The sequence below is a fragment of the Toxotes jaculatrix genome, chromosome 19, assembly GCF_017976425.1.
Source record: "Toxotes jaculatrix isolate fToxJac2 chromosome 19, fToxJac2.pri, whole genome shotgun sequence".
Classification (NCBI taxonomy): Eukaryota; Metazoa; Chordata; class Actinopteri; family Toxotidae; genus Toxotes; species Toxotes jaculatrix.
The window spans coordinates 3,916,582-4,204,198 of NC_054412.1; the positions used below are offsets into that span (position 1 = coordinate 3,916,582).

The following is a 287,617-nucleotide window of genomic DNA, read 5'->3' on the forward strand; positions in this document are numbered from 1 at the left end:
CATACTATACTATGACGTTTTTTATGACATTTTGAGGTCAAAAAAATTTTTGACTTTTTTTGCCCGAAAAAAACGCCATACTATACTATGACGTTTTTTATGAAATTTTGAGGTCAAAAAAAATTTTGACTTTTTTTGTCCGATTTTGACGCCATACTATACCATGCCATTTTTTATGACATTTTGAGGTCCAAAAAAATTTTGACTTTTTTTGGCCGAAAAAAACGCCATACTATACTATGACGTTTTTTATGACATTTTGAGGTCAAAAAAATTTTTGACTTTTTTTGTCCGATTTTGACGCCTTACTATACTATGACGTTTTTTATGACATTTTGAGGTTAAAAAAATTTTTTGACTTTTTTTGTCCAATTTTGACGCCTTACTATACTATGACGTTTTTTATGACATTTTGAGCCCGAAAAAATTTTTGACTTTTTTTGTCCGATTTTGATGCCTTACTATAGATGACGTTTTTTATGACATTTTGAGGTTAAAAAAAATTTTTGACTTTTTTTGTCCGATTTTGACGCCTTACTATACTATGACGTTTTTTATGACATTTTGAGCCCGAAAAATTTTTTGACTTTTTTTGTCCGATTTTGATGCCTTACTATACTATGACGTTTTTTATGACATTTTGAGGTCAAAAAATTTTTTGACTTTTTTTGCCCGAAAAAAACGCCATACTATACTATGACGTTTTTTATGACATTTTGAGGTCAAAAAAAATTTTGACTTTTTTTGCCCGAAAAAAACGCCATACTATACTATGACGTTTTTTATGACATTTTGAGGTCAAAAAAAATTTTGACTTTTTTTGTCCGATTTTGACGCCTTACTATACTATGACGTTTTTTATGACATTTTGAGGTCAAAAAATTTTTTGACTTTTTTTGTCCGATTTTGACGCCATACTATACTATGACGTTTTTTATGACATTTTGAGGTCAAAAAAATTTTTGACTTTTTTTGCCCGAAAAAAAAAGACCATACTATACTATGACGTTTTTTATGACATTTTGAGGTCAAAAAATTTTTTGACTTTTTTTGCCCGAAAAAAACGCCATACTATACTATGACGTTTTTTATGACATTTTGAGGTCAAAAAAAATTTTGACTTTTTTTGTCCGAAAAAAACGCCATACTATACTATGACGTTTTTTATGAAATTTTGAGGTCAAAAAAAATTTTGACTTTTTTTGTCCGATTTTGACGCCTTACTATACTATGACGTTTTTTATGACATTTTGAGGTCAAAAAAATTTTTGACTTTTTTTGCCCGAAAAAAACGCCATACTATACTATGACGTTTTTTATGACTTTTGGAGGTCAAAAAAATTTTTGACTTTTTTTGTCCGATTTTGACGCCTTACTATACTATGACGTTTTTTATGACATTTTGAGGTCAAAAAAAATTTTGACTTTTTTTGCCCGAAAAAAACGCCATACTATACTATGACGTTTTTTATGACATTTTGAGGTCAAAAAATTTTTTGACTTTTTTTGCCCGAAAAAAACGCCATACTATACTATGACGTTTTTTATGACATTTTGAGGTCAAAAATTTTTTTGACTTTTTTTGTCCGATTTTGACGCCATACTATACTATGACGTTTTTTATGACATTTTGAGGTCAAAAAATTTTTTGACTTTTTTTGCCCGAAAAAAACGCCATACTATACTATGACGTTTTTTATGACATTTTGAGGTCAAAAAAATTTTTGACTTTTTTTGTCCGATTTTGACGCCTTACTATACTATGACGTTTTTTATGACTTTTGGAGGTCAAAAAATTTTTTGACTTTTTTTGCCCGAAAAAAACGCCTTACTATACTATGACGTTTTTTATGACATTTTGAGGTCAAAAAAAAATTTGACTTTTTTTGCCCGAAAAAAACGCCATACTATACTATGACGTTTTTTATGACATTTTGAGGTCAAAAAATTTTTTGACTTTTTTTGCCCGAAAAAAAGCCATACTATACTATGACGTTTTTTATGACATTTTGAGGTCAAAAAAATTTTTGACTTTTTTTGCCCGAAAAAAACGGCATACTATACTATGACGTTTTTTATGACATTTTGAGGTCAAAAAAAATTTTGACTTTTTTTGCCCGAAAAAAACGCCATACTATACTATGACGTTTTTTATGACATTTTGAGGTCAAAAAAAATTTTGACTTTTTTTGCCCGAAAAAAACGCCATACTATACTATGACGTTTTTTTATGACATTTTGAGGTCAAAAAAAATTTGGACTTTTTTTGCCCGAAAAAAACGCCATACTATACTATGATGTTTTTTATGACATTTTGAGGTCAAAAAAAATTTTGACTTTTTTTGTCCGAAAAAAACGCCATACTATACTATGACGTTTTTTTTATGACATTTTGAGGTCAAAAAAAATTTTGACTTTTTTTGTCCGATTTTGACGCCTTACTATACTATGACTTTTTTTATGACATTTTGAGGCAAAAAAAATTTTTGACTTTTTTTGGTCGATTTTGACGCCTTATTATACTATGACGTTTTTAATGACATTTTGAGGCGAAAAAAAAATGTGACTTTCTTTGGCCGATTTTGACGCCTTACTATACTATGACATTTTTAATGACATTTTGAGGTCCAAAAAAATTTAGACTCTTTTTGGCCGATTTTGACGCCTTACTATACTATGACGTTTTTTATGACATTTTGAGGTCTTACTAAAAAATCACTTTTTTTGGCATATTTTGACATCTTACTATAGTATGACATTTTTTATGACATTTTGATGCCATACCATGCCAAGCTTTAATTTTGCACTTATTTCTGTCAAAGGAGAGATCAGCCACTACTGTAACTGGGAGACTACTCTTGTAAAAGACAAATGAATTCAGCCAACATAAACACTGAATGGGGCTGAAGTCTTTATTATAAATCATTTACACTACAAAGTAAGACATTATTCATAGCCATGTCCATCCAAACACCCTGTTTACAAGGAGAGGTTAGTGAATCAGTTTGTCAGAGGAGGGTCCTTATTCTGAAGTCATATTTCAGTGTACAGGATGTTGGCACAGGGTTAATCATGCTCCTATTATAGAGAATAAGCGTGTTAAACCATGCACTCAGACAATCAGACACATACACACACACACACACACACACAGGATATCAACAGCCTTCAAGTATGAGTACACAGTTGCAGTGTTGATTTTAGCTCAGGCTTCAAGCTGCTGATGGCAGATGAAAAAAAAAAGAAAAATCAAGAGAAACAGGACAGAAAATAAAGCAGCAAAGACAGGATGAGGTGACATGCAAGACAGAGAGATGATAGGAAGATTTCCTCTCTGCCTGGACGTGTTTGGACTCATTTGACTCCTTCTGTTCCCGTTCGGATTCACACTATCAGCTCCAAATCTCCTGACCCCTTTCCCCATGGTATCTTTCCTGTTTCAGGCCTTACATTGTGAACAGCTTCTCAGGCTTTATTCAGCCTGACAGACACAGACACAGACACAGACACAGACACAGACACACACACACACACACACACACACACACACACACAGATCAGACTTCATAGTGAGGTGGACAAAGTGGAGGAGATGAAGTGGCCCTCAGAGTTTAACTGACGAGGGCTTTGAGTCTGGAATTTTTTTTGGTCTTTTCCCTGCCCTTTACCAAGTTTTCACTTAACACTTTTTTTAATATCTTTAAATAAAAATGGTTTATAAATCATCTACAAACCTACATTTTCTATAAATTACATAATTTGTTAAAGCAACAGTGGAAATTTGCAGTAGAAAACTCAGGGGGAGAGAAAGAGACGACCTCTGCATCCAGCAGTGACAAAAAGGATTGGTAGAAAAAAACATTTATACAACGGAAAACTGATTGATAGAATTTAGCCAAAACAATAGAAGGGTCCTTTTGAGTGAGAGTTTGTTTGTCTGACCCCGCAGTGTCCAATCATGGCTTTAGAGAGGAGCTGACGCACTGAAAGGCATCCTCACACTGGGTCAGTGTGTATGTATATATATATATTTATAACTTCTTGTGTTTTTATTGTGTGTGTGTGTGAATTAGTCAGCATCTGTTGTTCTGTTATCATGCTCGCGTCAAAAGCTCCTGAGCCCAAGTCTTGATGGCAGAGGTTGTGTGTTGGAGCAGCTGCCACGTTGAGTTGGTGAAGGACAACGCGTGGCCTTGCAGACATGATACCGACACCTCACCACTGCAAGAAAAAGAAAAATTAGTTTTTCGACAGCCTGGCCTTCACCTCACATTGTGTAATGGAGCTTTATTTTGGATGATAAATGTTAGAGCGAGGTGAAAACAAAGTCTCAGAGCACTGACTTGCAGGAGTCCTGTAGGTTGGTCCATGCTTGTTGCAGCAGGTCAGATACGTAGGCCAGCGCCGGCAGGATGTAGTTCTGATGGAGGAGGAGGAGGAGCTCCTTCAGATATGCCAACACCTGGAACACACTGTCTGGAGTGTTGGTGTTCACCTAAGCAAAGAAAAGAAAAATATATTAGTCATTGCTCATTAAACATAAGAGCGTGACTTTTTTTTACATTCATTCATAAACAGTCTTACCCATTCTATGACCTGCGGTGTCTTTTCTTTGACCCAGAGGATAAACTGTGTGGTGTTTTCTGAGATGAAGATGGCCGCTGATTTTGCCTTCTCCAAACCTTGTTCCATGAGTGGCCCCGTGACCCGCACACACTCTGAGTAATAATAAGGAGTGTTGGTCTCCAACCAGCTACAGGAAATGAAAAAAAAACAAAAACAAAACAGAATGCAAAATATAAGTTAAAGGGTTTATTTCAATTGCAAAGTTGTTTTGAAACTCAGGTGAATTCTCGGGACATTTAAACTAAATATTTCAGTTTACAAATCTGTCTGAATAAAATGTTGTGTTACTATGAACTATCTGTGCACTATTCTAAATGTATAGGGATTAAAAACATCACTTTGGGAAAATGTTTGAGCTGACAACGAGCCAGTTAACCACACAGTGAACAAACTGCTCTGTGTACAGCGACGCTAACAGGAAGTGAATCAGAAGCCTGTTTGATATGGAGCTATTTTTATCCATTGGGTTGACTGGGCTCATGGTCAGATGTAGTGCGCGAAAGAAAGGGGACAAAGTCTGAGAGGCAGACACATATTCAAATTCACACATAAAAAAACGTGTTTAGTTTGTCTGAGAAAAAGAACGTTTGAGGGTCAGTTCGTACCTGAAGCCCTGTTTCGAGTAGACTGTTATTTTGCTCCAGGCCTGCTGAGATACAGCTGTGACACCTGAACTGCGCAGAGTCTTGGCTGTGGTGGAATCTGAAACATACAACAACCATTAGACCTTGAACACAAACAACAACAAAAATAAAGACCATGAAAACAGCCGTGTATGTTCTGCCATAAAGACAAACCTGTGTAGGAGCCGTGAGATCTGATGTCGTGTGCGATGAAGCCGGCAGCAAACACAAACAGAACCATGAGCAGTTTGGACCAGGGGAACCCGTGACCACGCATCTTTACCTGCAGATTCTGGAGACAAAAAGCACCAAACACTGAGCAAAATACACACTGCACATCCAACGGTTTGGGCACCGCTGGTTTAATCCCATTTTAAAAAGAATAATTTAACTTAAAAAATTTAAATAAATAAATGAATTTCAAACATCTCTTTGTTAAACATGTGAAACAGTCTGAGATCAAACAGGCTTAGCGGCTAAACTCAGCTTTTGCAGTCACCTTGTCCGTCTCACCTGGCACAGGTTATTGCAATCCTGAAGGTCCTGAGATGCAGTGGTGTCTCTCATCTCCTCGTTGGTCACTCTGAAAGACTGGATTGTTTCTTCAAGGTTCTTCCGCAGCTGAAGATGGAAAATACAGCAGAGGAGTCGAGTACAAGATGATTTAAAAATGCCAGTTAAATGGTTTTTGAGACCAATAAAACATGTTATCTTATCTTATCAGTTTGACTGCTTTTTTTTCTGAACTTTTGATTAATACAGCAAATTATCAGTGAGTCATTAGAAGGGTAAACATGCCCTAATGCCCTCATTACAGTATATTCCAGGCAGGTGAGTTTGGTTTAAAGACCATCTGACATCATGGCCATAGTCATACCTTTGGTGGCAGGACATTCCAGGACTTCAATAAATGATTCAACAGCAGACTGGAAAAAAAAAGAGAGACATTAAACGACAATTGACTGAAATGTTATTGAAAATTTAAAATGAACGAGCAAGACGCATGTGTTAAGTGTGTATAACTCACCTGGACTGGGGTAAGTGTTTGGTATAGAGCTGCCTCCACACTCCAAGACTTTGCACGTCCACACACAAACACTCGGTCATACTGCTGAGCAGCTGCAGCAAAGGTACGAGAGGAAGACAGAGGGAGACAGGACGATGATTTTAAGAGATAACATCAGTTCTGAAACACCAAATTCCACACAATGCCCTCTTCCAACTGAGTAAACAGGAAAGTGATGGGTTTTTAAGGAGATGAAAAGTTAATAGTCATAGTAGCAGCAAATCAAGAGCACAGCCTACCCATAAAAAATGTCTTGGAGCTGTACTACTGAAATAAGATGCTACTGTTGGTGATGAAAATGGTCTCTGATTGTCAAAGGTTAAGATACTGTCGGTCAATATTTGTCAGTTACAATATTATATGTTGTGTGTTACCTCTCTCTTCATGTCATCTGGACAGTGTGGGGTGGCTCTGGACAGAAAGGATGGCAGGTATGTGTGTAACGTGCTCTCAGGTTTGGCTCCAAATGCGAGGACTTTAAGTCGAGGATACAGACGTCTCAGCTGCTCCTGCAGACTGAACGCACAAAAAAAATTGGGCTTTGCAGATTTTTGGAGGGTTAAATTCCCTGAAACCCTCAGTGCGTTCAAATACAGCTGTAAGTGATCAGCTTAAAGCGACACTCTATCATTCACAAATGCTGAAAGATGAGGAAGAACAGGAACTATACAGAAGGATATTGGTAAAAAAAACAAAAAAAAAGTGGAGTTTGCTGAGTAGTTTCCTGACACTGAAAACAAAAACCTGATGTTCAAAAATGTCCCTGCTCTACAAAGATAGGTGACATTTCCATCAATTCGCTTCAGTGACCTCCAGTGCTTCACTTCATATGCAAATCAACTGCAGTCATGCTTCAACTCTAAACGCTTCTACTCCTAAACTCACGTCTTGCAGGTGTTTGTTTAGGTATAACTGGGGTTAAACACCCAGACAAAATTCCCAACCGTCCATTTTTCTACTTGTTCTTAAATTATGTAATCATGTTGTGGATTACTCAACAAGGAATCAAGGAAAATTGACATGACTGAGTTGCAGAGTTTGCATAAGTTTACATTTACCTTGATGACAGAGCGTTCTTGGGCATGAAGGCAAAATCCAGTAAAGGAAAGAACTCTTTAGGACCCATGATGCCAAATCCCTTTGTCAAGTTTGCATGAAGTCTGGAAGAAGAACAACAACAATAATTGAGATTCAAGGTATATTTCAATTTAGTAAACCATAAAAAAACAATTTTATAAAATACTGCTATGCTGTTAAGAGCCTAAATAATCCTCACATTTGTCAGTCAGACTTACAGGAGAAGTCGGTCCAGATAGGCAATGGCATATGCAGACAAGGACTTCACTCCGAGCACAGGAAGCATGATGCCCAGCCACACTGAAACAAAAATAGAGCACTCGATTCACCTCATACTGGAGGAACGTTTAGTTCTGGCACTGAATGTGTCGACAGTGGGCCTTTTCAGCTCTCCTTTTGAAAAAAGAACAGCCCAGAGCAACTAGAGCAACTGCAGCCAGTAAAACACGGCTTAATTATCTAAGTAACACGGTGAAACAAAACACAAAGTTATCTAACATGATGGAAACTGGAGCAGCATGACGGCTGCTCAGTAGGCATTTCTTTCTGTACTAAATCATCCTATAATATAGGATTAACCGATATATATTATATTTATATATATATATGTTATATACCGAAACATACTGTAAGCCTGTAATGTGAAATGCATTTTGTGTAATTTTGTTGTTTTAACAACCACTGTTGCCATTTTAATTTTATGTAATTTTTTTCCCCCCTAATTACACTGGAAATATTTAAATATCAGGTCAAGTCTTGTACATTATCCCAATCCAGGAAACACCTGATTGCTTTTTAAATTCCAAATGACAAGATTAGAGTGTGACTGAGCAGAGCTTTTGCTCTCATTTTTAGAGAGCGTGTCCTGGTGTTTTATTCTGATTACAAATCAGAAGAGAAGATGCAGAACATCTTACATTTATAGCTTTGCAGACCACATCAGAATGAATCGACTGTGACTTTCCTTGCCTTGAGGGAGCCGAATGGTACTCAATAACCTTACTTTGCAGAAGGTTGTTACATAATCTTCTAAGAATATTCATCCTCTTATGCCCACATACTGACACTCGCCTCAATACTGACTCTCCCACCACATGGCCTCAATGAATACCAGGCAAAGACCTGGTGAGTTTTTGAAGTTACCATGTGTTTAAGCTTTCAGATGTCTGTCAGTGAATGTGTCACTGCTCTAATGTGCACTGTTGCTTCATTAACCCTCAACCCAGAATTTCTGTCAACACATATTGTTGGGAAAGTGGGAGAAAGGACAAACCAGGAGCAGCACAGTTCTGAGGACAATGAAATACCGTGTCTACATATCTAAAGGACAGATTTGTAGTTGTGTGAGAATGTGTGTGAATTCTTTGGTGTTTGACGGTCTGTTACCTCTGAGTCCCTGGCTGAGGTCATAAAATCCTGCTTGTCCCAGGGCCCACATGATAGTCAAACACTTGACTGGACGATTCTGAACTGACCGCAGTAACTCCAAATACTAGAGACGAAGGGGGGAAAGAGGGGTATTACAACATATTATTGCACTGTTATTGCAAAAGACAAATCCTACCATCACGTTGGACAACAGAACTGAAACTGACAGTCCACACACCAGTTGGTTGGCTGCTCAGTTTACAGCTTGACACAGCCACTGGCAACTGTACAATTTGTACTGTTACTTATTTTTTTTACCAAGTACATTCAGACCAGACAAGGGCAGTGAAGCAGCAATCTGCCAATTATCTGCAGCGCTCAAGGTCAGACACACACACTCACCTCTGGCAGGTTTTGGGTGGCTATTCTGGGTTTGTCCTGTAGGATTGCCTGGATGCAAACTCTGTAGCCGTGCAGTGGTTCTCCTGGGGGAAAAAAAAAAGAGAAAAATGTCCTGGGTGTTTTTTAAGTTTTGCATTTTGTCTGTTCTTTAACTTTGCTCCTGCTGATCCCTGTATATTCTGACCTTAAAATCAAGAGGAAATGGTGATTTGATAGTGTCCTGGCCTAGGGGCCTAAGACACTGACTGTGTAATGATATCTCTGGTTCAGGTACAGCTGGACCTCTGCTGAAAGTCTGTGCCCAATCTACTAATTTCCTAGTACCTCAAAACTTGTTGTGTAATTTGTTTCCACAATTAATTACAAATTTGAGAAGCTCAAAATCTGATCATCTTTGCATTAAAAGTGCCTAATTCTACAGTGGAAAGATACATAACGTGGGTGAGAGCAAAAGATGATAACATCCAAAACCACTTCCACCTCTCCACGCAAGCTCTTGCATTTACCTGACTGTCTGTCCAGCTCCCTGAGCATAGTGTAAACACAGTGGTCGAAGAAATCTGGCAGAATGTCGCTGCAACGTCCGATGAGGCCTTTGATCACGCCCCTCAGCTCTTTTCCTGTAAGGCAGTATGGGTAGTCTGGGGGAAGAAAAGATCAAAAAGGTGCACATGAGTTAAATGCAGATATTTGGCAAGTACGAAGTGTCACTGCAGAAACCTTTGAATATCAGACAGTTTTTTGACAAGTGAGAAATGCAACAAATCTCCTATTTTGACCAACCGTGAGTATAGCTGCTGAGTGTGGTCTCAGTGTCTGGCGCAGTTAGATTGAGGTTGAGGTATCCTGCCAGGTCTTTGACCCAGACTGATGGGTTTTCTGGGAACAGAGTCTGACTGCGGACCAACTGCTGCTTCAGGTCCCCAACATCCAACTAAAAAGAGAAAACTAGACCTGAGAAAACAATCTGTAAATCTGTATCCTCAGAAACAGCACCTTCATTATGCAAAGATGAGACTCTGTTTCAGCATGTGACAGTTTAATCTGAAGATGCCACAGTGCTGCATTGTTTCTGTGTTTGTATAAAGAAAAGTACAACTCTGAGAGGCTTCACAAAGGAATATATTTATTTATTTCTGTCTTTCCACTCAAGGACAAATATTAGCCAAATTCTTACACTAATACTGAGGATGATAAATTATTAGTTTTATTCTAAAATAGTTTTTAGCAAAAAAAAAAAACCTGGGGACAAAAAGCTGAATTTAAAAAAAAAATCCAAAATCTGTGATCTGTAAACTGTAAACAAATCTTACTTTCAAATTCCTCCATGTAACAACAACCAGGGAGTTTTCAAATACCCTAATATGAGTTGATCAAGAAAAAAATCCCGGGAATGTGTATTACTCACGGCTTTGAAGGCTTCCTCCAGGGTCTTGTGAGTTGCAGGGGTGACTGTATTGCTGGAGTGTGATTTCTTGGATGGTTTACTCGATGAGGGCTTCTTGTTTTGAGGCTCAGCTGGTGGTGGAACCTGCTCCTTGTTCTGTTTCTTCCCCATTTTCTCGAAGCCGTCGTACAGAGTCTCTGACATCTTCAGGGGCGCTGAAGGAAACAAGGCCGCTGTGGTTAGACACTCCTCTGAGCAGATATGAGACACTGTACTTATTTTGAATGCAGCGTCTTTTCAAACTCCTCTGGTCTTCTATAAAGCTTTCTTCTATCGCCCCCCGCGTCCAGAAAATGAAGTTAATCCATAAAACCACTCCCCTCACATTCAGTGCCTTACTTATCCCTTCCACCCTCCCTCCATGGCTTGCGTAATGAGCTGTAATTATCCAAGACAATATTCATGCAACACTCATTACAATTCACAGAGGAACAGAGTTAAGAACCAGTAGCATTTCAAGTCTTCCCCTGTGTGTTACCTGTTAAGACCATCTTGTCAAAAAAAACACAAAGTCTAGTTTACGGACTTTACACAGTATGTAGACTGCCCCACCCGTGAAAACAAGACTCTGGACTTATTGTATGCTAATGCACAGGAAGCATACAGTGCCACTGCCCTCCCCCCCCTTGGCAGGTCTGACCACAACCTGGTCTTGCTGTCTCCTAAGTATGTCTCTATGGTCAGGAGGACGCCTGTGTCCAAAAGGAGTGTGAGGAGGTGGACACAGGAGGCTGAGGAGGCCCTGAAGGACTGCTTTGAGAGTACAGACTGGGACGCGCTCTGCCTGCCTCATGGAGAGGACATCAACAGCATGACAGACTGCATCACAGACTACATTAAGTTCTGTGAGGACACTGTTGTGCAATCCAGGACTGTCCGGTGTTACCCTAACAACAAGCCGTGGGTAACCAGTGACCTGAAGGCCCTGCTGAACCAGAAGAAGAGGGCCTTCAGGTCTGGAGACAGAGAGGAGATGAGGAGGGTGCAGCACCAACTCAGGGACAAGTTGAGGGAGAACAAGGACACCTACAGGAGGAAGCTGGAGGCCAAGCTCCAGCAGAACAACATGAGGGAGGTGTGGTCTGGAATGAAGAAGATCACAGGATGTGGGGGGAGGAGCAGGCTGACTGAAGGCAGCAGGGAGAGAGCTGATGAGCTGAACACCTTTTTCAACAGATTCAGCTCTCAAACGGCCCAGGTCTCCTCCACCCTTCCCCCACCACCACCCCCAAACCTCCCCCCTCCCGCTCCCACCCCCTCACCGCCCCTCCCTCCCCCCCCTGCCCCCTCTCCGCCCCTCCCTCCCCCCTCTTCAGTGAGCTCACCGGACTGGACTGAAACCATCACCCCTCCCCCTGCCCTAACCCCACCCCCCTCCTTAACGCTGGAAACCTGGCAGGTGAGGAGACAGCTGGAGAAGGTCAACCTGCACAAAGCCCCTGGTCCGGACGGCATCAGCCCCAGGATCCTGAGGACCTGTGCCAGCCCGCTGTCTGCAGTCTTCCAGCACCTCTTCAACCTGAGCCTCAGTCTGGAGAGGGTGCCACACCTCTGGAAGACCTCCTGCCTGGTTCCTGTCCCCAAGAAGTCTTCTCCATCCGGCCTCAGTGATTACCGTCCAGTTGCGCTCACATCACATGTGATGAAGGTGCTGGAGAGGCTGGTGTTGGCCCACCTGAGGCCGCAGGTGAAGTCTTCTCTTGACCCCTTGCAGTTCGCCTATCAGCCACGCCTTGGGGTGGACGATGCTGTCATCTATCTGCTGCAGCGTGCTCACTCACACCTGGATGGAGGTGGAGGCACTGTGAGAATCACTTTCTTTGATTTCTCCAGTGCCTTCAACACCGTCCAGCCTCTGTTGCTGGGTGAGAAGCTGCGGCTGATGGGTGTCAGTGAGTCCTCTGTCTCCTGGATCACTGACTACTTGTCAGACAGGCCACAGTTTGTCCGGCTGGGCAGTGTCCTGTCTGATGTGGTGGTGAGTGGTGTGGGAGCCCCTCAGGGCACTGTGCTCTCTCCTTTCCTGTTCACCTTATACACCAGTGACTTTCAGTACAACTCAGAGTCGTGCCATCTTCAGAAATTCTCTGATGACTCTGCTGTTGTCGGGTGTATAAGGGACGGACAGGAGGGGGAGTACAGGCGGCTGGTGGACGGATTTGTAGAGTGGGCGGGAGTGAATCACCTGCTGCTGAATGTGGACAAGACCAAGGAGATGGTGATAGACTTCAGAAGGAAGGGATCAGCTCCTCAGCCCCTCAGCATCCAGGGCAGAGACGTAGCTGCTGTGGAGGAGTACAAGTACCTGGGAGTGACCATCGACAACGGACTGAACTGGAAGACCAACAGCACTGCTGTGTACAAGAAGGCCTGCAGCAGACTCTACTTCCTGAGGAAGCTGAGGTCGTTCAACGTGTGCAGCAAGATGCTGGAAATCTTTTACCAGTCTGTTGTGGCCAGTACTCTGTTCTCCTCTGTGGTCTGCTGGGGGGGCAGCATCTCAGCCAATGACACCAACAGACTGAACAAACTGATCAGGAAGGCTGGCTCTGTCATTGGCTGCAAACAGGACTCTTTTGAAGCAGTGATGGAGAGGAGGACTCTGAACAAACTGTTATCCATCATGGATAACCCTGACCACCCTCTCCATCCTGTACTGGACGGACAGCGGAGCGCCTTCTCCAAAAGGCTCAGACAGCTTCGCTGTCATAGGAACCGCTACAGGAAATCATTCCTGCCACATGCTATAGGACTGTATAACTCATCACCCCTGTGCCAGAGATAACCTGTGTATTGCTGTTATGATGATTATGCACCTTAACCTTGTTTACATCTGTATTTCATCCTGCACTCTTATTCATTTTTATTCTTGCACATTCATATTACTGTCCTACAGTTTTACAGTCTTAATAGTTTTCATAGTTATTTATAACAATTTTTTATCTTGCACTCCTATTCATCTTTTTTGCACATTCATATTACTGTTCTATAGTTTTTACAGTTCTTATTGTTCAATAGCTGTTTATAAGAATATTTCATTCTGCACTCTTATTCCTCTCATATTGCACATTCATATTACAGTGGTATAGTTTTTATTGTTTCATTGTTGTTTATATACTTATTCATCCTGCACTCTTATTCTTCTTATATTTGCACATCCATACTACTTGACTGTTTTGGTGCACTGACTTGCTACTATGCACATTCTGGAGAATTCATTGTACTACTTTGTACATTTGTACTCTGGTTTCACAAACTTAACTTATTGTTACCGCTGACTGTTACTTATACTTAGCTTTATTTAGCTTTTTTACTGCAGATTTATGTAGGGCATAGGACATATATATTGTGTTTATTACCTGTACACGGCTGCTATAACAGTTGAATTTCCCAGTTTGGGATCAATAAAGTATTTTTATCTTATCTTATCTTATCTAACTGAGTTAAACCACACTTCGTATTAGAACTTGGACAATTTAAAGTTCAATACAAATATTGGCCAATACAAATATTTTTGTTCTGTGGTTCCCACTACTGAATATTTTAAGACTGCATACTAACATTAAATGTTAAAACAACCCTGTTTTCAATCTCAAAATTTCTGAAACTCCAGTGTTCCACAGAACTTTTATTTTAATTCCCAGGATGTGAAAGACTCTGAAAGTTTTAAAGAAGGAGCTCTAAAGAGCTTGGAGGAATAAACTATATCAGTCTTTGGATATACAGACTAGTAAAAAATAAATTCACTGTTGGTCTAATTCTTTTCAAAATATTAAAATTCTTTAAACAGCACAGCCAAGAAACAGTAAAACTCCCCACTGAAACACATACAATCAAAATTATTTAAGAGTATGTTGCTCCAAACAACTCTAACCCATAATAGTGCTGCAAAGACATTTACAGCATTTAACTCTGGGTCCACACAATTTTGCACACAAGAATTCCAGACAGACCCACCCGCAGACTTGAGAAGCTGTTGACAGAGGTCACCAGTTGTTCGCTGATCATTCAGCTGTACATGCTGCTGAGAATCCTGAATCTATATCTAGTCTGCGTGTGTGTCAGCTTGACACGGTGGTGGCGCAAAGGAAGCACTTATATCATCACAGCACCTCTTACTTCTTTAACTGGAGTCACTACGGATTCAATCGCCATTACTTCCCCATTCAAAAGCTGGTCAGTCAGGATTATTCTTCACTTCCCTGAACAGAAAACAAGTCACCACAAGCAGACGACCGAGTGACATTTTCACACTGAAGCCCAGTTGTCATGTCTATGAATGTTTCAGCTTAGTAAGCATTACCAGGGTCGAACAGTGAGGAAAGAACTGAGAGTGAGGTGATCTGACCAGGTGTTCACGTCTATTACTGCAAAACAAACATCCAACCATAAGTGTCAGTGTCCAGTGGCAGCTTCTCACATGAGAAGACATCTGCTACAGCAACAGCAACAACAAGTGGGGCCACAACACTAGTGAGTAGGAAATAGTGAATAATGACGACTGAATGAAACTGATATTTATTTTTGTGGTGACTAGGAAAGAAAAGTGATCAGATGAGCAGGACTTGCCTCACTGCAGTCTGTTCTATGTCGCTGTCTGTCAGCTGAGCTCTGTGTCTGTATGTAAAGCATCCTGTAAGCTATTCTTCTGCTGGAGTGAGAATTAATTCCAGTCCACCCTGTAAGAGGGCCATGCTGGGTAAGGTGCAACTCCTCACATTACTCCCCACCAAACCACAAAGACCCTGTGCTGACAAATAACAGGGTTGTGTCTGAAATCACTCCCTCATTCACTCCTAAATAGACATTTGACAGTTTGCTCTGCAGTGAGCAGTAAACTGAGATTTCAGACACTGATGGACCATTGACAGTATGTGTTACCATTGACAGGTGCATGATTTACAGTTCCAATCTGGGATTTTTTTTTGAAAACTAGAACTAGAGTTCAGACAAAGATGGCAGACAGTAAATACTGTGCACTCAGTGTATGGGGAGTGATTCTGGACACAGCCCAAGCCTAACATCTTTCCACAACATTAAAGGTAGAGCCAAACATTTTGTCAAATCAGTTCTTTGATCATCCTGTGGTCTGACATACCCACTTTTGTTTGAAAGGAGAGCCCTCTTCAGATCCTAGAACCTGTTCAGACATGTTGTGAAGTCAAACATGAGTTTCATATCAGCTGACTTAAATGTGACCTTCTAAAGGTCCAGTATATAAAATACACTACAGCCAAGTTTAGAGGGAACAACAATAAATAAACCTTTGAAGAAGATATTTTTCTTTCCTCTTATTTGCCTGATTAAAAGATTGAAAGACAAAGGAGAATGACTCAATGACACAGTCTAGTCTCATTTGATAATTTTTTTAAGCTAAATCAGACATTATATCAGTAAAATTCATCTTTCTGGCATTTCCTTGAGAAGACACCACTTGTGAGCATGCACTAACAGGTACAAAAGCCTCCAGCTGAACTTCAGGGTGGTGGATTATTATAAATGCGCCAAAACCACAAACTGAACATTAGAAGTCTCATGATTCAAGTGCTGGAAGCCTTTAAAGAGCAAACAAAAAAGGTACATTTATTGTGCGGTAATATTGATCACATCTTGTAATTCTGTATTAATCTAATGATTTGCAGAGCTGGGACACACTTTCAGGGGAGAGTATAGACCAGGCTACTCTCTGTTAATGGCAATGTAGATTAAATACTTCACAGAATACTATGGTGGTTATAGAGCTTATATAACAAAAAGAGAAGTGTATTTCTCTTAGCTAAAACCTTTACACCACCTCCTCACTGAGATAGGCACAGTTACTGTGATCAGGCAGACTTTGGACGGGTTGATCCACTGATAAAACTGATGCATAAACAAATAGCACTGGCAGGGCAAGATCTTATCTTTCCTGATATTTAAGAAGCAGCTAAACCTATGGAGACGATGCAGTAGATGAGGTTAGTTGCTGCCAAGTTTACTCAATGTAAAACCAAACAATCGTGCAGGTCTTCTGCTGTAGGTCAGTAACTATGACAGTTAATAAGGTTACTGTGATGTTTTCCATGGGCAGATTAGCTTGCTCGGGGACCCCAGGGTAAAAATTCCCCTCTAGCAACCGCCAGCACAAGTTCTATCATTCAGGTATAATGAAACACCACCCAGGAAATGCATTTTAAAAGTGTACCAGCAACAGGAAGACAAAAACACACGCTTCAGAGATGACGATGCCTCTGTTGACACACTGCTGGAAAGGCTGCTAGCAAGCTAACCACACATGCTAGCTGACCTGCAATGCCATTTGCCTGGATGTGGCAGGAGCACACAGCCCAAAAGCCAGGAGCACACTGCCCAAAAGCCAGTTTGCTATTATTTGAAATATTGTGTCAGCAGGGAAAGCAAAGTCTAGCCGCTCAAAACTGTACAGCATCTAATTTTCGTAGGAAATACTGCGTGAAGCTAAGCTAGCTAGCTTACCAAATCATATAGCAGCTGTGAACCATCTTCTTTCGCGACACTATCACGGTGAAGCCACAGTAAAGTTTAGGATAAAAAGAGGCAGTTTAGGTCGTGGATGCAGCTGCACAGGTAGCCCCGTCCCTCTCATTTCACTTTGTCAGTGAAGCGAACGGGTCACGGACAAGCTAGCAGAGGCGAACAGCGGGCCGCGTTCACTTACGTCTGGATGGCTGGTTGGATTCGCCCAGGGCTTTCCTTCCCCCGTTGCCGGTTTTCTTGTCAGTCGGATTCTTCCCTCCTCCTGTGCCATTTTTCTTTCCCTTCTTCACGACTTCCCATTTGCCGACTGAGCCATTATTCGAAGCCATGTCTCCGGTGCTGATGGGGTGTTAATAGCTCGGGGTGCTGGGTGAAACAGGGCGACGGTACGCTCCGTCAACTGCTCAGATCATTTAAACGTCCGCGTGCCACGTCTCTTTGTTGGCATGACGTCGGCGTGACGTGTCGGACCGTTAACTTTTATATTTGTCGTTAAGCGAGTGCGTACACGTTTGGTTATAATTTATTTAAAAAATATCGTAAAAGTTTACCACAAGAAATTCTGGATATTTCCAAATTAATCGGAGGTTTATTTGTGCTTATGTCAAATTGTACTTACTTTTAATTATTTTAATAGTTATAGGTAAATATTTTTTTTCTAAAAATGGCGTCTGCTCACAAACGTGAACGAGCATGATAGTGATGGAAAAACATTAACATTAACAAAACATTAAATCAAGTCGTCCAAGCGTAAGGATTATTGTAATTATTGATTAATCTCAATTATTTCTTCAATTCATCGATTAATCGTTTTGTCAATAAAATGTCAGAAAATTTGTCCACTATACACTATGTTTCCCAGAGCCAGGGGTGACATCTTCAACTGTCCCAGAGGTATTCCGTTCTAAATAATATGTGGCAAGAAAAAGCTCAAAATCTCTCATTGAAGAAAGTTAAAACAGCAAATGTGAGCTTGCAGTGGCATCGTTTGTCAAAAACATTTAAAATCCTGCACTAGAACTGTATTATCTCATTAGTGTATAGTCTCTGTTGTTTCACCGACAATTGGCAGATCCCGATAAACCCTGGACCTGCAGCAGTTTTCTGTCTGGCGGCTGTCTGTGAACAGACGGTGAGTGTTGGCTGCAGTATCTCTCAGAAGAGGCACTTAGTATCGCTCAAATGAGTCACTTAGCGTTTGGCACAAACCTTCTGGACCTCTTTCAAGACCTCCTTCAACTCTGTATTAATGGAAGCTTAACCATTGACCACAGTGGCCATCCTACTGGGTCAATATGTTAATATTTTGCAAGTCAACTGTGCTTTTGTTTCCTTAGCAATACATCGTCCCCTTTTTGCATTTGTACTTGCAAAATATTTTTACAAACAAATGATTTAATTGCAACAGGATGGCAAGACTTAACATCCTTGTGGTTACACTGTAAATGTGTGTGTGAGTTTGCCAGTTTACCACAGCCTAATACTGACTTGCAAGTTCCTGATAAATGAGAAATACAGCAGCAACACTGCAAACAGCGGACACAACAATATGGTTTGTTACTTTTCTTGAACCTCAGAGCTTTATTTCATTCCAGCAGTAACTCCAAATGATGCGAGTTTATCACATGGCTGCCATGGCAACAAACGGTGACAGAGGGTTTGATGTTTAGTTCTCTCAGACTGGTCCAACTAATGTCAATCACACAGACAGCCTGGCTGTCAGTCACAGTAAACCACACCAACAGCTCCTTGGAAGCCACTGTGGCGTTTTACCACTACGCAACAAAACTCAATTAAATACGGCAACAGAAGAGTAATGGTAGCAGCTAAAATGTTTAACTCAATGAACACAGTCAAACATTAGTATTTAGTAGTGTCTGTCTGTAGTCTTACCCCCTTTTTTTTTTTTTTTTTTACATTTGTTCATTCATAGAATTCAAAGCCTGACATTTGCTGTCTGATAAATAGCTTTTACACTGATGACACCTCTGACTTGGCCATTGAGGGATTCAGTGCAAATAAAAAACAAACTTCTTTAAAACAAATCTACAAAATATAAAATTGCATCTTCCTGTATCTTCCTGGCAGCAGCCAGTCACTGCATGTTGGCATTTTGGATCATTTCAGTCAGTTCCTTTTGCTACATTTAGTGCAAGACTTTCAATTTCCCCAAATCCAAAACCACTTTTTTTTTTCAGAAACTCTATAGAGCAGATTAAAAAAGATAAATAAATAAAAACATAAATACATCATGCTGTCTCATAAACAAGCTGTCAGAACAGTTTCATGAGCAAATCCTCTCTGGTGGGACAACTTGATGAGTGTGAAAATACTCTGTGATGTTTTTTGCCTTGAAATGATGACTTTTTTCTGCATGTACATGTGAGCAGTTCAAAGTCTGTGATATGTCTGCGGGCTAAATGTACGTTCACGTGTCATCATATGCATATATCAAATATATGCATGTGCAGGGCTCTCTCCTAAGGAGCTTAAGACCATTTATAATCTCACTGTGTGAAATTTCCAGCCAAAATATCCCAAACTGGTCACACTGAGTGGAAAACATTGTGTGGTTTCATACAGAAATTCTGCAGAGAACCCTGATGCATGTGTGTGGTCACCAGTTAGAGTGCATGGTGACAGAAAGTGACCTACCTCTTTAGACAGACTGATAGCACTGTTGGCTCCAGGCTGTCAGTGCTGGTTCCCTGTAATCTCACGGCTATTAACTTTAAACCTCTGACAGACTAGCAAGGCTAAACTTGCCCTCTAGTGCAGATGCCCTCTCTGGCAACAGGTTAGAATAAGTTGAGTAAACCAAGCTAGGCTTCCAGGTCCTAATCCAGACAGGTCTGGGTTTAGTGTCCTTTGCTAGTAACAGTTTGGGAAGTTAGGCTGTACAACAAAGTCGTCATGGATATGGACAGCCACAGACAAAATGGGAAAAGTAAGAGGAGAGTGTCAAAAGTAAAATAAACGGGAGGAGGGGTATAGATGAGAATAATGACCAGATAGGTTAAAGGGTGAGTGGTGGGAGGGGAACAAACTGATGGTGATGAAGAGAACTGGAGGAGTTCAGTACTCCTCCTGGTCTCCACGTGCTCCTTCATCAATTTCGTCATCCTCCGGAGGAGCAAATCCCTCCTGCAAAAGAAAACTCTGGTCAGTGTTCAGCAGGGTAGTTGCTCATAACGTTTGAATTAGTGAGTTTATTAATAAGAACAACTCCTCTTTGCCAATGCAGCTTTCTTGTGTGTGCATATGTCCTTGTTTTCCCTTCAATATATTCCTGGATAATTACACATAGTGTTACATCCTTGTATTAAAGCTTAATTCAAAGTGAGACTGAAACTGAAAATGTCAGTTTCCACTGCTGAACATTTAACTGTACTCAAAATTCAGACACATTCAAGCTGTGAGGAAAGGATGAGCTACTGCTTATCAAAGCATTCCTCAAGTTCATTAATGACTTGGCCAACTATAAAGTTTACATACAAACAGTCATATTTTACCTCTGTAGCATAAAGTATATCTATGATTTTGCTGAGCACTGGGTTGTTTTCATTTTCGTTTTCCTGGCAGATGAGCTCAATGTCTCTCAGCTTTCCAAAGTAGAAGTCTCTCTCCTTCTCCAGCCCGTCGATAGTCAGCTTCAGATCCAGCAGCTGTGTGCAGCGACAGCCAAGAAGAAAAGGGAACAAAAGGCAGGTCAGGCAGCAGGTAGGTCAGAGATAAAAATATAACAGTAGAGAGATAAACAGCCGTAGAGCTAATAATATGAATATAAAAACATCTAAGGACAAGATAGTGTGAATAATTTTGAGCAATAATAAAAACAAGAGCACGTAATAAAATGACAAGAGAAAATAGAAGGCAAGCTAAAACTTGGAAGAGACAAAAGCATTGCATAAAAACATCCAATTAAATATAAAACATTTCTTATTAGTAAATTTGCTATTTAATTTCTATTTTATTAATAGTCCTTAAACTGTGCAACACACAATGTGAGAATATGTTGAGTCAGCTGGCAAATCTCTGCTTTCATCATGGCACAGAAACCTTGCAGTGATTATGTTGCTATGACAGAGCAGTATTCGCCTGGACCCATTTGTTATTCTCAACATGACACTGCTTTTGCTTAAAAAGGACTCTCAATATGAAACAAGTGTCACAGTGCAATATTGAGAAGCCTCCAAATGCCTGGAGGGATCAGAGCAGTGGTACCTGCTGGTTGAGCTCTATGAGCTCAGCATCTCCTCCATTACGGGTCACAGGAGTGGTCCTGCGGGCTGCTACGTTGATCTGCCTCTGTGGGGTGGGGACACTCTTTGGTGCTGTGGGAGACGTTCTCATGGGGCCTGGAAGACAGAAATACACACACACATTTATGTATCTACACTTGTTTGCATCCTCACTGACGCCTCCCCTTAGTCCCCAGCTCTAATAGGGTGTCTGCACTGGATGTGTTGAGTTATTCTCAGTCTTCTGTCAGTTGTCTGTGTGAAATGACAGATTCTTTTCATTTTAATCAGTGCAGCTGTCGGCACTGACTGTGTACTGGCTCACATTTACTTTGATCATATATGTGTAAATGTGACCCAATGCATGCTTCTATGTTTTACATCCATATTTTTTTTACTCATGTGTTGTTCACACATGATTGTTGTAAATTCTGTCAAACGTTTCTGAGTGTACAGCAGAACTGTGGCTTTACGGGTGCAGTGTAGACCTTCACATGGGATTTACAGCTATTGGTGTTGTGTTGCTGATCAGCTGCTTTCACTGTTTGGCCAGTGCAGACAAATAATAACTAATTCTAAACCACGTGCTAACCTTATCCGTCAACATGCCCCTACAAGAGATGAGGATTGGCCACAATGTTCTCTCTTTGCAAAGGTTTCCTCAGCATCAAGCCGAAAAAAACCCCACGATATTCCTTCTACCTCACAAAGAAAGTATCAAAACAAACACACGTGCACGCACACAGATTCTTTCATTTTAGGATCCTGACCATGATGAGCATATGCTTATTCTCCCCTATTCTCCCCCTGATAATGGTTGTTGTATGTTCATCTTGTTTTGTCCTCTTTTGTCTGAGTACATGCAGAAACGCCACGTTGTTTGGCTGAATCAAATCAACATCAGTCTGTTTCAAGCGGAACATCCTGTGATGGAAGCCGAAGACTGCCTTTGATACAGACACTGCCTGTAAGACTTGTGGAAGTAAATTTAAAAAAAAATTAATTTATTGTATGTTATGACTGGCCAAAGTTTTGTGGGTGTACACAATTACAGAGATTCAATCAAAGCCCACAAAAGTCAGAACAGACCAATCCAAAAGTAACTCACTGTACGATCGTTGCTAAAACACTCTGCAAGCATGGACAGACACACACATGCTCCATGGAGGGGATGTTACCTGAGCGAGAGGGTCTTTTAGGTTTGTGATGAATGGGTTCACCTGGGTTAAGAGGTGGGGATGTGGTTGCATGAAGAGGTGAGAGCAGTGAAATGAAGCCTTTGAATTCACATACAGCTAACTGCGTCTTACCCACACGGTGTATTGGACATGTACCGTACCTGGGTTAGGTGGAGGCGGCGTTCCCTCCTGGCCCTGCCGTGACAGTAGAGGGTCGTATTCTTTCCCGTCGTAGTTGGCGTCAAAAAACTTCTTAAACCACTGAAGGAACTCGAAGTTGTCCTGGAACTTCCCCTTCACCAACCTCTCGACAGGGATGATCTGAAAAATTAAGGGAGTGTTAGAGGTAGAGAAATTTATTTAAACCTACTTTAACTGTGTATGTGTGTGTTCTCACCTTGTCCACATTCATTCTTTTGAACGCAGCCTGTAAGACCTTGAAATTGTGGATGTATTCATGTTCCAACTTAGCATTGAACTTGACTTTCTTCAACAATATGCACCCCGGAAACAGCATGTCCATGAACTGGCAGTACGCAGCACCTAAGCAATGCACACACACATATTTATTCTTAGAGATTAATAAACATTTGAACTTAATTACAAGCTTAACATAAAAAAACCAGTGTGTACCTGAACAGAGCTGCTCGATCTTTGTGTAGGTGAGCTGTAGAGAGTCGTTGACCCAGGCCAACATGTCATGACGACTCAGGTTCTCTATGGTCATAGAGGTGGAGTAGACATTCACCGCCATCCTCCTGCTTCACAGAAACAAACACACATAGGCACACACAAACTGAAATTATATACCACAGCTGAATAATTGATTTCTGAAGGCTGATAAATACTTTCAGCCTTCGGTTATGAATCACCAGTTCTTTGTACTGATAGGTACTACAGCTTATTCTGCTTTTAAACAGGGCATACTGTACAATAAAGTTAATGTGAGGTTCGCCTGACTTACTGCTTTACAAGGCAAAAACATGTAAAAACAAAAACACACACATACACAATTTACTCACCTGTGTCTGGTGTGTGTTCGGTGTGAACTGTTTGAATTGGGTTGTGCTGGACCACCTTACAGAAAGACCTAGAGACAGAAACCAACATCACACGGGTTATTACTGTACTGTAAAGATAATAATACATCAGAGATACTTTACTGGAAAATCTGACTTTTCCTCTTAGATAGCTGGTGTTTATCTGTAGATCCCCTTTAAATATAACCACCTCTATACCTATGTTTCTATTAAAAGGTCAGAACGGTTTAGCGTCTTGCTCCAGAGCACCTCCACAGGGTTACAATATTAGATACACCATAGATAAACTAGCAACCAGTCACTAGTTCACTCACTAGGCCACTAATCTCCACCTCAGTTAATCCTTTTAGCCCAGGTCCAGCGTGCTGTAACCCATCATAGGCAGCTCAGATCACCAGTATAAGACAAAAACCAATACAGCAGTGATTCATCACACCGACAGCCCTAGATAAGGAAAAATCCAACAATTTCAAGGTATTTCCTGTGAACTCACCGCCTCCAAAATAAACACCACGCAGGATGTTCTGCTGAACAATCACTTCCTGACTACAGGGCTTCACAGAGGCAATGCTGTCCACCAGGGAAATTCTGCTAATTTGGTTGTCACTGGTAAATCTGCTGGTTATTTTCTTTCTTTGCCAGGTTAAGATCTTTCTCTGGGTGTATACACAGGCTCTAGTGAGTCTATAAAATATTACATCTATTTTTGACAAATCTGTAAATGCCTCTTCACTTAATGTCTTGTCCACATATCAAGAAAACTGCACACACATTAGTGCAAACAACTACAGGTCACTATGAACTGTTTGGATATGTGAAAGGCAAACAGTCCATTAGTCACAAATTAATTAATTAATCAATAATGGAAATAATCGTCACTTGCAGAACCAGTTTTAAGAACGGTTCTGTACAGATTTCTGCTTGGTTTTGTTTAACCTGTACAAAAATGAGTACAGTTAAGTATGATAATTAATATGATACATGAATTAGATCTACAGGCCTTGAGGTTTGTGTCAAAATTTATAACAAGATCCATGATTAGACCTGAATGTAAGAGTGTAACCCAAAACCTGGACGTTCCCAGCTGACAGACTCTCTATTTTTATTCTTATTTCCAGAACATTCCCAAGTGATCTGCAATGCATCACAGCAGTTGTTTTTGTATCTCACATCCACTACCTCCTTTATTATAGTACAAGTCTCAGGTGATAATAAAAAGTTTTCTAAACACTTTGTCTTTCCTCCCATGTGTATTTATTTTAAGAGCTGGGAATATTATTTATCTGTTAAATTTGGTTTTAAATTGTCAGAGCTGATTATTTTGGTGTATTCAAGTCAAACTTAAGGGATCTATTCAATAACACTCCTTATCAATACAAATGCATCTACATTGTGTGTACATGTTTTTATTTTCAAGACATCTGCGTCTTAACCGGACAGTGCTGGCAACTACTTTGACAATCAAATCAGTGAATCACTGGTCATTAAGTAAAAATGGCAAAAATTCTACAGTTGCATTGCTGGTTATCAGAACAATTCTTTTCTTGGTTTTGTTTCAATTATAGGAAAATGAACTTACATGAAAATGAACTGGGGGCATTGTTGACTATTTTCTCACATAATAATCCAAAATAATTCAGTTAGTTGTAATTTAAGACAAGGGAAAGCCTCAAATCCTCACATTTGAGAAGGTGAAACCATGAAATGTTTAAAATTTTTGCATGAAAAATGAAAGTTTTTATGAGTATATATTGTTAACTACTTTCCTATTTCTTCTATTTTTGTTCCATCTTCTACTTATGGTGTCATACTCCTTTATAGACTGCTGGTGTTTTAATTTTTAATGTTCCATTCATACCTTATATTTCTTATATTTCATCAGTTTCTACATACTAACACAGTAATGTAGTAACATACTGGCACCTTTCTGTACTTTATTAATTGGCCATAATTTGTAACTTTCACTCGTAGTTGACATATATTCATTTTTCTTTAGTACTTTTAAGTTTATACATCTTGTTTATTTGAGTATGAATGTAAACATAATATATTGACATGTTTACAGTGTAAGTTTACAACAGATCCACATTTTTGTACTTTATTAATCGCTTGTAACTTGTACCTTTACAACTGATACCCTGCACTTTGGACTTTTTGCAAGAAAAATAACTAAAAATGACTCAGTTTTGGGAACAGTCGCGGACCTTTACCCTATTTTAAAAGTTTCATTTGTATTTTTCTGAGTAAAAATCTCGTGTGTGAAGTTACTACAGCTCAAGTGCAAGTACCGCAAACGTGTACTTAAGTACAGAACTTGAACACAATTATTACGTAATACTGTTAAAAGGTCTGTCTCTTTGTTTTGTATGTATACAAATACGTCCTAACACATGTAAACGCTCCCCTGTGTGACAGTTTATGACCAAACATTACAGCCCGGAGGCAGTCGGTTCCTCCGGTCAGCCCAGTGTTGTGACAGTTGACGTTGTAGCCGTTTCACGGTGCGACAAACTCCGCTGCTACCGTGTGACCGCACCGTAACGCTGCTAGCTCCCAGCTAGCCGCTGACGTTGGCTGTGGAGCTAAAGCTGGTGCTTGGTTTGTTGAATGTTATATTTAGAGGGTTTCCAGTTGTTTTGATTTAATCACAGCGACATTAGCGAACTGAAAATTAAAAACAAGTGTGAGTGAAAACGAGACTTCTTAAGGCTAACGTTACCCCCCTCTGGAGGCCTTTTCGGTAATACACACGCACATTACCTGAGAAACTACGGGATGGTTCAACTAATTATCTGACACGTAAATAAAATCAGCTATTAATACGCTGGTTTGATGCATAAAGAGGCTGCTTTTAAGTTAAGTTGAGTTGATATCACTCACCGGACTGGCTCTTTCAGCCGTCCCGTTGTCTCTAATGATGAGCAGCTTTCCGTTGCTATCACCCCGACTGTTGCCTCAGCGAGTTGCCGCGAGACTGCTACCACCTAAGCCGCTAGCAGTGCGCATGCGCGATGCAGTTGCAGGATTTTCCCGTTATATTTATTGTAACCAGTGTTTTGACGCGCAGCCATGATGGAGACAGAGCCAGACAGCGTGCCTGCGGCCCGTGTTTGGGATTAACCTGACCGGTGATGCCTCTCCCTCTGCCTCAGTGTCAGTTTTTCACTTATTTCAGTCAGTTATTTCACGCTGTTGTTCTGTTGGTTGAATTTGGGTTTTGTTTACATTTCTTTTTGTAAGATGTACTTTTGAACAATGCAAATTTTACAATTTTAATATGTGATATGTAATCAAGAAAATTTTCAAACTCAAAATTAAAAACAACAACAACAAAGGAGCCATCAAGAGTTTTTTTTTTCCCCATTTTATTCTTTGCTGTTATTCTTGTGGTAAGAAACAAGCAGCCACATACAGATTCAACAGGTTCACTGTCCAACACAACAAGAGTCTACAAACACACAGAGCCACTGACCACAGTGCCTTCAAAACAACAAAACCATCCAACAGTAAATAATGTCATTGTAGGTAATCGTAAAAAACAGCACCAGTTGTTGTGAACCTGTGGCGTTCAGGAGAGACTTCACTTCTCCATCTCCATGTGGTGCTCTTCATGCATGGGTGTCGGTGTGGCACGGGTGATTCACATTGGCACATTTATTCTTTCAACTAAAAAAAAACCAAACATTCTAAATATATAGTACACAGGAAAGACGACGTGATCATGAATAAATATAATACTGTGAGGCAGGAATGAGAGTGGTTCAGTGGTTTTCTTCAGCCTGTGCAGCTCAATCTTCCTGCTCTGTGGAGACACACTGCTCTCACATCAGTCCCATTTTACTTTCCTACAGGAAATAGGAAGTTTACTCTCAAGATGCTACTGAAACTCAAGAACATAATCTAGTGTCTGTTGTTTTCAGGCCCCCTGTGCACAATCTAGGGCCTCATCTATCAACTGTGTGTACAATTTTTTCTTGTGCTTGATAATGTGCAAACATTTAGAACAACTAATGCATACCTAACAAATCCCTAGTGGTGTAATCACAGGTAAACACATATTCCCAAAATAGAGACAAAACAGAGCTGACCATTGGACAACCCAGTGTTTTCACGCAAATTTAATTTAATCTTGCAACTTTTGGCTCTGAAAGTCTTTTATGGACAAGCCACTTGTGAAAGTGCCAAATAAAGTGCTTTATTGTCAGTGGTGTTTGTCTTCTTTTTCTGTCTCAGTTACAACAATTTCCACCACAAGAAGCCTTTAATTAAAGGGTAAATCTTTCTATAATTTCCTTACTGTCAATAAATCCCATAAAATACCAAAACCAACAATAAATTGGTCCCATTTACAAACTATCTGGGTTAAGCTGCCACAGACAGGCTGGGGAAGTCAGAAAGTACTGAGAGAAAAGCTTAAGACATTGCCTGTTTTGGTCTTTACATGGAATTTGTTGACCAGAACAAAAACATAGAGTATGGTCGGCTCCATGCTTTAAATTGAATGTAGAATAGGTTTTAATTTAGTTTTAAAGTAGAATAGGTAGGATTTATGATTGTTCACTGCACACCAGTGTGTATGTTTATTTGATTCATACCAACTTTCTTGAGGGTGGTTTAATCACATTGTGATAAATGAGGCCCACAGTGTTTACAGCAGTCAAACAGCTCCTTTTTCACCGCAATTCTTCTGTTATATTTTATCAGTAGCAAAGTAACAGAAAACTTTCCTCCCTGTTGCCTCCACTGTGATCTTTAAATCACATACTCTTCATCCTTCCTTAAAGAAACTGAACTGACTTCTCCTCAGAGTTGTAGCACTTTGCAAGGTCTATAGATACCACAAAGATAACGAGGTGTCCATAACAGAAATGCCTACATTTAGCTGTTGTGGGATCAGTACTGGGACCACAGTTAAAATCCCAGGTAAGCCCACAGTTTGCGTACTTGCGTCGCTCAGTCTATAGACCCTGCTACACTGCAGGTGAGGCTGGGATGTTTCTGGGACTTGTGTTGTGTCAGTCAGAGGCAGTGAAAGTATAAGGGTGGATGGGGGTTAAGTCTGACTCTAATAAGAGAGTGTAGCTGTAAGATCACACGGTGTTCGAAGCAGTTGGATTTCATCACCACACAGCACAGTTCATCCATTGGAAACAAAAACACTGTTAGAGGAACCCACGGTGCAGCAGGAAGCCGAGCACAGTGGGTGGTTTAATCACAAACAGAATCCACACACATGTTCATATGAGTCTAAAGGTATGGTGTCTACAGTGTACTGTATGTTTGTGTGTGACAGGGGTATAATAGATATTTCACTGAATCCAGTTCCACTATTTTTAAATAATTCAGTCGACATCACTTCAATTCAAACCATCAAAAACTGTACTGGTTTTGATCTTTCACAGTTTAGTTTGTTTTTTTGTTTTTTTTACGGGATACGAGCAGGGTGATAATGAGCAGACTTTACCAATGTTAGTATGATCAGCTTGAATTTGGCAAAACATCTAAATTCACAGATAGCCCTTCACTCTGTAATTAATCAGGTCAGTCACTCCAATTAAGACACAAATTAGATTTGTAAAAGTCACTTTGGCAAATCACTGATCATCAGTTAGGTCATAGCTAATCACAGACACATGCTTGAATTTATTTTCCCCTCTTAACTTTAATCCTGTGAGTGAAAATCAGTGCAGTTTTTCTGGTTGCTCAGAAATATACAAAAGACGGAGGCTCGGACGGTTGAAGCTCATCACCAGCGATTACCAGATACCACTGGAGCGACCCCCGGGAGGGGCCAGGATCCGAGCTGAGGACCTCTTCGGGATGTGGTCATCGACCTGAGACCCTGAGAGAAAAACATGAAAAATATAAATAAATCATTTGTTACAGTTACAACATTAAAAACAACCCAAACTGGAGCGAGGTTTACTCTACACAACTGAAGTGTTATTAGTTTTATTCCAGCCTACCTGAGAGGCTAAAGGACGACTCGTGGAGGTCTCTGACCCCCTGGTGCACCCGACCACAGGGCTTGTTGGCTGCCTCTCCATCTATTGGGCCCAAACCGAGCTCCTTCTTCATAGTGTTTGCCACCTTGGCCACGTCACCAGAGTATGGATCCCTGACAACTCCTTTATAAGCCTGAGTCTAAAACAAAGAATTAGCCTCTTTAATACATGAGCATACAGTAGATAGAATTGGGATTTTTAACCATTTTAACTCAAATGTCATTCTGATCATCAACATTTCAACCACAATTGGTTCTTTACTCAAAATACTGCCCTTCTCAAATGAGCCAAGCCATGAACTCTTGGGAGCTCTATGAAAAAACATGAGGACAAACTTTATTGTCTTGTGTTCTTGGCTATGGGGGATATTAGGTAATAGATACAACAATAATAGTCCTGTCAATAACAGTCTTGTCACAAGTTGAAAAGGGAGATGACAATACATTTATTTGACCTGACAGTTATGCATTTAATGTCAGGTAGTATCCTCAAGAGTGGACTAACTTAAGATCACAGGACCAACCAAGTTTGGCTCATTATTAACCAAGTATTATGACTACATGCACCTAAAAGTTGATGCTGTTTCTGATAATGATCTCTGTGATTTATATCAAACCAGGACGACAGCAAGCACAGCTCAGAAAATGTTACATAAAAACAAGAAATCACAGAAAGCATAGATTTTTAAAAGAAAATAAGCAAAAACAACAAAAGCATGGAATAAAAGCACATAACAAATGAAAGTTAGTACTTTAAACAAACCAGTGTGCCTAAACCAGAGCAGAGCCAATGCATGCAGAGGCTGTGATGGAGTTTTCTGCAGCAGCAGCACCAGCAGCAGAAAAACAGTGTCAGCGTACAGAGCTGAGCATTAAATCCTTTATAAAGACTGTCAAATCAGTGGAGTTAGACACAGTTTGATGGGTGCTTTTGCTGTAGGTTCCCTGTCAGCTGAAACAGCACAGCACAGCGTGAGCCTTGGTACACTGCCGGAAAAGAGTTTACTTTTTGGGAACACTTTTATCATCTGAGTGAATACAGTAAAGCATAGTGAGGAAAGTGAGGACAGAAACACAAACATAAATGAAAGTGAACGCACCTTTTCTCTCTGCACCATCTTCTTATAGAGGTAGTCAGGGAAAGTGCGCTGCGGGTAGAACTTTCCAGATCCCTCAGCACACATGAACACACCGTTCTCACAAACCAGACGTCCTCGGCTGATCGTGACCAGAGGAACGCCGTGGCAGCGCATCCCCTCGTACAAGTTGAAGTCTCCACCCTGCACCTGAGTGCTCACAGAGATCGTCCTGCACAGACAGATCAGAAGAACCATTAATACCACTGTTTGTTGTGCACTAAATCAAGCAATAATGACAAGTAGTTTGTGTTTGTGAGCCACATCTTCATGTTTTGAAATATAACTGTGCACCTTGTTGCATCTGGATCCCAGACCACCACGTCAGCATCGGCCCCGGGGATAATACGGCCCTTGCGTGGGTACAGGTTGTAGATCTTTGCAGCATTAGAGCTAGTCACTGCCACAAAACGATTCTCATCCATCTTTCCTGTAACCTGCAGGTATTAATGAATTTAAAATATCAGGAAGAAATACAAGCATGGTATGTACATATCATGAGGGACTTTTGGTATCATTCTGAGGGGCTTGGTTTAGGGCCTGGTTTCAGGCCATTCTCATGTTTGGACTTCATTATTAGAGTAAGGAAATAAAAAAAATAAACCAATGCAAATCATAATGGTTTGTAGATTCATGTGTTAGTGTGTTGGTGTGTACGTACCACTCCCCTCTCCCAAATGACACTCATCCTGTCCTGGACTCCTGCCACTCCATGAGGGATCTTGGTGAAGTCCTCTTTGCCCAGAGCTCTCTGCTTGATGCTAAATGGACGGTGCTCTGATGCCACAACACTCAGAGTGTCACTGGAAACAGGATATGCAGGTTCAGTTTAGAGGACTGTATTTATTCACAGCGTCAGCTGAAATGATCAAATGATCAGTGCCCTCCTGCATGATAAAAATCTTTGATATCAGCTTTACGGCCACTGTTTACAAGCATTAGTAGAAAATATTTTTGTAGCTACTGTGCACATACTTGCCCAGCAGGCCCATGAGATAGCTGGGTGTGTTGGGGTCGAGGCGGAGAGGAGGGACGATGACATGGGCGGCGGCGTGAGCCCAGTCCTGGTGGTAATACTGCATCCCATTTAGCACTGCATGTGCTACTGTGGTCTCTGCATGGACCACCTTACCTGGAAAGAGATGGAAAATGATCATCCTCTTTATTGCTGTCACCAAATTCACAGTGCTTTGACTGAACAGGTAACTCACCTTGCATCTTAGCAGCAGCGATCATGTCTCCAGCAGACATACTGGACACATTCACCAGGTAGATTGGGCAGCGGGCCTGCAATCACATGGACCCATTCATTTATCAGTAACATACAGATGTCTATGTAAACGGGATATTAAGATCTAGTGTTGTGTCTGTTTACCCTGTTGGAAATGGTGACAGCTCTGTGAGTAGCCTCAGACTCCAACTGTGGACAAGAGGAGAGACACAACACAGTGAGAAGTTTAACAAACACTCAATATATATTTAGATAATAAACTACTACTAAATGACTAAACGTAAAAATATGAGGGATAAGAAATAACCTCTGATGTAAATTTACCTCTTCTGGTCGACTGATCTCAATACCCTCTGGTCCACTGATGCCCAAGTCCAGAGCCTCTTTGGCACCCTAACAAAAGACATAGACTTCAGCACATGTTTGCTTTTGTAATTCTTCCCTCAATATTTAAAAAACACACTCATACAGATAATTATAGCATCTGAAATGTGCCCAAAATAGATAATGCTCATACTCAGCACTTTCATGACAGGGAGCAGGTTCAGATTATTTGTCACATGCTGAACATTTCTCTTTAAATAAAAGGAAGAGATGGAGGAAGTAAATTTCTTTGCATGGTTATTTGAATGTTTGTGGGTTGTGCACCTCGGCCACCAGCTCCCCGTTCTCAGCGTGGACACGTGCGATGGCCCCAATGTCCTTACAGGTCTGCAGCGTTTGGTAGAGCTCTGAGTCCCTCAGCATCATCATGTCTTTGTAGGCCATGAACATCTGGAAGGAGTTCACCCCGTGCTCCCTAACCAGGGTCTCCATCTCATTACGCACCTGATCACAAGGCAAAGGTCAGAGGTCAAGGGTCTGAATCGTTGCTATCACAACTGAGGGCTTGACAGTTGGTTTGAACTCTCAAAGGCAGACAGCGAAGTGCATTCGGCAGTGAGATTGTGTGTGTGTTTGTTATATGGGGCATGAAATGAGCTTGGAGAGCAGCCAGAATGAGATCACATTGCATTCACATTGGTGACTATCACAGTCTCACAGAAGAATTTGCAGCACAGAAAAATCTGCTAAATTGACTCAAAACGAAAGAAGAAACTATTTAATCTTTACCAGATAAAATATTCTAACTGCACCACATTAAGAGGTTTAAAGGTCATCATAAAATAGCAGATATATGCACTGAATGGTTGTGATGAAGTATTGGTTCTGGTATTGGTTATTGTCATGGTACAATCATACTTTGTACAATAGTACAATGAAATTGAGGTACTGTCCCACGTCAGCGCAAAAAGAAAGGCGTACAAATCACAGAATAACAAAATAAAATATAATCAGAATAAAATATACAGACAAATAGTGTACAGTGTACATTGTTCTTTGCACACCAAAAGAAAAACACTGTTGATAAGTCTGTATTATCTAAGTATTGATTTCAAAGAGCCCTTGATTTCAAAGAGAAAAAGCAGCATTAAATATTTTACTATTTTTAATACAATCTGACACATGCACAGAGTCAGCAGATGATATAGTACAAACATTAAAGCTAAAGGCTGAATGAGGCACGTTGACTCATAGAATCTGCCTAATGTGCCCACTGAGCATGTGTGTTAACCTAGTTCATGTAAGGTTTAATCTAGGTCATTTCACATTTCACCCAGAAAGGAAAGGGGTTTGCTGCTTTATTATTCGTTCTGTAAAGACAAAGACTGAGGAGTGAAACAGTAAAGAAAGATATCTGTTTATAAGAGATATAAGTGGACGTGCTTCCAGGCCATTCACTGGTCCTGTTACGTCTTGAAACCTTGACCCCTCTGCAGGTCTTACCTTTGGTCCCCACCAGGTCACGCCAACATGCAGAGCATAGTCGCAGCAGGTCTTGGCATCGGCCAGAGCTCGGCACTTCTCGTAGGCGTCCAGCAGGGAGCAGTGCTGTTCAGGCAGGACCAGAGCCATCACCATGGTGGTACCACCCATGAGTGCCGCCTGGGTGAGGTGAGAGTGTGAGAAGTGGTGAGTTAGACAGGGAGAAAGGAAGGAAGGAAGGAAGGAAGGAAGGAAGGAGAGAGAAAATAGAGGGGAGAAAAGACAGAGATTGATCAGAAAAGAAAACAATGATTCCACTGTAAAGCACACAGACTGTGTACAATGAACTTTTTCTCATCATCATACAGTCTACTAGTTACTACTTGGACTAAGTGATGAATGACACACACGTACTGAGTTGTCTACTCACACTCTGCACATTCAAGTCTTATTTGAAAGTATGTTGTAATTCAGGTTTCTATTTTGGTGTATGTTGTACCAGAAGATATCTTCTTCTATCCATATTTTTGTTGTTTTATATACAGCAGTCTCTTGTAATCCCATGTGCAGTGACACAAATACAAACTAACTGTATACACTCTTGTAATGATCTTTATTTCTCTGGAGGAGAAATGTGAAGAGGAGCTGAGGGAAATGACTGATGAAGAAAAGGGTGAATGTGGAGAAAAGGGAGAGTTAGAGAAGGAAAGGGAGAGAAAAATGAGAGCAGCTGGCAGCCTTGAAAATGGATAGAGCGAAGGGAGTGGTCTGCAGTGACTCGTCACAATCAGCTGAATGGTAAATGCACTTTTGTGTAGCCATGACAACAGATGCTGCTCAGCCATGCCTGCCACATGTCCCCATCCTCATCCTCCTCCTCTCACCATCCAAAATTGCACCGATAGTCACCCATTCAATATCCTCTCACAATGTCTAACAGGGATATTGCACTGAGTGCTGTTGGAAAAACAGGCAAGTATTATTTATGAAACAGGAAATGAATTTTTTTTTTAATGTGCTCTGTTCCTGCACTACACAGACTTGCAAGAGAGCCTAATTCAAACAGAAACCAAACTTGTCAACCAAAATCAGACTGAACATGGCCGTGATTTCTGCATCGGCGTGGACTTCTTCCACCAGACTCCAGAGGTGATGCAGACATGGGCGGGATCATCTGTTTTTGAGTGACAGCGCTATTCGCCAGCGAGCAATTTGGTTTCCTATTACCATAGTAACCAGTCTGTATTGTCTGCAGCGTCAGCACCATAGGTCTCTGCATATGTGTGTGCATGATAAGTGTAGTGTCATTGATCGCTGTTAGTGTGTGTGTCAGAGCGTATCAGAGCGTGTGTGTGTGTGTGTGTGTACGTGTCTGAGATCAAGGGACATGGAAACACAGCTGGGGATTGTGGGATTTTCACTGCTTGTCTGCAAGACCTTAATTGAAATTTACTGCCAGGAAACTTCTTTAAAAAAAGAGGGATTGAGAAACTGGGGAAGGGGAAAGAAGCAGCAAAGAGAAGCAGAGAGAAGGCTGTGTTTATTGCTCCCTCCCTGTAAGCATTAGTCAGTGTGAATGTGTGTCTATGTATAGTATATTAAAAGGTATGAGTGTGCGTTTTCATCAGTGTGAATGTTTCAGGGGGCAGTATCAGACCTTCCTTTGCCACGGAACAAAGAAGCTGTCTGCTGGTTGAAATCTCTTTCATCCTGCTCACTTTTATCTTTTTAGTTTGCATCTGTAACTACATCCACCAAATAAACACCCAATTTTAGACTGTTTTAAATATTTCTATCCATATTGTATTGAGAAGTCTAACCACAGACAATGGGTTTATCCTGTGGTAATAATGTACACCATCATATCATCTACTGTTCATGGTTTAATCTAAAAGCTCTTCTCAGCCATACATACTGCCCTCCCCCCTTTGGTTCCTTCAAAATATTACTGATCGCTGACAGCAGAGCTTAAGTGGATGGGCACTCATAAACCCCAAACAGTGTTTTAACATGAATTCCCCACTCTATTAAAGACCCCTGACCCCTACTGTGAAGATAATCCCCTGACAAGAAAGTAAAACAGACAGAGGAGAGGGGGAGAAATGGAGGAGAGACTGAAAATGTGTATCTGTTGGTGTGGGCAGTAAAAAGTGAAGCAGCAGAAAATAGCACGCCAACGCTCAAATCACTTATTCAAGGACAGAGCTTTCAATATGGTACAGTACTGTCACAAAATTTAGATAATTGATCATTTAAGTAATTTGCCAAGCTGAAATGTCAAACTTTCTCTGGTTCCAGCTTCTCAAATGTGAGATTTCACTGCCCTGCTCTGTTTTTATATCATGGTAAATTAAATATTTGCAGGTTTTGAGCTCTGGGTTAGACAAAGTGAGCAATCTTAAGATGTAATTTCACTGTTTCCTGGAATTTTATAGACTGATTGTTTAATCAAAATCAAAACATTACCCACAAACAGAAATAATCATTATTTGCAGCTCTGGTTTCCAGTATGCACTGAAAATGTACTTATGTACTAAATGTACTAATGTATTTTATACTCCATTAATCAAACTAGTTAGAAAGAACGTCCATAAAAATCTCAATCGGCTGGATACTGTGTATATGAAAGAGGGGGAGACTGAGTGTGAGTGAGACATGACTGATCTGAGGGGATGAGAGGGTCTCTGTATGTTGGACTCTGGGAGAGGCTATCAGTGTCAGACAGATTACCGCTGCAGCTCTCTGATCAGCCTCTATCAGCACCACTCATACTTCATATGACAGCTGAACACCTCACCTTCTTTCATTCCCTCCTCCTCATCTCCCTCCTCCTCCTCAGCCTACAGCAGAGACATTAAAATGATCTCTGCAGTGCATGCTGGTATAGATACTCCTCAGGCAATAAATCAAGCTAATATGGCCCTTTATTTACTGATCTGGTCCAGTGCAATCAATTTGAAATAACAGAGAGAAAGAAATTCTTTATTGATGTGTGTATCTGAGATCTATGAAGGCTAAGTGTACATAAAATACAGATCAACCACTGCACACAAAACCTCAATACAAGATGAAGAACTGTGTGTATAAACAGGTCTGAATCTATACTGTATGTTACTTCTCTCTACTTTCCATCATTAGACCCTGTTATATAAATTGTCTCTTACTGCAGATCAGTGTGTGTTTCCTGGAGGGGGAGCAGGGGGTGAGACAGAAGGGGGTGAAGCAGAGGACACAGCAGGGAAAGAGAAAGAGAGGAGGAAAGAAGGAAGGAAGGAAGGCAGGAGAGGGAGCAGACTTACAAAATGATGGGAGGGAAAATAGTTTTGGGGTTCATCACAATTGCACATGAGCCGTTGCCACAGTAACGCAGTCACCATAGGGACCACACAATACTACCACAGTCACATTTACGTACACACACACACATTTGCTCCCTCTTACCTCCACACTAAGAGTGGGGGTTAGTTGCCATGGCAGCAAAGTCAGTGGGTAGGGGTTAGTAACTGGGGGGTTGCTGGGGTAAAGCTGGCATATGGAGGATTCAGTTTCCCCCAGATTTCTCTCACCACAGTTCAGTTTGCATTCCATTACACTCAGGCTTCATTTCATTGAGATACAGCACTGCTAAGTCCCTGCAGTTCATTTAATTTGCCATAAAATCTTCAAAACGCATCAGCACAGTCTTGAAGATGAAACATACTAAAAGTGCTTCAGCTTTCCAGGTAATCACATGTTTTCAGAGGCCAGAAACTGTACTAAACAAAAATCTATCTGCTGCTGTTTCCTTGTCACCTCTGTCACCATGCCTCTGTCCTTCACTGGAATAACTTTACTCCTGTTTGTAACCTTTTCTGAAAAGGCTACAAAATGGATTTCTGTCATTTTGCTTTGTCTTTGCTATCAACTTACATTACGTATAGACTTCCACTGCCACACCTTTATACCATCCAGCTGATATCCAAAGACTGCCAGGCAACAACAAAAACAGCCCACAACAGCCTCCAAAACATGGATGCCGCTGCAGGAAACAATTACACCCGCTCTTTTGAATTTTTAAGTCTCCTAATTATTAAATCATCTTCTATGCTCTGAGTCTCAGGGGATCACTGGCAAATATGCAGAGCATCCATAGGAAATGAACTAATAAACCCATTATGAATGAAGACCGAACAGCTGTGTGTGTGAGTGTGTAAAAAGAGAAGTCTTTCCTTTCAACCAGAAAATTGTGACAGCTGTCTGGGCTAGCCATGTATAAGAACAATGTGAGAACATATGTCTTCATGATAAACATTTGAAGGTGAAAGTAGGGATGAATATTTGAATATAGACAAGACAGAGTGAGTGAGAGAGAAAGTATGTCAGTGTACGACAGCTGTCTCTGGATTCTAAATGTGTTCAATCACAGGCATGCTGATGAGCCTGGTCATAACACAGTCATGTGTATGTGTATGTGTGTGTGTACCTTAGTCCCACTGTAGAAGTCATCCTGGATGCTGGCATTCATGAAAGTTTCCTGCAGATGCACACTGGTGTCTATTCCGCCCGGCAATACCAGCTTTCCAGAGGCGTCAATCACTTTAGCTCCACCTGGTATCATCAGTTCTTTCCCAACCTGCCAGAGAGAACACCAACACACAATTTACACAAATTCATTCTATGTCATTTGTAATAGGCCATTTATCAGCTGAAATATCTCAACATCAACTAGCGCCACCGTGAGGCTGACTTTTGCAATCTTCAGAGAAACGTCCGGACAACTATTGAATAAACTGTCATTAAATCTGGAAATGAACATCCTCCTCAGGATTAATTGCTATAACTTTGGTGATACCTTAACTTTTAATCTCTCGCCATCATCAGGTCAACATTTTAATTTGCCCAGTGATAATTAGCATGCTAACATGCTAAACCAATATAGTCAACATGACATACTTCACTGGCTAAAAATCAGCATATTAGCGTGCTCATCCTAGCTTTTAGCTCAAAGCACCATTGTGTGTAGATCTCAGAGCAGCTAGCATGGCTATATACTCTGTGTCTGATAACCACAACACTGTGATGCATCACCTTTCTAAATTTATGTTTTCTGTCAAACGCATCCTCTTCACATAAACCGATGCTTATTTCCATGACAGCATTCTGTGAGCTAATTATAGCGTTCACTATCATCGTGCAGAGCCACAGAGTTCACTGAGTCGTTCATTCTCTTCATACTGTATTATTGTGAACTGAGTCACACTAACAGCTGGGGATATACTGAACAGCTAACGTGTGGGTTAGAATGTGGGGGTATGTGTAGTGTGTATTTAATGAAACACTGACTAAAATCCATTTGCGTGTGCATGAAGAAAAATGAGTGCATACTAATGTGTGTTAATATGGTTTACCTGCTGAATGATGCCGTTCTCAATGTAGACATCTGCTTCCTGGGTGAAATCATCATTCACCACCTTCCCTCCCTTGATGAGGATACGCATGGACCCCATGTTGGCAGCCATAGTCCTACCGACAAACAAAAAGGCATTTAACATCAATATCTCAACTTCTTGTGAGAAACAAATTGGGAAATAACCAAGAAAACGATGCTGCATGATTCATTTGGCATGTCTGAGCGGCAGGCCAACTGGAAACATTTCATTTTTTCAGCCATGAACACTCCTTCCACAAGACTGTCCAATGTTTCTGTGCACAAATGCATTTCACCACAAAGTAAATGATATTCTGCCTCATGCTAACCACTGCTCACTCTTTCCTTCAAGGATCTGGCTTTATCCAGAGTCATCCATTTGTGAAAAACACTGCCTACAAACACAGGAAGACAGAAAAACAGGTATTGTCTGAATGGAGTTAGGCAGGAAGATCAAGCCAGATAAATAAAAACACTCCAGACAGAGAGTTAAGTATGATAAGGGAAATGTTTTAGTGTTATATGACTATCTAAATGGTAAGTGTGAAGTTCCAGAAAAAAGTAAGTGAGCAAGTAAGTGGATGTCAGGTACCATTTTTTTGGTAAATTAATCAAGATCCTTTTCATAGTCTTTCTACAACAAATCTAAGGTCATTGCCAGGAAGAATGACCGCAAAAGACAACAACATCCTGAAAAGAATTGTGGTCACTTAGCAGGAGAGTACAAAATCTCATGAATGGCTGGTGCAATGCAGACTGACAAATCATCCATATTTACAGAAGTCTGCTCATCTTGTATTTTCTGCTGAATTACACGTTACAGTTTCTGACACATATTCTTTTTGTCTCAGGAGACAGAAAACTTCCCCCAAGCTTTTAGTGTTTCAGCTCAGTCTATGAAATATTAAGAAGTGAGGAGAGGATCTATAATTCAGAAATCTATTACAGTATCTGTGGGAAAATAACAGATTCTGCAAGGACTGACAGTAAGTAGAGGTTTGAGGCCGGAGGAAGAAAGCTGGTTTTAAACCAATAGTTATGCTGTTTTTCAAGTGTGAGGACTGATGGATTTTGTGATTGATGGTTTTGGAGTGAAGCAATCTGAAGATATCGCCTTGGGCTTTAGAAAACTTTTATGGACATTTTTACTATTTTGTGACATTTTAGAGATCAATAATAATAAAAAAAATATATAATCTGCAGATTGATTGACAATGAAAATAACTGTTACTTGCAGCCCTCCTGTCTACAAATATATAAAGCAAGGCAAAATTAAATAACCCTACAGGGCTTTTGGTTAAGAAACATGGATCTAATTAACCTAATTTCAGGCATTTTCTACTGCATGTTGCACAGTGAGCACTTTTTAAAATGGGTGCCTGATAACATTTCTCGTCCCTGCCCCCTCCTTTACAGAAGATAATGATAACTTCTAGCAATGTTAATTTTAGGTTGTGTTACAGTGCATGTAGAACCTAGTTTATGTGTTTATGAGTTGTATTCTATCTAGGAAACTGATGTTTCATTTTCAAAAGGTTTACACATTTTCCAATCACAGTAATAAAGCTGAGTCTTTTATTTTGGGATTTAAAAAACAATTTACAGAATTCTCTGCTTGTTTAAAGTGCCTTGCTCTAATGAGTGGGATTGTTTTTTTTACATTTTCCTTGCAAGGATGAGAATAACATACTGTATGTGGCTTAAAAACAACAGCTTTGTTGCATACAATCATTTTACAAATTTGTATAATTTACATTTATGTGGGCTTTACCAGAGAGAGGTCCAATACAGTATGTGATCATTTCAGACCATTATTGAAAGAGCAGCTTGACTAAGTCTAATGAGATCAACAAACTGAGAGGACCTTCTACAAACATTCCTCTGTGTGTATTCTGCATAGATGGCTATATGCAGTGTGTTTGATGGTGGAACACAATAGCCTCCCAGTCACACAGAATCAACTCAAAGAGATGGAGGAGAATAGAGGGAGGAAGGAGAGAGGGGTGGGGGTGGGGGGGGGGGGGGAAGAGAATAGTGAACTGAATAATGAGGAGAAGATCTGGAGCCTGAAATTTGTACCCCAACCAGATGAGACTAAAATGGGTCCAACGAGGGGGAGAACAGTTTCAAAATTCACTCAACATAATTCAATGGATTTTAGTTTTCCTGTTGGTGAATTTACTTTTAAAGTAATACAAACAGTAGATATCAGAAATCTTTCATGTTTGCCTTTCTGTGTGCACTGGTTGGAGTTATAGCAACCTCAGTGATAACAATAGTTATCTCTCCAAACACAGAATGTGGGGTCAAGCTCAATTTCAGTGTCATTGGTATAAAAGAGAGAAAGACAAGAGCAGTGGCTTTCACAAACATATTCATACCATCTGGCTTCGCTCTAAGCCATACCCAAAGCTTACTGCTCCAGCATTTAACAGAAATCATTTGGGATCAGGTCAGACTCAACTTGAGCTCAGAGAAGATTGAGGGGAAAGGAAGGGATAAAAAAGAGATAGAGAACATAAAAAAAAGAGAGGCAGTGGACTAAGTATGATCACAGAGAGAGATGGGTCCACTGATAGAGGAGAAAGAAGGACAGATGATTGTGTAGAGATGAAAGATAAAGTGACTGTGGTAAACATGGCAGTGGTGGTGGGGGGTGTGCAGTATGGAAAGCAGTGCCCTAAAGGCCTGGCAGCCAGAATAAAAGATTGGTTTCCCAGGAGATGGGAACTGGAGCGCTTTCAATGGAAAAGGGCTACACAAATGCATGCATGTCATAGCATACTAAAACACCAACGCCGATTTGCCATTTGAAGTTAAATTATTATAAAAGCAACACAAACACAGGATGATTTGAAATAAAAATCCAACCTGCCCGACCTTCTGACCTTTACTTGTAGTGCCCCCATGAGGCCAATCAGTGTAATGGTATTAGTTTCTTTGTTGAGTATCAGAATGCCAACAATTCACTGATTCAGTTTATTGTTTAGTTAGTTTAATTTACAGTAAAAGGTGTCAGTTATAATACTCCCTTTGCTCAAGGTGATGTAATAAAAAATCACGCCACCCCAAAAAAAAAGTCCAAATATAATGAGTTTTTCAAAAGCTTAAGATTATTAAAAATAAGGATCTTTTCTGCAGATGTTTGACAAACATCCCACTTATGAGTATTTTAACAGTACATGATCCTGATGCAGCTGAGCCTCCATCACAGAAAGTGACTGACCACTGTCCAGCCAAAGACTCACGACAAATCCAATAGAAACTGACACCATAGTGGCAGCATTGGAGAGTCCCTGTTCCAGCAGGCCTGGTGCCAAATCAAAGGGCCGATTGACTTCTACTGCTAAATACAATCTTTCAATTTTATTCTGTCCAGTGCTTTGTTGGCATTAAATACTGATATTTGCTACCAAATATAAAACAGAGAAAACAGACTCAAACCTGTTTCTGCCAAAGACAAAATGACAACAAGCATTGGACGACGCTGATCAATCACTTACATTTAAAGGACATATGGCACAGTATTCATTTAGTTCTGTTCGTGATGTCCATGGCATGTTAAAAATTTCAATACAGTCCAATAGTTTGTTCTTCATTTCAAGAGAGCGAGGTGGGCAGAAACAGAGTTGTGTCTACATGAAATTTTGGCCACTATAACTGATATTTAAAAGCCGAAACTCCTGTTGTCACTATTTTCCAGTCAGCTCTGTCCAAACCCACACAGCTGACTGACTGTGTGTGTGGGAATGGGAACGCTGACTAAACAGACCACTGTACCGGACACTGGAGGCTTTGTGTGTCTGTATGGGCTGTAAAGTCAAAGGAAATTAAAGTCAACTTATATAATTGACATTCTGGACAGCGACACTTTTAATACTCACAAACACACAGTAAGCCATTCCAGCTGCTCACAGGAAGGGAAAATATTAATCGTAGTGGCTGTTGTAAGTCATCTGTAAATTACGTTCTGTCATATTCTACATCCTGTTTACGAAGAAAGGTTCTCCAGCAGTAATCCTAAATTATGATCGGTTAAAACTACATTTCAAAAAACAGAAAATATAGCAATGTTTCTGTCGCTGTTTTTCAACTCATATGTAAAAACAAAAGTCCAGACTAAAACATCAGAACCACCTAAAAACAGCGTCTTCCTGCTTTACAATAGGGCTGAAAACTATCATTTCCATTATGGATTAATCTGTTGGTTATTTTCTTTTTCTGTTTCTGTTTTTGAGTGTCTGAAAACAGCAAAAAGCGTCAGTTATAATACACCTTTGCTCAAGGTGATGTAATAAAAAATTGAAGTCACTGAAGTCCAAATATACTCTCACATCTTGAGAGATTGGAACCATGAAATGTTTGACATTTTTGCTTGAAAAATAACAAAAACAATGGACACACACACAGTTTTCATTGTGTATGTATGATGGCTAATTGACTAATGAGTAATCACAGGGAGAGCATGACGAGATAGAAAGTTGTTGCTCTGTGGCCATCTGTGTTTGACCATCGGTGAGTCTTTTGTTGGCTTTAATCCACACTTTTCAGTATCCAATTCAGCTAACTGACTGGCTGTTCAGCCACTTAAATCAGTGATTTCTTTGGATTAGAAACACAGACTTTTTACAGATGATGTGGGTCAACTTGAAGTGATTTGAGGCAACGTGAAGAAATGTGATGCAACTTGAGGAGATGTGATAAGACACGAGGCACAGTGAGGTGTTGTGAGGCAAAGTGAGGGGCTGTGATGTGACATGATGAAATGTGAGGCGTCATGAAGCAATGTCAGAAGGTGCAGCCTTTGGTCTGCATTACCACTAGTTCTTAAGGTCATCTTGGCATGTCCAAGCCCCAAGATTACCATTACACAGCAACCGCCTACGTCTGCAAAGGCAGTCTGAGAAGCTACCGGTACATTGGCTTTTTCACACTAAAACATGAGACGGCTCCATGTGTAAAATCAAAGGGAACAAATGAGTTTTGACTGAGTCTAAAAAGGTCAACCCTGTTGTCTGCAGCAGCTGCATGGCCTCACTAGGTGTATCTAAAAATTCCAACTTCAAAGACCACCAGGCTGAAAATCACAATCTATTTTAGACTTTTTCACTGTAGGTCTACAGTGTGTGTTTGCTTTCTGCTGTGTCATAGTCGTTATGACAAACAGCCAGAGAGAAATACACACAGTCAGACACACACACACACAGGGACACACACAGACAGGGACACACCAGACAGCACTCACTCTGTAACCAGCTGCTTTTGAAGACACACAAATGGACGGATGCACACACAAATAGATGCACTCTGCACATAAGTTCCCATACACACAAACACCTTACGCACACAGTTTAACACATGCACACAGAGAGACACACCCTCACTTCTCTCCACGCAGACACTTTTTTAATGGGGTGTTAATTAATAATGAATGATGAGCAGCAGGCAGACTTAGTTCAGACTCCCAATGTCACTTCGTCGCAATGTCACACAAACACACAGCTTCATGGCAACATACTGTGGTAATACCAGACACACAATAACTTCACAGTTTGTGTTTGAGATATAAACTGTTTTTGCACCATCAACACTTTCGTACAAGTGATTCTGATTCTTTGAAGAATCCAAACTATTTCTGTAGGGTTACTGTCATTAGTGAAAATAAGCAAACTATATTAATCGAGAAATTGATTATAAGCATGGTTAATTCTTATTAGCAGTGACAGAGATACTGTCAGTGTTTAAAAAGAAAAGCAAGATAAAGAATCAAATCTATTTTCAGAATAAAAAGCCTGCATGTTTAGAAACAGTTTAAATTTGACAAAGTAGCTGCTGACATCCTCAGATGTCTGTTTCTGGGCAAGTGCAGACTACATGTGTGGCATGGAAGACTGTGTGTGTGTGTGTGTGTGTGTGTTGATGCATGGTGTAAGTGAGAAGAAAGGAGTAGACAGCTGCTGACTCCTGCTTGATCTGGGGAGTAATCGCCACAGGGAGGAATGGTGTACAGTGTATGTTAGTGCACAAGTGTGTGTGTGTGTGTGTGTGTGTGTGTGTGTGTGTGTGTGTGTGTGTGTGTGTGTGTGTGTGTATTACCTCACATGTGTGAGCCTGTGTGTGCATGTGTGTGTGTGTGCATCAACAGCAGAGCTATTTAAAAATCCAGAACAAACGTGCAGACAAATTTACAACCTATTGGAGATAAAAATAGATATTAAACACACACATGCACACACACACACACACACTCACAGAGTGAGGTTTAAAGAGTTGTAGGTGCTGCTGGGGGTTCATGAATGAATAAGCCATCACTGAATCACACAGATAAACAGACAATAACAATAGTGGCCACATAACTAACTAGGGCATCACTCTGAGGATTAGGGCCATCTCTCTCTTTGTGTGTGTGCACTCCTGTGCTGTACTTGTGTATTTTTGTGATTGATAGACAGGTGTACCTCCATACACTTTCCCTTTGCCCTCATCTGCTACTCAAGAAACTAAGAACATTTTTTAAAAAGGCACTGAGAACATTTTATCAGTATTTGTTACCTTTGTTAAGTACCCCCTAACTTTTCTCTGGTGCCACCTACAGGAAAAAATATCAGCTTTGATTGGATGTGTATATGACAATTATATTAATGCTGATATTTATGCATCTCAGAACATGAATCCTTTTGATTTATCATGACCTGAGGATGTTTCCCTAGCGCCACCACCAGGACAAACTTTGCATGATGAGCTCTGCTCTTAGTGAAAGTCCTGATATTCTCCAAAACTGACACAGATGCACACGCTTCTGTTTATACTACGTTGGGTGCCTGCAAATGCATTCGATATCACTGTAAACTTATGATTTAATCAGTTGCAGTGATTTTACCATTTTGCAGACTAAAAGACAACCCATTATTGTACTGGAATAGAATATACAATGTGTAGTCCTACAGTTGAATCATCTAATCCTAATCCTTTCTAATGTATTCGATTCACTGTGCAGTACTGAGGACCCCTGGAGCCCCATCAAGCACCCTGGAGGATCCTTACACCATATGATGTGAAGGTCTCAACACCCCCTTATCCACAAACCAGCGAAGATCTTTATGCAACCCCCACAATAAAGAAACTAAGAAAGCAAAAGGAGGTAAAGCAGGGAATCATATCACCTGTTCAGGGCACGGGCACGCACGCACACACACACACACACAACCAGCAGGTTCGTTTGTATGCATGACGACTTCTGCAGACCCTACTCTTCATCGCCACCATAACTCAATATATTTGGTAAAACAGACAATAACCTATAAACAAAAAGCAGACTTACATAACGGGAAACACACACACAGACACACATTACACAGCCTTATTGCACTGATGGCACGCCAAATACACGCACACACATACACATACACATGCACGCACACACACACACATTCACATCTCACCCATATTTCGTCGCCACACGATGCTAGCTTGCAACATACGACCAATTTTCCATTTTTCACAGGATTTATGTGAAATTCATATAGTGTCATTCTTTTTTTTCTTGTTATTGGAAAACAGAAGGCTCGATTTAATTAATTCCCATTCAAATGTAAACGGAGAAACACGTCATTTACGTAACGAAAATTTTAAAATATGATATTAAGCTGATTAACGATAACGAGGGGGAAATTAACGGACATTAGAACCCTGCATGTAATTAACGTTATACGAGATATATCATTTTATGGATCTAGATAAGAATATTTTAGATAAAAATCCATCTTTATGTGTGAACTTCCTAAAGCATATAGAAAATTAGCCTTTATATTTCAATATTTTCAATAATTTTTGGAGTGTTTCTTACCTTTTTTCCCCAGGTTTCCAAACCCTCCTCAGCCGGAGCCTCGCTCTCACTCTCCGTTGCCCAGCACCAAACGAGTGCGCGGGGACAGCTGGCACAGCGCGAGCCGCAAGATGCTTCTTCGCCAACCGTCCGGCAGCAGCCAATCAGAGGGCGCTTTGGAAAATTGGACCAATGAGAGATTAGATCTGTCTACAGAAGGGGTCTCCGTTTTCAGTAGGCAGGGGCGTGTCTCCTTCCTCCGGTGCTGCTTTCAAATGCTGCCGGAAATATGACACCCTCCGCTCGATGATGGCTAATATAACCAAAAATACAAATTAAGGGGTGGGCAAAAAATTATTTTACTTTTCTTACCTCTTAGCCTGTCTCTTCTGCTACCATAACATGTACACGCCTTCCAGGGGATCACTAAAGTTTTCTCTTATGGTTAAATTGTATTTTGTAAAACCCATTCTGTCAAATGTTTAATTGTGCATTTTAGGCCCACATCAGCACAACGCTGCTCTTTCAGCAACAAGTGTTTACAGGGAGCACTTGAAGGCAACAATATGGAGCTGAAGAGCCACAGTGCGAAAACTGTGACTGAGCGCTGCTCCTTGGCAGTACGGGCTGACTGCTGCTGTGGTGGGAATTCAGAAGGACTGATTAATAGAAGGAGTAAATCTAAGAGACCATCACACCTATTGATGTACACACATATGCCGTATATACAAATATGGAAAGCCAGAAAAGCCATGGCCGTTGAGTGACTGAGTATTATTTGATAAATAGATTGAAGGGAACATAGAACAGGTAATGGGCAGTTCATGAAGTGACTATCTTAGCAATGGACTCCTAATATTTAATTCCCATTTTTTTTCTTAATCTATGCGTTATTGTTACAAAAACTACAGAGCTTCAATTGAATCTTGCCATAATTAATTAGTGTCCACTTATACCTTGACATAATCAATTGTGAGGCAGAAGGACTGCGGCTGGCAGGTCACTGACACTTACCCACACTCAGTTTTATTCTTCAACACCCTGGTAGCTAAGTAAAGTATGCGCATGTGTTTGCTTACATGGTTGTTTTGAGTCCAGCTTGTGAGAATTCAAGCTGTGGAAGTCTCAGCTTTCCTGGTGGCAGTGTAAATCAACAAAACTCGACAAAGAGGTGAAAAAGAAATACAAATTCTGATAGTTTTCAAATAGATTTGACAATAAAAGGGAACTTTACAAGTAGCAAAAGTGCTGAGATGCCTCTTAACACTATCAGGGCTGCCCAAAATAGCCCTGTCATCACTGATGTGATGGTAAATTAGAAAAAAAGGGTATTTGTGGTAAACATTTTGGTGGAAATAATGGGCATGCATCCCAACGTTTGAGCCCCCCAGACTGACATTAGCTGTGGAACAATTTCAAATCAAATTATTAGTAAATTATTTCAATTATTAAAACAGACAGTGGGTAAGCTCCTGGCAGCCTCAACAAACTGTCACAAGGCGACAAATTGTCAATGGCAAGTTTGAGCTGTTCTTCACACACACACACAAACAACAGATGAGGAAAAAAGTGCTGAGTGTCATTGTGTTGATTTCATGTCAGCAAACTTTGCTGAGCCACAACGGAGAATGAAGAGGGAACTGACATCGGAGACAGTTAAATAAGCTGTCAGAAAGAAAAAAAATGGAAACTGAAATTGAATTTTGACTTGGATTTGGGTGGTTGTACCCCTGACATACAGTTAACACTGAGCCTTTAGGCTAAATCACAAGAAACAGTCCTTTTTTATTCACGGTTCATTTCTTACATTGTTCAAGTACAAAGTTAAAATGCCTTTTTAATTAGTTCATATTCATACAAGAGTAAAATAATAATAGTGCCTTTTCATTACTACGACAAACTTAAATACAGTCATTGTAAAGACAAACTTGATTTATATTCCTAACAATATATTTTTCTTATTTTCAGATAAAATTTTAGCACCTTTTGAAACACCACCAGGTCCTCCTTTTCCTAAAAGCTCATCTTTCATTTAGTCCATGAGATGAGTGTCTGCATGCGCCACAGCATTGTATTTGTAGGTGTTGTGCATGTATCTCTGCGTCTGAGCGTCGTTCGCTCTCTGTGTCAATAACAGTGTTTTGTGTGGATTTGTTTGTAAGTGTATCAGTGTTTAAAACAGCGCATCACTCAGCCTAAAAGCTGTCGATAGGCGAACAGAAACATCATCACCGTGTCACCCATCAGTTAAAAATATCAATTCCATCCATCACACTTTTTTTCTGACTACACTCTCAAACAGATACATATTGAAATGACACCACTTCTGTTGTTAGACAAAAAAAAAAAAGAGCAGAAAAAGAAGCCAGTGGTTCCCAACTTTTTTGGTTTTTGTTCCCTATTACAGGAAACTCAGCCTCTTACAATCTATTACATTCATGTTTTCCAAATTCATACTTTTATTTACAAGATAAAACTCAAAGAGGGACATCTGCAAGACAATTTCACGTCTTTCAAATTCATTCACAGATTCAGGAAACCTGTCATCTAAACTTCATCCTCCCTGGCATTTCTCAAGCAAAGGTCAGTTTCTGACCAGATGAAGTACTGAGGTCTAAACTTGCAGAGGAAAATAGACTTAAATCTCTATTTTATAGTTTTAATTTGGTTTTTTGTAGGTTATAACACAGTAATTCCACCCTTTTTGGCTTGTGACAGTTAGGCAATCTGTACTTGTGAACCCTCGCATCTGGTTCCGACATTCGTGAGTTTGTTTGCTGTATTTGTCTTATTGTCAGAGTATCTGACATAAAAAGCAAGAAATATGAGTAAAATCAACAGAAACTAAACCTTTTCTGTGACAGATTTGTTTCTTTAACCCTTTAATCATCTTGTGACCCCTCAGATTTATGTTAGGACTCTTTGGAAAGGTCGTGAACCACTGTCATAGCTTATTTATATTTTACAGAGAGTTAATCAATAAGACCTTTTGGACCTTTTCATCTCTCTGCACATTAATTTTCATTGTTGTTTGTGCATCATTTGTTTGATTTTAATGTGCAAATTAACAAAACAAAGCCAAATACTTAGAACTGAAGTTTTCCCTTTTCAGATAGTTTCATTTGTATGATTTTAGTTCTTTTAGAAGTACGGGAGGGTAAAACTATAGGTGAAATGATTATTCAATTAATCGTTTAGTGGAGCGATAGCAAATCAAGCAACAATTTTGATTATGCATTAACAGTTTTTTAAGCTCCAGCTCTGACTCTGACTTATATTGTCTGACTGTTAGTCAGACAATATAAGACTGAATCTGAAGACCTGGTGTGTGGCTTGGGGAACTTGTGGTAGGTACTTTTTCAGACCAAACAATTAATTAAGACAATGCTGACTTATTTTTGTGTCGCAGACTTCTTCTTCTTTGGGAACCAGTGGTAACTTTGGGTTTCCCTTAAAAAAAACAAACTTCCTATTGATCCAATTAGCCATGATTTCTGGTTATTTACTGATGAAGTTGTTGTAATTTATAGTTATATCTCAACCTGCCTCATCCACCTGTTTCACACTATGTTTGGTGTTATTTCAACTCGTCTCCTGTTTGAGAGTGTCCTGTAGCTCATCCCTTAAACAATTTCTTCTGGCATCCTTGGATACAATAGAACAAGTCACTATACTAACTGTAATATATGCTTTCTCCAGCCTCTCTCTCTCCCCTCTAGGCTGAGACTGAACTGAACTGAGCACCAACCTGGAACAGTACACACACACAATAACAGATTATTATTGTAATATTATTACCATTATTTTTATTATCATTACTCCCTAATCTAACATGGAATCGGAGATTACACTGACTGACTGACATGCAGCACCTGGGGGTGGGGTGGGTTGGGGTGGGGGCGCTGGGAGGGATTTATGTGGGGTGGCGGGCAGGGTGGGGGGTTGGGAGCACCAAGCGACGTAGGCGTGTGATGTCACACCCAGCGGCGCCATGGGAAGCCTGATGGCAACAGGCGGCCGGCAAGAACACAGTGTGTATGCTTGTATGTGTGCACGCGGGTGTGTTAGTGATGTCTTTTGTAGCGAAAGGAGTTTAGAGAAGCATGAGAGAGACGGCACCGTGTTTCCAGCAAAGTGTGTGTGTGTGTGTGTGTGTGTGTATGAGCGACCTGCAAGAGCACTGTAAAAAAGAGTTTAAAAAGCACCTGAAGGTTGGTTGTATAAACGGAGAGTAAACATGATGGAAAAACACTTTGAACCTGCTGGTTTACTGTTGGTGTGTGTTACTGTTTGCGTGCATGTGTGCGTGTTTGTGTGTGTGTGTGTATAGACTGCATGTGTCCAGTTGATAGCTGGTATCTGAGGAAGGTCAGAGGATCGGAAGGCTTCCTGGAAAAAGATGGTCGTCTGAGGACCAAAAGCACCAGACTGAAAGAGATGTTTTTTTTCTCCAAAGACAGCCCTGTCTAAATAAAACATACATCAGTACACAAGGACGCTTCCACATAGCGTCTGTGTGGATCAGACACTTGGAAACATTTTATTACACATCCGCCGCACTTGATGACAAACCATTTTCTTTACCAGTCTATTCCTATTCAAAGTCAAGGTGGGGCTGAGTTTATCCCAGCATGCATTGGGCATCAAAAGGCAGAAGAAACACCCAAGACAGGACATACATCTGTGCCGTGTAAGGAAGTATCTGTTATTTATACAGGGCCATCTGTTTCAGTCGTAGGAAGTAGAAAACCAGCATAGTGTCTGCAGAGTAAAAGTTCTGCCTCTGGTTTCAGTGGATGTCGCTGTGATACGATTAATGGAGCACATTTTGGATCCCTATGAAGCAAAGTAGGAGCGTAACTGCAAGGGCTGGTTTGCTGGTCACTTTTTTAACTTCATCACCAGACACAAAAGGGCAACACTGGGGCTGAGGCTCAAGAGACGCTGTATGATAACTGGAAGGGTTCAAGCGTAATCCCCCGCTGACTTCCTTCACTCTCCATCCTGTTAAAGTGAACTGTTGCTATCTTTGACCTCCCTGTATACGACAAAGGACCTTAACAAGCTCGAATTTGATTTAAAACATTGCTCAGAGAGAAAGCTGCTCCAGGGGAAGGAATAAATTCACTGGATGAGTTAAACCTCATTGGAAGGAGCCAAAGATTCAAATATTTCTGGATTCGACAAAAAACACAAAGGTTTTGTCAGAACAGGTTGAAAACAACCCACTTCAGCTAGTCTAGAAATGGGTATGGGAGAAAATGTGGGCTATGGAAGGGAGCACAGGGGTTAGCAGTTAGGGTTAATTTATTATTATTATTATTTTTTTCATATTTTGACAATGCATAGTGTGTTATATAAAATCAAAGCCACGCTCATGATGGGTAAAAACAAACGGAGCCGTGCCAAAGTTAAACAAGCTACAAGGAAAAATCACCTCATATTGTTGATTCACAGTATACAGTAACTGCTTTTCGGGACGAGACTATTGTAGGCTTAAGATAGTGTCCTTTGTCACTGCAAACTTTACGACATGATCCCATTACATAGGCCGAGGTCTGGTACAGAGTTATGACGCACACCACCACCTGATCAGCTCTCCAGGGATTTTTACTGGGACCATTCAGACATTAACTGTAACATCCAACCTCAGCTTTGAGACCAAACACCTAATGTAAGCCACCTCTGGCTACAGCCACTATCAGACAACCGACATAGAGTATTATTCCAATTTCGCACCATTAAGATGAACATCACAGTCGTTTGAGCAACAGTTAACAGTAATCAATGCATTACAACAGCACTTTTACAGATGTTACTAAACATGAGGAAATACACCCATCGTTAAAATGCTACTAGTGTACAATTTTTCACAGCATATTCACCAAAGCGTTAGCTAACCGTAGTATATAAATATTCCAAAAAAACAGTAACAGTAATTAAAACAGTACGAAGTTTTAAGAAAGCACACAAGTGCTTGTTGTGTGAAACCTAATAGTGGATGTAGTTCCTGACAACTAAGACACATGCAGCGATATTCTGTTTTTTTTATATATATGTATATGAATATTTGAGAAAGAGGCCTGTGAATGGCTGAGTACTTAGTATAAAAGCTGACTTTACTCTTTGTCTTCATTATGTTCACAATATTCTAATACAGCGACCTCTAACACTAACTCTGTGAAACAAACAGAAAGGATGATTTTACCCCAACATGAGCGTGTGGCCTTGTCATTCACTCCTGTACTGTTTTTACTCTTTATTGTTGACAGTTCCATGTCTTTCCACGCAAAGACACGCAGACATCCATATGTCTTGTCTCTTATCTTTTTCTAGATTATGTACCATCTATTGTAATCACTCGTTTAATTTCAGTATTTCATGTTGTCACTGATACACAGCTAAAAGTAGTCTTCCTCGGGTGAAGGTAAAAACCTTTTTTGGTCTTTTTTTTGTCTCAGACCACTGAGGTTTAACTCAATTACTGAGATTTAAACTTCCAGAGCAGCATTTCCTCCAAGACACAGAACAAAAATCAAACTTATGCAGTTGCAGTCACGTTAAAAAAGACTTCATAACAATCCCGTCTGCCTTGGTTTGTCTTAGGATGCTGCCCTGCATACTAAACACACTAAACTCTCGATCACCTCTCTTAGCCGGCGTTGCCTCCACCTGCTTGTAATCGTTTGGTTTGACTCAGTTAGGGACACAAAACTCCAGCGACTGAAACAACCAGAGACCGTTTAGTCTCCAAGAGCACCAAAAACTGTAAAAGTGTTGTATTAAAGTGGCACCATTTGGACTCTATCACTGCCTGACCAGCACCACGAGCATTAACTGGTTTGTGTGTGTCTGTGTGTGTGTGTGTTTGTGTATGTATTTGTGTTCATTACACTGTAACACACCAGCAGAACTGTCACTACGCATGAATACAGTTAAGTGTTACGGTTCAAAGGGACTCATTGGTGTGTTGATGTATTCAGAGAGATCTTAAAAACAAAAACTCAGGGCATCTTTGTCAGTTTTGCGCCCCCTGGAGGTTTGAATTCCAGCTACCACAACACAGTAAAGCCAGAAGACATCAGTTTCAAGGTCGGACAGGAAGTTTGTGTGTGAAGATATACAGTACAGAAACCCTGCACCAGTGTGTGTGTGTGTTTGTATGTGTGTGTGTGTTTAAATCAGCAAGGTAGCACCAGGGGACTAAGGTCAGCCAGTGGTCTACATGGGATCTAGGGAAGCAGTTCTTTACAGTGTGTGTTTGTATGTGCGTGTGTGTGTGTGTGAGTGTGTGTGTCCGGTCATCTGTGTCATCCTACCTCAGCCAACCTTCATGTACTTGCTGTACACTGTGTGTAGTTAACTGTGTGTGTCTGTCATTACATACTGTTTATGTGTGTCTGCATGTGTGTATGTCTGTGTGTGTGTGTGTGTGTGTGTGTGTGTGTGTGTGTGCGTGACAGAGAGAGAGAGAGAGAGTTGGTGTGTGACTAGTAGCAGGCGAAGTACTCCTTGAGCGGGGCGAAGAGGTGCCTGATGACGGGAACGCTCCAGGAACGTCCCAGCAGCCTTTGCCTGGCCAAACGACTCATGTTGGACACATCAGTGTAGTGGACGGGGAAACCAAACACCCTGGAGACACACAGGAGATTTAATTATTCTAGTTTGGATCAGATGAAAGACGTAAGTGAAGCTGAAATAATCTGTCAGTTAAACAACAGTTAATCGACAGAAAATTAATCAACTACCTTTTTTAATTAATCGTTAATTGTTTAAGTCATTCTGAGGATTCACTGCTCTTCTCTGTCTTTTATCATTGTTAATTGAATATTTTAAAACACCTGCTGTGTTATGTCACACATTACAGATAAAAAAAAAACTCATCTAGTTCTTCTATTAATTTGCAAATAAGATAAAAGTATTTATTTCTCTTATTTATTTTCAATACTGATAAACATTCTTACGCAGGGAGAAGCAGTGCAACAGATCTAATGTGTATAGGTGGTTCAGTGGAGAGACTCAGACATAAAACAGAGTAGAGACACGTAACAAATACACAAACTCAGACACACACACACACACACACCACTGTACCTTTCCATCTCGGTACACCAGAGGATGTCCTCCTTGTTGTCCATGTAGACGGGGAAATGCTCGTCTTTCCCCTGCTTCACAGAGTTGGAGCGTGTCGTTATCGTACGCAACTTCTCAAACTGGAATTAACGTCCAGAACCAAACACACACAAACACAGACAGACAAACACACACACACATACACACACACACACACCCTTTTTTAATCCTACAGCTATCCTCCTTCTGTGATACATGAAGATTTGAAAAAGTATAATAACAAAAAAATGAGGCTTATCAAATGATTATTTGCTTAAAGGGCTGACTGAGAAAAAAAATCCTCTTACAAGTAGAGAAAAAGTGCAACAGTTTTACCAAAACAACAAGTTTTACCAAAAATGCTTCAGTTCATTTTTTTAAATCCACCAAACAGAACATTAAAATTTTTTCCACGTTCGGCTTGACGCTCATTTTTGTGTTTAGTGAACTATGATTTGTGTCAGAACCCAGTATCTTTGCTTAAAACTAGTTAAAAAGTCAGATGGCATAATGATGATAATTACACACTCACACACATACAAACACACACACACACACACACACACACACATACAGACACACAGGTGGATACCTTGGCTGTGCGTCCGTGCTCGAGGCACTCTTGTAGGTCCAGCTTGTCATTTGCCATTGGTGTCAGAGGTCTGCAAAAGAGCAAAAAGAGAGGGAGATGAAATGGTGAAACACCTACAACCTTAATTAAAGATTCTGTTTCTTAATAAATCAATAGAAAGTGAACCGATCCCAGCACTGGTGTGTGTGTGTTTGTGGGTGTTTGTATCACCTGGACATGCCTGGCAGGTTTCCCCAGAAGTAGCGAGCCCGGTGGGCAGCAGAGACTTCCTTGGCGTCGATCATCACTGGATTACACTGCAGATACAGAGCAGGGTTACCTTACTGTGTCACTGAACATAAACATCTCTCTGTATGAGAATGAGACTCATTCAAATGTCATACTCACTCAGTCTGTGAGTATTATCATTAATCTATAAAGTTTTATGTAAAATCCAGATATAGTTTCATGAGCTAAACATATTGCTTCTGTGTTTTCACTTTATGCAACTGGGTATGTTCACCGCACCTCTAAAAAGCGAGAGATGTCCCGTTTGTCGCTGACTCCCATAGCGACAACGTTCTCAAACAGCCAGAAAAATGGCCGCTCGTCGCCTGGTTTTGGTCGAGCCTCGTGCAGCAGACGGTAAAACTCGAAAAACAACCGGCCGGTTCCCTCTGCAGGAGGATGGAGAAGGTTTAGCCACCATACTTCATTACACATGAAGAACAAAAAATAACTGTACTGTTACATAATTTTCTAATCTTTTAAAACTTAATAAGAACAGAAAAATCGTATAATATGTTGTGACCACTTCTTACCGTAAAGGCCCTTCCGTGCAGGGTTGACTATGGAGAGGTCATTGCAGGGGCTTCCTCCTATCACCAGGTCAAATGGTCCCCACTCTTCGATCTGACAGACAAAAGAAAATGTGAGTTAACTGAAGAAGCAGTTTGGTGGAGTAAAACAATCAAAAACAATCAACATCGCACATTGTAAATTCAGGTATGAATGTCCACAGATGTTACAGATGATTATACTCTGTCCTGAAACCTTAGAGTAAAGATGAGAATTTCACTCACATGTTTGCGGGTTACGTTGCGTACATCTCCCACGTACATGATGCGTCCTTGGTGTCGAACCATGCCGACAGTGATGGAGTCTTCGCACACCTCAGACGCCACGTACTTGTCCACCTGGATGCCCAAATCCTTCAGCACCAGCAGACCTGAGCGCACACACGCACACAACATTTAATCATCATCTGCCAAATCATTCACCCAACAAACGTTTAGTCCGAAAATGTTAATTTTCCTGAACAAGCTCAACAGTGTGAGTGGGATGATTTCATCCATTTCTGTTCCAGTTTAACACACACATACACACCAGCTGAAATGATTAGTCCATAAATTGATAAGCTGATCAACTTGAAAATTGATATTTCAGTCCAGGCCAAAGTGGCGGAACGATCAATTGACAATAGTTGCAGTCCCACACATATATATATGTACCTGTGGCAATGCCATCAAACAGAGAGAGGACTCTGATTGGTTGTCTCTTCTCTGCCGCAACTGGAGGATACAACTTGGCTGGCTCCTAAAATAGAGAGTGAAGAAGAAGATGAGACACTGACGAGAATGAGATCAGACGGATATTAAAGTTTACAGTGTGTAAACAGAGCAGCACATAACATATCAGCTTTATTTATGATGACGATGATGAGCTGGTCTTGTCGGCAAACGTCTTGAATGTGAATATGGTCTGTTTTGATGTGTATTAGCAGTCATAGATAATTTACAGCTGACAAGCCCCGGAGCGTAACCCAAACTGATCCCCAGATATCAGTGTTCCCCGTTTAACCGTGCTGCATTTCGCTTCATATTTATAGCAAGGTTGTGATGGAAGATAAGATATATCAAATTTACAACACCTCACTGACGTACAGTATGTTGTCTGGACTGAACTGAAATGACTGAGTTATGGACTGCTGTGATCAGAATCAGGGTTGGTGTAATGGGAGGTTGTATAAAGAAATGGGGGTGTAATACAGTACACTGCCCTATAATTTTAATGCAAATTTCATGGGGTGCCCTGGAGACTGAGGTTAGGATGCATGACACGTATCTAATGTCCCTGGTTTACATGGTGATTCCTGCTGTGGAACATTTATAGCTGTGTTTCTCCTCCGTACTACTGTTAAATAACGGCAAAATGCCCAAAATAGTACATTAAAATAGGCTCATTTAACCAGTGTATTAACTGATAAAAAAAAAAAACTTTATAAAAAAACTATAGACTACATATTTTAGTAGGTTTTATCTGTGCTGATGAAGTTCATTATTAATCTTTGTTGATGCAACACTATAAAGACTATTCTTTTTATTGTCATTATCATCATTTAATATGTGTTATATATGAAAAATGACTTACGAATTCCTGTTCGTGGTTGTTGGCGAAGAAGTGTTGTAGTCTGCAGGGCCAGTCGTCCCGTCGTCGCAGCAAACCGTAGGTGTTCTGGGGTCCACACATGTAGCAGTTCCAGGGGTCCTCTTTGATGGCCGCCGCCGCCGAGCCGGCTCCTACCAACAGATCCACACACTCCACACAGAAACACCTACACACACACACACACACACACACACACACACAGACAGATACACACAGATATATACACACAGGGGCATTTATCATGTTAACATGAGATCAGTGCTTTCCAAGTATTTTTTTATTTTGTGCTTTTGAATGTGGTCATGTGGAAATCAAATTATGGCAGCGAATAATGCTGCACTTTACTGAACCTCATGAGTGTATTCACCTTTTCTCGTGTCTCAAAAAATAACTGATTATGGAGCATTATTTGACCAGACCTTGTATATTATAAATAGTACCTAACCAGGCCTTTTTGTGAGTGGAACATGGTTAAATTAATAAATATCTGCAGGGGCATCACATAGTTGATTCTCTTGATAGTTGAAAGTTCATTGTTAGGAAATGGCCATGTTCGAGCGGGCAGGACTGTGCGTCTAATACAGATTTGGGATGAAGTTTATTATAGTGACTCCTGATCTCTGCTGTGTGTGCCGTGACGAAGTCAGAGCCTAGATGCCAAAATCAACTGTGTATTCTGTATTCATATAAATATGAGCTGGCTGACTCAGTTGCCAATAAGAGAGCCATTTATCATGATTTGACATTTATGGGTAAATTGTTTCTGTTGACACGAAATCCAAAACCTTGTCCTGGCCACAAAAAGAAGCAAGTGCTGCCTGCCAATCCCAAACTGAACAGTGTATACAGTACTGTACTGACCTACAGCAGTTGTTGTTGCCACACATGAGCACTTCCCTGCCTCCACAGCAGATGGTGCAGTAGGACTGGTAGCCGTCATCGTCGTATTGGTAGGCACACTCCAGGAACGAGTTCTGTCAGGATAAAAAAAATAAAATAAATAAAAAACAGTAGAAGGGCAGCGGGAGAGTGTCTTTGCTGTCCACCATACTTTCATGTTGTTCAGCCTAACATAGCTGCTCATTTTCATGTGTCTGATAATCGATTTAGTGGGTGAGGGGAACATACAGGTCAAGACAAGATGACAAAAGAAAACAAATAATCTTAAAAGCATCCAAAAGTTGCTTGTTTGTAAAACAAAGAAAGGCAGAAAATCCTCTCATCTGAAAGGCTGGATGAGAGAATGTAGAATTTTTGGGAGGCAAACGATTAATCAATTATCAATTATTGTTACTTAATTACCTCTCAGATGGCTAATCATTTTGGAATTACATGTATGTTGATTTCTGTCTCATAGAAAATGCATGTTTTAGAATAAGTGTGAGATGAATAAACTCTAAAAAGACTGTTTTCTGTGCAATATTGCCATTTATCTTAAAATAAAGAATGTGATAATATGATTCCATTAAGAAAAAAAAAGTCCTTAAACAATGCTACTGAATTATTTACCAGGCTCAAGAATCAGACAAAACAAAGTGAGTCTTCTTACTTTGCAACCCTGGCACATCGCTCCAATGAAGAGAGGATGCTCCAGAGAGATGTTGAGGCTTCCGCAGGAGATACAGATATCTTAACAAATGCAGACACACAAACTCAAACACCCTCACAACATTACATTCAGCACCTTGAAAGGACTTTAAAGGTGTAACAAATAAGGCTTTCACTGCCCCTTAGGGACAAGTAACCGTAATGTGCTTAAGATCAATAACAGAACTGCATCACCAGACTCAAATACTTCCCCTTTGCTGTGTTTTTCTAACTTTAAATTCACTTTCCAGCTCATAATCTATTTTGGACACTGAGGTCCTCACTCCACTCAACCAGTAAATTATTCCGCTGTTGCTCTCATTGTGGAACTTACTGAACAAACAAATCAGCTGAATGCCAAAAATGTAAACAAGAACAAAAACTGGAGTCCAGATTAGATGAGAGCTACAGCAACTAAAACTCCACACCAGAGCCCTTTAGAATGAGCTAATATCTAACATTAATTTAAGCCTGAATCAGAGTTAGACCCAACTTTAAAGCTAGTATAAAAATGTTTGAGACTGGCCCAAACTGACCCTATTGACTGTTAATTAAAGAACAACAGAGTAAAACTTTGTCAAAATGCTTAAAAATCACATCAAAATGATCTGTTTTGGATGAGGATGGTTAAAACCTTTGGATGTAACAGCTCCACAAATAATGTGACAAAATTATATTTTATTACGACTGTTTCATAAAAGGGTAATGAATTTTTAAATCATGTTGTAAATCAAACATTTAAAGACGTGTTTCACTTCTAACCCATTCTGAGGGAGATTTTTCATCAGCCATTTCATTATTACAGAATACCACGGTCTGCATTTGGAGCCTTAGACAAGAAAATATAAACCATTTAAAAAAAAAACATGTAAACATGTCTCTTAAGACAGATACTTAAACAATCTGAGAAGTTTTTACCTTCTATATTCCTGGTCTTCTTTTTGATCTCATATATAAGTCTCTCTGGAAAACACAACACATTAGAGAAACATATTACTTCACATATGCATTAGCACATACACACATAAATAAATGTTTTTTTATGTTATTAAATAAGTAGCCATTAGTTTGTGTCAATTACAAATCAAGTCAATAGATAACAAGCATGAAAAATGAAAACGCAGCACGTTATCATGAGCTCTTTCAGGTGAAATGTGTTTGTATGTTTACCTCTGGTCCCCTCGTCGATCACCTCTCTGATCTTTGCTTTCTCGGCGGAGTTCTTGCGTGGTTTCTTTGCAGGTGGAGGCGTGTACGCTGCCTCAGGCTCTGTCCACATCTCCGGGTACACTTCTTTATATGGATTCTGCTCCTCTGTGGGGATAAGAACATGGAGTTAATATACTTTTATTTGTTGTTTTTGTTGACCAATTATTAAAAATGGGTCTGTTTGGTGCCATAATGGTGTTACCACTCCTCAAAACGGCCACCGTTTGGCTGTGTGTGTGTGTGTGTGTGTGTGTGTGTGTGTGTGTCTGTGTGCGTGTGTGTGTGTGTGTGTGTGTGTGTGTGTGTCATTGTGCTTTCTGTGATAAAGGACTATGTACCTTCTGGAGGGTCCAGTGATTGTGGCCCGCTGGGCAGGAAGCCGGTCATGGCCCACTCTATCATCTGTCTGGTTTGAATGTCCACACCATCTGCATCATCACTCGCATCACAGGAAGGGACTGGCCTCCCCGCCCGCACACTGGCCACCTAAACACAAAGTAAACCCAAGTCCCATTACAATTTCAGTTTACAATTTCCATTTTCTTTAGAAAGTTAGAAAATCATATTAGTCCATCACAAAGCATTGGGAAAGTTGTGGCACACAAAACACACAGTGCACGTAGAGTAGAAATATGTTTAATTTAAAAAAAGGTTTTGGTGCACAACTCCCTCACTGTTTAGTATATTAACCCAATGGGTGCCACAGAAGCTGTGAGTGTTCTGTGGTGAATAAAAAAAAAAGCACCAAAAATATGAACTACTGTACCCACATGTTACCACTTATAAGTTGTGGACAGAGGTAGATGAGAACAACACCTCCACGAATGCAAAATACCAAAGTTACATAAGCGAGGAATGACTAAAATATGACCTTCAGACCTGTACATTCATATTTTGGCCTTTTAGATTTCATCCAGAGAGATTTATAGTGCAGCAACAGAATAAAATCATTTTATCAGCTGTCAAAAACGACACAAAACCACACGCTCCCTGACATTAAGGAGTTTTAAAAGTGGGTTTGTTACCTGCAGAGCCTCAAAGATGGCTTTCCGGTACATGGACTGCTTGTTGTAGGTGGGCTGGTGGAAGGCAGATGAGAACGAGCTCAGAGGCATCAGCTTCTCCACACAAACCTGCCAAACAAAGAAATGATAATGAATGTCATTAAGATTAAAAGAAAAGCCATAAATAACTGGAGAAAAAAAAAAAACAGGTGAACATTTAAGTTCTTATCAGGGCATTAAATCCTTAATTAATTAAGTGATTCTGGTTGCAGAGTATTTGTCTTACATGGGCTTTTCACTCAATTCTAAATTGAAGTTTCTCAAGAGAATGGAAAAAAATCAAGGTCGTCTTTCAACAAATCGAAGTAAAAGATCGTGTTCACTTATTAAAGTTTCTGCTGAGAGGAAATGATGTGTTGAATTAACCCTGACAAACTTGAATAACTGTTAACCACTGAATAAAACTGAGCAAAACTGGTTTTGAAAAGCTTATGAATGTCTGACAGAAACGTGCATCTGTCAAAGGATAAAGTTGGAAAAGTAAGAGTTGGAGAGGAAAAGATAATAAGCCACAGAACTAAAGTGAAATTTCTTCCTTAAACAGAACATTTCCTCTGTCGTTTTCTTTTTTATGCTGAGTAGAAAAGCATCAAGCCCCCTTTGAGCCTCTGATAGGAATTGGCTGAATACTTCACAGCCGCTAAACCATCATCCGATCAGTAGTCGTGAAATGAATCGTGCTCACCACAGAGAACTTGCCATCACCAAACCACATGACCCAGCGAGTGCCGTCAGCAGCTCGACTCCGGCCGCTCATCCACCAGGAAACGATCCTGCCGGGCCACCAAGAGAAACCTCGCAGCTTCCCGAACACCAGTGTGCCGATGCCGAAGCCCCGGCCATCCTGTTAGTGCACAGAAAAACAAGGTGGATGTCAAGACGGTACATCCAAGTTTCATGATCCGGATGTTGGATGACAACTGTAAGTTTCTAAACGTCATAAAAATCTTTTATGCAAGAGCAATAAAGAATGAAAACTTGAAAGTGGCAGTTTCATTTTTCTGCCACATGAAAACTGAATCTGAATTATTCTCAGTATAGCTCAATTTTGAAACAAGCTAACACAGCTACAAAATAAAACATTTTACACAGAATTTTTGTGAAGAAAAGTTATATAATATAATAAATAATAAGTGATATGATGATATGAAAAAGGGCAAAGGGTTTTCAAGATCAAAAGTGGATTATGTTTCAGGCCTTTAACCTTTATCAGACATTTTGATGAAAACCAAAACTTGTTTTGTACCAACTGGTTTTGTACTTTGAGTAAATTTTCCGTGTGTTTTTTTTTTTGGCAGAGCGGTGTGTGGTGTCTTTCCTTTCCATAACCCATTTGACTTTTTGGGCAGCACCTCGCCTACATGCTGCAGTGTCTTGTTTCCGTGTCTAAAGGTTTACCAATCTTTAAATTTACATTAAGTAGACAACATTAGTACAAGATGTTATTTTCACAGCTAGGTAGTACTATTATTATCTACCTAACACAAGTCTTGGATTGTCTTATAAACTTCTTTAAATATACAATCACCGAAAAATGAAGGAAAATAGATGAAAAATATGCTTCAGGTCACGTTTGCGATTGTGCATCTCCTCCATGTTTGTTCACCCAAATATAACTGTGGAAATTAAATGTAATGCGTTGTATAGTAAACAGGGGGTGACTGCAGCCACAGCTGGAATCACTGGATGATGTACCTGATACTCTATCTCGCTAGGTGTAGCCTGGTCTCCCCTGGCGACCGGCTCTGGCGTCACGGCGACTGTCGGTGAGGCAGGGTCTGTGTGTTGTTGTGAGGGTGGAGGGGCTGGGCTGGCCGGTTCCTCCTCTTTTTGAAAGTCAGCCTCTGATAGGTCGTCCATCATGTTTATCTCTGCCTCTCTGTACGCCCGCCGCTCTGCCTGTGAAGGAAACACAGACAAACAATGTCGCGTGATGAGAAACGAGAAGAACAGTGTGGATTATTTTCGGGTTTTCTGTTTGTTTAAATGTTGATTTATGTTTGTCTGTGTTACGAATTGTTGTACAGTATGCCTTTTGTTCCACAATGGTTACAACTGTTAATGAACATATTTGAATCCATGTAAAGTTAAATGAAAATGCTGCGCTGCCATGGGACCGAGTAGTTTAATAGGCAATAATTTCTCAGGTGTCCACTGTGAGGCGAATGAAAATTTACACAAATGAATAACAAAAGACAGAAAGGGAAAAAGCTAAGAAACAAACTGACTTCATGGTTTTTCCCTTTCATTTCAAGTGGTGAATATTTATTCTGCACTGTGGTCTCCTGCTGTGGGACCAGTCTTTTGGCATTTCTGACCTTATCTGTGCATAATTACAAGGCAAACAAAACTCCCAAGTTGTACTACTAACTTCTCCACTATGTTAGATTCTACAGCATTCACCATTTATGGTTGACTTTCTGTCAAATTTTCCTTTGGGGAAAACGCCTCCATGTACATAACCTCCTCCACAAGAGCTCATATGATTAGATAATGGATTACTCATGCAAATGTTTTAGCTTGTAAAAAATACACAACATTTACAGTAGCTTCTGAGGATTTGCCACTATTTTATTTTATTTTTTTGCCACGAGGCCTTTTAGTATTATCTGGGAGAATTTTACTCCTTTATTTTAGAGTTGACAGAGATGAGGAGAGAAAGGTTAATGGCTGCACTTGTTTTTATTTTTGATATTTTATAGATTTAACAAATTTCATTAGTGAGCAGTTTCCTTGGCTGCCAAAATATCTCTTGTTCAGAAAATGTTTGCTTGCCGTGCTGCACTACTATTAATAAGAGACACCTTGCAAAATGATGCGTGTGTCAGTAATGGTGTCTGACGTTAGCTGTTCTTGGAAGAAACACATTTATAGACTATATTTGCTGAAAATCAGACAAGAGACAGCAACAAAACAGCTGAGACAAATTACGAGAACGTGCAGACAGCACGGCAATATTTTTAAAAAGGTAAGATAATGTCACTATAATGCGCTTGGATTAATGTCGGTGTCCATCTAAGTCGTCTTCCAGATGTTCACTAAACAAAGACGACAGTATTGATGCTATCTGATGATATGGCGTCTCGGCTCAAACTCAGCTTCAGAAAATGAAAAGTATTTTCAGTGAACAAGTGAGTGAATCCAGCTTCTGAACGCCCCACAGCTGCAGCAGCGCTTGGCTAACAACTGTACTGGATTAGATTAGAGAGAGCGGCGCTGTTCAAACAGAGAGTTTGGAAAAGCTAACTGGATTTACAGAGGCGAGTCGGTCTGTGCTACTGCAGAGCAGAGTGACATGGATGCCCGTAACCATGGTAACTGTACACAAAGATGCCGACAGCTGTGGCCTCAAAATGCAGTGGAGACATTGGAGAGTTAAAAACCTATGAGGAAAGATGAGGAACGCGAGACTAAAACGTTTTTTGTCGACTGAAACCAGACTTTTGTCAAAAGACTTGAGACTAAAACTAACAGTGACTGTGGGAGAGCATCTCTGAGCGGCCAGTGCTTCCTCAAAAGCTGCTCATCATTCATAACCTTTCCACTTCTCTTCCTGTTTCAGGCAAACGCTGTCCTTCAAGGAGTTCCTTTAATTGATGTTTTATGTGGATCTTTCCAGCTGATGTGGTGACTGCTCTAGATCAAGGCCTTAGTGCCCGGGGCTGTAGGAACAATCCTTTAATTGTTCCTCTAAACAGGAAGTGAGTGGGGAGAAAGGGTGCGGTGGGGAGGCAGTTCAATGGGTTCAGCTCAGGAAGGAGAGAGCGAGAGAGAGAGAGAGAGAGAGAGAGAGAGAGAGAGAGAGAGAGTGAGAGAGAGAGAGAGAGAGAGAGAGAGCGTAAATAGGATTATATTATAAAACGGAGGAATACAATACGGAAAGAAAGAAAGTGGAGCATGTTTGATGGGTGACAGGAGGAAAAAGAGAGGACACAGGAGGTCAGCTTTTCAAGCTTAAGTCCGTCTTTCTACTTTATTACTAATTGTTATTAGCTTATGAAAGCTTTTTTTCTTTGTGGCAAGAAGCACTGACATATTTTATTCAGCAATAACAGACAAAACAAAAATACTCCATTACGAATAAAGCTCCTGTATTTATAAGAAATAAATGTCTGCACGTTAAATATGAACTATATACAACTGGCAGGCGGTTAGCTGCTTGGAAACAAGGGGAAACAGGTAGCCTGGCTCTACGCAAAGTTAACAAATTCAGCCAGCCAGCATCTCTCACCAAAGCTCACTGATTCCTGTGCTGTATCTCAGCTGTTTAATGTGCACAGAGTCAGAAGTGTAAAAGAGAAAAGCTGTGGTTTTACAGGGGTTATGTGCAGGAGTAATTCTTGGCCAGGAGCTGTGATTTCACACTTAATCCCCCACCTGTAAAACCACAACGTGTCATTTTTACACTTCGGTTTTTATTTGGATTAAACAAACAAGACATAGCGTGTTAATTAGTGAGCTTTGGGGATGCTTGTAAACAGATCTTGTTACCTTTTGGACAGAGCGAGGTCAGTTGTTTCCACCTGTTTCCAGTCTTTATGCTAAGCTAAGCTGACTGGCTGGATGTAACCTTATATTTAGCGAACTATTCCTTTAGAGTATCAAGAGTAAAAGTACTAATTAAGCAGCAGAATTGCCCCTGTCAGGGTTATTTTATATTACTGGATTATTGTTTAACCAAAAAAAAAAAAAAAAATCATACTTCCATCAAAATCAAAGCTACTAGATGTCACCGTGTGGTGGATTTGACTCACAAGCAACTTCTGGGAAGTCCAGAAACTCTGCTTCAAAGACGGAGCGCAAATTAAAAATAATCATGACCTCACTGGTTACTACACTGCAAGATTCCCACTGTGGCCCAGATGTAAAATCCCACGACTCCTCCAGAGCATTTCCATGACCTAAAAGAATTGTTCCCCTTTGGTTTTTAACACCGATGAGAACAATTTGGTTTCTCCAAAATGTAATGAAATGACTGGATGAAAAAAAAGGAAACACATTATGCTGCACATTCCTCTAGAAAAAAAAGAAAGAAAGGAAAGTAGAAGATAAGGGTGAAGAAGGGGGAGGGATGATGACATGACATAAATAAGTGGAAGAGACAGTAAAAGTGAGGGTGTCGGGTTATGGCTGTTCTCTCCTGAGTCTGACCCCGAGGTGAGGAGGTCACTCTTCCCTGCTCCTGTTGACCTCTGACCTCATAAAATCCAAATCAGCCTGTTACACGGATCATGGACAGACCACACACACACACACACACACATATGCACGTGCACATGCACTGAAAGGGAGTCTCCATATGTCGTCACTGGTTTCTAAAACATCTGGAACGCTTGAATGAAAAGTCTTGATTTCAAATTAGTATGCAGTATTCCAAGCGTTCACAAAATGAAGTGTTTTTCGGTGTGCCGTTGATGGACACTCAACGGCACACTGTCAATGAAACGCACAAAGGAAATAGAGGAGCTCTGTTCACAGCTGGAAAAAATTAATTGTGGATTGTGGTGAGCAGGTCAATGAAAATCTAGGAAAACAATAAATAAGACAAGTTTGATTGATTTCCTGTTAGAGTAAAATGCTACAGTATGCTGATATTTTTACTGAAAACTGTAAACTATGACAAGTAGTATGCAGCATATACAGTACAGAATCAGAATGTAGTATGGAATTGTTAAATGTTTTGTTTCTAAATAATTTGATTTAATTTTTTTTAACCTGTAAGCTTCTTTTGTTCGTGCTGAAAACTGTTGAAAATGCTGCTTTTGTACAGCTTTATTACTACAGATGTTTATGTTATTCTTCAATGTATTTATTATCAATTCTACATGTCCATGTTTGTGTGTTTTTGTTGACCTTGGTGATGAACTTCAGCATAAAGTGCCTTTGCAAAGACAAATAAAGTTGTGTTAAATCTCACTGCATTCATCATCATCCTTTATAATGTTATTATTCAAACTTTTCATTGATGAGTTTGCAGTAGTAGTAATTTTACTACTTGCTCCATAACGGATCAAATTTTCATGCTCAGTTAATCTGATTTTCACCTCATCTCATCTAAACTTTGCCGGTGCTGTTGCTGTGAGAGAGACTTGATCATTTCTGTCAGCATCTGGACCGGATCATCTCATTAGTCGACTTGGACCCGACTCGTGTTGCTAAGAGATATCAGCCAAAATCCTGCTTCCTGGATGAAACTCTGTTTGTTGCCTGGCAACATTAGCTGATTAAAGAGTCCATCAGGAAGCTTTGCTGCTTTCAGAGATGAGGATGAGTCACTGATGACAGATGAGTCTGTATTCATCTGCTGGGATTTCTGTGAAAGCAACACTATGCTCTGAAATAAACTGAGGGTCAGCTTCATGCGACCGAAGAGGAGTCTCAAAAGGAGGAGACTCAAAAAAAAAAAAAAAAACCAAACACAGCCTGCTGCTCTGGTTGATTATTGTCTGTCTGATTATATTTATGCTGTGACAGAAGATTGACTCACTGTACTGAATTCACATGACAAGTATTATTTTTATTTTCTACACCAATTAAGAGCAAACAAAACCATTTTGAAAATTTCTCTGTAACGGTCTTTGAAAAAAGTGTTTCCGTAATGAATTGTGAGTCATGTTTCTTTTTTTGTTTAGGATTTTTTTTTATTACATTACAAGAATCTGAGGGTGTAGTTGGGGTGGAAAATTGCAACCAGATTTTCTTTGTAAAAGTAAATTTAGTACAAACGTCATTTTTAAGTGCAGAGGTTCAGGTTTTCTGCATGGTTCACTGCGATACATTTAAGACTTTTAAGGACATTTTTAATACCACACATTTGCATGTTATCAGCTTTTATATGGAACTGAATCACATTTTATCACACACTAACCACATAAATTGATTATCAGAGGTGTACATAGAGCTCAGTCAGCGCTGTTTTCCCTGTGGTGTCATGTACGTGCACCAGCAGGTGGGACTGATTGATCAACTCACACATCTGAGAACTGACTCCGTCAGACTCTAACTGCTTCATTAGGCCCAACGACAAGTTAAAGTTCTTGTTAAAGTTCTGTTTCATAACTGTGAATCCATCCTATATATTTGTGAATATCGTGACGTACGCATCCAGTACAGTCATTATTCACTACATCATTCACAATCTACAAGCATACAGAGAACGCATCCAGTAAGTGTTTGATCAAATTGTGGAGTAAGACTTTTTAATGACCCACTAACCTATAAAAAGTTCTGTAATTAGGCCAGTTTATGGAATATAAACACTTCAGCTCTGCAGCGCCTCGTTCAAGGCGTCCAGGCTTGTGCTGTGATGCAGAAAACTGTACGTGGGGCTTTTTAAACATATTCAAACTGATCTTCGGGGCTCTGAATTGTTATGAAACTATATTTTGTTATGTATTTGCAAAAATACCTTCACCAGTAAGATCACTGGGCACATACATACAGTAGTGTGCAAAAGTTTTAGGCACTCTACTGTTTATATTCTTATCCATCATGCAGTACCTTCAGGGAGGCGCTACACCACCAAATATTGATATGATTTTGTTTTTTTTTAATCCTTTATGCACTTTATATGAGATTAACAAATACATATAAACTATTCATGGTATTATTTTTGAAAGTTTTAGTGCCTAAAGCTTCTGCACAGTAGAGTTTGTGGTGGTAATGTAACTCAAAATAAATATTCAGCAAGATGCTGGTTGTCACCTCCATGTTGTTATGAAAGTGATCTATGGATCCATTTAGAGTTGTAACAGAAAACTGAAGCATGCAGATGCTGAAAGGCTGACAGCAGCAAAAAACAGCCAGTGTGTGTGTTTCCATGTGAGGGGCAAATAAAGGCAGGAGGGGGGCAGAAGGAGAGAGAGAGGCTGTAATGTTGTGAGTTACGTCTTTGAACTTTATCGAACCCCGTGGCCTGGTCAGTGTTTTCACTCTTTGTGCCGCCCCCCTTGACCTCCGACCCCTCACCCTCTGACCTAACCAATGAGCCATTTCTTAAACCACGCCTCCTTTAAGAGCGTGACTGACCCTGACCTCGGGATGAACCCGACGTTGCTCAAAACACACGCACACACACATATACTCCCACGCTACAATTAAGACAGCAGTTAATAGCCTCTCTCACGCCGTCAATAGGCAACACACCAAGTGACCGCTTTTTCATTAGCATTGATCGCAGCCGTGGGACATGTTAAAGAAACACAATCAGTGGTTTTCCATGGTTCTCCTGAGATCTACCGTAATGAAATGAACCAAACAACATCTGTCTGATGGTTGTTTAAGAACAATATCAATGTCTGACCTGACGACAGCATAGTAATTTGATGGTGTAGTTTTCCATTTATTAACATGCTGAGTGGCCATTCAGATGCCTTTCCAGTCATTCCGCCCCAAATAAACAGGAAAAAAAAATGACATTTTATGATCAAATGGATCAAACAATGTCTGTCTGAGCTCTGATTAATATGAACATATTTAAAATGGAAAAGGCTTTTAACCTTTAATTCAAATGTCACTTTTCCTCCAAAAATGAAAGCAACTAAACAAGAAAACTGAAATAAAAAAAATTGATTTGAAAAGTGGAAAAGGACTTAAACTTGTAATTCAAATCTTCCTCTGTTTCCAGACAAACAAGTAACTGCAAATACAACCAAGAAAAATGCCTTCTTGTAGTAAAATGGACCAAAAATGCAAAGCTGATAGCTTGTAATAATATCAAAGCATACCAGAACCTGATGTTAATCCTAGAACATAATACTTTAGTGGCTTGGTGTTGTTTTCCAGTTTCTAGGATAATTTGGTTACAATTTGCACGTCGTTTAGGCAGAAGTAAAAGTGGAAAACAACTGCTAATCCAAATCCCTCTAATCTCCAAAAACAAAAAAACAAATAAACAAGTAAATAAAATGGACTGAAATGTCCGTCTGATGGCTGTTTAAGGACAATAATAAAGTGTAAAAAGTTATTGACATTTTACCACCATGTTTCACACACAAGTATGCAGAACTTTTACAGACTACTAGTGTTATGAAAAGTTGCATAATGATCATGCAATATAAGTATTTACAGTACAGTTTAGACAGCTGTCTTTTAATTCATTGTGGTTTTAACTTAACTTTAGTGCAGAAATATTAAACTTTAAATTACAGTAGTGATGCTTAAGCAACTATCCATGTTTTAAGAATGGTGGCTTAACTACTTCCTAGAGACTATGTAAAACCACAGTGCAAAAAAGAAGAAGAAAAACCAGAAATGCTCTCAGTGATACTGTTTGTGAACCAGTGGTTCTCATTGTTGGGGTCAGGACCCCAACAAGAAGCTGCAAAACAAATCTGAGGGGTCTCAAGACGATTAGCAGGAGAGGAAAGCAGAAACAAACCATTCATGCAGCACAAAGTTATGGTTATTGTTTCAGACTTTCCTCTCATCTTTCCTTCCTCTTTTTTTTTTCTTTGACAGAACTACTCAGCGATGTTTTATTTTATTCTCCAGCTTTATCTGTTTTATTCTATTTTAGTTTTAGTTTATTTTCAGTTTAATTTTATTCTGTTGAATCCTATTTAAATGGGATATTTTTTTACCTTGTTTTATGTTTCTTTTGGTTACGTTGTTTACATTTAATGCTAAGCGCCCTGAATTGCCTTGTTGAAAGGTCTTATGTAAACTTGCCCTCACAGGCCAAAAAAGCTGCTGTATTTTACCATGCTCGATTACACTACATCCAGAAAAAAGTCAAGCTGTCCATTTTTAAAACGATACCACAGGCATGAATGTATCCCCCACAGATCCTGAGTTGTAAGCTGATATATGTGGGCATGTTATCCAAGCAGATGAATCCCAACAGGGGATGGTGTTCAAGGGTTAACGCGTTAAGGATCCATCCGAATGGCTTTCCAGCCGGTGGGAAACACTTTAAACTGTTAATCTGAACCTGTATCTTCTCCCAGACAACAAACAAGTAACCAGAAAACAAACAATACTGACCTCTGTTAGAACTAATCAAACACCTCTCTCTCAGATGTTTTACTTCACTTGGCATGAAGACACCAGGAAAAAGGGGATTGAACACAAGTTTGCATCTGCTCACAAAAAACCTCTGAGCAGGGATAAAAACAAATTGGCAACAGAAACAACTTGTATCACTTCCTCTTAAAAAGAAAACTCATCCACAGTTGCATTCTCTGCAACACGTGCACACATGGAAAGAAAAAAATAAAAAATTAAATCACTTACAGACCGGACATGGCAGCTCTGCAACTGCAACCCTTCCTCCCTGGCTCTCTTTCTCTCCGTCATTTTCGTCATCTGTCTCTGTCTCACCTCCTCCTCCTCTTCTTCCTACACTTTCCTCTTTGTGTGTCTCCTCAGCTTCACTCAAGCCCTCAAGTCTTTACCCTCTCCCTCTCTGCTGATTGGCCAGCAGTGATTTACTGGCTCCTTCACCTAACAGATGTTTAGGTGAACTACGACAACACACACACACACACACACACACACACACACACACACACACACACACACACACACACACACGCACAGTTATGTCTGGTAGCCCCAGGGATTTAAGGGTGATGATGACACACACACACACACACACACACATAAACCAACCTAGTGTGTATTTGAGGTGCGTACATGCACCAAGGTCAAAGGTTAGGTAAGCCTCAGGGTTGACAAGGCAATAGGATGTGTTAGGGTCAGGACCTGACATTCACACACACATGCACGCACACACAAACATACACGTTGCGGTGAAATGCAGTTACACAGCGAGTCACATGAGACAGTCTAGAGTTACAGAAAGGAAAACAAAGTGAGGTTGACATAATGTCTATAAAGTGAATATTAGGAGTTGGAGGGACAATGTCCGCTTTCATGTAGTGCACCGAGGGTCTGAAACTCTCACCTAATGCTGCACTAATTTACTTTTTTTTTGGCCACAAGGGGGCAGATGAGATCCACAACAAGTAGACAGATGCACAACTCTTGATATATATAGTAAAGCTAGCATGTTAGCAAACACGCACTTAGTTACACACTCAGATCTTTTGAGCATACTCAATGTAAATAGGTTATTCAAAAGTTCATACATGAGTTACTTGAAAAATAATAGGAACACATGACAATTTTGTCCCTTATTGCACTTTGTGAAAAGGTAATCTGGTAAGTTTTTGACCAGTCACATGGCAGCTTTAATTTACTAATTTATTAAAAAATTTCTGTTAAGTGATACGTCAGTAACCACTAATCGGATCTTATGGAAAGTGCTGTTTAACTTGCACCGCGTTCATGTACGTTACACATGTGGTTAGCAGTCAAAACACACACACACACACAGCTGAGTGTGTGTGTGGTGTGTGACATGCTAATTTCAATCAGCGCAAAATGGTGTGAAGGCATGGAGGAAAAAAAAGTACATCCTCTAATATATACAGTAAAGCATACCCCCACTCAGTATTTATTTTCTGGGCTGTAACTTTAAACGCCAAGTGAAAAGATGCCAGATGTTTTTATCCTGAAATGGAAAAGAGTTTGCAGAGTTACCAGGTTTCCTTCAGACAGCAGTGAGATGGGATATTGATGGGGCTGTTAACAGCTGGCTGCAGTTCAACTGACTGACAGAGCAAACACACACACACACACACACACACACACACAGAGAGAGAGAGAGAGAGAGAGAGAGAGAGAAAGAAACCTGGAACTGGTTAACCTCTGTCTCCGTCACTGATTTCTGCCCGTCCTCTCTTTCACTGTATGTTTCACACTTTCTCTCAGTTTTCCCTTCTCTGTCTCCTTCCTTGCTTTACATCTCAGCCCTCCTTTCTTTTTTTTTTATCTTTCTTCTTTCTCTTTCTATTTCTCAGTTTCCCTCTTCTAATGGTAGAAAGCCACTAAGTTTATTTACTCAACTGTTGTACTCAAGTTAAATTTTGAGGTATTTTAGTTGAGTATTTCTGTTTTATGCTGCCTTATACTTTTACTCTGTTACATTTCAAAGGGAAACACTGAACCTTTCAGTCCACCACATTCATCTGACCGCTGTACTTACTTTTCGGATTAAGATTTTACATAAAAACAAAAGATAAAATACAACATCAAAGAGTAAACCGGTGATTCCCAATCTTTTTGTTCCCAGTCTTTCTGCCTTGTGACCTTTTACAAATAGCAGTGTCTAGTTTCAAGTGTCTATGGACTGTGAGAGGTTCCACCAAAGAGCAATTTCCTCTCAAAACATCTCAGAGGATTTCATTTAAATAACTCTGCGAGGCCTGAAGAGGTAAAATTATCCATCATTTCACATAAAAACCATAGAGCAGAGAAAAGTGCAAGACATGAATACACATTTGTGTGTCAGAGCTTTGTTTCTTCTCTCTGATCACATTAATGAGACCTTAAAAACACAAAAAGATTTATCCTGTGAGGTTGGGAACCACTGAATTAAACACAGTCAGTCTTCACCTCAACCACCTGAGTGTAAAATGTTGATAATGATCTAATATTTGATAAGACATCAGTTACAGGAGCCATTCTTCTGCAGATGAGTACCTTAACTTAAATTATACTTCTGTACTTTTACTGAAGTAGGATTTTGATTTTGAATCCTCGACTTTTACTTGTAATGGAGTATTTTTAGATTCATGTATTTTTGTTTGAATTAAGGAACCGAGCACTTCTTCCACCACTGCCCTCCTGCTTTGCATTTCCTTCCTTCTTTTCTTTCATAGCTTTGATTCTTTGCTCCTATTTTTCCTCTCCGCTCACTTTTGTTCACTATGTTGTCAACCTACCTACCTTCCTTCCTTCCTTCCCTTTCTCTCCTTCTTCGAGTCTTTGTTGTTGTTCTTTCTCCTCGAATTAATACGGAGTTCTGAGAACAACCTCACATCTTGGTCTCAATTTCTGTCACTACACTCAAGCGAAACACACACGTCTCTTACGGCTTCAGAGTAGGTGATGAGTCAGTAAGTGAGAAGGTAGTGTTGACAGGAAGTCACACATGCTCTACCTCTCTCTACATCTCTTCACTCTCCATCTGCCACATGCACATGCAACAGTCTGAGGACAAGCTGGTATCAGTTTGACCAATTAGAGTTTGTGTGTGTTTACATATGCTTCAATTATGCTTGGAAATTTTGTGTGGGATTTTTTTTTTGTTGTTTTTTTTTAAACATCATCTTCATTTGATTAATCATAACTCATGCAAATCTGATGTTGGTTATATCTCACAGGTTTAGTTATACTATATTATTTAAGTCTAATACCAGAGTGAAGATACTCTTTCTGCTCTTCTCAAGTGATCTCCTGTCACATACCTCACAGATTTCAAGGATTGTGTCCGTCAAACACTGACTGCAAGAGAAGAAGCTCAAAGAGGAGAACGAGGAAACTGCAGCCTCAGTCTTTGCTCTGCTTGTCACACGCTCTCATATCCCAGTGTGTTTCAGCCAGCCTGTCTGTCAGTCAGCCTGAATGACTTTCTCTCACCCTTTCACGACCACAAACAATCTTGTCTCTCTCAGTCATCCGGTCTTTCAGTTTTATGTCATCCTCATACACACACTTTCTTGCATCTACTGGCATTTACTCACACACATACACATACGCAACCTCTCTTGGTAACAGCAAAGCAGCACTTTTTTTTTCTCCAGTCAGACAGTACAGTATACTGTCAATACAATGGCGCCAGAAGTAGGTGTGTCACATGTCCATACATGAGATAAAATCTCTTTCTTTCTTACAGGTCCTATGATCACAGAAACCTGCAATGTTACAGTAAACTAAACTTACAATAACTGATGTTATGGCCACTCGGGGGCAGAGGAAACAGCTGTGAACACAACACACCTGACATAATACCAAATTCTAAAGCTGATGTGGCAAATTTGTTACACACTCAGCAGATACAGATGCATTTGAGGCATGGTTACAGTCATCGTATGAATATCAGTCAAATATTCATTCGCTTTTATCTCTGATTTTGGTCTCCACCACCTCCTGAGGAAAATATCTGGCTCTTTAGCAGCTAATTGCTCCAGTATGTTCACCAGCTAGTTTCTGACTGTGCCTGTCTGTAGTGTGGTGCTCAGCAGGGGGGGTTTTTTGGTTGCCATTTATTTGAAATAGTTTTGTTCTTGTTTTTCACTGTGAACTTATATTGCCCATCTTTTCACACGTAGAGTCATTTCACTTATTTTCTGATCTTTATATTTGACTCTTGTTTTATTGATGCTGTGTCATTTTGAATTGTTTGATGCTATTGTTATTGCCTTTGAGTAGGCTCTAGGAAGACTGGTGACCTCTTTGTGGGAGATGAATGGGAATCAAATAAAGAATAAAATCAGCCGCCTGCTGCTGCCGGAAAACAAGGTTAAAGAGAGCAGTGAGACTGAACCAAACAGTAAATTTTTGGGTCATAAAACCAAAACAATGAGTTAAAAGATGCTATAAAGCTCTCTAGAGATGAGAGGAACTATTGAGCTGGATGATGAATATCTGTGGGTTTGTCACCACGAGTGACCTCTTACACATAGAAGTAGTCATATGTTTGTTAATATAAAAATGCTGATTATAGCCACTTTAAATAATGGTTTAAAAAGTGATGTCCGACCTGTTTTGTTTTCCTAATATGGACAGAAACTAGTTGAAACTGTACCGGCTGTCAACGAGAGCCCACTTTGGTTCACTTTAAAGTAGTGTTTCCAGCCAAGGGTGCTCGTCCTTTCACGAGGTACTTCTGCAGCGCGTGTGCTTAGGAGGAAAACGAAGGGCTAAAATCACTACTGTATTTGTTGTCACAAAAGCCAGTAATATTCAAGCCACAACAGCAGCATGGCTGTAGCCAGGATTTTAGAAATACTGAGTTAATGAGTCCAAATTCCTCCAACAGAGCCTCCCCCAACTTAAGACATTTTTGACAAGCCACAACCAAACTCTGTCAAATTATCTGAGTATTTATACTCAAATATATATATAAATGATGTTTCAATGCTTTCTCTACATCTATGTAACTCTGGTGGAAAATACTAAATCCCTAAATTACTCAAAAATATTTGGCTTTTGTCATTTTTTAAGATACTGTCTAATCGGAATCACTTAAATATCAAAATCAGCCATTAAAACAGCAACACATGTAATATGTGAATATAAACTCTGCTTGACGTCATTAAACCAGCCAAATTCCTAGAAATATTACTAAGTACGTGATCTCTGTGTCCTCAATGCTCCTCAGCTTTCATTACATAGCGAGCAGAAAAGTCTAAAAAGATATTTACAGGTAACGGATAAGTGATTGAAACATGGCAGCAGTGCAAATGCAAAGATGACCAAACCTACTAAAAAGAGAAAAGAACAAAGAGACCAAACCTAAACATCAGCAATTATAGGATCACTATATTTTGCATAAATTCAAATGCCTTTAATTCACTACAGCCGCTGTGTTTGCTCTGCAGTGAAAAAGAGGGGTATGATGAAGCAGTACTCAGACCCATCTGATTGGGCTGACAGGACAAAAAAAGGCTGGGGAACCACAGTTTGCAAACTATGTTGTGCTGTTGCACTTTAGGGCAATGCATGTCAAAGTCAACCGTAAAATCAACGGTAAAATCTCTTTTATAGACAAATATTTTGCATGAGGGGCCTTTGTAGCCACAGAAAGGGAAAGCACCATTTTCACTTTCAGTGGTACTTCACTGTGTCAAGTGCTGAGTAAATGTCACTGCAAAAAAACCCAATTAAACAGAAAGAACACAGTTCATCTTCCACCAGCCAACTGAGAGTGTTTGTGCATTTGTGTGTGTGTGTGTGTGTGTGTGTGAGGGAAGTCCGCTCCCTTCCAGTGTAAACAAACACTACACAGTAGAGGAGAGCAGGAAGACGGCAAAACAACAGTGAGCGCAAGTTTAACTAAAGATGGAGATGATGTTGACAAAAACATATTTTCGGATGTCAGTGGTTGGTGTGATGTCAAGTATTTATGGTCCGACCCAAAACAGACAAATGTCCTTTCGGAAATATACTGAAGACGCGTTCCAACAAACACAGGCAGTGACTAACATCAGCTAAATGGGCCAGAACCAGAGGAAACCTCTAATTAATCTTGGAAACTTCTTTTTTTCAAGAAAGACAATAAAGAGCTCTCAAACAAAGCTCTGTCACTGAAATGTTCCGTTAAATTTAAATGTAAATAAGTAGCACTACATTTATGGATCAACCAAACTTTGTTAAAGCAGGACACTTGACCGTTATGAGACAATGACCTTTCCTCGCTCCTATAGCTACAGGTCAGATGGCGCCGACTGAAATGCCAACTGTAACACCAAAAATGACTCAACAGCCTCCTGCGGCACAATCCACTGTCAAAACAATCCCAGTTTTAGTTTTAATGATATCCTGCAATCTCTAGTTCCCCTATTTAGCATTTATAATCAGCATACAAACGTTTAATACACCTTTATAACACAATATATTGTAGTGGTACACTAAGAAGATTTAAAGACTTCTATATTTTTAGTATTTATTAATGTATAGGATTTGTCACAAATTGCAAATTCTCCTATTAAGACTATTTCATATATTCACAACTGGGTTTTACTATATTATGATTCATTATCTCTTTAAACACATCTCTAATAAACACTTATGTCTGCTTATAACTACATTATAGTGCGTTATAAAACATTTATTAAAAATTGGTCTACTGCTTATAAATGCTAAACAGGGGGACTGAAATTATCGGCAAAGCTTTCTGTAACTAACATTAGGCAAGAGAAAAAATGTAAAAACTTTTAGTTGTTTTTGAGAAACGTGAATGCTCAGTGTTTTTAAGACTTTTCAAGACTTGCAGATATCCTGACTGTGTTTTATATCTCTTGGAATACTCAGCTCATGCAGCCAGCTCACATGGAATAGATTATGTGTGAATGTAGAATATGTAAAGTATTAATGTTTGGAGGAGGCAGCGTAGCTTTAAGTTAAACAGAGGGAGGGGGGTCAGCTGGCATGCAGCAAAGGAGTATGAGCAGGGCAGTGACGGCTTCAGTGCACTGGCATGATTAATGGCACATTGGATAAACATGTACAGCTGTATGCAGAAGTTTGGGCAAATTACATGTTTTGACGATTTTTTTGAAGTGGAAAGAAGTAAACACAAGCCCTGCAGCTAACAGACATTAACAATGAGCCTTTCTTCAAATGTTAATGCACTGTTACTTAAGAGTCTTTCCGTTCTTGATCCAGGAGTTTTAACCCCTGCAGATCATTTCAGGTTCAGAGATATTTTTATATGTTTTACGCTGTCGTCCACACACCGCGTGTTGTGGAAGATCAAGCCACAGATTTTCAGTGATGTTCAGGCCAGGGGAGACTGTGAGGGCAGCTCCAAAAGCTTCAGCTTGTGTTTCTTGAGGTAATTCACGGTGGATTTTTGAAGTCTGCTTTGGATCATTGTTCTGTTGTAAAAGCCAGCTTCTTTTCAGTTTCGTTTTCTTGACTGACTGCAGGACGTCTACATCCAGGATTTGCTGGTATTTAGTCTCTCCCCTCTATCTGTGCAATGTTTCCTGTGCCACTGGCTGCCACACAACCCCAAAGACTAATGTTTATTCATTTTCTATTTTTTTAAGTGTATTAGACAAAAAGTAACAGTGAATTAACAGTTTTCACTTCAAAAAAAAAAAAAAAATGTGAAAAATGTAATTTGCCCAAACTTTTGCATACGACTGTATGTGGCAGTGAGGGTGTAGCAGTGGTCTCCAGTTTGCTGCCTGCTCACAGTGTTAGCTTCACTTTTTTTTTTTTTACCCAAAACAAATGATGTTCAAAAGTAAATGTTAATGACTGCTCTCTCATTTTATTTGAATAGAATGAACATTTAACAGAAACGGCATAAATCGAGTTAATATCTATCTTACTTGACTAGTTAGTGCTACAAAAAGCTGAGCTCAACTGTATTTACGATGCTTTACAATACAAAGCATCCGTCTACAGATCCAATTAAAAAGTAATCCAGAGGGGTGTTTATGTGAAAAATTATGATCTGTCAAAGACATAATGTATAAAAATGTCACCCGTTTCAAACCAGCCTGATATTCAATCATCAGACTGAGTTGTTAACTTGAGGCCTTTCCTATCTGCCTGGACTCGTAAAAGAAACACAAGCCTCCATGTTGCTGTTGCTATAAATTCACACAGACAGAGACCTGATTCTCTCCCACCTCCATCTTCCAGCGGCTGAGCCATTCTTCTCTCTGTCTCCTGCTGATGTAGTACGGGTCGCCAGCCTGGAAAGTCACTCTGGGGACTGGCCTCCTCCGCAGTCTCCCAGTCTCACCCTGCAACACACACAGACGCACAAAGAGCTTGTCATACATTTATTATACTCTTAAACCTGCTTGCACTATTGTGTGAGAGCGTTAGCTTCATTTTTGGAAGTTTAAAAAAAAAAAAAAACCTTCAGAAATTGGGTTACAACTCGCTTCCTCACCTCTCTAGGGGAGTCGCAGTTTCTGTCGTCTGGCTCGTCTGCAGGAGAAGAAAAGTTACAGGAAATAGCCCATTTGTACAGATTTAACAAGAGGTTTAATGAGGAGGTAAAGTCATGGTTTTCATCACTTTCCCCCGGCATACATATTTAAAGTCGAAATGCCCTCAAACACTGCAGTCTGGAAGTTATTTGGCTATTACAATTTCAGGTAAACTGACAGTGCTCTTGTGGGTGAATAATTTTTTTTTATAAATCACACATTTAATGAGTGTCATTTCATATCCTTTAAAGCATCTAAATTAAGAGCAAGTTAGCTGCTCTGTAGTGGAAATCCTTAAATCACAGGTTTCTGTAGATAAATTGAAATGATATGACTTTGCATTAAAGCTATACCCTTATTCCTCTCGGTTTGCTCTAGTTTCCGACGCCCGCGCTTCTTGCGAGGGGAGGGGGAGGCCTCCGGCTCCTCAGGCGGGGTTGGGGGGGCATTTGCACAGGGGTCAGAGGTCGCCATCTCCTGGGAAACAGACAGAGCACAGTCTAGGTCTGAGAAAACTGCTCCTTGCCCCAGTCTAGACCCATCAAAGCACTCCGCAAACATCACAGCCAAACGCAAGCACACATGTGCACGTACAGGCCTTATGCACACATAAAACACATGCATACACACACAATCAAAGAGCTACTGCAAAACACACACACTCCAGTCTGCCCTTGTTAGTGTAACACAGAGCAGGTATATCCAGCAGAGCATGTCTGCATAGGATCAATGAAACACACACTCTCAACTCCCATTAACACACACACAAACACAGACACACATATGAGATGATAAGGGGCGTACTGTTGATGTCGTTAACAGTGCTAATAATTAAATTATGCTAACCCTCATAACGTTAGCCTAAAATCACATGCTATGTAGAATAACCTCTATGAAAATTAAAAAAAAAAAAAAAATCCATTAGCTCAACAGCATGAATGATGCTAAACTCTAATCATGTGTCCGCTATAAAAAGGCCAGCGGGGCTTTTATGTGTGCGTGTCGCTAACAGGCTAACAGATTTTATAGATGAGTAGTTAAAAAGTGGAGAGCACGGAGAAATGTCAAGCTCAAAGGCTACGCTAACGCCAGCGAGCGCTAACAAGCCCACAAAGGCTGTAATGAGCAGGTGAGAAGGCCTGTAAAAGGTAGAGAATGCAAAAGGTGACTAAAAGCGCCCCGGGACAGGCTGAAGTACACCAAGTACACACTTTTAACACTGCATACTCAATCAGAAGACAAGATTATGATATATGTATATAGGTGGATTTTTTTTTCAAAGGCTTTAAATGCCCACCTATTGACAAAACTTTTATACTTTGCATTAATGTGCGCTGTTGCCCTTTTGGAAAATACTTGCAAACAGCTAATTGAATGCATAAAGCCGCTTATTTGAGAGTTAACTCAGGATCAAGCTCTAAAAGGCAGCAGGGTTTTTATCAGAGCTGCAACCATGAATTGATTAGTCGACCGTCAGAGAAATAACTGGCAAGTATTTTGAAGGAATAATCAGTTTTTATTTCTCCAGTCTGCATATAGATGATAGTACAGGCCTTCAGCTGTAAACCTTTTTTTTTTTTCATTTGTTTCTTCCAGACATCATGAACTGACAGGCAGAGCAATTATCTTTTTTGTTTTACTAATAGCTCTGTATGAGCTCTCATTAAAAATGTTTTAACTTGGTAAATATTTATAACTGTTATAATTAAATCATTAGCAGAGAGGCCCTGCTTATGTGACATGTTCACTTGAAGTTGGGACAAAACATTAGGAAATTAACAGCTAAAAGGAAAGCGAATAGACCTGAAAGGAAAAACAAAACAAAGGATATTTCTGTTTACAGCATTTCATAGACACCATACAATGCATGAAATGTAAAAGACACTAAATATTCAAACTAAACAAATTAAAGCAATCAACTAAATTCAACCACGTGATTCAAATGGTTGAATTTCAGTGTAAAACTTGCTATGTCAAAATCAAGCACATGCTTAGAAAAATATAAATTCAGGACACTTGATTACTGTGACAAATTAGCTTACATGAAATTTAAGCACAAAACAATCATGTCATGACAACCATGACATGAATAAACCCAGATGAAAGTAATACATGTTTCTTTAAAATTAAATTAAACTGAGTGCACCGGCATCTATCCTGTGCACATGCAATACCATCATGTGCCCTTGATGAGAACACATCAAGGGCTGTAACTTTTATTGTTTTAATCTCAAAATGAAATCAAAGCTGCATTAAGCAATTGTTTTTTTATCATTAGGAGGCAAATAAACTTTGATACTGCATCAGCTCCTACAGTTAACTTTTAAGCAAACAACTCACTACTTACACATTCAGCAGAAAGAGAGGAATCTGGACTTGCAGTCATCTTTTTGGCCACATGTCGAATGTAAATTCAATTCAGCCGTGGTTTGGTCCACAGACTCTTGAGAAAAAATATCTGGATGTCTTTTGATTGCTATTTATTCGACGCTCTTCAGCCACTTCGCCTCTCCGCCATTTAGCACTAAACAGGAAGTGTACAATCGGCCTGTGTGAGCCAGTCGTACACTTCCTTTTGAGAGAGCAGGTGCATTGGTTGGGTTTCATATGGGCCGGTGAGCCAAACTTTGATATGAATGTGACTGCAGGCTGCAGACTACAGCATTCATTCACATTTCTGACTCAGTGTGACTATGAAAATATTGCTTAATGCAGCTTTAAAGTTGTACTGAGAGAATCTAACTTTTAACACAAGTACGACTGAACACTTGCATCAAACTGTAAGACACTTTTAGGGTCGGACTACCTCCGACAATAGTTAAAATTAGCATTAGCTCACACTTAGACACAGAAAGTACCTCCTACATGCACACTGCTGGTTTTTGTTGTCTTTCACTGTTTCAAACAACTCCTCGCTGACCTGCACTTCCTCTTATTTCAACATCCAACTTTGATCTTGAGTGACAGACAGCGTGGAAAGTACCTGACTTTACTCTACAGCTGACAGACTCTAACCTGAGCTGTGTGCACAGTAAAGCAGTCCAGCGAAGGACGGGTTTTAGGTTAGGTTTTTAGGTTGGATGAAACTTTGATGACACCCAGGGGGAGGCTGAGCAGAGAACAGGATGTAGCAAACAATAAAACAATAGTGCACCAAAAATAATAAAATAAGCAAGCCCAATATGGCAAATAAATGCATGATTGGTGATTTGTGGATGTTTAAGTCAAGTGACTGTGTAAAGTGTTTTGCAGCAAGCACAACCACACTGAAAAGTGTGTCCAGATGGGCCAAAAGGCATTGTAGCTCTTTCCAATATCAGTGTGACAGATGGAGGTAACACATATGTGCAGAAATATGTGCACAGAAGGTACTTTTTTTATTTCAGTTATTATTAATACTTCACGTCGCAGTAGCAGGGAATCTTGTCCAGACTGTGTTCTGGGACATGATTTGCAGAACAGTCCAAACTGAACACGTCTCAGCTTTAGCAGAAACAGCAATGTTAACAAACAACATTTTTCACTGAAGCTCTTCTTCTTCAGGCTCTAGACTTTGTATCTGTTTTCATTTATATCTATTCTTTTCTTGCTTCAGAGTTGCTAGCTAACATTTGTTATTACTAGAGATAGCTTCTGTGGAGACGCAGGCCAAAGGAGCTATCCCTAGTTGCTAGATCAACTTAGCTTTTAAACTACCTAACAACGCTGTGTCTCAAAAGCAAATACAAACCTGGAAACCTTACCTACCATGGTGGGTCATACTGATTCCTTAAGCACCCACATAAAGATTCCTATCTCTAATCTTTTTTTGTTTAGTCTACAGAGGTGTGATTATCAAATCATTATCACTACATGAGCGTAAAACAGGGAAGTGGGGCAGATGTTGCAAATGTATACACTCAGCTCACCTATAAATACACTCAGCACTTAATAATGCAGGTAAAACTAACACGGTCTGAGGCAACAGTCCTGCAACACATCCTTCCTTCGTGAAGGTTTTAAACTTTTTACAGAAGACCTGATTCCACTGTATGAACATTTTGGGGTTTGTGGTGCAGTTTCACTGTATAGTGTTGTGCTGATGGGTGTTTTTTGTTTGTTTAAAGCTGCAACTAATGATTATTTTCATTATCAGTCCATCTGGTGATTATTTTCTTAATTGTTTTGTCTGTAAAATGTGAGAAAATAATAAGTGTCCTGTATAATATTCCACAGACTAAGGTGACATTTTCAAATTTCATGTTGTGTCTGACGCACAATCCAAAACGTGAAGATATTTAGTTTATTCAAAGAAATTCATTAAACTCACATTTAAGAAAATGTCTGCTTAAAATATTTCTCAAATGATTAATTGATTATCGTGGTTGTCATATAAATAAAGAATAAGTATAAATTTAAAAAAATGTTTGATTTGAATTTATTGGATATGGTGTTGATCACTGTAATTAATCAGCTGCGGTAGACAACATACTGTGCGGTTTCTCTAACAAACAGAACTGTCAACTACTTTCTGGCACACCTGCCTTAAATTAAAACACTAATTAGGCACAATTAGGATCTGAGAGCTAGAATAAATAGGGCTTTTACATGCAAAGATTTTGATCTCCGCTGACACGCTCAGACGCTATGTATCTCTGATACTTTTCATCCTAAAGACACAAATTATCAAATCTTATTTAAAGACTTTTATAGTAAATTTCTCAGTTGAATTAAATCAGTGTAAACACCCAGATTAAAGTAATGACTTCACCAAAGTCTTGACATTGTTTTCAGTTTGCTGTTACTACTACACCTACTACTACTACTAGTTTACTACCTACTACTACTACAATTCTACTATAGCTACAACTATTACAGAACTACTGCTATCACCTCTATTATGATTAAGGTTACTACTACCACTACTGCTACGATTTAAAACTCTACTATGCTACTACCACTGCTGCTGCTAGTATTACTAGTATTACTACTACTACTATACAACAACTGCCTCTGGTAGTCATTATACTGCAATTACGCCATTCCAATACTACAACCATTCAGAGCAATACTGTTATGGTACTACCACTACTGCTACTATTAAACCTCTACTTTAAATGAACTGATACAGGACTTTAACACAAGCTCTGTTACTTGCAGGCTTCGCTGTAACATAAGAACTGTTTCACTTTTGGCTCAAGTTCATCCACCGGCCGCAGCTCATGAAAGTTTCTGTCAAACACTGCGAACACAACCACAATTTTTCCACAATCTCTCTATGACCTTTGTGGTTTGGGCGCAAAGCGGAAACACCAAAAGAAACCAGACTAAGCTGCATATGTGCACCGAGCAAATCCAAATCTCTGGTTATCGAGACATGCTTAGTCTAAGTTAAGACCCTGACAGTTCCAATAATTATAGTTTTGCCTTTGTCTAGATAAAAACTAGTTATTAGTGTGCATGAACATTTTTATTATTTATACCAGTAGACATCACAAGTGACTGTGGCTGTGGCTATGGGGGGATTTTAATGTAAAAGCACTGCGCAAATGTTGGGAAATGTGCCAGCGTATCTCTCCAGTCCAACCGTACTTCAAACTACACTGAAGTGTTTAAGCAGAAGCCACAGGCACAACACACACATGTATAAAAAACCCCACCAGCTGCTCCACACATGGTGCCAGTGGCAGAAAAACCAAGAAACGAGGGAGAAAGAGGAAGAGACTGACACCTATCACAAAACTAAAGAGCAGCCAGAAAAAAAAAAGAAGAAATGAAAGCGTGAAAGGAAAAAGAAAAATGGAGGCTTGAAATACTTAAGGACCATGTAGCTAATCTAATTATCCATGAAACCATCATCATTACTGTAATAATATGTGTGTACAGGCACGTGTATTTGTGTGTATTTGCATGTATTCGTGCGTGTACTTGTGAGAGGGCTGAACGAGTGAGTGAAGGAGAGAGGTGAAGGAGACAGAGGAGGAAAAAGTGAGGCTCCCTCCCCCTCTGCTCTCTATAGTTAGTGTCACTGACAGCTCCACCCTGAGCTCCACACAATAGCTCTATTCCTGGATACTCTCCACAGTGTGTGTGTGTCTGTGTGAGTGTGTGTGAGACAGACAGCAGAGAGAGTATACTGGTAACATACTGTACTGTTCGCTGGGCAAGAGGCCTCTGTTTTAAGTACATGTATGTACAAATACATGTGAGAATACTAAATACTGTATTGACAGTACTACAACTGCTCACCGTTACAGTATGCTTTACCTCACCTTATATGTACTTCAACTATTACTACTATTACTGCTATACCTACTGCTACCACTACTATAAACCTACCACTAGTACTGCTAGAAATACTCCTGCTACTATATAACCACTGATACCACCACTGCTGTTATATAACAGTACTACAACTATGACAACAACCGTCAACTCCTAGTTTCATTACTGCTACAATTAAAAATTATGCTACTGGTGCAAAAACTATTACTACCACTGTTGGTGCTACTACTACTCTAATACTTTTCCACTAGGCCTGGAAATGGTGCAGTAGAACCACTACTGCTGCTAATACTACTGCTACTACTATTAAGCCAAAACCTACTGCTACATGTCAATATACTGCATATTGTAATGATAATACTACAAGTACTACCATTACTGTATGCATTACTTCACCTACTATTACTACTATAACTACCTCAGTGGCTGCTAGTACTATAATGCTACTACCATTACTGTCACCATTAAACCTTCTACTACTACCACTATATTACAACCACCACCACTACTACATCTGTGACATTCAAGAACTACTGTTGCTTCTACTAATACTACTAGTAATGGTAATGGTATAACAACTATTAATAGTAGGGAAGTACAAACATCACTTACAAACACTCTGAACTTTTGTCATACACGTATGTTTTATCTGCAGCCCTGTGTGTGTAATGTGTGTATGTGTGTGTGCGACAGGACTTATATTAATCCTGGTCACCTTGTCAGAGCTCAGACATCAAAGCATGATCAGACCTGCTCTCCTGCACACATGAATGTACACACACACACACACACACACACACACACACTCTGGAGTTGTTTGATCAGCTATATTGACTTGCTGATTCTGCCACAGGGTTCAGTCAGCACAAAAGAACACACACACACACACGCGCGCACACACACACGGTGAGCGATAAGAGGATGAATGAAAAGAGAAATATGGAGGTGAGGAGCTGCCAAAGACGTGAAGTCAGTCAGAGTGAAGAAATATACTGTACAGTGTCATTACAGTAATAATGCAGCACAGATTATTACTGCTGGCCTAAAGGTGAATGGAAGGTTGCCAGTTCAAACCCCCAGTAAAGCTAATGGGAAGCACAGTATGTACACTCTCACCTTGGAAAGGTAAAAGTAATCAGCCCCCAACTAAAAGTAAAAAAAAGAAGTGGAAACTGAGCTGGAATAAAACATGCAGCTTATGATAGCTCAGCTGTATTTGGCTGTTTCTTTGTGTTGTCGGTGTAAAGGTAACAAACTAACATGACAACAGGCAAAGTTGGAAAAGCTAATTCCGGCATGGTTGCCAAAGTTTAAAGTCCCATTAATTTTTCCCATAAATAATGTCGAGGGACTCACAGTTTGAGTTCTACAGCTCGGGTGGAAATAAAACTCTCCTGGCTGAGTCTCAATCCTCAGTCCAAAACACTAAATGCTGTGTTGGAAAATATCTGGTTCTTTGACAAAAAAGCTGAAGGTACAAGGTTGAAGGTACATTAAAATGTGTGTTTTAACTACAAATCCCAAGGTGCATTTAGGCAAAAAAAAAAACATCCAATCACAGAGACTGAAGTCTGAAGTTCTGTTACACGCACCATTAATGGAAGGAGAAAGCTAAAGAGGACGGTGCTGAGAAAATGTGCAGCTTAAATCAGTTCAGTTTTACGTTCTTCGTCAACTTTGGATGAATTCAACAACTATGATGCTGCGTTTTCTTAACAACTGCAATGACACTGCAACGCCAATGTCCTGTTCGGTGACTGTATTACCCTCAACTTTTTACCATGTACTAATATTTAGGCTCCTTTTCTTTCCGTGGACTAAATACCAGCAGTCAAATACCACAGGAGGACTGATATGTAGGTCACCAAATTTAGAGAGGTGTGGACATTTTACACATGTGGCAGAGCATCATTAACTTAACTTGATTAATTTAATCTCCTGACATGCAAGTCGTATTTTGAGTCCATTAAAAATGAAGGACAAAACATGATTTCTCTGAAACAAATCTGAAATAATTAAAGCTGTTGGCCGAAGCATAAAATCACATTATCTGGGACAGTCCCCGTGTTTCTGCGAGATGCAACACTGACGATGCCATTGAAAGATAACATTAAAAAAATGCAGATGCATGAACCGATCCAATCGTACTTCACTTGAACGTTACCAAGTAGCTGGCAGAGAAATATGACAGTAGGAGGTGTGCGTTTAGACATCAGAAAACTTGATTACATTTCCAAAAAGTGTGGTTGTGGTGTAATGTATTCATTTCTCCCTCCTCCTCCTGAACTAACAAGTGTGGGAGGTGTAGGTGGAGGCCAACAGTCATCTACAGCTACTTATCGCTCCATATTCGATAGGTCATACCCACTTTTGAGCAATCCAAACCGATCTGAAGGATTTAAATTCCTCTTGTTATCATGCCAGGCCACGTATTCTGTTTAACTCGGAAACTTGTCACATTGTACTGATGCTAAAGATGATCTAACTTGTGTTTCACTGTGACTGCGAGCAAAATGATAACCGCAAGTGTGTGGAAAATGTGGGGGTTGGAGCCATGCTGATAAGTGAAAATGATGACAAAGCTGAAAATTATGAGGAAATTAAGCTGAGGGTATGCACGGTTTAGTCCTGCAACCAGTCAGCGTGCACTGAAGGGGCATCCCCATTTTTAGACACACACACACAAAAAAAAGTAACACATAAAAGCAGAAGAAACCGACACAGGCTGCTGTGAGGAGGCAAGTGCTCTGTCATGTTATCTGTCAAACACACTCAGATGTGACACTTAATTAATGTAGTGCGTCCTCAGCTTTATGCGAAAGAAAGAGAAAAAAAAAACTCAGCTGACTGTGTTTGACACTCTGAATAAATGTGAATTAGAGTGCTCCTGGAAACATGCTGACCGTGTCTTTTCAGGTTAGACCGTGGAGTTTTGTATAGGTGAACAGATCAATCAATCACTCTGCTATGGTCTGAAGCATAAAAGATCAATGGCAGGCTATAATTACAGTACTCACAGGAAGCAGCTGCTTGCGTTTCCTGCCAGGACGGCCCACTCTGCGCTTGTTGCGGGGGCTCGCTGGCGTCCCCTCCTCTGGACTGTCCTGGTCTGCTCCATCTTCACTCTGACCAATTATAGAGAGGCCACATCAAACCCCGAGCCAATCAAATGACCGTATGAAGTTATAATTAATGTCAGCAGTGAGGTCGCATTAAAGCAACACTGATCCAAGGCCATGTGGTTAAGAAACACTCTGGGGTTTGGACTGGAAAACAGGATAAAATGAATATGCACATTGTTGATAGTTCCCAATAACCAGGCTATCTGCAGCTCTGAGAAATTTTCACACTTTTTATGACCTTTTCACTGGAAGAAAAGAACTAAAATGAAGACGAATTTAATAACAAACTATTTTAAAAACAAATTTCTTAAAACCCAGCCAAGTTCTGATTGAACAAAGCAGTTCTCAAACTATAAAACTGGCAAAATATGAAAGAGAGAACCAGTAAATTACATGTTTGCAGACATGAAATCCAGCTGCATTCAGTAAGATAGACAGGATGCATGTGGTACTACCAAGACCTGACCTGGACTGATCTGAGCGTGGCTATATGGAGCAAAAAAACACCAACTAACATCTCTTTAAGACATTAAACTTAGATAATTCATTTCAGGTCTTTTAGAAACCAGTGAAAACCTCGATAACCTAACGCTTTTCTGGATTTTCTTTTATTGATGCCTTATGTGACACTTTGAACCTGAATTAATTCATCTCAGCACTTTTAAACAGCTTCCTTCCCTCAGCTCACAGGAGAGGCAAATTGGTATGGTACAGCAGAGCTGCACAATAGCAGCAGTGCAATTTTACAGTGATATATGGGACAGAAATAGCTTTGCTGCACCTGTGGTTTAACCTGATAGTGCGTGTGTTAGGTCAAAATCAATGTTAAAGAACACCTTTGAGAGGTTTCTAACCAGGGGGACTGCCTGATGAGATTACAGTATGAGACAAGATAGCATTTACCAATATTTCTTTCTGCCTATACTTTCAATTTGTTCTATCGTGTGAAAATAAAGAGCCCTTTCTACAGGGATCCTAAAGTCAGAGCTGGTTTACAGGCCTTTTTTTTGCAGATGTGTGGAGCCAACTTTCAAAATTATAAAAGACTTTCAAACTTCAGCACCAACGACTCATGACTTCACTTGAACTTCAGCCTCATGACTTGGAATGATTTGATGTCCTCCCCAGGCCCAAACATTTAAAATCATGTCATAAAAATGTGTTCAGTGTCGATGATAGTGAAAAGACTTTTTTTTTTTATAAACACAAAAATGGGATTAAATCAGGTAAAGAAAAAAGCACATAGTGACTTTTTTTAGGACTCAGAACACAAGGTATAGGACTTGTACTTTCTAGTGATTTGTAATCCAATGATTTTGTCTCTCCTCTGCTCTTTAGCTGATGATTGTGGGTGTTTTCCTGCTTTAATGATATAATAATAAATAATGCATGCAAAAAGAGCCAATGCACTGTAGAGACAGTGGCTTGAAGGTAGGAGAAGCCTAAGTGGTGTAAATCACTATCAATTACATGGTACCAACTATCCACTCATTCACAATCAGCTTAGGTGTGAGTGTTTTTTTTCCAGAGCTGTAATCTTGCTGTCTCCCACACAGTAGTAATCTCTGGGTAGATGCCGTCCCCTCCCCAGTAATTTGAGGGTCCGACCAAACCCGAGTCATGTCCACACTTTCCATTTTTACATCGACTCTGGGCAAAGTCTGACTCGCTGAGAGTCTCTGGTCTGTGTGAAATTTTCATTGGACCCAAGACGACATGAGAAAGAGCCAAATAAAATAAGCAACACCTGCCTCATCTTTAGTTAAGCAGTCAAAACTTTAATGTGGTTTCATCATGTAAGAGATTATGCCTGTTGCTTTAAGAGTATTTTAGTATTTTAGCCAGGAGGCAGGAATTTGCCTGCCACGGGCCTTTTTATTCATGTTTGAGCACTCTTTATATGCATCATTGCCTCAGGCAGACATTAAATAAATTTCACTATTAGAAGGAAGAAATATTAGACTCTTGTATTGCTGAAGTCAACCAAGCGACTTGTTCAAAGCTTGAACAGAGGCAAGTGGTGTAATGTAGGAATTAAACAAATGAGAGGCATCAGAGAGATCAAACTCTTCCTGTGTATCAAACTGAAAGTTCAATAACTAAAAACAGCTTGCTCACAATCCTTAAATTGGACAAAAAGGAATTTGTAGAGCGACAAAATGATCAGATTAGAACACGACTTAAAAGTCGAGGAACAAAACTGCTGCATTTACGCTTGAGTCAACGTGTTAATGGCAGCTGTAGGTTTTGATTTGTGGGTCAGTGTCATATTTCCTTTATATCATCATCATCATCATCATGTGATGAAGAAGTATCAGGCTTTAACTACTGACCATTTTGCTTACATTCTTTTACTCTTTTCATGTACTTTGGCGAGCACAAGGTTTCGAGCTGGAAATTGTTTCGCCGAAAAAGAGAAGATGTGACTTAACCTTTCACTTTCAATAATCTGCACTGGCATCAGAAACTCGAGGAAGAAAGAATGAAAGCAGCCCATGCTGACCACAGTTCTTGTGGCCTCTTTGTAGTGCATGCATAGCCGGCGTAGCCCCGATGCATGGTTACATTTTTGAGGAGGTGCATGCCGGCTGCATGGCAGCTAAGTGTGTGGGCTCTGAGGCTACGCTGTAACCCCTTAATGTCAGGCTGCCACCATTAAAACACATGCTCGCACTAGTTCTACATGAACTACAACTCTTTTAATGCCTTCTTCAGTTGATTGTAAGCATTGCTGCTGTAGTTTTTATTATTATTGTTGATCATACATTGAGTTTGTGTTTTTGTTGCGTGTAAGATGTGTGCTAGAGAGTCTTGCACTGTTGTGTAGCCCACTCTCCTGCACGCTGTCGAACAAGTCACACTGTACTCTCTGAGTTTAATAATAAAAATAACACCTGCTCTCTGCCCTGCTATAATCAGTGCTACCTGAATCTGTGCACTGCCCGCTGTCAGGGTTGTGTTTCCATTAATGTCTTCCTCCCTCTGTTGCGGTGACAGTGAAGTGGTTGCTAAGGTGCAGAAACTGCTTAGCAACTGTCTCCGACGGGGCAGCCGTGCTGACTAAACATTCTGATGTCACTTCCCTGACGATCGGCATAGCAACCAGATAGAACGGGTAATGGCCCCGTGCCCGAGGGCCTGGTGTGCTGTCCATATGCCTGTGTCACGACGCACACTTGCAGACACGCGCGCGTTTTAACAACACAACTGTACTAGATCACGTGCTGAAAGTGCGACAAGTTTAAAAAAAAAGAAAAGAAAAAAAGAAATAGTGCAACTAAGTCAAATATAAACCAACGGGGCTAGAAAACCACTCAACCAAATCCTTTCAAGAATATGTCAACACACACAAACACACACACATAAGCCAATCTGTCCATATATCTTTGGTCTATTTCTGTCTCCCGGCAGGTTATTTTAGGCTGCTGCAGTTGCTAAGCAACCAGACTGCAAACCAGGAGGGCAGAGGAGGATCCCATCAGCGGCAGACAGCTTGTCCTCTTTCTTTCTTCCCCATCCCCTCGTCCTCCTCTCTTATGTCTCTCTCTCGTGCTCGTTTCCCCGTCCTCCCTCCTCTTTATTTCTGTATTTCACTCTGAATCTACCCCTCTCCTAATCATTGGTCGATAAAGCTGTCAAAAGAACAAACACGAGGCTCTCTTATCTGAATCCAGCCTCCGTGCAGGCCTGCTACATTTAAACATCTGTATTACAGCAGACAAAAAAATTTTTTTACGCAATCGTGTCGTTGAAATAATCAATATTTGCATATTTACAACCATTTATACTCTGACATTTACAAATTACAGAACAATCGACCAATCCTAAGCACCGTTCACCTGCACTTACTGTTAAAATGCTGTTGTTAGCTCTGTTGGGCCGCCTTTAGTCAACAATATGGTGTTGTCTACATTTGTTTGGGTTTAACAGATGGAATTAAATAGTTGACCTTTGTCCTGTCAACATTTTCTTTTTTTTTTTTTTACTATAGACAGTTTAAAGACAGTGACTCCACCAACACTGTTAGTACCATGCCTTACCCGATCAGACTGAGTAAAACTCAGCCACAGGTCGGGAACTTCTCGCTTCTACACACATTTAAATGTAAGTGTGAAACATTATATATACTCATCAAAGAGAGGCTGTCTAAATCTGTGCAGAGATGGGGATAAAACATCACTATCTGCACAATCAGGACGTTTGTCTTCAAACCATCTTTGTAGTTTGCAACATATACTGTACATAGCATAAATGCTGGCACTTGACAGCCAAGTCAGAGCTGTTAGCTGTGCTTGGTGCATTAAGAGAAAGGAGCTCTGCTTACAATGGAATCGGTTTTCAGGCTATTGAAGAATGATAGACATGTGTGGGCTAAAATAAGGGTCAATGAAGTTTTGAGCTTGAGCGCTGACGCTACACAAGCGCACACACAGTCGAAAGCAAGTCTTTGTAAACTCACCACTGGTATAACTTATTTAAATTTGAGGTTTACAAAGGGTGATAAACAACTACAGGCTCTGAAATGACTAAGACATTATTTCTACTGAGTGGGTGCCACTCTCTTACCGTTATTTGAGCCCACAGAAATGTCTGCCTCTCTTCAAAATTTGAACAGTAGCTTCTGTCATGTGCAATGGATTATAACTGGAATCAGTCAAACCTCCCACACCTTTATTCTCCTACAGTGACTTGCCATATCTTCCCAAACGCTGTGACTCACTCTGATTTCTCTCCAGGCTTTTCTTGACTCTTTGACAAACACAGAGCGAGTCAAGTCTCAGGAAGTTAAAAAGCACAACAAACTCTATAAGGGAAACTTTGTACTTGTTGGCTCATTGCCACCGTGTGAATGTGGAAGCAAGTGAGCGAGACGGCTCTTTATATAGCAGCACTATAGAATGAACTTCAAACTTCTCACAGATTTACGAGGGCTGCCCTGGATTCTGGGGGCGCAAATGAAAGGAGCCATTTTTCACCTCGTGTATGTCTGACTGTGTGGTAATGTGTGTTTGTGTGCTCATTTGTGTAAAAAAAAAAAAAAAGACAGTTTGAGACTCAAAAACCCTGCACTCGTCTCACCTGCATGTGGTCGGGTGAGTGCGTGGAATGCAGAGAGGCCTGTAGTGAATGTAAATAAATAAGTGTAAGTTTAATTATTACAGACACACACACGGCCTGGCTTGCCAGATTTTCTGTGTGTGTTGGCTAAAAAAAGCTCTCAACTCCATGCTCAGAAGCCAAAGTAGTAGTGGTAATGATAGCTGTAGTAAAAGTGGTGGTGGTTGTAATAATATCTGAGGCTGCAAAAATAACAACGGTAGTATTTCGATATGTATAATAATAGAAGTAGCATTACTAACAGTAATAGTAGCAGTAGTAGCAATAGTAATAGTAGTAGTAGTGGTGGTAAGAGTTGTAGGTAGAAAACGAGGCGTGTACATTTAAGTGCTGCACTTAAAATACAGTTTTGAAGTACTATCACTTTACTGCATTTCCAGTTTATAGGTATTTCCATTTATACACTATTTACAGATGGAAATAATGAACGTTTTATATGAGAACATTTATCTGATGGCTGTACATTCTGTACAATACCTTAATGCTTAAGGTGGTACTTGCTGGTTTCACTTAGTTTTTCCCACAGATGGTAATATGTATTATTATCAGCGGCAAATGAAATTAAATCATTTAAGATTTTAAACAAACACAGTTAAAGATTAATAATCCCCATCTCACCACATCATTGGAGTTGTCGTTCTCTGGTGTCTGGGGCGGCTCGGTGGCAGCAGGACTGTTGGACGGCATGGCAAGGAGCGGCTCGGTGAAACCAAGTGAACAAAGTTTAAAAAAAAAAAAAAAAAAAAAAAGAAAAATGGAACAAATCAAAACATGGGAAAGGCCCTCAGAAGCACCAGGTGCAGCTTCATTCAATCTGTCTGTCGGTAGGTCGGACGATCACTCACGCACTCAGTCCTCCCCCTCTCCTGGGAGAGAAAAGAGAAAACACAAACACAGCGTGTGACATGAGTGGATATACAGTAAGAGGAAATTTTTCAAGTTCAAGTAAGAAATCATTCACGGTATGTGGCTGACATCTTCCTATCCCTTTCTTTCTCCTCCTCATTCTATCCACCTTTTGCTCATACATTCACACACACACACACACACACACACACACACATATACACACACTCAGACGCACACACACATACACACAAAGCCCCAGAGTCAAGTCTGTACAACAGGTGAGTGTGTCTCTATGAACTACAGTTGATGGATGGGACCCAGACACATGTACAGCAGAAACACACACACACACACACACACGCAGGTGTCCTCAAAGGAATCTGCTGGAATCAGGGTAGCTTTCAGCATGGCTGTCACACTGTGATTGATGTGCCCTGTGTGTGCCCATTTCATTAGACAAAATGGCTGCGTTCAGACAGCAGGTACAAAAAAAAGTGTAAAATTTCAATCCTGACTGCAGCCACTTTCATTTGTGTTTCATCTGTTAGTGGCACTGTACCTGATTTTTTTTTATCCCTCATTCAAAACACTCTAAGGCTGAAAGTAACAATTATTAGCAGTACTTACTAATCAATTTTTTTTTTTTTTTTGGCATTTTATCATTTTTTTTGACAACAGTAGAGAAAGAAAAGACACACAGAAAGAGACATGTCCCTGGGTGTGTTTTAAGGCTGCCAGGACTAGATCTATTGCTTGTTTTTTTGTTTGTTTTTTTTAATAATTATTCAATTAAAAAAGCGAAAAACAAGAGTTTGCAAAGTCTAAGGTAACATCTTTAAATAGCTTATTTTGTTTGACAAACCGTCCAAAACCAACTGGGATCCAATTTACAATGATAAAAAAAACAACAGGAAAACACAAATCTTCACATTTGGCTTTTTTGAGTGATCAGTGCACATGTCATTGGTGGGGCCAATTCAGAAAAAATGGGCGGCTGCTGTGAAGGAGGTGTTCGATGGAGAATCAGCCATGTGTGACCTTGTAAGTGTAACTGTAATCCGTCTTCACGAGAACGCAGGGGGGCAGATTCAAAAGCTCAGGACAAGTTTTGAGTGTAAAACCCTGATTTCATAAACATTTAGTTTGAAATCTGCTCTCACACACAAATTTCTCCAGTTGTTTTGGCAGATTTGGGGCACTTGAGAATGTTAAAGGGCGTTTACCAGCAATTACTGGCAAACAAACTTAAACAGAATGTGCTATTTAGGCTCATATCTGCTCACAGTTTAAGAAGCTCATTGATCACACCGGGAAAGCCTAACGCTGGTCGAGTCGAACAGCGTGTCGTTTCCCTTCTCGGTCAAATCCAATACAATTTGCTCTGCTATAAGTTTGACTTTTCATGCAGGAGGTACAAACTGCCAAAAAGGCAAGAGGATTTTATGATGGCGAGCAAAGGAAGCGCTGCCACTCAAATCAATAGGCACAACTCCTCTTAGGGACTTAAAACACCGATTACACTCATGTGTCTGTCCCTGCTGGAGTGTACTCCATGACCTGACTAACGTTGGAGCTGCAATGTTTAGTTGATTAACAAGTTAACTGATCAAAAGAAAATTAATCTGCAATTATTTTGATAACTGATAAATAATTTCAGTCACTTTTCAAGCAAAAATGTCAAATCTTGCTTGTTTTAGCTTCTCATATCTAAGTATTTGCTTTTGTTCTGGGCAACTGGGGGCAGCTAAATAAGTTGTGAACGCTGGCGTTTCACTTTTAAGCTGATCTGATGAGTGTTATTATCTGGTAATGCAGCATCAAGCAGAGCTAGTGTGGCTATGCAGGGCCAGACTGAGCTGCTTGGAGGCCCTCAGGCAAAATGTAGTGAAGGGGCTCTATAGACACCAGTTCCTCCCACTGTCTTTGCATTGTGTAAGTGTCCTGTTACCTCTAAGTACCGTCAGATGCAGAACACACTGTACCCAATGGAAGCTTCATTATACTTTACTGAGGGAACCAGAAACTAACTCCTTACCCTCTTGAAGCTTCGCTGTGTGTCAGTTAATTTTTCACATTAAACTAAATGTATGGATCGTCCTGCAGTGGTGCACATTCCCAAACAAACTTACAGCCAATCACATTATTAATTATTGACTGATTCTAAGTTTAGTACACCTCATGCACAGGTTTAGATTGGTGGTTAAACTGTGACCTTTTAGAAAGATTTATTGGATTTTCCTGATGTTTCATCAATTTTTTCTGCATTAAAAGGTTTTTTAGGGTTTGTTTGGTTTTTTTTTTTTGAGTTGTAATTTTGGGCTAAATAAATAAAACTGACTTGAATTTTTTTTCCATGGTCAAAGCTGAGCTGTACACCAGCATACACAACGCACAACACACGATGGCATTTGCCAGAGCAGCCTCCATTTCACTTATTTACCTCTGCATGATCACGCCTGATATAAAGTTTTTGTTCCTGAATTCTGGTGAGTCAGTTCAGGAGTGATTTGTTCAGACTGGCGTTAGATACTGATCACGATCTGAGCACAAAAGGAGCTTAAACATTATTCTCGCAAGTTCCTAAGAGAAAACTGGATCTCAGCAGTGATTTTGATTTGAGCACAGTGTGACTGCAGCCAATGTGTCTGGCTTTGCTCAAGATGCATTGTACAGTATGTCACTCCTCACACTGTGGCCTTACATCACCTACTGTAAAGACAACAGGCAGCCGGCCAGGGTTACCAGCGGAAAGACAGGGGTGGAAACTTTGCAGGAATGGGTGTACAGTATCCACCCCACCACCCCCGGGGGCTCCCTGCACGAGCTCCAGGCTCCAGGCCAACCAGCTCCTTCCAAGTTCTGCGTATTTAGGTCACGCACACACACCTCACACTCCTATAGCACATACATACACACTGATTTAAATTGTTCCAGTCTTCATGCCAGCAATCGTTTAAATTAGACCATAGTCAAAGGCCCAAGCAGAAGCCTGTACTGGTGGGAGGAGAAATGGTTGCGCAGAGAAAAAGCTTCAGAGGTGTGTCAAGGTAGTGAGAGTCACACAATGACAAGACAGGGAAGTAGGTGATTTGTCTTCACAATAAAAGCATAAAATATATAATTTCCTTTACTGTCTTAAGTATTTAATTCAAACAGCTCTTCACCTTTTTTCCTCTTAACATGTGTTTTGTGCTGCAGTAACATGTGGATGTCCTCATCTGGGGATCGGTAAAATCAGGAGATTTTTGTTTAGAACTCTTAATTTGAACTAAACGATAACGACTTTCGTGGCATCATGACAAAAAAACAGGTGTGTTGTACCTGAGTAAGAAGTAATAAATTCTTACAGGCAGGGAAATCTGACTTTTCAACTTAAATGTCCAGCATGTGACACTTGTCAAACTGTCAATATTCATATAACTACAGGGCCATAGAAGGATTTTAGACATAAGGTCATCTGAGGTCATCAGTTCAGTTTCCTTCAACACATTTCGCATCCCTCAGTGAACCAACAATTAAGTCTGTAAAATGTTTCCTGTATTCAAATTTGTCATATGACTTATTCAACTATAATTTCTGAAATGTTCATGTCCCCAGGCTTGTTTCAGAACCCGCTTCATGCTGCTGGGGATGAAATTACACTGGGGAGATACTGAATACCTTATTTATTTAATCATTGTTGGCTTAATGATATTTAGATATAGATATTCTGAGACTAAAAATAATGGGATCAACCTAAAAATACTCACCATGCGTTAGTTTTGTTGACTGTAAATCTTTAACTCCACTCAGGTTACTAAAACCTCCAAAATCCCCCCCAAAAAATAAAGAGGACATGACCTCAATGACCCCGATGCTACAGCCCTGTCAAGGTAATGGTACCTCCAACATCCTGATTTAAATGAAATCAAAAGCTAGTGATCACAACATATTGGAGCTGAAACAATCGATTGATAAATTGGTTATTTAACTCACAAAAAATTTAAATGCAACTATTTAAAAATCAATTCACTGTTTTTTATGCAAAAATGCCATAAGTTCAGTGGTTCCAGCTTCTCAAATGTGAATACATCCTGTTTCTTTTTAATCTTTTGTGACAACAAACTGAACGCCTGGGGGTTTTTGGACTTGTGGTCAAGTAAAACAAGCAATGTGAATGTGTCACCTTGGACTCTGGGGCATGTCTGGATTAACCTCCAAGAAGCCAAGAACAAGTTTTTGCTGCAGGGCACCAACAATACATGGCATTTTCAGGCACCCAGACACCAACCAGTACTCTACAGATGAAATGATTAGCTGATTAATTGATTAGTTGATTGACAGAAGATTAATTGGCAAAAATGTTTATAACTGATAATCATCATCATTTAAGTCATTTTTAAGCAAAAGTGCCAAAAACCCACCAGTACTTGCTTCTGCAAGTGTGAATATTTGCTTTTACTCATTGTGTTTCTATGAAACCAAACTCAACATTTTGAGCTTTTTAATAGTTTGTGTAAAAAAAAAAATTGTATAATCTAACTTTGGCTTCAGGAATAACAATGGGCCTTTTCACACATCTTTTTACATTTTGTACTGATCAGATTGATTATTAAAGAATGTGACTGTCAGACATGCTCATCATTAAACTAGTTGTTGGCTGCAGCCGTTCAGTTGGCCTATGATGGGGTAATGATACATTCCCATATGTTTTCTGTGTTTGTCACTTGACACACATGAAAAATAAAGCAGTTTGATAAAAAACAACTTTAAAACAAATGTTCACAGTAAAAACTAAAACCATAAAGGTCTTAAAACTGGGTTTTGGCAGAGTTCCTCTTCAGAACAAGGGCTACAATACTGGGGATGGGAGAACCCTCATGACTGATACTGTACCTCAGTGGTGCAAATTTCTAACAAACTTGCAAATGATCAAATTATGTAGTCAGACAATGTTGAGTAAACCTGGGGCTTTTGGGGCTTCTGGGGGTCTGGGGCCCCTGGGCAGTAACCTGCTTTGCCAGCTTGGTCATCCAGCCTTGCTCTAGGGAACAGTGATGGCTATCCTTTATCATTTTTTTAGACCAAATCAAGAAAGTAGTTTGCAGATTTATCAGTTATAACAAAAAATAATAGCTACCAGAACAGAAACATAATCAGCCAAAAGGACAAATCAAATCTTCCATAAACAGTGCATGAACTCAAGTTTAGAGATTCCAAAAGACAACCTGTAAGATATTTATTGATCAATTCAACAATAAATAAGTGATCACACTCAGTGAAATCATTTCATAAAGGAGGTATTATTATAATATTCCATTATAACGTTCGTCGATGAGGCTTTTATTTTTAAAGAGTGGGCCGGAAGTCTCGTAGTTACTGCTGCTGGTGTGACAGAGCCCAGCTTTATGACAATTAATATTGGGAGCGACCTCACGCGGCCTTTACCGGACGGCCTCTCATAAACGGCGTATAATCCCGGCGGGGGTGTGTTTGGGGCGGGCAGCCGGTGAGAGACACGTGTCCGAGTGTGTAGCGACGATAAGCTTTACTGGGTCAGGTAAAAAACACACACGGGGGCGCGTTTCAGACCGAATGCACCCGTTAACCCCGGTCGGCGCGCGCCCGCCCGCTCGCTCTCCGCGGAGCCGACGGTTCCGCGCGCTGATGTGTCTGTCTGCATCTGGTGGTTGAAGAGGACGGTGCGCTCCGGTTTAACGTTACCTGCTGGTGCCGGGGGGAGCCTGGGGAGGGGGTGTGCGCTCCGCCGGACAACGTTTGACACGCATTCGCTGAATAACGGTCGTCCGGTCGCCGTGAATTTCCTCCAACCGTTCAAAAGAAGTCCCCAAGTTCACTCGCCCCGTGTACGAACCGCTCCGTCTTCACGCGCACATCATCTGCTAAAACAGAACCAACGGTTTGGCTCCGGAGCGCGCGAGCGATGACTTTAGGAGATGACTGTAGCTAACTTAACGGCTGTAACGGGTGCCGGCGTGCGTTCGCGAGCCAAAAGGTAATGTTTATATTTACCGTGTCGTCCGTCCCTCAGGCACCCGGACCCTGACGGTCGTCGCTCTCTCTCCTCTCGTTCACTCTCGATCTCTCTCTCTCTCTCACTCTCTCTCTCTCTCGCTCACCCTCCTCGCGCTCTACCGGGTCTTCTCTCTCCGCTGCTGGCTCGCGCTCCCCCGCCTGCCTCCCTCTCTCTCTTGCTCTTGCTCTCTCTCGCTCTCTCTCTCTCTCTCACCAACCGGCCTGCTCACTCTCTCACGAGCCGCAGAGGCTCTGCCGCACCGGAGGGAAAGTGTCCGCGCGGTCCTAAAGTCTACAGCTACAGCCTCGCGCACGCACACACATACGCATACGCGCGCAGGCACAAGCACACTCGAACATAAAAGACAGGTGTAGAGGTAGAAGACATGGGCGGATTACCAAGCGCGCCAACCGGGCGCAGAATCAGGGCCCCGAGAGGTCAGAGGGGCCCTGGATCAGAGCCTCTTTAGGACGTGTCTGTTAATATTTCCTGTTCGAAAGTCACAGACACCCGATAGAAGTGACAAAACGTCCACAAAGACACAAAAATAACTACAAAGAGACACTACAACGACAAAGAGTCAAAAAAAAAATAACCATTAACAGCCACAAAGGGCACACAAACAACTACAAACAGGTGAAAGTGGCCAACAGAAATACTCAGAATGACCGCACAGAGACAAAAAAAAATCCCATGAAGAGACACTACAGAGACGCTAAGTGACTATAAAGAGACAGAACCTCACCAAACTCACAAAACAGCTACAGAGATACAGATTGGCTGCATGAAAATCTGTCCTCAAGAGAAGGAGCAAATTCCCCAAATAATGAAGGCACACTGTTTCATTTGAGGACAGAAGACAAAAACACTTCATTGCAGAGGTTATGTGAATATAAACATGTCCATCTCTTGTGGACACTGGTTGTGCATCTGTCCATCAGGAGCACCTGCTTTGTGTTGAATTGACATAATGCTGATTGATATGTTTAAGGTCATTTAGTAGACAAGACGTCCACAGAGGTGAACCGACAACTTTGGTTCTTATTCATGTACAGAAATAATATCCCGACATCTCACAGGGCTCAGGACTTAGAAGTTATCTGGACTTTAATCGAACTACCACACAGTAAACTTGGAGGCATGTAATATTGCGGTGTAGGTGTCCGGTTGGGTCCCAGCTGCTCATTTCTGACCCATGTTAATGTCTGGCCGCACTCATAATAATATGGAAAGGTAAGATGAGTTTCTTCTTGTAATAATATACAGTGTGTTTGATGTCAGGGAGTTACAGCCTGAGGCTAACTGTCTGTTTTTTTTTTTTACCCCAAAATGTTTCAGGGGTCAGAGTGAAGTCTAAGCTTGAAACACATGTTTAAATACTGCACAAATATATACAATATCTGTTTTAGAATAAAAAATACTTCAAAATACTTCAGTTAGGAAAAGAAACAAACTTTGAAATCCCTTTTCGGTTTTACTAGTTGTACACAGCTAAGTGTGTGCAACTAGTAAAACCTGAGATCACTGTTTCCAACTTTTTTTGAGCTGTGACCCTTTAAACTGAACCAATATCTACTCGTCTAAGTCGTCTTGTCACAACTTCCAAATGTCTATATCTGTCCGACGTTTCCGTCTTAGATTTTTATTTTGTTTAAGTAGTTTTTAGAAGACAAAGTATATATATTTTAATAAATTTTTGTCTTTTTTCTAATTTCATGATTCCTGAGATTAACCCCAGGGTTGCAAATGCCCAAAGTTGGGAACATCTGTGTGGGATTCTGGGCTAAAATGTACTTTTCTTGAAGAGCTACTGTTCATGTGCACAGATGTTTTTAGTCATGTTTTATCTAGGTTATGTGTCTCCACCTACATTTGACTTGCTACTTGTTTGGCAGGTTAATTTCTTCTGGTCTAGCTCTTTTCTCCCCAGGTTTTTCAGCAGGTGAAGTTGAAGCCTGCTGCAGCAAGTTGAGACCCGCACTCCAACAGCTGTGGACAAGGTATTCTAAGAGATATAGGAAAGAAGAGCAGTAAATGCAGTGTGAGTGGACGAGACAGACTGAGGGCAAGTGGTTATGTAAAATAAAATAAAATTAAATCTCCACAAATTTAAATCTCTGTAAATAGTGTATTTCTAGTGTCAAACAGTCAAATTACATATAAAAATCTTCATGTGTTCAGTATTACCATGAGCTCAACACAATTAAGTAAATGTGAGTAAATCCTCACATTTACTAAATTTGAACAAGCAAATATTTGGAATTTTTCCTAGATAAATGCGTCAAAAGAAAAAAATATAACTTCAGCTGTGAGATCAAATGGACTTTTACTGCATTTTGATGTTATTGTTATCAAGCATTTGCCTCTAGAGGAGAAGGTTAAACTCAGTTTGACCTCTGAGAGGAAAAAAGTGCACTGATCTTTACTGCACAGGGTCATAACTGCACTGTGTGGGGGGTGGGGGTAAGGAGGGGGGGGGGTTATTTATAGCAGTCAGTGAGGTCACCGACACACAACCTCAATGAGCTTTATTCAGTCTATAGCTTACACCCCCCACCTTGAACACACACTCACACACAAACGCACATACACAACACACACACAGAGTCGTGACCTCTGTAGGAAGCTCATGGGAAAAGTGAGAACTGCTCATCCATACTAACGAGGACGCTAAATCAGGGAGAAAGTTAAAAAGTCTCAACATGAAGGGGGGAAAAATTGGTGTATTTTTAGTGTATGTCCACACTGGGTGAGAGGATGGGGGGTATTTATAGAAACTGGGTTAAGACCAAAAAAACTGACTCACAGGGAAAAAAAAAAACAAAAAAAAAGTCTCTCCCCAGATTACTGTGATCGTTTTGGATGAAAATATGTGATTTTTCATGTCAGACGGCTGTCCTTATTCTACTACCCCTGAATTCCTAACATTCCTAAAATGGTGAAATTTTGTAGGCTAGTAGGTTAGTGGCCTAAAAAAAGGTGGCATATTGTTAACGTGAGGCTCTTTTTCACTACAACCCCAAAGCTATATCATGTAAATTCTTTGTGGTGGAAGAAGAATTCAGATGCTTTAGTAAAGAGAAATAACCCTAACCACAGTGTATAAATACTCACAGTGCAACCAAACAAACTCTAGTTCTAAGTTTGCATAGATAGACAATTTGAATCCAGGATGGGAATGGAGGAATCAAAACCAGCAGGGAAAATGACTGTATAGAGCGGTAATTACAGAATGTAAATAATTTTCATGGCTAATGCAGAAAAAAAATGTCAGCCATAATTGGTTTTAAATAATAATTGGCTTCAATTTCATAAAACTCCTGAGGATTACAACTTTAAGTGAATGAACTTCACTCGTTGCCATGTACCGTATCATCTCATGTTTCTTCCGCCGCGAGTTTATTTTTCCCAGTTGTGTCAAAGTTGTTTCAACATCACGGGATTTAGAAAAGCTGCACCCCGGACGAGGGAATTTTACAAATGGGTCAGTTTCCATGAATACAGCAGTGCGTTGTTTCCAACTTGTTTAACAGATTTGTCACATTATAGATTTTAGTTTTGCCAAAAACGTTAGTTCAAGCATACTGTTGAGCTCATGGAAAAGCTATGACATAGCAGTGGAAAGTCGTGGAAACGTTATTGAATTATATATGACATACCCTTGTTTTTATGTTTCCTGATCCTCCGGACGTGGCCTTTTGAGCCCCTGAAGATCAAGCCCATCAGTGACAGAGATGGCAGACACTCGGCAGTTTGACGTTAAATATTATTTATTGCAGATGATCCACACTTTTCACTCACACCGTCAGCTCCAGCACGTTCAGAGCTGAATGTGTTTACAGTTTCATGTCAGGACGCGTCTGTCCTGTCAGTCTTGATATCTCTCACTCTCTCGCTCTGTCTTTCACACATACACGCTGAAACACGAGCTCATTCATTTATCAAATCATCCGTACAGTCAGTCAATCATCCAGCGGACTGAAAATGTGATCATTCCAGCCACAGGCAGTCAGTCAAAAAATTGGAGGGCTGGTGAAAGAGAGAAAAAAAAAAACAAAAACAAACCAACTCTCCAACTGAAAACTCATCCAGAACTGTACATTACAGCAAAGTACAGCTTCCTATAAGCACAAACCAAAACCTGAAAAGCTAAAAAAGTGTTGAAAACATGTTGATGATAAAAAAAAAAACAAACAAAAAAAATATCTCACAGCTGCTGAAAAATAAAACCAACCCGACCTGACACAAGCTCAGTGAGTCACTTTGGGTCATGTTAGATTTGCATAAAGATCTCGGCCTGAAGATTTTAACGGTGCTGGGTGTAATCCGACATCCACAGAAAACCTCAACTTCCACAATCAAATGGATTTTACGGGAAGCTTAAAAGGCAGCACAGAGAAGCAAAGTGTGAGAAGATCATTTGTGTTTAGAAAGCAAAAGTCACATTCAGTTTTTTCTTTTGTTTTTTTTTTTTTGCATAGGTGATGTGAACGGACAGAAAACTGCTGGTTGAATCGTCAGTTCGAAATAAGAGCAACTGCGATGAAAAAAAAATCTTTGGAAAAAAAGTTTTCAACTACAGCACTGAGATTTGTTCCTGGTTAAAGAAAGTGAAGCTTTTTGACTTTGCTGCAGCTCTGATTTGTCTCTGACTACTTTCTGGGCCACTGAGGCTCATGGGTATTGTGGTTTTTCAAGTCCTTATTTCTTATTATTCTTCATTAACGACTGAAAATGTGATTTTTCAGAAACAATATTAAAATCCGTACATCCGATGGTACTAACATAATGCTGTAATACGATTAAATTACCCAGGAGACTCCCATGTAGCTCTTGGGGAAACACAAAATCAAAGGATCAGTTCACACAAATTACACAACACACATTCAGAACAGTTTTCTTAGGAACTGTTTGTTCAGTAAAAAGTCAGGGGAAACTGTTCTGTGTGTTTTGTGGATTATCCAGAGTAACATGGACATTGTTTCTGTGAAGAAATGTTCTTCACGCTTTTGATTCCTAACTGGACGCAATTCTTCAATGTGTCAGTAAACAGGCTGAGCGACCTGGACCTATTTCTAGTAGCTGGATGCTAGCTAGGTTATAAGATACCTCTGTTACTCTGACGCTCGCTAGCTGTTTGTTAGGAGGAGGTGTTACAGTTGAGGCAAAAATCTTAAGAGACAAACATCTGTAACCTCTTACAAATAAACCCTAGACTATCTGGACGGTTTGATAACAGTAGCACAGCGGTTCCTAATCTGTATAACGCTTCAAAACGAAGCAAATGAGTCCCTGAATCACAGGTTATGGCCTTAAACAGAACTGACACAAAGACATAAATTAATGAAAATGTGAGTGTAAACAAATGTGGACCTGATTGTGTAGATAAATCAGAAAAAAAAAAAACTTTCCTTCAGTAATCGCACGATTTATCCTGGTACGCCCTGTTTGGAAAACACTAAACCAGAAAAAAAGAAGTGTAATCTTGTGTGAACTGACCCTTTAAAAGAAAACTTTTAAAATGGGGATAAAATTTACCCACTCCACCCACTTTGCTACTCTACTGCTACACCGACCCTGTTGAAGCAAATGGTTTTATATTCACTCACACACACACACACACACACACACACACACACACACACACACACACACACACACACAGAGTAATCAGATACCTCCTCTTTAACTGTAGTCCCACTGCAGTACCGGGAATCCACAGAGAGGCATGGACAACCTGAGCTGCTATCACACCAGCACCCATGGCACTAATCTCATCCAGGTTTCAGACACCTGGACCAGGACCAAGACTTCAACTGTTCGCTCTGCCTCGCCCCAGCCAGACAGGGTGCCTGGCTGGGGTGGATGCAGCAGGAAACATCCCATTAAAGCTTATCGTCTCAGCAGGGCCTGACCACACTCATGTACACAGAAACACTCAAACCGAATGAATAAATGCCAAAACTCAAATCAAAGCAATAAATAGTAAGCACACAGTGCCGAAACTTAAAAACGCAACATCTCCCCTCTCGTCTTTTCGACTTTCCTCTGTTCTTCCTCCACTTCTTCCCTCAAACACGGTTACATACTGTATCTCCATCCTGATCCTGAAACTTTCCTGCTTTTTTTCGAACCTTCACAAATTTCCTAAACACACCTTCCTGTCTCCTCGCAGAGTCTCTCTCACTTGCTCGACCCCTTCGCACTTCGCAAACGCAGAGCGCGCACACGCACACACGCTACAACACAAATCAGTAGGTTTCAGATTCCTCGTTCAGCTATGCGCGATCAAATCAAAACAAAAGTAAAACCACAGTGGCAAGACACACACACACAGAATCACAGCTATACATCAGTAGGGCCCCTGGGGCAGGGCGGTCATTTGGTGTCCAGCATCGTGATTGGTTGATTGGCAGTGGAGCTCTAATCCCCATTGGCTAACAATGAATATAAGTAGATACACTTCAGTCCCTGCAGGGTCGGTCTTCTTTGGCCGTGATGAAGCATCACTCTGCCTGAGGAGAGAGTGACAGATCAGTCACACCATCGATCACAAGCTAATTTTATTCTTTATATTCTGTTAAATGGATTTAAAGGAATAGTTCAACATTTTAGGGTGTCTGTATTTTATGTACAGATTAAACAAACGGTCGCAGGGCCAGGCTAGCTGTTTACCCCTGTTTACCCAAGTTTCTCTGCTAAGCTAAGCTAGTTGGCTGCTGGTTGTTGCTTCACATTTATTGTACGGACATTTTTTTCCATTGTTTTTAATCAGGTAATTTTGTGATTCAAATTCTGAATTTCTCATTTCAGGAAACTCATCTAGCTCCCGGCACAACTGTATCTGGTTGATGCTGCAACATCTAGTTTCCCACCGAACGTGAGCTCAAATAAAAACACCACAAAGTGCCTTCAAAGCTGACAAGGAGGAACCAAAAACAGGCCGTTCGGAGGCCTGTGCAAACACGTTCAAACACATAAACAAGTTGTTGCTTTGAGTCATCAAATCATTCACATAAAACATGAATGCAGCCTGTTTTTGTACTAAACCACAAATGTTTCTAAGAGTCTGTCTTTCTAACATTCGTATACATTTACAGACTGATTTATGATTAAATAATGAAAGGCTGAGTGGCAGCTTGTTTGTACCATACTGTGATTACACCGAGTGCTGAAAATTTGTCTTAACTGAGCAAAATACCGAGCAAACTAGCAAAGTAACGCTTTTGTTTTGTTGATTTTTTAAACTACTATAATGAAATAAAAAAGGTGGAATCACATGAGATGACTTACTGATTTTGTTTCTCCTCCGATCATTTCAACCTGCTGGAGAGAGAAAGAAAGTTTTGTTAGCAGCTATAGCAGAAGACAGTGCAGTATGAAGCTGAAACAAGTGCCACAGGTTTCTGCCAGAAACTGTAATAAGAACCAGACCAGTTCTTAGCATAGAAACATAAAACAAGACTGTACTTGGCAGGTGCTACGCAAATTAAGTAAATCCAGAGAAAAAACACTCTATTGTAGACAATCTAACAGTAATTTTTCTTCAAAATCTTAGACTTAACTGTTGGACATGCAGGCTGAACCCTGGCCTCCTGTCTGTCTGGCTGTTCAGGGGTCTGTGGGTTAGTACAGCAGGTTAGTATTCTAATGAGTATTTAGTCTGAGCCCGGGGAGCAGACCAGGAAGCGGTTTCCGCACTTCGTCTCTGCAGGGAGTCCTCTCGTAAAGAGGAGGGGCTCCATAAAGCACGGCTAATGAGATGGCACGTTAATGAAGCTTGCTATAGTAACGACGAGAGCTCCTGGAGAAGAAGCGGAGTTGCGTAGAGAGCGCGGACGTGGTCGCATAGAAGACACAGAAAGACGTGCAGGAAAGGTACAGCACGATGTGAGTCAGGGCGGCTTTTACATGTGAAAAAGAAAAATTAGACCCAGTTTCATTATCTCCACAAAAGAAACAATGAATATATACAAAAAAATATATTAATATGTTTAATTAAACTAGGATTTAAACGCAGGACTTTTATTTGTAATGGAGTATTTTTTCATCGTGATTTTGCTACTTCTACTTAAGTCAATTTGATCATGTCCTCGAGAGCTGAGAGACAACAACCGCTCAGCTGATGTGTGCATGACCAGATTAACTTCCTTAACCTTGGGCCACAACTGACCCTCACAATGACATGACGGTTTCAGGCAACCAAACATCAACCGGCACTCAAGAGCCGAAATGATTAGTCGATTAATCAATTAAACACAGTTTTACAACAAATGATCACACCGCAAACTAAAATAATGAAGATCTTCTAGAGCTAGATCTTCTGGATCTTCTAGATCTAAACTAGATTTTGACACTTGTAGCCGAGGGCTCTTCAAGTCCGGAAAAAATAGCCAAACCTTTTTCTGTCATGAGATCAAATCATTATTATTTTCCTTGAGTAACACAGTTACACTTGGTCATGCAAAATAGATTAACAATGGATTGATTTTGGTTTTTAAAAACTCACCAGGTCTTACCACCTTTTATGTGAACATTTTCAGAAAAACCCTATAAAAGGAAGCAGAGTCAATGGTGGACTGGGGTTTTGGTTGTTTTGGTTTTACAGGATAAAGGTAAAACCTAAAGACACTGATTATTAGCATCTGGCTACAGACATGTTAATTCAGCAACTTGGAAAGAAACTCATGTTAGTGAAACTCCAGTGCAACGGTAAAGCTTCATAGTGATTTTTAGTGCTTCTGCTTTATTTCTGCTTTAGGTAGGAAGTGGAGTTAGGAAAGAAAAGATATTAATTCAATGAGAAAATGAGACAGTCCTTGAAGAAACTAATGTACCTCTGTCCTTCCCGTTCAGCAATCTCTCCTCCTCCTCCCGACCATCATCTAGTGAGAAAGGAGAGGAAAGAGTAAAAAATGTGAATGCGTCAGACCCAAATGTCATTATCTTCTGTTTGGCTTCAAAATAAAACTTTGAAAAATGAACTTTTCTGTCTTTATTTTCATGCCCAAAACTGACGGATAGAATCAGGAAGCAAGTTATTTCTCACATCATTCGTAAAAAACAGACTGTCTAGAAGCTACAAAGATGCTCCAAGAACGTCAAAGGCAGTGTGCGTTTTCTTTTTGTTGTGTTTCTATGTACCAGAGTGGAGCTCTTTGACCAGCGAGGACACAGTGTTGGTGATGGAGTCGGCTGCTACCAGGAGGTCGTTCCTCAGGTTCCTTCTTGGACCTGAAGTGAGAGAGAGATGTGAAGAAAGAAAACAATAGTCATTAGCCAGAGTTACAGATCACAGCAGCACATATCCTACAGCTTAAAACAGTTTTTACTTTTAAATTTGATTTGACACCAATTTTCTGACAATGAGCCGAATGTGTTCTCTCGTTAAACAACATGTTTTATTGTGACACAGCATTTCCTGGACAATTGGGCCACTTGTTGAACTAACCGTTCTTGTCAACTGGTTCGTATTATGGTCTGAAGGTTTTACAGTGCACCGCGAACTGTTAATAAGTGAAACTAATATGAAACACTGGCTGACTGGAAACGACTGATTCAATAAATGCATGTGATAAACACAGCTGGGGATACACACAACAATCGTTTTACACATGAGCATTGAAATTACCAATATTTTTTTTTTAAGTGTTAGACCTTTTGCAAACAAAAGGTTTGCCAGTTTATTGACACCACCCAGCTAAAACTAATGCAGCTCAATACAAAGGGCCTGCACTAAATCCTAACCTTCATGGAGGTCATAATGCTCAGTGTTTTGTCGAAACAGTTTTAAAGAGGTGTTAGTCCGACAAGGAGATGCTCCTGTTATTTAGCCTCTCCTCACTGATATAAATGGGGTGGACCGAATAACAAACCCCTGACATGATTGTACATGAAAACTCAATAAATTTTACTCATCGTATTTCACCTCAGAGCTCTAAACTAAACTAAACCACTGTCTAACCAGCACAGAGTTAAAATGGCAGGATACCACACTACACAACTTCCACTGAACAACACCAGTATTTCATCTAATGAAACCCGTCAACGCTCAAAACTGACTTTCCTCAAAACAAAACATCAAATCTGTGTGTTACACAGCATATTTGAAGCAATTAAATCAGTATAAACAGGAATTTAAACCTACAATTACAGAAGTTTTATCCCACTCTTACCTTGAGCAAAGGCCTCTTGTACGTCGCCACCCACCCCTGCAAGGGAGTCTTGAGGAGGGTACATGTGAGCCTGGGGAGACACGGTACCTACAGAGCGCATGGTTGATGGACTTGGTCGGGAAGGAGAGGCGTGAGAAGAGCCAGCTGCCTGCGCCTGAGAGATGGATTTAACATGGTTGTTGCACATCACTGTCATCGTTTACGACCCACAGAAATCTTGTTATGTTTGCTTTTTCCACTGTAACTGCCAGCGGACATGATGCAGAAAAATGTCTGCCGACTTCTTCAAAAGGCCATTTACAGTCCAAAATATGGAGGACTTATTTTGAAATAGAACGTTAAAGGGGTAAATCACTCATTTCAACATGAGTCCAACATGAGGGGGGGTAAACTTACTGCCTGTCGCTGTTCCTCATCCTACAGGGCCACAACATGGACAGTTGGAAACAAACAGGGAGGAAAAGGATGGAAAAGAAGAGGTCAGACACAGTCAGAGCTAGAAGCAGAGGCAAAATGATAAAGGAGGAAGTAGCAGAGAGGAAAGCGAGGCTTGTCACCGCCAGAACAGAAAAAGAGAGGAGTGGGGGTAAAAAAAAAGGGGGAAACTTTGCCCTCTCCTGGTGACAATACACCATGCTGAACACAATCGTCTGTGTGTGTCACCTTGAGCAGCTTCATCAGTCCCTCCAGCTGTACCATCAGTTCCCTCCTGCTCTCTTGCAGCGACGACATCCTCTGCTCCAGCTCATCTTTCCTCTGTCTGCAACGCAACACACACACACACACACACACACACACACACACACACACACACACACACACACACACACACACACACACACACACACACACACACATACACACACACACACCAGCTTACCCTCCATTACTGTCACATTACAGAGTGTCAGGAGGCAGGAAATAAAACAACCCAAGCACAAAGACTCACTGAGGGTAGAAGCTGCAGTCAGCCTAAAGCAACTCACAGTCAGAAGGATACAGAAAAATCAGAGAGGGCAACAAGGAAAAGACAAGAGCTCTGAGATTAGACGTTCACTCATACAGGAAAATTTACGCTTAGCCACATATACAGGACTCATCTGCAGCCTGGGCTATTTTGGCTGGTGCAGTCTGGAATGAAATAATGTGAATGAAATAAAACTGTAAACCTGGAAAATCTCCTCTCTCCCTCCGACACTTATACAGACAGACATAAGAGTCCGATGTTACTCAAGTAGGTTTTTAAGCGCACCAGGATCTTCCTTAAAAGACTCTCAGGATATCGAACAGCAGAAGCCTTAAGGTGAGAGCTCTGCCGGAGGAAAAATGAAAACGTAAAGCGATTAGATGTAATCACAGATTGCTGGAGCTTAAAGGACAAGGGAACATTAGGTTAGAAATCCTTGACATCTCCCTGAGTGAGTGTTTGTGTTTGGGGCAGACCATAAAGCCTCCAAGACCTTGAGATCTTGAAAATGTAATCAGGAACGATACATATAAAACTGTCAGCTCCTCCCACCACACACTTAGCGCCGCTAAAATGCTCTACACCAGTGAGGCTTTCGAAGTATTTGAGGGATACAAACTAGATCCAGACAAAATCCAAATGATAAAGTCTCACTATTTACAACGAGATGACAGCAGAAACAAGATTTAAGAGTCAGCATATGTGACTAACATCATAGCAGAGCAACAAACATACAGGGGTGTTTACAATCCTCGTTTCCAAACAGTTTGTGATCTGGATGGGACTTAAAACCAAAAGCACAACTCTTCTCTTCCCTGCTCGGCTTTCCCTCAGATCCTACGATAAACGAGTAAATAAACAACTAAAACAAGAGTCTGAGTCACACAGTAAATCCAGATTTGACTCATTATGATCACAAAGTAAAGCTGCAAAGGGAGGAACTGACAGAGCGTTCCACCAATATCTGTATTATTTCAGGCTTTTCACAAGAGATGTCTTCTGCAGCCACTTAACTAACAAATACAGGGTGGAAACTTCACATTAACATCATGTAGGAAGGAGGGAATTGTGAGGTGCAAGAACTCATACAATAGGAGAACTCCAGATAGCACTATTGCTCATAATAACTGTAATTCACACATTAGGTGAGTTGGTCAGGGAGCTGAGAGTCGCCTGAATCCAAATGTCCAGACTTCACCGTACTTGCAGACCCTTCGGGTTCATTCCCAGGAAGTCTACAAGTGCTGAGTGCTGTTTAGATTCATCAAGACCACAAGGGGGACGCAAGCAGACTTTCAATGGACTTTCAGAGTCCAACTGGGGTGCAGACCTCACCAGACTTACACGTAATCCTCAGCCATATGGATGCAACGATGTAAAATACAGTATGATCTTTATGTTTGCAGACATTTGTTGTTTAAGTGTATGAACAAGTGTTTAAGTTTATTGATGTACTAAGGCTTGATGCTGCACATACAGAATATGAATAGTGTAGTTACCTTGAATTACAAGTAATAGCTAATGTGTCTCTGCGTTTAATTTATCCCCAAGTCAGATAATATTAAAGCTCTCAGAGAAATGTAAGTTTCTAAGGGCTGAGCAGTGTGGCCAAAACCTCACACCTCAGTATATATTAAATATTACAGTCAACTAAGTCACTAAAAATCACATGGTGCATATTGTGATTCGAAAAACTTAAAGCCACTATGTGTACAATTGCAAAATCTGCAAGTATGGCGCCCCCAAGTGGTAGTATCCAAGAAAATAAAAAATAAAATAAAATACAGTGGCACCATAATTGTCTCATTCTGTTTTCACAAAAACATAAATAATAATTATATAAAAAATAAGAATTTGAAAGATTCTAGGATTACATGAAAAAGATCGATATATAGTGACATTAAAAATCCCTCTATGTAGCACTTTAAAACACCAGTATCCCTACATGATTATTATAGTAATAGTTCAAACACACTATTGGTTACCATGAACAAACGAGACCATGGTGGATGACCTGCTAATAACTGTTCTATATCGAGAGCACATAAACACCGTCACTTCCAGCTCCTCTTCCCCTTCCTTAGAGTTCTGTTTTTACCAAAAACCATTAAACACGTTGAAGGTGATTTTTACTTTAGATTTTCACAAAATCCACCATCTGTCCCTGCCATCTGCCATAAAGCACTCTCCCTCTGTGCTACAAAGCAAATCAGCAGATTTCCCGCCATATCTGACGCTGTGGTACACAATGCAGCGCACGCGGCGCAGGAGCTGAAAAGCTTCGACCCTTCTGAAAATGACGTCCTGGCGTCGGTAATGATGCTCTCGTGTCGGACTCACAAGGTTCGAGTTTAAACAAATAATCTGCAAAATTAAAAGTTATTGCACGAATGTGTACAGCAAGTTTCATCCTAACACCTGGTCCTCGGCGGAGTCCGTGTTTACCTGAGCAGGCGAAGCTCAGCCAGCAGAGTTGGGTTGGTGCTGCCCTTCTCCGGGCTGGGCTGGCAGGCTGCGTCATGCTCTGTACGGAGACGTTTGATCTCTGCCAAGATCTCTCTGGGAAATGAAAAACATACTGTTCAGCTAAGGCCGGGAGAGCGTTGCATGGCTGAACAGACTGTGAGAAGACGGGGAGCAGACGCAGATATTTCTTCAGGCTTTTGCAGATTTTTGGGAGGAATGTAATAGTTGGATTTAGACAATATAAACCTGACAAGCTGCTGCATTTAGAAAACACAAACTAAATCATTCTGTCTGAACAGACCCAATCTGAAGACGTCCAGTGCAAAGAATTCACAGTATGAATGGGGCTCAACAAATAAAGAGTCTGATTAACTGGCTGATTGATTAGCTGCAGCTCTGGTGTATTTACTAGGCAGTATTAAAATGTTTACTTCAAAAATTTTACCATTCATAATCACAACTAGAAAGGTGCTTGAGTCAACCAAAAAAAAAATTAATTTAATTAAAATGAACAAGTCGTCTTCTGTTCGCACGTTTCTACCTGTTCTTGCACTCGAGCTGAGCGATTAGCTCCCTCTTCTGTTTGTTCACATCAAAGTTGATGCTCCGGTTAGGTATCACCTGAAACACACACACAACTAAGTTACTGGTGCTCGAAGATTTTCATTTAGAGAAGCTGTTTTGAGAGACCACCCTCCACCACTTTATGTGTCAGAGACCTGTGCACATGTATATTTGCAGTGTAACGGTGTTGGGGAAAAAACACGTGTGATCGACTCACTCCTGTGCTGTCGGTCTCTGCCAGTCGGGAGGTGTAGCGGGCGATCAGTTTGTGCTCCTCGTCCTGCCGACTGGGACTGTCCACGCTACGGACATACAGAGAGAGCAGGAAAATCAACTGACTGTCAGCAACACAGACCAATGATCACTTAAATGGCCAAAAGTCGATGTGGAATATTTTTTATTTTTTTTAAAAGGCAAATAAGATGGAAATTTCATATTTTAAATATTTTCAAAAGCTTGTCCCTGATCTCATTTGTACGTCATCTTATACCAAAGCACCTGCCAAATGTAAATGTAATGAAAAAGGTTCTTTAAAGAAGATTCAGTGAGTCAGTCACGCTCTATTTATTCAAGACATTTCACTGAGATCAAGATTTCTCTCTTTTGAGACCTCTCAAAAGGTCTCTTCAGAAACCTGAGAACAAATTACATCTGCACACGAAGTCACAAGACAGTTCATTCACTGAAAACAACCATCCCTCACACCCACACGCACACAGTCACACTACTCAAAACATATGACATTTCCTTGGCAAGATTATCTCTGGGGTTAAAATGTATGAGCAAAGGCTGTCAGCAAAAAAAAAAAAACACCACTGAGGGTTTAAAAATATAAGAGAAAATAAAAAGGAGGAGGCCATGATACATGTACAACACACATTAACTCTTTCTTTTATTTTGAAACTGTCATGTGTCCCCCGTGAGCCACTGTAGGTGCCTAGTGGAAGTCCACGCTGTTACTGGGCAACTGTTTCCAGCACATTCTGGTTTCTGATGAAAAAACAATCAAGTACACAGCCTGCAGCGGAGGAAAATGTCACGACTACGAGAGGGTGCCGACCCCACACAAACCACTGCCGGCAATAAAATAAAATAAAACACAACAGCCGATATGTGACCAACAATCAATGTCAGGGGAGAAAATACACCTCATTCTGTAGGGAAGCCACCAGTTCTTAGCACTAAGCAAAAAAAAATATTTGTAAACAGGGCTGTGGGGGGACATCAGGCAGAATCAGTGCTCCAGCTGACGCTGAACATGCAGCTAATTGACAGTTTTCTAATCAATGATGTTAGATTTAGGCAACGGAACTTTTTCATAGTTTCGGGATTAGTGAACTGGCACCTGACGACCAGAAACAGCGCTGGCGAATTTCTGCCAACTCGCTTAAGTTAAGCCAAGTGAAAGCTGGGCACAGCGATGATGTTAAAGTGGAATTTTGGATGTACTGTAACTTTTACACATGACTGGCTATTGAGGGTAAACGTCGCCTGGAACAGCAGCTTTTAACCCCTGGACAAACGAGGAGAGAGCAGACGCCGCAACCTGCAAACCAACAGCTTTCAGAGCTCTGTTACTGATTTAGATTTCAGTTTTCACTTGCTCTTTGCACGTCAGTACAACAAAGATTTAATTTAACTTGCACTGACTCAGTTGAGGCCTAACTGTGTTGCACCTTGCTCTCCTCCTTCACACCCTCCCTGATTCCCTTACGTAACCACCCCCCGCTGTGTCCCCGGCTCCTCTCTCACCGTGGGCTGCTCTGGAGGCGATTCACATACGCAGCGATCAGAGCGTGTTCCTCGTTCATACGCTGAGCCGCTGCCAAACTGCACGACAGAGAAACAGGCAGGAAATAAGCGGCGAGCATAATGGACAGCAATTATGATTCCATGTCACCCATTTTCAGGAAGCACTGCAGCTTTATTTCACACTGACAGGCATTTTTTTTTCATGGATGTGTGTAATCGTCAATACACATCCGTTCTGCACATACAAGCTGTAAATTTATGTTTTTCAGAGCTTATATTTTAATATGTTATATATCTAATCCAGGCTGACATCTTCCAAAAATGCAGATTAACTCTCTGTTGTTCTGTTGGTCTGAAACAAAAGCACTGGGGGGATTTTCAACCTCTTTTTTACTAAAATCACAATCACAAAACATATTTCGGACTTTCATGAATGACACTTCAGGCCTTGTAATGCATTCAAAGGCCTTTTGTTGAGCAAAGTGAAATCAGTGCTTTTTCAGATTGTTCAAGACCTGCACATACCACACACTAGTTGAGGCATTAGACACCCACCCTGTTTATGATGACTCAAAAGATCATCACCCATGGCCTCGAGCAGAGAACTGCAAAACTTCTACTCAGACAGAAAAAGCACTAAACTTTTTTTTTTTTTTTTTTTTACTGTTCTTCATGTCGGTCTTTACCTCTTGGAGGACTCAGGTGCTGGTGAGGACAGCAACATGGCCTCACTGGTGTTCCCAATAGGTCGAGTGGGGCTGCACAAACACAAACACACAATGCATCAGACATATTTTATCAACAACACAAAGTGTCAACATTAAGTCATTAAAACACAAAGGCCTTCCTATCAAAAAACACACATTCTTACACTCACACTCACATACCCACACACACACACACACACTCTCATGTGCTTTTGAGTGCATTCATGCAATAGTGAATTGTACTGAGTCTGAGCAAACACAGAGAGGCCAAAGATCACCAGAGGGAAAGAAAGAAAAAGAAAGAGAGAGGGAGCGAACACAGATCCAGAGGGAACTGAAACAAAAGAGAAATCCAGAAAGAATGAAGTTTGAAAGAAGAATTAATCAGAAGCAGCTCTGTTAGCATACTCACATCTGTGCTAAGTGCAGTCTCTGTGTGCTGGCCTAAGTCTAGTCAGTGCTTGCAGGTCTGTAATGATTCAGTGCGCCAATGTTTGGAAAATCAAACAGTGTGGGTCCACCACAAGGGGCGGAGCTACCTTAGCGGCAGGCTGAAGAGGTGGGACTTTTACTTTATACATGTTATCTGACCTTTCTGTGTACATGAAACTGTGCTGGTGAGGGCCATAAAGTCGGCCAAGAGTCTGCAGTGTTTCGTGTTTTCACTGGGTTTTTATTTTGTGTTGACAACACAGCTACTGCAAAGCCCTTCAACCATGCCAGTGCCTAACTAAACACTCACTATGCACTGCACTGCACTGCATGAACTTACTGACATTTACATCACGCATCGGCGTGTTAGCGCTGTGAGGTCTTACACTATGTTGGCGAGGTTAAGCGTCCTCTCAGGCTCCTCTGGATACATTGGGTGGGGGGGCTCCCTGGACGACACGCAGCCCAGAGTCCTGCTCAGGGCTCGGCCAAGCTTCGTCGCCGGCGACTTCTACACAAACACACAAAGACACACGCACGCACCTCAGGTCAACGTTCACAGACCGTGTGACATTTACAGCAGCAATGTTAGCTGCGTTTAAGACCAAGATTGTGTCATCTTACAATGTGGGTGAGGTTAGCGAGGTTAGGTGGGCGTCTTAGGTCTGATTATTGTCTGATTATAGATGAGTCTGATCTTACTACACACTATTTTTTCTGAAATGTTTCTCTAGAGAAAATCATTAAAGATATGCTTGTGATTTATTGCGCTGAAAATGTAAAACAAAGATTTGGCTTAATGGCTAAAAATAAAAATAGCTGACTTACAACTGAATTCTTGCTGTACATTTTGTAGTGTCTGGATAAATTAATTTTTGTTTTGTCACGCTTCAACAGATTATCCAGTGTAAACTATTTAAGACCAACAGATTTAAAATTTACTGTAGGCTCTGGCATCAGCTTCGCTTCAGCGAGGCAGAGGAAAATGGGGTTTCTTGGGCGCAACATTAAAAATTAGTGCTGGTAAACTGAGAATAAACTTCAGCCCAGAAGAGAATCCTGTTGGAAATGATATGCAAAGTCTTCAGAGGATTACTAGGAAGAGTTGTCTGTGATGATGAGATTTTGCTGGACAGGCTGGAGCTGCACTAGTGAGGAGATTTGTTCCTGAAACTGAAACATTAATAAGACAAATTATTCCAAGCCTCAGTGATGAATAATTCAACTACTGTGTTCCCATCTATTAATACATAATTTCTACACTGAAAACATTTTCCCCCTCAGGCTGCAGCAGGGTTTTTTGACATATCATGGTAGTTTTATGGCACTGTGTCATTTCCATTCAGACTTTTGAATTCAGTACAAGCAGGAATGGAACCAAGAACATTTACCCAAGTACTTAAGTTATTATTAGTTACTTTACAGATTCAGACTCAGACTCTTCCATACAAACATACATACAAACTGCCCAATAAAAGATTAATCAACCAGTCGATTAACAGGAAATTCTTTTCTGATAATTCTTATAAATCATTTTTCAGGCAAAATTCCGCGTTTCAAATTTTAATTTATTTTTAATCATTGTGATGTTTGGTTGGGTTCACACACACACACACACACAGGTAGTGCCCCCTGGTGTGACCAATGAGTAATGACACGGTGACTCACCCAGGACGAGTGCTCCTTCATCTGATGCTGGCTGCTGTGTGAGCCGCTGGTGTTGCCGCGCCAGAAGCAGTTCTGACACAGCTGGTAACCACGGCAACGGAGGCAGCGATAGCGGAAGCCCGTCATGCCGTTGCCACGACAGTAGGAGCATGACACGGGGTGATAGACTGAGGGAAAAGGCAGAATCTGTTAGCGATCAGCCTTGAAAGACACACGAGCTTCACAGGAACACGTCGCTTGGGCCTGAAACTTACTGACACTGAGCCAATGCTCAGTTAAAGATAATGGAAAACTGATCATGATGTATCAGCCTATATTGATTCTTTATTCTTAAAGCTCTATTCTTAAAAGTCTCAAACTTGTTTATTAGGATTGTGATAAAAATATGGAACAGTAAAGTTTATTACCAAAGTTAGTTTCTGATATGTTGCAGTGGTAAAATCCCAACTGTAGATACTTTAAAGTTTAATGGAAATTAAATGATATTAAAAATAACTACATATGTAAAAATGCAACCAATACATTTATTGCAGTGCAAGTAAACTTCAGCCATTAAAACTGGTTTATACAGTATGTGTGTGTCTGTGTGTGTCTGTGCATGTGTGTGTGTGTGTACCATGCTCCACATTGGCCAGACGATGTATGAGAGGCAACCAGACGAGACACTGAGGAGGGTTGGCTGTGATGTCCAGGAACATGTTGAGCATCACTCTCTTCTACACAACAACAACAAATGCAACAGACAAAACACTTGAGAACCGAACAGTGATCCAGGTAATGAAAACAAATTTTTACTACGAACTACAAACTACTAAGTAAATCATTATATTACCCGACAGCTGAGGTGTGTGACCGTACCTGTTGTGGGAAGCATGAGCGCGCTAACGTGTGTGTGTAGCCGAAGGACGGTCCTTCATGTACGGTGGTGGGCAACTTGAGGGCCTCCCTCAGAAAACTGTCAAACTTGGACAGCACCAACACACCGTTGGAGTCAGATACCTGAGAAAACACATCTGCACACACACACACACATGCTGTTAGGAATGCTACATGCTACATTAACTTACATCCATCCTCACTATAGCCATAACCACTGAAAACAGTCTTCATACTGACATGTAATTATGCAGAATTTATCTTTTTGTAATGTGACTATGTCAACTGATTTTTGTCCCCACAACAGGTTTAATACAACAGCAGCTGAATCAACACGAGCAAACAGCAGCACTGACGTATGTTTTCCACAAGGTGGCACATATGTAACATGTATACATCAAGAGTATATACATGCTGAATTTCAGGCTGACAGATTTAAAGAACTTTGCAAATGAAGTTATTTGACATAAATGCTGCTGAAAATACAGAAGAAGAGCTCACACTCTGAAATCAGTGAAAATTGTAAAAGCTAAATGTTTATTTGAAACCACCAACAGAAAGAACAGAAAAGTAAAGCGCTTTGCTGGAATTATGGAAAAGCTATTTCAGATATCAGAGCTGAACATGCGGTAGTGATGATATTAAAGATAATATATATTAAAAAGATCTGTGATTTTATTTTCAGCTTTACCTTGTTGTAAATTTTCTTTTCACTTTGTTTATTTGTGAAAATGTTCATACACAGCAACGAGTTTCTGGTTTTGGGATGTGTCCCTGTTTTTTTTTTTGTTTTTTTTTCCAATCAAAGTCCACTTGTGAAATCAACAACATGTTTGTGCCAGTTTTGAGGAGACATTCTGGGAAATGTGAGAAAGTTGATCTGTAACAGATTCTGCGTCACGCGTGATGTTATCGCGTGGTACTCACAGCGGAGTTTATCTACCAGTTTCCCTCCACACAGCATGGCCAGCATCGCCTTCACAGACAGCACCGTCAGCCGGCTGTCTGGTTCACTGGAAAACACCCAAAAACATGTTCGTACATGTCACCCTGACCCTTACATTCAACCCAGTGTGAAAAATACAGGTTTATAATACATGTTTATAGAAAACAATAGAATACAGTGACTTCTCTGTACTGCAGTTACCTCTCAATGGCAGCCAATATGAATTCAACTAACAGGACAGTGCTCTCTTGGGGGTTGATGGTGTGTGTGGTGGGCAGGCGCTTGCTGAGCTGGTTGAACAGGGAGGACACCAGGTTTTCCAGTCTGGTCACAGAGATGATGGCGTTCAGCTCGACGGCGTTCAGCCCGGCGTCCCGCACCGCCTCGATTACGTTGTATATGTCGATCAGATGCACTAGAATGACAGAAGCGGAGTCAGTGAAATCTGCACACATGCTGATTTTAAAAATCTATTTCAGAAACTAGAGGAAGGCAGCGCTGACTCACAGTTGCATCTTTTCTGTATAAATCTGAGCTTGCAGGCTGTTCGATATGTAGAAAGACAAATGGCATCAAAGTTCTGCTCCCCTGTGAAGAAACGACGACATTTAGAAGGAAAAAATCTCATGTGACATAAGCAAAGATCCAAGGACAAAGATCGCTGCAGGGCTGAAAAGGCAAAATCCACCCTGGGCGCCATGCAGAGGCCAGGTAAGGTTTACACTGAGGTTCAAAGGTCACTCACCAAGCTCCACGAAGATCTGCCTTCCTTCTGCTCCTGCTGTCACCGGATCTCTCCTCCCTCTGTCTCTTTGACCCCCCTCCTCCATCACCATCCTGCACAAAACACGGCACAGCATGAAAAACGCTCAGCACCTGAGTTTCAATCCAAGTGTTTAAAAAAATCTAAACATCTTGAGACAGTTGTAATGTTTGACGGAGGTGGAGAAGATGCTTTGCCTTGTTGGTACAATAAACAGCGTCGTCCTGCAACCGCTAGTCTAATGATCAGTTCAGTTTGCTGCAGATCAAACTGGTGCCTGGATACTCTGAATTGTAGAAGTAACATTTTAGAAAGTAACTTAAAATTCAGATAAACCTTCGACAGGAGTCTCACGGATGGAAAATACAAACCGTGTAAGCGTAACTTTTTATTTTTACACACAGGTTTACTGTAGGCATAGCGACACACCCACGCCCGCACACATAAACTCGAGGCTGGGTCAGAGAGAGTCAGATTCAGGGCCACCAGAGGATGAGTTGAGCGCTTGGTAAATAAACACATTAATGAGAGCAGCTGATGAAATCTGATCTGTAGGTTGGCATTTAGACAACTTAACAAGGGCACGGGGAAAAGAAAGAGAGGGTGGGGGGGAGGGGGGGGGGGGGGGCAGGGTGGTGGTGGTGGTGGTGGTGAAGAAAAAGAAGAAAGAAAAAGAAAGGAGGAAAGAAAGTTAGCTGTCAACCACCGCTGTCAGGTGACACAGAAAACACCAGAGGATTTCGGTCGCCATGGTAACAGTTATACTACACCACAAAACTGAAACACACTCACACACGCACGTATGCACAAATATTTGCATTCCTTGTATAAATGTGGTGACAAGCCAACCCCCAACACACACACACACACACACACACACACGTGCGCGCACACACACACACACACTCGCGCGCACACACACATTCCAGAGAGGATTTGAAAGCTTCCCAGGAGACTTCATGCTTCATCCAGACAAAAGGACTCCTCTTTTCAGTCACTTTCACACACTCCACTCTGAAACACACACACACACACACACACACACACACACACACACACACACACACACACACACACACACACACTCACATTACCCTTCATCTTTATACAGCTGTTCCATTTCTCATTCACAGACACGCTCCAGAGGCTGCTGATACCAGTTAGTCAAGTGTAAAGCTGCACTTGACAAGAGTCATGTCGAGGACACCGCTTCTTCAACGTGTCCTTGAGTAAGACACGATTACAGATGCACATTAGACAGCCATGTCCAGAGGACATCTAGAGTTACTCGACCGTCATGTCCATCTGGACGACTCATTTGGCAAAAAAACGCAGATGAAAATATCAAACATATTTTTGCCTCTAACTGAATTCGGACTTGTTCAGCACTCTGATTGGGCAAATGCTTTCTAACACTGTCACTACAGGGAAGAGAGAGTTATTATTTACTTATTTTAACATTCACTGGTGGTTTGATCCCCAGCTCCACCTGTTCTTATGTCAAAATGTCCCCAGGCGCTCCTGAGGGTCAGGTCAGTACCTTGCATGGTGGCTCGCAGCCACTGATGTGTGTGTGAAATGAGAGGCATGCTGTAAAGTGTTTTGGATGAAAGCACCGCACAAATGCAACCAATTGTGTTTTGCAGATAACCTTTAGGGCTGCTTCGCTTAATCTTCAGATTATTTTCTCCTTTAATCGATGAAGCATTTAGTCTGCAAAATGTCAGGAAACGGTGAGGAATGTCCACAAGGAGGTGTTTTATCCAACCAACAGTCCATGTTAGAAAAACAGCAAATCCTCACTTTTCAGAAGCTGCAACCATGACATTTTTGGCATTTTTTTTTCTTGAAAAATAACAAGAACTTGAAAAGATGATGGGCATTACTATTATTATAACAGTACTGGGAAATGAAAGTGGTCCTGGTCCAGACTTTATTCGATGGGGATGCATCTTATTCAACTATTTCCACAACCTGCTTGTCTGAGATCTGTTGCTGTTGGCTCCCCTTTGTACGCATCCAGGAACATTTGCATAAAGATAAAACTTTCATGCTGCGCCGCTACAGAATGTTTTTTGCTTCTCTGAATCTCTGCTGCTGGGAACCTTCGTGCGTATTGACTCTCAGAGGACAAAGACTGGCATCCTGCCTCTTTGTATCTCTGTGTTTCTGAGTGCGCCTGCAAACTGGGACGTGCTGACCCTCTCATAGCAGAGGAAACAACAAGGAAAGGCAAGTTTACCTCTACGGCACCTTTCAACAGCAAGGTAGCTCAAAGTGCTTTCTGCATTAAAGCGTATTTGAAAAGAAATGCAAGACACTGTAAAAAAAGACACATTTAAATATGATAAAGTAAAAAAAAAAAAAATAAAGCAGATAAATACGGAGAATAAAAATTACAGTTCACTGCAAACAAGACTTCCCAGAACAAGATTTTCCAACTCTCTAAAAATAAAGTGACACATCTTTAGTGTTTGCCCGGCACTGTCCCCAGCTGATAAAAAAAAAGTAAACTTATTTTCTTTCTAGTGTAAAGTCAGATTAAAACATCAATGAAGCGGCTCTATGCCAGAAAAGCAAATAAGTGTTTTCCCCCTAAAAAAAGAAAAAGACAGCTGAGCGTGTGGAGTCAGAGAAAAAGTTGCTGCTGGAGTTTTATTAATTTTATGAAGAGCTGTTTAGAGTGGATGTCACACGAGCCAAAAAAAAAAAAAAAAGACATATGAATGTTTCCAAAAGTCTCACTTGCTCATCAGTTACAACTCTGGACTCCCACGGTGAGTAAATTGTTATTTCCAGCCTGGCCTTGGTGATAACTACACCCTGTCTGTCTGTGTGTGTCTGTCTGTCTGCATATAGCTGACATGGAGGAACATTTGGCGTGTGAGGTTTGCTTCTTATTTTAACTCTGAAAGCTTTAAGCCGCCGTAGATATAATTACTCTTCCCGCAATTACCCCCAACTGTGTCAGAGGGGCAGGAACAGCATGGCTGCCGTTTTTTCCCCCCCAGTCACTGCGTGGAAGCACAAAGGCAGGTCACCGCAAATTCTTTTTCTGAAAAACGACGTCCAAATCGAACAGACTCTCACTCAGGTACACCTGACACAGCAAAGCATAGGCTGAGTTACATACTGTAGGATGATGACGGCAGTGGGTGAATGGACAGGCATCACTAACAATTATTTTCATCCATCTTAATCTGATGATTAGTTTTGTATGAACTCTGATAGTTCAGGGATCATCTGCTGGTTAACGTCTTTTCTTTAGGGCCACGGAAAGTACAAATCGTAGCAGAGAGGTATCTGCAGCAGGCGGGCTGCTTTTCTGTGTTTGTGTGGGCGTTGCTGCACGCTGCCGTTGCACCATGGTGTTTTATTATGGCTGACATTTGCTGAGCTTTATGGAAACAAACACACAAACAACACACACACTGCTCTGAACACACACACACACACACTCTTCCACTACCTTCTGGCATAACATACAGTGTAGTTTAGAAAACACAGTTGAATTGCTAGTTGCACTAAATGCACTGTGTTGGTGTTTTGTGTGTGAGTGTGAGTGTGTGTGTGTGTGGTCATACCTCTCTGCGTCAGGGGGGTCACACAGGACAGAGGAGCCTCAATAAAGGACGTCTAGCGGAGAGACACAGAGAGAAGAGAAAGGCAATTTGAAAAGTCTTTTCAGTCTGAAGACAATAACGTGAAAGAACACACACTCTAATACAGACACACACTGAACACAACCGGTGAGATACACAATCCAACATCTCTGTACAGTAGTTAGACTGCTGCACGCTCAGTCATGACAGTTGGCTCTGATTTAAAGATGTTTATTGGTAGTATTTTATATCAGCTATCAGAAACACAACTCTAGAGCATCAGATCTGCAGTAACTTTATATCACGCAGCTGCTCTGCACAGAATATGTGGATCATGTAAGGTCATTCAAACCTTAAATTAAATTAATACCATGTTCTTATTATTATTCTAATATGTACTTTATATATTTGACAAATAACGGCGAGAAAAATAACGACACACGTTCCTTCACTCCTTCACAGCGCTGGCGACAAATATTAGGAGAGACGGCGAATGCTGAACGGCCTAACAAAACATAACAAATATAATGATTTTACACGCTGACACTGTCATTAAGTTCTGTCCAACAAGCTCTGGTGACAGCAGAGTCAGCAGATCCTCCCACAATAAAAGATCTTCCACAAATACAGTCTAACTCAAACCTCATGGACACTACAACCACAAAACATTTCTGCACGTTGGGGGAAACTGAATTCATGCAGAAAGTTTAGACAATGAACATTAATGCACAGAAAACCTAAAGAGCATTTAGTCAGATGTGAAATAAGGCCACCCTGAATCTCCAGGGGGCTACATCCTGTCACCAGGTGTCACGAACAAGACAGACACATGTCGCTCAGAGCCTTCACTAAAGTAAAAGTAGTAATTTTACAGTGTAGAGATACTGTGATACAAGTAAAAGTCATGCATTCAAAACTGTAATTAGGAATAAAAGTATTTCACAATATACTCAAAGGTACTCATCGTGTAGACTGGCCCATTTCACAGAAATGTTTATTATGTTACACAGGAAATAAAAATTCTGATGCAACAAACTTCAAAAACACAAAGCTCTGTGAAAAACAAACAGTAAAATTTTTTTAAAATGCACTGTTCTCTATCTTGATTCAGCGCCAGACATGTTGACATGTGAGCTACAAGAATACGAAGTTCCTGTTTTGCATCCTGTCGTCAACCTCAAATGCCACAGGTGATTTCAATCATGACACTGAAAACTGTCAATCTGTACCGAACTTAAGACAACTTTAATACCAAGACGCGTCGTATTTAAAACTGGCATCCAACAAGTTTATTATTAAACATCTTGTCTTGCTTTGTTTGATCAACAGACCAAAATCCAAAAAGACATGAAGTCTAACATCATCAGTGACAAAGAAAAGCGTCAAGTCTTCACATTTAAAAAGCTAAATTTTGGCATCTGTACAGTGTGTGTGTGTGTGTGTGTAAAAGAGAGGGTGGGGATGTGGGGATGGGCGGGGTCGCATCAGTGCAGACCACCCAGCCAGTGCACCTGTGGTTAAACAGCCACACACACACTCTACAGAATCTCTCTAGAACAGTGGTTACACTTGTGAAGCCCCAACACCTGAGCAAGGCAAATGGTCCTGAAAGCAAACACACACATTCTCCTCCTCTCTCCTGAAAACATCACTCTCTCTCTCTCTCTCTTTCTCACACACGGACACACACAAACACACACCTGTTCGCAGGAATCAGTCGCTCTCGGTCTGAAACACGCGCTGCAGGTTTGGATTTGTAGCCAAAAGAAGAACCAAACAGAAATGACCGATACGGGCCTCACCGCCGCGCTGTGAGGAGAAGAAGACGACACTGATACAGGAACAGGCGTCAGGCAGGCGAGGGGGTACTAAAGAGGGGTAAGAGGGTGTTTACCACCACACACTCACCATGCACGCCACATGACTACATTACCACTTGCAGCTGCTCTATATTCTCACAGTCTGTCCTGACAGGACCTGACCAGTGTGTGTGTGTGTGTGTGTGTGTGTGTGTTATACATGATATATATACAGTACACAACTTTAGCCACAGACTTTGCTCGAATACCTATGAGCTCCATTTATCCTCTGAACGACTTTACGGTAACACACGAAACAGATGAGGCTCGTTGGCCAGACCCACAAATCCCTCCGCAAAGCTCTGCAGCCACTTTCTAATTTAATTTTTAAAAAGCCGAGGTTTCAGGAAATTGAAAAATTTGAGCGTTTGTGCATTTCGTACAGCTGACTGTATTACCGGTGGTTTGGCCGCGTCTCAAAGCTCTTCGAGCGTTTTAGACACAGCGGAGGACAAATAAACTGTCATTTGGTGTTTAACAAAAGGCTGGAAAATTTTTTTAGGATAAATGTTGTTTCTCTCCTGAAAATCAAATGTGGCCCAGTGAGGGGCAGTGACAGCGGCGAGCGTGTGAATGAACTGGCTGATACCACGCTGGCTGATTAATGGAGGTCTTTAACCCGAACTGATTCCAATATGCTGCTGAAAGAATGTACACGTCTTAGAACAGTAGGAGTATTTGTTGTAGTTGTAATGTCAGTCTGTTTGTCAGTGTGTGCCCATTACCACACAGAGCTTTGCGTGACGGCAGGGCTGTAACCAGCACTAATTTTCAAAACGCGTAGTTTGCAGCTGATCCCTGACAAAAAAAAAAAAACATACACAGATATTTAAAACCATAAAATCTCTTTCAACACGAGCCTTTCTTAGAGCCTCTTTACCACAGAGAAACACTTGCAACTGTGCCGCCTACAAGCAGGTTGAACCAAAAGCAAAACTCTCTCCCTCTGCTTTTCCAATCCCTCACTCCTGACCTTTGATCCCTGATGCCGCCACAGAGACAACCCGGCTGACCCGGCGCGACCCCCGGGGGCTGTCACCGGGCAGGTAAAAACAGAAGCAACGCATATACTGTTACACATTTAAGGTGGACGGCTAGAGTGCCAGGGCTGCTTGGAGAACTGGTTCAGAAGTTATAGCATGTTCTGAGGTGGTGACACGGCGGAGCCTTTTGTGGAGGTCTTCAAAATAAGACACAGAGCCAAGCCTGAACTGACAGACCAAGAACTGGACTCAAGTCTGTGATTTTGAGTCATCCTGTTGGGAAAACATTAAAAAAAGTTTAGCTTTCCCAAGTTGTTTTCAGGAGTCACTTAGACATTTAGAAGTGATTTTGCACCTGATAAACCTTCAAACCCACAGACCTATTATCCCACCTGGATCATATTTCATAGTCTCACTGATACCTGAAGCAACTTGCCTCCACCAACACAGTCCAGTGCTTTGTTTTACGGTAACACACTGCTGTTTTCCTTCTGAATGCTGTAGAAACTTATCACAGACTTATTAAGATTTGTTATCAGACTCATCTCCATTTACAGTTACACAAGTCCTTGACCTGTTGATTGCAACCAAATAAAGTTTAGAAGTCAAACCTGGACTGGTGACCTGGTTTTCTGCTGATGGGGGTGGTGCACTCACAGTACAGTGGTCACGCCGGTAGCAATGACAGACGCAGGCAGAGAAGGAGAGAAATAAAGCAGGAGCAGATATGAAGAAGAGACGCAAAGAGACATCAAGATGTACGAGGAAGCCGGAAGGAAGGAGAGAGACAGCAACTGAGATGGTGAGAGCGACAGGAAGAGAGTGAAAGAGAAAAACAAAGTGTAACAGATAGGAAGTGAAAGTCGTGTCTGCTGCCTTGAAGAAGAGTGCAGAAGCGTCCGGTCACTCGACATTGAACCTGCGTCCTGAAACACCTGAATGAGCCACTGGCAAGTTCACATGAAAGATTTCAGGAGTTGAAAGACACAGATCCCCAAATTCAATTCAGTGTCTAATCACAACAATCTTCTATATCAGCGTGACATCTGTAAACCTAAAACTACAAACCCTGGCCGATTTCTTTGCCACATTATTCTTGTGAAGCAGGGACCCAGCAGCAATAATCCAAGTATTCGTACTGGATTCCCGCAGATTTAGTCCTCCAGCTCTACAGCAGTGAATGAGTCAATGAACAGATGGACTTATGGGGCAGCAGAGTATCAGTGACCTTGGTAAACCACTGCAGGCATTCAAAACAAGCTGCTGTACAAACGGAGTAAAGAGAAAAACCGGTGGTTCTCTGCTCAGAGTTAACTTTCCTGTCATTACTCCGTATTCTACTGCAATTAACTCAGTAAACAAGTGGAGAACTCTGAGGTCACCAAGTGTTGGAGGGCCATCCAACTGATCCTGCATGCAAAATGAGGAATACTTAAATTTCACTATAATTTCATTCCCGAGAAATTACACCAACTAAAGGCCGGATAGGAATGAGTGCGTCTAATCATAGGTTTCACCCTCGCCGCTATTATCTCCCCACCCACAGCAGAGACAGTAACACAATTCAGCGCTGCTGTAAATCAACAACCACTAAAATATTTCCATACGGAGGCACTGAGATGTAGTGTTACGAAGCAGGGGCCGGTGGAGAAACCTCTGCAGGTATATTCGGATGAAACGCTAAGCTGTGTTTCATACCTGGTTATCATGTGCAAGGAGGGCGCATGCCAGGAAAAGTGGGCTGGTTAATTACTGCTTCCCCTCTCATTTTGCCCCGTTAAAGATGTAAACAAATCGCCCACGGCTCAATTAAAGTACACAGCATGCAGCCATCAGGGAAAAAGTAGTGGCCTTTAGGGGACAGCTCATCAGTTACTGTGATCTCTCTCTCTCTCTCTCTCTCTCTTTCTGTCATCCCTCTCTTTTTAGCTTCCTCCACAGGGAGCAACAGTTTGGAAAAGTCTGAAACCTGCCTCGGTACACAATTTTTAAAAAAATCCACAAAGTGTGTTTTTGCTCCAGGATGTGGATTTTTACACTCTCCTCTGTTTCTCTCACGGTTTCTACTCGTACGGTTTGTTGATTACGTTGACCATCATTTGAATGTTTGAGTTTTACTTTTAACAAAAAGCTACTTGGTCGATGGTCTGTGTACTTTTTAAATGTTAAAAGTTTCTGAAACTACTACTAATCTACTTGTATACACCGCACCCCTGGATATTTACAGTTTTTCCTACAGTTTCCTGCAACTTTCCCACAAAAATTGTCTTCCAGAACCGCTTAGTCTTACGAGGACAACAGGCAGAGCTGATCCTTTTTATAAACCGCTTCAGTTTCTGCACCTATATATGCTTTAACACACTTTAGGGCGAGGGGTTGGGGAGGTGGGGCTGTCATATGCTGCTTGAGCCCCAAAAATGCTTAGGCCTTCTCCAGTAACAGCTTTCGGCAGCCCGGGGTGTGATAAATCATTCCATCTGACCCCACAGGTCAAATGTAATGATCAATCAGTTTGCTGACGATAATACAGAATATTATGAAATAATTTATTAGCCCTGACACTGTCATCCTTATTCTGACCCTCTTCCTACTTCCCACTCAGCTTGTTGCATTGCAGCTGCCCACACATGCACAAGTCACTAAAGCTTAATCAAATCCTGAACAAGCAGTGTGCCGAATTTCACAATGGACACTCGCGATTTCCAGAAACTATTAAAAATGCGTTGCACAACGTCTGAATGTTTGGCGACAAGCCAGGGAACGTAAAATTGCCATATTTTTGAATGGAACATCGTTCCTCCCACAGAAGAGTGCAGCAGTCAAACACCAATAGTAGTTTTGATTTGAAAAGTGGGCATGACTTATGACTCAAGACTGGGAGGGACAACGCATTAGGCACTTTTAAGTACAGTATTTCGACGGTCCCTCTCTGGACACTTTGGGTTTCCATAAATTTCAAAAAGACTGAGTCAAAGCTCCTTCTTTCTAAGCTCTGCCTCCTTCGGGGAAGCTGTGTGACATCTCAGCGGCCATATTGCAGAAAAGTTTAACTCCCTGTTCACCTTGTTCCCCCGAATGAATGTGTACTTGAAATCTCTCAGGCTCAAACTCGGGAACACCGTTTACAACGAAAGCTGCCCTCACAAGCGACCGCAACTTCCACTTAAACTAATATTTTAACGTTATAAGTCCGCGTACGCGAGACCGGGTCTACTCACCGGGACTGTTTTCGGCAGGTATTCGTGGCCAAAACACCAACATCAACACTGAAACGTGCGGCACTGACTTTAGCTGTTTCTTCTCTCTTGAAATATCCGCTTCCTCTTTTCCACCGTGGCCTCCCCTTTGGTTTAAATAATATCCTCCCCCGGTCCCGTTATTTATTCCCGTAGAGAACCATGTTTCGCACCCTCCACTGCCGCCGCCGCCGCCGCCGCTCCTCCTGCTGCTGTTGTACCGGTTTGCTGCCGTGATGAGGTGAACTATTTTTGAAAGAAGTCAGTCGCCTCCTCGGTCCGTCCTACTCGCCCCCACCCGCCGCCCCCTCCCCTCCGCACGGTGAGCGGTGTACGCTGCTGACACGAAACCAACTTATCACTCAGCTTGGTTTTTTTTAACAGTACAGTTCCAGACTGGTTTTACGGTTCCTTTACACCTCATTCATAAACAAACTCTATTTATTTCGCACGTGAAGGATATTCGGTTACTTTACGTTACCAGTTGGTTAAACCCATGGACGGATCATGAGACAACGAGTCTCTGGGCACAGACGTGGAAAAGGGCCCCCACGAAGGAGCTGTTTTTTTCTGTCTTTGTAGTCATTTTATTTCTCTTTGTTGGTGTTTAGAGCCTCTTGGTGTTTGTTTTGCATCTCTGTGGTTGTTTTGAATCTTTGTTCTTGTTGTTTTGCATCTATTTGTAGTTGTTTTGCATTACATTTAAGTATTTACAAGACTGAGTACAGTTTGGGGTACTTACTGCACTGTTTCCAGTAGTGTCACCAAAGAGTAGTGATAGAAAGCAACGCAGTACAATTCAAGTACTTAAGTACACATTTGTGATATTAGTACTTTATACTTAATCTCCACTACCTTTGGAAATAATTTACTTTTTAACCCAATAAACTGCCACCAGACATTAGCCTACAGCTGATATCACTGTCTTTGGGCAACTGTAATGTTATTTCTGAAAAATAAGTAAATGTTTATTTATAGTTCTCACTAAGATCAGCTGTAATGTTCCTGTCACAGTGTCAGTCAGCCTCTGTCTCTCTTCCTCTCTTCATTCTCCAGAGGTTGTGAAATTCATCAGCCCTCTGTTGTGTGGTTTAAGTAAAGACACTGAAAACAAACAAAATCCAACTGAATACCAGGGCTAATTGAATAATGGAATGTCAAAAATTAAACAAGAAAAGAAAGAAAAAGATTTAAAAAAAAACAATTAATAAACCAGCACATACCCTGGTTAAATAGAATATTTAATAAACCAAATAGCATAATCTAAAAGAAAGGAAGCTATAAAGAAAACCAAATAATCAAAAGAATAACCCAAAACCCATACTAACTAAATGTAACAACAAGAATGGGGGGCATTAAATAAAAAGCAACCCCAAAGTGCACACATAGGCACAGAGACAAATAAATCAATGCAACTGGGGAAAGTCCATCTGCGTGTGTTTTGATCGGGACAGACATCAATACCTTGAGCCAACTCTGACCACTGAACATCCTGGAGCCCCATCTCCTGTTTAACCTTTAGCCATTGCACTGGCTCTGACCAGGCTGCTGCCTTCGCTGTGTGTATCTGTGGCAGCATGCAGCGCTGTATACAGCAGAGTTAAAGATGCACTGATTTTAGAGATGGGTCAAATCATATTCTTTTACAGGCTATCCTCTGGGGAATATTATTAAAACTGCTTGCATTTCACAGACACACACAACCACTAAGTACAGTCGTTACAGATGTTGGGTGTTAGCTGCAAAGGACAAATAAAAAGCAACAAAGCTTACATTTCCTAAAGTGCTCACATCTGAGATAAAATAAATAATAGTTAGAAAGGAATCAGTATATTAATCCTAATTCATTTACATCTTTTTAATCACAATCAACCTGAGTCTAGAGGACATAAACATAAATATATATATATATTTTTTAACTCCGGGACTGGAGCACCTGGAGTGTGCACTTAATACATTACATCTTTTAATCACAATAAACTTGAGTCTAGAGGAAAAAAAACATAAGTAAACCTAAAATGTTTTTTATTTTTTATTTTTTTTGGGGGGGAAGGGGATGTGGGGAAACCGGAGCACCCGGAGTAAACCCACAGTAAAGGGCAAGGGAGTGTTGGGGTGGGGTATGGGGTGTGGGGTGTGTTTTGGGGGGGGGGGGGGGGGGGCTTCATGTTAAATGCCAATTTGAAGGGTTGGGGCTAACGGAGGGGTAATTATTCTTCACAGCGGGGCTTGAAGCAGCACTGGAAGGGTTTTGTTAAAGCTGAGAAGAACCTGGTGGCTAGGGACTTCTTCTTTGGGGCTGGGTCAAGATAGGCACTCAGATGGATTTTTAGATAATGTACAACAGCATCATCAAAAGTTGTGTCTTTTGATGATGCCACTACAGCCTCTAGTAGTTTCTCTAGAGAGTCAAACTCCTTTTTAAGGTCTTTCATCACAGCCTTGATAATTTTCTTCCTGTTCTTAAGGATTTTTCTGACCTCATAGTTACAGGTGTTAATCTCGTCCAGTACCTTATTTGACACTCGAATCGTGCTTTTTATATCTAATATGTTAAAAAACATTTTGTTACTCTTCTCAGATTTCTTATAAATCTTCAGGAAGAGATCAGGGATGAGGGTGTAGACCATGTCCTCTGATGGAGAAGAGGATCCCTTACTTTGCTGTTGCTTGATTGACACTGGAATAGGCTTAGAGCATGTTTCAGGAGTTTTGTCGCTTGAAGCACCCACCACTGTGATCACAAGACTGCTGGAGCTTGCACTGTGTGAAGCTTCATCAGGAAGTGGTGCACAAACTGAGTGTGCCGAAGTCTGACTGTTGCTGGCTTCAGGGGACTCTGGCCCGATGGTGTTTTCTTCTGGTGCGGCCAGCATGCATGTTTGTGCAGGAGCAGGTGATGCATTATCATCATCAAATGCATCATCATCAAATTCAAGAGATGATGCATCATCAAGTGTATCATCATCATCGAATGATGAACGAACCGAGCGTGCCGAAGTCTGACTGTTGCTGGCTTCAGGGGGATCTGGCCCGATGGTGTTTTCTTCTGGTGCGGCCAGCATGCATGTTTGTGCAGGAGCAGGTGATGCATTATCATCATCAAATGCATCATCATCAAATTCAAGAGATGATACACCATCAAGTATATCATCATCATCAAATTCAAGAGATGATACACCATCAAGTATATCATCATCATCAAATTCAAGAGATGATGCATCATCAAGTGTATCGTCATCATCAAATGGTTCACAAACTGAGCGTGCCGAAATCTGACTGTTGCTGGCTTCAGGGGACTCTGGCCTGATGGTGTTTTCTTCTGGTGCGGTCAACATGCATGTTTGTGCAGGAGCAGGTGATGCATTATCATCATCAAATGCATCATCATCAAATTCAAGAGATGATGCATCACCAAGTGTATCATCATCATCAAATTCAAGAGATGATACATCATTAAGTGTATCATCATCATCAAATTCAAGAGATGATGCATCACCAAGTGTATCATCATCATCGAATGATGAACAAACTGAGTGTGCTGAAGCCTGACTGTTGCTGGCTTCAGGGGACTCTGGCCTGATGGTGTTTTTCTCTGGTGTGGTCAGCATGCCTTTGATTAGGTCTTCCTCACCGAACTTTGATCTTATTAATGTCTCCAGTTCCAGCCAGAGAAACTCCAGCTTCCGGATCTTTGCCACTACACCCTCTGTTATGGCATACAGAACTTGAGGAGAAAGGTGTCGCTCAGTGGCATCCACTTTCCTCAAGTTTGCTGAGATAACAGAGTCAGAGAGATAACTGTATGGTGGAACCAGGGGCATCTGATATGTCTCTGTATCCATTATATGATCAAAGATGTCCTTGATGGGTCTCAGTGAACACTGTCTGAGCTCGTAAATTGTTTTGACTTTTCCCAGTGATGACTGATGTACGTGTTGTGCGAGTGGCAGTCTTCTTTGGTCTGAATGCCACTCTTTAATACCACTCCTTATGTGACGTCGGATAAAAGCAACACAAAGAAGTGACGTCAAAGGAATAATCAAAGACACACACGTGCACATTGTACACATGCGCGTCTTGGACAGGTTAGATCGAACGTGACGTGAGGACTGTAATGATCAGGTGGTATTACACCACAGGGTGGCAGTAAAGGTTTGTTATCATGCCAGTGGACATTAAGGCTCAGGTACGGAAGCTGGGTGATAAGCTACAGGCAATGAGATAGGTAGCTGGAAAAATTTACTTAAAAAAAAAAAAAAAAAAAACATAAATAACATTTGGTTATATTTATATTTTGACATCCTCAACCTCCACTATCAGGTACGCACAGTTTTTGTTGAAATAAAGAGCACAGGTGCACTTTTGTATTTTATTTTATTTTATTTTATTTTATTTTATCTTACAGTAATTTATTTTTCCTTCTTTATTCTTAGTTTGTTCCCTGTTATAGTTTATTGTACCTTATTGTGTTTTTCTTCGCCTTTAACTTCTGTGATCTTCCGAGCCGGTGCAACGAAATCTCGTTCGGATACTTGGTACTACTTGGGACGAAAAGTAAATGGCAATAAAGTTCTCTGAATCTGAATCTAAGTGGTCAAAGTCAGTCTCCGCTTTGTCTTTTGGATGCCCTGACTGGTGCCACAATCACTGTCAGGATGAATGAGTCTTAGCATGTGCTCCGCTCTCTGCCTTCGCTGCTGCTCGTCTGTCAGCCCGTCTGCCCGCTCTCCATCCATCACTCTCCATCATCCTCGGCCCTCATCCCTCTTCTATCAGAGACTCAAGATACACGCTACGTCGTAATGTAGTCTGTGAAGTTTGCTGATGACAAGAGATGAACAGAGGAGGAAAGGTGAGAAAGGGAAAGAGATGTATTTTGCGAAGCAGAGGCAGAGGGTGAAATGAGTCGCCCCATCCCCTCAAATGCACCGGGCTCAATGGGGTCTCGCACAGCCCGCAGACACACACACACACACACACTCATCTGTGCACCCTCTCCCACACATTGTCCATATTCTCTTGCTCTGCCCCACACTCCAACTTTCATCCACACATGGGTGCACACACTGGGATGCAGAGGTGCTGCACTCAACCTGCCTACTACACAAAGTACAGACAACTGAACAGTGAATCGTCTGTCTGCTGCTTCGTCCTCATCTGTGCGCCGGTCGCGATCTGGCTGAATGTTCTCACATCCATCTGGAACAGATCACTCACCTGGCAAATCATGATAGCGCCTTCCAGGGTGAACTCTGTTTCCCTCAGTAGTCTTTCTCTTACCTTTTTAATCCTCCACCCCGATAACTACATCATTGACTTGGCGTCTTCATTCTTTCATTTTGCAGCCACCTCTCTCCTCTGCTCGATTTACATTGGAGTCAATGGAGCAGTTGAGAGCTACACTTGTCGCTAAAAGGCACGCCAAAGAAAAACCGTAAATCCTACAAAAAAAGTAAACACATTGTGAGAAAGAGGACAGGTGTGGCTACAAAGCTGGAGAGTTTCACTGTTGTAGAGTAAAATTTGTGGCCGTAGCCGTCGTGTAAAAAAAAAATTCACAGAGATTTTTTAAAGCCTCTCCACTCTAAGCTCCCACTCTGGCCTGGAACATGTAAACCCTGAATTTTTCAAAAATCACTCATGATCAGTTGGGGCTCACAGTTCAAAAACTACACAACTTAGGAAAAAGCTGAATACACCCCAAATACACAAGACTTGTGTCTACATTTTAAAGTTTGAATGGTGTTTCTAGGTGAAAGTATGCCAGAGCAGTAGATGTTTGAAAATGAACCGAACCGAAAATCGACACGGAAGAAAAAGAAGAAGATGGACGAGAAGAACAATAGTGTGCATGCAATGCACCACTAATAACTTACACCACACAAATGTAGCAACATCAAATTTTTAAAAAACAGCAAATTGTGCAAATCCAGTGTGTCAGTGTTGTGTAACCTCCGTACACAGCAATACAACAAACAGTGCATAGCAACAAACTACTGCAAAGGTACTTCCCTTCCTCATGCAAATCTGGACTCTGGCTAAAAAGGGGAAATCCTGTTCAGCGTCATGTTTGCGCTGCAGGGTCAGTGGAATGCCCAACGTATGTGACGCAAACACTCACAGATAAAAACGCCACCAACAGAAATCTCTGCAGAACTGGTCGTTGGTTTTAACACTGCAGTGATCGGATCGTTATCTCACCCAAGAAAGGTGGAGTACTTCAAGCAGTGAGGATGAGGATGCTGGGTCTTCAGGTGCTTGCCATCTGTGTTTTCCTACAGGTAGGTAAACATACAATATAAAGACAAAGCAAAAACTGAAAATATGCTATTAAATGTAAACATTAATCCACTTGTATGTCAAATTTCCACTTGCAGGTGCCAGGATGTTTCCCATCATGCCTCATAAGGGGCTCTGTAGCCCACTGTGCCTACCGGAATCTCGTATCGGTTCCTGCTCTCCCTCCAAACATCACCCACCTGTACCTGGAGAAAAATCGCATCGGTGAGATTAACTCCAGCTCCCTGTCAGGTCTCGAGCAGCTGCAGGAGCTGGACCTGGGAGGACAGAAGGTGCCGCTTGTGATCAGAAACAACTCCTTCAGCAGACAAAGTCGGCTGAGGAAGCTGGATCTTGGCTACAACAAAGGCCTTCAGCTGGAGCCGCAGGCCTTCGTGGGGCTGTCCAGTTTGCAGACGCTCCACCTGTATTACTGTTCACTTCAAGAGAACATACTGATGGACAGCTTTCTGCAGCCACTGTCCTCCTTAGAGACTCTCGACCTCTTTGGTAACCATATAAAGACACTCCAGCCTTCAATGTTCTTTGCAAACATGACTAATTTGACAAATCTGAATCTCAAGCTGAACAAAATTGACAAAATATGTGAATCAGATCTGGTTGGTTTCCAGGGAAAGCACTTCAAGGTCCTGAACTTGGACTCTGTTCACCTCAAAGCCATGTCTGAGGAAAGTTTTGACTGGCAGAAATGTGGGAATCCTTTCAGAGGCATGTCCTTTCAGATGCTCTACCTGTCCAACAGCGGGTTGAGTGCGGTTAATTTGAGGCAGTTTTTCAAAGCTATTGAGGGGACAAAGATCTCCTCTCTAAAACTGTCAGGACCAATGGGTAAAGGATTTTCATTCAATAATCTCCCCGACCCAGACCGCACGACATTTGAGGGCTTGAAGAACAGTTCAGTCCTCACTTTGGATCTGTCTAAAAGCTTTATATTTGCACTGCAACAGGGGGTTTTTAGTCCACTGAAAGAAGCCGTAAACATTGACCTTTCCCAAAACAAGGTGAATCAGATACACAGAAATGCCTTTGAAGGTCTTCAGGGTCATTTAAAAGAGCTCAACCTGTCACATAACCTGCTCGGGGAAATCTATTCTTACACCTTTGCTTCTCTGACAAACCTGCAAGTGTTAGACTTGTCTCACAATCACATTGGTGTGCTGGGTTATAAGTCATTTAGTGGACTTCCCAGCCTGAAATCACTGTTTCTGAGAGGAAACTCTCTGCAAGAATTAGGTTTCCCTGCTTCTTTACCAAGTTTAGATTATCTCCTGTTGAATGACAATAAGCTGACGCCCTCAGCAGTGAGAAGCATCACTTGGTTCGCGAGTAATATCAAGTATCTGAACATTATGGATAACAGATTAACCGACCTGGCAGATGTTTACACCTTTTTGAGTAAGCTGAAACGTCTCCAACATCTCTTCTACGGCGGAAACACAATCAGGTGGTGCACACTCAGTAGCCAAGAGTCAGCAATTGGTCCGAATAATCTCCAGATCCTGGATCTACACAGCAGCTCCCTGCAGTATGTTTGGTCTCAGGGCAAATGTCTGAATCTCTTTGACAATCTTGGAAATGTGACCACTCTCAGCTTGAGCTTCAATGGACTGCAGTCGCTTCCTCAAGCCGTTTTCAAAGGTCTCACTTCAGTAGTTAAGATGGACCTCTCTTCCAACACCCTGACATATCTTCAGCCTGACGCATTACCCAAAAGTCTGAAAGTACTCAACCTCTCCAACAACTTCATAGCCTCCCCAGACCCTGCTGCTTTCCACTCTCTAAGCTTCCTCGACCTAAACATGAACCGATTCCACTGCGACACTGACCTGAAGAGTTTTCTGAATTGGCTCAACAGGACCAACATAACCTTCATGAGTCCTGTTCAGCAGCTCAGATGTGAATTTCCCTCTGGTTTCTATAATGTTCCTTTGTTAAATTACTCCGCTCAGCTCACACAGCAGTAAAACCACTTAAAGGTCATGTCCGTCAGAGTCTTAGCCAGTAAAATGGTGCACTGGTGTCGTGTATTGTTGATAGGAGCAGTGCATGTGGATCATGTTCTCTGTGTGATCCAAAAGTGTCAGAAATCTGAAATGTAAGAAAAATAAAATCCCCTGAAATGGACTGAAACTGTAATGTGTGTAATTCCTTTTTGAGAAAATGTAATAAAATCACAGTTTGAATTTGCCTTTGTGTTATTTAATGAGGTGTCAAAATAATTATGCTTCAGAAGGAGGCTTTCACAGAATCACATACACCACTTATACACTATTATAAAATGACACTGACTAATGATATAATTAACACCAGCAGGTGGAGCCCCAATCCATTGGTTTCTGGCTCTATTGAAAAAATTTGGCAGCCAGTACGGGATCCCAGTGCATGCTGGGAGACGATGCAGCGACCTTAAACAAGAAGCCAGAGGCCAGGACAATCCCAGGGGTCCCAGGAAAAATCTGATGGGTCAACAGACATTTAAAGAGTTAAGAACAAAAATACAAAGTGAATACCTTGGCCTCTTCAGGTCTGCAAAACTTAAATTTAAATTAAACAATCCAAGAAGAAATTTGAAGGTAGTAAAGCTCTTGTCATGTGTCATTCCTTCGTGAGGTTACCATGGCCTATAGCACTCATCTCTCCAGCACACTGAGCTTTCTGTTGTACCAGCAGAAATGCACTCGTCCATAATTTAGCATGTACAGTGATTACATTTACACAAAAAGGAGTTAGTCTGACAGCACAACTGTGTGTGAAGTTATATCACAGACGAAGATGTTTTCAGTCTCTGTGGCCCAAATCAATTTTTTCTGCCCCAATTAATGGCAGCCTGAGTTAATGTTTAACTTGCTCAGTAGAAAGGAAAAAGAGGACGAACTTAACAGCGAACTTAACAGCACTTAACTTGCTTCTTGCTGTTAAAGAGGAGCAGACACTGCATGATGAAGCAACTGTTTTCCCCTCCTCTCACAGCAGAGGGCAGCCTCAGCCCAGTCCGTAACCTCTGACTGTTCGCCTTCATGCCGCTCATGAACCTGCAGCCAGCTCTATAACTGTACCCACCAGTCTTTCCCCTGCTGTGATCAGTGTGCAGCAATGCAACATTCAGTAGCATAACCTCAGATCTATTAGGGAGAAACAGTGAACCTGCTGGAGGTTTTATTTTATTGGAAAGGATTCAGACTGATGGGAGCTTAGATAAACTGGGTAAACAGGTCTGTTAAGTGCTAAGTAGGGAAACAGGTCAACAACAACAACATTCAGTTCAGTGTCACTGTGGTGGTTTTGATTAGTAAATACTTTCAGAGCTCAGTCTATGGTTTCTGTGTTGTAATTTGGTGTTATCCAGTGATATATAAAAAAAATATTGAATCAAATGTGCTCCAACCTTCCAAATAAATCTGCTCTCTGGTCATAAATTATTAAATGGGTACGGATGGGGGGCATGAAGAAGAGACCTCTATAAGTCAGCTACTTATAAGACTCAGACTGCACGAGTGGCTTTATAGATCTGTTTCTCTCTCTCTTTCTGTGTGTGTGTGTGTGTCACTTATGAGTCATCACCAGATCTGATGATATGTGTGCGTAAGCGTTGCTCATAAATCACAGACATGAGTGAACGCATCAAAAACCTGGAGGGTTACTAATCCTGTGTGTGTGCGTGTGTGTGTGTGTGTTCGTCTTGAGTCTTGTTAACTGGTAAAATACAAACTCACACTACTCGTTTAAGGATGAGAACAAAAAGTGTTGAACTGCTGTAATACATTGGATGTTTACGTGGACGTCCCTGAGCTACATTCACTATGAAGAACTCAATTCTAACCTGAGATACTGTATTTTAGAGCTGGAGCATTGTGACGCACTGTTGTTGTATTGTTTTGTTATGTTGTATTGTTTTCTGCAGCCTTGACTGATGTTGTTTGGTACAGTTGTGAGTCTGTGGTGTATTTTACTGCATCATAAATCAGTTGCATGTTACGTGGAGAATAGTTTCTGTTTTAATGAGGCCAATGAGGATCCTCATGAAATGAAATACACACACACACACACATACACACAGACGCCACACTTCATCCATTGATTAGAGAGAATTAAACATGGCTGATCCACCAGCAGGGGCCTGTGACAGTGTCTTTATTGGATTTTTTTTTCTCTTTTTTTCAGCCAGACATGAGCTCAGCCCGACTGGCCCACCATAGCACATACATACATACATACATATAGATACCACCCCCACACCCCCATCCCAACACCCTTTTACTGGCAGGTTACCATGGAAACAGGGTCCTCCACAGTTGCTTCCTGATTGTCTTTGGATTCCTGCATCCATCCATCCATCCGTCCGTCCGTCCCCACCCCACCCCCCAACACACACCTCTCTATCCATCAGCATCCACCATCCTCCCCACCCCCCACCAGCCCTCACACACACATTTGCACAGTATTTTACAGCCCTGACACAGATGGGAAACGTACGTGGATATTTCTACAGAATAATATGACAAATACGTTGACACATGAGAAACTGTCGTCTGTAAAATTCAGACCATATCTCACATATATTTTGAGGCAGTAGAAGTGACACAATGAGAATAAACAATGTACTTAAACATTTAAAGGAGCTATTTTCTGTATTGTAGACACGTCGTCTTCTATATTTTGCTTGTATATCACTATTTAATGTCTTAATCTTACCAATAGCACCCTGACATGTGGTCTGGTAGGCCCCTCTCACGTTTGAAATATTTCCAAATAAATACACAATGTCTTCTTCCATACACACTGCATATCAACATACAATAAAACACTTCCACCTGCAGTAAATCCTTCATCAAATTAAAGGTTTAGTTGCATGTTTTTTTAATCTCTATTATACAGCACAAACATGAACATCAAGTCTTAATTTTTTTTTTTTTTTGTAACAAACTGGGTCAATTATGTACCAAGATACTGATGACTAAACACATAAAATCCTCAGTGTGCGCATGTAAATGGCTGAGACAGAGAAGGAAGTAGGTTAACACAGATTTAAATTCACTCAAAACAGCATCTGATGCTAATTTGCACCACAGCAAGTGTTTGTTTGTGTTATTTTTAACCCCTTCCCACTCATTTAGTTCATGTTATCGACGGATAATTTTGGTGCTGTAAGATATTTTGTCAGAGTGAGTGAAGACGGAGCCTTTGCTGAATCCATCTTTAAGACTAAATATCAAACATTATTTGGTTTCAGCTTCTCAAATGTAAGGATTTGCTCCTTTTCTCTGTTTTGTGTCACTGTAAAACTGAACATCTTTGGGTTCTGGACTGTTGGTCAAACAAAACAATTCTTTAGACATTGTCTTGGTCTCTGGGACATTTTATGACTGCTTTAGATCAGATGAGTAATCTGTTCATTAAAAATGCTGATTCAGTTGTAATGAAACATTTTGTACACACAGGACGACAGCGTCATGTCTCAGTTGTAGTGGAAAACAAAGTCTGCAATCTGCAGTATATTGGGAATATGTGTTGTACCTTCACACTATAGTAAAGGGCTGTTCTGGGCTGTCTCACACCTTTGCAGGGGGTTCAGCTGAAACAGGATCTGTGGCATCAATAATACAGTGGTAATTAGTCAGCCTGACCCCCCACTGTCTGCTCCTCTTAACCCCGTGGAGGTGAAGAACCCTGTGACACTAAACTGCACGCACCTGACTACACACCGCTTCCCAAACAACAGGCCGGTGTGGTGAGCTTCCACTTCACCCAGTCAACCCTCAGTGAACAGACTGGGTTTTACTGACTAGAAGCAAGCTCTTGTTTGATGTTATTGCTTCCAAAGGAGGTTAAACCAGTTATGAAATTCAAGATCCAAGGGTTCACTTACTTTTTGACTGGATCTGTATTGAAAGTGTCTTCGGTTCAGGATTTTAAGCTGCCCCTGTGTTTTCCATTGCTCTGGTACAAAAAGAAAAAAAAAATCCAGCAAATTGATTTTGGAAGTGTGACGTGCCTCAGTATTTTAATTCTCTTGAGATTATTGTAAGGCATTTCGTATATATCAGACACTGTGGAGGGACAGAGGAACAATGCGAGACAACAGGCATGGTAAAGGTCATCATTCAGGCTTCAACGTGCCTCATCTGACCAACAACAGCACACATCATATGTTACATCAGTTTTTTCTACTGTGCTCAACTCCAAAAGGCAACACAGACGTAAACTCTCTGATTGAATGGACTGTGGACTCCCACCTTTTACACACAAAACAGACCAAACCTGCCCCAGGAAACCCAAATACATGAAATATTTACACCGATATCTTACAGGGGACTCGAGCGGTTTGTGAGCTTTTTGGATCTGTATTGGTCACAATTAGAAACATTAAACAGGCGATCATACAGCCCTGTATGTACAGTACAAACACCCATACACACACAAACACACACACACACACACACACACACACACACACACACACAGCCGTCTGGGCAGTACAGCCCTGCAGACAGTTGTTAAAGAGGACAATCCAAGGCTCTTGGTCTCAAACATGCAGGAAAGAAGGGGATCTGGTTGGTCTTTACATCTGTAGATCAGGAGGAGTTGGTCTTTTCCAGAGTTTCTGAGGTTCATAAGGTCATTTAGTTTCCTGTCATGAGATAATTTCCTTATTAAATATCCATTAGAGTAGTCTGTGACCTCTCAGGATTCAGCAGAGATGGTGGTGTGCCTTTGTGTCCCAGCTGTAGGCCTCGCTGAGAAGTCTTTCAGAGGATCACTGGCCAAAAGAGGAAGAGGAAAAGAGGAGGAAGAAGCGGAGAAATAAAATAAATAAAATTAATAATTAAAAAAAGAAGAACCCTCTTCACTAAAGCTTTACTGTGCCGCCGTGGGTGTGATGGTGTGACACGCCGCCAGAGAAACATTAGAGGAAGAGGAAGTGATGGACTTTGGGGTCTGACACCTGCAAAAGAAAAAGGAGTAAAAATTAAGATGAAAATACAGTTAAAGTAAAATCTCTGTCTTCACATGCAACTTAGACACAGGTTAATAAGATTATCCGGCAGCATTGAGATTACAGGCTGCTGAGCAAATGAGAGATAAACCATCAGATTAGGACCGCCTAGAGAGGGTGTGGCTAATCCTGAATAATCCCATTTAGAGATGCATTGACTCTAAACCGTTTACACTCAGCAGATCGAAGCTGAACAGTAAAAGCAGTTTCCCATGTACAAAACAGATTATTTGTAGATCTTCACCCCCACAAACATTTTACATTGACATCAGCGGATAATATAAATCATAAATCAAAATAGATGAATTTCATCAACAGCCTTTTTTTTTTTTTTTTACAGAAACACTGATCCCTTACATTAGCTTTTTAAATAACTGTGGTCCAAATATATATAGAGTGGGACATTATACAGATAAAAAATAAACTTAAAACAAATATTTGACATTTGTTCTCTGCAGACGTCTGATCTATCCAGCTCACCAGGACCGAGACTTGCGGACGCCCCTGTCCTTGGTGGGCGAGTTGTCCACAGAGGGACTTGGGTTCGGCTCTGCCTCCGTCGGACGATCCCGTGAGGCGGTGTTTGGAGGAGCCATGTCCAGCTCCAGAAACATGATGTTCTCAGCCTGCACACAGAAACACACACACACAACAAGTGAGTGATGACAAATAAAAGCACGCCATCTGGATCACACCCACTGAATGCCTGCCTTGGCTCTCCAGTGAAGGCTCATTCCATTCACTGTTTCCTATGTTGAATGCTTTTATATCCTCCTGTTGACGATTACTGTAATGCTTTGTGTAATTGTCTAAGCAGTCGAGTTACTGAACAACTGGAAATTGCTTTTCTCATTCATCGTCTCAGTCTTGGCTGACAATTGATTTCAACGTCTATTAATCACATACAAGGCCTCTGCTGCTGTGACTGTTGGTCCCTGGTGTGGATCACAATTAAAAATGTGCCACCTCTGAACTCAAGCTGATCTGGACACTTACAACCTGCCTCTTTCCATCGTCAGAAATATTTTACTGCCACAGTTGATTTATTTCATCATACATTTATTTTTTAATCATAACATCATTGGACATGAATGTTCAGATTACTTCTCAACTTCCCATTCAACCGACATCCTGTAACACCACACACACACAAACACACACACACACCCCTACCCTGTATCTGGAATGGGCTCCCATCGCTATAGCAACCCTGGCGTACTGGCTGATGGGTCGTTTGTATCCGACTGCAGATGCCGGCCTTTTCTTCATCTGTGAGGATTTACTGGATGGAGAAAGAGGAGGGGATCAATGAGAAACAAAAAAAAAAAATCAATTAGAAATCGATGCTGAAAATGGTAATTTCATATCAGAATCTCAGTTTCTACAAAAGAATTTCAAGCAATATTGAAAAACCAGGTATGTTGACAAAGGTCAAAAGGTCATGAGCCTTTGACCCAAATCCACATTTTTTGAGCTCATCATGTTCGACCTCAGGCCACTGATCGAACACAGTGACCCAAACTTCCACACCGACCTTTCAGTAGGAACAAGAGGCTGAGACTTCCACTGATCCTCCTCAGGGTCAAAGGTCAGTCTGTTCATGATCTTATTCTTCTCCTCTGGAGGGATGAAGTTCTCTATGATCAGATACCTGCAAGTGCACAACGCACACACCAACGCTTTAATCTGAGGTCATATCATGATATTATGGAGCGATTCCTAAGACTTTATTTGCACGATAAAAACTGTGTACGAAAGCATGTTAGCTCAACTCACTTGAACTTGAGCTCTCTGGTGAGCTCGTTCTGAGTTTGTTCCAGCTCCTGTCGGGCCCTCACGTGCTCGTCGTTCACGTCCTGGATCTCCGTTTTGATGCACTGGAGCTTGGTATACAGCTAAGAGGAGAGAGGGAGCGAGAGAAAGACAAACGGAGAGCGTGAGGAGGAGAAATGTCGCCCAGCGCAGTGTAGTTCCTGATGAACTGGTATCCAACTCGCTGCAGCTTGGTTGCCCATAGCAACAGCACTGGAGGCACTGGTGTCTGGAGAAATGGCCAGCCAATAGGAGCACAGCAACATGGCAGCCCTCCCTCCTTGCAGCTCATTCCTCCTCTTTCCTCCTGCGCTCCTGAGCTTTCACACTGTTCATTCTCTGACTTCACCCAGGGCTGCCTGCATGGGCTTCACACAAGTAGGTTAATCCTGACTTTAGCCCTGGCCTGGCCTTAAAGATGACACAGCAGGTCAGGTGAATTTTCACGCAGGCTGAATTTGAACACGGCCGGCGTGAAGCTTTGGAGGAAAATGAGATTACTTGGAAGCAGCTGGTTAAAAACTCTATGTTGTGATGGTAAATTTTTTAGCAAACAAAAAATGCTGAAAAACTGATGCTCAGAATTGGACTTATTGTTTAACCCAATGCATATTCAAATGTAATCAAGTTGTATTGCGATTTAATTATACTCTCTGTGGTACCTGAGCTTATATTCTTTGATTTAATTTGCAAAATTGAACACTGACGGTAATGTTTGCCTCGGGGGAACTGTGCAAAGCGAGTGCTCACATTCTCTCATTCACTGTTTTACAGTGTGATGGCTTTTCTAAATGTGTGTTAGAGAAAAGAAGAAGAAGATCACTGGGCTTTTCTTCAACCTGCTCAGCATCGTCTCCACTGTCAGAAAACTTGAGCCAGCATGAGAAGCTTGTGGGAGCAAACTCCAAAATAATTTATATTTAAAAAATATAATTATAAAAAACTGGAAATCTTTGTCACCATGTCATGAGATCTAAATAAGTAATGAAAGATGCTACGGAGCCACATACTTGCTCCTGTGTGATGACTACAGGTTTTAAATTCAGACAAAAAAATGTAAAATATGTTGAAGTCAACAATCACAACACCAATACTGATGTGAAAGTGAGAGAGACAGAGCCTGGGAGCAAGTGTCTCGTGGCAAAAGCCCAAGAGTTGGCAACGCTGCTGTAGCTGTGCTGTGACTATTCAATGCACCACTATAAATCCAGCTTAAAACTTACTCTATTACCAGCCTTTCCTTCATTTTGCAAATTTGCTCATGAAATGCAGTGAATTTGGAAGGTAAAGCAAAGACGTGCAGAAACCTGTTTGGCTCTTCACCACAAAAAGTTCATGAGTAACCAGTTTTTCTCAGCCAACAAGCTCCTAAACCTGAAGGTTCCTCTGAGCGTCATCGAGCTGTAAATGCACAGTGTGAAAAACTCTCCATTTCATTCTCCTCAGAGAGACAACACCATGCAGTGGGAGGAGGGTGGAAGGCACTCACACATATCGCGTTAGGGCATCAGGGGAACAAAAATCAACACAGGATGATTAGTCACACGGTCGTCCACATTCACACAATGGGTTGTTTGAGGTTAGTCCTGCTGGCTGGGGCAGTGCAACGGATTGGGAAGCGAGAGCAGCAGGGAAGGATTTACAGGGTTTGGAGTCTTGTTGGTTTAGGGTTTTCGCACCGAAGGACTTAGGCGTGAGATACTGGGAGATCCTGAGCAACCAGTGAGGGAAAACACATTGGAGATGGTTAGTGTGGAAAGCGTGGACAGAGAGTGAGGGAGGCAGAGGGAAGGAGGGAAAGGTCCAGGAGAGGGGAAGGGGGCGGCAGGACAAACCTTGAGGTACTGAGATTTAAGTGTGTGTCCGGACGGAGCATGTGTCCGATGCAGGGGGGGTCATTAGGATCCAGGTCAAGGTTCAGGGGTTCAGGGGTAAAGAGGGATATACTCACATTAGGAACAAAAACAGGAAGGTGTATGTGTGTGTATGTGTGCATTTGGTGCATATGTATATGTGCATGCCTGTTGTATTTGGATTCTGAACATATTTTACCTTCTTGAGTTTCTTGGTCTTGGCCTCCACCTCCTGCTGCAGAGAAGTGAAAGTCTCTCTCAGCTCCAGCGTCTCCTCGTCCCGAACCAACATCTGCTGCTGCATCTCCCTCTCCCTACGCGTCTGAAAGCGTTAAATAAAATGTCAGCGGTTTTTTTTTTTCCATGGTATTTTGCACATTAACCTTAACTCCCAAGTCCTGTTGAAACCTGCACCTGAGCTTCAGTATTTCCAGTATTTCATCCTGTAGTTGAATAGAGGATGTCAAAGCCTCCTGCTGCAAGGAGATCCACACAAACATTCACAAACATTAAACCAAATGTTCGATAAAACCATATGTATACAGCCCAGGTGTGCAGTTTTATCGTGTAGGGCAATTTTTTTAAACATAATAAAAATAAATACAGACTCCCCCACTTCTGACTGAACAGTCTCAGGAGCAGCAGAGGGAGCTCCAGAGAAAGGCCTCCAAGGAGGGATTTATTTATTTATTCAGAGTTCAACAGGTGTCTCTGTGTTGGAGGTTTGCCCGCTGGAGGTACCTCTATGTTTTCCTTTCTGAGCCACAGTCCTTAGACCACTTCAGGAGGGATTTCTTCTTCTGTTTGGAAAGCCCGAGGCTATTATCTCAAATCCATGATGCCACATGAACCATCACCAAACCATGGCCCACACGACACACACACACACACACACACACACAGGTTTACCTGCTCAGCGATCTCATGCCGTTTCATCTCCAGCATCTTCTGCTGTTCATTGGTGTGATCTATGATGTTCTTTCCACCGACCAGCAGCTTGCTCTCCATCGCCTGACAAAACATCAGCGAACAAAAACATCATTATCAGGTATCAGCTCCCTTTAACCAAGGTGTCATCATGACCAAAAGGGAAAGATGTTTTTAATCAGCCCATTGACAAACACTTAAGACTGCAGCTGGAATTAATAACAGAAGTAAAACCAGAACATGTGTCTAAAAGTCTGCTGCAAGGATAAGGACGGAGTGTTTTTCTTAAGGTCAAACAAAGTTCATTTGGACATCTAACAGTTCAGTCTTTGTGTTGTGTGTGTGTGTGTTGGAGCTGCTGCAGTCAGTGCAGACTTTGTGCTGATGAGGCAGATGGAGCTGGAAGTGGGCAGCTTAGCAGCGGCATGATGACACTACAGCCACAACCAGCTGAGCTCTGCTGAAAGTCTGTGCGGTGCGGTCAGACCCCAGACACGAGTCGCTCTGAAAACTCGTCTAGCTGCATCATCACAGGCTGTGTTTTCATAAGACAAAACCACATCAGTCGTTATAAAGTCCTCCAGAGGTCATCAGAGTTAATATGAATTAAATCAACTTCTCACATGTAAAGAAACAACACTGAGGTCAAATCAATCTAATCTATGAAATTCACAGTACAGAGGTCGTGTCTGTTTATCGCCATTGACTTTCGGCTTTTGGTTTTCATAGAGGCTGTTTGAAAATAGATGTGTCTGGTTTGGTTTTCACAGTTTCCTTTGTGTTTTCCTGACAAATGCACAGAAACAAACCGGTGAGAAGATCCCAGATGAAATACAAGCTGTCAGTTATTCCCGCCTGCTGCCCAGCTGTCTGCTATCTGTAAATAACCACAAACAAAAACAGCAGTGCATGACCACCCACGCTGCCCCTCTTTCTCCCCCTAAAAAATAAAATAAATACATCACTTTCTTCAAAGTTTTGAAACACCTTTCTCCACCTGTTCTGAAAGGCTGTGAGCACTGGATGTCAGAAGGCCCTCGCCGGGTTTGACAGACTTTAGCAGGAAGCAGGAAAATCGTTATAAATTCATGTCTCTGGTTAAAGCATCTCTGGTTACTGTGGAGATAAAAGGCCTGAGGTTGAGGTGATGCAATCTGTCCTAAAGGTGATTTGTGCACGCACGCACGCACACACACACACTCTGCTTCTTCCTTTGTCTGAGAATGAATGAGCTCTGTCCTGAGGGAAGAAATTTAAAAAAAAGAAGAAGGTAGAAATGCTAGAAGAACGAGAGACGAGAAACAGGAACAGGAGAGGGAAGGAAAAGAAAGGAGGAAAACGTTAAAAAAAGAGAAGGGAAAAAATGGAGAAAAAAAAAAGGGGCCCAAGGAGGGCAAACAGGAGCCATGGCCATTTTATACTGGCCACATTCCAGTCTCAGGGCTTTATACAAAAAGACAGTGTTTGTGTGTGTGTGTGACAACTGTGTGCAGCCTATACATTCTCTATTACATGCACATACCACACTGTCCACTTGATTATATGAGCGAACACAAAAACACACACTCTAACTCATGCAGAGTACAGTGGAGTCCTTCAGAGAGGATGCGTCTGCAGCAGGTCTTTACAGAAAGCCTCTTTGTCTCGAGCGGTCTTTGTGTCCTGTGTGTATGTGTGTGTGTTGTGTATGTGTGTGTGTGTGTCTGCCTGTTTTGCTGCTCTTTGTGTTTTGTCATATTCTTTCAGCTTCATTAAAGGGATGATTCATGTCAGGGGTTTTCTCTCTCTCTCTCTCATACGTCCCATGTCTCTACCCCCCCCCCCCCCGACAGGCTGGTTAAACACAGTGGACAAGAAAGAAGCAGGAAAACCCTATAGAATTACCTGATCTTCATCTAAGTACAGGCAAACACAATCGGCTTAAGCTAATAAACAAACAGAGGAGCTTAAGAACAAAGGGGAATTAATACTATGGGTTTAAAACTAGCTTGAAATTTTAAATCTTTGAAACACACACAATATCTAAATCTACCATTATGAAGTGTAAAGTCTACAAACTTAATCCTCCCTTGACTTAATGTGAAATCAGAGTTGAGAATTTGAGGGAAATTGACTTATCCTGGAATTTTACTGCCGCCTCTGGGTCATGAGTTCCCATGGCCGATTTCCAAATAGAGCTTTAGATCCAGAGAGAGAGTTAAAAAACAGAAAACACAGCCCCAGAATATTTACATTTTTTTAGTTAAAAAAAAAAATCAACAAACTGACGACACAGGGTCAAAAGTAAGGACAACTGAATCATGTGCTTAATGCTCAGGTCAAATTCTTTCATGTCTGAGATGTGAAGATAAAGAGAAGATGAAAGGGGAGGAAGAGTGAGGAGGAGGAGGAGGAGTGATGACTCAGTGAAGAGTCCAAATGACCTTCAATCACATGAGAGACCACTCACTTGTCATTCGAGTCATTACACACACACACACACACACACACACAGATGCAGTCAGGGTGGCTGATGCTCTCCAGAGGTCACAGCACAGTTAAATGTGTCCACCATGTCATTATAAACCTTCCTGTAACTGCAGCTCGTTCACTGACGAGTCCGGATGAAAGCAGCTTTCACATGCGAGCAATTTTGATTCTGAACAACTTCTCACTGATTACAGACACTCATAACTGTTTCAGAAGAAGAAGAAGAGGAAGAAATTTCATTTTAAAGTCTCATTTTAAGAACCTGATGGGTCAAAAGATATTTCTTTGTTCTGCTGCAGAACAATGCAGAAAAAATAATCTTGCTTCAAGTCTGAAGATGGTCAATATCTCCTGAGCTGTGGAGTCTGCAGGACGACGACTAAAAGGAGAAAAAGAAAACACTGAAGCGTTTATAAGTACGTTACACTTTTCCCGGAGCTTGTGACTGCACGTGTGTGAGTGTCAGCCTGCATATTTGTGCGTGGATGTATGATCTGCCCTTTAAGTGTGCACTCAAATTCTTTTGGCTGTGACTGATTCATTTCCTGATGGGAAAGTGAAGAGAGCGGGAGGCGCTGCATATTGAGCCGGCTCGTCCGCATCAGCCAGCCAATCACGGCGAGGCCGGGGCCTGCTGGGAGCGAGTGGGCTATAAATACAACGTGACGACAACAGGTCTCGGGCGTGCGGCACAGAGACAGAGTTAGGAACACAGACGAAGAGAGAGGGAGAGGTAAATAGGAAAAGACGAGAGACACAGAGCGCGAAAGAGAAAGAGAGAACAAAGGTCAGGTCATCTCTGAGAATCTGTTTCACATCAGTCCCGGTCGATGCAAGAGGCACTTAACGAGCCACCTAGGATCTCATTACCATTCACTCGCTGTCAATCATCTCCCGCATCTAACACACACACATGAGGGAGATCCAGTGAATGACACTGCAAATCAGCAGATCCCAACCCACAGATCATTCTGGAAAACATCCTGTTATCCTGCCAGATGAAACTTAATACGCACAAGACTTTAGTAATATGACTTATTTTCCTGTTTATGTATTCAAAGAGAAAAGAGGATGCTCATATTTTTATTTTAAAAACACAACATGTGGGTTTGACATTTCTGTTTCTATACAAATTAGAAAAACAAGATATTTTGTGTGAATTAATGAGCTTTAAAGATGCTGGTGGATATTTGTTACCTTTGTTTAGAGGCAGGCTAGCAGTTTCCCACTGTTCCCAGTCTTTATGCTAACCTAAGCTAACTACGTCACACTGAACAGACAGAAATGAGAGTCCTGTTGAAAACAGCATTTTCCAAAGTATGAAACTATTCCTTTAAGATGAAAGCAAGAAGCTCTGGAGGTTTGTTTTTACCTAATTTTATGCATTGAAGTCTTTACACAGCTTGCATAAAAACGGTTTAATTAATTATTCATATGTTTTCATAATTGTTTTGTATATTTTATGAGGCTACAGTGGTTACATTAGCAAAATATTACATCTCACATCCAACCAAAAGAGCCATTTTCACTTTCCGTGCCTTGCAAGATAAACATATATTTAATATTTTATGTTTACGTGCAGACATTTCTCTCACTCTCGCTGTTTATATGTCTTCTTGAGACAGAGGGGAGTGTACTATTTTAGAAAGGGCTCTCCATCGATCCTGCGACTTAAAGTGAACACACATGCAGACATCATGTATACACACAAACATGAAAAACTCACATCGACACACACACACAGTGGATTCATCAATATTTCAGTGACGCAGGCCTCCATGCTGAAAGATGGAGAGCAGCGATGAGCCCTTTTCTACACACACACACACACACACACACACACACACACACACACACACACACACACACACACACACACACACACACACACACACACACACACAAACACACACACACACACACACACACACAAAAACACACACACGCCTGCCTGTCTCTGCCCAGCCTTTTTTCTCCTCTAATTAGGCAGGAAAGCAGCTATATAAACAGGAAACAGGCATTCTACCCATAAAGCCATGCATGTATGTGCGCCTCTACGTGTATCTGTGTGTGTGTGTGTGTGTTATGCTAGCAATTTTTCCTATGAGGCAGTGGGTATTGTTGTTGACCATGCGCTCTGATTGGCTGAACTTCAGCTGGCAGGATGTAGGAAAAACCTTAATGCACAGTCAGTGTCAATTTCCTCCGATAACAAGCCAGCAAAGACTGGAAGAGGCATGAATGGCAAAAAAAAAAAAAAAAAATCAGTCAATCATAAAGTCATAATTCATACAATTACATGAGCTGATCTAGAATCAGTAAGAAAGATTCAACTTTCATCCTGCCTCAGGCCAACTCTCCCTCTTGTTTGCTGTCAGGGCTGACAATGCAACATCTAGTTTAGGCTCCTTACAAAAGAAATCAAAGGATCAAAAGCATCGGAGAGAAATACCCCAGTGTTTCCCAGCACAGACTTTATCTGGGCAATTTGCCATAGGAGATTTTTTTATTCTTAGTCTCAATTTATTAGCTTCACACTCTTGAAAGAGGTTTGTCCGAATCTAATTTTCCTGTTCCCACAGATTAAGCTTCTTCACTTTGTTCCAAATTTGCAAGTATTTGTAGTAACATCTCTAAAGACTGACCTCACACTTTTAATTGAAGATGCATGATGTTGACCTATTTACCACGGTGCTTCTCTGGGAAAATTACTAAATGAAGCTGGAGACAAGGCAGGTTGATCGCTCAGCCAGTAAATGCTTTACAAAACAAAGGTAGAGAAACAGATGGACTGAAGGACGGTGAGGAAGAGAAACATAAAGCAGCGTTTGATCGTGATGTTTAATGGCGTTCAGGTTCACTCTCGACCTCAGAAACAGCAGTTGAGAAAACAATCCGAGTTATATCTTATAAAAATTAAAGCATATTTTAGAGTCTAAAGCTTAGACAGCTTTAATACATTTCAAATTGATTTTAAGGACCAACAGAAACCTTGAATAAGACAAGCTGAAAGAAAAAGACATCTGTAATGTGAGAGACAGTACGAAGAAGGAAGGCAGCACAGTATTGACCCAGAAAAGTGGATCTAAGAATAGTCCACAGGGTCAGAAACAGCATCCTCCTTATGACAAGCTGCTGCTCAGAGGTGCAATAAGTTTAATTATGTCAAAAAAAGGTGCCAAATACAACATAACAAAACCTGTTAGTGTAAAGGTGATAAAATAATTGAAGTCTTTGCTGAAATGTGCACAACTCAAGGTTTTTGGAACATGTATGAGATCTCCAATGCAAACCAGAAAGACTGAGTCCACAAAGTAAATCAGGAAACAACAGCATCATATGGTGTGATAGGATGACGATTACAAAGTCACTGGTAATTTGATTTAAATGGAAAATGTCCATCCTCATTTTCAGTAAAGTCACACACTGATGTTTCTTTGCCATTATCTCCCAGTCAGCTATTTAATCATTTACAGGATTATGAAACCTTATTAACTCACTTTATTAGCTGTCTGCTCACTGCATTGTTGCTACAAGCATATGAGAAACGTCGTTCCTAATCTGGCACAGCAATGTGATGATTTAGATCCAAACCAAGTCAATCAGAGATGATATCAAGCCCTACAGACACCACATCTGTGCAGCTGAGTCACACAGATGCTGTCGGCACATCAGTGTCTTCAATTTCTTGCAATTTTAACAATCTCAGTGTTAAGAGCAAAGTATGTCAGTATGGATAAACCCCGACAGGACAAGGCCGATGTCCCTAAAAAGCAATTTCCGGTGTTTGGAATTAGTTTAATTAAAAATCATCCCAGACTTCTTAGTTGCTCCACACAGTTCACTAAGTTTTCTAGGATTTCTGCTCCTGTGCTCAGTGACAACTGTTTCCTTGGTTGGAAAAACACCATCTATTCAGAGCTCTTAGGCAGGATTAAGAACGGGGGACTTCATCTTCCTGTGCTTGAACCATTAGAACAGCGACATCCACAAAAACAACGGGACAAAGAAACAGCTACAATGACGGCCACAAAAACTGGCTGTAAGTGTGGATGAGACCCATCAGCTGACGTGAACATGACTGAATAATAAAGTTAAATTAAACAGTAATTCAGTCTCACTATCGATCTTACTGTTGATGATTTCTATTCGCTTTTTCATGACATAAGGTTGCATTTCTCCAGGTTTTTCCAAATCTGAAGTCTGAATTTGTCAGACTGAGACGCCCTGCTGTCTGCACTCAGCCAGAGATTGATTTTAAGTGAAGAACCTTCACTCTGTAACACCCCTGTGCGACCACATGTGGGCTGAGCGTTTTTGTAGATCCAAAAACTCCAACAGAGTGAGACGTCTTCTCAGTAGTAGATCGTATTACCATCGATTTCAGGAGGCACATTCTCCCAGTTGCACTTTCATTCGTATCATATCATATCAATAATTACTAATAAAGCTAATAAAACTTATTAGCTTTATCGCTTTAAATCACAATCCTCAGAATCTGGTTCAAGTGGCCCTTGAAAAATGAGATGTGTCAGATTTAGTGGCCTCTATCTCAGCTTTTTCACACATTACAGCAAATGACAAATGGTGAAAACAAGAAGGTGACATGCGCATAAGGTCAAGCGTTAGCTCTGAACCTGTGATGTTGTGAATACTTGACCTGTGAAGCCGACAGGACGTCCGACATTATATTTTCTCGTGTAAAATCAAAGCTGGTGGCAGCTCCAGCAGAACAGACAGCAGCTACGTAACAGTTGCTCCAACATTACAGCACAATCCACAGATGGAGCGCTGCACCTTGGAGGCCAGTTAGCTAACAGCACCCTGCAGAAACACCAGCTGACCCAACACAGCTTCACAAGGCTGGTTTCTGACCTACTTACATTTGTTGTGTGTGTGCGTGTGTGTGTGTGTGTGTGTGTGTGTGTGTGTGTGAGGCAGAGGAGAGACAGGAAAGGAGAGAAAGGACTTGACCACTTTTCATTCTGATCCTATCTTTTTTCCATCTTCATTTCCACTGATGTTTCCAGCCAGAGCCTCTTTCTTCCTCTCATTCTGACTCTCTGCCTAGCAACCTCTCGCTCATTGGTCAGGAGAGCAGAGAGTAAAATGGAACCTTGAGGAAAGATTCTGTGATTGGTGGGTTAATATTGGTCCCTGCCAATCAGAAAGCAAAGTTAGGCTGAGGTCTCCTAAAGGCCAATTTATAGCTTTGTGCAGAATTGCCACGAAGCCTACGCTGTAGGCTGCCTCCCAGGAAACGTAACGACATGTCATGATCATGCAGAGTGCAACAACTGTGATTGGTCAGCCTCTCTCTTTAAAGAAGAATGCTGGCATTATTCTATATTATATCGAATGCCATGAAAACCAACTATGTGTCCATCTCTTAAAACTTTCTGACTCCTGTGACTGTGGCACTGTGCCCCAAGCTCTCTGGTTCTCTATAAAGACGTATATCTTTAAAAACAGGTCACAAATACATAGTTTTAGCAAACATCACTCAAACAGGAGTAAACAGCGCCTTTGCTGGGGACCATTTTCAACCAAACGTATGCTTTCAAGCGAATTAATCTGTTTTCCTGCATGAGAAATGTTGCTTTGGGGTTACTCAGGTTTCCTTTTAAACCAGCAGCGACAAACTGATGCATCAAAGGCAGGAAATACTTCTTCTCCTTAATCATCTTCCTCCTCGAGGGGAGAGGAGAAGCAGTTTTGCTGATTCTCTGCGCTGACATCACTCAGTGGCCACCCAGTCAGCATCAAACACCGGGACCCCCTGAGCAGTGCAGCGTGATCACACAAGATTTTATTCGGTCGAGCACAAAACGGCATCGGGCCCACGGTGCTGTGGAGGACGACGTGACGGGAAGAAACATGAGGAGCCTCGCACAGAAACACAGGATTAGGATATACATTATCTCTGTGTCATGGGACTATCCCAGACCTCAAACCTTCACTCACTGCTGGGAAAAATAATTGGCCATATAAGCTGCAAAAACATATTGTTCTCAGCCAAATACAACAGATAATACACGTAACCGCAGCTACTGTCCACTGGCATTTTAAATAAAGCTTTCAGTCCATCAAAATGACATAGCAAGAGTTGGTTTTTAGAGCCACATATTTCAGTTCAGTTGGATTCATTTATATGTGATTTTGCGCACATTTGTCAGAATCAGAAAAACACTTCTGTCAATATCACGTTATTGATCTGAACCATTTCGCCACTGTAGAAGAGGCAAACAGATCAATCTGTCCCCTAAAAACAGCTTCAACAGACCAGAATGTAATTCACAATAACACACAGTGTGTTTTGAGAAATTACTGTAACCTTTTCCAAACTGTACAAACTCTCTCTCTCTCTGTGGGTTATTACACTGCTCCTCTTGCTATCGCTCTCTCCGCCTACACAGACTTGTTTTTTTTCCCCACACATCAAAATGACACCTCTGCTCTGGGAGCTGTTAAAGACTCAAAGGTAGGTTGAGGGAAAAGCGGGTAAACCAAAAAAATTTACAGTACAACATTTTATTGCTCTTAAAATAAACAGAACATCACAAACCAATAAGAGAAAAACACGATAGAAGCAGGGAGTTTCTTTCTTAAGCACAAACCCTCTTTTGTTCTTACAGAGGTGACGCTGAAAATATATCTCCCCTCCTCACCTCCTCACATCCTCACATTAGAGCCTCAGGCTTCCTGCTGCAGCTCAGTAAGCTGATCCAGCAGTGTCTCGTGTTGGACAGTCCAGGCTGTAGCTCCACAGTTTTATGGGCTGCAGTCATTCTGCACGGGTGACTTATTGACTGGATGCGCCCATGAATCAGAGCAAGTAATTAACGCAGGTCTGACTCTGTCTTTGATTGCCGGCTGTGTGTTGGGGTCTGTGTGTGTGTGTGTGTGTGTGTGTGTGTGTGTGTGTGTGTGTGTGTGTGTGTGTGTGTGTGTGTGTGTGTGAAAAAGGGCAAAGGGAGAACTGATATTTGAAGCTACAATGACCGCGGTTCCTGTCTGGACACATGAGACACACAAACAGACTGTGGATTAAGGACAGCAGGAACAAAAACACACACTGTACCAGTCACTGGAACCACTGGTACGAGTACTAGACTCAGCTGCATCAGCTATTTGTTAAGTTCAAACATGACCTAGTTATAATCTAAGTGTTTACTAAACAGAGTTGTACCAAACAAACTAGTACACAGAGAACAGTCAGTGTCCCCTCTCTCTAACATACAAGTACATGACCCTGATGAATCATTCTGGTCATCAGGGTTATCTCATGTTGGGCTGGGAGACTTCAGGCGGAGACAGTTCAGAGCTGACAGGAATGAGGGCAGGGAGATGGGGAATGACATGCAGCAAATGTCCCCAGCCAGACTCCAACTGAGGACACAGCAGTTCATGTTTGGCACTTTAAAGCCTGTGTTATGAACTTGGGGTGTGGAGCTTGACAGACTTTGTAGGACTGTCAACTGACCACTCGATTAACCCACTGGAGCCTAGGTTATTTAGGTAATATATCTGTAAAGGTGGAAAGTCTGCGTTTCACACATCAGATCTGAACCAGTAAGACAGCCAAGTTGTCTCCCTATCGCACCGAAAGGTTCAGTAACGGTTGGGCTATAAAGCACACGCACTCTCACACACACGACACACACTGAGGTGTAATTAGATATGAAGCTCCCAGGGTTAGTGTCCACAATGTCACTTAATAACAGCTCATCAGATTATCACACATGATAATCCCATGAACCACATGTCCTTAATCTGACTCCTTCAACTGAGTACACGTGTGTGTGTGTGCGTGTGTGTGAGGGTCTGATTTATTGAGAACATGGAACAGAAGTTAGTCTTTTTGCTTTCAGCGCCACGCAGATTATTAGACCAAACACATCTGACATTATAAATGTTAAAATCAATCTTTTCAGCAATCACTGGCTTTATGTGTCCTAAAAACTTCAGTGTCCATTAAAGATCCAAATTTAAACAGACCTTGAGGTGAGATCATTCTGACCAACTGCTATTTCCAAGATCAAGAATTGACTTTTAATCTCAGCTCATGAGCCAAACGAAGACCAGAAGTCCTTAAAACGCTCTGAAAATGGAAATTTGAACATCTGCAGGTCCACGACAGCTGGGCACATTTTATCTGCGGTGGAAGATCATGAATCAAAAGCTCCAGAACAGCTACTAATGGACCTTGTTTTGTCAACAGAATTGGAAAGTAAGAGACATTACTGGTTCTGTAAGTCACCCTAATGCTGTCAATGGAGAAATGAATGGGACTTTTATACTCTGCACTTTGAATGTACATAGCGTTTTATCTGTTGTGTGTTTTTGTCTAGAATGAATTGAAGAAGAAAGGAACAAAGAAAGAAAGAGACAATACAAACAAACTATGACTGGACTCAGGTTTAAGTTCTCACCTTGTACTTGGCGGTCAGCTGCTCGGTGGCTTCCTGCTCCTTCCTCAGATCCCCCATCATCCTCTCCTTCTCACCCAGCAGCCTCTGCTTCTCCTCAGCCAGCAGGAATTGGTCTTCTCTGATGGCCTCCTTCTCCCTCTCCAGCCGCTGCTCCTCCAGCTTCACGTACTCCTCTGCCTCCTTCTCCACCTCCACCTCCTCCTCCTCGCCCTCTGTCTCTTCATCCTCGTCTCTCTCCCAGCCCTCGCCTTCCACCTGCTCCTTCTTCTGTCTGCTCCTCCACTTCCTGTGGTTGAGCTGGGCCCTGAGGCGAGCGATCTCTCTCTGGAACTCACGCAGTAGAGCGTCCTTAGGGTCCTCGTTTACTCTTGGCTGGTTCTGGATGTTCTTGGCTCTGTTGGCGTAGCGGAGGGTGGTGAGGGTTTCGTCGTAGTGCTGAGGCGCCGGGCCTAAGGTAGCGACCATGACCGTCTTTGCATTCCCGCCCAAAGAGTCCTGCAACAGCCGAGTCAGCTTGGAGTCCCGGTATGGCACATGCCCGCTGCGCCCATCTGCTAGTGCTGAGATCACATTCCCCAGTGCGGAAAGGGAAAGGTTGATCTTGGCGGCTTCTTTGAGGCGCTGTCCCTGGACGCCAGTCTTGGCTTGGCGCTCACTGCCGGCCAGATCCACCAGGTTGAGGCGACCAACGCGAATGTGCTTCCTCCCATCTGGTCCAGGCTGGCTGCACTCCACCGTGATCAAGAACAAAGCATGGGACCTGGATGAGTGCTCGTTCATGTCTGTCGCCCCAACTGCCCTCGCCTGGTTGCCCACATTCATCACCTCCTCAATCTCCTTGATGCTCTTGCAAACACACGATGTAAGATCTTGGACGTACACCCCGGTCTCCGGACTCTCTCTAAGCTCCAGGGCTCTGGCGTTGGCATGGTTAGGATCGAGGAGATCCCGAACCTCCTCCCGATAGATCTCGAGGTAGGACGCCCGCACCAGGTACTGCTTATCAGACTGCGAGCGGGAGATGTGTGTGAAGATGTGGTCGAAAGCGTTTGGAATCACACCCCGTTTCTCTGGGTCCAACCACACACCCTGCATGGTGTACGTCTTTCCGGTTCCGGTTTGTCCATATGCAAATATGGTCCCATTGAACCCCGCCAGCACTGAGTCTATCAGAGGCCGCACGCTCTCGTCGTACAGGTCTCGCTGTTTGGAGTTTGCATCATAAACTGCATCAAATGTGAATGTTTTCTGGGGCTCGCTGGCCGGCGCGCGAGGGTTTCTGAGGATCACCTGTCCGAGCCGCAGGTCCATCTGCACAACGCCTCCTGCAGGCCCATTGGACTCCTCTTTCCGGTTCAGAGGGCGGCATCGAACTACCACCTTCACTGACTCACTGCTCTTATTTTTTGACATGACGTCCCTCTGATTCGTTTTAACAAATTTAATTTATGTCACTTTCATCAAAATATGCTGGAAACCCTGATGAAGCCCTTAATCAGAGATGAATGTCCTCCTTTCTGCCTGTGACTTGTGTAACCACTGATTTCAAAATCATTAATAACAAATTCAGTATGGCTTCTTGGTCATGTCATAAAGGAAAACGGCTCCAGTGCCTACTAACACAGACTCCTCTAATTACCAGTGCAAATGATGAGGTGCCACTGTTTCTAATGGCTAATATCCCCTGCTTATTGTCTGTAATACGAGCCTGAGAACAGACAGACGGTCCGCAGCTCTCACGCGTTGGATCGACGCTCCATTGCGGTCCCGTTAAACGTCCAGATTCACTCGGTGAAAAAAGACATCCCACACAACCGGAATACTAATAAAAACATTCGGTTCAGAAATCATGCTGGTGTCGTCTTGATTTTAAACACCCGGTAGATCCGCCACAGACCGCTGTCTGCATCTTCCCGTCCTCCGCTCACAGATGCTCCGAAGTGGATTTGCGGCTCTCGGTCTGTGCGGAGACACAGAGCTCTCCCTCTCCTCCTCCTGTACGCAACACACACACACACACACACACACACACACACACACACACACACACACACACACACACACACACAGAGTCATTCAACCACCACACCCCACATCACTGCGGAGTGGAACAAAGGACCATGGGAAATGAAGTTTTTCCCACTCTAAGAGTTGATTTTAGTCCAAGCCTGCCACCAGCTCGTGAGAGAGACAATTTACAACTTAAATTTGAACATCTGTGTTTGTTTAATTTATTCATAATATATGACGTACAATTTAAAACCCCTACTGTCAGTAGTTTTAATTTTGGAAAAATTCTTTGATACTGCATGAAGACAGCAAATGCAGTATATTCTATATCCATTTGTTCCAGATCGTTTTCTATGTTTGGACCATTAAAATCTAGATAAAATACTCAAGATGTCCTGTGCTTTATTTCAAACACAGCTGACCAAAATTCAACCTGACTTATTTGCCATCTGTGGAACTGAAGCTCTGATCTTTTGCAGACAGTTTGTGCTTATAGATAATTTTGTGTTAGCCGATGATCTGGTCAGTCAGTCATGATTATAAATAACCTCCAATATAAACAGCAATTAGTCATACTTTCAGTTATAGATATGATAAGCATGTGCTTTGAAACACAATTTACATCAGTTTAATAAGATCACTGTCTTGAATAAACCGTAAGTCAAAGATTTTAATTCAGTCTTAAAATGTTGAAAACTCTATACTACAAAGGCGAATCAGTAGTCGACATACTGTTCTGTACTGTCATGGTTCTCTGTGTGGTGCACTTAAACGAAGACAATTATTTACTCCTCATTCCTAATTAGACCCAGAGAAATGAATGGTATCCCCCTTAATCATCAGTGAGATATCCAAGCTGATTTCCCATCACTTCTTACACAACTGCGCTCCCAAAGCGGCACAAATTGAGGACAAGAGGCCCAATGCAAAATTAATCATTACAGGACTTTTTTAACCAACACGCTCAATCAAATATGGCACAACAGCGCCGCCTGGTGAAATAACAGTGGACTGCACTCTGACCTGCAGTTGGTCAAAGTCACCACAGGAGGTCAGAAGATTCATGCGAGCGAAGATAACTGTTTCCAGGTGAAACGTAAGAGGTGACACTGTGCGCGGGGCGTGGTGGTTCTGGGTGATTCCCTATGAAACCACCAAAATTTCCATACCACCGCTTCCTGATCTAAATATGTGACGTCCTCAGTGTTATTCAATGAATTACTACCGATGTAGGCCTGAATGACCACAAAGGGGGAAGGCTCAGCCACACGGGGAATTCAACACATTGCATTTACCCTCGTGTGTGGAAGACCTGGCAGACACAAACAACTTAACAACACTCAATATGTCACTTCACCATGACGTGTTTAATCTGGCTGCAAAATAGCAGTGACTGACTGAATGATATTCTAGGCTTGTATGGTATTTGTTGACATTTTATGGGGCAGAACCAGAGAAGTTACACACATGTGCAGTGAAAATCCCCTTGCTTGTGGCATCACCTTTTATGACTCATTCTCAGGGAAGCGCACATCACCGAGTTCGAGGTAGACTTGTGGTAGTGTGTGGGGTCATGTGACTGGAAAATAAGATGCCAGGAATATTTGCCTGTCAACCTAAACAGCTGAAAAACGCCCAGATGAAAGATATTTAGATCTCTAGAATATCAAACATTTAACTTTCTTCCCCGTGTCTTCTACAAGAAGGAAATATAACCTAAAAGGAAATCTGAAGATTCTTCTACAGAAAAGTTGACTCCCTACTTCCTTCACTCAAACTTCAGCGTTGTGTTATTTGTTTGCATTATTATTATTGGGTTGTTTACTTAAATTGTATGGTTATTTTACCCACTGTTACCCCACTGCAAGTTTACTGGTCTATTTGTTTTTTTAACTGTCACCATCCGAGCCAAAGCAAATTTGCAGCCTCAGACCCTGGTTAGATCTTTAAAACTAGGCAAACAACCAAAGGTTAACATAAATCAGACAAAAAAAAGAAAGAACAGATAAAACAGAATCAAGGTAAATCTGACAAAAGGTCAGATAAAACAGTTTAGTATCACAAAGACAAAAAAAATCAGAAACTCCTCTTAATTGAGAAGCTGGAATTTTGCTTGAAAAATTACTTAAATGACTAAACAATTAATTGACTTCTTGTTTTAGCTCTAGTATAGAATAAAATGTTTGTTTACTGTTGAGGAAAACAGCAATTTTCCAAGCTAAACATAAGTGTAGGGTGTCCTTGTGGACTATTGATCAACATGCATACCATGTTGATCAATAGTCCAGTATTGTTGCTTTAAACAACAATACTGTTGTTTAAAGCAACAGTATTGTTGTTTAAAGCAAAAAAAAAAAAACCTAAAGAACTATAAGGTCTTCTGGTTTACCTGTCAAACAGGTACATGTGAAGGCAGACTTCCTCCCTTAAATGTACATAACTATCACTGCCAGAACAGTGAAGACACTTCAGTGGTAGTTTCTGGCTGTTTGTGAGAGTGTAAGACGAACCCTGGGGCCCCATGCAGCACAATTCAGGAATGCACGCTGATCTGGGAAGATTTCTGTGTTAAGACATGATTTATTAGCGTAACAAAGATTGCTTCACTAAGGAGGAGGGGGAAGAGGAGGAGGAGGAGGAAGGAGGAAGGATACAGTTAGAATATAGGCTGAAATAAAAATTAACCTCTGTTTTAATGTTTTAAGCTACGCATGGGCTGGTTCGTGGTTTGGTCATGCTAGTGACATTGATCTGAAATGGTAGTCTGTTCTTTGGTGATTTGGTCCACCACTTCAATCCAGAATGAGATGAATGAATGTTTCTAGTTATAGTCTAGTTAAAATAATTTAAGTTTTAAAACACCCCTCTACAAGACAAGGCCAGATGATGGGAGGATGGAGGACCTGGCATAGCTGATATTGTATTTCAAGTGGTGCAAATTTCTAACAAGTTTCTGATTAATCAGATTATGTAGACCTAAATGATATGGAGTAAACCTGGGGTTTTTGGGGCCCCTGGGCAGTTGTTCACTTTTCCCAGCTGGTGATCCAACTTGCACCATAGGGTCAGAGTTTCAGTTTTTCCAATACTTTGGTTCATTTATGTAACAGTTGGTTTTTGTTATAATGAGCACAGAGCTGCCAGGGGTGGCTGCAGACTCCTCTAACTCTAGTTCATTCCCTCCTTTTCTCTGACTTCTTTCTCTCTCTGTCTTGCTTTATAGCTTTCTGTCTTCGGTCGTGTCAAGTCCGTACTTGGCAGTAGAAAGCAGGGCATACTCAGCATTCCTAAGGAGTGTCTGAGAGTCAAACTACTCTGACAGGCGGAAGGAAAGAGTAAAAGACACACACACACGACCACAAAGCCAAGTCTACAGTAATTATGTGTACATGCATTAACTCTCTCACTTATTAAGAGACTCTAGAGGATAAACGTCCTTACAGTTCACAAAGCAGAGGATGTGGGAAACGCCCGTAACAAGCACATTAGTTCTTAAATATGACATCACTTCGCCTGACTCACAGCTGGGATAGTCACCGCATCAAATGCCAGCTTACCATGAAAAGCGAAACACACCCCGGCTGAAGGAGATCCGCATGAAACTGGCCGCCATATTGGATCGCTAGAGTCATTTCTTATATTGAAGCAAAGGGAGATTTGAGCCTAAATGTCTGAGAAACATGCGCAGTAGCATTTGCCCTTTCTGTCACTCTAAGACACGCCCTTTTACCTCTCGACGTACACAAGCATAGCCAATCATATTAGGGCGCTTAATGGAATGACAGCAACACTCACCAATCGCAGCACGGAAAATTGACAGAAGGGGCGGTGAAAGGGGCGTGGCCGTGGGCCCAGGGTGTCGCCGTGGAGGCTCCCATTCGAAGGCGACGGCGGTCGTCTATATTTCGGTTCTAATCTCTCCAGAAAGAAAGGGAGAAATAACTCCACACGGACAGCGAATTTGACACACTTTCAAGTTGAGATCTTTCATCCAAATTCCTCTCGATCGAGCTTGTGGCAGGGCTCTGGAATGACGGAGTGTGCCGAGAATTTGAATTAGCTCGCCGTTAGTTTGAAGAAAGAGTGAGTCGGGGTAGAGAGAGAGTGAGAGAGAGAGAGAGGAGCCATTTTGTCCCGACTGTGTGGGAGAAAAGAAAGAGTGGAAAAGAGGAATCACACGGGAGGAGATCCTATTTTTGCTTTCTGTTCTCATGCTGTAAGGGGGAAAACAGTTGGGCTCGGGAAATATCTTCTCGGACACGTCTACGGACACGTTATTTGGGTGGTATTTAGCCAACTAGCTCGCCAAGCTAATCAACAAATCCCAGATTGTTAACTGTTAACAGTCAAGAGGAGCGGGGCGGTTGGTCGGTTTGGCGAAGGAGCTGGCTTTAGACTTCACATAGGCGTGCCAGATTATCCGTTTATTGTATCTATCTGGGTAAACACAAGCTGTTTTTCAATGGCGAAGAAGACGTACGACTTGCTGTTCAAGCTGCTTCTGATCGGAGACTCGGGCGTGGGGAAGACCTGTGTGCTGTTCCGCTTCTCTGACGACGCCTTCAACACAACCTTCATCTCCACCATAGGTAAGAGGACCAGGGGACACAGGCGCCGGTGTTAGTATTTTGACTAGTTTGACAGCTGGGATAATCGCCTGACACTACCCTGCAGCTGGAAATGGTAGGACATATTTGGTTAGCCACTGTGCTATCAGCATGCATCGGCTCTCCGGGCCTTCACAGGTTAGCTGGGAAGCTAGTTGTGCAGCTTTACGAGCTCTTGGCTGAGTGCCACCCCTTTTCAAATGACTGCGACTTTAATAACAAAACACGAGTATTATTTTGGTTTGGCTGCCCTGTAATGGCGAATACAACCGGTTTAGGTTTCAGAGGAATTGCTGTCATGTCAGTTGACCCAGTGGCTGGTAAGCTAACTAGGCTAGCAGCAGTACAGGGCCGTGCTGGGGTTACACCAGCACTAAAAACTGTCGTATACATCTTAGCATTGCTCTATATGCCTCCATGGATTTCTCACTTTCATGTTCTCCGAAAGAGAACAAAACAAAACCCCCTCCTTCAATATCTACGTCTTATCTAGAACAACGCATCATGTTTTTTATGGAGTTAATTTGTTTTGAAGAGCTGCAGTGATTAGCTGATTAATAGATTAGTTGTTTGGATGAATATTAATCAGTTATCAAACTATTTTTTGATGGTGTCTTTTCAGCCACCTCTAAAGCAAAAGTGTCAAATGTGATCATTTGCAGCTTCTCTTTGTCATATGTGATAGTTTATGCAATGACTTTGAGATTTGAACTGAACAAATCAAGCAGTTTTTACATGTCACCTTGGGCGGTGGGAAAACCCTAACCCGTATTCACAACTATTTATTGTGTTTCATAGACCAAATGGATAGATGAGGAATCAAGAAAATAATCATTACTCTCAGCCCTAATGTTTGGATCTAAAGTCTAAATCTATAATGTAACTAGTAACTGTTGCTGTCAAATAATTGTGGTGGAGTTAACACTGCAAGATGAATGAAATGTCTAGCGGAAGTCTAAAGTAGCAGAAAACATACTGTAAAAATTCTTAAGTACAATTGGCTCTGATTTTATTTTTAAGTACTTAAAATACTAGTAAATCCACTTAGTAACTTTCCATGTCTGCTCAGATGAGAACCATAAACAATTCATCATGGTGGCATCATCAGCTTTTTTCCTGTCTGATCTCTACGCATGCGTCCAGCATCACGCTCACATGAGTCAAGTGTGAAGCTATGTCAAACCCCTGCATGGCCCAAGTGAAGGCTCCGTTTACTCCTATTGCTTAAGATCAGTGCTGAGTAATAATGTAATATTAGATGTGTTTTGATGAACCATGTGAAGCTGCCTGTTTGCAGTACACTGGCATTATATCCTAGATCTCTTGATTGAGCTTCACTTTCAAGCCCGAGTGTTGACGACGACTCCTGACCGTACGCCTAAGAACACACGACCATAATGGGCAACAGTGTTCCCAGTGGCATCCAGGCTAGATTAGATTTGTTGAGCTTCAGCCATGAACTGTTGCTCTGTTGCAAAGCTTGCTGTCACATGTAGGTATTTATGCATTTGTTTATGGTTTGGTCACTGATTTACCTTTGCTTTGTCTTGCAGTCAGCCTAGTATTTGTGCGATCTTGCACCCAGTCTTGTTTCTCAAATTGCTTTCATAGTCTGTGCTGTCAAATTAGGAACAAAATTGTGGTGATTATGTGCCTTATTTGAGTTAAAGCCATCATATCAGAGCTCTGTCAGTTCAGAGGGAAGATATGTGATGTTTTTGAGATGCAGGAGAGCAGACTGAATAGTCAGTAGTGACCTTTGCTCTGTGCAGGGGTGCTTTCCCTGTTACGTTGGATCGCAAGTCAAGTATGCCTCTGTCATGATGACTGTACTGAGAGTACCAAGTTAGGTGAAGACTCATAGTTGATGGTGTGTGATGTAGTGACATAAAGCAATATGTACTTCTTTTGGGAGAACCTGTTTAATCCAGGTTACATTGGTCACATAGTGGGAATGAAAGAGGGACTGTTCTCTTTATTACAAGTCTGTACTAAATGAATCAAAATGATTTTGAAGCTTTTATTTTAAGGTAAAGTAGTTGCATAATGTTGCGTTAATGTTGTGGTTTAGGGGCTGTTAAATGATTAACTTTTCTCAAAACGGGGCTGACACCATCTTACTGGATGTCACTACTTTAAACATGCTTAGTTTTTTCTAATTTATTCAAGAATTTCAGTAAAAATGGGCAAAATTTTATTAGTTAGCAAGGTAGTTAAGGCGACTAGAAACAAGGATGCTGTCATTTAGTTTAGAAAGTGCTCACTTGAGGTGTTTACACCTCACTTAGGAACTTCAAACTAGCACACTTCACCTCATATCAGTATGTTCTGTAAAAGCTTTCACTGGTTCCCTTCAAGAGCCGTTATGTTAAAAACTACCACACAGCTGTCATCCAGTCACAAGCTGCTATCTGGTCTTGTCTTTGTTCTACATCTGTACTCAAAACAAAGCAGCACGCAGTGTGCTAAGCTGAACAAAGTTAAGAATATGAAGGACATAATCCGTCTCAGATCATGTAATCCAGACTTGCAGTTGCCTGATTTTACTAAATTGATTTTTAGATATTGCCAAGCCCTAGTTGACATACAGCTTGCCAGGAAAGTAAAGACCTGTTGGTTTTACTTCTAAAGAAACCACAACCCAGGTGGGTAATGCTGAACTTATTCCTCAATCAGTGATATTATATGATTGGTGGTTTCATCTCTGTTTTCTATTATTTTGCTGAAGTTTGTAGTTGCCAGTGTTTTGGCACACTGTTTGATCAGTACATGCCACAAACTGGCAACTGAGGAGTTGCGATGGGAGATTGATCGCAAGATGTTACAGACCTGTGCATTTTAAGAAAGGCCATACATATGAACCAGGTTCAGACCCTGACACATACCAAAATCCAAAAGTCTGAAAGGAAATTAACTTTTGGAAGAAACAGCAGAACCGGGACATGTGAAATAGGAATGTGTTCTTCCTGTGACACAGTACTCATACCTTTGGAGACACAGATGCACAGCTGCTTCTCAAAATACCCCTACTGGAAACCCCCCCCCCCCCCCCCCCTTCTCTCATCAGTGTCTCATACTCGTTTCCAATCTTCTGAGTGTTCCTCTCGCTGCACTTCCCCCTTTGTATATTAGAGGTTATGCATGCTAAGAGTGCTGAATATGCATAATGTTGCAATCTGAAATGTCTTTCCACAACACATCATGAATTTTGCATGGAAACTGGCAAATAGATTGAGGGAAATTCACGCGTGTGGAAGGAATGGTTCCTCTGGGTTTAAAAAGAAAGCCGGTCATAAACCATGTACTTTCTGTGCAAGACTTCCTGTTCATTATTCAACTCTAATAGACAGTGTTATTCTCTTCTGGTGAAGTATGCCCACTTTTCCAGTGATTGAGTCAGTGTTGTGTGATTGCACAATGCCCATATTTTCTTGACAGCTTGCAAGTGCACCTCACCAGAAAAAAAAGCCTGATCTACTGTGTTTTGACTTCTCACTGGGAACCACACTAATATTACCTGATCCCTAATGAGCCTGTTTTTGAGTGCTTAACTTTTTTTTTTTTAGTAATGATTATCAAGAAAACCCAATCTCTATCCCAAATTGAATATCAATGTAGGAAAACATAGATGTATTTCATTTGCAAAACTGTCTCCCTCCTTCCTTTTGTCTCTTTTTCCTTCTGTCCAACTGTATCTTTCTTTTCCTCCCTCCCTCTCTCTGGGGTGTGAATAATATTTAATGAGTCATACTTTGGCAGCCAATTCTTTCATTATTCTATGGTCCTGCCCCACCTAGAGCACAGCTGTTTCTTGGTCTTTTTAACTAGCCACAGTTTCTGACTGGAGCAGAACTGACAGCTCAGTATTTAACTGGCAGATACTACTTGTTGGCCAAAAGAGAAAACATTTTTTTTTTTTTTAAAAACACAGGCCTCCTACAGGCCTACACAGCAAAGACAAAGAACTTAACCCTAGTTATTTTGCTTAATATTGTGAACACAATAATTCAGAGTAGAAACAACCAGTTGGGAAATCAATTAATCAGTTAACAGCAAATTAATGGACAACTTTTTTTTAAACACACTAACATATTCACTCATTCCAGCTGCTGCTTTGTCTTTTGAGATTGTAAATTAAATATCTTTGAGTTAAAAGCAGTTTTGCAAATATCACTGTGGAACTTATAGTGGGTATTTTTCACTATGTGCAGCATTTCATTGACCAAAGGATTAATCTCTCAATGAAGAAACTCTTCTGCAGCCTTGTTGATAGTCATTATCATCTTTAGTCGCAACCCTATGATAAGTCAGTGGGGATGTACTGATATGGGTTTGTCTACTTTTTGCTGGTATGAGTCACAGTGACTCAGTCTTTATAGTCTTTCTAAATGCTTTAGGGGTACAACTAACAATAATCACAATAATAACAATAATGATAATGCTCACTCTGTTGAAACTGGTTGATGATTAACTTAATGTCTGTCCACGCATTGATTAATTGACCAGGTTCAGATTCCTGACTTGCCTCACAGTTAGCTTGTTTGGTAAGTTATAGTTTTACCATGACAGAAATCCTAAAGTCCTTTATGCTCAGGGGAGTTGGGTTAACCAGTCGAGCAGTTTCGAGATCGTGGGTTACTTTTCGTAGCTCCTAAAGTTCAGATTTAAAAGGACACAAAAACAGGATAAAATATAAGAGACAAGAGGCTAAAAACAAACCGTCTGGGTGAAAGGAAACATCAGTACACGTAGTGCTGCGTCTTGGTATCCAAAATAATTACACCCAAAGTCCAATGAATACGGAAACTGAAAAATAAGCCGCCTTAAGTTTCCACTGCTGAACAGTTGGTTATTTGTAAAATTCAAAAACATGCACACATAGGAAAAATCGTGTGCTCTCCCACCGCAGTGTGCGTTCTCTCACTGCACTGAAAAGCTGTTTAAGGCTTCAACATCAGACATGACTAATACCTTTAAAATATCATATCATGTTTCTGAGCACAGGTTTTCACAGTAATGAGGTTACTGTGGCGCATGCAAATATGTTTTCGGGTTTCCTGTCTTAACCTGATTATGCCCAGTGACCTGGATCGCGTGTGTAGTTGCTTTCAGGTGTGCACTGCGACCCTCAACTGAAGTAGATATTACCTGGAGGTAAAATCTGAGAGCTGGTGTGTGTGTGTGCATGTGTGCGATCATTGTTAGCCAGCTGCTGATCCCACAGCTGTCTGCTGATGGGCTCAAGGTTTGGACATGACACTGCAGAATCAGGAAGAGATAATGTCATTGTTTCTCTGATGGAAACAGCTGTCTCTCACTTTCCATTTCTCTCTGCTCCTCTCCTCCTAAATGTCTTTCTTCAGTTGTTCCTCATTCTCTATTGTTGTTGCCTCCATTTCTCTGCCACTGGGTTTCTATTTCTTCCCACAACAGTGCTAAAAGATCTCTGTTTGTAAGCCTCCATTTATCCATTCATCTCTTTCCCATTGTCGGTGCCTCACATGCTGCTAGTGCGTGTCTGCTTTTTGATAGATTTTGTGTATGCTAATGTGTTTGTTTTGTTTCACAGGAATAGACTTCAAGATCAAAACTGTTGAATTACAAGGAAAGAAGATCAAACTACAGATCTGGTGAGTTTGTGGATGGTTAAGAGATGTGTCTTTGTTGTCTGCAGACCTGTGTCAGGGTTCTGTATGTACGTGTATCTGAGCAGAAGTGTACAGGGCTGAACAATATGCTTTACTTCGGTAAAAAACTCGTTACATCATAGCAAAACATCTGTTTGACATACCTCCCTCAAGCCCAGAAATATGTTAGAACAGGAAATGGTCATCAGTCCATCAGGAGGTCTGCTGCAGGGTTGTTATTGTACTCCACATCAGCTGATTTTTTTTCCCCCACCTGAAATGACATGATTTTTTTAACTTGATTTTCTTTTGCAAAACAGAAATGACTAACATCACATTAATATTCAATTTAGGTTAACAGCAGCTAACTAATGCCATTATCTGCTAGAGCTGCAGCGATCAGTCAATTAATCTATCATAGTACTGTGATGATCGAACAGTCATTTTCTTTTTCAAGAAAAAAATTCAACATATGTGCTTGTTCCAGTCATAGCTGTAATGTGAGAGTAAATACACTGGAACACCGGATGGAAGTCAGACATGTATAGTGTTGAATAGTCCTGTTTATGAAGACACAAATGTAAAACAACACACAATTCTCAGTCAAATGTTACAAGGTTGGTGCATAAAGCTGTAACTGATATCGTGGTATTTTTCCTGATAAGGTGACCATCTCCTCCACAGCAGACAGAAGTCTATTCATTCAAGGCTAATCACTGAGTGTTATCTAGAAGACTGAGACACCTGCACATCCACACCCACTGTTATGTGAGAAAGTACAAACAATAGGAAGAAAAACATTACATGACAGTGAAACATTAAGGCTTGCTGACGTTTAATACAGGAGAGTCCCTAAGGTATGGATGTGTATGCATGGGCTATGATTTTGATGATAAGTTAATGTTTACACAGCCTTTTAGCATTCAATCAAAGATTGTAATGAAACAACCTTTATAAGGGCAGGTTTGAATTGCCCTTGTGAGGCTGGCACTCCTGGGATTCTTCTCTTTTCCTGTATCAGCAGTGATGGATGGATGTTGGCAGGGTTTCCCCAGATAGGAAAATGTCGTAGTTGCATGCCAGTGCAGACGTGTTAGGGACATGGTTTGCCTGCGGTGGATTTTAATGTGTGTGTATTAGGTTCAGCTTGACTTCAACGGCCTAGCAGGCTTCTCAAGTGTAGTACAAGTTTTTAAAATTACGTTGTCCCTCTGGGCCTCCAAACAGAGATCTACCTTCTGCTCAGAGAGAATTGTGCTAATGAGGCACTAGATATTTTAAAACTTTTATCAGCCTCTGTTGGCGACCAAAGGAACTGCATTACAACAACACTGACACTGGAGCTGATATAAATGAAATGTCTTGTGTGTGTGTGTGTGTTTAGGGACACAGCGGGTCAGGAAAGGTTCCACACCATCACCACCTCCTACTACAGAGGAGCCATGGGCATCATGCTGGTCTACGACATCACCAACGCCAAGAGCTTCGAAAACATCAGCAAATGGCTGCGCAACATTGATGAGGTTAAAAGAAAAACACACACACTCACACACACAGTCACCCCAGGCTCAGGGACCGTACCATCATGATGCTTAACAGGATTTTATGAGGCTTTCAGAGAGTTAAGTGTTGGCACTCCTCTTGCATCTTTTGTTTTATCTTTGGCGTAATGACAAAGTGACAAATACTGCAAGGGAATGCAGCCAACATGGCTAACTAGCTCGCTGATCTGTACGCAGTGAGCTGTGCAGCAGGAGTCTGTGACTAAGTCGCATCAGATGAGCCAGATGTCCATATGCACCTGGTTCATTGTACTGTTTTACTTCATGTCTACTAGATACTGGAGACAATTACAAAGACACGTTTTGTTAATGGGGTTAGACATGGGTGATTTGTCATATTTACCATCAACAGTAAACACCCACAACATTATATAAACAATCTAAGTTCTACAGAAGCTTCATACCGTTAATCAGGAAGATTTTATATCTTCTAATACCACGTTATTCTTTGCAGAGCAGCAAGTACCAATTATATATTGTAATATTCCTGTGGTGTTGCATACTGTCCATACATGATTCTCTTTTCCATGATGTGTTAAAATATGACAGAATTCACTTGCTATTGAAAAGACATTGTTTCTTCTACACAAACAGCATTGCTTTTTGAAGCAACACAATACCTGAGTGCTGTGTGAGAGCCTTAAAAGCCTGTTCATTATGGCTTGCTGAGAGAGGATTTAACAGGATCTGTGAGGACCAGTGTTTGCATCTGCGTTTTGTCATAATGGATTTAAGGCCATAAGTGCAAAGACTAATGTATGTATCGTTTAGTGACGTCAGTCTCCAGCAGGCCTGATATTTCAGAATGATTAGGTGATTATCAGACAAGACGAGCTGTCTGTAACATATGGTCAGCGTGTCCTGCTGCTGAGCTCACCCCGCAGCGGTAGATGCATCTCTGTGGGTAATTATGCTTCAGGTTTAGCCTCCATTTCTCTGTCGCTTTTTCTGTGTTGGTGTTTCTTTCCCCTGCACCTCCCTTTGTGTTTGATAGTGTTATCTTATTCCTTATCGCTGTGAGTAATATTCTGGGATCCATTTCAGATCAAACACACCAGATTAAACACTGTCACAGTTATTATCTTTACTATTGCTGGGTGCAACAAAACACTATAACGTCTCAGTCTGCAGGTGTTACCTGCTGAGTGAAGCGGATGGGGTGAGACTGCATTTGTCATGAACGCTTTCTTGTAATTTTTCTCACCCTCGCTCTTAAAAGAGCTTTGAGTCCAGTCAAGGAAAAGGAAACGCATTACATTTCCTGCAAACGAAGAACTCGGCCTTGCTCGTATTGTACCTCTGTGTGTGAAAGCTTGTTGTTGACTCTAGAGAATAGGATGCAGGGATTTCTGCTGCTTGGAAAATACCTTGAATACAGTCAAAGTCAGTGGTTCCTGGCATTTTTTTGGCTTTAGATATACTTTCGATTCCAAGTTTGCATGTCTCTGAGCTGTGACACCTTCAACCAAAAAAGGGATTTTTGTTTTAATTGCTTGTTTTAGAGCAGCAACAGTTAGTTGACAACCCATAGTCAGTTGACAAACAAAGACATATCATTGCCAGATGGGTGGGGTTTACAATTTTCTTACATTTTACAGACCAAAGCATTCAACCTAAAAGCAATTGTTATATTTATCCATAATTGATCCCTTGAGCAGAGTTGGCGTACCAGACTTGGTTACCAGTTTTGCCATTTTTTTAGGAACAGACACATGCAGTAATTTCTAGATGCACAGAATCTTAATCTAGAAAATCTAAGAAGTAAATGACTTGGATTCTCACTCGCTCAGTCTGTCTGCCCCCTACTGGCCAGTACAACAGATAACGTATTAGCTGCTTGTGTTTCAACAGGGTTAATTAATTGAATAATTCCATTTACAGTAGGTGTGGGTGAAATCAGCGATGAAGGTTAAGTTGTTGAAGCAATCTAACAATCTACTCTTTCTTCTTTATCTTTCTCAGCATGCAAATGAGGACGTTGAGCGGATGCTGCTAGGCAACAAGTGTGACATGGAGGACAAGAGGGTCGTACCAAAAGCCAAGGGGGAGCAGGTGAGATGGCGCAGTCCTGTGCAGCTATGTGCAGCCCTTCCTGACAAAGGTCCTGCGTGCTGATTGGCTCATTTGTTGCTGTTGCTTTGCAGCTACATGTTCAATTCAGCAAAACCTCTGTTCATTAAGTCTCCCGCAGTCAGTCAGAACTTTTCACACTGATAGCATGACGTGCTAAGAGCTGGGCCACATTTACATGAAAACACTGTTTGCTATGGGCTCATTAAGCACAGTATGAAGCAACAGGAGAGAGAATTACAGAAAACAGTTTGTTGAACACACAAAGCATAAAGAATAGATTTGAAATTAGGTCTCGGAACAGGTGAAAGGAGTATGGATTGTGTAATTACAACTTAAAACGTGTAAAAACAGTGCCTCTATAGAGAATGTGCAGTAAGCCGCTGTTTGTCTTTACATGCCTTAAAGGCTTATGTTCTCTAAGAGTTTCTTGGGACATAAGTCACGTGAACTGTATAAACAATGAAAAAAATATATCCTTTAATTCTGTGTTTTGATTTCCATAAAGAAATGGCTGCAAAAAATGACGCACATGGGAACGTTTTACAGACTGAATAAGCAAGATTTCCTTCTAGAAAGTGTATTATTGCCATCACCAGTCTGTGTACCTGGTTTTAACTGCAACAGTTCCTGTACTGTTGAGGAACTGATAACAAGGACATTAAGGGTCAACTATCCCCAGAAACCCTCACATGTTTTCTTGGGGGTTTGAAGTTGCTGCTTTTATGCTCAAAACAAAACGCACGGCCTTTAAAGACAACAGAATAATTCAAACAGACCGTATATTCTGCATGAACTCGGCCAACCCGTGCGGTAACTGCACTGCTTACACAGCATACGAGTTTTCTTGATCTCGGACTTCACTAAACCACAACACGTCCATATCACAGAGCAGATATGATTTCCTTTTTTCTAAACAGTCTCATCAGCGTTGCTCGCTGCTGTCATGTTTATCTCAACAGCCTTGAGATAAACATGGTAAAACCTTTGGTTTTCAGTCCAAAATGCTGGTCCTGGATCTCACTGTGAGACAAGCGACTTGGGTCTTTGGAGACTAAAGACAGTCTGAGGCAAAATTCAGACAGTGTCAGAAATATAGGATCAAATTCTCACAGTGCTGCTACGAGCCACATTTACAAACCAACCAATCAGAATACAACATGAAACAACACAAAATACACCGACAAGTTTTTAAATGAAGTTTAGCAAAAACAGACGCCACGCATTTCCCTCACCACAATTATTGTTTTGCTGCATTTTCAAAACATCAGAGCGCCGCAGATGGATGACATGCCGCTGCTCTTATGTGCTTCTTTAACTTACAGTGGAATTATGTAATCATCTCCATGGCACAGCGTGACATGCCTCAGATTGATACCACAGAGTCTGACACAGATCGCAAACCATAATTTTATTAGACTTTACTTTCCTTCTCTTGTTTAGAACCAGAATCCCTGAGTCAGATGTCTAAATTTTCTTCCCTGTGTTAACTGGATTTCCCCCACGTGAGTGCACTAACACCAGATGAGAATGCTGGCGCAGTGATCTCTGCATTTCTTGACGTCACTTACTGTACATGCCCTTTATTAGCATACAGAGTTTGGTCATTCGATGTAATCTCAGGCTCAGCACCACCCAGTTTCAGAGTCTGCTCGGTCAGAACAAGTGAAAACAAGTGTCTGTGAGCAGGTTCTTTTTCGACCTCCGGCTCAGAGCAGACTAGCAGTGACTAGTCTGTCTGCAGATTTAGCAACATCAGATACAGATCTGCTTACTCATACACACACCTACCTCACTAGAATGGTGTGTATGTGTGTTAATGTGTGTGAGTTGGTAACACCAGTGATACCTGATACTCTGTTCTACTCAGGAGATCAGCTGCTTTATTTTTGGACGGGACCTTCACTCATCCTTCTGACTTGCCCTCCTTTCTTCTTCAACAGATTGCGAGGGAGCACGGCATTAGGTTTTTTGAGACAAGTGCTAAGGCCAACATCAACATCGAGAAGGCTTTCCTCACGTTAGCAGAAGACATCCTCAGAAAGGTGTGTGCACTGTGTGATCGGGGGATTGAACTGGAGTGTGTGTTTTTAATTACAGTTTTATAAAGGTGTTTCTTGTTTTTACGCCGATGGAGTTAGACCGAGTGATATCTGAGCCCTGTCTGACTCCACTTATCTTTTAATAGTCAGAATGTTTTAGTTAATAATAATAATAATAATACCCACTGCATGGAGCCGGTGCAGTTAGCTTTACGCCTTCTAAATATCAAAAAGTAAAGTTTACTCCACATTTTTGATGGCATTAAGTATATCACCACGCTGCTGATAATAAGGGACATTTTTAATTGTTTATTGGCAGAGTCGGTTCAGAATAATGTGTTTTGTTTTTTTTTGTTAATTTAAGTTTAATTTAATGTTTATATTTTCGTGTTTCTGTCATCGTCAGACGCCTGTAAAAGAGCCCAACAGTGAAAACGTCGACATCAGCAGCGGAGGTGGAGTCACAGGCTGGAAGAGCAAGTGCTGCAGTTGAACAACTCTCCTCTGTTTCACTCACACTAACGCACACAAACACACAAGCACAGACAGACATACACATATTCTCTCTCTCTCTAATTGCTAACTCTAACTCTCTCGCCCTCTAACCTGTCTCAAGAGTTTTTCTCGCACACTGACACAGTCTCTTTATCAGAATAAAACAATAAACCACTCGTCTAACCCCCCCTTCCTCCTCCTCCTCCAACACCCCTCCACCCCCCCCACACACACCTCACCATATTCTTCCATCTGATGATCATTTTTATTTCTGATAAAAAGAGAAATCCAGTCACGTTTGTTGTCATTTGTTTTAAAGGTTGTTTAAAAAAAGAAAAAAAAAAAAGAAAAAGGAAAAAGTGTGAAAAGACAAGCTCATATTTTTAATATTTCCTTTGCCTGAGCTCACCTGGTTGGACACCCTCACCCCCTCCACCCCTTTATCCCCCTCCCACAGCACTCACCTTCAGTCAGAGGAAATAAAAAAAAAAATCTAAAAAGACAAACGTAGGATTAACATTTTGTACATTTAGTGAGGTTTCTGTTGTCTAACCGTATTCGGTCATTTACAGTTTGTTACCAAGTGACAGAGGCGTGGCCAGCTCCTTTTGTATGTGGGGGTTTATTTTGTCCTGTGCCTTATATGGAAGACGGGGGCGGGGCTGTGTGGTGGGCGGAGCCACATCCACCCAATGAAATTACAGTTTAAATATCTGTCGGTTCAGGCTGTCGTCACGGAGACACCGAACTGACGCAGAAACGTTTGAATTTCTCCTCCAGCCAAGAGAACGGCATTATACAGTATGTCCTGTTTATTGATGTTTTATTTTTGTCTGTATGATTTATTTTACTTTTATTTTTTTCCCTATTTGGGTTGATTTTTTTTTTTTTCCTGCATGCAGATTTCTTTGGGTTGGAAGCGTTTCTGTAACCTTGTGTAACGTTTGCCACTGGGTAACTGTGGGCGGGAGGAGGTACAGAAGTTCTCTTTGGAAATTCAAACAATTTTGCAGATCCATTAAAAATAAGCTTGTTTAAGTTAACTTGTTTGTCCTCAATGATGTGTGCAGTCTGTGCTTTCATGTCTCCAGTCGTGTCGGATTTTTAAGAAGCGAGGTTTGGGAAGTTCTACGTTGTAGCCGTAAAAAGTGACTTTAATCCAGGGCTGAACTTCCCATTTGGCATGAAAAGAAAAGCCAGTAATATAACCCAGTATCACAAATTTGCCTCACAGGCCTTTACAATCTCTACAGCGGATATTTCAGGTTGGCAAAATTATAGCAAATGTAAAAGACAGACTATAAACATAAAGGTCGAGTGTTTAGTTTAACTCGATTTCAGGGCAAATCTAAAGATGGTGGACATATTTTTCCTCCAGGTTAATCCTCTGTGAGTCTGTGACAACAGTCTGAGTTATCACACTCACATTGGTAAATATTTGCCCTGTTTCTTGTTTAATCACTACACAGCCCATTTACCTGACTGATTAAAGAACATACACATGGTTTTTGGTTTAAGGCTGACGCCTGCAGATTTTCAGGTCAAAGTTCACATCTGTTGATCTCTGACCTGCAAAGAAGATGCACTCATGGCCGGCATGGGGGTCTCTGTTGTGTCAGTCTAATTGATTATATCACTAGGAATTATTGTTAAAAACTGCTGGGAAATACTGAAAAGACTTTGGACAGATTATGAAACAGGTATTAAACTGGAATTAAAATGGTCTTTAAAATGTGTGAAATTTAACATTAAACTGTGAGGGCACAGCAGACATTTTGACCTATCAAAGGTGGAACAGCACAGGTGTCATTAATAAATTTAGATTGTAAATTCAGTTGTCAGACTAAGCTTTAACCATAGACTGTATAAAGCATGGATGTAGCACCCAGGATGTCACCCATTGCTTTCGGGGAGTCGGTTTTGTGACCAAATCATGGGCATTTGAGCTGCGCCATCTTCGATTTTAGTGGGAGTGTACTGTCCATATTTGGCGAAGAGGCGGTTACTCTACGGGTCAGCCGGGGCCAGCCAGCCGAAAACCCGGCCACTTAGCTCGGAGCAACCGAGCTAGCCTAAGGCTAATCAGCTATGCTAACAAGATAAGCGGCAGCTACACGCTGCTACATCCACCACACCACAGTCCCCAGGTCCGACCAGGAACTGCAGCTTTATGAACGCGGAAGTGATCCTCACTGCTGAAACCTACTACTCCCCCCTTGGTTTCGGGGAGTCTGTTTTGTGACCAAACCATGGGCATTTGAGCTGCGCCATCTTGGATTTTAGTGGGAGTGTACTAATCATATTTGGCGAAGAGGCGGTTACTCTACGGGTCAGCCGGGGTCAGCCGGCCGAGAACCCGCCCACTTAGCTCGGAGCAACATTTAATATTTACCGGCCTTCACCGCTGCCTCCATTCACAAACAACAGCATCAAAGCATCAAACAACAGCAGCCACTTACTCGGTGCTTCTCTATTATTTCGATAGATAATAAACACACCGGTCTTTGCCAGTCTCCCACAGTAGTCACAGCGAAGCCAACCGCTACATACGCTTCGTCGTATTTCCTCGTCTTAAATAAAGTTGTAGCCTAGTATTCCCGCAATAAACGGACTCTTGAGAGCACGGAACACACAGCAACAGCCTTCCAAACATTAGCTGCTCCGGTCCTCTATCTGTATCAGCAGCGACCATACATTGGCAATGAAGTCATAAGCCAGCGGCAAAGTATGCTAATACATGCTAATTAGTGCAAACATCCAGGTGAAATAGTGAGATATTTACTTACCGAAAAAACTGCAACACAGACTCCGTCGACGGTCGGTTAGTACAGTCCACACTCCAACAAGCCGTATTGTCACAAAAACCTATCCGAACACTGGCAAACAAACAGGTAGCCGGAGGTCTCTGGATGTAGCCGCCTAGCCCAGCCGATGCTTTAGCAAAGAGCTAACTGTCAGTGCCTATCTATGGAGCTGTCACTCAACGTAACCACGCCCTAATTTCTGTTAGAATTTTAAGCCTAAATAACACTAAAACGGTTGTGGTACAAAAAAAAATTCACCCCCCGGCTGTAAAGTTGGCTATTTAACGCGGAAGTGATCCTCACTGCTGAAACCTACAACCCCCTCCTTGGCTGTAACGGGCCTTAACTGGCTGAACGCAGCCGGTGTGATTGTAATCACGTACACCTGTGTTTATCCACCCCGATGATCGGAGCGATTCACCGTTTGTTTAGTTTCCACTGACAGCTTCATCTCTGCTTTCTGATTTGTGCCACAGCACGTGAGTAAATTTTCTTTAAAGTTAGTTTTAATTTATCGTCAAAGGGGGAAAAACGTTTTCAGATATAAATGTCCAACTGTCTCCGCTATTGGAGAAGTTTTCAGACTGACTGTTACGTTGTAAGATGTAAGAGAGTTGTAAGAGAGTGTATGTGTGTGGCGCCCTCTAGTGGCAACAAGCCTGAAAATCAACACTGACCTGCATCTTTTTACATGACTCGATCTTGATCTAAATAAAGGCTTTAATTAGTCAAGTAATCGATCAAAAGAAAATCCAAACTATTTTGATATCTTCTCAATACAAATGCAAAAGAAATCCCAATATTAATTAATTTGATAATTATTGATGCGTTCATGTTTACACCCCTTTAATGTTGCAGCATGTAAAGACAGGGATAAGTTAAATTAATTTACTGTTGGAAATTTTATCTGTAAAAATGTATTATATTTTATTTGGTATGTTTTTCTATCTAATAATTGTAATGACAGAATATATTGAGCTATAAAGTCTTATTTTATGGTTATATTTTGTACCATTAATCTGAAAAGTAGCTGAAGTTATCAAATAAATGAAGTGAAAAAATACAGAATTTGAAACTGATTGCAGGTCTTAGCAGTTACGACTTAATAATACTAATAACAATACAACACAGTTGGTGTGGATGTAAGATGTGTTTTTGTTCTTTACATTCTTTATTTATCACCCTCTTCCCTGTACCCAAACCTCCCAGAGCAATAATGTACACAAAAATAAAATTCTCTCACTTACAATGAAAACACAAAAACCAGTGCAGAATGCCAGTGGTCACAATTAAGTCCATAATAACTACATTCAGAAATCTTTTCCTAAACAGAGAAAAGTACAGCGGGTTACAAAATCATCATCATGATATGTTAGGTTATGGAGAGCCGTTCTCTCCACTGTCGACCCGTCGATCAAGCTCTTCTTCTGTGTTTTGTTTTCTTTAATTTTTTTTTTTCCCAGTACAGAGGCACGAAGAACTCAGCACACGACGGTCAGCCGTAGTGTTTGTCAAAGGCGGGAAATGTGAACACTATTTTGAAGGATCTGGGTTTCTAGCGTCCCCCCCAAGGTGCTCGCACGCGATGTAGAGTACAACACAATGAAGTGATCAGGTGCTTCAAAGCTAAGTGTTTACGGTCCATACTGTAGTGTTTCCATAAAAATGTATTTCAGGGTCTTGTGATAGTTATTTTCTAAATGTGGGTTATTACTGTAAAAAAAAAAAAAAAAAAAAAAAGGAAGTCAAACCCCACCTACTTAGTGCTTTGGTTGAGAGACGAGAATGAAGTGTGAACGGCGATGAAAGAAAGTTAAGTTTTACAAAAGGCATTAAATCTATTCAGAGTCCTGTGAATGAGTGATTGTGGGTGTAAGAGACAGAAATACACAACGTAATGACAGAAGGCAGCAGCAGTGGACACTGACGAGGGCCTGCCCTAAGGAAAAAAAAAAAAATCAGAAGAGAAAAAATATTTACATCAGCTGTGTACAACATAATTTATAAATACATTTTAGGTATAAATTAGAAAAATAAAACAGAAACCTACTGTAGTTCAATCACACTACTGCTACTCTCATTTTAAAATGCCAGTCTGATTATTAACCCTCTGTATATTTGGTGAAACACACACACAAAAAAAAAAAATCAAAAAGGCACAGCAATTAATAATTAGAGCAATTTATCCCTGCAAATCTCTATGAGTCACAACACTAAATCCCCCATTGCAACAGACATTAAAATATAAATTAAGACGATTTTTTTTTAATAACCGATAAATGTAATTCCTACAGCAGGAATTCCCACACTCAAACAGCATCTACTCTAGCATCACCAGTTACAATTCTCTTAAATAAATTAAGGATTTATTACGGGGGTTTGCGATAAGTCGTCAAAGAGAGCACCCTGATTTTTTTATTTTTTTTGCTTTCGGTTACTCTTTAGATTTTCGGGCAACACACATCATACAGTGTACCTTTCACACACTAAAGGAGCAGTTCAACATTTTGGGAAAACACACTTATTTCTCTTTTGCCAGGGATTAGGTGAGAAGATTGATCCCATTCACTTCACTACCAAGATCTATAAAACCCACTGATTAACAAGTTTGATCTATACAGAAACCAAAATATAAAAACAACAAGCTGTGTCTTTAACGGGAGGTTATACTAATTATCCACGTTTGTGTTTTACTGTAGAGCTGCAACGATTTGTCGATTGACTGAGCATTAATTTCGCTAATCGCATAATTGTTTCCTGGTCCCACCGTCTCAAATGAGAGGATTCAATGTCTTTCTTTGAGTCTCTTTGGGTTTTTTTTGGTGTTGCTCGGACAAAACAATCTCAATACATCACAGGCAGGCTGATGAGCTTCATATTTACCGTACAAACATGAGAGGTATCGACCTTCTCACCTAACTTTCAGCAAGAAAACAAATTAACATGTTTTCCCAAAATATACCAAAATTATTCCTTTGACTTGTAGTGTTTTTTTGTTTTTTTTATAAACTAAAGTCTGTTGATGTGATTTTGTGCTGCAGAGTGTTCTCACTGATCCTACAAACATACTTTCCTTTGTTTAAGGTTTTAAATGCTGTACTGTTGCAACCCCCCCTTCACTCACACACACACACTCCACAAACTCATTATGTACAGCAGGCAGCTCAGCCGGCCCCTCGCGCTACACATAGACCAGGTCTCGGCCCTGTGTCCCTGAGCAACCGGCTGCCTCCTGCACCGGGCCCTCTGAGTCCGCATCGTCCTCGTTGTAGCCCTCGTACTCGATGGGTTTGGGGCAGCTGTACGGGTGACCGTTGTCATCAAAGAAGCGTCGGAAGGTGAACTCATAGAAGGCGTGCTCGGGGTGTTTGCCGTTGCGGAACCAGCCGTTGAGGGTGTCGTTGTGCTTGTCCTCGCCGTCACTGTCGCTGCTCCACAGCTTGTCCGGGTCCACGGGGTCGAAGTTGGAGGTGTCTGTGGAGTGGGCGATGGTGGGGATGTAGGGCGCCACCTGCTGTCTCAGGTCACTGGAGAAGTCGATGGTCTTGAAAAAAGGATGAGCTTTGATTTCGTCCGTGCCGTTCTTACCGAGGCGGTCCTCGGGGCCCCGGCACAGTTTAACTATGAGATCCGACGCCTCCGGGCTGAGCTTGGCTTGCGGGGGAATGTGCAGCGTGCTCTTCCAGTTTATCACCTGGTTTCAACAGAGGCAACATTTAAAAAAAAAAAAAAAAAAAACCACAATGAACTCTGTGGATGCATAACATTTCACTGCAGGTGCCTCACATACCTTCAGCTGTGTCTCCAGGGGTGTGGTCGCTAAGAAGGGAGGCTGTCCAACAACCATTTCATACAAGATGACCCCAACGCTCCACCAATCACAGAGCTGGGTGTATCCTGGACAAGAAGAAAGACATTTTTACATCAATCATCCTGCAACTACATCCTGTAGCAGGAGGATCTGAAAGTCAGTGCTGTAACTGGTTAAGACGTCTCTTCACACTTGATGCTTCAGTTTATTTTAGTCTTTATGTCTGTGCAGTTACAAAGGACACTGATATTTACTATCAGATGTAGCTGAAATCATACACTGTCAATAAAAAGGAAATTAATCTGCAAGTAATTTAACGTTCTTTTCTTATCAAAGCAAAGATGATTTCTTCTTTGCTAAGGCGAAAATTTCCTGTTTTTCTTGGTCATATTTGATAGAAAAGAGAATTTCTTTCGGTTTTGTGCTGTTGATTGGTCAAAACAAGCAATTATGACAAACCAAAAGTCCTACGTGAGTTTTGTTTGTTGTGACGTTTGTCTCTGTGTTTTCAAATATAACTTACAGAATAGAGAAAACACAGAACCTGTGAAGAGTGAACCAGATGCTGTCCTGTCTGCACATTAAAAGCTACCCTCTATCTCTGGTCCACTGTACCTGTTCGGAGCAGCACTTCCGGTGCTATGTAGTTGGGCGTCCCGACCAGTGAATGAGCCAGACAGCGCTGGTGCTGCCGGGCCTTCCTCCTCTCCAGAGGCTTCAGACGGTCTGTGCAGCGGCAGTTAGCTGGGTCTTCCCATTCCTTACTGAAGTCCATGCTGTCCTGCCTCACATGGTCCCCTGGAGACAGATCAGGAAGTATAGCGCTCATTACTCTACACATTGTACTGCTCAACTGTGGTTTCTCTGATCCACAAAACTGATTAGCAATGAGTCTGATAGTTGGTGGATAATTCAGTTACTCATGTATGAGTATTGTGTGTGTTTTGTTAAGTCTTCCATGAAAGTAAACTGAAAATATTTTTGTTTTTTTAAAAGACGGATACCAACCACTCTGGTAATACTTGGAGTCGTGCGTCCAGCGGAAGCCAGTACAAAGGCCAAAATCGGTCAACTTTATGTGTCCGTCTCTGTCTATGAGGATGTTATCAGGCTTGATGTCCCGGTGGATGAAGCCCATCTTGTGGACGCTCTCCACAGCGCAGGTGAGCTCTGCGATGTAAAACTGAGCCAGCTCTTCTTTGAAGAGGCCGAGCCGGATGAGAAGGCTCATCATGTCCCCTCCGGGGATGTACTCCATGACGAAGTACAGGTTGTCCTTGTCTTGGAAAGAGTAGTAGAGACGCACCACCCACTCATTGTCGGCCTCAGCCAGGATATCCCTCTCTGCCTTGACGTGGGCCACCTGGTTCCTCAGCAGCACGTCCTTCTTACGGAGCGTCTTCATGGCGTACAGCGCTCCCGTGTCCTCTTTTCTGGCCAAACACACCTCACCAAAGGCGCCGATGCCGAGGGTCTTGATCCGTTTGAACATGGACTTGTCCATCTTGGCTCGCTTTAGCCGGATATAGTTGGACTCTTTCTGACAGAGCATCATACGCATCTGCTCCTGGGCCTCTGAAGACAGACCCACCTGGGCACAGGACGAAGACAAAAGTGATTTAAAACGTGATATAATCTCAAAAATATATATTAAAAAAAACACAAACACATATACTCCTGGTTATTTGGACACGAACTGGCATTAAGAGAATCAGTGAAGACAATCAATGCAAATAAAATCAGATGCAAAAATATATTTTCAATGTGTTATTATCATCTTTTTAGACCAAAACAACAGTGCACAAACAGCGACAGTATGAGTGAGATGAATGTCATGGAGTGGCATGCATTCCCCTCAGCCACAGGGGCAACATGCATTCATCAGACGTTAAGTGCATTTAAAATGCAAAGAGCAGCCTCTTAACAACAGCTTACTTGTATAACTGACGCGTGTGGACTATTCTTTGTCACAGGACAGCACAGATACCTTTACCTTTTTAGATCAGCTGTTAGTGACAGCGAGGAGAGAAAGGAAGAAGAAGAAGAAGAAGAACAGCTAAGAAAAAAACAGAATAATATGATAAAGACATCTCAGAGAAAGATAAAACAGCTGTGACAAGATAGTTAAGGGAAGAAAAAGTTGGGAAACAGGGAAAAAAAATCAAGAAGATTCATCTTTAACTGTGATTAATTAAGAAAATTCTTTCCCGAGTGTTGTCACTGGTTTCTCACCCTTTGCATCTCACTTTCCAGCTGCTTCCTTCTTCTGATCCGCTGCTGATGGTTCTTTAGGATGTTCTCCACATGTTGCTCCATGAAGAACTTGAAGGCCTGCGGGGAGTACAGCGCGACTCTGCCGGACTCCCCCCTCCGCTCCTCGTCCTTCTTGTTACGACGGACAGGAACGGGCGATGTCGTGATCTGTTTCTTCTCCTTCTCTGTCGCTGTGGCGCTTTTGGGGTTTTCTGCCGTTTTGTCTCTGGTGCTCTCACCGCTGCCGCCCTCCTCCTCAGCGGGCTCGTCCCTGCCAGCGCTGAGCTTATTGGCGTTTGGATCGTAAGCTGGGGGACAGGGTGCAGTCGCCTGCTGGAGGAGGTGCTTAGGGTACGGGGGAGGGGGACCCTGGTAACTAGGTACCTCTGCTACGACAGGGATCTGAGGAACAGGAGCTGAGGGTTCTGGGTAGGCAGGTGCAGCTGGAGGGGGTGGAGCCTGCTGCATCCACGGAGGGTGTGTGGGCGCAACGGCAGTGTGTAACTCAGGTTTGTGAACACGCATGCTTTTCACTGGCTGCAGGATGGGAGCTTGCGTGATGGCGGTGACTGTGGTGGCTGAGGGCTGGGAGCTGGCTGGGTGGGCCGCTCTGCCATTCAGCTGGTGGTTGTTGAAGGAGTTGGAGCGGACAGGCATGTTGTGCTGCCATGATGGGGACAAATCCTGGTTGCTGCTGTTGCCAGAGGAAGACTGCGGCTGGTTAGGGGCAAGAGGCGGTTGAGACCAGGACTGAGGACCTATGTTGCACATGTCAAGGTTGTGACTGTTTCGGTTGGGAACCATCAAGGACTGAGGGATGTTTCCACCGTTGACGTAAGAGGGAGAGGACGCCGGTCCTCCTGCCTGCATCTGCTGATCAGTGGGACTGTGCCGGCTGCTCTGGTTGACTGGGTATGGGGGAGGAGGCTGTCGGCTGCCCCCCGCCAAGTAGTCTGGCTGAGGGGAGCCATTCTGAGACCAGCTGGAGGGGAAGGTGAACTTATTCCCTCCAGAGCTTTGCATTATGATGGGCTGGTGGCCCACAGACACTGGGCTGATCCCACGCTGATTCTGAGGCGCTGCAGCTGTGTACCCATCAGGCCAGGCTCCCTGGGGTACCGGAGAGATGCGGGGCACAAAGTAATCCATGTTACCAGAGTAGCGCTTGGTTGATGGGTTGTTGTCCCAGGACGTTGCAGGAGGCATGGCACCGCGGTTTGGAGGAGGTGTCACGCTGCGCACCTGAGGCGGCAGTGGAGGGTTGACTCTCTGGCTGTTAGCAGGGTGACCCTGTGGGAAGGCGGAAGGCGGTCCGGGGCTGTCAGAGCGGTGCATCATTCCATCTACCATGATGGGGCCATGTCGAGGAGCCAAAGACTCCTTAGAGCCTTTCCAGCTCGGCCTCCTCAGCACAGCCTGTTGCATATGGGAAGCACCTACAATCAAAGCACAAAAGGTCACTCACTCTACTGACATCCCGAATCAGAAATAATAAAATCCAACTGACACTAAAATAAACACATATGCACATATATAAACTAGTCTCTCACTCCAAAGCCACTTTGCCAGATTTTACTGAATTATCTTTTAAATTGGTCTGTTATGTGACGTGGCTTGTCATCGTGTACATTCAACTCTACTGTCGTTACCCTGTCTTTAGTTTTTGTGGTTTTAATTGAGGTCCAGAACAGCTGTCACAATGCTCAGCCACACACACAAAATACTTGTTCACAGTACAGTATGTTGGCAACCATCACAGTGGTTACATGCTACAAAGAATGCCCCTCCTTGAATGTATTATTACCGACATTATGTGTGAAAAACATAAACCTAATTCTTCTTCCATTGAGTGATGTAGTGACTCATACTCTTTTTTTCAGCACGTATTATCATTTCTTCAAGCTAATGTCCCAAATCCTGCAAACAATATCGAGGCTGAATGAACACGCCTGGATGGAAGATAAAAGGAGAACCAGCAGTTAATCCCAGTGGACTGTTTACGTACCTGGGGCTTTCAGGCCTGTAGTGTTGGGGTTGGCAACAGCCATCTGTTCCCTCATCGAGTCCTGGTAGGTCACCTTACCCATGTAGTCTATGGTCACCCCCATATTGCGACTGTTGCTTGGCTTAAGGGCAAAAAATAAATGAATGAATAAATTAATACAGGTATTGTTGAGGCTTGGTGTGCAACAAGATGAAAACAAGCTGTAATTAAATTTAATATAGGATTAATTATGTAGCAAGCAAACTATTAGTTTTCTCTTGATCAACTAATGAATTAATGAACTTAATAAAACAGTAGCTATCAACTGTATGTGTTTTTTAATTGTTTATGTGTTACAACTGATCATTACTGAACTGCATACATTTCATACCTGGATTGCACGCACTGGATCCAAACAAGTGGCGACTGCCAACTGAGAAACCACTTTTGTATTCTCAACTGTACAAGCTCGTCATTCTACTTTGCATACTTGTAATTTTCCAAATAATTCTCCCCTAAACAAAGTGCACCAAGTGATTATTCTCTGTTATAGAGTTATGCATAGAATGACATTGGACCACAATCCTTCACAACAACCTGTCTTGGTAACAAATAAAATACAAAAACACTAATCTCACCTCCTCGAACCCTGCAAAGGGGGGTTCCAGTGACATGTGTTTGTTCACCTCGGGGCCTGAAGTGTTGGCCTCATTAGCAAAAGGCAACAGGGATTTCCGGATCTCCTGTAAGGCCTTATGATATGGGTGTTTGGGGTTGCTGCTGCGCCCTTGCTGCCTTGGATCCTCAGGAAGCATTTTTCCAGCTCCGCCTATGTCCACTTTAGGTGGGTCAGAGGGTTTGGACAAGTTGCGCAGGCTGTTCCTTATTTCCTGAAGCATTTGCTGGCTGTTGCCGCTGTAGTTACTGGCGGGGAACGTTTTGGGCCTCATCTGTCTGTATCCTTCGGGTTTCTCCCCTCTCTTCATGTAAGAGCATGTATGATGACAATGAAGGGGATGAAGAGGATGTCACTCAGTCCAGGGTTGCAGCAGAGGGTAGCAAGGTTCTGACTTCACATCTGCATGCCGCTGAAAAGAAATGTACAAAACAAATCTGTTACCATTCAGAGTACATATCATGTTACCTAACAGGTTGGGCAAATGAGATGTAGAGAGTACTAATTAGCAGATGCTAACGGATAAACATCATGAATATAAAGATTATTGTTGGCCTAGCTGTGGTTTTAGGGAATTAAAACACATAAATACAGATACTTTATAAATCCCGCAAGAAAATTAAGCATCCAGTAGCTTATTCGGTGCAAAACAAACATCTGTAGTGACAACAATCAAGGCAATAAAAGACAATAACTAATAACAGAAAAAATACCACAATACACTATTAAAAGATAAGAAAATATATATATAATATAAACATTTTGGCTGAAGATAAGTTGACTTTACTGCATTCACACTTCAAATTAAACTCTGTGTACAAACTTCAAGGTAGAGAAACCTGTCGGGAAAGTGACTGTTACACCTTCACAAAACAAGACCCCGTCCACTTGCTAGAGTCGTTAGCACTCTCCGCTAACAGAACGCTACTTCAACGCCAATCCTCCTGCGTCGAGGATGCTAACATTGAGCGCTAAAGCTGTTTTCCAAATTCGCTTAAACATCTCCAGCACACAGCGACCGAATGAGCTGTAAAGCGCAGTTATCTTAATTCCACTTTGCATAAAATCAAACGGCGCAGCAGTGCCTCCGCGGCCCTGTGAGTTAAAGGCGTCCATTTGCTGCTGCTAGGCTAATTCAACAACAGGTTGAGCGTTAGCCCGCTAGCTCGTTAGCCGTGTTTGACAACTGACCAGTGTCCGTAGCTGCCGCTTCCCTCGACACTTGTCCTATTTTGACGACAAACGACGTTTCCTCGACCTTTCTCGGCGACGAGGACGCGATTTTGACTTAAAATACCCCTGTTGTGCCGAGCGGGTTGGCTCCTAGTCGTGTTGAATTCCTGGGATGTCTGAATGACAAGTAAAACAGCTACAAGCTACACATAAAAACAACACAGTAGACTTCCGGTTATGTAGATTTCACAATAAAATATCGCTGAACGACACCACTGTTACTAGAACTGCGCTGAGCCCGTAAACAGTTACCGTTAGAACTTTAATTTTAAAAGAAAGACCGGAAACACCAGTTGGGGAATAATTAGGTGAAGCTTTGGAAAACTTCACACAAATTCCCCGGATGCAACGTCTTCAGCCTTGACTCCACTCGTGCACCATGCACCTGTAATCAGTGTGGACACTGGTCTGAACAGGTGAAGTAGATTTTAGGTAATCACAGCAGCAGGATTACAATATTCATTTGTAATAGCATTAAAAGGCAAATCAAGCATGATCAACCTTGAATTTCTGTATAAACAAAACGGTTGATGAAGTCATTAGATATCTGTGTAAAGGCTTTTTATTCATTTATTTCAAAACTGTTTTACATGACATCCATACAAAAAGTACTGCTGAACTGAAATAATCTGTTTGGAATGATTTACAAAACTCCTTCACCCATGATGATCCATCAATGCGGCTGCAAAATGTGTATGAAACATTTAACAGAAAAATAATCAAGTGAAGTCAAAATGTCACAAACACATTTTTGAACATACAGTATTTGTGGCTCCCTCTATGATCAAAACAGACAACAAAACCTCTGTTTAGACTGAAATTGGCTGCAAACAAGCATGTCCGGTGCACTAACAACTCTTAAACTGGGACCTGTCTATTGACAAAAATAGCCTCTCCGTCAGTCCCACAGACAAGACACTGTCCAAGTACATCCAAGCTGTTGACTGACAGCGTCTGGCTGGGCAGCATGTGACTCGTCTCTAGACGGCCCTTACTGGAGTCTCCGCTCAGCCATGCGCTGATGAGGGACTGGTTCCCTCCGGCTGGAGCCATTGCACTGCGAGAGATCATGCTGCTGTTCCTGCCACCTGAGAATACAATGGTAAAACACATTAACTCCTGTAAGGGGATGAGCCCACTGTAACACGCCTGCATCTCTTTCAAAATGTGGCCCGATATCTCTCTAATACCTGGCCAGCACTTTCTTCCACGCTCACTAAAATAAAGAAGAGATGTAATATTTTGACTTGCCTTGCAGGAAGGAGGGCATGTCTGATTGTGAGGATGTCTCCCAGTGAAGCAGTGAGCCGTCCTCTGAGCATGTGAACAGATGGTCTGGGTTGGTTGGGTGGAAGTGGACCTCCCACACTAGACAGAAAACCACAGGAAAAACTTTTATAAAACAAGCAAAGTAAAAGTTATTGCTAACACAAAAATATAAACCTTTTCATACATAACCTCTTAAATATTAGCTTTTAAATTTAAATCTGATAAATGAAATCATCCACGCATGATAAAAATCTTACTTTCAGCAGAGTGTGCCTCCATGAGTGAGAAGGGAGTGTTGCCTTGTCTCACATCCCAGACACAGAGCATGCCGTCCTGCCCTCCTGTGGCCACAATGTGCTGTTGGTTCGGATGTCTGTCCACACAGTGCAGAGGAACTCTATCCCCTGACCTAAGAAAACAACTTGTCAGATTTGCCTTTAACCAAATCACCCTGATATAAAACACACAAAGGAAAGAGAAGAACAGAAAAAAATCAATGTTTGAAATGTCATTTTTAGCTTGTAACTGAGGAAATCTTACAGAGAGAGAATCTGGGATGGTGAGTTGCCCTGTTGTCTAAAATCCCACAACTTGAGTTGGCCGATAGAGTTCACAGTCAAAATCTCTGTTGTCCTCAGGTAAGTCACCGCATGAATCGTGCTGCTGTCTGCATTCTCTAGCAACGATTAAACAGTCCAATAAAAACGTGTTAGTCACACTGTTCCAGTCATACTGTTCACATTTTAATCTGACGAGCTGGTCTGGCTGCATCAACTTAATCTTAATCTCACCTATGACTCGAATCACTCCTTCCTGGTCTGCTCTGAAGACAATGATCCTGCCATCTTCACCAACCGAAACAATCTCAGGACTGCTGCACACAACACCAGTACAGGGAGCGTTGTCACAAGGGTAACGATGTGCTCTCGCCCAGTGCTGAGAAACTGATAGTGTCTGCAGTCAAGAGAGAGAAGACGAAGCAAATTAGATTATTTATCAAACCACAAGTATGTTAGTCAGTTAAATGGTTTGTCCAAAATTCTCTTCCTTGAAATACAACACATGTATGTAGACATTTCCAGTTCTGCTGCTTTTTCATAGTATCTTGTTAAACAAGGGTTTTAAAAGTCATAAATAAAAATACCTTGTGGACATGTTGCAATTTGCAGTTATTTATATGCCTCCAGCATAGACTGGATCTGAGTAAGCAAGCTGTATGTGAGTAAGCAAGCTGTATGTGAGCATTATGTATACCTGATTGTTTTGGTGGTGGCGGAAGATGGTGACTGCTCCAGTTGAAGATGCTGTGACGATTCTGTCTTGGTCCAGAAACTGTAAAATGTTAAAGAACGGAAGTGAAATGAGCCCTGGTGCTGTGAGCACATAATACAATACACAATATATAATGCATTGGGCTACTTACAACACATTAGGAGACTTACCTGAAGGTCTAGAACATCTCCATCATGTTTGTGTTCACATAATGGCTGTGGATCCCCTTCAAATCCATCGTCTATGCCAGAACTTCCATGATTCCCAATAGACCAGAGGGAAATCTTGTTGTTCTGCAATAGCCATAATAAATCCAACTTAGATGTAGTTGTTACATTGACCAGATATCAATAAGTAATCATCAGTGATTCTTGTAGCAAATCTTTGTGTTTATGATAATAATTAATTATAGTTTAATGTTACAAGGATACCTGGAGGAAACATGACATTTGTTCGTGGACTGTATGCATGCCGAAAAGACACTTCACGATTCATAACAAGTTTTAGATCGCCATCAGACAGTTACAAAATGACTGAGCCCGCTAATTCGCTAAATAAAACACATTTATGAATTTTTTCTAAGTAGTCTGGCGTCACGTCCACTAAATCTTTATAAATAATAACTGTTCACTTGCCAACCTCGTTGTCCCACGAGCCAGTTGCAAAGACCTCTGGCTGCTGCAAAGTCGAATACGATACTGGTTTCCATCGCGTTTTGCTGATTTTCTGGGACACATATTTAGCATTAATACTCTCCATTGAGAACAGAGACAGCTTCCCACACTTTAGACCAAAAACACGTTAGCTAGTACTAGCTTAGCATTCCGAACTGTACGCGCCTGCCACGACGTACGTAACTACGGTGGCGCAGTGGGGTCAAACAACCAAATCAGCCGACAGTCAGCCTCGAATTTTCTGGCAGTTGGTAAATCACAAAATGGTGCAATATTATTTTTGATATTAATGCACCATTAAGTATGTTATATACTATTTGTATATATATTATTATCATACATATATTTATATATTATTGTCATTTTTGCATAGACTCAATGAACACAACGAAACTAAAGGAATTTCAGTAATGCGTCACACAATAATACATTCTCACTATACATGCCTGAGTAGGATATTACAGAAGTAGAAATACAACAGTGCTACTCAGTCTTGTCCTCTGTCCAGACATCCTGCATTTGGTGGAGTCAACACAGACATCTGATCATAAACTTTCCACCTCAGTGAGGACCATAATACATCTATGGGGCTGAGGAATGGAGAGATAAGAGGTGACACCATCACCTGGTAAAAGATTGTAAGGTTGGAATACAAATGTTGGATGTGAGACTGGGTGTTATATTAACTCGTATGTTGAGCTGCGCAGTTTCGAGAAGTGCGTTTTGAAAAAGTGAACTCAGTATTGAAAAACGTGGGTTACCACTAAAAAACAGTAAGTGTCTCACTCCACCTAGCGGCCACCGTCTATGTGATTGCGGCAAATCTGATTATGCACTGTGTGCGGAATGTGGCTTTTTCCTTTGCAAATAACACTGGCTGGGGCACTTATCTAAATAGATTTATTATTCTGTAAAATGCCCTTGCTGTGCGTCAGGGTGTGTGCCATAAAAGCCGGGCTGCAGTGAAAAAGTCTCTGGATGTCCGGTGACGTGCCCGCCGCTCCGCCGTCTGCTCTGGAGGTTGTCAGCTTCGTCGGTAAAACGGTCGGCGCAGGCGCGGCACTGACAGCTGCTGTCTACTTACTCCGCAAAGTCTGCTTAATAATGGCCTGGAAATCTGGAGGAGCCAGCCACGCAGAGCTCGTCAACAACCTCCGCAGTGAGTCTGCATGTGTTGTAAAGCGGCAGCACCGACGCCTTCACGGACAGCTCGTCCGAAAACGGTTTAGTTTGGGGGGCTGAGGTTAGCACACAGGAGCGGTAGCTAGCTAGCTGGTTGCTAAGCTATGTGGTATGTTGTTGTTGACCTAGCGTTACCTCTCTCCACCCCTTTTCCAAACGACGTGTGCGTCGTAGAACAGAGATGCATGACTCCGTCGTTGCTAAAACAAATTACCAATAAAATACCAATAAATACACATTGCTTTTTTGGTCGCAGAATATTTGTACGGCTCCAGTTGATTTAGGCTTAGCTTAGCCTGTTAGCTCTATGTGCGTCATTTGGGACGTTGTGGCTAGCGCTAGCCGCTGCTGCTAGGTGCCCTGCCCACATTCATTGATGTCTCTCTGCACCATTCACTTCACTCTTACCTGAATGACACTGACAGCTGGACATGTGAGGCTGCTGTCTGCAGTGCCTGGTTTTTTTTAGTGGATAACTGACAATGACAATTTGCTGTGTCACAGTGGCCGTGACTTGTTTATTCAGGCGACAGTGAACGTAAAAAATGAGCGGTGACTCAGTGTGGCACTCCGCTAGACGACAGTTATCTGGTCCGCTGTGATCGATGCCATCAATGCCACATGGTTTATTCTGCGATCAGATGCCGGTGCATTGTGTGGTAAAAGAGTCAAACTGCAACAAGCGCTGATCAGGCATGTGAGGCTTCTCAGCTGCATATAGTAAAATGATATTCAGTGTAATGATGTCTGTAGACTTGAATAAGTAAGTCCACATTCAATATAAAGTGTCTACCAGGGCTATTTATATTCTGTGCTGTCCAGCACAGCATTGCAGCAGACAGTTCAGCTGCAAGCATTTTGGTTAGGGAACAGTGACTTGTCTTGCTCTATTTGCTTTTAGACAAAAGCAAAACCATAACTTGCATAATTCATCTGTATTTATCTTCCTTGGTAGCAGATCTGTTCTATTTATCTTCCATGAGAGCACTAAAAAATGATCTATACAAGGAACTGGAAGCCAGCTGCTCAGCATGCTAAGTTCTTAAGCACAGGATAATGAAATGCTGGAAGTCAGTTGGCCATGGTATAGGTGCTAATAAAATATCCATATTTTTATTGTTTAGTTCTATATCGTCATTGTTTAGATTTTCTGATCCTCCTGATTGAACATTTTTCTGGACGCTGACCCATTTAGACACACAAATGGCTTAAATTTAACCCTGTGTTTGCTTAAGCTGGATTTAAACAGGTCACACTCAGGATGCATGCTAATTCACGACTTTGCCATTGTCTCTGTCCTCCTGACCAGTGCTCAGAACTGGCCAGTTCAGGCTGTAACAGTTCATCCAGCTGCATTTGTTTTAAACCTTGAATGCCACATGAATTGTTAAGGTGCAGCACCCAGTCACATGCTCGAGGAAAATAAAATGTGCCTTCAAATTGTATACCACATGGGTTTATAGCCTAGAAACAGATTATGGTTGGTTTTCTTTTCCTGGGGCTTTGCAAAGACAATTTGAATTCTGAGAATAATTTTGGATAGCATTAAAAAAAAGGGCTTTAAATCTGCCAGTATGGGTTATTTTAATTTCAGAAATCACCAGTAGGTGTCCATCTGGCAGCTTGTATGGTTTATTTGTAATGTATCCTAAAGCAGTGCATAGCTCTGAGGGTGAGGGGAGTCGGTAATGAGAGCAGTGCCGGCTGTCGTTGGCTTTTCCTGTCTTTGGCACCAGCTGCTACAAGAACCTGTTAGGAGGGATTACTCTGAAGACACTAATTCTTCTTTTAGAAGCTTTTTTAATTTCTTCCACGACTTGTCTATAAGCTTTGGCACTTTTCTGTAGCTTACATGTGTGTGGCTTTGTGTAGACTGGTTCGTGCCAGTGACACACATCTGTTTGTATGCTGCAAGCTACATTTCATCCTGATTTCATTCTCTGATGTTCTGTTTTTCATAATGGGTATATTGTGATTAGCAACCTAATTTTCATCTTGCATAAAATTTTCATTCATTTCACTCCTCTTTGTCTCAGTTTTTACTGCTGATTACTCCCTGCATACGCTTTGATCAATATAGGTTCGTGCCCTCAGTATTTCTCCATATGTACCATTACCACAGGAGCATGGATAAAATCCTCCTTTGGGTTATATGTAATTTTATATTATGTTGTTGGTGTAGGTCATTATCTGGAAAATCTGTTTAGAAATGGGTAAAATAACCAGACAGGAATGTTACAGTTCAAGGGACATCAACACAGTGATGATGAAATCATAAAAATAAATAAATAAAAAATTTGCCATTAAAGCAGTCCTGCTCATTGATTTGGAAAATTGCCCATAACAATCTTATACACTGACCTGTATTTTATATTGCATATTATTTTGTCTGTTTGCTTCTGCTTCAAGACTGTGTGATATGTTTCTCCCTGGTGTTTGTGCTTGTGCATGTTTCCACAATACACACAGTGACACAGACTTTTTTTTTTTTTTTTTTGCATCTGCAGAAAATGGCATTATTAAATCCGACAAGGTCTATGAAGTCATGCTGGCCACAGACCGAGCCCATTTCTCTAGGTGTAATCCTTACATGGACTCGCCGCAGTCAATAGGTACGTCCGCTCACAGAGTCATTCAGCCTGAAATCCAAACACAGTCTTGACATGTGAGGGAGGAACTAACCGAATCTATGCCTTTCTCTTTACCAAAAGGCTATCAAGCAACCATCAGCGCCCCACACATGGTAATGACTCTCAGACATTTCTGCACCCTGTGAATCAACGAAATTTGCCACATTATTGTCGTCTTTTTATTCCAAATATAACCTAATCACTCATTTTTAGTGGTTTACAGTGACACCACATTGTTATGGATTTGCATTGATTGCTGGCATGTTACCATTGTTAAATCTTTCTAACTGAAAGACGCTTAAAATTCATAACTTTGTGATGCTAACAGACACAGAAAGAGACAAGTAGTGCTGTTTGTCAGCTGTCTTTACCCCACGAACATCCTGAGTGTGCTGTACCGTGTCATTGTCAGTATGTTGACTGATGGGTTGTAATGCAGTGTCCTTGTTGACGCCCACCCCCTCCCCTGCCCCCCCCCCCCCCTCCACCCAGCACGCCTACGCCCTGGAGCTTCTACATGACCAGCTGTATGAGGGGGCCAAAGCTCTGGACGTTGGCTCCGGCAGTGGAATCCTGTCCGTCTGCTTTGCGCGAATGGTAAGCAACGCACGCGACGGGGAAACACCAACAACTTCTCTTTGGTGGCTTTCTGATTTGTTGCACAGAGTATTTAATATAATTTATCTTACCAACCAGTAAACATAAAATGAGATTTAAAAAAAAGTTAAAAGTCTAATGTGAAATTCTTCATCCCTCCCTGCACGCTTTTACAGGTAGGTCCTAAAGGGAAAGTTATAGGAATTGATCACATCAAAGAGCTGGTAGACGATTCTATAAACAATGTGAAGAAAGATGACCCCAGTTTGATAACATCAGGCCGCGTCAAGCTAATAGGTAAGATGTCACGGATGAAAGGTTACAGGCATCCAGTGCATTCTTTTGTCAAAGATTTTTCGAGGTTGTTCGAATGGCACAAAGTGCAGCTGACTGTTCCTTTTAAAGCACGAGACAGTGTAATGCTTGTTAGAGCTTGCTGTCCTCTGAGTGGGGACCCGGACATACAGCAGCTCAGTAGACTGGATAGAGCAAAGCTAAATAATTGAGCAGTAACTATTTTCACCTGCTCTGTGGGGGGCGGGTGGTAATGCTGAAACAGCCAGGCTGTTCGTAGAAGTAGTCGGTCAACAGACACATTATCTTTTGTTTTGTTGTATTTTTTACAACTGTGGTGTTTGGACACATTGTTTGTGTGGGTGGGCAATAACTGATTTTTCTTTTGTTTTGTGACTTTTTCAATTAAGAAAATAAAATAGAAATTTTGTTAAATTTTGTACCAATTGATTGAGTAAAATTACCAAACGTATTTTGGATTCTGCTACATGTCGTGTATGTAGTTTGAAATGTAGTTTTGGTTAAAAAAAAACAAAAACAAAACTCCTCCTAAATTACTCTCAACAGTACAGTGAAAGACAACACAACAGAGTAACACAACATGAAAGGTTTTCTGCAGACCAAAGAGGTGTAGGCTGATGCTTCAGCTTATTGCGCCTACCTCTCTACAGTACACAATCTATTTGCTGTCAAAAAGGAACATCAGAAGAAGAGTTGCTGTGGTGTTTTGGCAGATGTCAGAATACGTACGCTATTTTAAGACGTCTTTTGTAGAGTTGGGAGATATGTTTATTTAATCTGTGATAAGAAAGTAGATACCAAACTCAAAGTATTGTCACATGCAGTATCAAAGTAGTGAGTGAGATTTCTTGAGATGTTATTTTGTCATTATTAGCCATCTGTATACAGTATGTTCCGGCTTTGTGATGAGTATTTGTCTTTATTTGAGATATTTCTTTGTCTAAATTATTAATGAGTCAATTGAAAACAGAATGAATAGGTTTATCAGTAATGAAAAGTATGGGCTCAGACAAGAATCACAGTCATGTTTTGAATGTTTAACTGACAACTTGATGAGGATATCCATCCATGTGTTGTAGCTGGCAGCCTCTAAGCGATATCATGTGTGTGTTTCAGTGGGAGATGGGCGATTGGGCTATGCGGAGGAGGCGCCGTATGATGCCATCCATGTTGGCGCAGCAGCACCCACCGTCCCCCAAGCTGTGAGTCTCTCTGAATACTTTTAAAGCTGATGATCACGGTCACATTTTACCAATTCACATCAAAACAAGGGATTAATACAACTCTTTAAAAAAAAAAAATACCCAATTTAATGCAATTCAGACTTTGGAACAACACAGCAGCAGTTACACTGACTTGAAACGGCAGCGCTGGAATGTTTTTCTCAGCCGTCCCGGTTCTTTTTCTCTCCCAGCTTCTGGATCAGTTGAAGCCCGGGGGCCGGCTGATTCTTCCCGTCGGCCCGGCGGGAGGAAACCAAATGTTGGAGCAGTACGACAAGATGGAGGACGGCAGCACCAAAATGAAGCCCTTGATGGGGGTGATTTATGTGCCTTTAACAGACAGAGACAAGCAGTGGTCCAGGTGGAAGTGACTTCCTTCTCCCCCCTCCTCCCCCTCTCTCCTTCTCACAGTGGCAAAGGTGAAATGGTGTGGCTTGGAGCAGGCAATGGATCACAAGGGGCTGCATTTTGCTGCTTGTTGACATTTTTTGCTTCTTCCATACCATACTGACCAGCTGCACGTTTCCTTCATCTTTTTTTAACACCATGGTCCTAAATTGACTCACTAATGAAATTTGAAGTCGTAGTCTTTTTGGAACCCAAACATGAAACGATAAACTGAAGCAGCAGCCGTGTGAAGGGCGATGCTTGGTTTTCAGAGCATGACTACTTGATTTCGATGCTCATCAAGACACTAAAACCCCAATTTCCTGACTATTCTTGATCTTCTACTCTGTGAGATGTAGAAAAAAACCTATAACTGTCTGGATTTTGTCGTGACAACATATCTTAATATTTTGCATGTGATTCTAACTCTTTGTGTTTGCATGATGGGAGGATGGTTGTGTGGGGGTTTTGTTTTTTTTTGCATGCTGATGCTATTGTCCTCTTTTCTAACATTTGCCTTGTGTTTCTCGCAGGGATGAACTTTGAAGAGGAAGACCGTAATCCACCTTTAAGTTTGAACCTGGAGAAAACTTGGACGGGGTCAAACAGCCCTTGACATTTTGTTCAAAGCATAACAAAACATGCTCTTTTTGTTTAAGTCTAACGATGGACTAGATGACAGCCCAGAAAGGCTGGGAGGAAAGACTGCTTGAAGCTCAGCACAGAAATATTTGGAGAGGGCGTTTTGTTTTTCTTTTCAGGCCTGCATCTTTTTGGTTATGTATTATTTTTAACCGCTGGATTTTAGATTTGTTGTTTTATTTTTTGTTATGTTTTTTTTTCTTTTTTTTTTTTTTTTTTTGGTGGTTTCATCATTTGAGTTGCAATCAGATTTTTTATAGTGTTACATTTCAGCAGCATCAAAGCTGAATGTAGGAGGAATGCCGGACAACAAGAGGAAAGCCTGAGACTTTTAGATAATTCACCTAGCTACAGTGTGTGTGTGTGTGTGTGTGTGTGTGTGATCTAACTGTAGACTTCTCTGCTAACATATGAGCTTTCATCCCCTTGCCAGCAGTATTAGGAACACACACACACACACACATAGACACGCAGGCAACACAATGGCTGACGTAACCCACACATCCTGTTTGATGTGCAGCACTCTTTAGGTCATTCTACACATAGAATAAGCAACGCATTGGATCACACTGAACATAACTCCAAAGAGAGCGAAGCACTATTAACACCGTCACACGTGCACATTACAGGGCTGTGCTTTTCACTTGGTGATGTGTTGCTTGCTGCCGCTGGTTTTCCATTAACAATTTGTGCAGGCTCTTCTGGTGACTGATACTACATGGGATAGTCACTGCTTTGCCAAAATAAACTCCAACAGTATAAAGCAAATGAATGTCTGTTTTCTTGAAAAATTTAAAAAACAAAAAAAACTACATGAAATCAAAAAGAGCACATTTTATTTTGGGTGATCTAAGTGATGGATGATCTTTTGGGTTTCACATTTTATGGAATGGCATATGAAAATAAAGAGATGCTTATGTTTTTGTCTGCCTTTTGTTATTGAATTATACGTGTGCAGGTTTTCAGCCTAAAGTCTCACTGAGGTCAGGAGTCCCTCATGTCACTAGTCATCAAAACCAGTCTGTAACATCTTCTTTGATGATTTTTTTTTAAATGTACTTCTTGTAAATTCTGGTTCCCTGTGAGAATAAGGTGAAGAGCAAATTTAAAGGCAGTGACTAAAAAAAAAAAAAAAAAAAAAAGATCAGCACTAAAAACTTCTCGGTCGTGTTGAGGTCTCAACGGATCACCAGTATTTTTCGATATATAATAAACTTTAATATCTCAGATGAAAGACAGCACTTAGAGGGAATACATCTGTGCAAATACAGGTACATAGTCCACAAATGTTTGCCTGATAAATAAAAATATGCAACAGACTCGGTCAGGAGTGGGATTTGGCAGAATGAATTTACTATGGCTTATTCTTTACTCCGGGATACTTAAAATAACTTCATCAACAGGCACTCGAAAGCTTCAGTTCAGTTTCTCTCAGGTAAAACCTACAGCACAAAGATGGTACGTCAGTGCCATCAAGTGGCAGAAAGCAATTTAAGGAATAAAAATAATTTTTAACAAAACGGACAAAAGAGCCTCTCACATGTATCCCAGAAGTCACTGGGGGAATATAGACAGCAGTACATCAGCATCGAAGAAGGAATGTTGATACTTCGTCATGGATTCAGATTTTCTTGAGACAACATAAAGTACGGTGCTGACGGCAGCATCTATCAGCAGCAGATTTACCGGTCAGAGGAGTCCAGCGTGGGGATGCTTCGAAACATTCATGACAGCAGAGAGTTGGGATGTTTCCAGCCTGAAGTGAGGACGAACTAGAGACAAGAAACATAGAGTGCAAATTTAAAAAGTCCCAGCTCGGGCTCTGGTGGCGGCCCCCTCGATGATTCTCTTTGTCAGATCTCTGCGCTCTTTATACTTGCTGGCTCCTCCCGGTTGATTGGCTACAGGTACATGCCGTTGATGAGGTAATCTGACTCCTCTGTGGTGAGGGGTCGGGCTTTCTTCAGCTTGTGACGAACAAGTCTGAGACGACAGCCGATCATGAGCAGCAGCAGAGCGGTGATGATTAGTCCGAGAGCCAGAGGGAGGATTGCACCTGGAGGAGGAGGAGGAGGAAACGAGAGGTCGAAGCAGACGCTAAGAGAAGAACATTACACATAAAACCATAAAAGGAACGAGAGCTGGGCAGAGATAACAGACACAAACGCTGGGTCTTACCTGACTCAGGGACTGGGTGCACCCCCATTACTGGAAATGGTTTTGAGACGGGGGCATCGCTCTCTGCTTGGCTCTGGGAGACTTTAGGGGCAGCTACAACAAAAGAACAAATACAGCTTAGTTTATGAAGCAGTTGACACAGCTGAGGTACTGATGTGTCTTTGAAGCTTTTTGTCCAGTTTTTTTTAGAAAACATATTCACCTATCTCAGTCTGTTTGGTGATGGGAGGAGCCACAGTTGCTGGTTTGAAAGAGGGACCTAAAAGATGTTTCCATTATTTTCACAATTTGTAGTAGTAGCTTTATGTATAAAATTAGGGTTGAAAAAAAAACACCCAAGAAGAACAAGAAGCAAATTCTCACTTTTTTGTATACATTCACTGACACAGTCTGATTCCTGGAGGAAGTTGTTGTGGTTGCCCTGGCAGCCACCGTACAGAAAGTGTTTGCATTCTCCCGCATTTTGGTCGTAGTACCAGCGTGGGAAGGTGCCTTTACAGGGTCCAACGACCGGAGCTGCAGCACATGGATCTACAGGAACAGAGGCAAAGACACTGGTTTCACATTTGACATATTGGAATCACTCCCAACCGACCTGCCAGGCACCTCGAAAAATGGCGTGAGTGTATCTGGTGCTGTTTCCAGCTCCTCGGATGAGAGGATTTAGTGGTTTTCTCTGTTTGATCGTGCACCTACACAACAATGTACAAAGTATTTCTGATGCTTTTTCCTTTGACTTCTCTCTCTCTTCTCTCTTGGCTAAACAATAAGGTCTCATCTAAGTTTGCCAAGCTTTGGAATACAGGACTGAGCATTTGTGAAACGAAGAAAAGACTCCTGAGTATACACCACACCGAGGTAATACCTACGGTAAAACAGCAATGGAAAAAGAGGCTGTTTTGGTCAGTCTCAGCCTGATTCAAGGATCAGATGGCAGAGGGGACAGAGGTGCTTTGTTCCAGCACTCAGAGAGTATGCAGCACAGAGCTGCTTTCCCAGGGAATGCAGTGGCCCCGTGGCTTTGCCAGCATTTTCAGCTCAGCACTGTGACTCAGTGGCAGCCCACCGGGGCTCCATCTGCTTCTTTGTCCAGACACGCACTAAAACCATCCCTGTCTCTTTACAAAGGGACACTGCACTGATGACACAGCAGTGGAGGATCATATTGTTAAGCACATTAGAACAGGTACAGCTAAAGAAAGAGGAATGCCGGCAGATTTCCATCCAACCATGTATAACCACTGTGCTGTGCTTTGTGTTAACGTGCGGAGCAACATTTTGTTGTAGTTATGTTAAATAAAATGTGACAGAGTGTGAATAAAGCGCTTTAAACATAAACAAAATCTTACCCTGACTGACTGATTCCTTCTGTTCGCTGGGACTTTGCGGAGGAGCAGTCTTGGTCCTGTCCTGAGGTGGTATGATGCTCTCCATGGTCTTCCTGGGCCCAGTCTGGAGCATGGAGCCATCCTCGGGCTCCTCTGTCTGGACTCCAGGCTGATGAGGGCTGGATAGGTCCACAGGGTGGGTCACTGACTTCCTGTTGCTGTCAACTAAAGAAATTATAGACAAAAATGAATGGTGGGGAGGTCTGTATGTTTTTGCACATGTTTACTTCATTCTTGCCCATTAAACTTCAAACATATTTTCTGAAGAGAAAATATTTCCTACAGTTTGGACAGAAGTCCTCGTCAGAGCGGTCTGGACAGTGTTGCTTCCCATCGCAGGCGTACGTGATGTCAATGCAGCAGCCGTCATCACACTTAAACTGGTAGTTTGAACAGTGACCAGTGCACACTGTGAACACAGAGAGGTATAACTACACATCTGGCAACAGCTACGCTTCAGGAACACCTTCATTTGGACGTAAAAACGAACTGTGATAAAGGTGCTAGAAACAAAACGCACAACAAAAAAGCCTCATCACCTTCTGCTTGGTGTTTTGGTGCCAGCACAGTGACAGAGACGTTGTCGGAGCTCATCTGACCCGCGGTGTCGGTGACTGTCATCTGGAAGGTGTACACACCCTCCTGGAGACCGCTGATCTTCAACAGACCTGGATGAGTTGCCTTCAACACACATACAAGTCTAAATTTCTTTTCTGCTGATGTCAGGACATCTGTCCACACCCCAATTCAAAGACGGTATCAGAGCATTACAAAGACAGGATAAAGAGTTTTCACTGGGAACTATTTTCTGTTCAGGGCAGCAAATAGTGAAAACTGACCACACATTAAAGTGTGAGTGTTTATATTAAAAGCAGGACATGTTTTATTGGATGCTTCCTATGTTGCCTCTAAGGCTGTGAATAGTGCCTCTGTTAGTAGGGCAGGTCAGGACATAATAAACTCTTATCTCTGTTGATACAGTGAGGTATTATGGAGCTCTGGACAAAAGCCACCCTGTTGACTTAACTAATGCAAACACACAAATGCAATTTGACTCTGATGCCTGTGACTGTTCATATTACAAATGCAAATCTTAGAAGACCAAAGTTTTTCTATTTGTTTCTGCTTTTTTGTAATGTTTACATTCAATTAAATTAAGTGGAACGGGCTATAGTAAGACACTGTGACTGTCAGAGTCACAGGCTTTCTCATATGAAGCACCCAAATTACATGGCCACAATCCTGAAAGATGGCTTGGCTATTAGCATTAATTGGAGGGACCGACCTTCATATTGATGGCTGTGTCCCCTTTAACAAGAGTCCACTCATAGCGGCTGATCCCACGGTCGTCCACGCTGTCCCGGCCATCCAGGACGGCCCAGTCTGTGGGCAGCTGGATCACCACATCCTGCCCAGCGTCACTGCGAGGAGGCTCATCCACCTCTGCAAACAGAAAAATATGTGTTGTACACGCCTACTTTTGTCCCTCTGCACATTAATCCTTACTTAAAAGGTTATCAGTGCATTGTGGTGAGATGATTAAAATAGAGATATCTTTCCATTTGATTAAAAGATTCTTCTTACTCAGGGATGCCACTAACAATTACTTTCTGCACTGATTCATTTCCTGTTTATTTTCTCGATTAACTGTTTGGAAAAAATGCCTGCTAAAATTTACAAAACCCAAACATATTCAAATTAGAATGAGATCAAACAGAAAAGCATAGAATATTCACAGGGAGAAGCTGAAATAAGAAAATGTAAGGTAGTGAATTCTCTGTCTACCAACTAATCAATCAATTAAGCCTAATTGCTTCAGCTGTACATTTTGACAATTTCTGTAACTGCACTAGTAAATAAATAGAAGAGATAACGGCTGTCATAAAAAACACCTGCTGCAGGTCTCAGAGTCCTCATCTATTTTTGCAAGACCAGAACCTAAAAGGCAAATCATTAACCCACCCCGTCTGCTTTATCAAGATAAGTAGCAGTTTCTAGTCACTAAACCTAACGTGCTCAGATCTATGGAACTGTTAGAAAGTTGGTGTAATATTTAATAAACTGTCTAACAAATCCGACTATCTTATTGAAATAACCCAGAAATTAAAGTGACACTGCAGTGGTCAAAAGAAGTGATAAGAAATGATAACATTTTCTTAGACCCAATAAACTTTTATGTACCAGCCTCTGCCCAGACCTTAAGCCAGGGGTGTCCAGGTCCAAACTGTTCCACAAAGGGCCGTGTGGCTGCAGGTTTTTGTTTCAACCAATGAAGAGCACACAGTTTGACGAATCAGCTGTCTGTAGACGGAGATCAGTTGATTAAATGAGTCAAGTCTGGTGTGCTGCTGCTTGGTTGGAACAAAAAACTGCAGCCACACACAGCCCTGTGTGGAAGAGTTTGGACACCTCTGCCTTAGATCACACACCACCTTTCTCACTTCTGTTATTGCATAAGCCTTAGAAAAGAATAGAGTTGACCTACAAGTCCTGGAAAACAAAGTACCGCATCACAATTCATTACTTTTCATTGCTTTTTTTTTTGCTTACTGCATAAGAAGAATAGTGTGTGAATGAATAATTCAGTAATGTTCCACTAACCAGCAGGATTTACAACAAATATCATTAAGTATTTCGCTGGTGTGCTTGTTCATCCTGACTCATTTTCCTTAACAAATCTGCATGTCAGTTAATAAGTACGGAAAAAAAAAGAAAAAAAGCCTTTACTTTGTCCTTTGGACCCATTTTAAAACTGGTTCTTGTTGCTCTTGCAAATTAAGAAAGCTTCACTCCACTGCCTTCATAATAATTAATTATACGGACTAATTGTTTTATTGCCAGTGATTTGTATCAGCATCTCTCACCTTGTGCATCATCCTCGTCAGGGAGTCCTTGGCCGGGCCTCCTTGCAGAACCGCCGGATGAAACAGGGAGGTGTCCCTGCGTTGTGTTGGGAGTCCGGCTGTATGTGGTGAAGCCTTGCTGTGGGGCGAATGAGCAGACGTTTTTATTCCTGTAGGTGCAGTTGAACAGGTAGCAGCTCAGGCTGTCCCCGGACTGCCTCAGGTCCTCCTGGACCACCGCCACGGTGCAGTGAGGCTGGGAGCAGCAGGCGTGCAGACAGTCCTTCCAGGTGTAGACCCTCTCCGGCGCCAGCAGGAAGGTGGCCCCCTGCTCGATGGAGGCCTTGGCCCTGATGATGCGCTCCCCGACGGCGTTGAAGTCGCCCACGCAGGAGTCAATCACATCGCCGGCCCTGTAAGCCTGGTCCTGCTGGAGCTGCTTGCGGAATTCCTCTAAAAGCTCCTCCACCCCTGATATTTTAGATTTCAGGTCCGATATCGGTGAGGACCGAGTGTCGGTGAGTCGGACCGCGGACAGCAGCGAAACACAGGCGAGCAGCAGCCGGGGATGCTGAAGCAGAGCCATGTTGCTCACGCAGCCGAACGGCGTCTCCCTCTGCCCCCGGCTGGTCTCCGACGCATAAGGGTCCTTAACAGCAAAAGATGGCCTCCCTACATGAACGTATATCCCCCGTTACGCTAAATGTAAAACACAATATTTCACACAATAATCGCTTCTAAATCACGGGCGGAGGAGGTAACGGTTCGTCCTGTGGCGCCGCTTAAACGTGCTGTTGTCATGGTGAAGAGGAGACGGCCGCGAGACCAGGACGTTCGGGTGCTCGTCAGGACCCGATGACGTCACCGGCATGAATAAAATACGGCAGGCGGAAAGCAGCGCACCTGCAGCCCACCTGACAGAGCAGGAAAGGATGTAGGCTACAACCCGGAAAACAAAACAATTATGTTGTAGGCCAGAGATATCATTCTATATCACGAAAACAAGAACCAAAAATCAGATTATTAATCTGACTTGGTAAATTTCATATTCATTTGTCGAAGTTTTCCTATAGTGGATGTCCTGACTGCTGTTGTCATGTCACCCTTGTTATGTGTGACGTTGGTCTAAATAAATAACTTTCACAAAGCACACCTGTAGGTCTGTTTATCTCTCTCGCTCTCTTTCTCTCTCCCTTCCTGGTGTTTGCTCGCCTGAAGGGCCCCATTATAGCCTAAACTCGTTTGAACGGCACTATGCAAAACAAAAGGGAGACGAGGAATGATAGGAACATTTTTATCACTCTAGCTTTTATATAGTTTTTGTCCAGTTTAAACTATGATAGCTAAAAATTCAGTTTCACTAAAGTAGAAATATGACTTTACATCTTCACTATTCAGTTTATTCTGTGCCACTTATGAACATGATCTTGTCAAACCAGAACATTTTTTTTTGTATATACTGTGTTTTTGCATAGCCAACAGGTTTTATAGTCAGCTAATATAACTGCAAAACCTGTTGACATAAGATTTTGGACATACTAAAGGTTTTAGACATACTGCCAAGAACAAAAAAAAAAAAAAAAGATTTAATTAAAGATTTTAATTAAAAAAACAACTTTAACATCTATATTCAATCACATTTGTAACAGAATATTTCTAACACATTTTTTTTCACAGTTTCAAGATGAAAAGTTTTATTTTAACAATATGACACAAAAATCTTGAATCATTTTAGATATGAAACAAAATGGACACACTGCTCATGATTAGTTTTCCCCGTTTCTGACATCATGTTTTAAAATAATAAAAAAAGTCAAGGCTCTTCCATGTGAAAGTTGCATTTAGGATTTTTCACTACAACATACACGTGATTGAATGATCGCATCTACACAAGCAAGAAAAACACAATTTTGTCAGTGTACAACAATAAAAACAGAGCGAATGATCAGATGCAATATTAATTACTAACTGAATATTATCTCCTATGATTTGTGACACTAGAAAATACAGTAATATCCAATTTATTTTTCACGCGTTCATTATAGACTCCAATCCACATGGAGATTTAAGTTTATCTATATATTTTTAAAGTACATGAATGTCATTCACATATAATTTTATAACACAATATTTACATGTTTCTGAAAAATAAAAACCAAGATTCGTATTATAAAAGGAAATGTGAAAAAAACAATTTTAAATAATTCTCAGTACAGATAAAAAAAAAAACAAACAAAAAAAAAAACGGGCATGCACTGACATCCTTCAGATTACCATAACAATTAAATTAAAAATCCATTTAAATAAAGTAGTGATAAGATGTCTATGATAAAAATATTAGTACAGATGCTTTTGAATGTAGTATTTTGTGTCTCAGGCTTGTATTAGAAAACGGTCAGTCTCCAGTTTTGTAAACGTTACATCTTGTAAAGACAGGAGAAAACGTTCTGACGGTTTCAACGATAGATTTTCCCACAAATTGTCATTTTTAAACGCACCTGTAACAAAAAGCGGCGTCACGTCCGCCAGGCATAACAAAACTTGTGGCACTTCTCAGTACGTGTTGCTTTCAAAATAACCCCATATCCAAAATCCTTGTTTCAAAATTATAAAATAGTACGACAACACCAGTCAAGGAGTTTTGTTGTATGAGTGGAAAGCTGCTCTGCGCACAAGGCGAACACAGATTCTTCTCCTAAAAGTCTTGCTCTTTATAAATACTGAGGTAAAGAGGAGAATACTGAGTTACTGGGACAAAGGTCCTGGTTTCTCTGAGTGGTTGTCGCCACTTAAGGCCTCAGGTTGGCTTCTGCCTGTAGTCGGTGATGGCCTTCCACAGTTTACACAGGATCCCACCTCTGACAGGACAGAGACAGTGAAAAGACAAAATTATACCCTAAACTGTTGCTAATACATTTTACGTAGGCTTTTATTAGGCTTTTTTTCTTTTGAGGAAAATGAATTTAATGCTTTGCAGATACCCTGGAAAACCTTTGAAGACAAAGGAAATTAAAAGTACAAAAACACTGATGTACTACCTCAGTCTTAAACTCTTCAGATCGTCTCTTGTTACATCATGAAGGATGTCGTTCAGCGTGTACTCCTCATTCAGTATCTAAAGAAACAGAACACATGAAAAGAGGAAAAATGTGAGACTGTGTCTTTGAAATGACTGAGAAGTTCTGGGTAAAGTTCTGACTGAGGACACAGTGCTGTCACTATGTGATGTTAGCCGTTAAGACACAGTCCAGCTCCAGACGGTGAAAGCAGGGACTCACCTTTTCGATGGAGTCCTGGTCAGCTCCGCAAAGCCTCAGCCAGCTGGTCAGGTCTGAGTCTTCACGTCTCTCTGCAGACTGACTCGTCTGTCCCTCTGGGGACGATGTGGGGACATCTGAGAGAGGATAGCGAACAATATAAGCAAGTCAGGATGCATCTGATAGTGTTTGCATCCTGGAATCAGATCAGATCAGCACAGCAGAATTCATACAACACAAAGAGTCACACAATTTGCACCTTCAGCAGGTGATAATGTGCATGTGCATTGTTCATGTCACAACTTGTATAAATTATTTAGTGAGCTGGAGGGAAAAAAGCGTCTGATGCAGCCTCAGTGAATGCTGGATATTTCTCTCTGTTCTCAATTACTGGAAACAGCATGTTGGATGAAGTATAACATGCAGTTTAGTTTATTTATTACAGACCAGCTGCGAATGGAAGGTGGAATCTTCTCAACGAGCCACAGCTGGTTGTAAAATGCTGTTTTAAATGTTAAAGCAGAGCAGTAACAGCTGTGGTAGTGGTGCTTGTGTTACCTGGAGTCAGTGTAAAAAATCAAATGAAAGTGCAGACCTGCGGGCTCAGAACGCAGCCTCAGTAGTCTGATCTCCTGCTCTCTCTCCTCCAGCACTTGTTGCAGGATGGCCTGATACTCTCTCTCTTTCTCCAGCAGCTGCTCCAGCAGCCTGGAGTCAAACGAGTCAGAAGACACATGACATGAGTCTTTATTTCAGAGATTATTATCAGAAATTAGTATTTAATAACATGTCTAATGGTTTATGTATCTAATCACAGTAGATGTTAATGTCCACCTGCTGGTCTCCAGCTTCATCCTGCCCAGCTCCATGCTCACAGAGCGCTGTGCATTGTGGGACTCGTGTGAGACGGTGGAGCTGAGCGTGCTGACTCCCGACGTGGCCACGGTGTCGTCGTGAGCGGCGACGGGAGGCGCTCGGCTCTGGTGGGTGGAGTTTCTCTCCGGCTCAGCGTCGTCGTCAACGTCCTCCTGATCAGCCGGGTCACTTTCTGAGGCCAGACTGAAGTGAGGCCTCAGCTCTGAACACACACGGAAGACATTGTTTTAACGATTTAATGAATCATCATCAATAAGATGAGTATAATGCACTTTGTTTGTCTTATGGAAGCTATCATTGATTCTGATGCTGCATTAAGATCAGATTCCAGACGAGTATGTATAATTATATTTGAATGCTTGCATTGGAACTTTAAAAGGTTAAAGCTGATTAACTGATCAGCAGAATATTCAGACCAATACAGATAATTCATTAACTGCTTTGGTTATTTTTCATACATATATCTGGCTCTAGCTTCTCAAATGTGAGGATTTGCTGCATTTTCTGATCTGAGGACTGATCTGAGAAGAAGCTGACGATGATACCTGGCACCAGGATTGTGATGGCGGTCTGCACAGCTTTGCGGATGATGTTGTCCAGAGCGAACATCCAGTGAGGCTTGATGTTGTGGTTTCGCAGAACTTTGTTTACCTGGAAATGTGAAAAGTTTCATGGTCAGAAAGAAAGTGATAGTATGCATTTTAATACCGAATACTTAGGTTCATATATTTATATTCCATATCTTTTTAAGAATGCCTATTTTACAGTTTTGGTTATTATTGTTCTGAACATGGCTTATACTCCATTATTTCCTGTATTCTAAAATATATTTTACTGTTCTTTCTTCATGCTACAGTGACCAACAGGAGGCATCAGAGCTTCATCTTCTTGCAGGATTATGCAATACCTCTTACTAATACACACAACAACCACTTGCTCTGCTGTGATTTCATCTGCATGACTGTATTTCTGAGGGGGAAGAACAGACCAGTCTTTTAACACAATCTGCAATTACTCCTGACAGATCCTCCTTTTATTGCCTCACTTAAAGGTTACAAGTATTTCACAGTGATCTGTCTGATCTCTGTGCAGGAGGAGCAGCAACATGGCAGCGCTGCTGCTGGCTAGCAGCTCCTGTAAAATGACAACAATTATACCAAAGTGTTCAGAGCCCGTGGTTTATGCAGAGGCTAGGAGAACCTCTGCCTACAAACAGGGGATGGATAATAGACAGGAAATCACACATTACAGGTGCAGGAGAGGAGAAAATGAGCAGCCTGTGAGGAGAATAATAAAGCCTCAAAGTGACAGTTTGGCTTTTGTCACTGCTGCAGTTTTGAATGTGATCCTCTGATGAGCTGAGGGATTATTTGAAGCAGAGGTGTAGAGTTTTTTGGGCTTGAATTTGTTATACTTTGATAATATATTGATCAATAATTTACGAACCCACTGGGATGAGATGAAATGTAGCAGAGATTTGAAGAAATTAGGTCCCTGACCCTCCGTGACCAATCGCTTATCTGGTTCTGTAATGTGAGGCGGTGTTTTGCGTGTGGTACTTACAGCATCCTGGAAGCCAAACAGCACGACTTGCAGCTGACTGATGGCGGTGCTTTCAAAGTCCAGCTCCAGCTTGAGCTGAGACAGCGTGCTGGCGATAATCTTCCTGTCTGCCATGCGAACAAAGTCAGCCAGACTGACCACGAGGGCGGAGATGTGCTGAGGCTTCAGCTTCAATTCCTCAGAGCCCTGGAGGTGAGAGGGTCAGAGGACGAGGAGGATTAGAAGGCGTGACAGGGGAGGCTGAGGTACACATATAGGCATATATCCATTTCTTGATTTATGTGTCTGACTGACGGTTCCTTCCTTAACCAACCTGTGTGAGCGCCTCCATCAGGTTGGCCACCACCTTGTCCCGGTCCTCTGTGAGGATGTGGTGCAGGGTGGCTCGCCTCTCGCTGTCCTTCCGAAGCATAAAGAAGCCTGAATCCTTCTCATCGGGAGATGGAGGAGCACTGTGGTCCTCGAAGTTCTCCACAGGAATGCTTAATAAAGAAGGAGACACAACTTTTGTGTATTGTACGGAACATTTTCTAAATAAAATATTCCAGAAAGGAAAAAGAATTTATGCCAAACAATGTTATATTATTTTTTTTTCAGAATTTCTCCAAACTTTTTTTCTTGTTAATCACTTGTTCATTCAACTTCTTCAGGACAATTTAAATAAAATGCACTGGAGTCAATCAGCATATTATTTATCAATTGGAATTGTTTCAGATTTTTAATAAAAGGCAGCTCTGTCCTACTTGTTGTACCTGAGGAAGAGGGACCTGGGCCCCTTGACATCCCTCTCGCTGTAGCACTTGATGCTGGGCTTGAAGATGAAGGGGTTGGTGTTGAGGTCGTTGTCAGGGGAGACGGAGCCGTACTCACTGCTGCTGCTGGTGTCCTCCACCACCACCGGCACCGGCAGGGATATACTGCGGAGGTACTCTGAAGGACACAGTGAAGGCAAAATAAAATAAAACCGAAACTGTGCTTCAGGCATCGTTTATACTAAATACTAAATCTGATGTATTGCTTTCTAGCTTAAGCTAGAGGGAGACTGTAGAGCTCATACTTTCAAGATGATGAAATTAGCTAACATGCTGACGAAAAACCGGCCCCCTTTTCAGAAAAGGCAAAAACCCCAAACATAAACCTGATTCTGATGTCTCAAATCGATGATTCTTTATCATCATGTTCAGAGTGAACAGCTCTATCTGTTGCATCTGGCAGGAAACTACACAGTGTATAAATTATGAAACAGGGACGTTCAAGAATTTGGAAAGAAGTCATGTTGTGCAATGTCTCCTTTGAATTCTTGGAAAGGGCAGAGCCGTGTGAGGCAGGTAGCCACTGGCAGGAGAAAAATGAAGACGGTAGCCAAGATACTCTCGAGCAAAGCAGGGAGATGTTTCCCAGAACTTACATCTAGTTTATTAAGTCGCCCCTCTGGCGGTGAAAATGTGTGAAAGACTGTTTAAAGAGTAAAGTAACTCACCTGACCCTGGTGACAGAGCTGTGAGGGGAGAAACATAAAACATGTGTCAGCAGTTTTTCGGGGATAAAACAGAGCATGATTTCCACGTAAGACCAGCAGAATAACATTTCCAAGTACACGGTGAGGCACAAGGCTTTAAGTTTTTTTTTTTGTAATCTTTTGTGCTGGTGCCAGGCCACATGATAGTATCACTGCTGCAGAGGGAGGAAACCCAGCAAGAACTGGGACTACTCTGAAATCCAGACAATGGAGATTAAGGGTGTGTTGAGGTTCCATGAACACTTTGTCCATAAGGAGCAGGCTGCACTTATTAGCAGACACTGTTTGGGGACATCTGAGGACTCTCACAACACAGAGAAAATACACTGACTTTTTCATATTTTACTTCATTGACGTTACCTAGACAAACAGAACCTATAAATATTTAAAACATGGCTGCTAAACTAAGCAGAAGTAAACTCCACCTGTGAAGCTGCCCTTGCTCTTCTTCTTGCGGCTGGTGACTGTGAGGAACTCGTCGGTGAGCAGGTCGAGGGCGGTGGCACGACGGTCCGGGTCAGGCTCGAAACAGCGCAGGATGAAGGCTTTGGCCTCCGGCGACATGGACTCTGGGATCTCGGGATGGATCTTGAACATGCCCACCTGCAGACAGAGGACACGCATTCAGTTCTGACTGGAGCAGAAGATATGTAAAAGTTTAAAATAACAGCCTGAAAGCACACGGCTTCTAAGAACTCTCTGAGAGGTCCTGCTCTCACGGTAAATTATTTAAACTGCAAGGAGACAACTTAAGTGTAAAGTGAGCATTTATCCAGTGAGCTATGAGACTGTGCTTCGGGCCTTAGCTTGAGGCACCAGCTGAGCGCGATAACGCTCAAAGTTCAAGTGTGAGACTCTCATGACAATAAGAACGCTAGAAATTCCTGTCGTTGCTGATAAGGAATGTTGACTTAAGATTAGCAGGGAGATGCCCCTCCCCTGAGACATTCCACAAGGATGAGTGAAGAGTACAACGAGACTGTTTCAGTATTTGGGAAAAGTCCACACGCCACACAAAGTGCAGACACAACATGAGACTAGCTATAACCCTTTTTAAAGTTGAAGACGATCTGATTGTACTTGTTCCAGGAAGGAATATTTGTGAAGAGACCTCAGTTCCCGCTTTTATGTTTTGTTTACTAAAAGGTATATTCAGCACAGTAACACGCCCCTGCTTGTTTGAATTCACAGCCCTTTAATTAAATTATATTGTATGGAAAATTCCATGGTTCAGAGTGCTGTAATCACTTTCAGACAACATATGTACTGTCCTTAATGGCCGACACATGTCTAAGAGTAACATTCGGTGCGTAGCTCTTTACATTTCCATCCAAAGCAAATACACAGTGTAAATTCAGTGTGTTCAGAGTAATGGAAACAGAAACTGGAAAAAATAAAACATGAGGGCGGCTTTGAGGGTTCTTCTGAATGAGCTACAGGTTTGTTTGTGTTCAAACAAATGTTCGTGCACAGAGTTTCTACTGGGCTCGACCACGTTACATAACGCAGGTGGCTGCACAATGCAGGTGCACGGCAGCTGATTTGCTGGTTTTGTTTCCTTAAAAAGGGGAACTGATGAGTGCAGGCACTAGACTTGCTTATTATTTTACTTGATCGTGTCTTTCTACTAAGGTTAGCTGAGTGAAAGTAGCTTTTTAGAAACAGAGTGAGAATAAGGCAGTAGAATAACTGAAGACAATTATCTGTTATTTTCTAATGGATGGTTATGTAAAGGATGACACTGTCATAAGGGATCTGCAGAGAAATAAAAAACATCTACCTTTTAAGATGGGTGGATTTTTTAGCTCATCAGTGCTCTATGAAAAGACGGTCGATGGGTTTGGCTCTTGCATAACTGATTGCCAGTGATCAACATCTGACTGGTAACGGCTGATAAAGTTTGTTCGGTGACTTTAAAAGTACAATGGCCCTTAGAAATCGAAGAGGTGAGGAATTTAGACTGTCATCAACCTTGTGCCAGAACATGTCAGTGCTTAATTCACTGTAAGTGCACTTGATTTTCATTAGTCGTTTGCAAAACAAGACAAACAAGATGAGCGCTGACTGACAGCTGTGATAACAACAGGAAGATGGTAAGCTTTTAGAAAAAAACAAGTAAACATAAACTTAATCAGATACTAAAAAATATCATGTATATCAGGGGAGCAATTATCAGCATCCCCAGTTCTGCTGAAATGGCAGAGCCACAGCTGTTCATTGGCTCAGGTGGCCAACACTTTCTGGACGATGTCACCACTGAAACAGCTGTGCACCATCCCTCTACAACCGGTTTGCTAAAAATGACAGTTTTCCCTGTGGGATGATGGGATACGTAACCACCGGCGTCTCTCACCTTGAACATGGCTGCCTGTGGTTCTCCCAGTTCGTAGAACGGTGGTTTCCCGGTTGCCATTTCTATGATGGTGCAGCCAAGAGACCAGATGTCCGCTGGTTTACCGTATCCCCGAGGACCCTTGTCTATGATTTCCGGAGCCATGTACTGTAGTGTGCCTGACAAAGAGCACAAAAAACATAATACATACTTTTTTACTATCATGTGCATTTTTGTGTCCATTTTAGTGGCTGACTGTCTCTGCAACAGCTCCACATATAAAACTAAGGATGAAATAAGAATTGCAGATGAGCTCTTTGATTTGTGAGTGGACACTAAAAGTGTGTCTACAAAAACCCATTAAAAATAGGTTTTAGCTACTTGAACAAAATGTCCAAAGCCACAGTTTCACAGTCTGTTTTACGTAAAAGTGACATCAACAGTTTGTGAAAGAAACTGATGTAAACGCCAAAAATAGCTTGCATTAGGCCTAATTATACGTTACCTCTGTCCTGAGGTGAGGACACGGTTCTTTCAAATGACCAATCGGGTTACAAAAGCTTTAACGGGGCTTATGGCCTTGTGTGAGCGACAGCAAAGAGCCTCTCTGTGCTGTCAGATAATCACAGCTCAGTCCAAAGTAACATTTTCAGCTCCCATTCAAAGGACTCTTTTGTTCTAATAATAGCCGGCTGCCTGCGTATTTGCTGCTTTTAGCAGCTTGTGTGCTGAGCTAAAAACAGACAGGGATGCATTTATAGCAGGCCTGGGCTCTAAAAAGGAGTAGCCCAGTTTCTTGACAGAGCTTCACCACTCAGGGTGAGTCCCTGTCTGCTCCAATCAGCTGCCAGAGGGTCTGATCCAAGAGGTCAAACTGAGCTGCAATTGGCCGCCGTGGTGGTGGCATCACAGGGGCACAAACCTGCCCAGTCTCACCGCAGACTCATGCCAAACTCAACGTCTCTGAACAGCAGCCGTCAGCTATTCTCAGTGATATCACTGACCGGCCAAGGCTCTGAGACCGGATTAGTGCTCTGACATGGTGACAGCCACAGGTAAAGAATTATCTGTGTGGGATTTTCTCACGGCTCAACATTATTTATGGCCACTACTGAGCAAAGTTCAGCCCCTTGCTCTTTCATGAAATTGACTCAACTCAAAATGTCAACTCGGGCATTTGTTTTTTTCTGCGAGGGGGAAAAGGGAGTAATTTAGTCTGTCAGTCCGTGGGTCTGAGCGTACCTGTGAACGTCTCAGTGCAGGGGTTGATCCCAGCCAACCTCTTCGATGTGCCAAAATCTGATATCTTCAGGACGCCGCTGTAGGTGTTGATGAGCACATTATCACCCTGCAGATTGAAAAGACAATGTGTGAGAACAGAAACACTCATTCTGCAGCTAAAATTTCAAGACTGTGATGGTAATGAGGTAATGTGAGGTGCATGCAAATCGTTGAAAGCGACAGGCAGCAGGTCACAGCATCATGTGTGGGAGGAGGAGGAGGAGGAGGAGGATGGCCTCCCAGCCAAAACAAGGCGATTAACATTTATGTGCTGTGAATGATGCTTATATGGCCGCGTTGTTAAGTCTGGTGGACGCTTGGGGAAGAAGCCGCTGACCCTAATGACTGTCTGTGATGGAAGCGTTATCAGTGTCAGTTTGTCATAACTGAGATAAAACAGGGAGGGGATTTTACCGAAGGAAAAAGGGGAAGTCAGGGTTACTGATGTAGCCAAAGAGCAATGAAGAAAACACTGAAATGCTGTGAGCAGCTGGGACGCTCTTGGAATGCATTCACACAAAATCAAATTTACTGTGCACAGAGAACCACAGGGAAGGCGTTTTCAGAGAGAAAACAAACAGTGAACAGGAATCATCAGGGCAAAACATCTTGTTGTTTCAAAAGTGAACAAAACGTCCCAGACATGTGATTACTTTCTGTCAGTCTGTGTTCTTTTGTGATGCTTATTAATATCTTTGGGTGGGCGGGTGTATTTTTTTCCTACACAAATAAATCTGCCCTGCTGTGCATTTTCTTATATCTTCATTTATTCCTCTTATATCTTCATTTATTCCTCTGTGCATGTTTTGTGCTGTGCACGCATTTTAAATTAGAGGACGGGTTCACACTTTGTCAAGTCCGTCTTAATACAACAGTCATACATTGCCCTCTTTGTTTAATTATTCCCGAACCACAGCTCAGCACAGAAAAACTGTCCAGAGAAACATCAAAAGGAAATTCTGTACTAAAAATACTTTAACTTTGGAAAGCACCTACAAGAAAAACCTGTTCCGCCTTACACAGGGGTATGTGAGTTTTAAGATGGACTTGAAAATATGTGAAAAAGATCCTTCAAAGCAGATATTGTTTACTTGTTGTCAAAGGAGCTATAAATAAAATTCGTTTGCAGTGCTGACAGTGTCTATCATTCTTTTTTCTGGTTTTTGTTTTCAGCTGTCACTGTGTTTTTGCAGTGAACCTCCCAGAGATCACCTGTCAGTCTTGCAGCATGGCTACTGGCCAGCACTGACATCTTTTCCCCAGGATTTTGTGTTGATGAAGCTCAATTGTCTGCAGGTGGTGAACTGCTCCACCACTGCAGCTCTCACTGTTTGTGCTTACTATATAACAAAATGTAAACTGCCTGTGCAGCAGACTTTGTTTTTTTTTATTTCCCTGACACAAGAGTGGCTGTGACAGTCAGTGAAAACATTTTTATGAAGTTGGTTCACCACTCTATTATGGCAATCAGTGGTAACTGAAAGAAGCCCCTGAATGCAGCCTGGTTCAATATCCTCGCAGAATAAACCAATCATAATAAATTCTCAGATGGTTTAAGTCCTCTTCTTCCTCAATTCTCTACACAATGTCTTTGAAAATGAGCCTGTGAGAAGGCAATGGTGCCGCAAAGATAATGAAAACCTCCAAAAGATTAATAATTGTACAGTAACTTCTTGTGTGGTTACCTTGATGTCTCTGTGAGCTATCTGGTTGTCGTGCAGGTATTTGAGCCCCTCCAGGATCTGTCGCGTGTAGAAGCCAATGGTGGGCTCGTTGTTTTTCAGAGGGCCCCACTTGGACCTCAGCAGTGCGGACAGACTCCCTGTGCACAACCGGACAAAGTACAACAATGTGTTAGTCTGCAGTTCAGAGTGTCAGCGGTGGGGAGCGGTTTGCTTCCTCTTTATAAGAGGATCTTAGTCTTGATGAGCAGCGACGGTCGGTGTCTCACCTCCGGGAACCTGCTCCATGAAGATCTTGATGAAGCCGTTCTCGCTGATGGAGCCGAGGTACTGGACGATGTTCTTGTGCTTTAAGTGCTTGTGAAGAGCGATCTCCTCATGGAGCGGCTGAGAGTACCTGCATTAAAGAAATGAGACATCGAACATGAGACGAACAGGAGACAACAGAATTAGATGGTGTATGTAGATGAAGCTTTGAAAGCTCCAGTGTTGGAGTTCATTCTGATGCTGTACTGAACTGACAAGACAGAACTGACAACTAAAAAACAGGCCACACTTCCTGTTTTTCTCTCTTTATCTTCTCCACTCTTCCAGATTTTCTGAACTATAGTAACAGGACCAGAAATTGACTAATGGTCTCAGTGTTTCTCACGGGGTTTATGTTTATGCCACTGTGTCCGTTCCTCAGAATGAATGGCATCTTGGAAACAAGAGAAATATATGAGTACTGACAACATGTCAAAAGCCAAAACCAAAAGACCAAACTAGACAAACACTGAGGCTGAGTCCTGATATCTGATCAGAACAGCAGGTGCCTCTGTGTAGTGAAAGTTTGCCTGCCAGCAGTTTTTTATTCCCACACTCAGCTCTCTGCATGAATCACACCCTCTCTCTCTCTCTCTCCTTCTCTCTGTCTTGAGATTTAAGTCCGCTTCTGAATTATTTACCCAAATTCTCCACATTCTTCGCAGCCGAGTGCCCTGCTGGCTAGCCAGAGTGATTAGCGGAACTAAGTGTGGCAGTGGAATCATCTATGCTGTGAGGGAGCCTTGCAATCTGAGATGAGTAGGTGGAACTACGAGGAGACAGCGGGGGGAATAAAAGGCGCAGGGTGGGAGTTTGCCTTCGCAGCTCCCCACTAACCAGTCACTCGTGTGGATACCAGCCCAGTGAAAGCCAGAAACCACCAGGGACGCTGCTGATTAGTCGGAGGAAAACAGCGCTTCTCTTAATGATGCTCAACACTTGCTCAGAACAAGACGAGGCATTACCAGCTCGGATGCCTGTTTACGCTCTGGCTGTAATTTAATCTGCGAACAGGATAATAAACAGAAGATGTAAAAATATGTGTCCTCAGGGTGTCCTCACATGGAAACAGTCAACCCCCTTCTGAACACGAATGTGCTCAGCAGATTCCACTGCAGCGAAAGTCAGAGGGTCACCAAAAATATTACGATTCATCCTCTGGGGACCATGAATATTTACAGATAACTTAAAAGGACCAGTTTAATGATGAATATCTACACCAAGCAGATGTTGAGGTACCTTTCTGTGTTATTTTTTTTCTCACCTGCTGTCCCTCTCTGGTATCTCTTTGATGGCCAGTCGGACCTGGTTGCTGAGGTCTCGGCCCGCGTACACCACTCCAAATGTGCCTTTGCCCAGAACCACCCTCTCTCCGTGCTCATCGTACTCATAGTCGTACTGCAGAAACAGGGACAACCAATATGAAACAGTCATTTATAACAGTTAAAGTGATGTACAGTAGGGATGGTGATGTAGATTTACTATATTCAGATCTGAAAATCTGGACATAGTAAATCTACTGTAATCAGTGTTTTTTAGTGTATTATTTATTTGCAAAGATTGTTGTTCTCTTCCAAAATCCAGTTACTTCATTTCCCTCCTGTTTTCTAGCACATCTGAGAAATCCCCCCAAAAATATGCACATCTTTTTTAATCCACACAAACTAATCTGATTAGCTTAACAAATGGTCTTTTCTTTGTAATCAGATTACTTTAAACCTGGCACAATTAATGTTCTTTTCATTCCGAAACACGCTGACGAAGCCCTCGGTTTCAGGACAGCTTGTGTAATGCAGAGACAGCTGAGGCTGTAGACAAACCGACAGCGGATTCAAGGTATTGACTCTTCTGCTGCACCGCACACAGATATAAAACTACCTCTGAGAGAAACCTGTTAGACATTTGATACGTGCCATGCTGAGTCGAAGAGGGCGCGGCAGTGTTTTGGGTAATTAGCTTTTCTTTTCCCCAGGCTCTGCTGGGAAGACAGGTGAATGCAGCAGCAGGTGTCTGTTCTGTACTGTCTAAGCACACAAAGCACAGCAGCAAAATTCAGGTCTTATCCCAGCAGGTTACAGTTCATTTCCCTGCGTCTGCAGCTGCGTTTCCATTCAGTCATTATAATGCAAATTGTGATGCACTGGATTAGAAAAGCAAAATGGAAAACCTGAGTTCATACATGATTAACACAGATATTTATATTCCAAAAAAAAAAAAAACAGGGAGATACATTGTTGAGTCTGCATTTTTGCCTTTTGATGGAAGCATGAAAAATAGCCAACTATGTGCCACTAAAGAAGAACTTGTCTGATGCTAATGCTAACTGTTGAAAGGTTTTCTTCTGTCAGCATTTTTGATGGAAATCTTACTTCCTGTGACATTTTAAATGCATGAAAAAAAAATCAACCACAGAAACACAACAGGATGTAACAAAACAATGAAGGGGAACAAATGGGTAAACTCTTGTTGGTATGCATGCATTAGAAAAAAACTTACTTCATGTAAACAGAGTCTGATATGAGCTTTATATGAGTCTTTGACAGGTCTTTAAGTTAGTGCAACTGTGGAAACATTAAGTAAACATTAGTAAAGTAAATCCAGTCCTCTCACCTCCAAGGCTTCGGCGTCACAGTCTCCTTCCTCTGGACCTCTCCAGGTCTCCTCTGTTATGCTGTTGACCAGATCACAGAATCTGCCAAATGAAAGCCTGGTTAGTCTCACATTCACTTCATGTAGTGCAGATCACTCACAGCGTATCCACACAGATTCATCAGGGTGCTTAAAAATATACAGTAGAGTCTGTAAGTGTTTTGATATTGACATTTTCTGTTTCTCTTCTTGGCTCTGAGCATTTAAAGTGCTGAATTTCCGATTCAAGCATGTGTGTCAGGCAGTAAAATTCCTACTGTGCTCCAATATCGATGTGAACGCCCTCAAAATAAAGCAGAATACGTCCAATTAAACCTCAGAGTCATTGTGTCTTAAAAGCCAAAATACTGGAGAAGATCCAAAACAACAAAAACACCTAAAGACTGCAGCATATTTACATTAGGCCATTCAGTTGATTCACTCCTACTCAGGAAGTGAGATTAAATTTGAGACTGCCAACTGTGTTTTAGAAATGTGGCTGTATTCTGCTTTCTGTTCAAACCATCCATTCATTTCATCTGACATCTGTGACATCTGTGACATCTGTGGCTTTATTATCACCCAACAAGAATTTATGACTGGCAAAAATCAATCTACAATAAATCAACACCAGTGACATGTAACACACAGAATTCGCACACGATGTCTGAGATCCACACAGTACATATTGTGATTAAATGTTTTTTTTAGCTGGTGGTCTTATCCAGAAGGGTTTACAGTGTGTTTACAAGCACACCTCCCACACATATGCATACACATAACGACCTTTACCACCCTCACTGCACACAAGCTGTGAATTAGTTGCCTCGTCATGCTGTCACACACAGCATGCCTGCAGGTGTTCACCCAAGGGGGGAGATGAAGGTTTCAGAAGTGAGGATCACTTCCGCGTTCAAAAAGCTGGGGCTAATTTATTCTAATAAAATTAGGGCGTAGTTACGTTGAGTGAAAGCCCCATAGACAGGCACGGGCAGTTAGCTCTTTGCTAAAGCATCGGCCGGGCTAGGCGGCTACATCCAGAGGCTGCCGGCTACCTCCAGCGCTTGACAGGGGCTGCAGTGTCCATGTTTGTTTGCCAATGTTCGGATATGGCTTGTTGTAGTGTGGACTGTACTAACCGACCGTCAAAGGAGTCTGTGTTGCAGTTTTTTCGGTAAGTAAATTTCTCTCTCTTTTACTTGGATGTTCGCACAAATTAGCACGTATTAGCATATTTCGCCGCTTTGCAGCTCCATCTTGCAGCTCCATCTAAAACCTCAGTCATGTTTAAAACACAGCAGCAACATTATGATCTCTTGTTGTATGCTCTGTGTCGCGGTCGCACGGGGTCGAGCTAGTCGAGTCGGACTCGGGGACTGTCCTGTGGTGGACGTAGCTGCGTGTAGCTGCCTGTACCTGCCGCTTAGCTTGTTAGCCTAGCTGATTCGCTGATTAGCCTCAGGCTAGCTCGGTTACTCCGAGCGAAGTGGCCGGGTTCTCGGTCGGCTGACCCGTAGAGTAACCGCGTCTCCGCCATATATGGAAAGTACACTCCCACTAAAATCCAAGATGGCGCAGCTCAAATGCCCCCGAAAGCAATGGGTGACGTCACGGGTGCTACGTCCATGTTGTATACAGTCTATGGTGTTCACGTGTGCTTGTGCATGCACACAAACACAATCAGGCTCGATCTCTTCCTCCCTCCCTCCCTCCCTCACCCCTCCCACCCCACTGTCTCTCCTTTTTCTCTGTATTAAAAGGAAGACAGCATCATAACAACAGCAGGCATGACTCACTGACTCTCACACTCCAGATAATGTAACTGGAAGTGCTCGGGAGCCTCTGATGTGATAGTCACAAGTCTGAACACTCAGTGCTTCTCTGAGCAGCCAGCGAGGAACACGATGGTGTCGAAATGAAACAAGGTGTGTTCGTGGTGACGGGGAGGTGTGAAATTTCCCACCTGAGTACAGAGCTGACAAGAGTGCCTCAGCTGCTGTATGGATGGGTGCAACTAGAGAAGAGCTTAACTCACTGCAGTGGGAAAGAGCTGACATACACCTTTATGATCAAAATTTATCTAATGTTGGATCTAGGACAGCAGAGTTTAAAAGAGAATAGAACCACAAGTCTGGAATAACAATTTTTTTCCCTTGTGGGTCATTTTAGAGACAAAAGCCTCTACCAGAGGACAGATAAATAGTAGGTATAACCTCACAGAGCCTGCTAGCATGGCTGTAGACAGCTTGAATTTTATCTGTGACCAAAAACCACAAAGGACTTTGCTGATAAGTTAATATCTTGTCAAATTGGCAAGAGACTGGTGACAGCTGTGTTCTGATTTTGGGCAAATTTGTGGCTTATAAAACCAAATAATATCAATTTTAGTCACAGGGAATGGGCATTAAATAATTTCTTTATGACATCAAATAAAGATTTATAATGTTAACATGATTACTAGTGTACTAACTGTTTGGGGGGAAAAAAGCACTTAATGAACTTAATGATGTCAAACAGATGCATAAAGACTGAGAACAGACAGACAGACAGACCAACCTTTTACAGTGCATCTCTGTGCAGAAATAGATCTGGAAGTCCTCTGCATTGTGAAGGACATAGAGAAAGGCACTGCGCTCGTCAAACTTGGAGATGCTGAGGAAAAACAGTCCACAGTCAGTCGAACAACAACCCCATGAGAGCAAATATGACTCAGACAATGAATGAAGCCTTTCACTGGACTGGGATGGAATAAAAGACTATTTGTCAGTGCATGTGGACAGCGGCTCCAACAAAACATAAAGCCTGGCAGATGTGGCAAATGCAGGATATACACACAGATGTAAGAACAACACATCTTGCAGATGCTGACTGCATGTGGCGTGAGTATGAGCTGCAGCACCAGTTAAAGAATTTGTTTCTGTGTGATTTCTGCATCTGGAACAAACACAAATTGACCAGTTAAATGATGCTGCATTTCGGCACAAAAGGTGAACAGCTTCGATTCAGCTGCTAAATTGAAACTTTGATCTGCTGGGACGAACGCTTGCCCAATTCTACCAAGGCCAGAGCAGCCGAGCCAGACAATGGAGCGCCTGTACGTGTGGTCGTATTGTTGCTCGCAGAACTGCTATTGTGTCCTGCTGACTGTCTGCAGGCTGAGTGGGCACAGAGAATGAGTCGTTCCCTAGCAACATGTGAGCACAGCCCTCCACTTTTCTCCGATCTGACACTGAATTCCTTTGAGGACTGTGGAAAAGCAGGCGCAGAGCAAGACATCATGAAAACTGTCCATGGCAGACTGTCTGCAGCATTAGTGGAGCACTCTGGAGCTGTGAGAGGTTAAGTGATAGCAATGTACACTACATTTCTGCCTGCCCTGATATGTTATTTATCTGTACGTCACCCTAATGTGACTCTCTAGCAGCAAATCTATATTTGTTTGGCTCATAAATCCTATATTTGTCTTTTGGTATATTGGTATTTACAGTATAAGCAGAGACACAACACCCATAAATAAAACACAGCACATGATTTACATACATTATTAGTGACATTAGAAATTAGACATTAATAATACTATAAACACTCATCTGATTCAGTGGTTGTTAGAGAGATGATTAACTAGATATAAAAGAAAAAGCACTCCAGTTTCACTAACTGTTGTTTATTCTTTCCTGGCTTTTCTCTGGATATTGTCGCCTCTTCAGGCTTCATTCAAATAAAACAACACCGGTCTCCCTCTGGAGACCGGTGTGAGGACACTGTCACATCACTCCGCTGTAATATGAGTGTGTCATTAAAGACAGCAGACACTGACCTGACACCTCGTACTGATGTGGCGCTGAAGTTCCACTCATGAATACCTTTGTGCTGCAGGACAGATCAAAACAAACATCATTACAGCTTCTGGGAGATGTTGAATCAGTGTGTCTCCTGTGTAATACACTCTGCCGAATGATAATAGCAGACTGATAGTAGTACTGGAGCAGTTGCATAATCCAAAATATGTTGATTGACCTTCCAGTAATAAAAAGACATTAGTGGTTTTTATTATAGTGGCTGCAGCGCATGAATAAAATGAAAATATGGAGCCAGAGTAGCTGATGTTGCAGGTTTACTAGGATCAGTTTCTGGTGAGCAACCACTTTATGAGCGGCTGTGTAGGTTTGCATTAATGTGCCACAATATGAGAAAATAATCAATAAGGCAGATGCAAAGAAGTTCACGACAGGAAACAAGAGTCCATTATCACATCACAGTATCAAAACAAAGACAACAAAACAACACTGAAAATCATCGTCAAATGTGATGATGATTTTCACTTAGTTTAACCATTTAGATAACGTAAAGCATCAGCACTGCTGCTGCAGTTGCTTTCAGCATGAGTATGGTAAAAACTAAGACTGTGGTAGTAGTAGTTTTCATCTTAAATACAATTCAAGGTTAAAGTTGATGGACAATAGACTGTAAATTATGTACTTTTAGTGCAGTTGGGTTCCCACCTTGTCATCAGGAGCAACATGCCAGATAGACACCGTGTTGTCATCCACGTCTTTGTTTATGGACAAATATGAAGGCTGGTACACTTTGGTGGGCTCCAATATCAACACCTAAAGAAGGGGAAAATATTTGTTGGCTTTTTCTTACAGTTGTTTAACCAGTTATTGTTTGCTGAGCATGCAGGAGCTTTTTGTTCTTTTTGGTTTCCACATAGTGAAACCTGAGAGCTGCTCAACAAATCTCAGCCATTGTTTGGCCCCCGGTTCCTCGGGTGGTGTCACTTACAGGAAATCGGACAGAGGACACATCTTTCTTGGTTGCCTCCACCAGAAAGTCCATCCAGAAATCCACCAGCTCCTGTTTGGGGGCCGGCTGCTCCACACCAGGCTTCTTGAAGTGCTGATATATCAAAATGGTCTCCACCAGCGAGCGCAGATACCTTAAACCAACCAGAGACACAAGAGTAAAAGTACAATCCAGTGTGCTCTGACAGACTCAGAAACCAAATCTTTATTTTACTGTATGCATCCCATTTCTCATCAGAAAAATCTCATCTGATGAAGCAAACAAAATAACTTAGTGGCAGATAATTTGCATGTGAATTATACTGTTTTAAACGTGTGAACATAGATCAAGAAGATCACCAAAACAAATAATACCATATGATCGTGTTTCCATGCTGAGTAATGTTTGTCTTTGTGACATAAATGGAAACTTAAAGAGTTTTCACAGCACTAACACAAATAAATAACAGCAGGGTCTTTACGCACTGCCAGAAAAGAGCTGCAGACAGTTTACTGTACTCCTCCACATGTCGTAGAACTGACACAGTCTCATAAAATCTTGCGGAATGAATAGAGCCTCTGAAATTATGTCTTGAAGACAATAAAGCTATAAAAGGATTATGTGAAAGCAGCACCTATTAAATAAGCTATTCCCATATGTTTATCATATAAAGATGCTAAATTAAAGAATATTTTGGAGCCTTATTTTGCCAATAATTCCTCATTTGCAGGTTAACAAAAGGCGTTGTCCCTGGCTAAATAACAACAAATTGCACTGAAACAAAAAAGAAAAGTCTTTTCTCATGGCAGTAATCTTTTTGGGATCATTAGAGCTGAAGGTAAATGTGTTAGCCCGTCCACTACCTGTCCTTTGCACCATTTTAATGTCAAACTCCAGCCTGTTTCTAGTTGTGTCTCCGGTTGAAGAGAAGCATTTCTTCTACTTTCCCTCCACAGATCAAATTATTTGCGTTGCGACACGTTAAACTCTTCAAAAAATGTCACGACACCAGGCTGTTACAGCCACCAAATCCATGTGAATAGAGAGGAGCTGTTCAAATGAGCAAAGTGAGTTCCTCGTGATATTTTCTGTTCTCCATGAGAAATACACCAAATGCTTGCACAATGGCCACAGATGGCCACTGTGGTTTCAAGAGAAAGCAGAGCACACTTCAGATCACAATGACACAGGCACAGTTGGTGATGGATGTGGTCTGAAATGTATTTTTCGACATGCTAATCTGGGGACGGCTTATCTGTTTTCTCACCAGATGGGGGCTTTGAGTTTGAAGAGTTTCTCAGAGGCCTGGATGACCCTGGTGTTGTCGCAGGCCAGGATGCTGGCGCCCAGGAAGAAACCCACATCCCAGTAGCTCAGCAGCTTGTCCAGACTGCCTTTTTTACCCAGCAGGCTGCTCAGCTTCACTCCTGGAAAACAAGATGACAGATACCAAGGTATTTTTTATAGAGGAAGATAATTATTTTATTGTGTTTTTCCTTGGACCATCACCAACTGAGATTTTAAGCAGATAAGTTAGTGGTAGAGAGACTGCAACACGAAAGGGCAAAAAAAAAAAATGTCCAAACTCTACTTGAGAATTTCAAAACATGCAGTAAAGAGTTCTGGCTTTATAATTTGCCACTGCATTTAGTAAGAGATGAAAGGTACTTGTCATAATACTCCTGGGTTCTGCTAAGGGAAGCTGCTGCTACATGCCCTATGCAGCCTGCTGCTGAAACCAACCATTTGTGGAGGCAGGTGGGGGTCGCTGGGATAAGTGTAGGAGAAAGCAGGGTCTAGAGGAAAGGAGGGTGGGGCTAATTTAGGGGGCTGCAGGCTGATTCCCAGGACTGCTTGCTCTGTTTCCCACATTCCTGAGCTCCTCTGAGCCTCAGATTTCAGCAGCTTTCAAAACAGGAGAAAATGTTACTAAGTGTTATGTGATTTTCTTTATTAAAGCAGCTATAATTTATATTTTCATAATACAATGGCTCAAACAAGTATGTCTAATATGAAAGGGGACACTTGTAGTGACAAATTCATAGAGAATTACTCAACACGGCTGCTCCCCTCAGATCTGTGGAGCTTGAAAATATCTTAAAGCTTTCTCTTCTGGTTCAGTCTTACATGTTTTCACTTCGTAGCGCTGTATTTGGCTGCAGCAGGCAGGCGGCAAAAGCTGTCAAAACTGACGGCACACAGACACAGTTAGCAGCTAGTCGGCAAACATAATGGAACATTTAGCAGTTAAAGAAACAGTTGCCTGCTGAGCTGAAAGACCCTAAAAAGCCATGTAAAATTCAGGGGAACTGCAGCATGACTGACACCTCTCAAATTATACGCATATATTTTTTCCACTGTAGATATAAGAATATTTATTTGTGCAGTTTTAATCTGATCTCCACGTATGGATGCAAATCGTAAAAATCCAAATTTTCCGAGTTAAATTCTTGCCATGGACGGATGAGGGATCGTGAAGACCTGTTGCAGAGTGAGGACAGAGTAGAGCTTGATTGCTCAGTGGTGAGTCAGCAGGCTCAATCTGATAAAATGGAAAGCAGCATATTTAGGTCAAAGACACACAAATATCCCATCCAGCGTCCACTCACCCACTTTCCGGAGCTCGAAAGATGAGTCGAACTGGTGTCCGGCTGCCAGGAGTAGAACAGCGTAGTTGATGCCAGAGTGGAGTGTTGGCTCTGACTCAAAGCCCCTTTTAAACCTGAGAGGAGAAGAAGAAATGACTCCAATAAACACTTTTCTTCCAAGAAATGCGTCATTCCAAATCCCAAGCACCTCTGAGATAACGGGATGGCTTCACGGGGCTCCCCCAGCTTCATGAGACACGTCAAGTTAGAAAAAACAATTACGGCCATATTGAGTTGGGGGCCACAGAACAGCAAACAGCAACTGTGAGTACCCTCGCAAAACAAGAAATTTCATTTATTTAATGAGCAATCTGTTCTGCTGAGGGAAGGAGTGTGAATGTTATTAGGGGCTTCTGCCAAGTTGTGACATGGAGCTGAAAATAACAGCCAGATGGGAGCTCTATTATCTAAGCAGCATATGCAATCGACAAAGATATGAAATCTTAGAAGCAATTTCTAGAAGCAGGCAATCAGGAGCCTTGAGTTATTATTAAGTCAACATCTGTCAGATACTGTTAGCCTCTCCTCTCTGTGCTCACATCACAACCACACTCACAGGGAGATGACACACTATCCAGGGCCGAGAAAGAGACCCTGAGCTGCCCAAATACAGCCTGAATTCCTAGATTCAAGACCTGGATACAACAATGTGCTGGAAACCCTCCACATGCATCTCGCTCTGTGCTGTCTTATTAGCATCAAGCTAAATTTTTTTCTGTAGCTCAGTCATGCTTTGAACATCCCAAGGGTCTGCACAGGGTTTAGATCTGGACTGAACTTAAAATCATGCCAAAAAGGGTTTTCTACGTAGACGATAAATGTAAAACATCTGAACAACTTGTTGTTCAAAACACTTTTTGTGTTTTTACATGTGTTGTTTCCAGCAACACCCATGACAATCCCTTAAAAAGACTGAAATCTATTTTAGATTCCATCATTAAGTTTATTACTTGTAATGAACACTATATTCATATATAAATATATTCCACTATATTATATACGTCACAGTTATCCCCAATCATTTGTGCTGCTCTTGGTGTAAGTTGAAAGTTTTCTGGCAACAACATTTTTTGGGAGGTTTTTGAAACACAGATGCTGCAACATCTTTACACGTGACATAACATCCTGTGAAAAGTTTCCTAATGAAAAAAAAAGAGACTGAAGTAAAGGAAATGTGTTCAGCAATGATTTTCCTTTATAGTAACTCACATTCACTTTATGTTTTCAGTTTCTTAGCGTCTCCAAACTCCTCGCAATCTACTGACATTACAAAAGAGAGGTCATTATCTGTGTAACAGTACTAGAAAGTAGGTTAACCTAGTTAAAAAAAAAAAAAAAGCCAAACAACCCTTGGGTCACACTCTGTGGTTGAGAGAAGTGATGCAGAACTTTAAATAGAGAAGCTCAGGTGTGTGCTCTGTGGCTGCCCTGAGAATTTTAAGAAGTGGTGCCTCAGCAAGAAAACTCTTCAACCAACGTAAATTTAGTGCCATCCACTAAAGGGATTAAGGCGATTAAAAAGGGGAAAAAGTCAAACTCTTACTAATGTTTATATATTCAGTATCATATAAATGAGGCGTGGATTGGAAGACCCAAAAATATCTCCATGTCACCACTTCCTCTTATCACCAGAAACCTGTACCGCTGAGAACTGGCAGCACGGATGCGTGCCTGCCTGCCGCTGACATGTTGCATCACAAACTCTTACCACTGCTATTGTTTTTTTAGCTCCTCAATCATCTCGGCATTCTTATTGTTGACATTTGTTCTTAGCTGATAGGACTGGATCCTCTTCATGTTGTTCTAATGCTTTTGTACCTTTGCTCTGAAGTGTGACGAGCCGTATGATCTTAGATGTTACTGCTGTGACGAGGTGTCATTTGCAGACTTGTGGCACGCCTGCCTGCATGAATGAGACTCGCAATTCTCCTTACCAACAAAGGGTTTTAGCTTCATGATAACAGCTATTAAGAAATCCTTCATCATTCACGGCACCATTCATGGTAAACTCTTAATACTGTGGTGCCGCGATCCAGTGAGTCACCCGAAGGCCATCCATCATGTATCTTGCCTTTCGAAAGCATTTCTTCTAACAATATTTATATGTGACTCACTGTCTGGAGGAGCCCACTGTTTGCCTGGACAGAAATGTCACACACACACACACACTGACATCCTGCCCAGCTCTCTCACCAGAGTGTGCCATTGTCTCTGCTTTGTGTGTCAGTGAAGTGAGACTCCAGGAACGTGTCCTTATAGATCCGTCCCACCAGGCAGTAGATGTCCGAGGCTACCTGCTCCTCGCCTTCCACCAGGGGCAGCATGATGTCCAGGGCTTTCTGTCGGTCACCTGGTAGGTTCCTCCTACGCTCACACACATACACAGAAACACACACACACAAAGCATGCAAAGTCAGAAAGGAGGTAAATTAAAGTTTTGACATTGTTGAACTGTAGTGAGAAATTCATCTGCAGCAGTGAAGCATAAACTAATCACATCTATCCAGGCATGTGTCAGTGGAAAACTGTCCTGGGTATTTGTAGCTATTAACACTTATGAAGTGTTAATCCATGGCACCCACACCGTCCTAATCTTAAAGGGTCACTGCACTGATTTTATGAGCCAGAGTCAATTTATTAGTCATGGGGATTCTGGGGCTCTGAAGGGAGACGCAAAGACAATATCAGGTTGCATTATGAGAAGCATAGGATTGTGTTCTTGGAGTTTGGCCTAAACTTAGGAGTCAGGATAGTTAGACCTCTGCAACATAAGTGTGCCCGTTCCTTTTTTTTTTTATCTTTAGTCTCTTGTATGTCCCCAAACTTAATGGAAATCCATTGCTAAAAAGTAGAGAACTTCTCTAAAGGCTTTAGAGTGCTTCATCACAAGTGGTTCATTCAGAAAGAACATGAATTACATTTCAGATGGATGGTTTAAATCTTGAAAATTAGCAGCACCAGTAACCTGTATGTGTGTGTGTTTGGTTATGTAGCTAGGGAACTGCTGCACAGCTATTGTTGTGGGACATGATACCTGGAACTGAGGAGGCCATTAGGAGCCTGACTTAAATTACTGAGGTTGCTGGGTTCATTAAAAAAAAAAAAAAAAAAAAAAGGCACCACTTTTGTTTCGCACGATGAGGCTCCACCTGTACTGCAGCGGGTCATTCAGGCACAGAAGGTTCTCTTATAACTAACCTGCAAAGAAATAACTGAGACTCTAAAATAAGTTACCCATTTAAAAAATAACAAGAGAAGGAGAAGGAGTGCTCTCGCATTAGGAAATTAACTGCAGCCTCTTCAGGAGTTAATTAGTCTAATTACAGGAAAATCTGTTCATGAAAGCTTTTATATTTCCTGTTCTGATCACTCAGTATCCAGGGGAGACGAGTTTAAAGCTTCTGCTGCATTAGGAAGAAAAAAAAAAAAGAAGTAATGTACAGCTGGGCTGATCAGGTTTGGTCAATAAATTATAAATCTATCAAAAGTTAATTGACTGTCCATGTAAATTTCAATAAATAAATGGCCTGACCTATACACATAATCAGCTATTATCTGACTCAGTTTATTAGGGTACATTTAACTATGTCTAATATAACAGCCTTGTAATAAATCCTGCTTTAATAAAGGCTGCAACGTTCAATTCTTGTCAAAACTATTTTTAGAGAGGCGTTGATTCAACTTCAGGTTGATTTTCGAAGCTGCGACTAGAACTGGGTGCTGGACTATCAATGAAATCTAATCACGTATTCAACCAACCAAACAGCACACAATGCTGTTATGTCATACTGTTATGAATTAGGACAAACAAGTCAGATGGGAGCAAACAATAGACAAGAAAAATCGTCCATTAATGTTTTACATTAAATTGAGATTAATGTTCAACAGGTTACACCTTTTAGGATCACATGATCAATCCACAAGGAATCACCTGCAACAGACCTTGGACAAACAGCGCTATTTTGCCGTTTAATTTTTTGCACAAATCATGTTTCGCATGTTGAAATTAAATCAAAGAAAGTCGAATATAATCAACAGGAAATCCAGAGCAGAAAAAAAAAAACCACAGCAACTATTTAAATCACAGGCAATCTCTGATTTACAGTGAATTTGGATCACAGCCATGAGATGAAGTCAAAAATGATACAAGAGCCACTTGAGCTGCACGATGTGCCCTCATTTATAGCTATTATATATTAACCATTAATGACCATGTTATATATTAATCAGTAAGAATAACAAGACCATTAATTAAGCCGATTCTCACATTTGTACATACTTGTCTTTACATAACATATGGAGGACTAATATCAACAAAGGTCACTAAAAGCTTCAGGAAAATCAGTTTCCTCATCATTATGCTAATCTATGCAGCAAAGTGCTCCGAACTCCTTTCAGCACATCTACTCCATTGGGGAAATTTCTGTTCTGAGATATGAAATTTCAATCAGGCTGTGTTCTGGAGTTACAGAATGTGTCAAAACACAGACTTCAGGGAGAAATGAGTGGTGTTATCCTGCAAAGTAGCGTCTCACACAGGCACAATGTGTGATAGTCACAGAAAAAAAAAAAAAATCCTGATAAACATAACGTGGCTCTTCTCCAGAGCGCGAAGGTTAAATAAAACATATGAGCTGACAGCTATTACCATGGAGACCGTCCAGAGGGAAGAGCGCTCGGGGAGACATGACCTGCTCTCTCCTCCTGCATCTCTCTATTTCACTCTTTCTTCCCTCCAGAGGGCTGATGGGTATTTGGATGGAGGAGATTCTTCCATCGCTCAATGAGACGCCAAGCAGCTTTCAGCATTCACATGCCTGACGTTGCCCAGCTGCAGACAAGAGGCTGAAGCCAATTAGTCAACGCTCACTTCAAACTGGCAGACTCATTTAGAACCAGAGCACCTTCTTCAGATCAATCATTAAGTATTTATTAAGGCCGAAAATTGAAATTGATAATCGTGGGGTTATTAAGAGTCAGAAAAGAGTCAAGGTAATGATTTACACAGCTCCACTTCAGTTTAAGGATTTTAAGAATCAGGGCTCAGTCATTTTTATGGTAAATCACTTAGGAAATGACAAACTAACCACAACAAAATCTTTGATTTTATCTTGTGAATTAAATACAAATTAGATAATATATTGATGCAAAAAATAATGCTAAATCTTGCGGTGGATAAAATTAAGACTGTTAGAAGGAAATCCTAATCTAACCTTATCCGACAGCTTTATTTACTTTTCAGTAATTTTATAGATTAAACTGTCAGGCAGTATATGAAGTAGTTACAGTGCCAGCTGCAACATCCAAGTGATGCTTAATTAATGCGTCCATAATCATAATACAATAACACAGTTACACCACAGATTATAATGGGACCAAAGCAGCCCATCACATAACAGTCACACATAAGAGCTATTGTACTAGTTAAGAGACTCCTCCTGCTTTGCTGAATAGGTGGGCTGGCATTAAAGACCTCCTACAGCTGTCTGTCTCTACTCATGACGTGCATCTCTAAGGAAAGCATCTCAACTGTCGTTAACATTTATCGCATGAATCTGTCTGACAAAATGTCTCACTGAGCTGCCTTGAGCCAAAAAAAAAAAAAAAAACAACCTCAATATCACATCTTGATAATGGGCCAGACAGTAACAGCGAACACGCGGGCATCTTGGCACCCTGCAGAAACATTTTCCAATTGCTACCAAATTAAAGAACAGCACGCTTTATTGCAATCTGACGCAGTAGCACCACCAAAACCACAGGAAGTTTACAAGAAAAGCAGCTGGAGAGAAACAGGCAGTCAAAACCCCCCAGTCTTGTACATCTGTCTTTTGCAGAGTAGCTGAAAACATGGTACTAATAATATCACTGCTGCTTGGGAACCTGAATTTACTGCTGCTTAAAGAAAAAAAAAAAATCTCCCACATTTGTTGCTCACGAAGCCCCTTCAAATCCAACACATAAACGCTGCAGTGCAGTACTTAAAACTCCTACCTGAACTCAAAACAAAATTTTAGAATTCACCACCGCTGCTATCAGATGGTAAGTACTAAGACCAAAAAGATAACTGTTGGTGTACCTAAAGCCACACTGTCCCTGGTTTCGTCATAGACAAGCGCCTTTGTGTCTAGAAAGAAAGAAAGAAAGGCTGGCTGCGTTCAAGTCATGGTCCATCTCTTCAAAGTTTGTTTATAATCTGTAATTTCCGAGCAGTTTAATGAATGTTCAGGCCGCTTTCATTGAAAGTCATTATTTGGCAACGCAGCATCAAGTATCAAGAAGTACTGTTGCTATGGTTACTTGCAATTTAATGTACTTTGCGTACTGTCGATCTTTGTTTTGTTCTACAAGGCAATCAGAAAGGAGCCTTTTCTTTGGCCGTGGCTTACACCAATTTATCACCGAGTTAAACTCGATTTAATTGGATTAATTTCAAACCACATGTGGATTTTGATTAATGAATGCATTAATAAATAAATAAATCCAGATGTCCAAAAATATCTACAAATCCAAAGTAATCAGGCCTGTATAAGAGCATAAAAACGATCTAGGAAGAACTGAGAAGTCAAAGAACAGAGCACGGCAACATGTTGCGGGGGGTATCGTTGTGTTGTGGATGTTGTCGTGCGCGGCACTCTCACCGATTCAGTGCAAAGGCATAGTGGAACTTCACATGAGGATGAGCCATGGGGTCAAAGGTCGGAAGCTTCTCCAGCGTCTCCACCAGCTTCACGATGGACTCGTAATCCTAGAACATAAGCGACAAGCACACCATTGAGCTCCTGTTGCACTTTCACCCCGGTCATCACTAAGCATTGTGGGACTATTGACCATGTGTCCTCCAAATATGCGTCCTGACTGAGCTGCTCTGAGGCCAGAGGGAGTGTTTCTGATGTCCCTTTATTCATTCTGTCTGACTCAACTGTGTGTTTAACACCAAAAGCACTTCAATAACTGAGTGGTCCCTTCATCACATTTTTGTTGCTCCTACTTGCCTACGTAGTCACTATACTATACACAAAGCATGTTGAATAATTCAGCAAGTCCTCAATGCTTGTTGTTCTAATGAATGATTTATGAGGCCGAGCGCTGCCTATGGTGAGCGGGAGGATCTGGACGGTGAGCGCCATCACAATGCGAAGACTAAAGGGCGGAAAGAGCGGCAGATTTAAGACGAGCAGACCAAAAGCTTTGCCTAGAGCTCTCTACAGGCGGTCTGCGATAGCCGCGGTTTGAGAAAATGACAATGAAAACGCGGGACGCTGCTGACAGTTTGATGCTGAGGCAGTGAATTCTCTTTAAGCGGTACAGTAAGTTTATACAGTAGCTCCCTCTGTCAAGGTCAGGGCCATATTATCCGTACTTAGTTGACAATTTTGTTTGAACTTAAGAAGGGCGTCAGTAGTTAGGTGAGTGTCTGAAATACTTGCTGGGATGTTCTGCTGAAAGTTTCTGTTCTCGGGGTGTAAAATGTGGGGTCGGTTGAATCCATAAACTGTCAATGGGGTGTGAGTCCTCATTGGAGTCTTCAACCTTTTGAATGTATTGTATAATTTCTCCGACCTTCAGTTTTCATGTTGCAGTTGAACCTTATTGTTAAACGGTGAACCAGGAGGACGTATTTGCTTAGGAGGACTCTGAGGTGGCAGGAAAACTGCCCTGTTGGTTTACAGCAGGGAGGAAGGGAGCTTTTCTATTAGTGTAAATGGAGTTAAACTCTTCTGCTTCTGCCGAAGGCCGATGCTGAAATGACTGAAACCTAAGTCCAAAATGGTTCCTCTGTTCAAGAACAACAAGCCAACATTATCACTGGCGTTTAACCGGTGACTAACGACTGTCTCCACATTGATCTCATTTGTTTAATTACCCAAAGGCAGCACACCTGATTTGACAAATGACAACAATATGCTGATGTTCAGAGAGTCTACACACAGCAGCTGTACCTGGATGTCCCTGTACGTCAGCAGCAGGTTGATGACAATGTCGACTGAAAGGCACTCCACGTTGTCCAGCCGCTGTTGGATTCGGCTCAGCTCGGCAGCCAGCTCCATGCCAGTGTACAGCTCACGAGCTTTCCGGATCTCGTTCAGAATCGTCTCACGGAAATACTGACTGGAGGACAAAAATCGGTTAGAAGTATATGATATAGCAGTACATCTGAAAGCTACCACAGCTTCTCTTATTTAAACTTAAAGACCTCTTTTGACTAAAAGCTAATGTTCTGTGCAAGCATGCCCTGCTATTTATTCAGGAAAAGCAACATCCACACAAAAATCCAATTAACACCTGAGTAAGTATCTCCCTGAGGTGCGATTCTAACATGATTGGAGTTTTAGCTCATTTCCTGCATTATGGTACTGTTACTCTTACTTTACTGTTACATAATTTCAGATCGTTCTCCAGTGTGACATGAACCACTTTCTTCTTGTCTTAAATTAGTTTTTCAGAAGAAATATTTTATAAATGTTGTTTAAATATTGCTGTGCGCTTCCACTGAAGTAAGGAAATTGAAACAATAATCATATTAAACATTAACGGAGGTGTGACATTATAAAACCACAGATGACGTTAGATATTAGCTTTGAAATATTTTATGGAGGAAAACATGAAATATCGGCTGCAGATTATTGTCACTACCAGTCTGCTGTCTTGAACTTGGTGTTTCTTTGTGGGGAAAGACAGAAAGTTAAACGCCTAAATGTCTACCTAGTACATACTCTGTTCATTTAATAATCTGTTCCATGTGAGTTGGCTAACTGAAATTAAATTTGCTTGTTGATGTTCTTCAAAATAAGGTATTGGAGAAAATAGTGTTTTCATATCATTACAAAAACTCAGTCACAAAAAAAAGTTAAAATAATAGTTGCTGATCTGCCACAGAATATTGCCACTTTCCAATCGCTTCTCTGTGGAGCTTGGTGCATCCTTGAAGAGACTGACAAGGTTGAAGGCTAAATACCAAATAATGACTCAGTACAAACTCTATTCCCACAATGAATCTGCTCCATGTGAGTCTGCTGACTAAAATTAAATTAGCTTGAAATTAAACCTACATGATATTGGAACAAAGCAACATTGACACTGGCTGATACCCTAATTCGTTTGAAAGGCCAGTGCCAGCTGAACACACTACAACCCACACAATAAAAACACTGTCAGTTTATAGCACTCGTCTCAGAGCCATAAGGCACAATACATTTAATAGGTAGCTGGTTGGTTATTATAAATAGGTATTATAAATAGCAGTCATGCTCCTTCACACAATGTACAGTATGCATTCAGGTCAGATTCCAACAATGGCTGAGCTTAAAACTTTCTGCTGTGTTCACTGCTTATAACTTCGTGGATGCTGGTCTCCAGGAGACAAAACCTTCATCAAAGTGCACGTTTTTCTTTTCTGCCTATAAAACCTGAGTCACTATTCCTGGAGCTGAGCAAGAACTAACTGGCAGCTGCATCGCCTATTGGCAGGAGAGCCTAAAATATTACCCCGGCAACTGAGGCAGTGTAAATGTTTTTTTTTTTTTTTTTTTTTTTTTTAATGAAGATTACCACGCAAGTCAAAGTTGAGGGATGCACCACATAAAAATAATTCCAGCAAGTAAAAATAGGGAGACTGGGACAACAAAAAAGGCCTGTTCTGCTGGGAAACAGTCACAGTCAGGGTTGCCAGGTCTGGGCTACTTTTGAAGTGTTGGCATGGATTGTTGTTTGCAGGTTGGGTAGACCTACTTTGCATACAGATTACATGAATAACGCCTATAAATAAAAACCCATATTTTAAATGAAATCATTTATTTATACCCAAATCCTACCAAACAGACTCTAAATCAATGTGTATACACACACAAAGTGCTGTAATGCACTCCTGAGACTACAGAAAAAGGTTGAGAACCACTGGTCTACACCACAGAGCTATATTTTATTGATGATAAAACACAAGACCATTTTAGGGCTCATGTGAAAAAACTGCATGGGAATACTGAAATTACTTAAAGTGGTTTACTTTGTACATATGACCATACATTTGGCAATGACAGCAATGCTGTTGGACTTCTGAGCTCTGGAATAGGTGGGTTTCGCGTGACGTCACGACGCAGCGGCGCGAGGGCGCCAAATTCAAAAGGAGGGCAGGAAGTGTTTCAGCCGTTAGCTGCCTGACACACTGAGGATCTACCGTGTGCAAAAAACAAATGTTTTGTGTTGTTTACCGGTGCTCAACTCGTTCCAATAGAGAAAAAGAAAAAAAGCTATTATAGGGTACCAAAAGTAGTCACCCACAAAGGTGAGAAATATAAAAAAAAACCTTACAGAACAACGCCGTTAAAGATGGATATTAAACCTACGTCTGCGGTCGGGAGGAGCAGTCTGCTAATGCCCGTGTCTACAGTGACCACTTCGTCAAAGGTACGTTAGCTAGCTAACTTGGTTTTTGTGGCTGTGTTTATATCATTGGGTTGTCGCTTAATGCTCATTTACATAGTAATAATTATTAAGTTGCCGGTAGTCTAATATGGACTAAATTGGGACTTTTTAGGCTGCCCTAGCGTTTTAGGGGACGTTGACTCAGTAGTCCAAATGCTCTTTCGCTGTCACGTCATACATTAGTATTTCTGTGTAACTGACAAATAAACCCCCTTGTACCCCTGTAAGATGTGTTTGTTGACATTATAGCCGCTGTTGCTAGCTGCTAGCTATACATAACCAGTATAAGAATAAACACTCTGGCGAAGACCAAACGATAATCGTCATGGAGCCGTTTGGTACCAAGGTTGTGGACTCACCCGCTCACAAAAAAGTTATATGCCTCAAGGCTTTTGTAGGCTTTCATTTGCTGTTTCGTATAATAAGGGGTCTGAAGTATCAGATAATTGGCGATCTCAACAGCCTCGATTGTCGGCAAATCTTTAACGTCCGTTGAAAACTCGCTCATCTTCGTGAGGTACGGGTCACGTCTAATATATTGTGTGATTAATTGTGCGTATCTCCGTCTCGACACGGGATCTAAACCCGTACAATACGGACTCTCTGCTAATATTTCCTCCATTTGGCTTTGACATGCAACTCACTTCCTGCCCTACATGTGAAATCGCTTCGCCTGCGTGCGTCATCATGATCACGTGACTGAAACCCAGCTATTGGGCTGGTTTTTGGCGAGGTTTTGATTGACCACTGTTCTAGTTTTGCCACACAGCCCTGGCAACCCTGGTCACAGTGCTGCTCAAACATCAACACCTGCAAGCTAAATTTTCCTCTGCAGGAACAAGAAACCAAACTCTCATGGCTTCTTCCCTATCTGTAATCTCACCTTAGTTTGTATACAACAACCAGGTGAACACTGTTTCCCTGTGCAACTTTTGCTCATAACTGTACAGGGAAACATTGTGGGCATTTTCCTCGTGCAATATGGCACAAGTAAAATGTAATCGTAGCGTTAATGTTGCACTGCTTTCAGAGGAACTTCTTATTCACAGGAATAGCTTTAAATAGGCTTTTCTCTTTTGCTTCCTCATCCTCAAACCCATTGCTCTGAATTAAACAGTTTTTCCTTCAACAATTTTCAGTACAGGAAAAATTCATGATCATTGACACTGTCAAGACTTTAGGGAAATATACCAATATGCATAGACTACATATTTGGTATTTGGGACAGGGATCTGACTTACTTTTTGGCACCTTTTTTTTTATCATATGAGAAACTGATATGCCACAGAAAGTAAAATAAATTTGACAGCATTAGGTAAGGCTAAAACTGAACTGACATGCTGATTCTGTGATAAATGAGTGAAAATATACATGTTGATGAGCCAATATACGTGTGTGTTATTCCACTAAATGAGGCCGTAGCTAGCTAAATTCAATCACAATGAAAAAAAAAGCAAAACAGCTAAACGTCTGCTAACAGAAACTAACATTAGCTTATCAAAGTTGCCATAACGTTAACAGCCTTGTTAGCTTTAGGTGAGAGGAATTAAGTGATTTGCTATGATTAAACCACATATTTAAATGTATTGACTTGTAGATTCTTTTTATTTAAATATATAATAATATCATGCAGACAACACTGTTTTCCCATTTATTTTCCAAAAGCAGAGTGTATTTTTCTCAGTCCACCCCCGCTGTACTTACTGGGAGTTGGCCTGAGACACTTTGAGCAGCTGGATGAAGCGGTCCAGCAGGGGCATGCAGATGGGCCCCAACAGCATCTCGAAGCTGGGCTGCATCAGTTCAGTCAGGCCCTTCATCAGGCTGCCCTCACAGCAGTACACCTTGTTTTGGGGCGTCACCATGTAGGGGATAAAGGTGTAGTTTGCTGAGCATGTCTGTCGATGCAAGAGACACAGTTTTGGACAAATATTAGCACATTTAAGCATTTGAGGAATTTAGGAATGAACCTTAGACCTCAACATTAACAACTCAAATGAGACCCAAAAAGATGTTGTCTTGAATAAAAACATGCAGTTATGCAAAGCTTTTGCTGCTCACAGCAAGGCCCATTTAATAAATGTCCTGGAGCTTTCCACAGTATCACATGATCCTCCTCAGCAGTTTTATAAGTGGCTACTGTATATTGCAGATGTAGTCTGTCTTAAACAGACAGGCAAACTGTCCTTATAATACAAGGTGTGTATTTATAGTACAGTACATTACATACCTTCATTAACGGAATTTACAGACATAGTATAGTCAAACATTGAATTGCATGTGGAGGAAGCAGATTGCTGGGGGGAAGTCTGAGCTGTTTCCCCTGTTTGAGACAGTCTGAGGTAATGACACGAGGCTTTGGCTCTGATCTGTCCACAGACAATAGTATTTATGTGGCGTTGTCTTCAGTGAACCAGTCTAAACAGGCAGCAGCTGGGTGGAGTGATCTGCATCAGTGGTGTCAACCACATTAGGAGCTGCTTTCTTACAACCACAAACAGTTAAGAGCAGCGCTCTTACAAATTCCACTTGTTCATGCAGCCTGGTGCTCATGAAAATCAAGCAGAAGCAGAGGTCTCGCTGGCTCACCTGGCGCAGAGCTCTACCCTGTTATTTGCTGCAGCTGTGGCATTCAGGGGTAAATTTGGTTTGGTGTCCGTTTCAGTTTTAGCTGCAGTTGTCGGGCCAAAAGTTTTCTTCTTTATTTACTAAGATTTAATTCTAGACATCTGCATTTTACCCTAATTCCTGTATTCTGTATCTGTGTTTATTTTAACTTCACATTATTCTCCAGCAGCGGTCGTAATGCTCCTGCCGCGGTTGCCTGCCACTGCTGAATAAACAAAGAGGGAACACGTGCACGCTGTGTTTACAGACAGTACAGAGAGCAAAAGAGACAGGCAGGAAAACCACTACTGACATCCTCAAGATGCAGTCGAGGTCTTTTCAAGGCGAGCTATTCCCGGAATGTCAGATGTGTGGTGAAACACAACATGAGAGCATCTGAAGGTGGCTGAGCTGCTACCCAGCTGCATCCTGACAGCTTTAATATTCTATCATGGTTTTCCGATTTTTCAGCAGCCTCCTTTAGAAGACACACTGCTGCTGTTGCTGCTGCTCTCACTGCCAACTGAAAAAAGGAAGTGAAAGGAAAGCGCGCTGCTGAACCAATGAAGGCGATAACTACTTCCTCCTGTGCAACAGTGGTTCATGACATCACCGTTTGCTGCAGTGGCAGTGCATGCTCTTCAAAAATAAACCTGTGACCCCTGTTTCTGTTAGGTGTAACCAGACAGGTTGCAAAATCCTGAGACTATTTTTAGCCCTTTTGCGTGCACGTGTGAGATTCATGCCGTCATGGGGATCACATGACAGGTCTGTTTTCGCAGGCTGATGCATATTTCAGAGCTGCCGCGGGTCATTGAAGCTAACCTCCGCCCGTCGCTTACAGGTAACAAGTTTCTGATCTGCCAGTGAAACACATGTGACACCACCGGCTCACGGGGAATCTGGTGAATGTGACTGAGAGTGAGTCAGTTATTTAGTGAGTGAGTCATCTGGTTTGTTAGCCTTGCCGATTGTCCATCTGTCCATTTGCAGTTACAGCAGGATTGTATTGGAGCCGCATGCCTACTCACTCACCTTCACAGAGAGAGAGAGACACACACACACACACAGAGCTGACCACAACTTGATATGAGCACTTCATTTATATGACTGTTGCTGCAGTCACTACCTGATTTAGGCAGTCGTGACTAACAGTGTCTCTTCCACCCAGGCCTGAAGCTCTGAAATGCTGTACCTGTGGGCTGCGACTGCAGATTTGAACCAAGCCAGTGGGCAGCTACAGTAAGTGAATTTACACCAACACAGAGGAATGAATGTGCATGCAATTACAGTAATATGACAAACACCAACAGAGGCTAATTACAAGGATTTCCACTATCATGGTGGGTAGTTAAATGTGCTTAGTTAAAGACAATTATTGACAAATTTTTTTTAACAGCAGAGAATAATAAAATGTACATTTGCACCTGAAGTGCTTTGTACATAAGATAAACAGAAATAACTGAACTAAACTGCCATACAACAATGCTGCCTCTTGGTTTCCTTGTCGTTCACACGTATCATGAAAGTGAGGATGATGACCTTTAGCTTGGGTCATGCAGCTTTAGCCTCAGTCTTGTAGCACAATATAGAAATCAAGTGCATAATTGGTTTAACAGTGAGGTGTGAGTGTCATGCTTTGGTTAGTGCTGACTGGGCTGTGGCAGGTCACCACAGTGGAGGTTTGCCAATGGCTGATTTTGTGATTGATTTTGTGCATGATTAGAACAATGATCAGAATAATTTGAACTGTACATGTTTAGTGTGGAGCCTTTGCTGGAACTGAATGGCAATGAGAGTGATGAAAACTGATATGAAAATTTTGTTAATTATGGCGCATGCAGGGAAGAACGTAGAATTGCACACACGGGGATGTGAAGTGCAAAAGAAATGATCAAAAATTTTGCAGATATTGCACTTCAGGTACACTTATTACCAGCAAAGAGGGTTAGTTAAGAGCACATGTACCAGTGCAGAGGGCAGTTAAGTACCTTAACGGAAGCAGGGAAGGGCGACAACAAAGACAGTGAGTGCACATAAGGGAGATCAGTGAGATCACACTCTCATACTGTGAGTGATAATCAACTCTTCTCACACGGTACGAGTCAGTGTCAGAGATCAGTACATTTCATGCTGCACAGGAACCACCTCCTTCCACTCTGCAAAGCCACTTAAGAGAGCTAAGCCTTTCATCTGACTCCTGAACATGGACTCCTGGACGACAATCAGCCTGCTCCTAATCGCACTTTGCTCTACTTTGTGCTGAATTAGTCGACTGCTCAGTTCGGGGATTCTCTGAAAAGGAGTGTAAATTAAATTATTTTGAGTTTTCAACTGTTGTTGTTGTTTTTTTTTTTATAAACGACCGGTAGTGTAACAAGGCTCATAGGTGGTTTGTAATGATAACAATAGAGGCTTTGTACTCAACATATTGCACTAAGAACATATGCTATATGTATAAATACTGTTTCATAAGGAGCCACAATAGGACGTGAGTCAGTAAAGAACAGGATTTCCTTAGCTTTAAGTCAGCACCTTATTTGAATGCTGCAGTTTTTGCAAGTCAAAATGCCTTTTACTGCAGACTGCGCCCATGCAGTCACTGTACCTCACGAAACAGCTGTCAACTGGGAAAAACATCTTGACAGTGGAAGAGAAGATGCTTTCATTTTGCATTTCTGTGAAACCAAACATTTATCACAGCTTCTAAACAAAAGTGGGCTGCAGAAGAGAAAACCTCTATAACACAGAGAAGGGAGACATAAGGTGCTAGACTCTGTGCTCCCTGCATGTTGTAAAAAAGCATATTCTTTGCACCACATAATATGTGTGATGTGTGAGCACTGGGTGAGTAATGTGTGAAAGGCAAAGGCGAAGGGAAAAAAAAAATTCTTTGTGTACTTACAGTGTTCTTCTGGCAAATTATCTCCTGTAAGAACAGAACAGAAGAAAAGAGAAAAGTACATTCAGAGATTCAACAAGAACATTCTTTCCTAACGGCGTTTTTATTTTGGAACAAAACAAAACTTATCAGGTCCACTAAAATTAAATACACCATACCTGAGACTGCTAAATTTTATTGAGATGACAATTTCTTTTTGTAAGTTAAAACCTCTGAACACAAAATCTTCAAATGAATAGTACAAAATAAGTGCTTGTTGGGAAACTTTCCTCTGTCTGAAACCCTGATTCAGTGTGAAAAATGCTGTAAGTTTACGAGACAGCCAGTCCTATAATCACACCCGCTTCATGCATCGACTGGCCAAGTGTGCAGAGGCATGAAAGTAGTCGGGGTTTTAGCTTTTTCCTTCTTCTCAAATGCACTTTACCACATCACTTTTTGTGCATGAAGCAAAGTGCAACGCCATCACTGCCTTTGATGTTTCATTCATCCTGCTCTTCTCTACGACAGTAAGCTTCAATCCCTGTCTTAAAGCGTGGAAATAGGTGTAAACACTTTTGCCCTAAGATGTGGTCGAACATCATGATTTACAGACTAGTTTGTCTGAAGCACGCTGAGGCCTTAGTGTTGCGCAAAATCAGATTCTGAAAAGGGTTGAAAAGTTTCACTTCTATTTTACAAATCCACAAAGCAGTGTCTGTAGGCTTTGACATGTCATATCACATTAGTTTGAGTTTCTGATGTAGGTGCTGTGATATCCTATAGGAAGTATTACAATCTGAATCCATGAGTGTTTCCCTCATGTTGGCTGTGTTTTAAAATTAATTCAAAAGGACAAATCCTAAGTTTGTATCAACACAAGAATTTCAAACCCAGAGAAATGTAGATGAAGAAAATCATAAACTCTTAACCTTCAGTTCAAATATGGTAGATTGTACTTTCTTTTACAGAGAGGCTATTTTATTTTTAAGGAAAAGAAAAAAAAAATCTGTGGTTAAAAGAAGCATGACCAGCATGGGTACACCGAGAACACACAGCCCTCTGTAGGGTCTCAGTGTATTTTTAAAAAGAGCTCCAGCATTTAAAGGAAAGCCCTGACTTTAAAACGGCACCCTTTAAAACAATTTAGCCGCCCGATAGAGATCAGAGGAAACCACCAGAGAGAAGAGGTCTTTTAAGGCTGGGTGAGGAGCAGCGAGCCCACCGCACAGCCAGACGGGTGGGCACCACGGCAGACCACAGGAAGGGAAAACTTAACAGTGTGCATTAGAGCAGGATTTCAATGCAGAAATAATAGAGATGAATTTGCGTGTCAGCCTTTTATGTTGATTATTTTTTGACTCTGCAGACAAAGTCTATATGCTGACTATATATATATATACAAATACTGGTTGCTGGCTGGAGATTCCTGTCGCCACAAACCTCCCTTCACTACAGAAACTACCTACAATAAAGGCCTCAGTGTTCCTCTGCTGCAAGTCGCCTACAGCAGGAGTAGGAGGTTTTCGAATGTGTTCAGCTTCAGCCTCAGACTGTGTGAACTACACCTCGTCTGCTGCATGGGAACTATAAGACTCACACTGCTGTCGTATGCTGACACAGCCAAAAGTTGTCTGGGTGAGATTTTGGGTTCCAGCCCATTACAGTAACAATCTGACATTAAGTTTAAAAACTGAACGTGTTTAGTGACTGAACCTCTACAAAAAAAGTCCCTTTAAAACCCTTTAAAAAACCTTTATTGCACACCTGGAACAAGATCCCCCTGTTCCTTGTTTCATGGGCAAACTTTGGATATGTTTTCAAGTTCCCAAACAATCGGGCCTGAAATCCAAACTTCCTTGGTGGAGGTTAAAATGTACCACCAAGACAAAAAATTAAAATAAATGAAAAAGGATCCAGTGGATAACCACTTTAAAAAGTGAAAACAGAATTGCCTTTCCCTATTAAACTCTATTTTACCCTGGAGACCTAATTTTTTTTGCTCATCCACAACTAAATGAGGCCACCGCTGACTTCCTATCTCAAAGTGTTTCATAAATGCATTTCCTTCCATCAAATTACTGATGCATTTATGTGCCGCTGCCACCAAATTACATTTCTGTCAATCCCACGCCCCCTTCTTCACCCCCCACCTCCGTCTAAATAAAGCCTTTAATCACCAGCCTTGTGAACCACAGTGATTGTTAGATTCATGTGTTAAAGTGATGAGGGCAGAACTGCCCTGATTTCTGTTCTCATAATGACGGCTTACCTGCAGGGACTGGAGGGAATCAGAGTTAGTGTCGCAGTACAGGATGATGTTGTTGGCCATGCTGAAGCTCTCTCTGACCCCCAGGTGGTAAAAGAGCGAGGGCTGGCGGAAAGCGTCCGTCATCTCCACCACAGCCAGGTCTGATGGTGAGAAACAGGCAGGAGTTATGTCGGTGTCAGTCGCCCACTGAGTGAAGAGCAACACGCTTATTCCTCACAGGCTAATGCACCAAGTGCCACAAGATCCTATAGTGATCCTAGAGTAGAATTCACTAACTGTTAAAAAAGTCACTAACTGGTTTTCATAAAAGCCAACATCGACTGGCCTTTATTGCTCTGGGAGAAAGAGGGACAGACACGGCTCTGAGGTCAAAGGTTAATGGACACATCGTGTGTTTGTCACTATTACAAACTGTATATATCGCTAAAGGTGATGTTCACAGCAGCTTTTACTGCCGTCTGTTTTCAGCCATAGATTCTCGTGTCAGAGGGACAAGTGGAGCTAATTCAGCAACACACTCTTGGAAAACAGAATTATTCCATCGACAAAGGTGGTTTGACCCACCTTATCAACTCTGTCAATAAATACAAACACACTCAATACCACACTGACCACAGCTGGACTCCACCATATGATCAGGATCAATAGGTTAAGAGAAGTACATATTGCCAAGTGTCACTCAAGCCAACAGGGACTACAGCTTCTGGTGAAGGGGTGGAGAGTTCCCAGCCTTGAAACAACAGTCCTGTGCTTATATTAGCAAACCTGAGCTCATTCATAGGTTGTTGAACTGAACCGTTCTCATATCGTAGCCCTGAAAACCGTCCAAAAACCTTACTCAAAGGTTTTTATGATGGGTATGTGGCGTTAAACACACTCGTCGACCTGTAGAATAAGCATGGCAGGGATTATGGCGGCCCTCACATGAGGTGGAGCTGTACGTGCTGTCCCTGAGGCCGCCTCGAGCCACTGATAACAACAAAAACAAATCAGCCCGGTGGCTGCGCTCCAGTAATGACAGAGGAGCTCAGACCGTCACAGAGATAACACTGCACCCTGCGTTTTTCATCTGTTTCCAACTATCCACCTCTCCGTGTCAACAAACACATTACATGGGGCTGAGCAGAGGATCTCTGATCCAGCCGACCGACCGACTCCTTTTCCCCTAACGGGCTGATCTATGGGCTCAAATCAGAGTCAAAAAGACTTTGAGCCATAAACGTTCATAAAGTTTGTAGTTGCAAATCAATCTGTGTAGACCTGTGAAACTAATCAGCATGAGAAATTCAAGTTTGTACATGTGTACAAAAGATTTGTGCAGATGTGCAGATCCAAGCTCCTAACACCATCCAATCCATCCGAATAAATCACTCTGAGCAACCAAGTGAAGACTCACAAATTTGAATGCACAGTTAACATCAAGTAGTCAATTTAATTCAGTGGCTCTGTGGCTGCATGCCAGCACAACACTGCAGAGACAAGCCTATCAGAGGCAGGCTGATAGTGGAGAGCTTTTGTCAGTGATGAGGGGCCATGCTGCTCTTCGCACTCCTCATCAGCACATGCAAATTCAACCAGGAAGCCGGTACTTGTTGTCGGCCTCGGAGCTTCTCGTCGTCAACCCCGTCCTCCACACAAGCTTTGGAAAACAGCCTCACATTTTCATTACAGCCAAGCGAGCAGAGGACAGGATATAAGGGATTTTAAGCTCTGCAGCTCTGTGCGGTGACGCGGAATATCAAGAGGGTTTTTTGTTCACTGGATGAGCAGCCAGCATCTCCACACCAGGATGGCTGCTGCCTGATTGAGTGCAAGTTTGATTTCACTTTCTGACGTATGCGGCAGAGGGGGAAAGTACACCTTAATCCTCACTGGACCGACCTCTGCTTAACAACCACTTGTCACTTCCACATCTGTGACGCACTGCTATCAGTGCTGTCATCAACATCCAACAAATATTCAGTGAACGTTTGGACATTATTAAAAGTCCAAACCAAGACTGACTGGATTGTTCTGGAAGAACAATAATAATTAGGTATGTTTTGCTGGACTATACTGAAAGTTAACAACAGAAATACTTGTGCATGATTCATAATCTCACTACAACACTTATTCCAGAGCGTACACGGAATAAAAGGTTGTTTTGCTTCTTCAGTTGCTCTTACTTTAGGCACACAAGGTGCAACTGAATGTCAACATCCAGACAGCACAGGCTGTCTGATGAATAAAAGATAAGTTTGTCTCATTTCTCTGCTAACAGGAGACCCATCAATATTACATCTGAACATGAGTTTAATGCAAACAGGCTATTAAAAGGCAACGGCGTCACATACAGCTGTAGACACACACACACAGACACACTCACACACACAAAAAGAGGTTACAGTTGTGTTTTTCAACTGCAGCTGTGAGCTGGTTGGGCCAATTTTGCATTGCTCTGCCTGGAAACCTCACCTGCTTCACAGGAATGGAAGGAAAATGTTTGCTGTTTGTCACAGGGCAGGGATAATGTAGACGATGAATAAGGAACACAGCCGACTGTGTGCACATATGAAAAAAAGAAAAAAAGAAAAAAGACACTAGCGAGTCTTTTTCTGCCAGGAGAGTCGAGTGGAGCAATCATTTCTCGTAAGTGCTTTGTACTCACAACAAAGCTCCTGAGAGCTGACAACACTTGACTAGTGACGTATGATGTCGTCAGTGTGGCGTGTGTACTTCTGTCTCGATGCACATGTATTGAACAATAATAAAAAACAACACGACAGACTTAAATGAGAAGTGGCACGCAGGGGTAGCCACACCACTTTCATCCTGCATTTCTTAAATAAGATTTTCAGCTTTTACTGCACAGAACGATTTTTTGACTTTAAAGCCCGGCAGCAGATGTGGTGCAAGAAAATTTCACGTTACTAAAAGAAGCTCTCGTTAAATCTCATGCATCTCCTCATGGTCCTGAGCCATGTGCCCAGTAGTCTTGTTCAGTTATCCTCCCAGGACATTATCACAGGAGTACATATGGTTTCAAACAATTTGTTTGCTCTCCTGTAGAAGGGAAAGATCTATGTTGAACAGGAAGTATAGCAATTGTTTTATTATACAAACTAAATACGTTGCACACTCACCAACTTTACTTCCTCTTTTCCTTTTGGGAACTTTTCCCTTAAGTGTTAACTTTTGATACTTTTATTTTCATGCATACATCGACTAATCTCTAAAGATGACTGCTGAGAGCTGCCAAGTAGCTTGCAATGCTAGAGTGCACAGCTGAATCCTTTGGCTAGCACTGGCCATTCTGTGACTCTGTTTATTGTGTTACATAAGCATAGAGAGCATTCAGACCCTGTTTGAATGCTTTATTTGTCTACGATTGCAGGGAAGTTATGCTGGTATTTTGCAATAAAGTTCTGAAAGACAGTGTAGGGAAGTCTGATTCTTATCCACTATACAGACACAACTCAGACCCACTTCAACTCCACTTGAAAGGACTCTGAACTTGATCCTATTGAACATCTGAATGACCAAATGCACGAAATACTCAACAATTAAGATAAAGCTCCAGACATTATGTGAATACATGCTAATAAAATGCCACACTTCTGATACGCTATATCTAAAATGTGTTTTGCAATCTGCCGGTGGCTTCGTGTTAGGCTTCCTGCCACATTATGGACAGTAATCTTGAATTCATGCAGACAAACATCACAGAAATGGGAAACATCACGCAGACAGTGACTGTGATTCAGCAGCAGAGCATCTGAATGTTTCTGGAGAGCATTCAGATGTCGTGATTGCTTACCAATGCAACAGCAGAGCTGAGTGCATGCCAATGTAACAGCACACCTGCCAACATAGTGTTCACAGAAGGCTGCGTAAAGCCAGTAACGGAATAATTTGACTCACACAGTCACCCTTTTAACAGGCTCTGCCATCTGATCACATGTGCTCACCTCATGTGTTGTTGTGGCCTTTGCAATCACCTCAAATCAGTAGTAAAACCAAGTGTGTCTACACAAGGGAGAGATAAGACAAATTGAAAAGAAACAAAAACAAGTGCAAAACATGCATAGTGATGCCCCGATAATCCTGCTACACCTCCTACAGCAGGACCTGCTGCTGTTGACCAAAACTAAATTGATTCCCTCGCCTACTGCTCAAAGCAGAGGAGGGAAAATAATTCAATACTCTCTCACACTGTTTGGCTGTCAGCAGCACTCGGCTTGCTGCTGCCGATTCCTCGGGCCCAGCGGTGTCTCTGAGGGGGAGAAAGTGGGAGAGAAGAGGGAGGGAGGCGATGGGTGATGGTGCAGCTCGGAGAGTGGAGGGCCGCATGAATTTACTGCGGAATGTTCTGGTGTCTATTGGCTCCTCTTTATAGATCCTTCTCAGCCCTCCCCAGAGTGCCTCCACCAGCACCACATGCTCTTTTTGGAGAGAGAGGATCTGCTCAATATTATATTCACAGCGGGACCTAAATGGTACTGGAGACTGTTCGAGTGGGTATGGATTATTTCAGCAGTTCAAAGTCTCTTTCTCTCCTGTGCTCTGAGACAAATGGAAAGCATACATCTGGACACAAAGAAGTCTATTTTAATGAATGCGGGCTGTTGAGAAATGTAAACAGTCACTCCCAACAGCCTTCAGCTATAAACAACACTGAGACTGTGTGCATAATCTACGCTATACGTCCCTAAAGTTACATACAGTGTAGGCACATAAATAATACAAAGCAACTTTATTCTTCACTGTAGTGAAGGTTTGTTCATAAATACAGCTGCGACTAACAGTTATTTTCATTACTGATTAATCTGTAGTTTTTGTAATTTGTAGAATGAACATAAATCTGCAATGAAATATTCTTAACAGAAGTTTTTTCTCCATATCCCATGGCCTTCTTCAGATTAGGTAGATCAAGTGGGACATGGTTGACAACTCAAGAAAAAAAGTCTTTAGAATATTTTAATATGTAATCTGTAAAATATTTTCTGATCAATTGATTCATCTTTTAGTTCATGGAATGTAAGAGAATAGAAAAAAATACAGTAATGGCACATACAACATGTAAAAACCTACATGTATATCAAGCATCACCGATGCTTTCTGGAAAAGTATTGACACTAACAGAAATAACAAAACTTAAGAGCAAAATATGTGACTTTATATGTAAAAGCCCTGATGCATAAGAGCCAATGTTCCACCATATTTCAAAGGGCTATGCCATATTTTATATAATCAGCTTCACCTAGCAGAGAAGGATAAAATGTTTGCATGTGCAGGTATGTGTCCTTACTTTGGCCTAATAACACTTCACAAAATGTGAAAATGTCATCACATGGCAATGCTAAAAGCACTGCAATTACATTAGCAGCAGTGTTTACACTGGTCACTCTGGGGGCAGCTGTGTAGGCCTGTAGTTTAATTGTGAGCTTGACTCTGAGTATGTAAGAACAGGTCAGGTACAGTAGGTAAATAAAGCACTCGTTACAATCACTTACATAACAACTCCATATAACATGCTGTAACCATGGAGACTCAGCGGGGAAACTGCTGTAAAAGATGTAAGTCAAACCATCAGTGGGTAGCATTTGAAATTTCTCCCCTTATCTCTAATGGTGAAGGAGGGAATGAGGCTCGTGTTAGTGGAGCAGAGCTCAGTGGGAGGATTTCCCTGGAGCTCTGCCCACACCGAGGACACGAGGAGACAGTGGAAACACTGTCTCCAAGTGCCACTGGAAACCATTTCCCACACTCAAGAAGTCGTCGTTCTCCTCCCCCTAAAAAGAAGAGAAAAAAAAGGATTTGGAGTATAATGTCCAAATTCTCTGCCAAAGGAGGCTGCTTGTTGTGTTCCTGCATTTTGTGGCAGCGGCATGATGATCACCTCTTTCTCTCGTGCCACAGAAGATGTTTCACTTCTGTCTGGTTGAAGTGACATGCAGGGGAAGAGAGCTACAGACCTGAGAGCAAAGCCTTGGACTCATTACACACTAAAGGTGGAGTTTCATGACACCCATGTCAAAAACAAAATAAGCATCTGCTAATTAAATATTACTCCACAGTGCCACTAGCAGTGAGAAAATCCCCAGGGCACGTTTAACTCTGACCTGGACTCAAGTCACAAAAATACAAATTTGAGACTTGAACTGAATGTGAATGTGCTTTGGACCTTGGTCTCTGAAGACTTGAAATGAAACATGAAAGCAAAAACATGCTGAACTGCTAAAATACAGGAACAGAAAACACTGAATCTTGACTTCAGTTTGCTTGTGAATTCTTGTGCCTTGACTTGAACTTGCCCTCGGCATCCTGATCTGAAAAATTCGAGACCTGAAATTTGTTCCGGGGGACTTGAAAACAGCTCTTCAGAAGAGGCTCTTTGTTTTCCTACACAAAAATTTTCATTGAGATCTTTGGAAAGCATGACACATTGTTTTATGAGATGAAATATCTCCTCAAGTCTTTCTGAAAATGTCAAGGTGACAAAACTAGTGTTGCAACAGTTATGAGTAAAAACAAGGTGGTGCATGTTTGTCCCTCAGGGAGACTCCATCACTCATGAGGGATGACACCTTTACTGTTGCCTACACTTTATAATTTGCTTTTCGACCAAGCCAACTGCTTCTTCACCACGCTTTCAGTAAACATGGCAGAAGACGACCAACAAATACAAACTACTAAAAATGGCCTCAGGGGAGCAAAACAAACATCTTGAGGTACATATCACAACTGAAATGTCGCTAAAATGGTCTAAGATCTATAATGAATTCTACATTTAAGGCCAAAAAGCCACACAAACTATAAGAAGCCAACAGAAGCATTCTCCTAAAAATACATCCCTGGGAATGGGAGAAAAAGCACCATACAAGTCTTTCAGCTGAGCATTTCAATCTATAAATAAATCTCTTCTAACAGAGAATAATATGTGAAATACTAGACAATGCTTATTCAGTAGTTTGGATGCCCTGCCCAGCAGAGAGAGATTAATGCTTCCTTTATTTTTAGACACAAGTGTGCTTGAAAGAAACGAGCCTTAAAAACACCATGATGCAGGAAACGAGACCAACCTGCCAGTTGCACCGCTCTCCTGGCAGACCGGCCCTTTTTTTTTTTTTTCACCTCTGCTCCACTTTGTTGCCTTTTTACACACTGAGAGATTTTACAAACTGCAGTGCCATGGCCCCGAGGGGGAAAATAGCTGAGAACAGAATGTGAATTCATCCACGGATGACAAACACGCTGGGAGGAACCCGTGCTGCTGTGCTGGTTGCCCCGACCTGCCTACTTGCTTTTTTTTTTTTTTTCTCAGTGAAACAGAATTCGCTGAAACAAGAAGGATTTGTATATTTTGCCAAGTAAACAATGTTTCCACCTTTATCTCCACTACTTCACATGACAGGATTGAGGAATAGCTGCACTTGTTTGCAAACCGCTGTGCTGAAATAAAGCTGCACCAGGCAGGAATTAGTGTAAAATTACACCTGCAAAGCCTGAGAAGTGGAACAGATAAGCATTTTCCATCTAAAACAGCAGAGACATCACATAAATGTCCTTAAATGATTTCTTGGTATTTTCGGGCCAGTTCTTGGAAACTGTAAAAAGTTACTGCTAAATGTGTTTTGAAGATGTCAGGATATGAAGCTGCCTGTGGTGGTTTTGAAGGATTATTTGACCTTCAAAAGCTCCAGATTTTTAACGCTGGTGCATGACTTTGATCCAGACTGAAACATCTCAGTAACTATTGGCTGATTTGCCATAAAATTTTATACAAACATTCATGTTACCCAGAGTGACCCTCTGACCTTTTCCCTCTTCACCAGCAGGCCAAAGTTCTCAAGTGAAAAATATTTTGTCCCTTAATTTTTCACGCATCCTCATCATCAGGTGAAAATTTAGATTTGTCCAGTTCTTTGTTTTATGACCAAATTCCTGCAAAACTAATGACGTTCCCATCAGCTTCAGTTGTACTTTGTGTTTTAGGGCTAATGTTAACATGCTAACACATTCAATTAAGATTGTGAACATGGTAAACATTATACCTGCTTGACCGTGTCAGCACCAAGCACTCAAAGCACTGCTGTGCCTAAGTACAGCAACCTTAGTCTGTTTGGTAAATTTGGGGCTGGATTGTTGTACGATTTTACAGACTTTCAGTACATTTGCATGCAAAGAAAACGTAACTGCTGCAAACCAACCACATTAATGTAATTTGATGAAAGCGTGAACATAATTTGTGGTAACTTCTGCAAAATAACCAGAATTTACACGTTGGGTTAATGTTGAGAGGTGTGTGTCAGCCTACAGTGAACCTTCTTTAGAACAACACACACACACTCACTCACACACACTCATGCTGTAACTTGTACTCTATATTGTAAAATGAAACAGTTTTTCTGTAGCTGCCAAAAAAAACCAAAAAAAGAGAATTTTCTCTTTCCCACAACCACCCATGCAAACACACAGTTTTGCACCTTCTTCAGTCTCTGACCTTTGTGGTGCATATGCAGAATCAAAACACAGAAACAAACCAGACAAGAGCTGCATGATGCATGTGAGAAGAGCAGCTGTAAAGCCAGATGAGAAACACGCCTCTGTGAACTGGCGCCTGTTACACTTCTTATCATTAGACACATCAAGGGCATGTAAATGCAAAGAATCATTGAGAGCTTGTTGCATTCAGTGGTGTGTTTTATACGTGTGTAGGAGGAGAAAACAACACTGTACTAACAGTTGTTCTACCTGAGAAAGAGACAGGCAGTTTACAGAGGCCAACTGGTAAAGAAATTTGTATCCCTGCTTCTCTTACTATGGTCTTGCTGGCTGGACTAAAAATGCCTTTTTTTATTCGCAGAAATCCTACAGATCTTTGTGGTGGTGGGTAAAACCATTCACTGCTTCCTGCTGCCTCACCATTATACTAAAATTCGTATGAGTCAGCAATCTCTCACCCTCCAATGGTTTCTAAAGATGCTTGCTACCCGCTCCGGCTGCCTTTCACCTCAAATGAACCCGTGATAAGACCTGAAAGGGAGCTTTGATATGCCGCTTCTCCACCTCCTGTCATTTTTCTGAGGAGCACTTAAGAGATTTAGCCTGGGGTTTATCCAAGAGTATAGTGCACTTACAACATGTTCTGTGTATATGAAGAATACCCTTTTAACAGGCTGTTTGATGTTGATATGCTGCATAGAGGGACACTGGGGAATACTGTTATTAGTCCGTAGAACATGCAAAGATGTCACAGCAGTGTCACTGAGAGATTACAGAGAGCTTGCGTGTTGTATTGCTGACAAACTTTCAGTGTAACATGGATTTCACAACAATAATGAATGAAGAAGAGCAGACTCTCGTCTATACTATACTTCCTGTTGAGAAATATCCGCGTGTAACCTCAGGGAAAAAAAAAAAAATCTTTCTTTACAATCTTTTCTTCCTCTGTACTTGAGGTTCTGTCTGCAGCTACCTCTCCCACTGAGGTGGAGTCACTCTTCCCCAGACGCCAGTGAGTGGCCTGTGGGCTAATTCCCTCTGACCTTGTGCTCTCTAACCTCTGAAAAGCAGCCAAGCATGCAGAGTAAACAGGAGGGTGGATAAACAACTTAGCAGTGGGCCAGCTGATGGGATTTCAGAGCAGCGTGGCCTCTCTGTCGGGAACCTGAGTGTACAGTCTTATGCTGGTGAATCCCAAGCCGCTCTCACCAAGAAGCTGTGAGCTTGACACCCGGCGGTTTTGACACTGGACATGGTAGGACCTTGCCCGCTGTGTAGGGATTGCATCTGTGCCCTGTTCGGCTTTTCATTCTGGATTTTGTGTTTCATTTTTAGAAAACGTGCCTAACTAAAGCTAGAAAGCTTCAGCTAACGCCAAATTTCATACACTGAAGTAGAAAATTAGCCTTTGGTATAAAATACACAACTTTTAAGTATGTCAATTACTTTTCAAGACTTAACTCAGGGACGTGAAGTCAGCTCTGTGCTCACTCTGAGATTTGTCCAGTGAAGGCTCAGTCACACCAGCATTTACAACAATTATTAGCTCTGTCGCTCCATTTCCCGTACATAGGCTCTACTTGGGCAGCCAGCCCAGGTGGATAAAATCACTCGGTTTCAACTTAAATTCATTCTTGGCCACGCACTTGTCTGAGTTGTACGTGCTAAAGTAACTGAGTAGGGGACTAGAGGCTTCCCTGTGAGCAGCCGCCTAGCTATCGTCTACCAGCTAGCCTGCTCGTTACACTCTCCCCCTCCAAACTGCATGAGTCTCTGCATGGACATTGGTCACACGCCGCGCCACCCACCACCACAAGTCAATTCCCAGCCTGTGGGAAACACTGTAAACTGCTCCACAAAAGAGGAATGCCTTTCATTCAGCTGCGAAACAGGAATCTATGGTGTAAATACCCTTTTTGACTGAACTGGGTGAACTCACTGTCTCATTAGCGAAAGAGCAAAGAAGCTTATTAAATGACAGTTAACTGTTGCTGACTGACTAGCGCTTGTTTCAACAGTAGTGTTCAGAGAGGGGGAAAACGCTTCTCCTTTGTTTTTACCATTAATAAGTTAATGTTCAGTTCTGGGATTTAAACCCGTTCAGTAACGATGGAAATTTACTGTTTGAAGAGTTGAAAGCTTCTGTAGACACTTACAAACATGACGTGCTTTCTTTGCATTTAGCGGCTAACAGGCTTTCAAAATCTTTCTAGCTTGTGATGAGAAAATTGTCAACAATGTGTTCCTCTCAAGCTTCTCAATATTAGAGCAAAAACACAAGTGGGCACCCTGAAAAAAAAAAAAACAACAACAAAAAACAAACTGTGAGTTGTATCTGTGCGGCTGGCAGAGCACTGAATGGTGCACTCCAGCTCTCAGAGGCAAGCAAACAGACTGATGCAAAGCTGCTTTCAGTGTGCTCAGGAATTGTTCAAAAACCCATTGTGCTCCCTGTAAATTACACAATAATGCAACATAATGATCAACCGGAGAGATAAAGCTCTGCATACCACAGCCATGACGCAACACCCACTATGACAATTGATCCCTGATAAGTACCAATATCAACTGCTGCATTTTTAGCATTCCAAGAGGTGTTCTGACACAAGGTGTTGAGCCACTGTAGAGATTCTCTGTCATTCAAATATATTTAATGAAGAAATCCTGAGCATTAAAAACCATCTCATCATCTGAATGAAATATATTTTATTTCTCCTTATTTCCCCTCATTGTTGCTGAGCACTACAACTCACCGAGCCATCTATCCAACCCTCTCCGCTTCTTTCACTAGACCCTCCATCAAGGTGGTCAAGGCAAAAACAACTAAAAGCACCAAATCCTCCTGATTCTTTGCTTCAAGAACAAGATGTGCTGAGGGGAAAACACGTTCTAAAACCAGGAGGAAGAACTGTAAAAACACCTCTGAACAAATTCCCTCCCAGACAATCATCCACAATTACCCGACCCAATTCAACAGAAGCTCTCTGACCCCTTTCAAACACATTAACCATCATGCACTTTGACCTCTGCTTAGCCACTGAATGTGTGTTAAGCTGCCAGCAAACTTTGGAATTGTGCCGTTTGGCCTAGATAAATTAGAATAATGATGCATCGCCCCCAGTGGAGGAGTGAACCAGCAGCTATGACAGATGCTTCTACATGTATTGATCTTAGCTTCTGCTTTTTTTTTTTTCTCGCGACCTAGAAAAAACTCCCCTGCTTCCACTGGAGGCAACGACTCACTGCAATGAATTATCAGCAGGTGGATTAAGCGCGGTCATTTGCTTCACTGATCATCACCATTAGACTTTGTTACTGCAGCTATACTAGATTTATATAAAAGTCACAGGCAGGGAAGCTTGTTTTATGTTTTGTTAAGTTGTCAATGCGATGCAAACAAAAGACATGAGTTCATGTCCGCTTACTGCTTACATACCGCATTTTTATTCTTTTTGTAAATATATTCACCAGACATTTATTACTCAGCACGACCTGACTCAAAACTGATGTCTGACGCAGACTGTGACCAAGACTGTATTAGACCCATCCCACGCAGTGTGACATGCAGGGTCATTAGTATTGCAGTGTATGGGGGCCTTAACACTTTTAAGCAGCACAGAAACAATTCATTAATTAAGATCTGACTAAGTTTGACTGCAGGAGCAGAGTCTGTGATCAACCGTTCTGCTCGATTGTTTGGTCATTAGTGTTGGCAAAAGTCTGCATCGACGTTTTTCCCTAACGTATCCTGTGTGTCACAGCCCGAGGGCTTGAGAATCAGCCTCTGCCATCTCTCAGCCAAATGTCCTCTTTGTCCACACTATCATGTGAGGAGGACATTTAAGGACAGATAGGAACAGCCTCTTGTTGTATTTGAATCTGGCAAATAATCTTTCCAAACCACCAGGCATGCACAAGCTTTCAGTCGGACTCTGAGCTCATTGTTTAAAGGTTTTTGTTGTCTGGCCTTCATATCGGGTGCACACTTGTGCAGGAAGAGGATGAAGTAGTGTGTGTTTGAACAGATACAGCGTGTTTCTGGGAAAATGCCTCTAACCTCCCATGTGAATTATGACAAAATTCCACAGTAGTTCAGGGGAAGCCGACCAACCGGAAAAAAAAAAGAGAACTTGATGTGTTTGTATAACTAATAACGTGATGTTGTGACTAGCAACAAGCCTGTCTTGTGTTGAACAGACAGTGTACAACTGTCTGGTTTCACCGGTGCGCTCTGACTGGGAACGCATTTTATGGTTTAATGAGGGTAAAATAAAAAGTTTTTCTTACTGCACTGAATTTGAATAACTGAAATCGGATTGGTATTAAAATTTGTTTCTACTCTACCTTCTACTGAACTTTCACATAAAGAATACAAATGATTGTCAGCAAATACAGAAAGCCTCAACACAGACATTTTTTTTTAATGTGCTTCTCACCATGTGGTGCTATTATGGTTTGGTCAGGACATTCAGCAAGGTAATTTTCTGTCTACGTCACATGTAATGGTTCCACTTTATAGTACATTTACCCTTTATAAAAGACTTCAACATTTATTTCGGAGGTGCCATACGCTGAAACAGAGCCATTTCATTGTAACATTGATTAATGAACCACTGATTATAGCTTGTAAACAGCTTATGTCCTTGTCAAATTAATTTCCTCCACTATGCCCCTTCAGTTGTACTCTCTGCACTTTTAATCGTCCTTGTTGTTGAAAACTCCTTTTTAATGCCTTTATACTTTCTCAGACAACAAACTAGTCCACAAGGTTTCAGGCTTTCAGTCATGTTTGTCCTTCAGATCAATCTTCTCTCAGGTAAATCGTAATTTTTTTTTTTTTTTATCAGCGTGTTAATAAAGTGAGCAGAAATGGTTGTATGTAGTACGAGGTATGAGTTGCTACATAGAGTTTTACACAGTGCTGCCAGCAAAGTTTGATGAAACCTCACTGTATCCTTGACACTTACATTTTGACATTTTGTTATTTGGCTGAGGTGCTGCTCTTTGTGGTCCGCTGTAGCAGCAGCAGTCATCTGAGCTATGTAGTTTTATTTCTGCCGTATCTGCTGAACAAACCCTGATACCAAGTATCTGAGTTAAGTTAAAAGCAAACACCGGCTGCTGTTTCTGGCTCCTCACTGTGCTGGCCAGCTCTGTACATTACAGCTGCTTTTTATTCGACCGCAGTCCCTGAAAGGTCTACTTTACTTTCCAAAGCATTTTTGTCAACGCTTATTATGCAACTGAACATTTCCAGCAGGATTAGAAGCCAACTACTACACATACAGTACGAATAGAAGCAGGGGAAAGTGCTTTTAGTCAGAGGGTTCAAGTTTGTTTCTCTGCTCGCAGATTCCAGTGGAAAGTCCAGCCTCATGGCTCAACCCATGACACTCCGGCACAACACTGGAGGCGCACAATGGAAGGGGGAAACTATGTGTGTGTGTGGGGGGGGGAATTTTAACAATCACCCCCACATCTGTGGAGCAAATTAAACAGCCCCAAATGATGCTCTTCTGCTCCGTGAGTTCCAGCTCTGTTCAGCACAGCGTGGAAATAACTGTGACATGAAAGCTGCAGGCGCAAGCCCCGACATGCAGAGCTGTGTGAAGTGTTTAGGGAGCACAGAGCAACCTGTGGTGCAAGCAAAGAATTTTCAGCAACAGAGGTGATGCTGCAACGCTGTGACCTTTGACCCCTGAAACTGGTTTAGGAGAGAGGTAAACATTCCTGTGCCACGCTATCATGAAGTAATGGACCTCAGGGCTGACTGGCTCTCACTGCGGACAGTTTAAACAGTTCAATCACTGTAATGGAGAGTGAAGAGTTAAAACCTAAAATGCTTTCAAAGAACTGCTCTGAGAATCCCAACAGGCAGCCTTTAGGACCAAGATCTACCACATGAAGAATGAGATATCACTTTGACAAGATCATTCTACCCTGTCCGTCACCTGTAGCCCTGAATTTCACTTCACAGAGGCAGTTTTCAAAGTTCTTTTTCGGGGGTGGGTGGGACGGTTTTACAGGCTTCCTGCACTTGGCTCACCTGCGTTGTAGAAGCGGTCCAGCACCGTGGTCTCCCCAAAGTCCAGTTTACCAAAGTTCACGGTCTCCAGCTTGCTGCCCACCGCATCGCAGGCGTCCTTCAGACACTGCAGGGCCGCACTCTCCGCGTTATTCTGCTGGCTCGCCTCTCCGTTCACCACATAGGCCACCGTCACCGGCCTGCTTTTGCATTTCCCGGTGGACAGCAAGCCCCCGTCATCCATCGGGTAGTTTCCGGCGGTCGGGCTGAGCCCTCCGCCGCTGACCACCGAGTCCTGCCAGAAAGTCCCGGCTGCGGGGACCCCGGAGGCGCCTCCACCTCCACCTCCACCTCCCGCACCGCTACTGCTGTTGCTGCTTTGGCCGCCGAGGCTCTCTTTGCCGGGACAAGCATCAAAGCAAGGCACCGGTAAGCATATCCCGTCCTGGTCTTGACTCATCTTGTTTCAAGTATCACTCACTGTGTTAAAGTGTGGATTGCAACGAGCGGCTTCTCCACCAGTCCTCCATTGAGAGCCAGCGTTACGCACGGCCGTTTCCCATGGAGCCTCTGCACAGGCACGACGTGCAACCTTGCTCCGTTTCAACACAGGTAAACACAGATCTGTTAGAGGCAGAGGTGCAGCTCCACATCGTGCTGCATGTTTGCCGTCGACTGCACGCTTACAACAACAACAACAACAACAACCCGATAACGCGGACTGGCACCGCAGATCGTCTGGAGTCACGACACTGTTCCGAAGAGAAAAACACCAGAGGAAATCCGCGCATTCCTTCTCAGCTCTCACAACAGATCCACATACTTCCCAAAGTTGAGCAACACCGCCGGTGTCTGCGCAGCAACGCCCACAGGAATCACCAATGTCGCACCGAGTCGAAGTTGAGCGCAGTCAAAGTCTCGCATCGGCGCGACGTCGTGTCATCTCCGGAAAGAGAAAGTGCGCTGTGCACGCGTCGAGTTTGTTTTCATGTGCAGGCAGACCCTGCCCAGTTTCCACTCTTATCTTCCCGTCCAGACTCACGCATTGGGCGGAGAGATAATAGTGGGAGTTTGGTGTAGCTGGGCGGAGACACGATGACCGTATGTGTATCTGTGTACTTGGGGAAAGGAGCAGTTCACTGAAAACAACTCGGACAAATAACTCATTCAGCGCAATTGATTTCAGTTGCACAGCGACTGTGCGGCTAATTAAGTCAAAATTATACATGATTAGGTCGCCAAAAAAAAAAAAAAAGCCCTGTACTGGACATTCATCTCCTCTGGGGCTGTGAGCTGCAAGCACGTTTCAAACAACTGTTTCTTTCATTAATCTTCTATGAACCAAATGGATTACAAAATAGATTTTGGGTAATGCAATGAATATATTATAATTAATATTAAAAGTTTTAGGCAACAGGTTCAGCGGCTCTCCAGGCAACAAAAGCAACACGATGAGATTTGGCTTCGTTAATTCCCTTTGACAAATGTTAGAGTTCACTTCACTTAGAAATGATTCAATCAATTCAGAGAGAAGCTGTCACCTGTTGGTACCTGCTGGTTTCATCCTTTCCTGTCATAAGGAGGACACCTTGTGGTCAGGACTTGATATTACAGGTGAGTACGTGTGGAGGACAAACAGCACGTATGAGGAGAATAATGGACAATAAACTGATGAACAATATTCAATGATGAAGCAGGGCTTCAACATAAATGTGCGACATATATCTGTAGCAGAATTTACCATTGGGTGACATTAATATGAAATTTGAGGTTGACCATTTTCTGTCTTTGTTGCTTTAATTGATAAATAGTCACTTGACTTTTGAACACCGGGGCAGAGCAGTGCGTGTTAATATGGGTGAAAATGTCAGAGCTTTGGTGTCAGATGAACAGTTTCTGCTACCGAGCGAGGCTGTGAGCTCCCTGCTGCCCGCTGAAGCTGCTCACCGGCAGCAAAAAGAGTGTCTTTCCCCTCCTCTGCCACTAGATGTCCCACACTGACCACACATTCATCAGTGAATTCTTCCACTCAACGTTGGTCAGCACCTGCAGCTCTCCCAGGATGAGGCTGCCAAACCAAACACATCCACAGGGCTGTGTTATTTCACTGTCTGTCTTTAAACACATCTGTCTGCTATTCATCATTTAGCTCAGGGCCAATTACAGATTACGCCCAACTGTTTATGCACATCGCTGTGTCTCTCACTCACACTCAAACCAAGCGCTGTGAATGTTGAGGTTCCACTTTTGTGAATTAAATGACATATTACTGAATACAACACGTGTTTTTTATTCAATTGTTTCCTTCCTCATTCTTGTGTTCATCCCTTCTTTTCTTATTCACTCACATGCATGATCACACACACACACACCTGTTTGACAAACATACACGTAAGCTGACGAGGAAAAACAGAGAAATGCAACACCTCCTGACTGAATAAAAACAATTAATTATTATCAAAACAAAACAGCAGAAAAGTAACAGGAAAACGGCAGCACTTCGCAGTCGTCTTGCCTCTTCCAGCCGACACTGTTTGGCACATCTGGCAGACAGAGCTGTTGAGCTGCTGAGCCTCTGCATCCTGCAGACGGGCCTCAGAAAAGTTTTTTGCCGCTGGCAATGAAATTTCTCCTGAAGCTGTGACCCAGAGCTCCTCATATTCAACGTATCTCAGAGGGCAAAGGATATTGACAAAGTGACTGTCACAGCCTATACTTAATATATACTGTAATATATTAATCAATGAAGAATTCAGATCTATTGTTTAAATAATCATAGTAAAACACATTACATATGCTTATTCAAAATCTTCATAAAACTAGATGTGTTCAAAATTTAGAAGAAACTCAAGTGGAAGCTCATCGTTCATAGGAAGAAGCTGAGTGAGAAAATAGGTTTTCAGGACCTTTAATTGCTGATTTAATTACTTATTAGGAAGTGAATCATAAGATTTTTACACACTAACTGTCATGGCCATTAGGTGTAATGGATGTTTAAGATTTTGTTTTAGATGATAATGGACATTTTTTTTCATGAACTTATCTGGGCAGGTGGCATACAGTGAGTTTATCAGAGCCTTTGGCTGATGAGGCTGATGAGAGCAGTGAGAGTGAAAATAAGAGTAGAATTATGGGCTGTTTAACCAAAACAATGAGCTGAAAGATGCTAAAACAATCTGTTCGTGTGAAAATATTGATTAGTGCAGCTTTGAAAGACTATTTAACAGCAGCTGAGAATCTTGGTTTTGCTGACCTCCAGTGGTATTTTGACTTTTTGCCATGCTTACCTTATTAAATCACTCTTTAATCATGACCTAATTAGGCATCGTTCCAACTGGACCTTGTGTTTCATAGATATCAAGTTGCTGTGCCTGATTTCAGTGCTGTTGCATTACGTTTCTCAGTCCAGAAAATGTTTTGGATGTTTCTTCCATCTGAACGTACACAGTGTCTAATAAAATGTAAATACATGCAAAGTTTACAGCAGAATTAGAAACAAACAACCCACAGTATGGAGCACTGGTTCAAGTTTGTAAAGGGTCTGGGTGTAGTTAACCGTCAATAGGTCGTCCGTGCTGCACCCTGCAAATAAAGCTTTCCATTCTGCTCTGCCACAGACCATGAAATAGTCACTCAGCTCTGAAATGGAGAGAATCACTCACACAGAGAAACTGCGAGAAGTTCAGTTAGTTCTGCGGTGCAGGTAGGAGATAGATACTTGGAGGCACAGACTTATTGCAGCCTTCCATAGATATCTGCCAAAGTCTACACAAACATTAGAGGGAAACGGGGAAACAAAATTACAGAAATCTGCTAAGTTTGACAAATGGCGGGCCCGGCTTTGCCACTAGCTATTAGCCTGCAATGATTAATAAGTGAGAAAATAATTGCACTTCATTGAGATTGATGACGCCCCATTTAACCTCCCCACTCATCCTGGCTGCGCCACAGTGCAACGAGATGAGCCTCGGACACACTGCTGCTCTGCTGGCCTCATTGGCATCAAACACACACACTCTCACACACACACACACACACACACACACACACGCACTTACATAAAGACACACACACAGGGTCTATAATGATCCTACAGGGCATTTTTTAAAAGCCTTGCAGCGCTCTGATCATAAGTTCATTGTTAGTAAGTGAAAAACAATGATCTCAGCGCTAGGAGGCCTCTGGGAATCTCCCACTCCACCAATATAGAAGCATTTAAGTCAAACACCATGGGGAATTAATGACAGTGGAGTCACCATTAACTCCTATGCTAACGAGTTTGTGAGCTTTGGCCCTCTTGTTAGGCACATCTCGAGTGTGTGTGTGTGTACTTGCTTGTTGGTGGACAATCTCGTTGATCTGAAACACACAGGGTAAATGTGTTTGAATGCGATTTTCACGGGTAAAATGCAAACAAAAACAGCGGCGATCAGGCGAGGAGCTAGGAGTGCCGTGGCGCCTTATCCTCTCAGTCTGCAAAGAGATGTGGCCAAGGTTATTAAAGAAGGATGTAGCAGAGCAAGATGGCCGCTGTTGTGACCAGAGGCGGTGTGGAGAGATAAATGGTTGACCCAGCCTGGTGTCAGGTTAGGATTGATGCCACTATCAGCCCCACTGCTTTCCCAATGATTTTCTCAAATCTCTGATAGAGTGTGTTATCTAGTTACTGGCATGAGGGCAACGGCCTGCAGGCACAGAGAAGGTCAATCTATGAGGACAATCTTTGTTGGACTAAATGAGAAAAAAGACCTCACAAAAAAGAATAAAAAGCAGCTGCTAGGTCTCTGGGATAAGATAAGCCAAATTACTTCTCTTTAGTAGGATAGGCCTCAGGCAAAACATCAAAAAAAAAATTAAGTGAGGCAGCTGGTGTGCTCTCTGACTTCAGTGTTGTAGATTTCACCTGGAACCTCGGCTTCCTTGAACTAATGTTGATTCAGTGGCAGCAGCACCTTGAGGAATGGGTTGGGCGAGTGTGTGTTTGTCTGCTGTTTAATCTGCATTTGCCCAATAAATCTCCTTAACAGGCAAAAACACGGAAATTTGTATATAATACCAGTCGGCAACGTAAACCGCCCAGCAGATCTTCAAGCTTCTCCCATAATCTCACTTTATCAACCTTTTTTTTTGCTCTCCGGTCTTTTCAAAACTGGGGGGGGGGGGAGAGTTTGACTAATAGGTTGTAATTTACCAGCCGAGGTCTTGATCAATAATTCTGTGTCAATAATGATGGAGAGGTCTGTGTGAGGGGAAATGATTCCACTCATTGTCTGAGAAAAATGAAGGTGTGGACATCACCTCAGGCTGTAGGCAGATGTCCACAGGTGCTCGGTTAGTATGATGGTCGAGTCGATGGGCGCGAAGACAAATAACACACACACACACACACATAGACACACACAAAGTGCACTATGGGTTTTCCCTTGTGGTGCATAGGATCAAAACTTTAAAAAGCGGGTTCACGCACACACACGTCGCTAATGGACGTATTTTTCACCTCACTTTTTCGCTGACGTTTTTAGTCGGCAGGCCTCTCTCATGACAGTCTCATTTTGAAAGCAGTCCTCTGACAGAAATATTGACCAAACTACTATAAATGCAGGGAAAAATCTGTTTCTCCATGATCCAGAAAATTGCTAAAATGGTTTCAAGGAAATAATAAATAGCCCATTTTTGATTTTTTTTTTACATACTGTGTGAAAGTATACTATAGCTCTTCTGCATGCATAAAGCATGGAAATGAAAAATACTTGAGTAACAATGAGTCAGTATATTATGTAAAAGATTAATATTGTCATAACAGAATTATAATTAAAAAAAAAAAAATCTGATTAATTTATTTAAGAATCTATCACTAATACAGAGTATCTAGTATTTAGAGCATCCACTGGTTAAAAAACGCTGAAGATTTCATCTTATCTTGTGACATTCATGCAAAATCTTTCCCTCATCACACACTGTGCAGGGCACCATGAAAGCACTTATCTTCACTGTGATACAAGAAGACAAAAAAAAAAACTAAGTGTGTCCAAATATCTACTGACTTCGCATTATGCCATCCATTTAATATTATTATTATACTGCAAATTACTATAATCACTCAAGATGAAATTAATTTGTTGCGTGCAAGATACATAATCACTGGATTACTGTACTCATGTGTCGGGCGTCCTGAGGGGTGAGCTTGTGGTTTGGATGGGGAATGACTTATCTCAGTACGTTCCAGTTCACAGCTGAAACCCTGACTCCACTTCCAGGCTGTTCCACTCAATACAATGCCTCTTTGAGCATTTCTTTCCTTTTGTTTAACAAAGTTAAACAGTTTATCTTATTATCAGTCTGTTCTTCTTCTCAGAAGCAAACGTCTATATTTCTTAGATTTATAATAAAACATTGTTATTGCTATAATTATGATTTTAGATGGCACAGTGCATGCTGGGAAAGTTCCCAACGCACCTGCTTCCTCTAACCGCAAACACATGATCAACACTAATCCAACACTGATCAATGCTCATCATGGTTTATTCTCTCATTTTGCCTTTATTTCAAAAGAAGAGCACAGTATTTTTCAAGATAACTTTATCCCAACTCCTCAAACTCCTTTCCGAGAACCAATTTAGCTGGATGAGAATAAACAGGATTATTTTCGCCTGAAAACAGTGTGTTACCAGGGCGCTGATTTCACCTCAGCTCTGTCCTCAGTCCTCTGTCCTCTGTTTTGTTTCGGGACATATGTGACTTGGCTACCATCTAAAACCTTGCACATTAACATATAATTCAAACATTGCCTGAGAACACTGAGCCACTGTTTGCATGTGTCTTGATTTCAGCTACATCATGTTCCTGGTGGTGAGAATTTCAGTTTGTAGTTACAAGATTGATATCAGAATGTTCTCACGCTGCGTACTGTTATGGACCTATTGCAGAGGTCAACACAACACAACTTGTTTGGTAAAATAAAATATCTGTACTAGTACAGTTCCCATTAGATGAGCACCGGTGTCTCTACTGTTGGCCTGACTGTGATCAGTGATCAACAATTTCTTTCAAAAAAAAAAAAAAGTCACATTTTATTTTTTAATGTTCAACAGAAAAACAGGGAGAAATCCAGCAAAGATGAAACCAAATCAGATTCCAGTTCCTCTCCAGTCAGAGTAATTCTGCACTGATAGTGGCCTAAGTAGACCAGAATGCAATATAACCACAAGACATGTGTTTTGAGTTTGCAGCAGGACACCGTTTCTCAACTGGAAAACATCTCTCTCTCTCTCTCTCTATGTGCTCTCTTGACCTACAGGTATAATCCAAAACTCAGCGATAAAACCTCAGCCTCTTCTCTTGGAGTAATTGAAAGCCATTCGGTAATAATACAAAAGTACGAATGCCGTTGAAGTAGACAAGGCCCTTTGAGGAAAAGGTGTACACCAAAAGATTAAAATGCCACAATAACTATTTAGATGATCTCAAGTTGGTATCTGACCCCTCTGAACCATCACCGTGCACCACCGCCCCCCCCCCACCCCCGAGCCGGCCACTCCTCTTCTAAAGTGAGCAGAGGTTTGTTTTCGGAGCCGACCTGAACAGTTTGAACATTGCGCTCTAAGTGGATTGGGTTCCTGTCAGAGCTGAGCGTTTGGACATTGATAAATTTCCTCCTGTGTGGGATCGATAACTCTCACCTTTCAGCCCAGGGCTCCTTCAGAGTGGGACGTCATAATTACTCTGTCAAACTGAATGCCTGTCTGTGTAAAGACTGATGACTGCGTGTGTGTGTCTGTGTGTGTGTGTGTGTGTGTGTGTGAGAATGATATAGAGTCAGGCAACATGTGTGTGCAAAGCAGTAGAGCTTTTCTGTGTGAATGTGGTATTGTGTGTTTGGGATTGTGTGCATGGAGATTTATGGATTATATTTTGTACATGTACACTTGTAGGTTGTGTTTGTGAGTTTGTGTGCGTGTGTGTGTGTGTGTGTGTGTGGGCCCAGGTGATGCTTTGTTGGCTGAGCTGGACTTGTGACTGGCAGTGATTGACAGCTGGGCAGCCCGCCTCCTCCTTTCTCCTCCCACGGCTGTTTTTGACGCCTGTCATATTGGCCAATCAGCGAAGTGATCTGACAGCTGTCCTGACACACAAATACACACACACACACACACGTTACAGACATACACCTTCATACACACACATTTGCAGATGCATACACATTGTACACGGACAGGCCTAATTCTAACCTAAACTCTAAACCCAAATTCATCATTTAAAATTAATGACTAGGCAAAAAAATAATAAGCTAAATTTGGAAGCTTTTCCTCATCATACCATCCTAATGACATTCTTATAACGATAAACTAGAATAACACATTTACAGTACTGAAAAAGACTGAAGCAGCCATGTTTACTCACCGATTAGCAGCAACGATTAGCTCCAAAAACAACACGCCGGGGATGATGGGCCCCTCACGTCGATCGTGTTAACTGAGTTAACATATGTGACGTTTCTTTCAGCTGGTTCCTCGGATCTGTTATCTGTCCAGATGTAATGATGATTTATTTATTCTGTTTTAGGGAAGGCAGGGAATTGCCTCCATCTGCTCCATCAGACATCACTGCTTTCGCTGCATGCAGCCTTCCTCCAGGTTAGTGCGGGTTCATGCGGGTATTTCAGGGCACATGTGCATGTATTAGCATGCATAAAAGTGTGTCTTTTTGTGTATGAATGTGTGCATGTTTCTCTGTCTGTTCTAGGATGTGTGTCTCGTGTTTAGACATATCTACCTATGAATGCAACTTTTTGCTTTTCTGTGTGTGCAAACACGCATGTGTAACAGTTCTGTATGTTTTTATTAGATTTGCGTGCATGTGCGTGTCACAGTGACCATGTGGTGCTGCTGTCGGTAAAAGAGGCAGCCTGTGGAATTAAAAGTGAATGAAGCAAAGATGAGCGAGGCTGCCTGCTCCTCATAACGCTGCCACAATAATAATAATAATAATAATCAGGGCAATAATAACCTCAGTGCTCATTTAGACATCAATACTAATCACTCTCATTTAGAGGACAATAATAATAATCAGGCTCATTTAGAGTGCCGTTTCTCCACAGAGGCTTTCACTGCCTTTGGGGTTGGTTGGTGCTTAACCTAATGATAATAGTCATGATTCATGGCTCAACCCTCCCTGCCTGCATGTTGCTTCCACTCTGCTTGAACACAGGAAGTGTGTGTGTGTGTGTGTGAGAGAGAGAGAGAGAAAAAGAGAGAGGAAAAGACAGTGTGAGGGCGTGGATGCATCTGTCTCCTCTGACATGTACTTTTTGTCTAATTTTTAAAGCACCCTGACTTTTCACCGGTGTATAAAATGAGCCATAGATAGCACGAGAACTGTGTGGTGCTTTTCTCCTTATGAGAGCTATGCACCGACGCCCCAACCTCTAAATTTAATGAGAAATTCCAGTCCAGCTACAAAGAAGTCCAAAATTTAAACAAACCTCCAGGTTACTTGTTTAGAAGAGAAAACCAAAACCGGACGATAAAGTTATAGCCTGAACCGTCCATTAGAAATATCCACAGTTTACAGTCGGACTAGTTTGCCAGAGTGCGGTTATTATCGACGTTTGTGGTGCGCTCGCTTTTGGTTTTAATTTTTTAAAGTGTGTTTTTTAGAATTTCACGTGAGGACAATGGTGAATTAAAGACTAGTTCGCCATGAATACACAAACAGTTTCTTAGAACTAGTTGAGGACATTAATACCGCTCTCCTGCCTGCACGCCAAGCGTGAAGCTATTTAGCCAGCAGCTGCTTAGCTTAGCATAAAGACTGGAAAGAGCTAGCCCGACTCTGTCCAAAGGCAACAAAATCCACCTCTAGTCCCAGTCAAGAAACAGTGTGGCACACAACCCCACATTTAATGATGACTTGTTGTTTTTAAACTTAGGTTTGTGTGCGGATTAAACAAACCAAGTGTAACACGGTAGGTGGATTTTGTTACCTTTGGCTAGCTGGTTCTCCCTCTTTCCAGTCTTTATGCTGAGCTAATTGGTTTCTTGCTCCAGCTCCATATTAACTGTACAGACATATGAGTGTTGTATCAATCGTCTCATCTAAAAAAAAAAGTATATTTCCCCAAATGTCAAACACGTGTGTTGGAAATGTTTCAACTTGAGGAAAAATTTGCGCTTTATCCCGAGGCTCTGTGAATCCAATTCAGGAGATTTTTGGAGACGAGGAACAAAAGAGAGGCGTCTGAAAAAGAGCTGGAGTTCCTGGTGAGTTCAGAGATCAGTCAGAGTCTTTGTCAGAGTACGAGCTGTCACACAAACACACACACACACACACCCCCACCCACTGGTGTATACACTGCTTGCCAGCTACAGCTAGCATTTGTTTAGTCAGTACATTGTCTGCTTGGGGTGGATACACACAGACTGCAAAAACACTCTGGTGGTAAAATTTGCAAAACGAACAGAAGCAAAATGTGATTTGCATTCAGTCTGAAGACACATTAATCTGAAATCTGAAATCATTTTGCCAAAATCTGTCAGCCCAGGTTAGGTTACTCTGGACACGGAGTTTTAGGACTTTTGTTCAGTCACGTTTTGTGTGGAAATGATTTTGATTACAGGTGATCGTGCTAACAGCAGAGCAGCTCGGGTGAATCTGTGTTGCTGTGGGACCTCCTCTGGCTGCCTTTTTATTTCATTTTCTGTTCCTGTTATTGCTGTACTGCACGTGTGATGGAGGCGCGTGACATTTGCACTTTTGTTGATGAGTTCAAATGTGTCTCTAATCACTTCCAAAGATTTGTTTTTCCTCCACCTGATCACAATCCATTCGGCAAGGATGCAGGTTAATGCCACAGGATTTTAGGCTCTGCAGTAACACTCCCTCAGCCCTTTACAGAACTATATAGTCGTCTTCAAGTCATGAAAATATTCTCTTCTCTTTCTGATGTATTGCGTGCCGGCACATGGGACAGTCAGGCACTAATGTAATTCCTCGCGAGTGGTGCTCATCTCATCTGGGCTCCAGCTTTGAACTCTTGGCTCGGCAGCTTTTCAGAACAAGACAGAAAATGGGGACAGAGGGAAAGAATTGTCCGGCACTGATTTGCTGTAAAAACTCGGACAGAAGATCATTTCAGCGCCGCTCGGGAAGATCAAAAGCTCGGCTGGCAGAGAGCGGGCGCGAGGGGAGATGGTATCGCCGGGCTCTCATTTCATTCACAGACGAGTGTGAAATGACTTTATCTGTTGTGTGGACTCACACTAGACACTATTATACACTACTGTACCCTGACCCTCCCCTCCCACTCTCTCCTGCACGGTGGGAGCTACAGGCCAAAAACCACTGCGGCTGTGCCCTAATAATACATCTGTAAGGCACTGCTTTGTGTATCTCTTAACCACATTGTCAGATTTTACCTACATTGACATTAAAAATATTAAACTGCCTATTTTTTTTTTTGCACTAATTGCTTTGTGATAATCTGTAAAATAACACCAGTTGGGCTCAGATCTGATTTTAATTGCCTGTTAATAGTAACTGGAGATCTCAAAACACAAACATGGGAATGTGGGGCTGCTTAATAAGAAAAGATCAGACCTCAAGTCCAGGCCTAGAGTTGCTGGTTTCAGGCCCGGCAGTGCACATCGTTACCACTCCTGAACTTAAAACAGGATGAAAGGCTGAAAAAAAAAAGAAGCAGCAATTTGCTCAAACTTCTGAGCCTTAAACACTTGAATAATTCAGCTCTGAATATTATAAATCTGCTTGATTATTTCAGGGACGACAACAAACGAGTTTTAACAGCACAGCTCTCTCTCTCTCTTGGCGTAGCTGCTAATGGAGATCGCAGCACGTTTTGCAGGCAGGCACACACACACACACATACACACACACACACACACACACACACACACACACACACACACACACACACACACACACTCAAAGAAAGACAGTGTGAGTGGTAAAAAGAGAGGGCAGCATAATGAGATAATAAGAGCCGACTTAAAACAAGGATTTTCCTCCTCCTCTTCCTTCTTCTTCTTCTTCTCCTTCCTTCATCCCTCGTCCTAATTTCCCCCTTCATTAAAAGAGGAGTCCGGCGCGGAGTAATGCTGTGTGTCGGCCACGAGAGCCGTCTCCCTCTACCTCCGTCTACTCTCTGTCTCCCTCCTCCTCTTCTCCCTTGAACACCCTGTTTAGCTGTTTAAGCTGATGACACAGAGAATATTGCATGTTGAAAGGCTGTTTCACCACACACACACACAAACACACACACACTCGCACAGACTGACTTACACTCACACATGCACACACACACACACACACTTCTCTTGCCCAGAGCGAAAGGCCCCAGGCAGTCTCTTTCCCACTAGCCAGGGGCGATCATTCTGCCTCTGTGATACTTTAACTGTGGGATGTCAGGAAACATTAGGCCTTTAAAAACACAGCTATGATGCAGTGCAGACACACACTCACAAAACACACACACCGTCTTGACTCTGGTCCCATCCAGTTTCCTTCAAGGCCAGCATACCTGTGAAATCCTCCTACACAGAAAGATTGCAATAAATGGCTCTAATTTATTCTTCATCTTTTATTTTTGTCCCTAATCGCCTTTTCTGAAGTAACAATCAGATTATTATGACCACAGTAATCCCTTATGACTCTTTGGCATAGCTGAGCTGTACTTCATATCCTGCAGGTTGATCCTGTCTTCTAGAAATTATGTTTTATATACAGCTAATTTGCAATTTCCTAAAACTATCTGGCCGCTGTAGTTTGCTCAAACAGGAGCAGTTTGTTGCTTGTGCCTTTGTTTGGGACTGTTTTCATCAGTAGGGATCCAAGATGGATACCACATTCTAGCAGCGTCGGGAAAGTCAGGGAACTCATCCATCACTTTTCCCACATTTCCTGTCTGCCTCTTCGCTGCCCACTATCAAATAAACGAAAAAAGGCCAAAAAGTTTTAAAATGCAATATACTTCAAGAGACACACAGCGTTTCACTGATGTTAAAATTTGTATCTGTGATTGTCTGCGCGCAGAAGTTTGTTGAGTGTTCATATCCACTGGTGTTATTGTAGATGATCAGTTAAGATGTGTGTCTGTTGTATCTGGCATTACGAATGACTCCAGCCTGTCCCGACTCCCTCTTCCTCTCAGTCTTTGAGCCTATGAGAACTGCAAAGAGTGGAATGAATGTTTCAGAGTTTTAATAATAAAACATCTGACATCAGGATTTAGAGGGCTCTGCGCTGGAATACTTCCTGTATCCTCGCAATAACTCCCGTATTTTCCTCCAAAATCGGGGGGAGATCTGTTTGCGCGCAGAGACACAATCAGACAGAGAGCCCGTGGAGCTACTCTCAGATATTAGCATTTAATGAAATGCACATTTTTTTCATTTAGTTTGAAACATTTCCAAATCTGGGGAAATACTGGGATGACCCATGTTTTGATATGCCCTTTATTAGTTTGTTTTCTTTTCATTCATTCTCCACTTAAGGTTTCAGCTCGTCCCCTTTGAGCCCTGCGTGCGAAGCTGCTGTGAGGACAGACTGTCTCTTCTACTGTGTGAATTTGTGTTTGCTGGTCTCTATTTGAGCTTTAATGCCATCAGTGGAGTATCCACCTTGTGAGGCCGTTTCAACCCGCTCTCCTACATTTACATGTAAATAAACATTCTGGTACTGAAGCTGTGAAATATTTGCCCTGGTAAAAGTTAAAAGTTTAAGTGTGTTATTGGGATAATTCTGAACCTGAAAATCTGTATTTTTCCTTCAAATCTGCAACATGGACCCAGGCTTTACTCAGGAAACTAACCCACTAAATCGTAATCTGGGAACAGGCCCCGGGTGTGCGGCACAGATGGTTTTGTGGGGGTATTTTGAAAGATTGATGAGATAGATTAAGAAGGAAATAAAGCAGATAATTAAGTCACATAGTGAAGGTGATGTGCAAATTAAGGTCTTGTAATTGTTGAATTTGCGACTTTATTCTTCTATTCCCTCACTTCTCTCAAGTGTGTTAGTCTTTCAGTGTCTATACGCAAGTGCTTAATAACAACAAACCAGATTTAAAATAATTAACAGCGCCTCTTATGGTCAGAAGTCTTGATTCTATGTCATGAATTTAAAAAAGAGAAAGTTTTATGTATTAGCAGCTGCCAGCAGAGCTAAAAGTTTCCTCCAACATTTCCTATTTTAACTTTGTTGAAATCCACATATTAACACACACAGACACACAGAGGAAGGTCCAGTGTGTGTATGTATGTCTGTGTGTGTGTGTTTGGCCGCAGGCCCACATGGTGTTAATTGGATAATGAGGTACAATGACAAATCCCCGTTGCTGCGACAATAAGGTGCTGCTGTCCAGGTTTAATATCACAGGCCCTGGTGTAATGCTGTTTGGACGGACACACACACACACACACGCACACAGCTCAGGTGTCTGTCGCTGCACTTTGGAATCTAATCTGGCTCTTCCTCCTAGCAGCCAATCAGGGGCAGCCATTGCTGCCCAACAACCAATCAATTATCTCTAATTCTGCAAAGGCTCTCCTCTCCTCATTTCCTTTTCTCCCCTCCCCTCTCCTCTGTCCTTTCCTTGTTTCTCCTCTCCTTGTTTCCTTGTTCCCTTTCTTTTAATCTTTCTTTCCTGCCTTCTCCTTGTTCCTCTTCTTACCTAATTTCCTTTCCTTTTCTCTCCTCCTTTAATTTCCTTTCCTCATATCATTCATCTGCGCTTTTCCTTTACTTTTCATTTCCTTTTCCTCTTTTCTCCTCCCCATAATGCTCGTCCCTGATCTTCTTCTTTCCTCACTTCCTTTCCTTGTTCCTCATCTCCTTATTCATTGTCTCCTCTCCTTGTTTCCTATTTTTATCAAATCTTTTTCTCTCCTTTTCCTCAGCTCTCTGTATTTCTTTTTCTTTCCTTTACTTGGTTCTCATTCCCTCTCTTTCTTTTCCTTGTTTCTCTTCCCCTCCCCTTATTCCTCTGTCCATTTCCTTTCCAGTTCCCACTCCTCTCTTTTCCTTATTCCTCATTTCCTCCCCTGTACTCTCTTCATTTAGTTTCCTTTCCTCTCCCTGTCTCCTTGTTTCTCGTCCTCTGTATCCTCTTTTCTCCTTCTTTACCCTCCTTTTCTTTCCTCCTCTCCTCTCCTCTGTCTCCCTCTTCTCTTGCCGAGCCATAACTGGGGGGGATGATGGACCATAATTCACCAGGATCCGGGCCGCCCCAGACGTGCCCACATTAATTGGATGTCCATATTAAATGGAAAATGAGAGCGGCGCTGAGGGAAAAAGTGAATGACTGACTCTCTTGGCTGCTATTGACCTATGAGGAAGAGATGCTGCCCTTTTCCCCAGCGCTCTCCCTCGCCCAGTTTTCTCTGCTCCCGTCAGCGTGATAGATCTCAAAGCATTCATTTTCTGACCCCTCACCTGGAAGCAGATTAAGCGCTCTGATTCAATAGGGCCATTAATGGGGGCGCCAAAAGTTTATGAGGATTTCTGGAAAAGGCCAGGGAAATTAGATTGTAAGCTAACAGATTTATTGCTCTGTTTCAACACATTGTAAAAAGATTATAGGACCTCGAGGCAGGTTGGAGGGGCAGAGGGGCCGCGGCGTGTCTCTCGGTGTGAAGGAGAGGTATAGGAGAGAGAGACACACAGTCCTACTCTCACATTTACCAGCTATTTTACACTGACAGGGAAAAGACAAGCATGTCAGTCAGCAGAGGATAAGCTCACGCCTGATCGTAACCTGAAGGACAGATGTTTAGACAGCATGCCGAGCATTTCTCAGTTGGAGCCCTGCTGGAGGTGATGTGATGTGGAGTGATGCTGTTGTCTGTAGCACTGCCTTTTACCCCCTTTCCACCTGTTTTTAAATCATGATGATGTAGCCGCTCTTAAGAAAGAGCGTAAACTCTGACCCAAAGTGTGTCGCTGGTGATCACAAGACAAGTGAGGCGAACCAAAAATAGCTTGAACACGTTTAACATTCACATCATGTCAGACACACACACACACACACACACACACACAGACACACTTCTTACCTTGCATTCAGACTTCCCCCTCAGCTCAGTACCTATGGTGAACTCCTGGTCGACATTAGCACAGAGTGAAATGAAATGGCGCTGGAGATTAGAAGCCTTGACATGTGACAGTGAACTTCAAATCTTCAAATGTTCAGACAAAACAATACCCAGTATCTGTATGATATTTAAAACCTGAAATGCTTCAAAAGATGTTTTAATGTGAATTTGAAATCAAATCAAATCAAATCATCATGGTAAAATTGGCCACTTTCAGCACATTGTCAGTCAAATGCATGGTTTGTGTAACTGTATTATATTTCACAACCTATATGAAGAGATTAACTCATCATTGTCTCTCAATTTTAAAGGTCCTGTCTGCATATATCTGCATTAGATTAGCTACTTACTGTTATGGTGCATTTCCAGTGTAAAAGGTTGTGTGAGATTCAACAAGTGGTTAAAGCGGCTTCAGGTGGATTTCTTCTCCACAGCTCTCAGCTTTGTGTCATGTTGGTTTATACCTGAGTGAAGATGATCAGGCAAAGCTTAGCTCTTATTCTGCTTCTACACAGAAACATAAAACTCTCATAAACTCTATGGGGCTGATGAACCCAAACTGCAGGCATAAAAGACCTTCATAGCCCCTGAGTGGGCAGTTCAGGTTTCATTATGTGCATTAACATTACAGAGCAGGTGAGCAAGGAACACCTCTTATACCCTTCAGGTATACTCTCCTGGTGACTGATTTGATTGGACTGAACCACCAGTGGGGGAGCTCACTGTATACAGACAGAAAAAGAGACAAATCTGCAAACAAGAGTATTTGCAGTTTAAATCTTTTTGACCATAAAGCACCAGCTAAATAGATCCTAGACATGTATGGAACCACCAGTTTCAGGAAAACACACTTAAAAAACAACATTCAGATAACTCCCCACACTGCTCCTCAAGAGTGGTGGAACCAGGAAGTATATATGGCACATGAGGGCCACAGTTCACCCTTTTGCCCGTCCATTTCAAATCAGGTGAGTAACAAGATGAGAATGCTCTGTTTTGTAAGTGTGCTAGCTTTGTTTCATGAACAAGACATAACAGATGAGTGTGAGATTTTTACCTACATGGAAAATGGTACTGAGAATGAAAAAGGTTTGATGTAGGAAGAGACTTTCAGTAAAGCTAGGAGTGTTTTCATTTGTATGAGTCCAGCATTTTAGTTGAGCCAGGCAGTTCCACCACGAGTTGGTGGAGCTGAAACTACAGTGACTCTTGGCCTTGCATTCCTCAGGTGCCCAGAAACATGGCTCCAGATGAATGCTAATCATGTTCACCAGGGCAGCATTCATAGGTTGTTCTGTTGCCACAAAGTGGCCAAAAAATAAATGAATGCAAGTTAATTACCCAGAATATAAACATTATATAAAGTCACAGAGTTACACAGTCAGGTATAGAAGGCAGCTTATACCTTTCATGTTGGTTTTAGCTGCAGACCGACAAATCCTTATGTGTTACACGACCACAAATATTACCACACTTACCAAGACATACAGCAGATTGGAGGAGAATCTCCTTCTCCGTGTGTAAGTGAAGTGTCAGCTAAATGCCTACAGAAAAAGTCCTCTGTTTGCCAGCACATCCTAAAATCTCATCCAGCACTCAGTGCTGAAAAGAGGCCTCTGCTGGAAATGAAACCTGCTGAGGAAAACGATTTTTTATTATTATTTTTTTTCATGATGTCTAATGATGAGCTGAGGCGCTAACACAAACAGATTCCCCTTGTGTTCGGTAATCGACTCAGGAGTAATGTAAAATTCTGTCATGCATGTTAGTTTGGCTGTTGGTGGGGGACCTACATGCATGGCTCAGAGTTAAGATTTACTCACCACGGCTGAGCTGTCTCTGTGGGCTGAGCTGCAGAGTTTGGGTTTAACCCTCTGATGTCTGGTGTTCGGTTGTGCTCCAGCGCCTCGGGAACTCTTTCTGTAGTAAATTAATTTACATTTGGAGGATTTTCTAAAGATGCTGGCTTCCTGTGGAGCCAGGGAGATCAAAGTGTCTCATTCTGTGTGTTTGATGATGTTTGATGTTTGCTTTGAGTGTGAATGTTGCTGACTTTTTGCTGTCTTTTTCTCTGCACAGCGGGAGGTGCTCTTTCCTGCCTTCTACTTTCTGCCCCCCCCCTCCCCTCGCACCCTAAATTCGGTAAGTTGTGTTTTACTTTTTTTTCCGGCTCTGATTCAGATTCCATTTGCTTACTTATTCTTAATCGCCTCATGATGTCTACCCGACAAGCATTGGATGGATGATGATGATGATGATGATGATGATGATGATGTTAATGTGGGAGGAGGAGACCAGATGCAATTCTTGAAATTTCCCACCATGGCTCAGTAAAAATGCGGCTTCTGACATATTTAGGTTCTGGTTTAGACTGAATCAGATTGAACTGCTGTTTAGTTTTCACCTCATTATTCAGTCTGGTGTTGTTTTTCTGTGAGTCATTATTTGTTTGGTTGTCATTTCCAGTTGACATGGAGGCTGCAGTAGCAGCTGCTTGGAGCGATTATCTTAATGTTTGCCCGGTCAGGGAAACAAATGTTGATTTTTAGGGGTTATTTTTCTGGTCAGCTTTCAACAACCTGTTTACTTATGGCGTTCCCCTTCTCTGTCCTACCTGCTAAGAAGTGATTTGCTCTGTTTTTTGTTTTTGTTTTTTTTGTTTTTGTTTTTTTCTAGCTGGGGAAACAGCTGTTTCTGAGCATAACACCAGACCTACTTAAAAAAACTAAAGAGTTCTAATATGTGAGCGGTGATTTAGAGATATGGAAGAGCTCAGGCTGCATGTGACAGATGATTGTTTCCTTTGCTTTAACCCGTATCAGTCCCTCTTTAATGCTGGTTGTTTCACTTGCTGTTTTAGTGCCACTTGTGTTTGAACTGTTTGCTAACAGTAGGCCTCTTCCTTATGAACAAACCTTGCTGACTTCATGTTGGGCCTTGACCCCTCCTTTTGCGCTTTTGTTGTGAAAACCCATGCAACTTATATGTGCCCACTTTTACGTTTATATACAACTTATTTATTATAGCAAGTATATTTTGAAGGAACCATAACTATGATTATGTTTTCTATGAATGTTTTGAGGATATGCTGTTTTTTTTTTTTTTTGGTTATATTTATGTATTTGGCAAGTTGCAAACACGCTGATATGATATTTTCAGACATGTTTATTTTCCACCAAGCTATCTGATCTTGCTGGAAAATATCCACTTGCAGAGGCTACAGCATAATCAAACTTTATTTTTTTTAAATTTATATTTGAAACACAGATGGTCTGTGGATGTGACCCTCGGTCTCTGGTGTGACAGTTGTGTGTTTTGTACGTCCTTCATTCCTCTCCGCTGCTGTTATTAAATATTATGCTTCATTCATTCATATTTATTGGTTACAGCAAGATGCACATTTGGGAGGAGGAAGCTTATAAAACACGATAAATTATCTTGGTTATCAGCATCATCACGTGCTTTTTCTCAGTAGTCTCACATTGCAGTTTTTGCCATTGTTGTTCTTGTGGTGACCGACAGCTGTGATCATTGCTGCCTCGGTGTGATAGCGTGTGAAATGTTGATGAAACAACCAGTTCTTACATTTGCAAAATTACAGTTTCACCTGCTGCAGCTGTGATGTGTTGACAGTGTTGACTACGTGTGATGGGAAAGTGGTTTGTGCTGGGGATTATGCTGCGTTGTTCTGGTGCTGAGGGGCAGAGCGACCTGATGGAAATGAATATGTGATTGCTGTGAAACCTGCATCTTATTGCCTGTTCATTCAAATTCCATTATTGCACAGGATTCTTATGCTTGTGTATGTTTGCATGTGTTTATATATATATGTGTGTGTGTGTGTTTTGATAGATGCCAATTACCAGAGTCCCCACTGACTCTTCCTACATATATGATTCCCTGAGGCTACAGCAAGGGCCTCCAGGCACTTTGTGGGGCCCCTACACCCACTCTTTTTTTTATATCCTTCTGTGTGTGTGTGTCCACAGACGCAGCTATTGTAGTTAATCTGATTTGGTTAAATGTCCCCAAGGCACACGCAAAGCAGAACCTCCTCACCTTTCACCTCCTCCTCATTGTCTCTCCCTTTCTCTCTCTCAAAGATAATAATCCCCGACCATTTCACTGATTTGAAGAGGCTAATCAGTTTAAATACTTTGCTGCAGATAGTGTTTTGGGTGCAACATAGTGTGTGAAATTACGCTCACTGTGCCAACACTTTCTTTTCTCGCCATTTTGTTTTGTTTTTCCCGCAGTAGCTGGATTTTAGCCAAATTTTTTTTGCTGTATTAACTGTTCCTGTTAAAATAATCCCATCTCAGTTCAGTCAATACTTTCTGTCTTTTTCTTTGCTTAAAACATATTCACACCACAACATTCCTGTATTCCTTCTACAAATTTTACTGTAAAGCAAAGTTTATAAAAATTAATTTAGACCAGCCAGTAGTTGACAAAACACTCTCACCATGCAGCACTTTAGGGGACGTGCTTGTTTGTAATTAAATAAGTCAAGTGGCATTTTCTTTTAAGTGCAACAAATCTCTGCTTGTCCTACAGAGTGCAGAGAGAGGTTTGGTTTTCGTTTTTTTTTTTTGGCAAATTGCATAAAGCTACGTTGATTTCTGTGCATACTCAGTTCAAACAAGATATTTTCTGACGAATGACTTAACATATACTCGAAGGTTTAAAGTAACAAACCAAGACCTGTGCACAGCAAACTGTAAAACTTCTAATCGCCTGTTGACATGATTTTGAATCTTTTTTTTTTTTTTTTTAATCAGTGCATGTTTTGGATCATGTTAATCATTTAAAACTTAAATATGTATGTATGATGAAATACATGGCTAGGATTTTCAGTTTTCTTGCTCTCGCTAAGCAACCAAGCAGTGCAGATGAAAAAATAGGCACCGTGACTGTAACACAGCATGAACTGTCCAGACTGTTGGACTTTTACTTTGTCAAAGGACTGAAGACATTTTTATTTGTTCCTTTTAAAATCTCTCCTGTCAGTGTTTGTCAGGAAGACTGACAGCGTGCAGCAGCTGCTGCAGACATGTTTAACATGCACTTTGAGGCTTGTGGACATTTGACGTCAGCTTTGTAGACATTTCTCTGAGCGGAGCCGAGACGTCGGTCTTGTTGGTTTAGCCTCATTATCCCACATCCAACATGTTTCCAGTCAGATGAGTGTTTGTGTGTTTACTCCTCGCTGCTTTTCTCTCCACTATCTGAACTGTGATATTCAGCTGACCTCAAAGCTAACAATTGCCCATTTCGTCTTTCCCTTTTCCTTTTTTTTTTTCTCCCTCCTGCACCCATCTCACCCCCTGCCTCCCATGCCTCCCCCCCACCCTTCTACCTGGGGCAAAGTCTTATGTAAAACACATTTATTTTTAATGGATTTTTTAATGAATTTTTTAGCTGCCTATTAATAATGCCATTAGTGGTGGCAGAGCGGCGTCAGACAGCAGCCCGTCCTGCTAATCCTGCCCCCCAGCCCTGGCAAACGCAACTAATCCAGGCCCCTGCTTCTGCTCCAAGTAGGCCTCACACACACATGAACACACACAGAAGTATGTGCAAACACGTACTGTATGTAAAACACACTGCCACACACACACATGAGAGCGTTGCTTAATCCTCAGTGTGTGTGTTCAGTCGCTCTGCTTCACCTTCTTTTCACATGCCCCACCACCTCTTCCTCCTCTTCGTCTTCACTCGCTCACCAGTCCTCCTCCTCCTCCTCCTTTAATCCTTCTGTCGCTCCTTCTCTCCTCCCTCCCTCATTCACGTCTTTCCTTTGCCTCCCACCTTATTTCTCCCCCGTCCCTCTTTCAAGCGCTCCCCTCCCCTTCCATCTTGACCTCCCCCCCCCCCCCCTCGCGCTTTTTCTCTTCGTCTTCACCTCCCTCCTCAACTGCCTTTCTTCTGCTTCTCCCCTGGGCACCCAGCAGGCCTGGCCTTGGTGCTCGACTCCTCACGGAGGCTCCTTACCTGGGGCCCTGAGTGTGCGAACACACAAACACACACCCACACACACATCTGTGGATGCTACAAAAAAAAAAAAAAAAATCGGTGCAGAGCAGGGAAATAGTGAGCCGCTTAAAGCCTTAATAGAATTTGAGCCGGGCTCAGAGCGCTGGAGAAAAGGTGTTAATTACTGCTGGTTTTAATGCTAATTAAATGTTTCAATTAATGGCGTGTTTGTTGCCAAAATGTGTCAGTAATTGACAAACGGCAATAAGTTGTGTGAAGGCATTAAAGACAGAGACAAAGGGAGAAAGAGAGTGCTCTACCTCCTAGTTGTGCCAGAGCCCGGAGCAGTGCAGCATGGGAAATTTCATTCATGAGGTGGGGGGGGGGGGGGGGGGGGGCTCGAACAGATTCAATACAGCTGTTTTCCATAAAACTGTTCATGGCCTCCATTGAATAGTGTTTCTATCCGGGCTGTGCTGCTGGACTGTTGGTGTACACCATGTAGTGGACTGAGGGCACCGTGGATGTTTGACAGAAGAACAGTGTAAACA

At 41.6% G+C, this 287,617-nt stretch overlaps 13 protein-coding genes across 33 annotated transcripts; 3 read left to right on the top strand and 10 right to left on the bottom strand.

The window, feature by feature from the left end:
• Positions 1-2,898: 2,898 nt before the first annotated feature.
• tmem214 (transmembrane protein 214) lies at positions 2,899-17,530 on the bottom strand. The gene is made up of 17 exons (XM_041063766.1): positions 17,286-17,530; positions 10,571-10,764; positions 9,946-10,096; positions 9,669-9,803; positions 9,163-9,245; positions 8,779-8,884; positions 7,611-7,692; positions 7,374-7,475; positions 6,690-6,831; positions 6,277-6,368; positions 6,127-6,175; positions 5,763-5,870; positions 5,424-5,541; positions 5,232-5,328; positions 4,585-4,753; positions 4,344-4,495; positions 2,899-4,221 (listed from the first exon to the last, which is right to left on the bottom strand). Exons 1-17 carry the CDS (start codon positions 17,431-17,433, stop codon positions 4,095-4,097), a joined length of 2,055 nt encoding a protein of 684 aa, XP_040919700.1. The 5' UTR covers positions 17,434-17,530; the 3' UTR covers positions 2,899-4,094.
• Positions 17,531-18,997: 1,467 nt separating this feature from the next.
• On the bottom strand, positions 18,998-26,536 carry mapre3b (microtubule-associated protein, RP/EB family, member 3b). Of its 3 annotated transcripts, none has more exons than XM_041063771.1 (9): positions 26,444-26,536; positions 23,546-23,613; positions 23,157-23,281; positions 22,921-23,066; positions 22,685-22,844; positions 22,524-22,565; positions 21,329-21,462; positions 20,617-20,769; positions 18,998-20,248 (listed from the first exon to the last, which is right to left on the bottom strand). In XM_041063771.1, exons 3-9 carry the CDS (start codon positions 23,275-23,277, stop codon positions 20,180-20,182), a joined length of 825 nt encoding a protein of 274 aa, XP_040919705.1. In that variant the 5' UTR covers positions 23,278-23,281; positions 23,546-23,613; positions 26,444-26,536; the 3' UTR covers positions 18,998-20,179. The 3 variants fall into 3 exon arrangements, with proteins under 3 accessions (XP_040919705.1, XP_040919704.1, XP_040919706.1); XM_041063770.1 differs by having other exon boundaries at positions 23,157-23,284; XM_041063772.1 differs by lacking the exon at positions 22,524-22,565 and having other exon boundaries at positions 23,157-23,284.
• A 391-nt stretch (positions 26,537-26,927) lies between these two features.
• LOC121199259 (dihydropyrimidinase-related protein 5-like) lies at positions 26,928-47,069 on the bottom strand. The gene is made up of 14 exons (XM_041063767.1): positions 46,994-47,069; positions 39,128-39,242; positions 38,203-38,352; positions 33,762-33,920; positions 32,583-32,762; positions 32,259-32,327; positions 32,079-32,123; positions 31,915-31,990; positions 31,679-31,835; positions 31,365-31,506; positions 30,998-31,140; positions 30,668-30,875; positions 29,530-29,707; positions 26,928-29,405 (listed from the first exon to the last, which is right to left on the bottom strand). Exons 2-14 carry the CDS (start codon positions 39,236-39,238, stop codon positions 29,320-29,322), a joined length of 1,704 nt encoding a protein of 567 aa, XP_040919701.1. The 5' UTR covers positions 39,239-39,242; positions 46,994-47,069; the 3' UTR covers positions 26,928-29,319.
• A 1,668-nt stretch (positions 47,070-48,737) lies between these two features.
• Positions 48,738-103,818, bottom strand: LOC121200082 (DNA (cytosine-5)-methyltransferase 3A-like). Of its 5 annotated transcripts, none has more exons than XM_041065154.1 (23): positions 103,724-103,818; positions 95,607-95,854; positions 89,766-89,873; positions 80,838-80,961; positions 80,445-80,482; positions 80,176-80,292; positions 63,659-63,862; positions 62,649-62,807; positions 61,925-62,032; positions 61,238-61,385; positions 60,861-61,004; positions 60,609-60,653; positions 59,653-59,732; positions 58,965-59,077; positions 58,086-58,269; positions 57,167-57,251; positions 56,738-56,883; positions 56,477-56,567; positions 56,184-56,332; positions 55,887-55,972; positions 55,677-55,746; positions 55,067-55,185; positions 48,738-54,604 (listed from the first exon to the last, which is right to left on the bottom strand). In XM_041065154.1, the coding sequence occupies exons 2-23, from the start codon at positions 95,673-95,675 to the stop codon at positions 54,463-54,465; spliced, it is 2,529 nt and encodes an 842-aa protein (XP_040921088.1). In that variant the 5' UTR covers positions 95,676-95,854; positions 103,724-103,818; the 3' UTR covers positions 48,738-54,462. The 5 variants fall into 5 exon arrangements, with proteins under 5 accessions (XP_040921088.1, XP_040921087.1, XP_040921086.1 ...); XM_041065153.1 differs by lacking the exon at positions 103,724-103,818 and adding an exon at positions 101,957-102,009; XM_041065152.1 differs by lacking the exon at positions 103,724-103,818 and adding an exon at positions 101,850-101,982.
• Positions 103,819-105,605: 1,787 nt separating this feature from the next.
• On the bottom strand, positions 105,606-133,069 carry dtnba (dystrobrevin, beta a). Of its 11 annotated transcripts, none has more exons than XR_005896493.1 (24): positions 132,832-133,069; positions 126,754-126,805; positions 123,152-123,243; positions 122,914-122,994; positions 122,608-122,821; positions 122,388-122,473; positions 121,443-121,597; positions 121,201-121,300; positions 120,585-120,751; positions 119,303-119,427; positions 118,464-118,535; positions 117,778-117,855; positions 116,243-116,327; positions 116,003-116,082; positions 115,441-115,554; positions 112,692-112,788; positions 112,425-112,445; positions 112,029-112,182; positions 110,998-111,087; positions 110,691-110,738; positions 110,363-110,403; positions 109,419-109,472; positions 109,147-109,176; positions 105,606-108,368 (listed from the first exon to the last, which is right to left on the bottom strand). XR_005896493.1 is itself a non-coding variant. In XM_041065163.1 (22 exons), the coding sequence occupies exons 3-21, from the start codon at positions 123,240-123,242 to the stop codon at positions 109,172-109,174; spliced, it is 1,863 nt and encodes a 620-aa protein (XP_040921097.1). In that variant the 5' UTR covers position 123,243; positions 126,754-126,805; positions 132,832-133,069; the 3' UTR covers positions 105,606-108,368; positions 109,147-109,171. The 11 variants fall into 11 exon arrangements, 2 of the variants coding, with proteins under 2 accessions (XP_040921097.1, XP_040921096.1); XR_005896492.1 differs by having other exon boundaries at positions 109,147-109,179; XR_005896495.1 differs by lacking the exon at positions 110,363-110,403 and having other exon boundaries at positions 109,418-109,472.
• A 5,763-nt stretch (positions 133,070-138,832) lies between these two features.
• On the top strand, positions 138,833-141,265 carry LOC121200084 (toll-like receptor 5). Its single transcript, XM_041065160.1, has 2 exons — positions 138,833-139,133; positions 139,230-141,265. The coding sequence occupies exons 1-2, from the start codon at positions 139,086-139,088 to the stop codon at positions 141,114-141,116; spliced, it is 1,935 nt and encodes a 644-aa protein (XP_040921094.1). The 5' UTR covers positions 138,833-139,085; the 3' UTR covers positions 141,117-141,265.
• Positions 141,266-143,582: 2,317 nt separating this feature from the next.
• LOC121200083 (kinesin-like protein KIF3C) lies at positions 143,583-167,556 on the bottom strand. Of its 2 annotated transcripts, XM_041065158.1 has the most exons (10): positions 167,445-167,556; positions 161,640-163,634; positions 150,721-150,822; positions 150,011-150,133; positions 149,794-149,802; positions 147,923-148,041; positions 147,681-147,797; positions 147,320-147,428; positions 146,627-146,772; positions 143,583-146,095 (listed from the first exon to the last, which is right to left on the bottom strand). In XM_041065158.1, exons 2-10 carry the CDS (start codon positions 163,050-163,052, stop codon positions 146,008-146,010), a joined length of 2,226 nt encoding a protein of 741 aa, XP_040921092.1. In that variant the 5' UTR covers positions 163,053-163,634; positions 167,445-167,556; the 3' UTR covers positions 143,583-146,007. The 2 variants fall into 2 exon arrangements, with proteins under 2 accessions (XP_040921092.1, XP_040921093.1); XM_041065159.1 differs by lacking the exon at positions 149,794-149,802.
• rab10 (RAB10, member RAS oncogene family) lies at positions 167,550-181,095 on the top strand. Its single transcript, XM_041065164.1, has 6 exons — positions 167,550-168,238; positions 173,826-173,886; positions 175,268-175,406; positions 177,408-177,497; positions 179,459-179,560; positions 179,964-181,095. Exons 1-6 carry the CDS (start codon positions 168,112-168,114, stop codon positions 180,048-180,050), a joined length of 606 nt encoding a protein of 201 aa, XP_040921098.1. The 5' UTR covers positions 167,550-168,111; the 3' UTR covers positions 180,051-181,095.
• A 4,718-nt stretch (positions 181,096-185,813) lies between these two features.
• On the bottom strand, positions 185,814-192,949 carry lats1 (large tumor suppressor kinase 1). 2 transcript variants are annotated; one of them, XM_041064404.1, is made up of 8 exons: positions 192,772-192,949; positions 191,543-191,992; positions 190,926-191,046; positions 188,900-190,356; positions 187,676-188,258; positions 187,283-187,465; positions 186,647-186,753; positions 185,814-186,550 (listed from the first exon to the last, which is right to left on the bottom strand). In XM_041064404.1, exons 2-8 carry the CDS (start codon positions 191,888-191,890, stop codon positions 186,038-186,040), a joined length of 3,312 nt encoding a protein of 1,103 aa, XP_040920338.1. In that variant the 5' UTR covers positions 191,891-191,992; positions 192,772-192,949; the 3' UTR covers positions 185,814-186,037. The 2 variants fall into 2 exon arrangements, with proteins under 2 accessions (XP_040920338.1, XP_040920339.1); XM_041064405.1 differs by lacking the exons at positions 185,814-186,550; positions 186,647-186,753; positions 187,283-187,465; positions 187,676-188,258 and adding an exon at positions 188,640-188,673.
• Positions 192,950-193,365: 416 nt separating this feature from the next.
• Positions 193,366-196,206, bottom strand: nup43 (nucleoporin 43). 2 transcript variants are annotated; one of them, XM_041064518.1, is made up of 8 exons: positions 195,994-196,206; positions 195,525-195,647; positions 195,337-195,414; positions 194,874-195,036; positions 194,623-194,758; positions 194,340-194,491; positions 194,065-194,181; positions 193,366-193,901 (listed from the first exon to the last, which is right to left on the bottom strand). In XM_041064518.1, exons 1-8 carry the CDS (start codon positions 196,111-196,113, stop codon positions 193,672-193,674), a joined length of 1,119 nt encoding a protein of 372 aa, XP_040920452.1. In that variant the 5' UTR covers positions 196,114-196,206; the 3' UTR covers positions 193,366-193,671. The 2 variants fall into 2 exon arrangements, with proteins under 2 accessions (XP_040920452.1, XP_040920453.1); XM_041064519.1 differs by having other exon boundaries at positions 195,990-196,103.
• A 779-nt stretch (positions 196,207-196,985) lies between these two features.
• pcmt (protein-L-isoaspartate (D-aspartate) O-methyltransferase) lies at positions 196,986-203,927 on the top strand. 2 transcript variants are annotated; one of them, XM_041064570.1, is made up of 8 exons: positions 196,986-197,187; positions 199,718-199,822; positions 199,922-199,953; positions 200,333-200,437; positions 200,614-200,734; positions 201,869-201,954; positions 202,167-202,336; positions 202,896-203,927. In XM_041064570.1, exons 1-8 carry the CDS (start codon positions 197,007-197,009, stop codon positions 202,906-202,908), a joined length of 813 nt encoding a protein of 270 aa, XP_040920504.1. In that variant the 5' UTR covers positions 196,986-197,006; the 3' UTR covers positions 202,909-203,927. The 2 variants fall into 2 exon arrangements, with proteins under 2 accessions (XP_040920504.1, XP_040920505.1); XM_041064571.1 differs by having other exon boundaries at positions 196,990-197,187; positions 202,167-202,394.
• Positions 203,928-204,205: 278 nt separating this feature from the next.
• Positions 204,206-210,190, bottom strand: lrp11 (low density lipoprotein receptor-related protein 11). The gene is made up of 9 exons (XM_041064569.1): positions 209,435-210,190; positions 207,856-208,013; positions 207,110-207,251; positions 206,854-206,979; positions 206,532-206,735; positions 205,546-205,713; positions 205,385-205,441; positions 205,183-205,275; positions 204,206-205,060 (listed from the first exon to the last, which is right to left on the bottom strand). The coding sequence occupies exons 1-9, from the start codon at positions 209,997-209,999 to the stop codon at positions 204,906-204,908; spliced, it is 1,668 nt and encodes a 555-aa protein (XP_040920503.1). The 5' UTR covers positions 210,000-210,190; the 3' UTR covers positions 204,206-204,905.
• Positions 210,191-211,217: 1,027 nt separating this feature from the next.
• On the bottom strand, positions 211,218-266,016 carry map3k5 (mitogen-activated protein kinase kinase kinase 5). The gene is made up of 30 exons (XM_041063879.1): positions 265,006-266,016; positions 250,476-250,615; positions 248,228-248,251; positions 244,420-244,613; positions 240,234-240,402; positions 238,932-239,038; positions 234,484-234,654; positions 232,252-232,364; positions 230,910-231,069; positions 229,643-229,796; positions 229,360-229,467; positions 228,675-228,727; positions 227,414-227,509; positions 224,840-224,921; positions 223,494-223,627; positions 222,193-222,320; positions 221,927-222,063; positions 220,203-220,308; positions 218,982-219,139; positions 217,054-217,231; positions 216,590-216,607; positions 215,862-216,039; positions 215,423-215,591; positions 215,110-215,295; positions 214,092-214,197; positions 213,505-213,748; positions 213,266-213,378; positions 212,692-212,807; positions 212,452-212,528; positions 211,218-212,271 (listed from the first exon to the last, which is right to left on the bottom strand). Exons 1-30 carry the CDS (start codon positions 265,442-265,444, stop codon positions 212,211-212,213), a joined length of 4,119 nt encoding a protein of 1,372 aa, XP_040919813.1. The 5' UTR covers positions 265,445-266,016; the 3' UTR covers positions 211,218-212,210.
• Between the last annotated feature and the right edge of the window lie 21,601 nt (positions 266,017-287,617).

Bases quoted from the DNA above. Each gene is read 5' to 3' on its own strand.
- tmem214 (XM_041063766.1), bottom strand. From the start codon at position 17,433: ATGGCTTCGAATAATGGCTCAGTCGGCAAATGGGAAGTCGTGAAGAAG. The intron at 10,097-10,570 runs GTGAGTAATACA...TTCTCTTTTTAG, and splicing joins TGGAGGAAGCCTTCAAAGCC to TTGGATGTTGGGGACCTGAA. The intron at 4,222-4,343 runs GTCAGTGCTCTG...TTTTTCTTGCAG, and splicing joins AACCTACAGGACTCCTGCAA to TGGTGAGGTGTCGGTATCAT.
- mapre3b (XM_041063771.1), bottom strand. From the start codon at position 23,277: ATGGCGGTGAATGTCTACTCCACCTCTATGACCATAGAGAACCTGAGT. The intron at 21,463-22,523 runs GTAACATCCCCT...TCTGTCTTCCAG, and splicing joins TAAAAGACCCTCTCGCTCAG to GCCCCATGAGAACGTCTCCC. The intron at 20,770-21,328 runs GTACCACTGCTC...CGCTGCACACAG, and splicing joins TCATAGAGCTCAACCAGCAG to CTGCTGGATCTGAAGCTGAC.
- LOC121199259 (XM_041063767.1), bottom strand. From the start codon at position 39,238: ATGGCTGCCAACATGGGGTCCATGCGTATCCTCATCAAGGGAGGGAAG. The intron at 33,921-38,202 runs GTACACACACAC...CACCTCACCCAG, and splicing joins ACTTCTACAGTGGGACTAAG to GCGGCACTCATGGGTGGTAC. The intron at 31,991-32,078 runs GTAAACAGACAC...ATGTGATTGCAG, and splicing joins CTGTCACCATTTCCAACAGG to GCCCGCTGCCCAATCTACCT.
- LOC121200082 (XM_041065154.1), bottom strand. From the start codon at position 95,675: ATGCCGTCCAACAGTCCTGCTGCCACCGAGCCGCCCCAGACACCAGAG. The intron at 80,962-89,765 runs GTGAGTACTGTA...TCTGTTTCCCAG, and splicing joins AACGCAAGCAGCTGCTTCCT to GAGATGGCGACCTCTGACCC. The intron at 54,605-55,066 runs GTACAGTGGTGT...GTGTGTCTCCAG, and splicing joins TGGTGTACCGAGATGGAAAG to GGTGTTTGGTTTCCCCGTCC.
- dtnba (XM_041065162.1), bottom strand. From the start codon at position 123,242: ATGGTGATGGAGGAGGGGGGTCAAAGAGACAGAGGGAGGAGAGATCCG. The intron at 121,598-122,387 runs GTGAGTACCACG...GTGTGTGTGCAG, and splicing joins ACTGGTAGATAAACTCCGCT to ATGTGTTTTCTCAGGTATCT. The intron at 121,301-121,442 runs GTACGGTCACAC...GTTGTTGTGTAG, and splicing joins GCTCATGCTTCCCACAACAG to AAGAGAGTGATGCTCAACAT.
- LOC121200084 (XM_041065160.1), top strand. From the start codon at position 139,086: ATGAGGATGCTGGGTCTTCAGGTGCTTGCCATCTGTGTTTTCCTACAG. The intron at 139,134-139,229 runs GTAGGTAAACAT...TTCCACTTGCAG, and splicing joins CCATCTGTGTTTTCCTACAG to GTGCCAGGATGTTTCCCATC.
- LOC121200083 (XM_041065158.1), bottom strand. From the start codon at position 163,052: ATGTCAAAAAATAAGAGCAGTGAGTCAGTGAAGGTGGTAGTTCGATGC. The intron at 150,134-150,720 runs GTAAACCTGTGT...TAACGCTTTCAG, and splicing joins GGCATGAGATCGCTGAGCAG to ACGCGTAGGGAGAGGGAGAT. The intron at 147,429-147,680 runs GTCGGTGTGGAA...TTCTCCATCCAG, and splicing joins CCTCTTGTTCCTACTGAAAG to TAAATCCTCACAGATGAAGA.
- rab10 (XM_041065164.1), top strand. From the start codon at position 168,112: ATGGCGAAGAAGACGTACGACTTGCTGTTCAAGCTGCTTCTGATCGGA. The intron at 177,498-179,458 runs GTGAGATGGCGC...CTTCTTCAACAG, and splicing joins CAAAAGCCAAGGGGGAGCAG to ATTGCGAGGGAGCACGGCAT. The intron at 179,561-179,963 runs GTGTGTGCACTG...TGTCATCGTCAG, and splicing joins CAGAAGACATCCTCAGAAAG to ACGCCTGTAAAAGAGCCCAA.
- lats1 (XM_041064404.1), bottom strand. From the start codon at position 191,890: ATGAAGAGAGGGGAGAAACCCGAAGGATACAGACAGATGAGGCCCAAA. The intron at 191,047-191,542 runs GTGAGATTAGTG...TTTGCCCTTAAG, and splicing joins CCTTTGCAGGGTTCGAGGAG to CCAAGCAACAGTCGCAATAT. The intron at 186,551-186,646 runs GTATGTGAGGCA...TGTTGAAACCAG, and splicing joins CCCTGGAGACACAGCTGAAG to GTGATAAACTGGAAGAGCAC.
- nup43 (XM_041064518.1), bottom strand. From the start codon at position 196,113: ATGGAGAGTATTAATGCTAAATATGTGTCCCAGAAAATCAGCAAAACG. The intron at 195,648-195,993 runs GTTGGCAAGTGA...TGGCTATTGCAG, and splicing joins CTGGCTCGTGGGACAACGAG to AACAACAAGATTTCCCTCTG. The intron at 194,759-194,873 runs GTGAGATTAAGA...AATCGTTGCTAG, and splicing joins AGGAGTGATTCGAGTCATAG to AGAATGCAGACAGCAGCACG.
- pcmt (XM_041064570.1), top strand. From the start codon at position 197,007: ATGTCCGGTGACGTGCCCGCCGCTCCGCCGTCTGCTCTGGAGGTTGTC. The intron at 197,188-199,717 runs GTGAGTCTGCAT...TTGCATCTGCAG, and splicing joins GCTCGTCAACAACCTCCGCA to AAAATGGCATTATTAAATCC. The intron at 201,955-202,166 runs GTGAGTCTCTCT...TTTCTCTCCCAG, and splicing joins CACCCACCGTCCCCCAAGCT to CTTCTGGATCAGTTGAAGCC.
- lrp11 (XM_041064569.1), bottom strand. From the start codon at position 209,999: ATGGCTCTGCTTCAGCATCCCCGGCTGCTGCTCGCCTGTGTTTCGCTG. The intron at 205,442-205,545 runs GTGAGAATTTGC...AACATCTTTTAG, and splicing joins CAGTGAATGTATACAAAAAA to GTCCCTCTTTCAAACCAGCA. The intron at 205,276-205,384 runs GTGAATATGTTT...CTTTTGTTGTAG, and splicing joins CACCAAACAGACTGAGATAG to CTGCCCCTAAAGTCTCCCAG.
- map3k5 (XM_041063879.1), bottom strand. From the start codon at position 265,444: ATGAGTCAAGACCAGGACGGGATATGCTTACCGGTGCCTTGCTTTGAT. The intron at 229,468-229,642 runs GTAAGTGACACC...CCCCTTCTTTAG, and splicing joins TGTCCTCTGTCCGATTTCCT to GTGTTGATATTGGAGCCCAC. The intron at 215,296-215,422 runs GTTGGTTAAGGA...TCTCACCTCCAG, and splicing joins TGATGGAGGCGCTCACACAG to GGCTCTGAGGAATTGAAGCT.